Below are 243786 nucleotides of genomic sequence, written 5' to 3'. Positions count from 1 at the left end.
CCCTGTCCAGGGAATCAAAAAGGCATCGGACAGAGAGTCCGGCTCGCGACCCCTGAGCGAGCAAAACCTTGGGCATTTCCTGTTCTCTGCTGTAGCGAACAGGTCCAGACGGGGAGTACCCCACCGTTGGAAGATGAAAGCCACTATGTCCTGGTGTAAGGACCATTCGTGGCGGGGAGAAAAAGATCTGCTGAGGCGGTCCGCCTCGCTGTTTCGTACCCCCGGGAGGTGAGAGGCAGATAAATGAAACCCGTGTCTCACCGCGAAGTCCCAGAGGCGAATAGCTTCCTGGCAGAGTGCCGAGGAGCGTGCCCCTCCTTGCCTGTTCACATAGAACATGGCTGCCGTATTGTCCGTGAGGACTTGGACTACCCTGCCCCTCAGGAATTGGAGGAAGGCCTTGCAGGCCAATCGGACCGCTCTGAGCTCGCGCACATTGATGTGCAGAGCTCTCTCCTCCGGTGACCAAAGCCCCTGGGTGCCCTGGTCGTGAGAAATGTGGGCTCCCCATCCCCGATCGGATGCGTCTGTGATGAGCGTCACAGATGGGGTAAACTCTCTGAAGGGGACGCCCATCATCACTTCCCTCGGGTCCCTCCATCAATCGAGGGATGACAGCACCTGTGGGGGAACCAGGACCATTCTAGTTAGAGAATGCCTATGCGGTATATACACTGAAGCCAACCACGTCTGGAGAGGTCTAAGCCTCAATCGTGCTAGTCTTACTACATATGTAGAAGCCGCCATGTGTCCCAACAGCTGCAGGCAGTGCCTGGCTGTCGTCATGGGGGACAAGTGGAGATCAGATATAATGGCTGCCATCGCCTCAAACCTTGCTTGAGGGAGGAAGGCTCTGGCTTGTACCGCATCTAGCCTGGCTCCAATAAACTCTATACATTGCACCGGAGTGAGTGTGGACTTTTGCTCATTAATAAGCAACCCCAGTCTAGTGCACAATTCGCGTGTGAGAAGCAGACTATGTCTCACATGTGAACTCGACTTCCCCCTGATTAACCAGTCATCCAGGTAGGGGAAGATTTAAACACCTCTACGACTCAGGTGGGCCACCACCACTGCCATACATTTAGTAAAAACCCTAGGTGCTGAAGAGAGCCCAAAGGGTAGGGACCGAAACTGATAATGACGTCCCGCTACCACAAACCTCAAAAACCGCCTATGGGCCGGTAATATTGAGATGTGGAAGTATGCATCCTTCAAGTCAAGGGCGGCATACCAATCCCCTGGGTCAAGGACCGGAATAATTGTGGCGAGGGAGACCATACGAAACTTAACACGCCTAATATACTTATTTAGGCGACGTAGGTCCAGAATGGGCCTAAGGCCTCCCTTCGCCTTGGGGATTAAGAAATACTTTGAATAAAAGCCCCTGCCCTCCTCTGGCACAGGGACCTCTTCCACCGCCCCCAGCATGAGGAGAGACTCGATCTCTTGCACCAGGAGTTGGGCCGAGGCCGGATCCCCGATGGGGGACAGCCTCGGAGCAGTGTTGGGGGGGGAGGCTGTGAGCTGGAGGGTGTACCCCTTGGCAATCACCTCCAGGACCCACCGGTCCGTGGTAATGGCTTCCCACTCTATAAGAAAGGGGCGAAGCCTATCCGCAAACGGCCGGCCAAGATCCCAGAGAGAAGGAAGAGTACCACCCTCCTGCTCTGGGTCAAAAACGTTTATTAGAATTACCCCCCTTTTGCAGGCCCCTGCTGGCCCCCCGCAGAGGACCCTTGGCGGCCTCCTCTGCTGGGACCGCGGTAGCGCTCACGACCCCTCCTCTGCTGGGCGGGGGTGGTGGTTGCCTCTGGGCCTGCGGTCTGGACTGCTGTCTGGAGGCCTGGGGGGTATACAACCCAAGGGACTTCAGGGTGGCCCGAGAGTCCTTGAGTGCGTGGAGCTTGTCGTCTGTCTTCTCCGCAAACAGACCCAGGCCATTAAACGGAAAGTCCTGGATGGCCTGCTGCACCTCTTGTGTGAGGCCAGAAGCCTGAAGCCACGAACAGCGGCGCATCACGACCACCGAGGCCATTGCCCTGCTTGCGGTGTCCGCCGCGTCGCTAGCCGACTGCAGCGCAGCGGTAGCAACCGCGGCCCCCTCCTGGAGGATAGTAGAAAAGTCTGCCTCCTGGTCAGGGGGCAGCTGGGAGGCAAACCTCTGCATAGAGGCCCACAGGTTTTTGTTGTATTTCCCAAAGAGGGCCTGGTGGTTCGCTACTCTAAACTGCAGCGCCGCAGTAGAGTAGATCTTCCTCCCAAATAAATCCAGCTTACGACCCTCCTTATCCTTGGGCGTGCTACCCTGGTTCCCCTGACGGTCCCTCTGGTTGGCCGCATCGACCACCAGGGAGCTTGGTGCAGGGTGGTTGTAGAGGAACTCAAATGGTTCCTTGGGGACATAATATTTACGTTCCACCCCCTTGGACGTGGAGGGCAGAGAGGAGGGGGTCTGCCAAAGTTTCCTTGCGATCTTCATGACATTGTCATGTACTGGCAAGGTCACCTGTGAGGGTCCCACAGAGCTTGAGGGCCCAAAGAGGGGGTCCTCCTCCTCAGACATGAGCTTAAACTCCATGCCCAAGTTCTCAGCAGCCCTCTTTAAGAGGTCTTGATGAGCCCTGAAGTCAAACAGGGGCCCCCTACGGTCCCTGGCTGCCGCCTCATCAGGTGATGATGAGGAAGAGAAGGGTAGGGGCGCAGTGGAGGGTCCCTCCCCTGGGTCCGAATCCTCCGAACCCTGTTCTTGAGCCTGGGGGGCCGGGGGTACTGGGGGAGCCACCACAGATTGTAGTGACACCGAGCCCTGGGGCATAGGGGCATTCCAGGGTCCCCAATACGGCCACTGCCAAGGCCTTTGGGTCCACCCGGGGGCCTGCAGGGAAGGCTGATGCAGCCGCACCGCCTTCTTGTCGCCGGAGCCCACCGTGCGTCGCTTATGTCGCCGACGCGTGGAGCGGTCGGACGAGGACGACGTGGACCGGTGCCGACGTCTGCGGTGCCGGCGGTACGAGGAGGTCGGGGACGATGTAGCCGACCTGCCCCTGCGGCGAGAGGACTTGCGGTGCCGCTTCCCCGCCCGGGACCGAGAGCGGTGCCGATGACGGCGACGCTGAGGGGAGTTCAGCCGCCCCGATGTCGGTGCCGGCCCAATCGGTGCCGGGCCCATCGTCGGTGCCGGGCCTTTCGAGACTACCGACGGTGACCTGGAGCGGTGCCGGGATGGGCTCCGCGCCCGAGAGTGGTCCGAATTCCGGGCCCTGCTGGCACTGGAGCTGGACCCACGGCTCCGGCGACGGACTCGGGACCGCCCACGGTGCCGCGGTGCCAAGTCGCTCAACGACCTAGAGTCGGAGCTCGGAGGGGAGCCGACGCTTTCCACCCTCCGTGACCGTCTGGAAGGAGACTTGGATTGGGAACGTCTCCAACCACCGAGACCACCCAGCGCGGGTTTGCCTCGAGACGTGGGTCCCTTCTCCCTCGGCCGAGGGGGGGACGGAGGCATAGGCATGGCCATGAGGGCTCGTGCCGCAGTAAATGCCTCCGGCGTCGACGGTCCTTGCGGGTGCGCTCCCCCACCCCCCAGGAGTCGGGGGAGGCAACCCGCGCGGAGACCCCGGTGCCGGAGTAGACTCTACGGCCCGTGGCTGGGGCGTCTCCGTACTCCCGCCACCCTGCGAGGGCCGGGGGGAGATCTCCGGTGCGGCCAGGGGCCGTGCCGACTTCTTGGGCCCCTTCGAGCCCTTCTGCGGTGCCGAAAGCGGGGCCGGTGGGGGGGGGGCGCTCCGCACCGACGACACACTCGGTGCCGACGGAGACCGAGACGGCTCAGAGGCTGGACGGAGCGCCGACTCCATAAGGATTGCCTTTAGCCTCGCATCCCTCTCCTTTTGGGTGCGAGGCTTAAAGGACTTGCAGATTCTGCACTTGTCTCGACGGTGTTCTTCTCCAAGGCACCGGAGACAGCGGTCATGCGGGTCACTGATAGGAAAGGCTTTGGTGCACAAGACACAGTTCTTAAAGCCAGTGGAGCCCGGCATGACGCCCGTAGAAGGAACCCCGTCCGGGGTTCTAACTGAACGCTTAACTACAGCCTAAACTAACTCTATAACAACTATTAGAACAACAACTTTGAAAAACAGTCAAACAACTAGGGAATGAGCTACTTGCACGCAGCAAGAGGCGATAGTTCCAGCAACTGTCACAGGCGGAAAGAAGGAACTGGGGACCCGCGGAGCCAGCAGCGCCCTTTATACGGCGATATGAGCGTGGCACTCCAGGGGGCGCCTGAGCTGGCCATGCGGGGCTTGCTAGGGAAAAAAGTTCCGGGAATCTGTGCACGGGGCGCGCACACACCTATATTGGAATGCATATGAGCAATCACTCGAAGATAGAACAAAAAGATTCCAAACAATGGTACTTCTCCATTACTAGATGGAAAGGGTAGAATTAATAATAATACAGAAAAAGCAGAAGCATTCAATAAATATTTCTGTTCTGTGTTTCAGAAGAAAACAGATGAGGTAGTCATGTTATATAATAATCTTTCCATTCCACTAGTATTTCAGGAGGCTATTTAACAGCGCCCACTAAAGTTAAACACTTTTCAATCAGCAGGTCCAGATAACTTGTGTTTAATAGTTATAAAAAGGTGGGCTGAGGAGCTCGCTGTACCAGTAATGCTGATTTTCAATAAATCTTGGAACATCAGGGAAGTTGCAGAAGACTGGAAGAAACCTAATGTTGGGCCAGTATTTAAAAAGGGTAAATAGGATGACTTGGGTAATTACAGGCCTCTGAGTCTGACATCGATCCTGGGCAAGATAATGGAGCAGCGAATTGAACGATGGTAATATAATTCATGCCAATCAATAAGGGTTTATGGAAAATAAATTAATTTGATAGATTTTTTTTATGAGATTATAGGTTTGGTTGATAAAGTAATAGTGTTGATGACTTCTGTAAGGCATTTGACTTGATACTGCATGACATTTTGATTAACAAATTAGAACAATATAAAATTAACACGGCACACATTAAATCTATTAAAAGCTGGCTAATTTAAATTCATGAAGGATAGGTCCATCAATGGCTATTAGCCAAGATAGTCAATGACACAACTGCATGCTCTGGGTATCCCTAAACCTCCAACTGCCAGAAGCTGGGCCTGGAGGACAGGGGATGGATCATTTAATAATTGCCCTGTTCTGTTCATTCCCTCTGATACATCTGGCACCAGCCATTGTCAGGAGACAGGATATTGAGCTAGAGGAACACCAAGGACAGGATAGGCCCATTATTCAATGAAAGGGGAAAGACAATAACAGAAAATGTGGAAATGGCAGAAGTGCTAAAGGACTTTTTTGTTTCAAGTTTTCACCAAAAAGATTATTAGTGATCAGATGTCTAACATAGTGAACACCAATGAAAATGAGGTAGGATCTAAGACTAAAATAGGGAAAGAACAAATTAAAAATTACTTAAGACAAGTTAGATGACTTCAAGTCGCCAGATCCTGATGAAATATATCTTAGACTACTCAAGGAGCTGAGTGAAGAGATATCTGAGCCATTAGTGATTATCTTCAAAAAGTCATGGAAGATGGGCGAGATTCCAGAGGACTGGAAGAGGGCAAATACAGTGCCAATCTATAAAAAGAGGAATAAGGATAACCAGCCAGCTTAACTTTAGTACCCAGAAAGATAATGAAGCAAATAATCAACAATCAGTTTGCAAACACCTAGAAGATAATAAGGTGATAAGTAACAGTCAGCATGGATTTATCAAGAATAAATCATGTCAGACCAACGTAATAGCTTTCTCTGACAGGGTAACAAGCCTTGTGGATGGCGGGGAAGCAGTTGATATGGTATATCTTGACTTTAGTAAGGCTTTTTGTACTGCGTTGCATGAGAGTCATAAAAAAAACCTAGGGAAATATAGCCTATATGGAGCTACTGTAAGGTGGTGCATACCTGGTTGGAAAATCATTCCCAGAGAGTAGTTCTCAGTAGTTCACAGTCAAGCTGGAAGGGCATACCAAGTGGGGTCCCACAGGGATCTGTCCTGGGTCTGGTTCTGTTCAATATCTTTATCAATGATTTAGATAATGGTATAAAGAATACACTTATAAAGTTTGTGGATGATTCCAAGCTGTTAGGGGTTGCAAGTGCTTTGGACGATAGGATTAAAATTCAAAATGATCTGGACAAACTGGAGAAATGGTCTGAAGTAAAGAGGATGAAGTTCAATAAGGACAATTGCAAAGTACTCCATTTAGGAAGGGACAATCAGTTGCACACATACAAAAAGGGGCATGACTGCCTAGGAAGGAGTACTGCAGAAACAGATCTGGGGGTTATAGTGGACCACAACCTAAATAGGAATCAGCAGTGTAACACTGTTGCAAAAAAAGCAAACATCATTTTAGGATGCATTAGCAAGAATGTTGTAAGCAAGACAGAAGAAGTAATTCTTCCACTCTACTCTGTGCTGATAAGGCATCAGCTGGAGTATTCTGTCTAGTTCTGGGTACACCTTTCAGGAAAGATGCGGACAAATTGGAGAAAGTCCAGAGGAGAGCTACAAAAATGATTAAAGGACTAGAAAACATGATCTATGAGGAAAGATTGAAAAAAAATTGGGTTTGTTTAGTCTGGAGAAGAGAAGACTGAGGGGGACATGATAACTGGTTTCAGGTAATAAAAGCTTGTTACAAGGAGGAGGGTGAAAAATTGTTCTCCTTAACCTCTGTGGATAGGACAAAAAGCAATGGGCTTAAATTGCAGCAAGGGAGGTTTAGGCTGAACATTAGGAAAAACTTCCTAACTGTCAGAGTAGTTAAGCACTGGAACAAATTGTCTAGGAAAGTTGTGGAATTTCCATCATTGGAGGTTTTTAAGAACAGGTTAGAAAAATACACAGGTATGGTCTAGTTATTACTTAGACCTGCCTTGAGTGCAGGGGACTGGACTATATGACCTATTGAGGTCCCTTCCAGTCTTACAAGTCTATGCTTCTATGGATCTTGATCTGACCCAGTATAGCCATTCTTTTTTTCTTAACTGATTAGGTCTCAAAATGTAACTGGAAATTGGAGGTCATCATCATATGGGTATGTTTCTAGTGAGGTCTTGCATAAATTCTTGGCCCTATGCTGTTTAACATTTTGATTAATGACCTGGAAAAAAAACATAAAATCATCACTAATAAAGTTTGCAGATGACACAAAAATTGGGGGCGGTGGTAAATAATGAAGATGACAGGTCATAAATACAGCACAATTTTGATTGCTTGGTAAGCTAAGTGCAAGCAAACAATATGTGTTTTAATACAGCTAAATGTAAATATACACCTAGGAACAAAAAATGTAGACCCTACTTATACAATGGGAAACAGTGACTCCGAAAAAGATTTGGAAGCAATCGTGGATAATCAGCTGAACATGACCTCCTAGCATGATACCATGATCAAAGGGCTAATGCGATCCTTAGATACGTAAATGGGAATGTCGAGTAGGAATAAGGAGGTTATTTTACATCTGTATTTGTTATTAGGGCGACCGCTGCTGGAATATCGTGTCTGGTTCTTCTTGAATTGCAGACACCAGAATGTTGATAAATTGGAGGGGGTTCAAAGAATAGCCACAAGAATGATTAGAGGGTTAGAAAACCTGCCTCAGTGATATTTAGCTTAACAAAGAGAAGGGTAAGGAGTGACTTGATTACAGTCTGTAAGTACTTATATGGGGAACAAATATTTGATAATGGGCCCTTCAATCTATCAGAGAAAGGCATAACATGATCCAATGGCTGGAAGTTGAAGCTAAAGAAATTCAGAGTGAAAATAAGGCAAACATTTTTAACAGTGAGAGTAATTAAGCCTTGAAAAATTTTCCAAATGCCATGGTGGATTCTCCATTGCTGACAATTTTTAAAATCAAGATGGGATGTTTTTCTAAAAGATCTGCTGTAGGAATCATTTTGGGGAAGTTCTATGCCCTGTGTTATGCAGGAAATCACCCTTGGGGATCACAATGGTCCCTTCTGTGGAATCTGTGAATCTATTAAATGGGGCTGAGGTGTGAACTGCCTAGTATCCTATCAACTTTGTTAACTATTTTGCTGCTAATCAAAGCATGTTAGAAAGGAGAAAGAATTGTAGGAAGATCTGCACAAAACAGTCAGTATCATCTTGTTTTGGTGCCAAAAGTTGCTGGTGTTTTGGAAAATACTATCACAATCCACCCACCCCACCACCAATCCAATTGCTGGAGCTAAAAGGCCAGAGGGGTCACCAGAGTATCCCCTGTCTAGACTATGCTCCACCAGAGCAGAAGGTGCCTGGTCTGCTCTGGTATTGGGATAGGGCTAGGTGACTTCCTCCCTGACTCTAGTGGCTGCTGCTTCTGCTCCTATTGGAGGCTGCCTGAAGTATAAGGGAGCTGTTGAGTGCTTAGTACATTTGAAAATCAGGTTACGTATTGAGGAGCCTACATGTTGACTTTGAAAATCTTGGGTTAATATAAGAAACAAACACTCATGCTTCAGGACATAAGCTAACCACTAATTGCCTGGGGTGAGGAAGTTGCTTCTCCCATAGGCATATTATTGTATAATTATCCATTATGCATGATTTACACCTTTCTCTAAAGCATTTGGTACTCACCACTATTGGAGACAGGATATTGGACAGCATAGACCACTGGTTTGATCTGGTATGCCAATTCCACACACACACACACACACACACACACCACACACACACACAGTATCACAAGTTGCAGCACAACACTGGGGGGGGGGTCGAGGAGGCAGACATACTTTCTCATTTAGCATTAGGTGAACTGGTCGTTCTCTGAGGAATGTTAAATGGCCTCAATGGTGAACCCAGGAAAAGCTTGCAGGTCAGGATTATGAGGGCTAAGAAATCTCCAGGCACCTAAAGCAGATGCTTTCCCTGCTGTGTTTATTTGCATCTGAAAGGAAAAATAACATATAAAAAAGCTGTTCTACATACTTTTATCGGCTGTCCCCCATTGTATTTCATTTTCTGCCCTTGCATCTGTATGTACAGAATGTCTGGATTTTTGTGTCCTTTTCTAAGTCAGTGAGTGAAGAAGCCATGTACATTTCTTAACAGATATTTCCGATGCTGCAAAAATTACATCAGCATCTAAAACCCACTTTGAAAGGTTTCTCTCTGATGTGTATTCTTCCTGCTGAGCTGAAATTGCCATTATTCATGGTAGAAATGCACTCCTTCTGCTTTCAGAGGCCATTTCTCCTTTCTTACACTGTTTAATTTTAATGGTAGCTATCAGCTGTGGAATATTTATTGATGGGCCTGTCTGACTCTTGCCTCCTGAACTATTTTTAACAGCACTTTTCTAATTGCACCTCTTGTTGCATCAGTAAATGATTTTATATCTGCAATCCAGAGGTTTGGAGAGGACGTGCTGCAGATTTAGATCTGATGTCCAGTCCTGTTAGTGATCTATATTCTGCCATTAGGGAATAGTTTAAACAGCTCTGTATTTACATTATATTTCTGTAGCTACTTCTTAGTTTAGCTACTGACTCTGAAGCAGGTTACATGCTCTCTGCCTTGGCTAGAATGCCCGGTTTTTGGCAAGGAAAGGGTAGTAAGATGAAGTTAACGACAATCTCCAGAGTGACTGAAGTACTGTTCCATTAATCACTTCTGTGTGATCATTACCACCTTATGGATCAGTTTTACTGCCTATATTTGCTCTGCTTCCAAAAATGTAATTAATCAGCAATTCTTATTCATCGTTAAGTCACTTCTTTATTAGTGGTAGATCTAGATGTGGTGTCTTGCTGAGGCCCCAGAGTCCTTGCGTTTTGTTAGACTTAAATATTTGGCATGGGTTGGCCATGATTCTCCTCCAAAACATTCTATTCAGTCAATCACAGCCTTAGCTTTTAGCTCCTGTTCTTTTTTTCGTGCTCAATCAAATCCACCATAAATCCTGAGTATTTCTGTGCGGGCCAGACATTCACTTTTCTGACACCCAGGTTGGATTGTCAGTGTCTTGCACCAGTTCTGATTTATGCCTGTTTGGTGTAAAATGCGGTGTAAAATGCTACCAAATCAGAACTCTCAACTCACACCTGCAACAATATTTGATAACCACTTAGCATAGATATAAAATGCTAAGTCAGGGTTTCAGGCAGCAAGGAATCAGGCCTTCAAACTTAACTGAAGGGTTGAGGGATGATGAATTTTTAATAAAAGAGTTTTTCTTCCAGATGTTTATCAGCAGTTGAGTCAAATGGGTGTAAACAAAACACAAAAATAAAACGAATTTTAAATAGCATGAATTAAAATGATCCCATCTGCTAGGGTCAGTTTCTTCTCTGTAATGGTGTAAATCCCTATGCAGCCACTGAGGGGGGAATGACTTACCCGCACACACATCATAGAGCTGCTGGGACCAGCTCAGCCCCTGATGCAGGTTAGAGTGTGTCTGGGCAGCTGCAAATTACATCTGGGCTGCATCAACCCATTGAGGCCGTTGTAGCACTACATAACAGCCAGGGTGTTGGAATGCCCCATATTCTATAGCTGTCAATCATTTCTTCCTCCAGATGTCTTCTGAAGTCATTTGACTCTTTGCTTCAATCTCCTTCCTTGCTCATCTGTCCCATGTAGGTACCTCCTCCCCATCTGCTTGATATGAAGTTTTTCTATCAGAATTCCCTATTTTTACAAGATGTTTTCAAACTTCCTAACAAGGTAAAAAGGGAAAAACATTTATCTCGACTTGATCAATTTATTTAATTATAATAAAAACTACTAGGAACACGCTGAACCCTCCTCTTTCCCACACAAACCAAAAAAAAAATTGTATGTCCTTAATCTTCCTTCAGAAGCACTATTTTCATAAGGCACCACTTCTGTCTCTCCTGAGAGCACCTTGACGATTGCCACCTAGTTTGTTTTTATTTCATAGTGAATTTAGCACTGGTGAAAGGTGACAGATTGACAGCCCTTGAGTCTTCTAACAACAGAACAAGTAGAGCATGAGCAGTAGAAATGCAAATTTACATCATCCTGATCCAGAGAGACCGTCACACTCCGTGGTCTAGTCAGTCTTTCTCTCTCTGCTACAACTGCCATCAAATGTACTGTCTGTGCAGCTGGTGGGTTTATTACGTATTTAGATTTGTAAGAACAGATGCAAAAAGAACATCTCCCAATCTCCCATTTTGGTTTGTACAGCACTAAATACCCAGTGAGCAATACCTGACCCAAGACAGGCCTGCAGTATCATCCCACCCCAAGCTTCCATGTTCACAGCATATATTGTTCTACCCTCTCTGCCACCCCCTAGATAACTGCCAACATGGTGCAGCTAGGGACCCAAATACGGACTCGACAGCAGGCAACAAAGGTCATTTTCAGGGCAAAATCTACGTCAACCATAGCTAACGCTAATTCCTACACCCCCACAAAAAGCAACTCACCCTAAATTTGAACTCCTTTGTTCAAACCAGTGTTCTCAGTCTGCAGCCTAATCAGCACAGATGCAGCCCCCATGTGATATCCTCAGCACCATACAGGTAGTATATATATTGTGTGGATACAGCCCACATAGCACATAGAAAGCTGCATATTTGGCTCACAATGGTAAATAGGTTGCAACCCACTGGTTTAAAGCCTTCCTAAACCTATGAGCTTCTCATGAGCCAAGGAATCCACACACAAGATGCCTGCTTAATATACACATCCTCCCATGAAGCTATTCCCCTCTGACAGGAGAGGAATATAACGCTGTAATGCATGGGGTTCTCATCCCCTTCACATATATTTCCCGTCCCCACTCAGCTGCTCTACTGAAAGGCAAAAACCTTCCTTCCCTAATGAATCTCTCAGCCTCACCCTGGGAGCTATTGTCAGCAGTCACCATCCAGCTGTTGGGTCAACCAGGAGAGGAAGCCAGGTTCTCTTGCTCTGTCTTACTGCATGCAGTTCTCAACCTGACAGAGAGTATTTAGTCAGCCACCCTGGGGATAGATACAGGTACTCAGGTGAACCAATTGCGCACATATTTTTGTTCAGGGAAAGAGGCTGATTGTACTCCTCATAATAATTTAATAAATAATTATTATCCCTGTTGGAATGGTGGTGGTGATGGGGGAATATTTCTGCTTAGGGCCCCTAATGGGCTAGCATCGGGTCTGGTAAGTCTTAGTGGACGTGAGATAGCAGTGGTGTACCGTGGGTCTATGGCACCCAGGGGCCAATGCTTACATTTGACCCTGCTGCCCCTGTTGGTGGCAGTATCCCATGTGGGGGGGAGGGGAAGTGTTTGTGGGCCCGTTTCCCACTCCCCCTCTCCCACTGTGGGGGTGGTGGGTGCGGCTGGGAGCAAGAGTGACAGGGGCAGAATTGTAGTATTGGGCCACCTGGTGGCATGATGGACTCTGCCCCGGAGCCCTGCTGTTGGGCTGGCTGTCTGGCCCCTGCATGGCTGGGGTCCCCACGGCTCCCTGGGGTCATTGCATCTAGTGTGGGGATGGAGGGGTTGGGTGGACACCTGCTCTGCCCACAGTGGAAGCCCTCAGCTGCTGGCAGGCCTGAGCTGTGATCGTCATGGCAGCCGGGCATGTGAAGTCCAGCAGCCCCTGGCCACCTGCGACAATGGGGGCATGGTCCTCTGAGGAGGACCCGTCCCCCCCACCCATGGTCAGTCCACCACTGAGAGACAGCCTGTCTATTTCCTGCCTGAGGGGAGCGTGGGCGACGCCCCGACTGTCCACCCTGCCTGAGGGGAGAATGGGTGATGCCCCGACTCTCCGCCCCTGCCTGAGGGGAGCGTGGGCGACGCCCCGACTGTCTGCCCCTGCCTGAGGGGAGCGCGGGCGACGCCACGACTGTCTGCCCCTGCCTGAGGGGAGCGCGGGCGACGCCACAACTGTCTGCCCCTGCCTGAGGGGAGCGCGGGCGACGCCCCGACTGTCTGCCCCTTCCTGAGGGGAGCGCGGCGATGCCCCGACTGTCGGCCCTGCCTGGTCTCTTGCCTCTTTTGCCCTGAAAGTGGTTTGCCAAACTACGCTAAGGGAGAGCAACTGGTGGGGTGATCAGATGTCCCAATTTTATAGGGACAGTCCTGCTATTTAGGGCTTTGTCTTATGTAGGTGCCTATTACCCCCCAAACCCTGTCCTGATTTTTCACGCTTGCTATCTGGTCCCACTAACCATTGGTCTTAGACCTACCAAGAAGGCCCACTATGCCACAGGGATTTTTTCCACTTTGAGTAATGTCAGGCCTGCAACGACTCATCAAGGTACTTTGGTTCCTCTACATTATAGAGTCCATCAGTGTGGAATAAACTGGATTCATGAATCCAGGGAAATCCACTCGGAGGGTGTGTTACTTGTGGGAGTATGGTGTTACTGATGTACTCACTCCAGCTCTATCGTCCCCTCCTCTTTACAGGTTTCCTCTATATTTCCCCTTGCAAATAAAATGTACATTGGTTGTTGTTTCATCCATTATGCAGGTGTCAGAAGAATGTATATACAAGGTATCAGGCTAATCATAGGGGTCAGTACCAGGTTGGGCATAGTTGAAACCACACAGGGAGGTAGGGTAGGGTTCCTGACTCCCTTAAGCAGTCAGGTGGAGGCACCACCAGTTAGCAGATAAGAACTCAGGCCATTGAAATTCACTACACCCAAAGCAGAGGGACATGGGGCAAGAGCTCCTGTTGATGTTTAGCTGACCTTAGGGGTACAGTGCTCTGTGAAACCTCTTACACAGGTTTAAGGGTACCTACTGGAGGGGGAAGCTTTGTGTGAAAATTCCTTTTCTCATTTTTGTATGTAGGGATTTTTAATTTTGGTGGGTGTCCCCTTGCTCTTAGGAGATAGAAGCAGCTGATTTATCTTTAGCAAACAGCACTGTGAATTTTTATCCTTTCTGTACTGGGTCCTATTCATAGAGCCTCTGTACTAGTTTTAATCTGTTGTGGCAATTTAAGCAATGCCTATTGAATTTACTGTCCACTTCAGCTTTGGGCTGAAGTTCAGAGCGAAAAGACAGACTGGAGTGCTCAGCATGTCTGGTTAGGCTATCCCTCCCTCCCCTGACATCCGAAATGGAAGCCATTCCTATATTATAGCATTATACGAGGTAACAACTCTTGCTGGGGAAACTCCCTGTTAATAATTCCATGATAAGCAAAAGCTTCATTTAAAGGGACTGTTGTATTAAATGTGATATCACCATATTAAAAGAAAGGAAATGCTAAGTTATGGGACACAGCTTAACCAGACCGTAATACCCACACCACGTTTCAGTGACAATCTGCAGTTTCACAAGGAACTTGTGAAAATGTGGAAGCTGTCAGTGAAGTATATTCTAACCAAAATCCAGGACTGATTTTGCCATATGTGAACACAACAGGGCCCTATGACAGAATACATCCTATACTCTAGTGTGTCTTCTAAGGTATCATTAAAAACTCATCATTTGCTTGTCATTGTCCTGGTAAAATTTGTGACGACATTGTATGTGAAGTTATAAGAATCCCGTGTATAGTGTTATTAACATGTGTTCTAAATCCCACAGCCTTGCCCAAACAGAAGTTGGCAAACAGGTCTGTCCTAAACAAAGGAATATATGCTCTGCTTAATTTGCATTTAAGAAGTGAACAGAGTCATCAGGCAGGGAGGGGAAAAAAAAAGAAAGCTCAAACAGAAAAAAAATAAAAATAAAAAACAGCAGGGAACATCCTTCCACATAGATTCTGGCTCCTTGGTCTCAGCTGGAAATGTTTTTCAAGAGGGTGACCAAAACTATAAAAAGGAGGGACAAACACCCAAAGGGACCCCCCTTTTACTCCCCGTCCATATCTCTGCACCTAAAGAAACAAAGGAAGCATTCATTGGACTCTGGAGGAGTGGTCCTAACCCACAGAGTTTGGTCAGTATGACTGCTGAAAGCATGCAGTGAGAAGCTTTGCTTGAATCTGATATAGTTTATTAAGTTAGGCATTAGTAAACATTTTATCTTTATTTTTCTTGTAACCATTTCTGACTTTTATGCCTCATTACTTGTACTCAATTAAAAACCCTCTTTATAGTTAATAAACTAGTTTTAGTGTTTTATCTATTCGTGTGTTTAAACTGAAGTGTCTGAATATCTATTTGAGATAATAAACTGGCATATTATTCCCTTAAAGGAATAACAGACTTAAAAAATTTGTACTGTCTAGGAGATGGCTGGCAGTACAGGACATCATTTCTGGAGGGAAATCTGGGGGTGGTGGTGTATTGAGGTCACCTTGTAGTATAATCAAGCTGGTGAGAGCCAGAGTATAACCCACATGGGGCTGGCAGGCTGCAATTACACACAGACATTCAGGGTGTGGCTTGCATGCCAGAAAGCTGTGAGCAGCTCAGGTGGGAGCTATTTCAGCAAGGCATTGTAAGGCAGCCAAAGTTGCAGGGCAGGGGTGACACAGCCACCCACTGGTTTGGATTATACTCTTATGTCAGGCCCTGATTGTGGTTGGAGCGTGTAGGTGCTACTGTAATACAAATAAAATAATTCCCTTCCCAGAGCCAGAATCCAGGACAGGACTCCTGATCCCCTCAGCAGTACCTGTCAGAGCAGCTTGAGTGCCCTTTGTGAAGGGAAAACAAGATGGGGTCTCTGTTTTTGCTGAGAACTGATTTTAGAATTCATTGTAAAAAGCCTGAGATAAAAAATGTTCTGTTAGCAGTTATTTAATCTTAGAATGTTAAGGGTTAACAAAATAGTCAAGAGGCCTAGACGCCAGCAGGGATGGAATGCAGAGAAAGACCTTGTAATTTAGATAAGGAGAGTTGAATATACTCAGCTAGAAAAATTACTAGATAGTAGTTTTTCTTAGTATGTATGACCATGGAAACTGTGACGTGTAAAAACTTGTTTATACCACCCTATAAATACGGTCAGTTTTTTGTAAGTAGTCGTCATTCCTTATATTTGAAGGGATCACCTTCTTTACGTAAAGAATAAACTTTGACTTTGCTAAATCTGTTGTTTGGCTATTTCAGGACGATCCGCTGAGCAAGAGAACTTGTAAGTAAGGGCCCCTGAGTTTGGGTTCTTCCACACCTTTTCTGCTGTGCACCGTTGCGGAGTGGGCAAAAAAGATAGAGCTGGCCCTGAACACCCTCAGTTTCTTCTTGCTGGAAACTCTGACGCTGATGGGAAGGAGGACAGGTCACGGAGTGACATATGCAGCACATCTCAAAGAACAATAGTTACAGAACAGGTTAGTAACCATTTTTTTCCTTTGAGTGATTGCACATGTGCATTCCACTATTAGTGACTTACAAGCTATGAATTTAGGAGGTGGGATCAGAGTCTATCTGAATAAAGACTCGAGGACAACTCACCCAAATCTGGCATCGGGTTTTAGAATGTTGAGTGATGATATAATGGGATGCAGACATGTGTATCCAAGACTAAATTGTCACTCTACAAATGTCTATGATAGGCATTTGAGCCAGAAAAGCCTCAGAGGCTGCTTAGAATCTCGTTAAGTGTGCTGTAACTCTACTTGGTGGAGTAACACTAGCCAAGTCATAGCACAAGTGAATTCAGGAGGCTATCAAAGATGAAATCTTCTGAGAAGGCACTGAGAGCCCCTTTATTCTGTCCATGATTGCCACGAACATCTGTGAAGACAAGTGAAACTGCTTCTGCCTGTCGATGCAGAAAGCCAGTGTTCTTCTGACATTACAGCATGCAGCCAATTTTCATATTCATTCAAGTGAGGCTGCACAAAGAATGAAGGTAAGTAAATTGCTTGGTTGATATGGAAGTTAGACAACGCTTTTGAAACAAACTTTGGATAAGGTCATAGGTAAACCTTATCTTTAAAGAAAATTGTATACAGAGGGCTACACATTGGAGCATGTAGTTCACCAATCCTCCTAGTAGAAGTGATGGCCACCAAAAAGGCTACCTTAATTGAAAGACGCAGTAAGAAGCAGGTAGCTAAAGGCTCAAAGAGAGGGCCCCATAAGCTCTGACAGTTCCAAGTTCAAGTCCCTAGGGGAACTACATCTTGTACGGGAAGGTATAACTGTTCCAGGACATTTAAAAATCTTAGACATCTAATTAGAAAATACAGAGCGATTATCAGCCTGAGGGTGGAAAGGTGAGATAGTTCTATCAAAGTTCACACAGTATCTGGGGAAAGGGAGGATGAAGTCAATGCCTTCCCGGCCACATATCCCCATCAGTGCAGGCTGCAGGATCGCAGACGATGAGCTCTTGGAGGGGAACAAAGATGTACTTTGCACTTGGGAGACATTGTATTCAGAGACTGTTTCCCAAGACAAAGACTCAGCTCCCTCTGACCACAACTGGGCTATTCCAGGGACTGGTTCCAATAAACTGAAGACAACTGAAGCAGGGCCATCATTGCCAGCTTTCCCCTTGATGGTACCGCAGGATGAGAGCTCTGAGAAATGGGTGGCTGATGTGGCATCAGGTGCTACATCTTTGGAGGTGACAGTACCATAGGAGTAATTTCCTACACCTCTGGGGAAAAGACAAAGTCCATTGCTGCTTCAAGTGCCTCCAGCATAGTTGGTACCAGAATGGTCTCTGGTGAGTAACCGAAGAAGACAGCACCATAGAAACTGAAGGTACAGCTTCAGGTAACAGACTCAGCAGGACCCTGTTGTGGTGCCAGAGTCAACAATGCCTCCTTACCCAATGATCAAGATGAGGAGTACATAGATTTGCCATCCCTGCTTCTTGGTGGGCTTAGGAGCTGGAGATCTTCCTTTTCCAGCCTTTTCTTTAGAAGGCTTATGCTTCTTCCTTGGCACCAGAGATTGTGACCAGTGCTGAAACTCCATCAACATTGGCAGAGTGCTTCTCACTGAAGCTGAAGAGGTCTTCCTCCTCTCTGAGCAGGAAAGCTCCTATGGTGGTCTCAGAGCAGCTTCCATCAAAAGAAACTTCAGCCAGGCCTCTCGGCTTTTTTGGTCCTAGGCTTGAAGTTCTTACAAATTTGACAGTGGTCTGACATGTGAGATTCACCCACACACTTTAAACAGTTGGAGTGCAGGTCACTCAGCTTGGAACAAGAAAAATAAGGCTTGAAGCTTGGTGAGTGAGGTATTCCTCGGTACTGAAAACAGAACCCCAAGCAGGGGAACCAAACAATTTCTTTTAAACTTAATCACAAACATTAACTATGAATAATGGGTAACTATTAACAAAAAATAAGATGGGTGAGGAACTCTCTCTCATCAACAGAAGTTGGTCCAATAAAAGATATTACCTCACCCACCTTCTCTCTTTCTGATATCCTGGGACCAATATGGTTACAACACTGCCTACAAAACATAAGGTACACAGAGAACTTGCTAAAGAAAGATCAAGAGATCCAACAACTCTCAAAGGCAGTAAGAAGGAACTGAAGGGAGGTCTACCCTTTGTGGCTGCTCAGAAGGGTGGACAGTGGCAGAGAGTACCTGAGTAGTTCTGATGAGTACCACTGAGGGAAAAGTTTGACAACTATTCAGGGGGTGCATGCACATCAAGAGTCTAATGGACATGCACAATCACTCCTAAAAGCAAGCTAGGAAACAAAAGATAGGAATAAATGGTCAGTTTTCACAATGGAGAGGGGTGTACAGTGGGATCCCCTAATGGTCTGTTCAATATATTCATTAATGATCTGGAAAAGGGGGTGAACAGCAAAGTGGCAAAATTTGCACACAATATCAAATTATTCAAGATAGTTATGTCCAAAGCAAGGACTTACAGAGGGATCTCACAAAACGGGGTGATTGGATAACAAAATGGCAGATGAAATTCATTATTGATAAATTCAAAGTAATGCACCTGAGAAAAAATAATCTCAACTATACATCTAGAATGATGGGGTCTAAAATTAGCTAAATTACCACCTAAGAAAGATCTGGGCATCACCCTGGATAGTTCTCTGAAAACTTCTGCTCAGTGCGCAGCAGCAGTCAAAAAACGCTAACAGCATGTTAGAAAACATTAGCAAAGGGATAGAAAATAAACAGAAAATATCATAATGCCTCTATATAAATCCATGGTACATCCACACCTTGAATACAGTGTTTAGTTCTGGTCACCCTGTTTCAAAAAGGATATAGTGGAACTGCAACAGAGAAGGACAACAAAGACGATCAAAGTTATGGAATGGCTTCCATATGAGAAGAGACTAAAAAGATCAGGGCTGTTCAGCTCAGCAAAGAGACAACTAAGGGGGAATCATATGGAAAAAGGGAATAAAGAAGTGTTATATATCTTTTCACACAATAACAAAAACCAGGTGTCACCTGATGAAATTAACTGGCAGTAGATTGAATACAAACAAGAGGAAGTACTTTTTCACACAACACAGCTAACCTGTGGAATTTATTGCCACGGCGTGATGTGATGGCCAAACGTATAATGGGGTTCAAAAAAAAAAATTAATGGATTGGCCCCTCAATGACTATAGCCAAGATGGGCAGGAACACAACCCCATGCTTGGAATGACCCTAAACCACTGACTACTAGATACCAAGAGTGGAAGCTGGGGTGGATTGTGCCATAATTTCTGTTCTAAATCCTCTACACCTAATCAGATTGCTCAAATAACCTGAATGACAGCTTACTTAATGCAGTGTCACTAGGCCTGCTCCATTGTCACTAGTTGGGTGGGATTTATTAGGTTTTTAGATTTAATTAAAAAAACAAAACCCAGCCTTGTGTGTATTTTGCAGTATGTTCCTTGCCTGTGTCCCTATCACAGTTGTTTTTCAATCTTTTTTCATTTGAGGACCCCTAAAAAATTTCAAATGAAGGTGAAGACCCCTTTGGAAATCTTAAGACAGTTTGCAGACACCAAGGAGTCCGCAAGACCACAGGTTGAAAACCATTGCCCTATCACAAAGTATTCTTACTCTGTTTAGATGAAACCAAGAACCACTCCCCTGATCATCCATAACTGGTATCATCCAAATAGTTGCAAATGCACCTGGTAATTCCAGAAAGATGATTAGGAGATGAGCCCTTTATAAATATTGTATCTGAAAACTGATGGGCTATGGGTGAGGTCCCAGAATACTGAAGAAGGGCAACCATTGTATTTATCTTTAAAAAGGTGAACACCAAGGACCCGGGGAATTATAGACCTGTCAGCCTAACTTTGATACCTGGAAAGATACTGGAACAAATTATTAAACAATCTGTTTGTAAGAATCTGGAAGACAGTAGAGTTAGGAGAAACAGCCAGCATGCATTGTCAAATGTAATGCCAAACCAATCTAATTTCCTTCTTTGACAAGATTACTGGCCTAGTGGATGGGGGAAGCAGATGATGATATATATCTTGATTTTAGTAAGGCTTTTGACCCAGTGCCATATGACATTCTCATAAACAAACTAGGGAAGCGTGGTCTACATGAAATTACTATAAGGTGGGCACAAAACTAGTTGAAAGACCATACTCAAAGAGTAGTTGTCAATTGTTTGCTATTAAACTGGGGGGATGCATATCTAATGGAATCCCACAGGAGTCAGTCCTGGGTCTGGTACTAGTCAATATTTTCATTATGTCTTGAATAAGAAAGGAGTGGAGAGTATGCTTATAAAATTTTCAGGTGACACCAGCTTTGGAGGGCAGGATTAGAATTCAAAACGACCTTGACAAATTGTTCTGAATTCAACAAGAGGAAATTCACTAAAGTACTACACGAAGGAAAAATGAAATGCACAACTATAAAATGGGGAATAACTCACAAGGTGGCAGTACTGCTGAAAAGGATCTGGGGTTTATAGTAGATTACAAATTAAATATGAATCAACACTGCAATGCAGTCACAAAAAAGGCTAATATTCTGAGGTGTATGAACAGAAGTGTCAAATTTAAGACATGGGAGGTAATTGTCCCACTCTGCTCAGCACTTGTGAGGTCTCAACTGGGCACTGTCTGGTTCTGGGCACCACACTTTAAAAAAGATGTGGACAAACTGGAGAGTCCAGAGAATAGCAACAAAAATTATGAAAGGTTTAGGAACTAAGTGAGCTATAAAGAAATGTTAAAAAGCCTGGGCATGCATAGGGTACGCCTAACTTAAAATGCTACAGCTGCAGCGCTGCAACTGCTCCGCTATAGCGCTTCAGCGTAGACACTCACTACAGCAATGGGAGGGGTTCTCCCATTGATGCAGTTAATCCACCTCCATGAGAGGCAGTAGCTAGGTTGACGGAAGAATCAGGTTGGCACAGCTGCATCTCAGAGATGTGGAATTTTCACACCCCTGAGATGTAGTTATGCCCATGTAAGTTTTCAGTATAGACCGGCCCTTAGTCTTGAGAAAAGAAGCCTGAGGGGGGACCTGCTAACACTCTTCAAATATGTTAAGAGCTATTATAAAGAGGATGGTGATCAGTTTTTCTCTATGTCCACTGAAAATAGAACAAGAAGTAATCATCTTAATCTGCAGCAAGGGAGATCTAGGTTAAATACTAGGAAATACTTTCTCACTATAAGGCTAATTAAGCTCTGGATTTCCCCTAGGCAGCGTGGTATTTCTGTAAAGCAAATACAGCACTTTGTGTGGAACAAAGGCCAAAACTGTAACACAATGAAACTTACGGACAGCCCAATGCATTGGCTCGTCAAGAGAGGTGGGTAGGGCCTCTTGGGTCACAGAATGACCTTCCTTTGCTCAGGAGAACAGGGATTATTTTTTATTACCACCCTCCCAGACCAACTGGTGAGTACATCCCATGAAAAGTACTGCACATTTCTTCCATGCTACTTTGTTATTTCCATGTTCAGTTTTGGGTTATGCCTTCTTGTATCATTTGCATCCAACTTGACTTACTCTGCACCATGAAATTTCCTTATCCCAGCCTGTCACTTGCATCACCTTTTCAGACTGCATATTGAGCACCCTTCCTCTCTATGTCAGATCCTGAGATTGAGTTTAATGTCCTTTTTTGAATTTTTAAATATCCTTATTCTACAGGGACAAGAGCTGCTTCCACTGTGCATGGAGCAGCAGCACAACTTCCCTACTTTTATTCAAAACTTTTCTATATTCCATTAATCCCCCCATATTTAAAGAATATGATTGTAAAGTGAAGCAACCAAAGGTTAGGAAACTCAAATATTCATGGTGCCCAAAAATCCTTAGCCCTGCCCCTTTGGCGACATGCAGGAGATCGGGTTTAATTACGTACTATTTTTTCTGCAGGATTCCTTGTGTCACTTGGTGTGTCTATAAGCCAAGGTTGTGTAGCGAAAAGGGCCAGACTCAGGGGACAAAAAAGTCTCACTGTCTTCCAGAAGTTGCATGTTTATTGAATGAGGCTGCCGTTGTGGTTAAGCCACTGGAGTGGGGCTCATGAAGGTGATTTCTACTGTGACCTCAACCAGATTTTCCTGCATGGCTTTGGGCAAGTCACTTATTTTTCTGTTAAATGGAGATAATTCCTGTAGAGGGCTGAGACACACAATGCAGAGACTTTAGAAAAGCCTCTGAAGGAGGGGGGGAAAAAAGAGCCCATTCAGGGCAGGGTGTGCAAAGTGTGTGGTGCATGAAGCACAGAGTCACTGCATCAACAATATGGATAACCGCCTTCACTTTGCAACCTTTATATTCTTTTACTATAATGCTTTTTGTCTGGAATTTCTTTTTTTAAAAAGAAAAATGCCATCATATACAACTATTTGCATCAATAAAGCACCAGATACACTGTACAGTATATAAAATGAATGAGATCTGAGCCTTTACACCATTTCATACATTCATTCCATACTATGTGGAAAGGAGACTTCAGTGATATGCCTTATGGAATATGCAGTTTCATAGATTATATGCTGTATGTATTAAAACTGACATTCTTCTTAACTTGCTTTTGTACATGTATGTAATGCTAACCGACTACTGCGACATGTTCAGTGGAAATGTCCACTCAATTTACATACTCTGCTTGGACAGGGCCAATGAAATGGTGGCAGATCATGTACTTTATTCTTTAACAAAAGCAGTGCGCATGCATATTTTTAAAGACTTCTAACTTGGGTAAATCAAAACCAACATTTTACCCAGACCTGTGAAAAGCATACGTGACTACACGTATGACTACACGACTACAGCCCTGCCAGATTTCAAGTATCCATAAGCTCCAGCCAAGACCTTATAACTGTTCGGAAAAAAATTGCAAAACGTTTGATAGAAGAGAGCCATTTGTTCCCATTGTGCCAGTGTATGGGAATGGCCCAAGAGTTTTGGTTGAAACTCGCAATAAATAAAATAAATAAATAAATAAATGCACTCCTGACTGAAAGCAAACACATCAAAAATTTCAAGCAAAAAAGGGAAAATTTAGGAAATTTATCTCCTATGTGCGTTATCATGACTATAACGTATACAGATCACATCAGCTACAGTGCAGCCGCACTCCAATGGCTGTTTTCAGCTCTTTTTGTGTATTTATGCTATCTCGATTTTGGTACTACAGCTCCCATTTGATCATTAGAGTATACCGCTCTGACACTAACATTGGTGTAGTACATTTCAGGGTAGAGGAAGACAGAATTTAATCTCAGTACTAAATTAGAACTTCCTACCACTGGATGGATTGTACGCTGCAGGGCTGCATCAGGCCATACATAAGAACCTGTGGTGCAGGATCACTTGCAGCTCCCATTAAAAGAAAATTACTAGCCCTTCAGATTGCCAAGAAAACTTTTCAAAAACAAAGTGAACATGAACCAACGCAGAGCTGTCTTGAATCTGTAAACAGTTTGAAACTATCTTTGTGAGAGATGAACTGCTCTCATTCATCTTGGTGGGCGTTAACTCAATCATAACAATGACACCTTAACACCTTAACTGTTAACATTGCTAACTATTTTTCTGCTGACTTTAGCTGAAATGCAGCACATGTGCATTTATCCTTCTCCCTCAAAAGTAATGAAGCAGTTCCTGCCTGTGTCAGGGAAGAAAGTAGATACATCCCATCTTCGGAGCTAAAAGACATAACCACCTCAGTGCCAAAAGACTCAAACCGCCTCCTGTGCCTTCTCAGGTTGCAGAAGCCCTACATTTCTCTAGGCTTCTAAAATGCATTTATTTATTGCCAGTACAAAACTTGGCAGCACATTCAAATCCAGGCACTTGAAAAAACTGAAAAACATTCCAGAACTAAATTTATGCTAAACTTCATGTCAAAATAAACTTAAGGAAGCCTGTACTGATTGTCTTATTCCTTTGCATTCAAAGCTCTATGCAGTGAATAGTGTACAGCAGCTGGCAGCCTATGATTGATCTAGGGTCTGTTCCTACCTCTGCCATTGTCAATGTGGGACAGCACCTGTTCCCCCACCTGTAAAATTCACCCTTTACCTAAAGCATTCCGAAGTCTACATCTAAGAAACACTAAGAACCACATCAAATTTCTGAGTTTATTTCAAGATGCCAGAGAAATTATGTGCCACAGCATTCAGCATGGCTGCAGAGTATATGGGATCAGGAACAGTGACACTGTGCATTCTAGCCCTTTCCCCCACTCCATACTTACGGTATTATAGCAGCATTCTCTCAGTAGGGATTTCAGAACTCAGTTATGTTTCTCTGTTTCCTATCACGACTTTCTTGCACTCTTTTCCACAGCTGGAACCCAGTTGAACTGTAACATGAAAGCCGTCCCATCTCCCTCAGGTTTAGTTTATACAGCTTTAGAAATAATGCTAATGGGATATTTTAAAATAAACATTATTTATATACATGCACTAGCAGGATTTGATACAGTCAACTAAATCTTAGTGTCAGACTCAGCTGACCCTAATGGGCACTAGCCAATTGGAACCATCTTTCAATCCAAGCAGTTTAACCAGCTTTTATTAGAAACACCAGCACATTTCAAGTTTCCTCTTTTTGATCACAAATATAGTATTTTTCTCCTTTTATGTATACAGCATGAGACACAGCATCAGGGCTTTCCATCCTTTTTACAACAATTTCCTTTGGACAAGCTTTGGGTTAGTGTTCACTGACCTCACCCCAGCCCAGAATTTTGACATCTTGATTGCTGAAGACAGTTGCATGGGAAGGTGAGTCCAAAGATGGTGATGTTGGTACAACAGTTTAGATTTGCAGAAGAAGTTTAAGCAGCAACCCTCTATAGTTTAAAAAGATTAAGCAGTGCTGTGGTGCACTACTATTTTCACAGTATGGGGCAAAAAGTTCTTCCACTTCCACGAGTTAATACATTTGCTTTTTTTCTGTAAAATACTGTCCCAATAAAAAAAAATGTAATACTGGAGGAAGTGCTAACTTCATGTAAAAAGCCAAACAAGCCAGGTACTCCCACCTGGAGCAACATCAGACCCAGGGTTAGGGGTTACTCTTCTGGATTTGCTGCAAATTCCCTTTGAAGTTCACATAAACCACATGACTAAAATTTAAGGTATTGCAATCCTAGGCTAACCGTGGATTTATCTTTCACATCCTAAACCTGGAGAGTTTCCTCAGTTTTAAATTCAGAAACAAAGTAATTTATTGGGCGGTGGAGTGTGCCCATGAACATCAGGGCATGACGACAGGATATTAGAGGGAACACATACATGATTAGTTATTTTTATTCCACAGAAAACCCTCAAATCTAGACTTGGAGTTAACAGCAGAAAAATAGTGTTAAAATCAATAGGTTCATATTATGTTCATATTTTGCTATAGACTAAATAAATTAGTCTAGAATTAACTCAATACTTTCTCTCTTCCACTGGTGATCCTTCTCTAAATTCAATGCATTTTTAAAAAGCAACGGCTATCAATAATTTATTCCAGTTAACCCTTCTGGATGAATGCCTGCAAGTATTAAATGTATGGGTAACAGATTATCTTCCTCTCCCCCTCCCCAAAAAGGAAACAAATCGATAAAGGGTGTGGTAAAACAGACATGCTACCAACAGTACTCCTTGTATCGTGCCACGCCTATCAATGCCACTGGCTGCTTCTGTGTAATGAGGGAATATTCATAGCCATGTCTTACAAAGAACATGATCCAAAAAATATATATAAATAAATAAAAACCTTAAACATTCTTACATGGATTTTAAAGAACAGAATACATGTTAAAAACTTCAGTAATTTATATCAATTTTAAGCAATACTTTATATACAATGGAAAAAAGACATGCATAGTCCAAATACAATGTTGAAAACAGCATTTTCATAACAAAAAACCCCAAACACTAAGTGTTAATACCATGTACATGAATTCAAGAAGGACCACCCTTTTTGTCTGTTGCACACAGTTTATTTAACAATATGATATAAGTAAGAAATGAGGTTTTTTTTGTTTTTTACCATTCTATACAGTGATTGAATCTTCTTGGATTTTCTTATTTATAGTAATTATAGAGCTTGCATGATTTACACTAGAATTGCTTTCCTCATTTCAAGTTTCACAAAGAAGAAAGAATGAAAGAAAAGAATGCTTCTTCTCTATTGAAATCAGCACGGTCTAAGAGTGATCATCCCTATTTTTTTCATCTAAAACCAGTTTTATCAGAGAAACAAAGCAACAATTTCTACATCTGCAAGACAAGGATTTTGGCATTAGCCAATGTGTGTGTTTGTGTGCAAGAGTCAATTCCTATTTTTTCCAGGGGTAATACTTCAAATGCCTGCAGAGTTCACTATAGAAAAAAATCTTCCCGCAACATGTCAAAGTTATCGGGATACATTATAAGGTTGCATTTTTCAGGAAACAGTTTCTGAATATTATTTTTCTTCTCTTTTAAACGCAAATGTTTAAAGTCTTGAAAATACAAATAAAAATATGAATATAATGAACTTGTTTTCCCATTAAAAAAAGGTATGAGTCAACAGGAACCAAAAAAACAAAAAAAAAAAAAAAAACAACCCCGAAAAAACAAAAAACCCACAAAAAAGAGACCAGATATTTTAACCTCCTGGTTTTAACAAAAAATATATTCTTTGTATTGTTTTTTTAAACAGCAATCCATTCTTCCATGTGTAGGAAGTAGCAGTTCCCTCTAGGATTCAAAACAACCTAGACATCTGAATTTTCAGTACAAAATGTCCAAGAACATGAAAGAAAAAAAAAAAAAAAGTGATGCTCCCATAATGCTACAAACCCTCCACAAATTTTTCTAGTGTGTCTCCTGTGGTATCACCAACGAGAGACAATTCGTTAGACAACGCACTCCTGTTTGGGGTGTTTAACTGTGGAAGCATTGCACTCTGTTCTGGGTTGCCCAAGTGTCCCTGATCCATGGAGCTAGCCATAGTAACTGCAAGTCCTGGGTGGGGGGAACCAGTCTGGGGAGAGACATGATGAGGTGAAGGTTGGGGCTGTATCCTTGGTGATGGGCTGGAATGTGGTGGCTGGGATTGGGGACGGGGAGATTGAACAGGTGCTGGAGATCGCACCTGATTGCTGAGGGATGTGGCAATCTGCTGGCCGGGGAGATGAGATGCCTGTGGCTGTCCTGAGAGCATATGCTGCTGTGGGCTCATGGGGTTAGGCTGGCCTGGAGACCCTATCTGTTGTTTCATCTGTTGCTGTTGCAGAATCCTTTGCTGCAGTGCTTGCTGAATGTTAGAGGTGCCATCTGCCCCCATGCCAGGTTGGCCCATCTGATTCAGCTGGCCCATCTGAGCCATCTGTCCCATGGACCCCCCCTGTATTGATATATGCTGCTGCATCCGTTGCTGTTGCATGGCTTGTGGATAACCTCCAGGTCCTTGAGGCTGCTGAAACTGATTATGCCCTGCCATGCCAGCACCTCCTTGTTGTTGCTGCTGCTGCTGCTGTTGTTGCTGCTGCTGCTGCTGCAGCAACTGCCTCCTCAATATCTCTCTATACTGTGGATTCATACTTGCCATGCCAGGATTGTGTCCAGGGTTCATAATGTTTATCGCTTGTCCCTGGGGATTCATGCCTCCTATTCCCTGCTGTTGAGGAGGAACACTCGGTCTCTGGACTCCTGCTTGCATTGCGTTTATGGTCTGCAAGCTAGGCTGAGTGTGCATACCCGGCTGCTGCATCCCAGACTGAGGCTGAATGCCTGTTTGTGGTTGCATCCCAGGCTGATTTGCCACATATTTAGCTGTTCTTTGCTTGATAAAAGCTGCCATAAGCTGAGGGTTGGATTTGAGGATATTAAGAACTTGCTGTTGCTGTTGCGGAGAGCTAGGTGATTTCAAGGTCCGCAATAAGTCCTGAAGTGCATTCGGTGCAATGCTGCGTGGTGGCTGTTGCACACCTGGCATTCTTGGCCCAGCTACAGTTTGTTGTGGTGGCATTGGCATAACAGGTCTTGGCATTCCCGGCTGCATTGGCTGCTGCGGTGGCATTGGAGTTGATTGCCATTGTGCAGGTTGCATGTTGGACATTACTGGACCACTTACGGGGCTAGGCCGGGGTACATTCATGCCAACCTGCTGCATCTGGTTCACTGGACCCACTGCGGGGTTTACTATTCCTGGACGACCGGGAGGCAAACCATTGTTTATGGTATTGACCCTGTAGAGTTGCTGCTGCTGCTGGGCAGCTTCTCTCTCAATCTGCCGAGCTGCTTCCACAGCAGCTGGGGGAGGCTGGGCAGGCGGTGGAGGTGCTGCCACCTGGTTTGTAGGTTTTCCTGTTGGAACAGTAGTAGGGGGTTGAGTTCTTGATGCACTGGGGAAGCCAGCTGGTGACATACTTACAGGGGAGGGCTGGGGTTGAGGAGGCGGCTGTGGTGTTTGTGGCGTACTTGGCTGCTGCGTGGGAGTACCAGGCGTTGCTGAGGTAGGAGAAGGCAAACTTTGCTGAGGCACATTACGGGTGTTCATGGTAGCCATCCTTCGGCGCATTAACTGAGCTTGCTGGAGGCGGTGCTGGATCTGCTGCTGCCGGAGCTTGTGTTTAATATTGAGACAGAATGGCACAGGGCATTTATTCTCTTGGCAGTGTTTGGCATGGTAGCAGCAAAGAGCAATTAGCTGCTTGCACACAGGACAGCCACCATTGGTTTTGCGCTTGCAGCCCTTGGTGTGCTGAACAACCCGTTTCATTTTCTGGCAGGATGGCAATGAGCAGTTTGCGTTGCGACACTGACAGGCGTGGACCAGGGACTGGATGCAGCGCTGGATGCTTAGTCGACGTGATTCCTGGGGGCTCTTTGACTGTTGTTCTCCATGGCTGTTGCTCTCATCATCCAGACCCAGGCCCCATTTAACCATCTTGTGGTCATGGCTCTTAGTGTTGTAGCAGTTAATGCAAAGGTCATAGTCCTAAAAATAAAGGAAAACCCACTAAGTTCAGCAGCCTAGTACAGCATAAAGCTTTTGTTACTAAAAGGGCTAAAGAGGTTATGTCAATGTGTTCTTGATGTGAACCTAGACTTTACTTTTCTATGGTTTTTTTGAAAGGTGGTATCTGTCTTGCTTCACTCAATACCAACTAAGGCACATATTGAAAGGGCCCATCACTGTGACTGTAGGAACTGGGCCAGCTCAAGACAGGAAATACTAGGCTCACCCAATATTTAGACAACAAATCCTGCACCTTGGCAGGGGGTTAGACAAGATGATCTTTGTGGTCCCTTCTAACCCTACGATTCTATTTATGAAAGTCACTCTAGAGCAAGTAACCTCTTTAGAAGCTATTATCCCCAGCAACTAATTGCCTGGCCTGCTTCCGTCCTCTTTGGATGATATTATGAGACAGTAAGTTTCCACCCCATCAATTACAGTTGTGCCTCACTGGGATAGTACGTGACTGAGAAGAAGAATATCCCTCTAGCAGACAGAGCTGATATTAAACCCCTTAACACTGCAGGAGCTGAAATTTTTCCAATGCTAATGTATCGGTGCTGAGCAACAGGAACTCCAGAAATGGGTATTTTGATACCCAAGAGGTGCTCCTCTTGAACCTGGACTGCTTCATTTCCTTTGGGAAGAACAGTCTAACACCACAGAGCGAGAACAGAACTAAACAAAGCCAAGACAAAACAATTTTTTTTTTTTTTTTAAATCTCCGCAGATCGCAACCATCATCACCACCAGTCAGGCGGGCATGGTTGAGAACCATGGAACTCACAATACATTGCTTTAACTGTAACTTTAAAAACAAAGTAGTAATAACTATAAACCTAATCTAACTAGAAAAAGAGAAGAGAAAGCATTGCAGGGTAGAAAAACCTATAGCCAAGGGTTCTAAGATGTGCCATTGCAGCAGCTGAACAGGAACTGAGGGGGCCACGATTGTAGCACCTCATATAATCTTGAAACTGATTCTTTGGACTTCTGAGGAAGCATACACACAGCTCCCATAGACACTGTTATACCAGAGGGTTCATGAATATTCCCACAAAGGAACATAAGAATTTCCAGACAGGATCAGTCCCACGGTCCATCTAGTCCAGTATCCTGTCCACTCTCATGTCAACATAAGCTAACCTCTGGTATAAAATTGTCCACATGGGGATTAATACCTGTTTAACTAAAGCAGTAAAACTATACTGCTAAATTTCCCCAGGTAGACAAGCCCTGCACTGCTGCCAACTCTGTAGAGATAGCTACTCAAAACAAAAGCCAAAGGCCTAACCTCCTCTCCCCCGATTAATTACTAATTAGATCAGTCTCCTCAAGTCCAGCTTCAGAGCCCAGCACTAAGCCTAGCTCAAAAAGCCTGGCTCAAAGGCCTAGATCCTTTAATATTAAGTTAAACCTAGCACAAAATCAGAGTTTTAGTAAATTAAAACTACCTTAGATTCAGAAATTATTTGTTTATTTGACTGCTGTATGTTTAGCTGCTCCTACAGCAGTTACAGACTAGAAATTAATTACTACCCCAAACCAAAATTTTATCCCCAAAACAACTGTTCATACTGAGGAGCTTCAAGGTAAAGCAAAGATACTTACCTGAAAGAACTCAAACTGTGTCTACACTGCAGGTGATACAGTGGCACAACTGTAGAGCTGCAGCTATGCTGCTGTAGCATAGACACTTGCATTTAACTTGGGGGAAAAGGAGGCACAGTTGGAAGAAGAGTAGAAAGAGAAAAAAAATCTGACACACACATACCTCACAGACAGTACAATGCCACCTTGTTTCCACATGGTGCTTGCACTCATTGCACGTATAGACAAAACGGTCCTGCCCTTGAGTATGTAGTTCTACAAGCATGCACAATGTGGACCACTTGGATCGGCGTAATGAGGAGAATTCCCAGTGCTTATCTCTTGCTAAGGTAAGGAAGGCATCTCGTCCATCCATCAAATCACAGCTAAGTAATGGATCAGGGTCCACAATGGGAGGCAGGGTGTTTATTACAGGTCCAGCATGTAAGTGAATCACAAAAAAGACCTGCAAGTAAATGGGAAGAGTGACTAAGGTTATAAAAATAATTCCAAACATCTTCTAGGGAAAAAACCCTTTAAAAATGGATAAATAAAGTTTATACCGTACCACAGAGATGGTGTGATCTAATTAATTTAGTTGAGGGTAACCTACTTCAATATGTATTATAAAAGAAAAATAAAAGTCCAGCTGTAGTCACAAGCATTGTTCCTTCCTGTTTTGACTTTTAACTACTGTCAAGCCTCATTTTACAAAAACGTTATCTCCTATTCCAGCCAGATTTTTGACTGTACCTCTTTATGCTTCTCCATGGTGGCATAGAGCTTCTGGGACAGATCATTGGACACATTTGGCATGCTGGGTTTCTTTTTGTTAGCTCTACTGATGCTGCTCTTATTCTTATTGGTTTTTTTGTTGTTCTTTTTCTTGGCATTCTTGCTGTCACCCTGGCTCCCCTGCAATAAATATGTTGGAAGGATGTTAAAATTTGTAAAACTGTTTCATTTACTATTGTTTCACTCAATCTCTTTACTGTCAAGAGTTAAAATTTTGGTCCAGCACATGTAAATTAGCACACTACTGTAGGTATATCAAGTTTTCCGGGGGAAAAAGGAGGCATGAATTAAAAACCAGTCAGGCAAGGGAAGGAAAAAAAATCAATTTTCAAATAGTTTAAAGTAAAGTAGATGTGTTTGTAATTTAAATGTACATTTATATTCATTTAAGGATTTGGGATTTTATGCAGTTTTCTTTTCATTATAACTTGTGTGAAAGCTTTGCACACTTCACCTTTCACAGCTTGCCAGCAGTTCTTTACAAAACACCAATATTTTAAGAGTTTAACAAAACTGCAAGACCAAGTGGATTTCAGATTTTTTTTGGGCTCTATCACAGCTTTGTATTTCTGAAACTGTGCCCCCTGTCCCGGCTCAATGTGTAGACAGGGATGAGTGTTTTGCCGGTTTTAAAATTAAAAATACTACATACTATTTCATTCAGAAAATTGGCTATTGTGCATGTACAATTCTTTCCAAAAGAAGTTTCTTAACAAGGGCATATGCCAGGCAGCAGCAGTGACACATCAGATCATAATGACTGTGTATTAAATGATAGAGAAGCACAGGGACAATAATTTCCTTTTAAAACTTATCAATATGGATAGCTGACAAAGCTGACTGAGGGATACATTTTATTGTATGAACAGAAAAACATTTTAAAATCACCTTCTATGCCCATTTACAGGTCAGATTATGTTTAGATTTATAAGAACAGGAAAAGAAATTGCCTCTCTTCAGAACTAGATACCCTTGACAATTATTTTAAAACACAAACTTCCAATCCAAAACCTCCCAAAACGCCCTTCCCCTCAGTTGTAGTGATTTCCACAAACCAAAAGAACCCTCTTAAACTGCAAAACACCCAGGAAAGTTTTATTAAATGAAACACAATACACATACTTTGATATTCTTTGTAAGTAATTTATTCAAACAAAGGCAAAAACTATCTAAACTGAAAAGCTTGTACTTCAGTAAACATGATAATAAAGTCTCCACTCTTCTAACCAGTTAGGCTTATCTCTCTCTTGCTTCTGCTCTTAGATACCAATATTCTTTTATCAATTTATTTGGTTTTTCAGCACCTAACTCCACTGATGCGAGTCAGACAGAAGTGCAAGTCTTTTAAAAATTGACAACATTTGAATTCAAATGTCCTGTATTCCTTTATTTTCCTTCTAACATTTTAATGCAACAATGACACAGCCTCCTTTGCAAACATACTTTCAGGGCAGAAATCTGGCTCTTCATTCGTAAATGCTAGGAGAAAGGAAACTCACGATTATGTTCAATCAGCCAAGTTTCAGCCTCTTCTTCCTAGTCTAGGATCAACCTGACTTCTGTGTATGGGATCAGTCATATATGAAAATTCCATAGCTTCCTTAAGTAATTTTTTGGTTTTGTCCTTGTACTGTTCCAGCTCTTTACTGTTAATTAAACCAAGCAAGATTTCCCTCCAAGATGGTGATGGTGTTATCAGCCTGTAATCTGGCAAGGCCCTCCAAAACTTCCTGCAGTTGCTTTTGTACATTTAGTGCTTCTCTATACAGTCCCTTGTTAAGTAAAATGTTGGCATTTTTTGATCCAAGTCCTCCTCCTACTTGGTGCATCTTTTAACATTTATGGTTGTTGAGTGTAAATGCAGAAAAACAGCGCCTGATCTTCAGCAGCAGCTGCCCAGGACTGTTCAGTGCAGTTTGGAGAAGAGGAAGGGGTAAAGGTGCCTTTGCGCTCCACTAATTCTGCACCATCCAGGCACCAGGATGGTCCCTGTGGTAAATGAGAACTGCCTGAGAGCTACTCTCATTTGCGCTGGATGCCAGCTTACCAAGGGAGCATTAGGGAAGCCAGGTGATGGGTGTTGATGGGTGAAAAGAGAGAATCATAGAACTGGTCCAGGACTAAGTATTATCTAGTGCAACAGGAGCTACTCAAGAACCCCCCTAAAACAATGGGAGTGATGAATCTTCTAGTGACTATCTGAATTTAGAATCTTTGCCCCAGGGGAGCAGTGCAAAGTTTCCATGTGAATTTGAGAGAAAGAGAGCTGGGTGGCCAGAGGTGGTGGGTGGGCGTGTGCGGGGAGGGGATGGGGCAGGGGGAGAAAAGGCAAGGCTAGGGTACCTATCTATTTCAGTCAGCCACCATGATGGTTCCATCACATGCCTCAGGGTTGTGTTATGCAGGGGTGTCAAATTTTCTGGTAAATGATGGTCCATGATACAAATTTAGGACTTCATACTCTCTTCAATCCATAGCAATCACCTACTGATGTCACTGGAAGGTTTGCAGAGAGATCAAGAGGCTAATTTGGCTTGTATGCAGTAACTAAACTTTTAGGGGATTTTGTTTTGTTTTTTACTCAGAACCTTATCGTTGCATTCAGCATCACTCACTTCCCTTTAGGGGGTCACCACTATCTCTGCTCTTTGTTTCTCTTCATTCTCCAACCTCTTTCTTTTATTTCTTTCCCTCTTCCCTGTCTGTATTACCTGTATTTTTTCCTTTGTATTTCCTTCTCTGCAACAACTCCTAATTCCAATTTCCCTGTGGGCTTCATTCTCACTCTCTCTCTCAATCTATCTGCTAAAATGATCAGCACTGAAATAGTCAATTTTGACACTGAAATGTTGTCATTGGATTGCAGAGATGACACTTTAATGAGATTAATACGGCATGGGACATCCACACTTCTCAGTTATGGTTTCACGTTGCCAGCAGACTCAGGCAATCATCACTGCATTAATTATGTTCAGTTCACATTTGGAAGCTACTCTTCACAAACATGAGAGATAGAAACTTAAAGATGAGATTTTGGACAATTTGAATGTGTCATGTGAGCTACATAAACAAATCAAGAGGCCATAATTTTGACATCCTTGTTATTAGATGCAATTTCCTTCTCAGTAAAATTTGAAATAGTGACAGAAGTTTAGGATGACTGCACTCATCTTTTTCATTCTGTATGCATTTTCTGAGCCAAATGACAGTCTTTGCTGTTACACTTCTCTGCCATTCTTGGACTGGCATCTTCAGCAACTTGGATATAATATTTTGTTTTCTTTTTAGACACAGAACCACTAGCATTAAGTAGGAACACAATTCCCCCCAGTATGGATGTTTATAGCCTTTATCAGACCATTTCTCATTTTCAGTCAGCTATCTTGTATTGTAATTTTTGGTTCTTTTAGCTCTTATTTAATTTTTTTCTCTTATTCTTCACTTTCAACATCAAGTAGTGACCCTGCAAGTTCAAATCTGCATGTTCACAATCATTTATTTAAATTGTTATTTTGTGATATACTGAAAGTGATACTGTTAACATAAAAGAAGGCTGCAACTTTCTTATCAAATTCAAATCTTTGACTTTCAGTTAATATTGTCAACTGTTTTTACTGCAGATTAATCTTTGCCATTTTGAGGGAGTTAAGATGAAAAAACTAGGCCTGAAGGAAATTTAGGTTGAGAAACTGTTGGAAGACCTGATACTTAAAAAGGATTGTAACTACATTATGACGACAATGATTTTCTCGTTGCCCACTCAATCACTTGTTTCCTACTACTTCCTTCAGTGTAAATTATGTGGAGTCAGATAATCTCAGTAATCAAACATTAGTACATGAACACTAATTACCTATCTACAGTATTGAGCAGCAGCTTTCACACAGACTACATTTAAAATGAGGTGAGGAAGTTAGTCACCTTGTGTAGTAACGATGGTTCTTGGAGCCGTGTCCCCCTATGGGTGCTCCACGACCCATCCTCCTCCCCTCTACTTTGGAGTTCTTAACAAGGAGGCTTTGCGGTAGAGAAGGAACTGAGGGCGATTCGCCTGCGCAGCACTAGATAGCCTCAAGGCAGAGCATGAGGGAGAGCCCACGCACACATGGGCTGAATGGACACTGCTACCTAAAATCTCCAATCAGAGGTGCAGGGGTGCAGATATGCCAACAGTGGAGCACCCACAGGGACAATACTCAATAAAGTAACCATACAGTGAATTTAACACCAAATATGACAAAAATAAGATGAATTGGCCAGTTTTAGATTGAATTAAGTTATCAGAGATGTTTCCCACCTTCCAGGAGTTTCTATGTTCTACTAAACCAAACACCCAAAAGTTGCTGCCTCTATCTGTTCTCCTCTTTTCGGTTTCCAATGATAGTTAATTCCAGCCAGTAGTCATAGCCCTCTTTGTGAATCACCAATGACTCCACACATTCACCTTGCCCCTCCTAGGCCTTGTCTTCATTCTGAAAAAAGGTGTGTTCTTAACTCAAATGAGATAACTGGCATTAACTAATGTACATTGAAATCCTAGTGAAGACAAGGCACTGGGTAGTTTTCACATGAGATAGCATGTCAAGGTAAACCCTAGGCCTGCCGTAAACCTCAATTCAACTGGTAACTTATTTGAAAACTACATACTCTCTTGTTCTCACCAGGATTTTACTTCATTACAGCTCACGGAGGTAAGAACATAGTTTTTCTCCTAGAAGAGAAGCACCCTTAGACAATTCTATAACTTTTTACTGTTTCCTAACAGACATAACAGGTATCTTGATGTTCTCATCACTGCCTTTTCAATAACTGTTAGAACTTGCATTTACGGAATGAAATAAGAGGCTGCTGTTTCTTGTTTGAAAAATATTCAAATATATGTTATGTTCATGTAAATACTTCAGAACAACAAGTAAAAAAAAGAATTAAGAAGGAACATGATAAAATGCACTGGGCTGAATTTTTTTCTGAGGGGTTTTCTGTACAAAAATAGCAACAACCTTCACCATATTAGCTTTGAAGGAGCTGCTAGGGTCTAGTGAAAAGATACTTAAGACATAAGGGAAGATGATGCACTAATAAGGTCCATCAATTCTTGTCCTTCCCTGAAAAATCAGAGGAAATCAATCATATACATATATTGTTCTACAACACAGTCACGGTGTCTATTTCAAACCGAGGGAAAAAAACTATGCTGAAACTTTTGTTTCAACTAAAGCCTCCTGGACTTTGTGTGGCATGGAAATCTTAACTCCTAAAAGCCTGAGCTGCAACCCTAATTAAAAATGATAGTGTGAACACACTAATGCCATCAGTTTCAGATCCTCAAAGGTCAACAGAATACAGAATGTAAATGGGTAATGAAGCTCCATCCATGAATACTGGAGAGAGGAGTTTGCTTTATTTATATTCACAAGGTAATGCATAAGAAGAATGCATCTGGAATCAATGGGTAAAGTCAATGAAAAACTTGAGTAATTAGTAATACTAACATTTGAATTTCAATCCTCTATTATTGCAAATTGATACGCATAGGCTTCCTGTAGAAAGAAGAATTTAGACTTTAGATAGTGGCTTTCAAAACACAGATATTTTAAGGTGGTGTGAATTTAGGAACTCAGCAAAGGAACTGTAAAGCAAACCGAGCAGCCATTATGTAATCCAAAATAGCTCACAGACATCCCTGGATGTTAGAAACCATTTTAGTAAGAGTAGGAACGTTGACTATGACATGGATGTTTTTTCCTACCCTATTTAAAAAGGGCCATGAATTTTTAACTTTTATCTGGAAAGAAGCCAGAAAGTCAGCTAAAGGGAACCTTGGTTTAAAATTTCACTAGAAAGACAATTTTTTTCTTCCCAGTTCTAAATTTCATTATCTGTATTGGGTATGAGCTCTGGTTGAGATTAGCAACTTGGACAACCTTCTGATCTGGGGACAAATACTGTATGCAAAGGTTAACTTACCTCTGTTGTTTCACTAGCTGCTGTACTTTCCTCCTTTTTCCTTTCCTCCTCTTCCTGTTCCAGCTCCTTAATGCTCTCTTCCAGCACATTTGGCCAGAAATCACCTTCAAAGTAAGGCAGCTCCTTGGCACTTGTCAGCCTGTCCTCAGTTGCTTGTTTAAAAATGTCCTGTTAAATGTGTCACACAACGGTAATATTGAATTAAGTCCAAAAATAAGAGCCTGAAGTCAATAGCAGAACCTGAGGCACACCTGCTGCCCTCACATGGCTTAAAGCTTTTTTAGTACACAGTGACACACTTGGAAAGGAACTGGTTCTATGTGGAGCAGTTTATAGTGTATTTTAATTTCTAAAACATTGTCACAAATACAAGCAACATTGCTAGTAACTTTTTAATCGTTAGCTATGTGTACATCGGTTTATTTTTTTCAAAATAAAGTATTTGTAGGTTCAGAAAAGAACATTCTCTAGCAGCCTTCTCTTCCTCCTTTGTAACCCGCAGAGGAATACAACAGGAACCATCACTTAAAAAGAAGAACACTCTTTCTCAATGTAGAGATTTTTGAAAGAAAAAAACCTGGCTATTAGGCTAAATATTAGCCAAGTGTCCTATATCCCACACACTTTACATGGATCCTAGGAAAGAACATCTCCTCTACAAACTTTCAAGCTGCGCAGCTTTTCCAATACAAGACAAGCAATGAACGTGACAAGTGCACCAGACCCTTTCATTCACTACCCAGCTAAGTTAGCTAATGAACAGCAAACAGCATCACTTTCCTTAGCCGCACACTTCATAAGCTCAGTGAGAAAACTCCTTGCAAATGTACTGTGCATGCGCAGCCTGTGATTTTGAAGGGGATATAATTTGGTCAAACCAAAACTAATTTTTGCCACTACCCTCCAAAGCACTTTTCCTTAATGAAAGCTATTTCCATGCCAAAATTCAGCTTTCAACTCCAGGCATTTCAGGACCACTGCTGTTCAAAAAGGCCTGATTAGAAAGCAAGCAAGCAAGCAAGCAAGCAAGCAAGCAAACGCACGCACACTTTCATATATATTTTCCACACTCTATTCAAGCCTCTCTGAATTATTTTTGCTCAAATGTTCACAAAAAATTTCCCTAAAGGCAGAGACGAAGCCTGAAAAGCTGTAGCCTCAAAGGTGAACATTCCAGAAAACTGTAAGCAAGGGAAGATAATGGCTAAGAATGTAAATGTTCATAAAACATTAACCAGAATAGTCACTGCCAGTTCCCTTATATTGAAGAAGTGTAGCTTAGATACTAGAAAATGAACCCTGTAAAATCAATTCAGCAAGTAAAAGATATCCAAACCTTGTAGTCATGAATGATCCTCTCAGCAAATGCTTTGTCTAACATCTTCTTATACCATTCTTGCAGGCGTTTGGGTTTTGGTATTTTCTGATCAGGGGGGTGGCAATGGAAAATGTAGTCATCTCCTTCACTTGGGGGACAGGCCCAAATGTGACCTGTCACATACCTGCAAGTTACATGCAAAAATCAATGACATCTCAATTAACACTCATTTGGCATTTTAACTAAATTCCTTTGCCTTTCTTGTACACAAACCCAACCACATTTAGAAAGGGATACAGACTTCTTGCTTCTTTATAAAGATGTTGAGGGAGTTTTATGGCAATAATAGCTTATATCTATATAAGGGTTCATGATCTAATCATGGAACTTAGGCTTTGAATGGGCTACTTAGTGCTCATCTCTCTCTCTCTCTCTCTCTCCAGTTTAGTGGGTGGAGGGAGTGAGATGCTCCCAGTCTAAAATGTGAAAGAAAAGTTTAGGAAAAACATTTCCAGGATGGGAAAATAACCACTATACGTTCACTGGTGCAGAAATCCAAACCCTTTCTCCACTGCAGGAAAAGAGGTGCCTGTTTCATAAGACTTTTGAGAAGATGATGGAAGGAAGTAAGAAATTGTCTTAAATAAATCAAAAGTTATCCCCGTCCCAACCACCCGAAATAAGATAGAAGTCTTCTCTTTCATTAAAGTTACACAAAATAACCATGCTATTCACATGATATTGAATAACAGCATCACACAGCAAAGAATTCAGTCAACTTTTACTCACCCAAGTTTCTTCACATACTCCAGATATCCGATAAGGATTTCATGATAAACAGCTGTTCGGAGGCATCGGGGCCGGAAGAAATGAATACTATCTAAATATGATATGTACACACGCCTGTGAGGATGAGGGGGAAAACAAAAAAGAAAATTATTTGAATACAAACCACATTAGCTTTCATCTGCTGGTGTTCAGCTTTTAGAATAGACACAAACTTGGTTGCTTTGGGAAGGGACCTGGAAAATTAAAGACCAGGCCTATGTCTTCATTGACGGCGGCAAATTCGCTGCCGTTAGATCGACTTATCTGGATTGACTGAGCGGTCAATGAAGTTGATCCAGAAATCGACGTATTAAGACCACCTTCTCAAGTGGCGCAGTGAAGTGAAGATGGCGTGCAGAACAGAAGCACAAAAGTCGACGGGAGTTACCAAGTTTTTTGTGTAGTTTGTGTAACTCTGGTCGACTGCCGCCGAATCTTCAAGCCCTACAACTGATTTCAAAGAGGAGGAGCACCTTTCACTGGCCAAAGAGACGCATCAAAGTACATCATGTAAAGTTGCTGAAATAAAAGTGAAATATTGCTAGTGTTTCACCTTTTGGACAACAGGCAAAAATGTTGAGAGGCCAGGACAAATACTAGCATTTGAGACAGATTTGAGTTTTATGTATTTGCTAACATTTTGACTGTCAATCTTTTTTTGGTGTGGAAAAGTCTACAACACACAACTTTATATTAAGACTGTGTGCCACGAATATTTCAGTATTTGAAAGTATCTGTAGCTAGCTGGTATTTAAAGTATTAACAGAAATGAAAGAGTACCTGGTATTTGGAGGTGGGCAGTCAGAGCCATACTCCTGTACATGCATGCCAAAGAAGCACACATCCACTCCATCTATCTCTTCAAAAGCAAACAGAGCTTTGGTTCGGTAAGGGAAGGATTCTGACATTTCACCAGAATCCACAAACCTGCAGGAAAGAAATAAATCTATCAACAGATTCAAAGTCTATCAAAAAGGAAACAGATTTTTACAACTTAAGTATTTCTGAACAACTAAATAATGAAGTACCAGTTGTGGCACAGTATAGAGTCATATCAAACTGGCATCATGGCAATGCAAGGTCAGTATCCATAAAGCCTAGAGACAAAAGTTTTTCTGTACAATTAACTTATTGAATATGCAAACACAAAGTAAAAGAATGTCCATAGAAACTGCCAGCCTCTAAATAAATGGTACATTAGTTATAATGCATTGATGTTACTAAGTGTAATTCAGTCAACACTTTGCCATATTTGGAGTAAAACTAAAGTACTTTTATGGATAAAGTCTTTCAAAAACCATTCAATTTATCATGAAATAGCCCACTTACTATAAAAGCATTTCCAGAAGCCAAAGTATACAGAAAGACAACATAGTTAATGAAACATTACTAAAGTAGAACTTTACTAAAGTGCACTGTACTAAATTACACATCCTGCATAAAAATGGTGATTTCTGCCACCTCTTCTAGATTTAACAGTAATACAAGATCTCAGTATTGCATAATCTAAGATCGCATTTTTATAAAACATACAACAGGATATATCTATGTCATATAAATAAGCTTGATTGAGTTACCTAAGGAGGTGGTGGAATCTCCATCCTTAAAGGTTTTTAAAGCCTGGCTTCACAAAACCCTGGCTGGGATGATTTAGTTGGGGTTGATCCTGCTTTGAGCAGGGGGTTGGACTAGATGACTTCCTGAGGTCCCTTGCAACCCTAATCTTCTATGATTCTATAAGCTAAAAGCTGAACTATAACTGCCAAAATAAATGAACAAAGTACATTTTATGGTGTATTGTCTTTATTATGTTTTTGTTTGCTTGACAATTACCAACTTCAATAATTTACAAAGCATCTCTAAATCAGTGCAAATTAGCAAGGTTCTACTATATTTAAGTAAGCAAAAAAATTACACATGAAATATACCTCAAAATGCTACCATAATAAGAGAGGACTAACCTGGATTTCATTCCTGGTTTTACTTCTACTGTCTTATCTGAACTGGCTACCACTCTGACAAAGACCTCTCCAGCTTCAGGATGATTCTGTCGCCGCAAAAATTTGTTTACTCTATCTTCCAAATGATTTCCTAAACGGGTAGTTTGTAGCCCTAAAGGGGGAAAAATATTAAAGACCAAGTAAGTAGTGATAAAATGTTTGGGGAAACTGAAGCATAGTTTAGATTGAATCACAGTGTCAGAAATGTTTCTAACTCACTCCTCCCAGGACACGGCCATAGTGCTTTCAGTTTTATTATTTACTATTGCATGAGAATTTAAAGAGTTACCTTCTACAGTTAAAATAAAAAGCCACCTTCGTAGCTAAAGTTAAATTTACACAACTTTTATAGGTAGACTACCCCACAGCGGAAAAAATACTCTGTAAATGCACTAACAAAGGAGGCTCGACATGGTAATTTAATATTTGTAGGAGGTTTTATAAATACTGCAAAAGTTTCCTTGTAAGAAAAACACTCATCTGGCTGCTTGACAGAGATTACATCAGTTTATGAATCTGGCTCCTAGCCACACCTTTTCAAGCAAAGCAAGTCAACAGAAACTAAAAGCTTTCTGACTTCAATGGAGATTTCACTGTTCTTAAAGTAATCTACATAGTTATAAAAATGTACATATTGAGTTTTAATAGTTATTTGCACAGGCAAAGAAGCCTCTAAAGCTTCAAGTCCAGATACTGTATATCCTTGCACCACTAATTCAGTTTTGCCATTCACATAACATTTAAAAATATTCACTACAAATATACACTATAAGTTGACAAACATAATTTTAAATAAATTCAAAATATAAGTCTTCCAAAACTTTACTTTTAAAGAAAAAACCCTTGATTTAAATTGTGAAAATGGAAGTACCTTACGTTTTGACTTTATAGGACTTATTGCTACTGTATTTTTAATTATTTATACAATTTTGCCAAGTAGTAATTTGTATTTAATTATTCTAGCTGTACCAGCATATTTTCTCTCTACCTAAAATCAAAGCAATGGCACAATTCACTTATGCATTCTCATGGTGACCCCTTTTACCCTGCTACATTTAATGTATAGCTCTCCCCAAATGCTGCTGTTCATCAGTTATAGTGTTATATGATTTTGTCACAGAAATATGAATTTGAATAAAGTCAGTGAAAACTTGGAACAATGTCTGTAAAACCACATCTGATCAGATCTCCAGACCAAGTGGTGGTGTGACCTGGCACAGGTCTCAGTGGTACTCATGTTTGGCCTGTTCACTCTCCATCTCCATCTCCGGAGGGGTACATATGCCAGGTTGCAATGCCTGGAGCTGGGCTCAACCATGTGGGACAGGAGCCTGTGCGGTGAGTGCCGGGTGGGCTTGCTCTAGAGCTTTCTCCCCCTGCTGGGGGCATCACCGTTCAGCACCCGCAACAATGCTCATTTATGTTGATGTAGCCAAAACCATATTAACTGGTATCCTTTTCATGACTTATCTTCTTTTCCCCCTCACCTCTGCCATGAAAATTACTAAAGATTTCCATGCCAAAATTGTAACCTTAATCAGTTGCCATCTAGCCCAGAGGCTGTTGTCTCTTCTAAAGGACCATCTGGGGTGTTCATAGAGTAGTGCCGCTGAGTACCCACCCTGAAGATTACCTTAAAACCCAAGAGTTCACTGACAATTGTAAAGACACAAAAGAAGACACCGTTCCTGTCTACAGAGCTTATGCTCTAAGACTTTATTTCATATAAAAATATATGAAAATATGCAATATATATAAAAATAGGGATATAAAAATTAACCCTAAGCATAGCACTTCCTTAAGACCTCGACAGTTTAACGCCAGTGTTTAGTGGAATTCTGGGTTATGACATCAGCACAGCACACTCAGGAGTGTCACGAGGTGGGAGACTGCAAAGCTGATTTCAGAGGAACTTGAAAAGGAAAACTATACCATTTCCACTTTTAATGCTAATATGCTGAACGAAAATGTGGGGCATTCTACACATCATATTACAGTGCAGTGGGCTTTGAAATTTACACCTGAGGATTATCTTTAAAAGTGGTATTTCATTTTGGCAGTGTTTCTGTCTGAAGAACATAGAAAAAGGGTGCAACATTTCCATTAGATGAAACTAATGAGTTGCACTAGCATATTTTTAGCTAACAATTGTAATTAATTCTACTAATTATTTTGTCTTCATTTTAACATCTTTCAATTGGTAATTCTACCTAGTGATTCCCACTTCCCTTCAAAGTCATTTCATCACTCTGTGCTATTGCACAGTAAGGCATGGAAAGGAAGGAAAAGGCTAAATTAACATATGTATAGCGCAAGAGTATAATAATGTTTGCAAGAGATTACTAACATCCATGCCAACCCAAACATTGCTAAGTTCCTTTACAATGTTAACAATCCTTCATTCACCCTAAAATACAATCCTTAAGAGTCAAGCATTTTGATTATTCTAAAAGCATAATATTCTGTTAACAGGCTACTCTATTTTGGTTCTCAGCTACAGTTTATACAGTTACAATAAAAAACTATGGAAGGAGGTTGCAACTTATTTTCAAGACAATCCTTACTAAGGCTTGAAAAACATATCCAGTACTTACTAGCTTGAGAATTTGGTGTACCTAGGGGATTGAGTACTTTTGCAGAATTTAGGTAGATGGTCTTTGTTTTGCCTTTTATGTTCTCAAATCAAATAAATACTAGCCAGGATAATAAAAAGTGTGCAGCCATTGCCAAAACCACCAATTTTATGGCAATAATTGCTATGCAATGTTTGTGTACTGTATTTACACTGTCAATCGACTTGGTGTTTTAAAAAAAATAGCACTTACTATACCTTGCTTGCATTATATCTTTTTTCCTCCATAGCTTCATTCCATTTTTCTCTTTTCTTTCCTATGACAGATCATGATCTTTTTTTCCAAGATGATTTTAGTGACTACTTCCTCCTTTCTCTCTCTTCCTCCAGCCTCCTGACTCTCTTACCAACCCTACACTGTGTTCTCTACCAGTCTCCCTTGTATTTTGTCTGTCTAGGTTTTTATGTGAAAACCATCATCATAATATTAGAGTGCTTTTTATGGGTAAAAGTAACAATGATTGTTTTCTCTCCTTCCCTGCTGGCAAGAAACATGCTTGGATTGGGCTTTTCAACACGTATGTACAAAAGTGAGGGTAAGTATTGTGGAGAAGACTGGGTAAAGATTACATTTACATTCACAGATTCCAAGGCCACTAGGGACCACTCTGATCATTCTAATCTGACCTCCTGTATAACAGCCACAGAATTTCCCCACAATAATTCCTTAAGTAGATCTTTCAGAAAAACATCCAATCTTGATTTAAAAATTGTCCAGGATGGAGAATCCACTAGTACCTTTGGTAAGATGTTCCAAGGATTAATGAGTCTCTCTGTTTAAAATGCATGCCTTATTTTCAGTCTGAATTTGTCTAGCTCTGAGTACTCCTCCTTCCACTTCTTTGCCAAAAATCTCTCTTCTGATGTGGTACTTCCTATCTAATCTGTCCCATCAATTTCTCTGACAAATCTGAAATGTTCAACCCATTCTTTCTGCTGCCAGAGAGAAGTGGCGCACTCTCTCTCTGGTCTCACCCTCAACCCAGAACTTCCTGGTTGCTGTGATGATTCTTCATTCCTCTACCTTCTACTAGCCAAATAGCTTTTGTGATTTTTGTCTCCGCTATTCTGTCCTTCCCTTAAATTTTCTGGCTACTGAATGGGGAAGTGTCCATTCTTCTTTAGTCTGTTTCCAAGTCTCCCCCACTGCACAGTTCCAGATTCTCTCTCTGTTGCTAGTCATAATTCTCCCAAGTAGCTAAGTAAAACTGACCTGAGTCTTGTCAGTTTCTCAGATGCCCAAAAGATTCTGAACAGGCATAGTGAACACTGACCCACAACTACTTCAGATTTGGAGTCAATCTATACCTTCAAGTCAGTGGCACAGCTATGGACACCCGCATAGCCCCACAGTACGCCAACATTTTTATGGCTGACCTAGAACACCGCTTCCTCAAAACTTGTCCCCAAGCACCTCTCCTTTACCTACAGTACATTGATGACATTTTCATCATCTAGACCCAGGGGAAAGAGTCCTTCGAAGAATTCCACCGGAATTTCAATAATTTCCACCCCATCATCAACCTCAGCCTGGACCAGTCCACACAAGACATTCACTTCCTGGACACTACAATACAAATAAAGGCTGGTCACATTAATACCACCCTATACCGAAAATCAACTGACCGCAACACATATCTTCATGCCTCCAGCTTCTACCCTGGACACATTACACAATCCATTGTCTACAGCCAAGCCCTGAGATACAACCGGATTTGCTCCGATGCCTCAGACAGAGACAAACAGGATCTCCATAAAACATTCTTAAAACTACAATACCCACCTGGAGAGGTGAAGAAACAAATTGACAGAGCCAGACGGGTACCCAGAAGTCATCTACTACAGGACAGACTCAACAAAGAAAACAACAGAACACCACTGTCCATCACTTACAGCCCCCAGCTAACATCTCTCAAACACATCATTAAAGATCTACATCCTATCCTAGCTGATGATCCCTCACTCGCTCAAGACGTGGGAGGCAGACCTATCCTTGCTTACAGACAGCCCCCCAACCTGAAGCAAATACTCACCAGCAACCATACACCATACAACAAGAACACTAACCCAGGAACCTATCCCTGCAACAAACCCCGTTGTGAACTCTTGCCCACACATCGACTCTAGTGACACCATCACAGGTCCTAACTACATCAGCCACACCATAAGGAGCTCATTCACTTGCACATCTACTAATGTAATATATGCCATCATGTGCCAGCAATGCCCCTCTGCCATGTACATTGGCCAAACCGGACTGTCACTACACAAAAGAATAAATGGACACAAATCAGACATAAAAAATGGTAACATCCATAAACCAGTAGGAGAGCACTTCAATCTCCGAGGACACACTGTAGCTGACTTGAAAGTTGCCATACTTCTACAAAAAAACTTCAAAAACAGACTTCAGTGAGAAACTACAGAGCTGGAACTCATATGCAAACTTGACACAATCAAACTGGGTCTGAATAGGGACTTGGAATGGTTATCTCATTACAAGTAGTTCACACATTCTCACCTCCTAATCAATGGTTGTGAATAGGCCTCAATTACTATAACTGAATGGACTTTGCTAACACCTACTCTCACCATTGTTGTTTCTTACTTTTGGATGTATATATATACCTCCTATCTGATTTCTATTTCTTGCATCTGAGGAAGTGGGTTGCAGCCCACGAAAGCTTATGTCTGCAGAAATTTGTTAGTCTTTAAAATGCAACAGGACTCTCGTCCTTTTTGCTGTATACAGACTAACACGGCTGCCCCTCTGGAACTTTTCACTGACAAGATTGCCAAACAGCAGAGTGAAAACTGACCAGAGCTCAGAGCAACAACAGAGACACTGGAACCATCTCTCTATAGATTCAGGAAGACAGCACTGCAACAGTTAAATTAGATTCATATTTGGACATTTATCTTTGCAACCAGAAATGTTTGAAATTAAAGAAAAAAGAAGCTTGGATACTGTACAAGTAGATAGTAATTGCCCAAAAAAGCTTTCTATGGGTAAATGCACTTTTCAAGTCCTGATCCTTTACACTGTTTGCAAATTTTGCTGTTTAAGCCAGTGATTCTTAAATTGTGGTTTACAGAGAACTGGCTTCTCATCCTTTTTTCTGCATCTCTAGAAGGGGCTGCTACTAAAAAAATTGGGCGGGGGAAGAAGGGAAGCTGAAGCTGCTCTTAGGAACTTAAGCCACCAGTGTGCTAGGATTGCCAGCCACCTTAGGGTGCAGCACGAGAGGAAAATCAAGGGAAGGAGGAAACCATATGGCCAGACAATATTTACAAGAAGGCAGGAAAAGGAGAGAGGAACAAAACAGAGGATTTGGGGGAGATGAACTGAAGAACAAAAGGAAACTGTATAAGTTATTCCCCCCCTCCGACAAGGACAAAACAGTGATATTAAATTAAATGCAAAATACCTTCCTAATAAGAAACTGATATAGATGCCACAGGCTTGGGGTGAAAGGAGGAGTGGGGGAGTCCTCTCACCACTTCAATATGCCCCCCAAGGTGGCATGCAGGGCGTCCCAGGGAATGAAGTAGTTCCCTTCCAGCATGGTGCCCAGGAAACACACACACTTCAAAAATGTAACAAAACCCAAGGAAATTCCCATTTTATGTTAAACTGGTGGTATTGCACCAGTAACCTAAGGGTAAAAAAATATTAAAAGAATACTGTCACTAAAAAAAATGTAAAAGCTCAGGAAACTCAAAGTTATGAATAAACATAAAAGAAACCAAACATTTCCAAGAACAGAAATGCACAGGTAAGGCATTCAAACAACCTTAACTCTGAAACAATATTACCCATCTATAAAACACCAGAATACATTATTCTTAAATCTTACAATGGCGGGGGGGTTGTAGAGTCATAAAATGTCCAGAGAATAAAACTTAATAAAATCCAGAGTAGACAAAGAATACTGAAAGCCATCATTCCACATTCTTCATTATGGGTGGGTTTTTCAAAAGCACTCAGCATTGGCCTAACAGCTCCCACTAAAGTGAATGCTAAAACTCCCATTGACTTCAAGAGGATCAGATTAAGGCCATTAAAATTGTGAAAATCCCACCCTAAAATTCCATGTGCCACCAATTATAAAAATACCAGTAAAGAAGAATTATTACACCAACTTATACACATCTCCCAGGACTATCTCATGAATGTATGGCACATACATGAAAAAAGCAAAAATGAGTTTGTTGACGAAGAACAGTTACAACGTATATACAAAGTCTGTGCAAGTCTGTACAACTGCATTATCATCTTTAACATTTCTACTTCCATGGACTGCCTTTGAAAAAGATGACAAAGGGAAGATGGGAGTACAGTGAGATGTGACCACAGGATCAATACACTGGCATTTACAAACTGAAGAGATGTTCACAACCAGTCTGTGAATTTCTTAAACTTCTTTGAAAATGTTTTTGATCCAAAAATACCACTTCATACAATGTGGGGGGTATGCTTACCCTGGAAATCCTTAATTACAAAACAACAGTTTTCAAAATAATGGTCTCAAATATGAAAGGAACAAAGGAAGAAAGTTTGGAGGCTTGCATCATTACAGCAGAATAAGGTAAAGTTGTCTGCATGCCTTTCCATACTTTCCAATGTTTGGATTTGTTTAAATTAACTCTGAATTTCCTTGGTTTCCTAATATTTTCTTTGTTTTTCCACTCCAGATTATGAATGCCATATTCTGCAGTGCTGGTCTTTATCGTATATTCTGCATTTGTACTGTGCATGGAACTCCTGTTGACATCACTTGGTGTTCTGTGCAATTAATGTGTACATAATATGCAATAAAGATTAGCACAGCAGACTGAAGGACATTATGCCGTTAAGTGCCTAAAGGCTTTTGTTTTTTAATTAATGAATATTTCAACTAGAGCACAACAAAAATTTGAAACCAGAATTTATTTTAGAAAAGCTCTACACATAAAAATGTGACAGTCACATGACAACTTCTATTCAGACAGACTTTCCATGCCAAATTTTACTTTACACTAATTCAAAAGGCAGAGAGCGCTGTAAAAGGAAACAACTGATCATTTAACATTCCTAAACTGTACCTGAGATGCAGGGACCACCACAGTTTGAATCTGCACAACTTATATATTTAATTCTGGTTGATTGCAAAGCACAGAAATGTCAGACATTTACTGATAGAGGCTACATGGAAACTAGTCTAAGTTTAGTCAGTCATCTATGTGTTTAGTTTTGAGTTTCTGCTTTATTTTATAACTCAGAAATAAAAATACTATATATATTGCAAAAAAGCCCAACTGCTCAAAATCAGAAGTTCAGCGCTCACCACCATCCATTGTTAATATAACCACTTCCACTTACAGTGAATTCTGTGCTGTTCTGTGAGTTCTGCATACACTAGCCTTTGAGGAATCTCTCACCAGTGCACTACCCATGGTGCAACTCCACTGGCAGCAGTAATGATGAGAGGAGTAGTATAGAAAGGGCACAGGCACTGATGATCTAGACCTGTGAAGAGCAGGTCTGCATGACTGAGTAAAATGATGGCAGCCACTGTCACACTCGTACTCCTCATATTGCTAGCATTAGTGGAGCTGCACCAGTGGTAGGGGAGAAAGGTAGGCTCATCAGCAAGGCTAACATATACTAGGATTTGGAGTGGAAGATACTGGGGAGGGAGCACAAGCAAGATAAAGGTTGGAGAAATTACATATTGAGCGCTTTGTTTCTAATATATGAATAATAAAAAAACACACAAACTTACTCTTAGCACTGAATTTGTTCTCTTTACGTGTTCTACCAGTCTTCTTCAGACAATTGTCACAGACAAAGCTATAAAACAACAAATTTTTGCTGAATTTAGTATAAACACAGCACCAGCTAGTTTAATCCATCATTAAACATTTTTACTCTTAATACTAGTAGTCAGAAAAAATGACTTGCATCCCAAACTACTTCCACATCATTTTATGTGGACTAGGAAAAATGTAAGTACACCAAGTTCAGAAAATGTTAGATACTTTAGAGTTGGTTTACTCATTCTACCAAGTGAATAACTAACATTACACATTCATTTTGTTTTTCTTTTCATACTTACCCCGCATCATTATTCAAGTTTTATAAATAGTAAGTAATTCAGAAAGCAGAAACAATGTTTGTGGACAAGTTTCTCCATATATATATATTTTAGCTTGAATACACAAAGGAGCTACTAAAAACCAAATAAAATATTCATTTATAGGCAGTTTGCCTCTTTGTATGTAGTCCCTGAAAGATGGTTATTGTGTGTTAAATCAACAGCTGAACAGTACCTACACAGTTAAGAGCTTCATTATAATTGCAGAAAAAAGGCTAAAAACCCATCTGATGCTACTTACCCCGAAGGCCAAATAATATCATAATGTAGCACACAAATCTGATGCATCTTCCGACCACATTCTTTGCAATCAACAAAGCTTGGAAGGAAAAGAAAAAAAGCTATCTTAATTTCCTTAGAGGTAAAGAATATGAAATTACAAAAACCAGTCAATGCCTGTTAAGCAGGTTGTTTTTCAGATGGCTACTTTTCAACAATAAAACAAGATTACGTGGATGGGTGGGTATCAAATAAATATGGGAACCTTGCTACTAACTTCATTAAGCCAAATTTATGAAACCAATGAAAAATACTTCTACACCAAAATGGCACTGGATATATTCTGCAGTTATACGTAAGATCTAAATATGTGTATAATACACATAAGTTAACAAGGAACTGTTAACATTTTGTGGGCTATAAAGAGAATGAAACTGGTCCTTTGTACAAACTCTTACTTTTTAGATGCTTTCCATGGGTTCTATCTGTCACCCATTTTAAAGCAGAATTTTCTGTTGACTGCAGTAGGGAATTCTGCTTGCAAACAATTGATATTCTATGACCTTCATATATTTTAGTTTCAAATAACTGTTGAAAACACAGGTTGAGTAAGTTGCTCAACTTACTGTCATCCTAACACCTAGTTCATGCATTAATGACTGGGCCAGCACATATGCACCAGCTTGCTCCCCTCCTACCTGCAATTTGCAACCTGTCTGCAATTACAACCAATATATTATAATATAAATGAGAATTTCCTAGAGATAATATAAGTAACTTCCACAAGCAACTACTAGAAGGAAAGATCTTCCAAACTTTCCATATAAAAAGAATACCCTTTGCATTTACTGTTCCCTTCCCTCCCCTTCTTGTTTTACATGCAAATAGGATCATCTGCTTTCTTAGCTTATTCCCCAATATTATGTTTGTAATATCACAGTTGGTTTCGGTGATAATGACTATGTCATCCTAAACTAAGAAATAATAGAACTTCAGGCAGAAAATTAATAGAAGCAGATGAATTCTTTAAGCTTTTTTTTTTTCCAAAAATCCATAGGCATAACAAAAATAAAGAGAAGGAATAAGAAACAAGTATTCAAGAAAGCTGGATGAAACATTCTATAGAAATGCAAGATATTAAAGGCACATTTTTTTCTAATATGTGTTTAAAAGTTAGGCATTAGCTGCAGTTTAATGCCATATAAAGGGCTAAGAATTCTAAAAATAGATTTTGCTACCTATTTGGGTGGAGACGGGGAAGAGGATTGCTCTGTCTATATAACTTCCCATTTTGAAATGCTGGCTACAGAAGGAAGTAGTAGCTGTAATGACTATATACTGAAAGTCAAAGTCAGGTTAACTTTTTTTAATAATAAAAAAATGGCATAATACTTACGGCTCTGGGTCAAGTGTATCATTTTTCTTCTTTTCAAACTGATCTTTTGAGATTGTTCTAAAGAGAAAGTTAAAATAAAATTTTTCTATTGCCAGTGTTACATGAGATGAAGCTAAGACTTTATCATGCTTACTTGAATTGCAACAAATAACTGAAAGTGTGAAGAAGAAAGCACACACCAGGCGAATTCACATTTAGTTTAGAGAAAGCAATTCCATTCATTTTTATTTAATATACAGAAAATGTATTTTCTTACAGTTAGCGTAACTAGTTAATTATGTATTAAGCTAAAAAAGCACCATGATTACGACGTAAATACGCACAATTTAAGATATAATACATGATGCAAAAAACTAGGAAAACTTCAGTTAAGTAAAGAAGCTCTCTCCAAAAATAGCTGGTCTTGCCTGTAAGCTTTGTTGCACCTCACCTCAAGCCATGACAAGGCTGAAAATGAGCTATAGCATTCATTCATTAAATGAGTGCTTCAAGAAGGTGACAGATTAGGCTTTCCAGCAGTTTTGCCCTGTTTCACTAGTGGATACAAATGATCAGTGAAGCATTACCACTGTTTTGTCTTTATACTTGATAGTGTCCCCTGTCTCTGAAATCATTAGTACATGGGCAGCTATCAAGCACTGTGGCAAACAGAAGAGAGATGAAGAGAGAGGGAATACTGATAACGGTCTTACACTATAACAAGAGTAAGTCATCCATACCCATATAAGCCTTCTCTCCTAATAAGAAACTAGACACCTTCCCTTAGTTTACCCTAACAGCAGCAAACGGTCAATTTCAGACAACCAAATCAAGACTGAAAATTCTTGTCCATTATTTTAAATGTAGTATCAAGAAGAATCACGATTACTTACGTTTGAGGCTGTGAAGGGTCATCACCCAGGGTAACATTCTCCCCCTGGATTTCAGTGAAACATTTCTCACAGAAGTGATACCTGTCAGCAAGAAGGCCATATTTGGGTGAACTGGTCCATCATAATATACAGCCACCCAAGCAACGGAGCCATCAATCAGAGCAGGGTAGATCACCACGACGAAAGGGGGGGCGTTGTTGGTTGATTGATGGGTCAGTGTGGACAATGAAAAGGAACAGAGGGAAGGGAAGGGCAGGGTTAGAGAACAGGGAAGGGAACAAACAGCACAGACATAAGAGGTAAGATGCAAACACCAAGACAACACAGAGCAGAAAGCCAAGGCAAAGCACAGATTAGCATTCGGTCTCATTTCATACATTACAGGCCATCAGTACTAACAAATGATAGATTGTCAATCAAATTCAAAATTTTGGAATGATTTAAAAGTAGCTGCTAAGTGCTACATTTGTATATCCTTCAAATTTAAGAATTTGGATTTGATTTTCATTAGTTAGAAAAAATCTGTATAATTTCAGGCGTAAGAATTACTGAGTTTCTTTGGAAAAGAATACCCTCTCAAAAAGCCTGAAAAATATTGTCACAGACAATAACAGTAATTTTCAAAAAAGGAAGATATGCCAAAAGCATTCAGTGGTGTATTAGTAAACTGCAGAGGCAGAGAAAGTCCTGATGTTTAAAACAAATCTATAAAAATATTACAAATTCAAAACTTATTTGGTTTATAAAATTAAATGTGACCAACAGCTCAGCTAACTGTATTTTAATACAAATGAAACCAAATCCATACTCTAGACAAACATTTAACAGAAATGCACTTATGGGTCAGAGTTTCCAGCCATTTATATATAAATATAGTATGTATATATGTGAACAACATTTTATATATTGTACGTACATACAATATATTTAAATAGCGCATTAAAGATCTGCAATGAAGCTTTGCAAATTGAATGTGAAGCAGGTCACAATTGTGGGTCACTAGACCAACGGTCAGCCAATCCATGATATTCAGCAAAAACACTGCTGTGATTTAGTAAACCAAGTTGAGTAAATCAGAGGTCTACTGAAAGATACAATCTGCATTTGAAAAAAAAATCTAGTTACACAGATTTTTTTGTATCAGATGAACTGGAACCAAAGTTGTAAGAATTGTAAAAAAAATACAAAAGAAAAAAAAGCTAAATGTTTGGAAAAGGTATGAATTAAAACATTAACAAAGTTAACAAATACAGGCCATGATTGTAAAAAGTAAAATGGCCACACAGGATTATCAAAATAAAAAAAGTTGTATGAAGGTTTAAGAGTGAGAAGAAAGTATAAGCAGCTATGGCAGCACAGTAAAATGCAGTTTTAGTACTCAAACACTAGATCTATAGCTAAGAGTGATAAGCATAAAAGGCATCAGAAAAGGACTCCGAATGTCACACTGAACCAACAATTTATGGGATGAAAATAAATATGGCAGCTTGCCCCTTCATTCATACACAATCCCCTGCCCCACTGCTGTAACTCAGGTGACAGCTTTCCGATACTGTAATTTCATGGAGACAACAAAGCCATTTGCAGGCTCTTATTGAAATGTATTGAGCAGAATTTTCTTGTGACTAGCACTAACCACGATGTTTACCAGTAAGATATAAATTTTAAAGCATTTGTAAAACAACACAAATTCAAAGAAATTGAACTTAATTCCTCAGTGGAGTCCAATAACCACTGGATGCAGCTGAGGAATGGAGCTGCAAAGGAGTTATTTGAAGCTCCCTCATCTTGGAGCCAGTTCTATGCCACCCCAGCATAGTTTACTCCATCCTCGAGGCAATTAGTTTACTTCAACCAGCTAACATGGGTTCAAATGGCAAGTGCTTTGTCTTCACTATGAATACAATATGTATTAGTTAACATGAATTACTTTAACACACCTTTTTTTCTAAATGAAGGCAAGATTTTTGAGCTGCCAGAGTGGTGCAAAGTGACCAGAACAGGGCAGAAGATTTAACCTGTTACTTTTTTATTGTAGGGGATTAAGACAGACAATATACATATTATATATTAAGCATAAGAGCATTTTGTTAGTAAGTACTAATTGCATATACATTACTATTTCTAACTGAGTTTCTAAATTCTGCCAATTTCTGACACTTTGACCAGAATAAACGTATTTACAATGAATGTGTGTAAGTGAATGTACATATTAACATTTTATCAGTTAGTTACAGCAAACTCCCTTCTTTTCTTTAGAGCAGGGCTGTTCATTTTGAGAGTCAAACTGGATGCTCCTGGGCCAAACAAGTGCTGCTATAACTAGAGAAATCAATGGTCATGGTTCTATTGGATTTTTTGCATTCAAATTATTTTGGAAATTGTTAATTATGATTCACTTTTAAATTAAGTTTATAGTCTTTGAAAGCACTTATGAAACTCAGCAACGAGTAACCATGATAGACCCCCCTATACAGCGTGTTACTTAAATCAAATAGTAAAAACACTATTACAGAAATTTACATGTTTTACTGACCCAATTAGACTCTCTGGCTAGTCAATCCATTATTCATACTGTGAACATTACTAATTCAATTCTGCAAGACGCTGCGCAGTCCTGCCCCAATCTAGCAAAGCACTTATGCATAGGCATAAAGTTAAACACATGCTGCAGTGTTTTGCTGGATCAGGACCAGAGCTCACAACCTCCTGCAGAATTGAGTGCTAATACTCACAGGGATTGAGTCCCATTAAATAATCACAATGAGGGAAAAAAACCCCACTGAAATACAATGATATCTAAAGGCTCTGAAGGTCTATACAATCAGATTGCCCATATGATGCTCTATTTATAGATATATTATGATGAATATGGAACTGCATAGAAGAAATGAGACTTGCCTGTAGCTTTCAGAGTTTTCTATAAAAATTTTGCATGCATGCAATCAATATTATAAGATTAAAATCTACAGCAAGCACACAATACTGTGGTTACTACAGTCATAGAAAAACAAACAATGTGCTTCTTGTAACACCTTGAAAATGAAAAGCTTTTCAAATGCAGACTGTTTAGATAATTGTGGATCCCTTTTATTAGAGAAAGGCAACACTTTCAGTGTCTCAAATCAACGAAAGGTTCAAATATCTTTGCATACATATCTCTAATGGTTCAAAGTTCCAGTCTGAAGTTAAAGTATATATGAAGGAAAATTATCTAAGTAATTAACTGCACACTGGAATTGATGTGTACATAATAAACAGTTTCAAATCTGTACCCAAATATGAAGCATATTTTCCAGAACAATTAATATATTTCCTTTAGTTTAAAACTCAGGTCTGAACTAACTAGATGAAGATCAAATTCTCCTATTGATTTATTACTTTTGAGCCATTATTTAATTGAAATGCCTGAGTTTCACAATGCCTGAGCATTCTTGGTCAGGATTTAGTTAATCTGTGATATGATGGCTTCAAATAAACAGTTATACAATCCCAAGTAATGATGTCTACTATACATTTTGACAAACAAGGATATTTAATCTATTACTGATTTGCTGGAAAAACAATTTGTTTCATGCTAATTACCATTTGGTTAGGGGAAAAGCTATGATTTTGTTAAGGGAATTATACAAGGAAATTGTTAATGCGAATAAATACAGTACAAGCTTTCCATGACTTGGTATTACATACATTCCTGTGAAAAGATATTAACCAATCTTGGGAAGTATTTTGTTAGGAAGAGAAACTAACTGGATTATTTATCGTTCATTCAACCAGAATACAGCCCACAGGGGACTGGGATGCTGGAGATTTGGGTTCTATGCTTACTCTGTCACTGAGGGTATGTCGACACTGCAATCAGACACCTGCAGCTGGTCTGTGCTAGGCTGACTTGGGCTCAGGGGGCTCAGGTTTAGGGGCAGTTTAATTGCAGTGTAGATTTGTGGCTCGGGCTGGAGTCCAGGCTGCAGGCCCTGTGAGGAGGGAGGGTCCCAGAACTCAGGCTATGGCCTGAGCCCTGGGAGCCTGAGTCAGTCGGCATAGGCCAGCTGTGGATTTTTATTTGCAGTGTAGATGTACCCAGACCTGCTGCGTGACCCTGGACAAGTCATGCTCCCGCCTACCTTTTGTCTTTTGTGTCTGCTTAGACTGGAAGTTCTTTGGAGGAGAGACTGTCTCTCACTATGTGCCTGTTTAATTACTAGTCAAATGAGACTGCACTATACTTCTTTGTCAGCCATGAAAATCTTGACATTTAACCCAAGGAAGGCATTATATATCCCATATATCTGGAATGCTAACACCTGAATTTGCATTTAAAAGAACAATCATGGTGATAATACCTCTTGAAAAAAACAAACTATTTAAAAAGAACACTCAAATATTTGGATGTTTAATCAGAAGGAAATGTCTGATCAGTCTGTAATTCTTATCCCAAGAGCTTTTATTTAAAAATGAGTTCTCGTCTCTCTTAGCATTTGTGGGAGAAAACACTTTTTATATCTATGTGTCTCATTGGAAAACACCACCTGTTAAACTGCATGCCTTACAGTATTTTTATATGTTTTAAAAAAATTGAAATTTGAAATAAAATCAGAAGAAACAAACAAAGCCCTGGCTGGGATGATTTAGTTGGGGGTTGGTCCTGCCTTGAGCCGGTGGTAGGACGAGATGACCTGCTGAGGGCCATTCCACCCCTAATTTTCTACGATAAACCCAAATGACCTATCTAAAAGGCAATTCTTCAGATAAAGTTGTTATACATTAATGATGACTGAACAGCATAGGGTCAAGTAAGGTCCAATCTATAATCTAACAAGCTACTTCCCTGTTTTATTAAATTAAAGCATCTGTGAGCAGCTCCATCACTATCAGAAATCCATGACATCTGAACCAAAGAACTCTTTTATCCCTTATCTTTTTAAAGCGTTTCCAAAACACCTGAGGACATCATATAAATAAGTAATACATAAAACGCCCCATAAAAAGGTGCCACATTATCCACTCCACCATCAGTAAGTCACAAGTCTTACAGTGAGAAGTCAACTACATTGCAGAACCAGGTTACAACATGTAAGTGCCAGATAGTTAAATATAGTTTGGTGTTTTGACTGCATTCCAAAGTGTGCTACAGCCCTGCAGAGTACAATATAGTAGCACAATTTAGGAATAAAGATAAAACATGGTTTTGTCCCATCTAGCCTGTAAGACTGAGCAGCTTCATCTGTGTTGGACACTACAGTTTTGTAAAAGTGTCAACATAATTTTCATAATGCAGAGAATGGTCTAAATGAGAGATCAAATCTAAGTGGTGGCTGCCTATGTTTATTTCACGATTTAAGTTAGAAGGCAACCTGCTGTTCACCTCCAGGTTGGCATGGCCCAGGCCTTTGTCAAATCTCTGGCAAGAAAAAGTTTCACACTAACTTGAAAAATGTCTCCTCCCCTAGTTTTTTAGAGCCACAGCTAGTTTACATTTAGTAGCCTTTTAAAAAATGCTAAAAGCTTACTTTTCCTTCTTCTTATAATGGATGTTATTCACTACAGCACTGATGAATTAAAGTACAGTAAATTGAAGCTGAACTTAATTGCAATAGATGCATTTTCTAAGAGTGGGGGGAGATAAAAAAATCAGAAAAATGATAGAGGTGTATGTCACTTTGATGTTGAAACTAATTCCAAACATTGTTTAATAAAATAGAACACCAAGACGGTTGGAATCATATATCCTTCCTTTTATTAACCAGAAGACTATATTTTAAATAGTAACTTTATTTTTTCTTCCAGCTCATAATGGCATCCTGGGAGTTATTATGGAGGTCAAAACTTATAATGAACTTATAAAGAAAACCTTTTAAGTTACATTTGCAGAGTTACCATGAATATGCAATACAACAACCTAAATTTTGTTTAAATTACAAAGACTTCATGAAACTGAACTGAATTAAGAAGTTTCATTTTACTAACTAGTTCTCCAGGTTCTAATTTTGTGCACCAACATTTTCAAAATACCCAGACACAATTTAATTGAGAGATCCACACAGACATTTACTTTCCGATATAAACCTTTAACCTGGTATCTCTCGGACAGTGATTTGAAGATATGTCTGCTTATTTTTATTCAAAACTCTCTCAAGGCAAAAGAATGTTCTCCTAAGCTTTTTTTTTTTTTTTTTTTGGGGTTAGAAAATAGATCAAACTTTAGATTTAATGGAAAAATACATGCAACTATAGTTAAGTGGTGCAGTGTAAAGTCTAGCATATAAACAGACAAGCATATAAATACTATGTACAATAAGGTACAAGGTACAAAAACCAAAGGGTTCATCTGCAAGAGGGTTGCACACAGGACAACCAATGGGTTTATTTTCTCCTGACTTAAGAGAAAAATAAAGGAAACAAGATGCTAATTGTCATTCTGCTGAACATGTGCTAGGCTACAAAAAGACAAACTTGCTTTGTCACTCACTAGATCTCATTTCCCCAGCGAATGCAGGAGAAGTGTTTGGGACTTACCTATTCTGGTAACTGTAATAGGCAGCATCCCGGGGAATAGTACACAGTTGCTTCCCATAGCAGCACAAGGTCTGCGGAGAAAACTCATACTGTAAAACAAAGGTGAAAAAAATTTAAAATGTGATTTTACATTAAGTGACTGTGCAATGTAGTGAATGTGATATTAAAGTATATTGTAATATACTGAGATGTGTTTATTAGATTCAACTGCATGTGGATCGCTGTGAATAACGCCTCAGCTAGTATAAATCAGCTCAGCTCCCTTGATTTCAATGGAGCCACACTGGTTTACTCCAGCTCAGGATCTGACCCCGTATTTGCATAAGAAGATGCGAGAGATATAGGATTGTGTATAATAGCAAAACATTTCAACAACACTATCTTGAAAATGAGACCACCACCAGTGATAAAAATTTGGCTAGAATCCTTTAGATATTTTCCACTTCCTTAGTATGTTGACATAATAGTCAAATTTTACTAGCCATTCCAACTAGTAGTTTAATTTTATTCAAAATAAATATCTAAAAGGAATTTTTTTTGTTTTTACCTTCTCAGTCAAACTATCTAGTTTTTCTGCAATAATAAACTTGAAAACATACCTTGCGTCCACAACAGTATCCAAGTGACTGCATAACAGGGTCAATCTCTTGTTCAAAGACCTCTGCGAGTTTAGTGCAAAACTTATAGACCCTGGAAGTCTTGCGATTGTAAAGCCAGGCATTGTTGAACATTAGCCAAACGTCATCCACATACTGCCACGGCTCCTGGTACTGCCCAGTATCCAATTTGCGTTTAATAGTGGAAAGGTCCATAGGATTCTTCACAATATCGAAGTAATCCTTTAAAATACAAGAGATATCATCCATTATTTTTAAGGTGCACTGCTGGAGCCTATATTTTGAACATGTACAAAAGGATTAAATGTTTCCATGAGTATGTGCAAAATACTTTGTTATGAAGCTTAAATGGGGTTTGGGTCTTGTGCAGAATGATCCTCTACACAGAGATGAACTGAACCCATAATAGACACTGGGTAAAATTTTCAGAATTGCCCAAATGACTTAGCATCCAACGTTTCATTATAAGACAATAGGACTTGCTGCCTAAGTCACTAATTTTATCCAGATCTATAACACTTCTGTTGCTCCTTTCAAATGTCTTTACTGGAGTCTTTAAAATTGGAATCCTTAGGCCAAGTCAAAGGATGCTTTTAAGAAGTTCAAAACAGGAGATCAAGTTGAGAAAACTGCTGTGCTTGTTTTGTTTAAGTTGTTCAAACTTTTAAAAGATCTCAAAAGAACTTCTAATTTTGGGAAAGAGATTTAAAAATAAAAATATAAAAACCAAGATCTAAAGAAGTTCACTAAGCCACCAAGTTTCACTATCATAAAGGCTTAAATTACACTATGGACAAACTCACAAGTCAAGTTCTGTGATGGACACTTGACCTAGCTATATTTGAAAGTTATTCTTCTACTCTTGAACTGATGGGAATCTGCATGCACCGAAAATGAACTACAGGACCCATGGTAGCAGATGATCACATTTTTCCTGTGTTGGCCTACTGGGCAGAACTTGCTTCCCAATGAAATATCCTTATCCCTCTCCACTTAAATACCAGAACACTTTGAAGCTTCATCCCCCGCATTCAAAGGTGTTTGCTGAATGACCACTATTGGCCCTATACTTATTACCTCCTATTTCAAACATGGCCCCCTTCATTTGGTTCTGTTTGTACTTTAAGAAGTTGATCTTTTATTATACTGCATGAGTTCTTATTTTGTTGTAAGGCATTTTGCAAACTGTACAAAGTTATCTGAGGGTGCGGAGAAGGTATGTTATTAAAAATCATCATTAGCCTTGTCACAGCTGGACTACATTCCAGATAGCCATCATTTACTTAGGCTAGGTCTACACTTAAACCGCTACAGCAGCAAAACCACACTGCTTTCACACTTCATTTTAGACACTCACTAGAGCAACGAGATACTTCTTCTGTTGCTGTAGTTAATCTACTTACCCAAGAGGCAGTAAATAGGCCAAAAGAAGAATTATTCCGTCAACCTAGCATTGTCTACAACAGGGATTAGATCATCTTAACTATGTCGCCCGAGGTTCTGGATTTTTCACACTGCTGAGTGATGTAGCTGGACCAACTTAACTTTTTAATGTAGACCTGGCTTTACTCTACAGTACTGGAGGGATGCAAAATGCTTTTAAAACATGATTTTATGCTACAGTCTTATTTTGTGATTATAAACCCCCCAAAATCTTATTGTATTGTAAAATCTGAACACATTCCTAAAAATACTTTGCTATAACTTTCATTTTTCTAGATCCAAATGATGACTGAAGGTCGTCATTCTTTTAAATTAAATTAAATTAAAGGAAAGGTACTCACCCTGTGCAGAAACTACGGTTGTTCAAGATGTGTGACCCCAGGGATGCTCTGCTTCATGTGAGTATGCATCTCTTGATCAGAGATTTAGCAGCGTCTGTCTGGCCTGCTCATGCGCTCTATACAATCTTGTGCCACACACTGAGAGTACATAGGGCTGCACGGGCAAACCTCCCTCCATTCCTTCTCCATGCAAATGTTCAACAAAGAAGAGTCCGAAGCACAGGGGAAAGAGGAGGGTAGTGGAGCACCCATAAGGGGGCACTCCTCAATGAACTATAGTTACTGCACAGGGTAACTAAACTGTTCTTTGAGTATTCTCCCTATAGATACCTCTGAACAGTATTCCTACAGGGAGGAGAGATCTTAGAAATTGAGCCAAGGACTTAAGGCAGTACAGAAATACCAAGCGCCACATCAGATCTGACAGTGTGGACCAAAGCATAGCATTTAGAAAAAGGATGTACTGCAGCTCAGGTTGCAGCTCTGCATATATCTCAGATATGAATGTTCTTGAATAAAGCTGTGGAATTTGCCTGTGATCTGATAGTGTGTGCTATTACCCTTTGCTAATAACAAAGGGTAGAAATAAAAGGCCCATTTTCAGAACCGAGAGAGGTAAACAATGGTATTCCTCCAAGAAGCTGTACTGGGATCAGTATGGTTCAACATATTCATAAATGATCTGGAAAAGGGGGTAAACAGTGAGGTGGCAAAGTTTGCAGATGATACAAAATTACATAAGATAGTTAAGTGCAAAGGGATCTCACAATACTGGGTGACTGGTCATCAAAATGGCAGATGAAATTCATTGTTGATAAATGCAAAGAAATTCACATTGAAAGACATAATCCCAACTATACATACAAAATGATGGGGTGTAAATTAGCTATTACCACTCAAGACAAACATCTTGAAGTTTTTGTGGATACTTCTCTGAAAACATGTGCTCAATGTACAGTGGCTGTCAAAAAAGCTAGCAATGTTAGGAACCATTACAAAAGGGATAGATAATATGATAGAAAATATCATAATGCCACAATAGAATCCATGGTACACCCACACCTTGAATAGTTCATGCAGTTCTGTTCGACCCATCTCAAAAAAGATTGTATATCGACCAAAAAGGATCCAGGAGCAATTCATTAATGGGTCGTACTAGCTGGGCGAGTGTTGCCAAATGCAAATCGTCCAGTAGCTTGTGTTTAGAATCTTTGACCTCCCCACGAGATATCTGAAGGGTGTCAGCCATCCTCTTCACAAGGTCCTTGAATTGTTGAAAACCACTGGCCATTGGTGGTGGTGGAGACATGACTGCCCCATCTGGAGATGAGGATGAAATAGGAGTTTGCGGAGTGGCCTCCTTATCTGCCCTAGTTGCCTGTTCTTCAAATGTCTCCTTATGTTGGGGGTTTGGTAGAGGAACTATGCAACCCTAGTCCCTCGATGCAATGGAGCCGGAGGTCTGGCAAATTGCTGCTGACACACAGTCCAAGGATCCCAGTATAGCAACTGGGGGGCCTCATAACAGAGAAGGGATGGTGTCCAGGACTGATCCCACCTCCCTTGTCATGGATTAGGATCCTCATCAAAAGTATAGGTTCCTATATGGATGTGGAGTGTAACCCTGCACTGAGAGAGGAGACTGACAATGTCTCCTTCATTCTCTTCAATGTCCTCCAATGGTGGGATACCAGCAGGAAAAGGTGGAGAGTCTTGCAGTACTGAGAAACAATGTTAATCTGGAGACCGGGGTCTTGATACCAAGTTGTTCGGTACCCATAAGCAGTAGAGATTCCAGCTTGTCAAACCGATAAGTCCCTGCAATAGTGGAAATGCCTGTGGTACTAAGTGGGTCGATGCTGCACAGCAGCTGAGGTGGATGGTACTGTTGATTTGGGACATGTTGGTGCCGAGGCTGAAGGTGTCCAGCGCTCCCATTAGTCCAGTACCAAAGGTTCTGAGTGAAAAGGCGTCAAAGATAAGTCTGATGAAGACTGCTATTCTAAAGGAGTGTATGTCTTAGGCCTCACCTCCCTGTCCTTCACAGATGGTACAGGGGCCTGCTAGAGCCATGCTTCTCCAAAGTGCTCTGAAATCACCCAGCCCCGCCAGTACTGGAGGAAGAGCCTTTTGCCTCTGTAGTACCAAGCCAAGAGGTCAAGGTCTCCAACACCACAGACAGTGTACAATTGGGGCCTTCTGGGAGCTGGTTCCTTTTGGAGGGAGAACTCTTCATTGGAGCTTTCCCTGAGTCCTCCAAAGTCTTCCACTGCTTAGGGGAGACCTGGGCTGAGGTTGAAGGGGCGCTAGCTCTGTCCAGAAATAGACATATGGGGTGTGTGTGTCTCCTGACCTGACTTGGAAGCGGGTTGAGGGAAGGGAGTGCTCCATCACTAGAAGTCTCAGTTTGGTCTTTCAGTTCTTCCATGCTCTAGATTTGAAAACTAAGCAAAAGTAAAACTTTTACTAGATACGGAACTCTCCCAAGCAGCAGCTGCACCTAAAGTGGCCACTGCTGACCAGGATAGCCTTCTGGTAAGAGAAGCAGTGTTTGAAAAAGGAAGAGGAAAAAGTCAATCCTCTCATTATCATCTAACTAATTCTACACTAACGCAAGTAACACTAACTAGAAACATTCAACCGACTAAAAGAACAACTATAGAACATGGGAGCAACGCATGAGGCTGACACGCTAGAGCTCTGTCTCAGGCCAAGGCAGTAGAGAAGGAACCGAGGATGGTTCACCCATGCAGCCCTATATATATTCTCGATGAGTGGCCTGAAGTTGCATAGAGTGCATGTGCTTGCCAAACAGACACTACTAATGGGAAGTCTCTGATCAAGGGCTTGAGAGGCCCATGTGCACCTGAAGTGGAGCACCCATAAGGACAGTACCGGAAGAAAAGCAACTTGTAAATTCTGGTTCCCATGGAAATTCAGACATTCATTCTTAACTCTTAATTGGAACTCAAGGAGAGAAAACTTTAAGGGCACACAGCAGATGTTCCCATGGTCACATACAACTTAAACATGCATAAGGATATAGGCCCAATAGATTTATAAAAATAAGAATTATAAGATATCATACATGCACACATATCATGAAGGCTTTTAATGCTAACTCACTGGAATCCCTAGGAGCTGAGGATCCACAGGCTGTCTGAAAGGTAGGGACTCTGGGTCCTGCCGGTATAATGCTTCAAGGGTAGGCATGAGAGCCTGGCGCAGCTCTTCAGGTTTAAAGACTGTTTTAAAACAAAAAAACCCCAAACACTGTTAAAACCAACACAAAAGAAAGAAGTTCCCTCAGATATTAACACCGCTCTATTTTATATACTTTAAGACAGAATTTTGTCGTTATCAAATAATTTCTCATCTCTGAACAACCAGGTTCATTATTCCCAATGTGGGCTTTTCATTCTGCTGTGCAGATCAGAGGCAGAACTAGACCTGAATGATCAGGACAGTGTTTGGCTTTGCCTTACTGGAAGCCAGAAAGTGTTTTCAGAATTGTAAGATACTTATTAACTTCATGAATACAGACCAACAATCCTATCCTGTGAAAGGTATCTTTCTATAGGACATAGAGGGCAATTTGGCAATAACTGATTAATAAAACAATAACTTTAATGAGGGGAGGAATAGAGCACCTGGCTAGTCAGAGAAAAAATAACCAGTTAAGAACAATGTCATCTGTCTGTCTGTCTGTGTCTCTTATAGCCATATCTGTTACCTTTGCTCAGATTTTAACAAGGAAAAAGAAAACTGCAGGGAAGGACCAAAAATCTGCAGAAACTGAACATCCAAGTTGTATTGTCTAAAATATGGACAAATGACCTGATGTCTTGGTAAGTGGTGTCAGAATTTTCTGATCAGGATATAGGATATATAGAAACAGGACTGGTCTGACAGGCTGTAACTGACTTTGGAACCCTGATGCACAGTTTCAGCCACTCAGCAACAGAGGATTCTGATGTCTTGTTTTTCTTCTTACCAGTGAGTTGACATGACAAAAAAGTAAGCGAATTTTCTGAAAAACCTTGAGATAATTATGAAGAGCTCTTTGCACATCCAAAATATATCAGACTTATTACTTTGAGTGAACATAGCCTTGACAAAAGGGAGGAAGGACGTCCTGAGAATAGTGAAAAATGTATGTTAACCTTAGGAATGAAGAGTGGGTGTATGAAAACCACCACCTAGTTTAAAGGATGAAGACTCTTGATGAAGAGGTCCAAAAGAATTTTTTGTTAAGGCATTCAAATCCAGATGGAGTATTCAGAAGATTATTCCATATTGCCTTCTAAGGTTTATTAACTGTTTTTGCTCTCAGAAAATGCTTAAACCATGAAGAGGAAGAGATTAGTCTTGGTTGTCCACACCCAAAATACTTGATAATATCAAAGAATACTGGTACAGAATGTTGGCCTTCAGACCTAGAGGCAAGAAGAAGGTAGTCAGGGAAAGTGTGGGTCCCTTACTGAATGGGGGATGTGGAAAAAGCTGAAGTAAGTACTCAATGCTTTTTTTGCCTCAGTTTTCACAAACAGATTCAGCTCCCAGACTACTGCACTGGGCAGCACAGTATGGGGAGAGGGTGAGCAGCCCTCTGTGGTGAAAGAACAGTTTAAGGACTATTTAGAAAAGTTCATGGGGTCTGATGCAATGCATCCAAGGGTGCTGAGGGAGTTGGTTGAAACATTGGCCATTATCTTTGAAAACATGGTGATTGGGGAAGGTCCCGGACGATTGGAAAAAGGCAAACAGAGTGATCTAGACAAATTGGAGGACTGGGCCAAAAGAAATCTGATGAGGTTCAACAAGGACAAGTGCAGACTCCTGCGTTTAGCACGGAAGAATCCCATGCACTGCTACAGACTGGGGACCAACTGGCTAGGCAACTCTGCAGAAAAGAACTTGGGGGCTATAGTGGACAAGAAACTGGATACGAGTCAACAGTGTGCCCTTGTTGCCAAGAAGGCTAACGGCATATTGGGCTGCATTAGGAGTAGCAGCAGCAGCAGCAGATTGAGGGAAGTGATTATTCCCCTCTATTCGGTACTGGTGATGCCACATTTGGAGTATTGTGTCCAGTTTTGGGCCCCCCACTACAGAAAGGAGGTGGACAAATTGGAGAGAATTGAGCAGAGGGCAACAAAAATGATTAGGGGGCTGAGACACATGACTTATGAGGAGAGGCTGAGGGAACTGGGCTTATCCAGTCTGCAAAGAGAAGAGTGAGGGGGGATTTGATAGCCTTCAACCACCTGAAGGTGGGTTTTCTAAAGAAGATGGAGCTGGCTGTTCTCAGTGATGGCAGATGACAGAACTAGGAGCAATGGTCTCAAGTTGCAGCGGGGGAGATCTAGGTTGGATATTAGGAAAAAAAATTTCCCTAGGAGGGTGGTGAAGCATTGGAATGGGTTACCTAGGGAGGTGGTGGAATCTACATCCTTAGAGGTTTTTAAGGCCTGGCTTGACAAAATCCTGGCTGGGATGATTTAGTTGGGATTGGTCCTGCTTTGAGCAGGGGGTTGGACTAGATGACCTCCTGAGGTCCCTTCCAACCCTAATCTTCTATGATTCTATGACAAGGAGCTGGACATTACAGTCATTTATACTTCAAAGTGGTGTCAAACACTATCATTGTAATTTGATAGACCTTGATCCCACCTTGACACTGATGACTAAACACAATGTAGGGAAACAGAATTGGGTCCATGCTATCCTGCAGGAAATTTGAAATTTAGCCTTGTGTGCTTGGCTCTGCACCATGCACTGAATTTTCCTTATATTCTAGCATAACACTTTGTAAACTCTTTGGAACAGGGAATCATTCTTTCTGCATTTTTGTACAGTGCCTAGCATAATGTGTGAGCACTACCTGAAATCAAATTTTAAAAAATCCAAATTGGTAGATTTTTTTCCTTGAGGGTCAGAATGTGTTTATAACCACAGACTGGAGTAACTTTTCTTCATTGCTGCCTCTTAATAGCCAAGTGAATTAATGGGGCCCAGATTCTGAGTGGTAAAAGGAATCTTAAATAAATGTGTCTTTCATGGGGGAATGTGAAGAAAAGAAGCAGTGACAGAAGGGAGGATTATTGGGAGGAAAACTGCATAACATGGCCACCAAGATCATAGAGGTGCCTCAAAATAGGTGCTACTAAAAGAAAATGGGGGTATTTTTCAGTCAGATCTCATCTATTCTGAAGATCAGAGTTGCTGAAGGACAGATAGGAGCTCTTTTAGGGCTTGGGAGACTGTGTCTAGGGCAAGCATGTCTGGGAAAGAACATCATGCTTTTAGTATTTTATTTGGATGTAAAGAGATTCCTAAGTAGGTAGGAACACTTCTTAGCTGTTCAGAAGCCTCCATGGTCTCTTTTCCCACCCCATAGGATCCTCTATTGCCATTCCTGACTTGCAGAGACTCCATTCCATGGATTCAACTCTTTCCTGATCAATCAGGTGGACATAGGATGAACTTCCCCTAAGTATTAAGAACTTTTTTATTCTTGTGAAAGGATTTGTAATCCCCACCTTTTTGCTTTGTAGAGGGGAACTATTTCTTTACTGATAACTTTGACAAGAAGCTTCCAGGAAAGCTTTCCCCAAGAATATTTGGAATCTGCCACCAGATATTTAACTTGGAAATCTGTTTTTTGTTATCTCAAATAAAGATGTCATCTGCCCATTGCAAATGTCTTCAGAAGCGAAATGAGTCCAGAAAGAAGCCTTAAATAACAGCTGCTGTTGAAGGAATCTCCGAAACACTGATTTAAGTTTCCTGGATTGTTTTTGGCACTTCCTCCTGGAAATTGTCAGCCAAGGCAAAAATAATTCACGCCAAGTAGGTGGAAGCTGTAGACATTTGGGCTGCAGCCAGTACCTTGCAGTCTTCATGGAGTGCGGATTCCACTCTCCTAACCATGGTTTATCTATCATATGCAGAAATTCTCCTTCCAAAGGAATCACTATGTTCTCTTGAGAACTTTTGAGATTGCTCAGAAAGTCTTTTATATTTATTAAGAAACTCCCATGTACATTTTATGGCATTCTCCAAGAAGCAATGAAATGGGATGCAGTTTGTTTTTAGAGGAAAAGAGAAAGCATTTTCTACTAGCCAGGCAGTCTTGATGTTGTGGCTTGGCTATTTAGGAATTTGATGGTTCTGGATTATTTCATCTAATAGCTTTTAAGGCCAAAAGAGACCATTATTATAATCTAATCTGACATCCTGCATAACAGGACACAGAATTTCCCCTGCATTGAGCCCAGTAATTTATGTCTAAGCTAAAGTATATCTTCTAGAAAAATATCCAGTCTTGATAAAAGCGAGAAAGAATTTACCACATCCCTTGCTGTGTGTTAGAATATAGATATAAAAAATTGCTTTTACTTCAACTTCCAGCCCCTGGATCTTGTTATGCCTTTCCTCAAAGAATATGTAGGTAATGGAGCCTTCAAGGCTTCGGGACGAAAAAACCTCTTTAGTTTCATCTTCAGAACCCTCGGCCGCTGAAGGGTATGATAAATAAGGAGAAGAGTGCTTGTGGTCAGGGGATTTCTGTTTTTCCTCCTATGCTGGTCAGACTCCTCTAAAGGGGAGAAAATGCCTTTTATAGGGTTTTCCTTTTGAGTAAAGAAGTCCGGTTATTATGGGAAGGGTGAACTGAAGCTGGTGCTCAACCACCACATACCCCATTTTGTCTTGGTGTGTGGTGGTTGAAAGAAACATGACCTTTGCCTGTATCATCATCATCATCATCATCATGTATTATCTGTTAAGTACCAACATCAGACCGTAAATTGCTTTAGAGGGAGTCCTGGTTGAAGTCATTAAGGGGTAAACTCAGAGAAGATGACAGCAGCATCATTGAAATTACTGAAGACAATATTTTTGGTTCTCTTTTTACTTGTGACCTTTTCAGTAGAGGATCCTGTTGAGTGGGAAAAGAGACCATGGAGGCTTCTGGAACAACTGAAAAGAAGTGCTCCTTCAAGCCTACTTAAGAAGACTATACTCTTCCATATTTCTTGGTTTAATAATGTAATTCCATATAAATATAAAATGAAGGTTAAGCAAAGCAGTCAGTGAGGAACTATGCCAAAGTTGAGATTGTATGCGAAACCTTCACATTGGGTCACCGTGCATATGCATCATGGTAACATTTCCCAAACACAACATATAAACTTTTTTCCTAAAACCTTACAAAAATATTATATGTAATAACACAAATTTTATTGTCAGAATGGGCCAGAATATCTTTGACAAACAAATTCTGTAACTTCTTCTCTCTAACCAAGTATTTTAATAACTTAGTCCCAGCCAAATATTATAAAATTTATTTTAAAACAGCAGCAAAGCTTCCCTTAACTGGAAATGTAAGTGATTTATATATGCCAGCACATGTTAACTATTACTCTGTTATATTTAGTCTGTACTAAGCTGTGGCTTATTGTGTACTTTTCATTTAAAATAGCTTTCATGGACTGGTTAGGATACAGGCTGATTCACAGTACTACAAGACACCATGTATCTACAATTGTAAAAAAAATATGGCATTTCCCGATTAAATTCTGAAGCATGCAACTATAATGCTCTCTTAATGTAACTGCCTTTATGCAATTTCTATTAAAAACAAAAGAAGAAAAACAAATACATGAAAAGGAGCTTCTCTCTCCATCTCTTTGAAGCTATGCTCAGATGCCAAAAGTCTACCTTTGGTAAGAGACCAAGCATGGAAAATTTCAGCCCAAATTGTGGGACTTAAGAAAAGTTAGGATGACTGAAAACAGTGCTCATTATAAATGACTAAAAGTTATCTTGCAGGCTCTCACAAAGCCTGCATTCTAAATGAGGGCAACTTCTCTCATATCTCATTTTCAGGGAAAATGGAAAGTTACTTACCTGTAACTGGAAGTTCTTTGAGATGTGTGATCCCTGTCTGTATTGAACTGAGGGTTATACACATACACCAAGTGTCCGGAGCCGGAGATTTTGAAAGTAGTAATGCCCATTGGTTTGTGCATGTGCCCCTGCTCCGCCTCATAGTTTTGTCTGAAGCGATAAAGGGAAGCATGGACCAACCATGCCCTTGGTTCCTTCTCCACCACAATTCGAACAGATCCGCAGCAAAGGGGAAGGAAGGCAGGACTGGAATACAGATAGGTACCACACATCTTGAAGAACCTCCAGTTATAGGTAAGTAACCTCCTCTTCTTTACAAATGATAGGCCCTATTGTATTCCACTGAGGGTGATTAACAAGAAATACCTAGTCAGGAGGAGGGGGGCATGAAGAAGATAGTGGAACCGCTGATCAGAGAACAGCTGCACCAAATGAGGCATCCATGGCAGAAGCTCGTACCAAGGCGTAATGTGAAGCAAAAGTATGTGCCAAACTCCACATGCCACCCTACATATGTCCATAAACAGTGTATATTGAAGCATGGCCGTAGTTGATGTTTGTGCTCTTGTGGAGTGGGCTCATACCAAGGGGTGGAGACAGTCTCGAAAACAAAACAGCAAAGAATAATGCATCCTGAAACCCACTTAGAAATCCTATAAGTAGTGATTGTATGTCCCTTAATCCTTTCTGTTATAGTGATAACAGTCTAGGGGGCTTCCCGAATGATTTCATTCTCTGCAGATAGAAAGCCAAGGCCCTGTGGACTTCGAAGAAATGAAGGTGCCACTGCTCTGCTGAGGCATGAGGCTTCGGGAAGAAAGCAGGTAAGTGTATGGGCTGATTTAGGTGAAAGCGGCATATGACCTTTGGCAAAAACTTGGGGTGCATATGCAAGGAAACCTTGTCCTCGGGAACATGGGAAAAAGGGGGGTCAGCCATGATGGCCCACAGTTCTCCTACCCTTCTTGCAGAAGTACTAGCAACCAGGAAGGCAATCTTCATGGACATGAGATACAGGGACCATGAAGCTGAAGGTTTGAAGGGCAAATTCATTAAGGTCAAAAGGATGAGGCAGAGGTCCATTGGGAGGCGATAGGTTGAATGAATAGTTAGGTCCGAAGGAGTCCCTTCCAAAACCTGTTGGTCAATCACAGGGGGATGGAAAGCACTAATAATCACCACGAGCACATTGACAGAATTAAGAGCAAGACCTGATGCCTTCAGGTACAGAAGGCAGTCCAAAAGATGGGAAATGTCCATGTTTTCAGGGGTAAGACCCCTATTGGGCCCAGGAAGTTAAACATTTCCACTTAGCTTGATAGGAATGCCTCGTGGACTCTTTCCTGCTACTCGAAAGGCTGTTTTGTACTGCCGATGAACATTCCCCATTCTAACGAAGATGCACATCCAAAAACCAAATTCTGAGGTGAAGCGTCTGTGAATTAGGATGTCTGACCTTACCACTGTGTTGCCTGAGTAGTTCTGGGAACGTTGGCAGTGGAAACCAGGGAACATTAACATGTAGAGAAGGAGGAGAAACCAGTACTAGTAAGGCCAAAACAGGGCAAGTAGAATAATCGTGGCCCTCTCCCACCTGATTTTGTGGAGGACTAGTGGCAGTAGTGGGGAAAAAGCATAGATGGTCTGGTCCAACAACTCGATGATGAGGGCATCTCCCTGGGAATGGGCATCGAGGCCTCCACTGGAGCAGTACTGGATGCATTTGCTGTTGTCATGGGAAGCAAAGAGGTCCCTGTTTGGGATCCCCCAATGGGCAAAAGCATTACTGACTACTGTGTTGTGGAGCTCCCATTAGTGGTCGGCCATGAACTGCCTGCTCAGAATCTGCAATCACAGTCTGAGTCCTGGGAAGATAAGATGTTGACAACAGGATCTTGTGGGTGATGCACCAATCATAAATGAATCACTTCTCCACAAAGTGCTGGTGACTACATGCCCCCTTGTTTGCTGATGTATTAAACAGCTGTGGTGTTATCTAACATGATGAGCACATGACGGAATAGAATGGATGGGAGAAAAGCGTGACGCCCTCTCCACTGCTCAAAGCTCCAGAATGTTGATGTGCATCCAGGATTCTGGAGTGGTCCAAGTCCCCTGTGTTATGTATTCACCCATGTGGGAGCCCCAGCCGGCAAATGACAGGTCTGTGATGATCATCATGCTTGGAGAGGATGGGATGAAGGGTATTCCAGTGCTGACCTGACCAGGGTCCATCCACCATTGAAGGGAGGAGAGAACCTCAGAGGGGACTGTAAGGAGGAGGTCCATGTTATGGTAAATGGGAGAATAGGCTCTCTGGAGCTACAGCTGCAGAGAGCAAAAGCAAAGAGGAGCAAAAGTGTACAGGCCACCATCTGGCCAAAGAGAGAAAGGCAAGTTCTGGCCAGAACAGGAGGGCTGGTGATCACTTTGGTAATCAGCTCCTGCAGGATCTGGAACCTTTCCTCAAGTAAGTAGGCTTATGCTGAGACTGCACTGATGCACGCCCCCAATGAATTCTAGGGACTGTGGGGATCCAAAGTTGATTTTTCTACATTTATGCTCACCCCCAGGGAAGAGAGGAGTAGGAACAGCATGGAGGTTGAGCCTTCCCTTTGGATCATGCTACTAGTAGCCAGTCATCAAGATATGGGAATATAAGCACCCCTTTACACCAGAGGTGGGCTGCCACTACAGAGAAAATGGAATACCCAGGGAGCAGTGGTGAGTCCAAATGGTAGAACCCTGGTATTGGAAATGTCAAGGGCCTGCCATGAATCTCAAGAACCTTCTGTGGGTAGGATAAAGATCTATGTGAAAATAGGTATCCTGCACATCAAGAGCTGCAAACCACAGGCTTCTTTCCAGTGAAGTTACAATGGATGCTAAGGTGACCATACGAAACTTTGGCTTGCATATGAAGTGACTGAGACAATGGAGGGCTAAGATTGGTCGCTAGCCATCCTCTCTCTTGGGTACTAGAAAATCGGTGAAATCCTGAGCCCTGATAGGTCATAGGAACCTGACAAGGCATAGGAACAGTAGGATGCAAGGTGGCTGACAGCTCTCTAGGTGCACTCAGAAATATCACTTCTACCAAGACTGAGTGTTGGTGTGCTGAAGACTATGATGGCAGACCTGAAGGATGGAAACATTGAGTCTTTTGCTGCTTGTAAGGAGGTTCATAGAGATGTTTATGGAAAAACTGAAGAGTTCTGAACTGTTGTGCAGGTGGTGGGCAGCAGAACTTGTGCTTGGGCACTGGCAAGTAGATACCCAGCAATTGTAGAGTGGTTCTGGAATCTTTGAGAGAGCTGGAGGGAATCGTCAGTCTTCTGACTGGAGAGGTGAAATTCATCAAAAGGGAGGTCTCTCAATGGTATCCTGCACTTCCCTGGGGAAACCAGATGAATGCAGCCACGATTCCCTCATGACTATTCCAGTGGTCATTGTGTGTGATGAGGTGTCCACCTCATCCACCATGGACTGTAGTGCTGTCCTCACAACCACTTTGCCTTCCCTCCAAGACAGTCTGGAAACGGGCACGGTCCTGTTGGGGAAGATTGTCTGCAAAGTCCGCCAACTGGCCATAAGTAAGAAAGTCATATTTCGCTAATAGTGTCTGGTAGTTAGAAATCCGAAATTGAAGGCTAGCCAAGGAGAAGACCTTGCAGCACAAAAAGTCCAGTCGCTTACTCTCTCTATCTGCCGGGGTGGAGCATGAGTGTTGCTGGCTGGCCCACTCCATCGCTGCCTGTATCACCAGGGAATTAGGTGAGGGAGAGAAAACAGAAACTCAGACCCCTTCACTAGTACATAGTACAGGTGCACAAATGGCCGGTGTGTGCCAGATGGCTGAAGAATGGCATCACTGATTGGTAGGGACACTCAGGTTGGTACCGAGGCATGTAAAATATCAAGAAGCTGATTTTGTTTGTCCTACATTTCCTCCAGTGGAATGTGGAGAGCCTCAGCCACTCTTGTAACAGATCTGGAATTGACAGTAATCATCCAGAGGCAAGAAGGGAGCAGAATACACCGTGGCATCTGCGGACAACGAAGGGACTTGCTTTGCTTCCGGTGGTACTATAGGAAACAGGCTAAGCAGTTCATCTTCCAACACTGGTTCCAAACGCCTACTTGATGATGGTCGAAGAAGCAAAGCTCCTCTCGTGCTGAATCAGAAGGCTCTGAAGGTGGATACTGAGGCCAGGACCCCAGTATGGCCAACAAAGCAAATCCACTGGTTGCTGGGGAGGTCTCCAAGGAGCTGGGTGCCAGTGGCTCCTTTGCTGGGAAAAGGGAAGGTACTGCCACTGAGTTTGCAGAGCCTTTGGATAGTACTGGTGATATGGGAGGGCAGACTCTGCTCCATCTGAGTCCTGAAATGCCAAGAAGCTGTAGCCCAGTTCGAAGGGTGGCACCATGGGAACTGCATGAGTCAGAGGGAAGCTAGCAGGAACTTGAGCAGAAGGAGGTAAGTCCAAGGTGGGAGAACACTCTTAGGGGGTGACTGGAATGCAAACCATGGAGACCTCACCTCCTCCAAAGCAAAGAGTTCATGAAGCTCAGCCTGGTGTCAATGGCAAGTGCTGCTCCGCATTTAGAATCAGAGTTGTGGCCGGGATGGAGGACCATCTCGGAAATGAAGGTTCCCTTGATTCAGTGGTGCAGAACTGGAAGGTGTACCTTGATCAGTGGACAGAACCAGCGGATACAGCGGTCTGCTACTTCTTGGAACTAAGTTCAGTCCCTAATTCTCAGGCCATCAAGGGCTAATGACAATGTGGATGCAGCACACAGCCTCTGGAGGGAAAGGGGAGTATCCCATGATTCACCAATAATTCTTCTGGCTAAATCAAGGATAAGCACATGGCTATGGAGGGAGCTACTTCCAATTGTCTTCTGACTGCAGGATGTCACCACAACAAGAGATCTTGGAAAGCAGGGATGAAGTGAAAACAGAACCTGGAAAGAATTCACTGGATGTAGAAGATTGCTGTAAGAAAATGTTCTAAGTGAATTCAGTCCTCATGAAATAGCACTAGCCAAAGTCAGATACATTCATACAACACCTACCTATGAAATTTCCCTACAATTCACCTGAGTCCTGAACTGCAACCAGTCACCCACTATCCTGATCTTGGCCCTTCTGCACAGACACCAGCTATTGTGAAAAAGTAAGCCAAATTTTGAGGTTATCATCACTGATGATAATGCTAAGTGGAAATCAGGATGACATCAAAACCTTACTTTTCACTAGTGATCCAAGAAAAGATAAGAGTACTGCTTTTCAAGAGGAAAAAGGGTAGCACATTAACTCACTGTCTGTCCCAGCCCCCCATATATGATGTTAATGCATACGTGCAAACAGAGAAACCTCCTGGTTGGCTTAAAGATTGCTGGAGACAGAAAACCAAGTAAAATTACAGTAAGGATTCCCATTTCTATATATACATACTCTTTTTACGGGGCTGAGATGGTGATGTGGATTGTGAAGTGGTGCCATTAGTGCCGCTCTCCTCTTCCTCTTTAGGTTCCACCTTTATATCTAGTTTCTTTTCTTCTACCTCCATTGGCTCCTGTTTTGACTCTGCCACATCTATTTCTTCTTTTACTTGTGCAGATCCTTGTAAATCCTCCTCCAGCTTAAGAAAGGAAGAGACAAGATGAAACTACACCTATAATGTCTCAAACTACAAGTTCTATCAGTTTAGTGTCAGTAGCCTACTACCCAATAAAGCACCATAACATTGGTTTTCACTCTGGTGCTCGCCCTGAGTTTTCCATTAATTAACATTTTCTTTCATCAACTTAGCGCACTGATTCCAACTCATCTTATTTTAGCTCCTATATATTATTGCTCTAAATTAATTGTAAAGGAATTTCACCTACCTCAGTCTTAGGTTCCACTTGTGTTTCACAAAGCTCTGGCTCAGTTTCTTCATTTTTAACCTCTGGTTTGCTTTCTAGCATTGGTGCATCAGGTCCCAGTTGCTGGGAGTTGGTATCAGCACTAGCAACTGACCCTGGGGTGGTCACCCTGTTATCAATACTAGCTGCTGCCTGGGATAGCTGATGTAAAAAGGTACAAAATCAAAACATTGAGGAAATATATAGAAATATGAATGTGTCTTGCTAAGAGGAATTTTGTTCAAAATATACACAAAAGAATAATCTGAAATAGTGCCACCCTTGGATCTGATACTCACTAAAACCAAACTCTGGATACCAGAACACAGATCTCTGATTATACAGAGATAAAGACAGGAATGCATTTATCATCTGATGCATTAGCATCTTCTGTTGATAAAAAGCTGTATGGGTATAGTACACAATGGATTATCATACACTCTCTTTCTACCCATCTTTAAAATCTTTGTGTGAATTTAATGATCATGAAGGTGAAAGACTAATGATCCTGAGTGCAGCCAAACACAGCACAGGCAGATTATATACAAGCTTCCCACGCACAGCTGTAGAAACATTCTGTAGTATTTTTAATCCTAGTATTGGAAATCACTAACTAAAATGGCTGCTGAGAACATTTGGATGAATGTATTTTGTTTGCATATGATTAAAAATATATAAATAAATACATGTTCTAAAATTTATCTTCCACTATAAACAGAAGTTACTGTTATAATGGTATAAGGATCCTGGAATCCGTAACTCTATGGCACAGTACTATATAGGGGAAAATTCCTTATTGCATGTTTAGATTTTGGTTGCATTTGGACCAAATAAACTATCTGATACTTACTGGAGTGCCAGGAGGTTGTGCCTGCACAGATGTTGGTTGTTGCTGAGATGGTTGTGGGGTTGGCACAGACTGGGGTTGTACCGGGGTCTGAGGTTGTGGTGTAACTTGAGCCTGTGCTGCAGTTTGTCCTGTAGGGGTACTTTGTGTTTGTGTTGCATTTGGAACAGAGCCAGGTGTGGGTGTAGGAGTCTGTCCTGAAGATGAGACTGGTGTGGATGGCTGAGTAGGTGCTGCTGGCTGAGGAGGAGTCATTCCAGGTGGTGTTTGGTGTTGGATAGGTGGCTTGCCAGCTGCAGTGGATACAGGAGGTGCAGTCTGATGTAGAGGTGGCTGGGTCACTGGTGGACATGGTAATTGACCACTCTGTGGTCCTAGCATATTCATGGAGTTTGGAATAGCAGCACTGGGAACCTGCCCCTGCTAGAAAAAGACAGTTCTTAATGTATTTATGTTGCTTCAAAATTGAGTCATATTTATTTGTAAATTATAAGAGCATTAAATACCTTACAAGATTAGCAGTTTAGATCACCATAAATTTTTTCACATTTATTTATTTACAGTAACGAAGTGTTGCTATCTCAAATGCACAGATACTGACCACATCAAATCACCAATAACTTTCAATATCTTTTGCTCAAAGCTTTGCCCCCAAATCTGATTTAGTTCTGCTCCTTTTATGTTGTTCTACTGGCATAAAGGAGATGGAGCCCAGATAGTGCTCCCATAGGTAACCATTCAAGAGCTGAGTTGTGCTATGGGCTGGGTACGGGCTAGGATTCAGAGGATACCAAGTGGCTTATAGCTCCCCACAATCTATGCTGCACCCACTGAGCTACACAGCTCAGGAGGGCATATCAGTATTGTGGCCCTTGCGTTTACCATACACAATACATCTGAAAATGTAACTGTTTATACCCTAACTTGAATATTTTGGATATTCAAAAGGACTACGGATCCACATTTCAGTCCAGTAACACTACAAAATGTAAATAGTACAATATAAATGACATGGTATGTGTATATGTTTTGAGATTATATATTTTACTAAATGGCACATTGGACAAACGAGAACGGGTGGAGGAAGAATAGGGAGAGTAGACCTTGCTAATATGCATTCATCTGATTTCTATTTAAAATCTTCATACAAGTGTTTTTAAATATTTGTATAAATCTAAATAAATCAATATAAAGAAATATTAATGAATTATCTGTAGTAAAATATCCAATTGTTAAAATGCTTTTATATTGCCTTATAAAAATTATTTTTTGAGGGATACTGTTTCTCTCTCTATCATGTATTCAAGACTTTCTCCAGGAGGGTCAATGTTTTTTATTTTAAAATCCACATGCAGAATGTTCAACTACTAAACAACCAAATCACTTGAATGAATTTCTGTAGTAACCTGGAAGACAATTGGTGATAGACAACAATTTCCCATTCAGATGTAACTAGTTTAAAAAAATAATTGTAAGAGGATGGCTTTGACTACATACTTTGTTGCAGTCCATGACTTAAAATAATAGCTACTAAAGTCTGCACACAAAAAAAGTTGGAGCATATGGATTACTCAGATATAATGGGGGAAACCTTGAAAATAACAATCATGTGCCATAAATTAACTTTTCCTGTTATTCCCCCCTAAAATTCATATGATAATATGAATTACAGAATTTACACCAGGAGTTGGGTGGAATTTTTTCCTAAATTAATACACTTGAAGTTTATGTAGACGCTCATGGAAACACTTGGAATGCAGAAGAGATCCTTAAATTGCAGAAAGAAAAAGTGAATGACAGGCGGGTCTCTGAGAAGCTGGTTAAATTGGAGGAGTATAATGAACACTGGACATACAAATATAATGCAAACTGCATGAAGCAAGATTTTTGAAGAAAATTAGACTAAGATAAACCATATTTCAGAAAATGAATTCTACCTGTGAAACTCCTGCCTGGGCTGTTGACTGACCCATGCCTACGTTGTTCACATTCAGAGCCCCACTTGATGATGGGAATTGATTTTGAGGCAGGAACTGGTTTTGGGTAGGAGCCTGACCCATCATAGTACTGGAATGTGCTCCCATCATGTTTTGTGGCTGAGGCATTCGGGAAGGAGACATTGCCATCTAAATTTAAAAACAAAAATATCAGTTATTAAAAAAATAATTATGTAGCCATAAAAGGAAAACAAACTAGATGATTAGCCAAAAGGTCTGAGGAAAAAAAATAGTGACCTCATAAATCAAAGGGAGTTTTGGACACATGTATGATGTCAGCATTTGCCTCACAACGAACTACTGAATGAACTACTCAAAGTGGAAAAAATCCTGAAGTTATATTCAGAATACTAAATTCTATAATTCTGTTCTTTGGGCTAACAAAGATAAGTAATATGTCAGAACTCTTAAAATATATTTTAAATTTCCTGAAAAAATGAAATCAAGATTTTAAGTGGTACCAGGATACATTAGATGGCTACAGTTCTTGGAAGCACCAAGCTTCTTTCTCCCAGAAAACACAAGTTACTATTATACCTCTGATGTCCTCTTCCCACCCCAAGTATTCATATTTCGTATGGTAAATTTAAATATTGGAAACAAACAAACAAGTCAGTAAGAAAAAATTATGATAGCAAAGATGAAAGATACATTTCTCTAAACCATTAGCATGATATTCAAATGAACTAGCAGCCACATGACATTTCCACACCAGTCTAAACATGGCTTTTCTAAGGGATCTTTATTATAAAAATTGAGGAAATTCTTAAGTGGAATTAACCTATAATAAGAACTTGAGGAAAGCAAATACGAACCGCTGGAACAGAGCTCATGTTGTTCATTTGCACAGGATGGTTCATTGGAGAAGCTGCACGGGGTCCCATGGGTGCCTGTGGCATCTGTACATTCCCTATGGACATGGGGTTAAACTGATTCATTCCTGCAAAATGCACCCCCAAAACAGCTCATTAGGAACAAGTCACCAGCCACTTACGTGTAGTACAGTCACCAGCCTATAGTATCATAATTCAAATCAATTATGGTAAAAAAACATTGCCCACACACTGCCAGAGAGGTTTGAGGTGGGTAATTTTATGCAACTAATTACAATTCTGCCTCAAGCTGTCAGAAAAGCAATAACCATTCCTCACATTCAATATTGTTCCTTAGTGCAAAATGGTCACTAACGAAGACATGCTGGACAGGGAGAAATGTTTAGGGAAAACCAACACAAACTTGTCTTAAACAAACACTCAAGGGACAAACAAATCAAGGTGATGCTCTTTAAAGGAAAAGTAGTACTATACTCAATGCTTTTAGGAAAACGTGCGGGGGAGGGTTCCTAAGACAGGAGTGGCATAGAAAGTGTAATGCATTGTTCAGGTTTCACCCTAAGTAAGAAATTCTCAAAGTAAGCCATCTAAAGTACACACTGAAGGCAATCACACTGCCCAAGTTGGAGTATAAACCAAAATAATATTACAACCAGCAACTGCCAAAACAAACAGCTCCCCCCGCCTCCAAAAAACAACCCTAATAAATGCTGGTAACCGGCATAAAATTTATCATAGGCTTAATATTTACAGATATATATGTGCCTGTTCAAAAAACTTTTCTTTTCCTGCCCAAAATAAGTAACAAAATGCTAGATGTGTCATTAAACAGAGCACCACATCATAGCTCCAAAGGGTTGAGATACAGGTTTCAATTTACTAGATTCCATAACAGACATTAAATCATGGATTACATAAAACCTTGACTACTACTTAGGAAGATGAAATATCTAAACTTTCAGTACTTTTCAGGGAAAGCAGATGGAACAAGGTTACTGAATTCCTCTAGAACTTGTATGGGATTAACCAATTAATAATGAGAAAATTCCCAGTTAACAAGTATCTTCTGGGCTAACAGGGTTAACTGACAAAGAAGCACAGAAAATGAAAATGATTTAGCATACTTCACAATGACAGATAAAGTAAGTGAGAGTACTGCTGATTCCCTTCCTTTCTCACAAGTGCTAAGTTACTTTCTAACTCTATGCAGACATTAGCCCTGTTGAAGATAAACTATTGGACACGTCTTGTTAACTCTTGAGATACCACTGTGATAAAGCCTGGTAAAGTGTGTGAGCTGGCAGACCAGATGCCAGCTCATGCCAAGGCCCCTAGGCCTCACTGAACACTGACAAATGCATAGATGGAAACCAGTCTGGCTTACCTGTGTGTTAGAATTGTTAAAATAGATATTAGAGTTTAAGAATGTGTTTAGACTTTGTGGAATGCTTGCAGGATGCTGCATGTATTAATTCTACTGATAATAGCTGTATCGTATCCCATGTTATAAGGTAACATTTAAATTTCCTCTGTTACTATAAAAGTGTTTGCTAAGACTGTAGATTCCCCACAGTCAAGGAAGAAGCATTATCAAGTGTGAAATGCTAGTTTACCACAAGGTGTTACCTTCTCCCCAACAAAAGAAGGTCTATAGACATCAGACGAGCCACTATGGACCATACACTTTGTTGATTGCTTCCCCCACACCCATGAAGAGGGTATGTGCACAATCCCCATGTTCTATCACAGCTTGAACGCTGGGAGAAGGCAATAAAGATGCCTGTTAAGGAGAAATTGGTATCCTTATGTTGTCTGGATTCTGAGGGGCAAAGATTCCTAAACATAAGCAAGAGATCCCCAAGCTGATAGAGCGGGGTTAGCCCTAAAGGATATAATAGCTTGTTTATTATAGAAGCTTCTATTACCTTCTGAACCTAAGATTGCACCTCATTTGTGTGTATGTTTACCTGTTTTAACCTTGCAAATAACTCATTTATTTTCTTCGGGCTTGCCTGCACTCACGCTTATACCGCCAACATAATAAAACCACCTAAACAAGGGGGTGAAGTGTTCTCTACGCTTGCATTTATGCCAGCAAAACTTATGTTGCTCAGTGGAGTGTTTTTTTAGATGATTTTGAACAGCATGCATCAGGGCTGTATAATTTTGGTGGTGCTGGGCCCACATCACGTGGGAGAGAGGCAGAGGGAAGGGGTGGGACCAGAAGGGGGAGTGGCCGCCGCACGGCACTGCTTAGGACCAGGAGTGGCTCCTGGCCAGCACTGGGCTCACGTCAAGTGGGAGAGGAGTGGGTGGAAGACTTGGCACGCAACTTCCCAAAGGTTGCAGACCCCTGCCTTAGTTAATGAATCTTTTAGTTTATTTGTTACAGGACTGGTTACATGCGTCTTTGATTTGAGATCTGAGTACAACTAACCTGGGGTAAGTGACTGGTCCTTTGGGACTGAGAGTAACCTGAATATTGTGATTTTTGGTGTAAAGTGTCCATCTATCACAAAGTCAAGCTTGCCTGGATGGCAAGATAGAATGGAATGCCCAAGAAGACTGTCTGTGACTCCATTGTAAGGCTGTTACAGTGCTTTAGGAATTCACACTTGTTACTGGGTTGGCGAAATCTAATTATAGGACATACAACCAGTGTGGGGTTTTTGTCCTACTTCTTGACAGGCAGTTCTGAGGTTGGTACTCTTTGTCATGAGCCACTCCAGAGAGGGTGACAAAGTGTAATAGTGAATACTGATAATAAAATAAGCAAGGGGAATAGAGTCTCTTTCTCTCTCACACACACCCACCTTCCCCCAAAAGTTATAAACAACATGAAAGGCAAACAGAAGAAAAGCAACCTAGAAAAGCTATGTTTTAAATCAACAAAGCAATGTACTGGAGAAAAAAAATTACCTTGAGAGACCTGCATACGACTCATAGGCACATTTGGCATGGACATAGGCCCATCTGTAACAGAATCAAAAGAATGATCAAAGAAAATTTTTTTCCCTTCTTTTTAATTCAGAAATACTATAAAAGCACAACACTTCAGTCAATCTTGACACTGCACAGCAGAAATATTTAAATTCAACAAACAGAATGTAAAAACTGTCCCACTCTCTTCTTCCATCTCCCCTGACCCCACTCATCTACTCCACAAGCAAGTACTTACTGGGCGGTCTCACGGGCTGTGCCTGGCCCATGGCAGCAGCCACCTGTGGGATACCAGGTGGCTGAGTCCCTGGGGTCTGTAAGGCTGGCTGGTTACCCAAGATCCCTTGTTTATGTAAACGAGACCTCCGTTTCTCTTCTAGTTCCTTTTGTATCTTATAGATTTTCTCTGCTAATAAATGATAGTATTCATCCTATAAAGGAGAAAGATAATATTCAGTATAGATTATTACAAAAAAATACAAAAACAGAGGTAAAACTAATTCACCTGAATATTGTGTCATTTACATTTTCTTGCAGGTAAAGAGCTGCCTATCTGACCAAGAATTACATTTCTTGTCACAACTGTTATATGGAACTTGTAATTCTCAAGTGGAGAGTAACAGTGCAACTTTCAGAAAAAAAGACAAGAAGAGAAGTTTACTTTACAGACTGACTGTCCATCATGTCTGTCTTTCAAAGAATAGGACTTTGTAAATCATCATGCATAGGTCTTTATGAAAGGGACTGCTGCAGAATGCTTTCCGCTTTCTGGCAGAGAAAGCAATATGAAGATGTAATTTACTCTCCGGTGGGACTTTTTTTTAATCCTTATTTATAAGTTGGTCTTTTCATCACACACCTATCCACCAATCCAGAGTGACTACGAATAGGAGTACAGATCTGCTGAAGAAACTTCTAGAGGCAGATGTTCTAAACTGGTGGCTCAGTGTGTTATGAAAAGATCAGTTTACAAGTAAAGAATAAAAATGCTTTCTCATACACAACTGATCTGCCAATTCATAGTCACTACTGGGAAGCATTAGACAGACATGGGAAGGGAGAGAATTTAAAGAATTATTGAGAAACAGCAGCCTAGAGGATCAGATAACCAAATACTGCATCTGCTGATGAGGAAACATCCACTTTGTCAAGGGTGTCGAATGAGTCAACAAATGACCATGTTGCTACCTTGCATGTATCATTAGATGATTGTGTGTTCCTTTCAATCTATGCAGCCACCCATGTATCAATGTACATAGTGCTTATAAATCCTGGAGGAGTTTCTTGGATTTTTGTAATGCTTATGATAGGGTTTCCTACCATGAAATACCGCACTTCAGAGGCTCTATTTCCTTTTTTGCGTTTAATGTCAAGAATGATTGACTAACTGGCAGAACTTCCTGTGTTCTGTGAAAATAAACTAATGCCCTGCAGCCTTCTAGGGAACAGAGAAGAGCCTTCAGGCAAAAAAGATGGAAGTGCTCTCATGATTCAACTAGAATAGAGTTCATTTTTGCCATAAATTGCAGCATTGTTGCCCTGATTCACAGACAAGAAATCTGGTAAATTGGGAAGCAAGTTTTCTGGTTCTGACATCTGTTCCAGGACCCTGTGGAACTGAAGTTGCCAGTGCCCAAGCCGGAGCCATTTAACAGCATGTTGGTCCTGTCCTGTTGGACTTTCCAGATGGCCTTCAAAATCACTGAGAACAGAGAGAATTTACAAAAAACTTTGGACTCCACTCCAGGAGAAAAGCGTCATTCAGAGATGATGGATCCTGCCCACCCTGGAACAGAACCAGACATTTGGCATTTTCATTGATGATAAAAAAGTATCTAACTGGGGTATGCCTCATTTACACAAAAGAGAATGCAGGACTGAATCCTTCGGCGCCTATTACGGCTGCCGAGTATACATTCAGCTCAGAGTCTGCTAGGTCATTGTCTTCTCCTGGCAGACAGAGAGCTACAGGAGAATCTGATGGTAAAATGCTCCACTTCAAAATCAAGACAGCTTCTTGTCAAGACTGATGTGCCATATGTCCTCCATGCTCGTTAGTGTAATAAAGTACTGTGGCATTATTTGTCAAGACTTGGGCAGGTTTAATTAAAAAGTAAGTTTTATGGGGCATAGACCATATTTCTGCTGTATATTTTGCACATTACCTAAAATAATGGGGCTGGAGCCTCTAAGCTTCACCACAACACAATTAATAAATTAATAAAAAATAGTAATTTGGAACTGGTGAGAGGGAGAAAGACTCATAGGCCAGATGAATAATTCTTAGACTCATCTGATATGTATCATCATGCCCAGTGGCACCTATAAGCCTTAAATAGTGTTGTTAACAAGATGGACATCCCAGGTTATTCCCAAGATGTCTGAATATTACAACAGATATTGTTGGTATTCAAGCAGCAATGACTGAGACCCCACTGTTCTAGTCACATTACAGAGTAAGATCTCCCTCGCATGAAAGAGCTTGCATTCTAAATAGAGAAGACAAAAAGGGTGGGAAAAATGGATATAACACAAGCAGAGTGAACACAGTATTGGGTTGCAGATATGCAAATTAGTTTCATGACTTATTTGGTATGTTTTAAAATTTTTGCTTACACTGCTTTATTTTTGTTTTATATATGAAGGGGCATGAGGGGATTAGCTAGAAAGACAAACAAAGGGAGGGGAGGGGAAAGAGAATGGAGGGTATGTGAAGGGAGGATGAAACAAAGTGACTGAAGGAAGGAACTTGAGCAAACAGCCAGTCAGCAGAGAGAAAAGAATGTTCAGAGTCACTGTAAAAAGCATAATCTGATCACATAAATGTCAAAAAGTATGTTGAAACTGCTTCTGAACTTATGCCTACCATCTTAAAGTCTCAGGCTGGTTTTGCCCTGGTAGCTTCTCCTTCCCCAACTCCATATGGCTGAGGGAGATGTGTGGCTGTAAAGATCTAACACCCCCCCCAAAGTGGGTGAGGAGTCTTCCAGATAGTCTTGGGTACAGTGTACCAGGGAGGGGAGGGTTGCATCAATTTGCAAAGGAGTTGAGAAGGGAACTCCCTGACAAGGATATTCCTCCTTAGTTCACCACAGCAAGTCCCAAATCCTTTTGGGCTATCCATATGTCAGGAGAGGGGTGATACTTTTTTTTTTTTTTTGGCAGAGATAGTCCTGCACCGATCTCGGACAATACTGAGATACGATATCACCTAGATGCAAAAAGCCATGAGGCCCAACTGCCACAAAGAAGAATTGTATGCCTCACCAATATTCTACTCTGAGATAATACTCATGGTATGGAATTTATCCTCTGAGAAAACCTTCACTGTCAAGGAGTTTCTTGTGGGTTGAAAGTAAACCTTATAGTTTAAGAGATGTCATAAGGACTGCAGGACTTTTTGATTAGGCAAAAGCTTTTTTCATAGGTGTGCTCTGACCAGCCACACATCTAAATAAGGGTAGTCTTAGATACCTGAAGAAAACAGCCACCACTGGCAGAGATTTGTGGTTTTGGTTTTCTATAGAAATCAAAGTAGACCAAACAATACTGTAGTCAGTAGTGGTTCCCCAACCCTCCTTTCCTCTAAAACTGTAGATTCTTCCCATGAGCTGGATGGGCTGAGAAGGGGAAGTGGGCATCCTTCAAGAAGAGAACCTCAAATCAATCCTGTGGACTTAAAGGTATAATAGAGACAAATGCCAACCCATGGAACTTCAGCTTTTGGGATATTCTTCCTCAGATCCTTTATGGGAGGTAGACTCATTTTGCTCTTTTGGATATCAGACAATAAATGGTGTAGCGACCTTTTTCCCTGTATGGTGGAGGGACCAACTCTATGGTTCCCATTTGAAGTAGTAAGAAAACTGCCCCATAGAACACTTATGATAAGAGTTCCTGAAAAAGAATATGTAGCAGAGGAGATGGGAGTATAACACGAGAGGGGAATAGGATGGCATAATCTATTTTTAGGACCCATCACATTATTCTATTTGCTGTTGTCATGGAGTGGAATTGATGGTCCTCAAAAGGAGAAATGGATACATGCACAGGGAGGACTATTCGGAGTCTCTTCTAATTTTTTTTTTACTAGAACTAAATGCAGCAGATTAATTCCCCAATGAGACCTCTGATAAGAATGCCTAGACCACCACCTGAAAAAAAAGAGTGCCTTTGAGTCAATATCTGGCCCAAAGGTTGGGAAGAAATTAGTGGATTTTGGTGAAGAGACCAAGAGATCTGAGGTTTGCCTGGGAATCCTTCTTTTTCTGTCTCTATGCTAGAAGACACTAGAATTCTCAAACAGAAAGTCTTCCACTTGTGTCTGATCAGTGGCTAAAAAGAACATCATAACCCCACCATTGCACTGATCTGGCAGCAGCATCAGATGGATGTCCACAGAGTGTATTTAGACACTGTCTGCCAAAAGACTTGCATTGCATCTTGTGAATGACTGGGATGTGGGCCGCTGTGCTTAGTGATTAGAGCAAGAGTCATGTCTAGTACTTAGAGCAGGAGCCAGGAATCAGAGCCCAGGGTCACAGCTGGAGTCAGAGGCCAGGCACCAGAGCCAAGGGTCAGAAGCCTGTCAGAAGTCAGAGCAGAGTGTACTTGGAGTGTGGCAAGGCTATGAATAAGCAGGCACAAGAGCTATTGCAGCTGTAAACAAATGCTTTGAGCAGCCAGTGCTCTCCTGCTGCTGCTGGTTTTAAAAGCAGGTCTGTTGATCCCCTCATTTGGCCAACCAGATGGCTCAGGTGGGACCCAGATGCACTCAAACTGGCTGAGGGTTAAGCTAGCAGGTAATCAGGCTAGCTGCAGATCCTCTGTCCTGATGTGTCTACACTTCAGGGTGCTGATCCAAGAAGTGCATCATTTCATCCCAAACAGGGAACCGATACTTTCCCTATTACTGCCTGGAAGCTAGCAATTCTCACCTGAAGTGTGGTTGAGAAACAACAACAACGTGGGTCATGTCACAGAAGAACCAGCTGCTTAGCATCTTTCTCCTTAGGCATGGGCTTAGGGATCCCAATCTGGTAAGATCTCTCATTGATAGTTGTCATTCCTGGGGACATTTATACTGCTTTTGAAGAAGCGGCTTTCACCCTATCCCCAACATTGAAACCAGATGCTCAGTACCTCAGTTGACTGGACTTTGAGTCCCCCTACCTTTATTAGTTTGAGGCAACTATTCAGATTTTTATGGGTTCAGAGAAAGTGAGTAAGACTGAGCACCGTCCTCAATATGACTTTCTTCCAGACACCACAGATAAGTATTGATAACTGATACCACAGCATCTTACGAAGCACATGGATTGAAGCTGGTTGTCTTAGCCACTTCAGTCATGATGATTGTTGAGTCAATGCTCCCTCAGAAATACTAACAAGGCTGCAAACAGGGAAAGGGTAAGCAGCCTAATAGGGCTTTTTTCAATGTCATGGACAGAGAAAAGCCCTTTAAAAGCATTTTAAAACTGCTGATTATTTACAAATAAGAGAGGCCAAAACAAAAGGGAAAAGAAAGGACAAAGCCAGCCAGGCAACTATCAAGGATGTTGTGCTGCACATTTACACCCAATACACTTTCAAGCAATCAGAAGAAACTGAAGTGCGGTTTGGCCTACACCCAAACATTAAAGTAGGGGGAGTGATCTCAGCAGACATTGCTTGTGGAAGCTTCCAAAGTAGTGTGCTAGAGGGAGACATCCAAAGAGCAAGGATCCATTTCCACAATTCTTGAAAGAGAATACCGGTACATTTTAGCACTTCTTTAATATATAAGAAGTTCTTCGGCACTTAAGTTTATTTAGAGAGAGAGAGAGTGTTTCTCAACCTTTTTGGGATCTGGATCCATTTGTAAATGTTTATGGCCTGTTATGATCCAGTAAATAAGGGGTGGAGGCCCTGGGGCAGAGACATAACTAGACATTTTAGTGCCGGGGGTAAGCAAGCATATTTGCATCCCCTACCAGAGGTGATGCATTGGGGAGAGGGTTAGTCACACAGGGTCACATCTTCCTCCCCAGATTTTTTGGTTGTGCCCCTCCCATAACGCAGACAGGATGGGTGGCACACAGTTGAATCGGGGAGGAGGTGACATTTCCTCCCTGAGTCCTACATGGCTGGCTTGAGCCACCTTGTGTTGCCAGCCCAAGCACTCCCACAGCTTTGCGCCCTGGAGGGCTGCCCCACTCGCTCCGCCCTGGTTATGGCCCTGCTCTGGGGTTGTTGCAATCAGCTCATCCACAGCACTCACCCCACAGTGGCGGCTCCTGCAGCTCCTGTGCTGTGGGGATGGCTGGGTTTGGCTCTCTGCCCCGGGTGTTGCAACCTCCAGGGTGGCAGTGCAGCTCAGGTTTGGCCCCACCCCCCTGACTGGACCAAATCTGGGTGAGTGGAGTTGTTACCTGGCTCATGGTGTTGCAGGGCCACTCAAACAAATTTGGCCTCCCCAGACTCCTATCATCATGACGGCTGGGCCAAACCTGAGTGGCTCTGGGACCCCAGAGGTTGCAGTGCCTGGAGCAGGGAGGTGAGCTCAGCCAGTCCCATGGGACAGGAGCCGCAGGAGCTGACACACAATCTATGAAACATTCTGGCAACCTAATTTTGGGTCCCAACCCACAGGTTGAGAAGAGGAAGTTACTCACCTTGTGCAGTAATGATTGTTCTTCGAGACATGTCCCCTTACGGGTGCAGCACTATATCTGCGCCTCTATGCCTCTAATTGGAGATTTTAGGTAGCAGTGTCTGTTTGGCTCGCACATGTGATCTCCCTCCCTCATGGTCTGTCTCAAGGCTATCTAGTGCTGCACAGTCGAATCCCCCCCCCCGCCCACCAGTTCCTTCTCTACCACAGAGCCTTAGGGAAAACGCCAAAGTACAGGGGAGGAGGCCAGATTGTGGAGCATCCGTATGTACACATCTTGAAGAACCATCATTACTGCACAAGGTGAGTAACTTCCTCTTCTTCCAGTAGTGTCCCTATGGGTGCTCCACAGTCGGTGATTTCACAGCAGCATTCCCCACGGAGGGCTGAGGCTTCAGAGTGGAGACTGTTACTACAGAGAGTATTGTGGAGCTGAAGATGGCACTGAAAGCTGAATCTCCAGTGATCGTATAATGTTCTGCCAAAGTGTGGGCAGAGGCTCAAGTCGCTGTTCTGCACATTTCTAAGATAGGGAATGCGACCGAGGTAGAAATTGACCTCCTGGACTGCTTACGGATTCCGGATGGAGGCAACAGGCTGCACCCTTGAGAACAGTGATTAATGCAACCTGAGACTCATTTTGGATAGTCTTTGAGCTGATATCGTGAAGCTTTTGGATTTTTCTGTGAATGAAAAGAGGAGTTTAGGTGACTTCCTGAAGTCCTTAGTCCTGTCCAAATAGAATGCTAGTGCTCTTGTAACATCTAGCATATACAGAATCGTCTTCTTGTTGTCATGATCTGGTTTTGGGGAAAAATAGGAAGACGGATCTGTTGATTCATGTGGAAAATGGAGGCAACTTTAGGGAGAAACTTGGGATGCAACCTCAAGAGTTACTTTGTCTTTAAAAAAGACCACGTTATGGTGGGTGTGCCATTAGGATCACTATTTCTCCTATGCACCTAGCTGAGATGATGGCAATTAAAAATGCTGTCTTCATGGACAGATGTAAGAGAGAACAAGTTGCCACAGGCTCAAAGGGCATTCTAGTCAAAGCTCTGTGAACAAAGGTAAGATCCCAGGTTGGAGCTGGTGGTTTCACATATGGGAAAAGATTCCCAATGCCCTTAATCTACACATCAGCCGGTGACCAAACACTGAGTATCCATCTATCTGACGGTGGAAAGCCGTTATGGCTGCAAGATGTACCTTAAGAGAGCTGAGTGAGTTTTGACCTTTTGAGGTCAAAAATGCAGTCTAAAACAGAGGGAAGGAAGATGGGATTGGGTCTGTGTGCTTAGAATGACACCAAACTTGGAATCATTTCCATTTTTATAGATACATGTCGAGTGGTCGACTTTTGGCTGTGCAGCAACGTGTCTCTCACCTCGTCATAGTATTCTAACTTTAAATTCTAGAACCAAGAAGGAGCACAGCCTGGAGGCAGAAGATCTGCAGGTTATGGTGAAGGATCAGCCCATCACTTTGAAAGAGCAGGTGAGGAATGGACTGAAGAGAAACCAGAGGATATACTGCCATCTGTGTCAGGTAAAGGAACCAGACTTGTCTTGGCCAAGAGAGGGCAATCAGAATAACTCTCACTTTGTCTCCTCAAATTTACAACAGGACCTTGAACAGAAGAGGAAACGGGAAAGGCATACAAGAAGTCTCTGTCCCATGGGAAGATGAGGGCATCTCCCAGTGAACGTTTCCTCAGACTGGCCCTGGAGCAGCAACAAGGACATTTCTTGTTCCGGTAAGTAGTGAAAAATTCTGTAGCCATGGCTCCCCAAAGGGTGAATATGTCTTGAAGCACCTCCGAGTTCAGTTCCCATTCAGGGTCGTGAAAAAGTTCCAAAAGAGTGCTAGCTGTAATGTTCTGTATTCCTGGTAGACAGACAGCTAAGATCAGCACGTTGTGACAGATGCACCAATTCCAAAGTTTGAGTGCTTCTATGCAGAGGGAAGGAGATCTGGTGCCCCCCCCCCCGGCAATTTATATAAAACATACAGTACATATTGTCCATCATGACCTTTGTGTGGGTGTTTTTGATGAAAGGCAGGAAATGCACAGGCATTCCTGACTGCCCCTTAGCTCCAAAAGTTTGATATGGAGGTTCGCTTCTGTGGAAGACCACTTGCCATGAACCTTGAGGTCGTGTAGCTCCTCAGTCTATTAGAGAAGCATCCATCATTAGAGTCAGTGTTGGTGGTGATTGCACGAATGGAATGCTTGCTTGGACATTGCGCCAGGGCTGGTTCTATGGTCCCTTGGTGTTACAGATGATCTACTGGTGAAGTAGGTTCTCGTAAAAAGGGTCCCTAAAGAGGGATGGGGAAGGAGGGTGGGAATGGTGGAGAGACTTGAATTGAACCTTTCAAAATAATCTCCAAGACACATCTGTTGGAGGTGATCTTCTCCTAACTGTTGTGAAAGAGGACCAGGTGACTGCTGAAGGGGAATGACAGCTGTGTAGATGGCAGCTGATGTTGCAAGGTATAGTTGTTCAGGTCCTCAACCAACACATCAAAAATGCTGAGAAGAGGCGGTCTGAGAAGTCGCAGATTGGGATATTGACTGCTTCTGAACACTGGGACTTTTACACTGTGGTTCATAATAGTGCTGAGATGGTGAGGTCATGACCTATGCTGTGGCAGAGAGCTATATCTTCTCTTCTATTCCGCAGAGTAGATTCCCAGGGAGTGTAATGAGGCCCAGGAATCTTTCAAGGTGTGAAGAAAAGAGTATCTTCTCCGCAAAGAGCGTGGGCCCTTCAAATGGGAGATTTTCCACTGTCATCTGCAGCTCTTTGGGTAACCCGAAAAGGTGTAGCCAAGAAGCCTGCCTCATTACCACTGCCATGGAGACTGAGTGGGCCACTGTATCGGCTGCATCCAGTGCCATCTGTAGCACCATTCTGGCTACTAATGACCCACTCTAACAATGGCCTGAAACTATTCCTTTTGTGTCTCCGGTAAATGTTCCAAGAACACACTGAATGTCCCATAATTAATAAAATTATATTTGGCCATAGCAGCTTAGTAGTTTGTGACTCTAAACTGCAGTGTCACCAACAAATATGCCTTCCTCCCAAAGAGATCTAGTCTTTTCCAATCCTGATCATAAGAGTCTACTTAAGAGTGACATTACCTGCCTCATGCATTAACCATATGCACTACAACGGAGTTGGGTTGTGGATGTTGAAACAGGAAGTCTGCCTCTTTGGGAGGAATGTAGCATTTTTTGTCAGCTCTCTTGAAGGTTGATGCAATGGAGGATGGTGTCTACCAGATGACTGGCAGGATCTAGAATTGCCTTGTTAACTGGGAGGGTAATTCTGGAGGAGAAGGAGGTGTGCAGAATATCCATCAACTTGTGATATGAATCTACCACCTCCAGTAGGGGAATATGCAGCTCATCTGCCATTCTCTCAGTAAGTATTTGGAAGTTCTTGAAATCATCAGCTAGTGATGGGTGTGTGTGTGAGAGAGAGGGGGGGGGGGGGGAGGGTGCATTACAGCCTCGTCTGGCAAAAAATGAGAAGTTTGCTGGAGGGATAGCTTCCCCTTCTAGCCTTTCCTCCTCTTCCTCAAAAGTTTCCTCCTCCTCTGGTTCAGGGGTTCTGGACAGTGACACTGTCAGAGACTATCTGGCAGACTCTCAGAGACGCTCACAAACTGTGTAATCTGTACATTGTCCAAGGATCCCAATACGGCCATGGGAGGGAGGGGGAAGGGCATGGGTGGTGGGGGTGCCCAAGGGGACCCGTACCACAATTGTGGGTTAGCTCGATGGAATTGAGGACGATCCTTATATTCTGATGGCGGGCCATGATGAGAGGCCAGGGAAATGACATTGTCTTGGCTACTGTCAGATATGTCACTGGGTAAGGGTGGCACTGACCGGGGTATTAGTAATACACGGCCCGATACAGAGGACGATTCTAGGTGCTGGGACAAGCTCAGTACTGGGGCTGAGTAATAGGGATTGCGGTTCTTCCAACTAGCAGGTCTCTAGGGTACTGGAACTCTTGTGATGCCATCGGCTCACTCGGTACTGCAGGAATGTCTGTGGTATGTTGTTTATACTAATGGTTGAGAAGGTGCAGAGTGTTCCCTAGACAGGAGCTTTGTTGCACCTGGTACCAACAGTTTTCTTGGTGCTATTCCTTTAGAAGTGGTATGTTATCTGTCTTTGTACATAGGGGGCTGTACCGCTGCCTCAGAGCCTGAACCCTTGGCATCTCTAGGTGGTGCGGCACAGCTCATAATGGAGGTACCCTGATGCTTCTGGGTATCGTGCTTTGGAGCTGCCAGTGTCAAGGTGGCTGATCGCACTTGAGAATCTCTCTGGCTGGCCAATGACTCAGTTTGGGGGCCTGGAGCCCTTTATCTCGAGCCTTTATGGGAGGAACCTGCTGGTCTTTTCTGCAACTCTACCCCATTTGAACTTGAAGAATCTGGAGTCAGCACCGGAGTCCACTGGAGGCTGAAGTGCCTTCACCATAAGTAGGAGTTTTAACTTCAGCTCCCAGCACTTCTGAGGGATATGGGACTCTCCTAGGCACTGCACACAATGCAAGTGTCTTTCCATTACAGGAATAGACTCCTTGCAGAAAAGGCTCTTCTTGAAGCTGGGGAAGCCCTCTAGCAGTGAGAAATGCAGACGAATTTTTTTTTTTTTAAATTGAAAGAACTTAGGGTCTTCTAAACATCCCTGGGGAGAGGGCAGAAGGGGGGGAAGAGTCTCCCTAGACAGGGCAGGAAACGTAAACTAAAGTTCTTTTTCTTTACTTTTCTTTTCTTTATCCCAACAGGGTAAATAGGAAAAACACTAAATATTAAGGAAAGAAAAGAAACAAAAAATAACTACTACATAGCTAATGATGTAGAAAGTGAAGAGACAACTGCTCACTCCATTTAAGGCTAACGGTGATCAAGAAGGAACTGAGAGGGGTTCGTTCACCTGTGCAATGCTAGATAGCCTGAAGGCAGACCATGAGAGAGGGAAAGTGCTTGTGGGGGCGGAATGGACACAGCTACCTAAAATCTCCAATTAGAGGCACAGATAAAAGGGTAACAAGAAGGGTTTCTACAAGTACGTTAACAACAGTGGGCAGGGAAAGTATGGGCTCCTTACTGAATGAGGAGAAGGGGGGCAACCTAGTGACAGACAGACACGGAAAAAGCAGAAGTACTTTTTTTTTTTTCTGCCTTCACAGACAAGGTCAGCTCCCAGACTACTGCACTGGGCAGCACAGTATGGGGAGGAGGTGGGCAGCCCTCAGTGGTGAAAGAACAGGTTCAGGACTATTTAGAAAAGGTGGATATGCACAAGTCCATGGGGCCAGATGCAATGCATCCAAGGGTGCTGAGGGAGTTGGCTGATGTGACTGCAAAGGCATTGGACATTATCTTTGAAAACTCATGGCGATCAGGAAGATCCTGGACAACTGGGATAAGGCAAACATAGTGCCCTGCCCATCTTTAAAAAAGGGAAGGAGGAGGACTCGGGGAACTATTGACCAGTCAGCCTCATCTCAGTCCCCAGAAAAATCATGGAGCAGGTCTTCAGGAAACCCTTTTTAAAGCATGTGGAGAAGAGGAAGGTGATCAGGAACAGTCAGCATGGATTCACCAGGGGCAGGTCATGCCTGGCCAACCTGATTGCCTTCTACGCTGAGATGTCTGGCTCTATGGATGTGGGGAAGAGGTGGACACAATATACCTTGACTTTAGCAAAGCTATTGATTCGGTCTCCCACAATCTTCTTGCCAGCAAATTAAAGAAGTATTGGTTGGAAGAATGGACTATAAGTGGATAGAAAGCTGGCTGCATCCTTGGGCTCACTGGATTATGATCAACGGCTCAATGTCTAGTTGGCAGTTGGTATCAAGCAGAGTGCCCCAGGGGTCGGTCCCGGGGCTGGTTTTGTTCAACATATTCATTACTGATCTGGAGGATGGGGTGGATTGCACCCTCAGCAAGTTTGTGGATAACACTAAGCTGGGCAAGTAGTAGATACCCTGGAGAGTAAGGATAAGATATAGAGACACGATGGACAGTTCTGCAATGTAGTGAAATGAAAAGAAAGGTTTTCAGCAGTTTTTGTTGTACAAATCAGATTTAAAATATGAACAGTTGACTAAAGTTTGGTGAATGCCTGCAATGAGGTAACATACCCTACTGTTAGCAGATTCATACATGTCTCCTTCCACTTTCCTGGCATAAGCCACCAAGTTCTCCATGCGGCGATCCTTCAGTGCTGCTGGGTCAGGAGTGGGAAAGATGGCTTGAACACTACAAGGAAAAATATTAATTCCACCTTTTTAAACATACATTCAGAATTCTTTATAATTGTTATGTCATATACACATAAGAGAGAGAAGAGAAGGTTACTCACCCTGTGCAGTAAACAAGTTCTTCAAGATAGTTGACCTTGTGGGTACTCCACTTTAGATGACTGCATGCCCCTGTGCTTGTATCAGAGATTTGGAGTAGCAGTGCCTGGCTGGGTCGCACATGCGCTGTCCCATTCTTGTGCCACCTCAGGAGATTACATAGCACCGTGCAACCAACCCCCCCTTGGTTCCTTCTCTACTGCAGAGCATCTAGTATGAAAACTCCGAAGTAGAGAGGAGGAGGGAGGGCAGTGGAGCACTCACAGGAACAACGATCTCGAAGAATTTCACTTATTGCATTGGGTGAGAAATCTTTTCTTCCTCGAGGTGTGTCCCTCCCTGTGGGTGGCTCCACTTTAGGAGACTGTAGAGCAGTGCCCTTCAGTGGAAAGAAGGGGCCTCAGAGTTGCAGTCATGGTGGATGACAAGACTAAGTCCGAATACAGCATCTGATGTTGAATGCTGCTCTAATGCATTATGTTGTGTGAACGTATGGGCTGACGCCCAGGTTACTGGTTGGTAGATGTCCATATTAGGGAAATTGTTAAGGAAGGCTACTGAAGCAGACAGAGCTCTTGTGAAGTGTGTGTGGGACCCTGGTGGAAGCTGAAGTTGTTGTTGATTATAACCAAAATCAATGGATCCAGAGATCCATGTAGAAGACTGTTTAGGTATTGCATCTCCTTTTGAGCTTTCTGTGATGGAGAGGAGTAATTTTGTCGAGTTTCAAAAAGTCTTTGTTCTCTCCATGTAAAAGGCTAGCGCCCTTCAGACACCCAGGGCATGCAGTGCTGCTTCTCATTTATTCCCATGTGGTTTTGGGAAGAACGATGAGAGATGAATTGGCTGATTCAGGCAGAATGAAGCGACAACCTTAGGTAAAAACCTGGGATGTGGTCTTAAGGTAACTATGTTTTAAGAATATTGTGTATAGTGGATGTGCGATGAGGGCCCCTAATTCTCCCACCCATCTGGTGGACATGATGGCAACGAGAAAGGCCATCTTCACTGAAAGGTGAAGTAGTTAGCATGTCGCTAGTCATTCAGACATAGATCCGATAAGGCCCCATAAACAATAGATTAAGGTCCCAAGATGGAAGAGTTCGTATTTCAGGGTAGATGTTAAAAAGGGCCTTAAGAAAATGCTCGGTGACTGGGTGAGTGAAAAATCGGTAACTCATCCACCATATGGTGGAATGCTGTGATAGCTGCAAGATGTACTCTGATCGAGTACATGGAAAGACCTGATATATTAAGTTCCAATATACAGTCCAGTACCAGAGGTAGAGAAGAAGAGACTGCCATGATTTGTTTATTTTGGCACCATATAGTGAATCACCTCCATTTGTGTAGGTATGACCTATGACTATTTGGTCTATTGGTGTATGACTATTTAACAGAATATCCCTCAATTCCTCTGAGCAGGTCATTTTGGCTTCTCGAAGCCATGGAGTAGCCATTCCTTGAGGTGGAGTCTTATCAGATTTGGGTGATGAATCTAGCCTGCATCTTGTGAGAGGAGATGAGGTAGAAGAGAGAATGTATAGTGGGCATACAGCCATCTTTAGGAAGCAAGGAAACACATTTGCCGGAGCTATGTGGGGGCTATCAAGATGACTTCGGACCAGTCTGTTCTGATCTTGTGTAATAACCATGACAAAAGAAGGGTTGGAGGAAAGGCGTACGTCCCATTTGAGGAGAAAGGTGTTGCCCAGGAAATGGGGACCCAATCCTGCTCTAGAGCAGAAGTGTGGACATTTGGTGTTCTGTGTGGTTGTGAAGAGGTCTACAGTTGGGAACCCAGTATTATTCAGAGGTCCCGTAGGAACCCGTAGTATTCAGAGGTCCATTTCCCACTCGTCCTAGGAGAATTTTTTGCTTAGTGCACCTGTGGTGGTATTCTGGCATCCTGATAGGTAGAGATATCAATGCTGTGACTGATACACCAGGCCTAAAGTACATAGCTTCAGTGCAAAGGGAGTGTGAACATTCACACCCTCCACCCCCTGGAGGTTTATACAAAACATGCAAGCAATTTTGTCTGTGAGGGTCTTTATGGTTGTGTGTTTGATCAAAGGTAGGAAATGGGAGCACGCATTGCAAACCTCCCATAGCTCTAATAGGTTTATATGTAAGAGGGATTCTGACAGGGACCAACGGGCTTGGACAATGTGTGAGCATGCAAGTGTGCACCCCAACCTAGCAGGGAAGAGTGTGTAGTAAGCATCATCGTTGGAAGGTTCTGTACAAAGGGGGCTCCTGCACAAACATTGTTTGGTCATATCCACCACTGTAGGGAGTCTTTTACTTAGTTTGGCAACATGAGATGTTTGTTTATGCTATGTCTGTGTGGAACATAGACTATCCAAAGCCACGCTTGCAGGCATCACATGTGCAGTCTTGCATATTTGATGACTAACGTCTTTGTGGACATGTGGCTCAACAGTTGTAGGCAAATCCTGGCTGATATCTGCGGACTGTCTAATGTCATGGAGATCAGATTGAATAAAATCATGAACTGCTGTCGGGGCAGAGAGGCTGTAGGCTCTGGAGAACTGAGGTAGGCTCTGATGAACTCCAATTTCTGCTCAGGTGTTAATGTTGATTTTTGTGCATTTGTTTGTATGCCTAGGCATGTGTTCTGAGTAGCTTCTAGTGCTCCTTGTTGAGTTGATGCTTTCAGTAGACAATTGTCCAAATAGGGGAATATTATGATCCCTTGTCTGCGGAGATGAGCCACCACCATACCTGTGGCACAGTGGATAGTCTAAAGGACAGTACTTTGTACTGAAAGTGGTCTGCTCCTAGAACAAACCCGAGGAACCTCCTGTATAAGGAATGTATTGTTATATGAAAATGTGTGTCCTGGAGATCAAGGGCCAAGAACCTGTACCCTCTTTTCAGTGCTAGAATTACGGTTGCCGATGTGAAGATTCTTAAGTGTTGGATCTTCATGAATTTGTTGAGTTTTCTTAGGTCGAGAATGGGCCTCCATCCTCCAGCTTTCTGGGTTAGGAAGTAATGTGAGTAGAATCTCCCCACCCCCCAGTGCTCTGTTGGTACTGGTTTGACTGTGCCTAGGTGTATGAGGTGGTTTACCTCCTGTAACAGGAGATGTTCATGAGGGGTCCCTGAGGAGCAACAAGGAGGGAGGGAGGGTGGATAGGAGAGATGGAGGTAAATGGGATGGAACAGTCAATCTTGATGATCTCTAATACCCATCTATCTGACGTGATGATCTGCCAGGATGGATAAAATGGGGTCAGACAGTTTCCGAATGGATGGGAGGTAGCAGATGTTTCCAGCACTTGTAATTGTGGGAAACTTGGACCATTGACCAAATCCTCAAAATTGTTGTCTTGATGGAGGTTGTTGGGATACTGAAGGCTGGGGTGGGAGCTGTTGTCATCTTGAGGGTCTATCTCCATCTTTGTGGATCGTATTGCCTGTGAGATTGTGTGTAAGGCACAGACTGATATCTCTGTGGTGCATAGTACTTGCCATGTTTTTTCTTGTTCATAGGTGTGTAAATGCCCAGAGATTTCAGCATCACTCTGGACTCCTTCAAATGGAAGATCCTTGACTGTCAATTGTTGTTCTCTGGGAAAACAAGAGCGATGTAGCCAGGATGTGTATCACATGACTATGGCTGTAGCTATAGACCACGCCACAGTGTCTGTGGAATCCAGTGAAGCTTGCAATGCTATTCTAGCAAGAAGATGCCCCTCGGAGATGATGGTCTGAAATTGTTTTCTTTTTTCTTCCGGCAGGAATTCAAGACAGACTACACAAATTACTCAAAAGAGCCAGAATTTATTGGATAATAATGCCTCATAGTTGGCAATCCTGAATTGTAAGGTCGCCAAAGAATAGGCCTTATGAGCGAAGAGGTCTATTCTCTTCCAGTCCCTATCATACGGAGTGGTTCTGGAGTGGTGTTGTCTGCCCCTTTCATTCACTGCCTCCACCACCAGAGAGTTTGTTGTAGGGTGTGAGAAAAGGAATTCCATTCCCTTAAAGGACACTTAATACTTTTTGTCCGACCTTTTGCAGTGGGTGGGATTGTTCCTGGGGTCTGGCCAGATGGTTTTTGCCAGTTCCATGACTGCATCATTAATTGGTAAAGCAATTTTGTATGTATGTACAATATCTAGTAGCTTACGTTGGGATTCAGCCATTTCCTCTAGTCATATGTCCAATGAGTCTGCCACATTCTTAAAGAGCTCCTGGAATTGTTTAAAATCATCCACCGTGATGGGAGATGGGGGCATGATGGTTTTGTCCGGGGAAGAGCATGAAAAATTGGCTGCTGGCGCAGCTTCTTGGTCTGAAGCTTCATTGGACTCCTTGACCACCTCTTCTGGGGGCTCAGAGGATCCTGACTTCTCCATTCTCAGGTGTTTCAACTGCAAGTTTCTCACCTTCCTTCTCCATCACGAGGTGTTTCAACTGCAAGTCTCTCACCTTCCTTCTCCATCATGAGTGTTTCAACTGCAAGTCTCTCGCCTTCCTGGTGCGGGCTTTCAGATTATGGCAATGTGAGCACTTCTGTGGGATATGTGTCTTGCCAAGGCAGCGGAGACACAGTGAGTGGCCGTCTGAGATCGGGACAGAGAGTCTGCACATAAGGCAGCATTTAAACCCCAGAGAGCCAGGTATGCCCCTCAGAGAAGGGTTTTCTCCCACAAGGGACAACTACTCTAAAGGGTCACGAACAACTGAAACTTAGTTTCCTAATATGAGAGAATTTTATTTTTTTTAAATAAAAAGGGGAGTAAAATAAATGGGGAAGGAAAGGTACCTATAAACTAATCAACAACTAACTCTTAACTGAATAACTATGCTATTAAGACTAGGTACAAAGGCACTGCTAAGTGCTCTGACTCAAGCCAAAGGTGGTAGAGAAGGAACTGAGGGGGGATTGGTCACACGGCACTATGTAACCACCTGTGGCACTGCAAGACAGGAACAGCGCATGTGTGGCTCAACTAGGCACTGCTACTACAAATCTCCGATTACAAGCGCAGGGGCACACAATCACCTAAAGTGGAGTACCCACAGGGACATTCCTCGAAGAAGAACCATTGTCCAACCATTCCCCCACAATTATTTAAGTGAATTTAGTAATGGTGAAATGTGTTAAGATTGTCAATCCAGATGACTGAAGTCCTCTATTTACAAAATGCAGCTACAGCGAAGGCAGAGGCAATGGACATTTGCCCGCACTGTCCTCAGAACGTGCCTGAATCGGAGCTGGAGAGAATAATTAGGGTTAAAAAGGTAGCTCAGTTTCTGAGTCCAATCTGCTGAGATTGTCTGCAGCGCACCAATCAGTGCAAACTGTGAGGGTGGTTTTTATGGCATCCACATTTCCCCAACAAGAACTAAACCAAGATCACCAAATCACGTAGCCCTTCAACTATCTGATGCTGACTTTTCAGTTGCTATAATACTCCAATTACCAAATCTCTTGAGCCACTGAGTCCCAAGTTATTGTTAATCAAACTTCATTAATTAGTGATTTTTCAGTTGGTTACATCAAAATCCACCAACTGATTCATATAGGAACCACATTTCTCAACTAAGACACTTCCGTACAGTAAGTCACTAATGGAGGAATGTAAATATTTAGGAAAAAGTCTCCAGTCATACATAGTAAATACTTACAGTTTATGGACTAAGTGATTGCGTAGGTCTTGAGTGACATGTTCATGCCATGCTTTCCTCACCCCCGTACTGGAAGGAGGTGCAGCTGTTGGCATTGAACTGAGGTTTCCAACATTGCCAGAATTTGTGCCATCATTCATTAGTGGACTGAAATGGAAGATAAACAAAAGGGAATGGTATAGTGTGGCATAAAGTGTGGAACACAGCTGCAATATTTCATATCCCAAAGAGGAATTATTTTTAAAACATAATTTTCATCACTGACCGCTACAGTTACAAAAATTTTAAAATGAAACCATGAAGCCACCAAACTGCAACAGAAAAAGTAATGAAATTCATAGAATTTGAGGGCAGAAAAGGAAACTGCTACCATTCCAAAGTTTTCATTGATGCTACCTGCCATTGATTAATTAATTTAATTCTTTTAAAACTGCTTAGGTGTTGTGAGATATTGGAACAAAGATGAAAGGACAGGCAGTCTATGAGATACAGAATTGTATCTGCTAAGTATACAGAACCAGTACATAAAATACATTTCCAAGTCAAAAGTGTGAAGAAAAAGTGTGTGTGTGTGTGTGTAGGTTTGAAATGGCAATGGGGGTGGGAGAATGTGGGCGCCAAAGGGCAGTATTCATTGTTGCAATAGAAGATACAATGGTGTGATACAATCATATTACACAATGCATACTCTTTGTTTACAAATTTACACTCCATGCAATAAAATCTTTAACTTAGCAAGAATAAAAAACATGTGCATTACTTGGTTGTCCCCAGGGATGTTGGAAGAGCAGTTTCTGAGATTAGACTAGCTTGCTGGTCTGTTATCCCTCCTGCAGAAAGGTTCATCTGGTTAGCTCCTTTGGGGAAAAAATGAAACATTACTGGTACAGAAGGGTGCCAGGCACACTTCAAAGTTTTGATAACAAACATCAAACAAATGGCATTTTGATCTTGGTTAAGAAAGGAGAAATAAACACAGTTTTTGTTGTATCGAGTAAACATCTGTCCATGAACATCTAATTGCTGTGGTGTGTTTCCTTAATAAAACTACTCATTAATAGAAATTAAAATACTGTAATTTTTGGCAGACCTGTTTTCATTATAAAAACTGACAGTTAAAATTTTAAACTCATGAAATCTGAGATGAACTTACATAGTCACAAGAGAGAACATAACAAGTGTACTGACATTTTATCCATCATATAGACACAGTCTATTCAGTACTTGCTGAAGTGGAACAATCTTAAAATGAGTGATTTACATGCTTTATTAAACAAGATGAAATCCATAAGGAATTACGCCTAAATACAAACAGCACTATAAGCAACAACAAAATTTGTGGTATGTTTAACTATTAATCATACTTTTTTGAAAGCAGCTATCATTAGCTGTATCTGGCATAAAGGGAACCTCCTAATTTTTTAACAGATTGAACAAAAGTATGTTTAGAGATAAAACCTTGTGTCATTACTCAATCTAAACAAAAAAGTCGATATCCATATACAGTAGTATTTGTATGTCTAAAATGTTCTCATTTTCTGGGTTAGGCTGCAATTACATTTACTATCACATAACTCACATTTCTTTTGCTATTTTCTTCACCTACCCAATGGATTTATGGTCCTCATTTGTTGGTGAGCCTGAGGCTGTGCTGGTTGTTGGCCTTGTACCTGTGGCTGCAGCTGTGTCTGTGGCTGGTTGCCATATGGCAGTCCTAAAGCAGCATAGGCTCGTTGCATGGAGCTCGGGTCAATCGGATTAGGGTTACTTAATGAAGGAGTATTCTGTTGGCCTGTTCCAACAGAGCCAATAGAATTCTGGATTCCACCAGCAGGAGACCCTAGAAGGGCTTTAAAAAAAAAAAGGAGGGGGGGGGTGAAGATAAGAGAAAAAGTCAAAATGAGGATGATACAGAAATAGAAGGTATCTTTCATGCAAGTAAATGAAACATGCACACCATGTTATATTGTGTGTGCATATATATTTTAAATAAAGTTCCCAGTCATCCTAAGAGCCAAATTAGAGAAACACAAGCTTCAATCCTACAAGGCAAGAGAGGCTTATATTGTGAAGTACTGACTTGTTTAGGTTCAAGAAGCAACCAAACCAACTGTTCAAAGCATGTACAGTTTAAGGAGAGACAGGTAAATTTCAGGAAAAAAAGCACAGAATTCTTAAGAAAAAAAACCCAAACAAACAAACAAAACTACTGGCCCATTTCCTGGGTTAGAGCCAATGTAAGTGGTTCTCAACCTTTCCAGACTACCGTGTCAGTTAATCAGGAATCTGATTTCAGTCCGCAGGCACCGGCTGAAGTCTGAGCCCCGGCTCCCAGGGCTGAAGCATGTAATTTAGCTTTGTGAGGCACCATGCAATTGCCCTGCTTGCCACCCCCTAATGCTGGCCCTGCACTTGAGACCTCCCAAACCCATCTTATGATCCCTCTAGGGGTCAAGATTCCCATGTTGAGAAACACTGATATAGTATATAGAACAGTATAAACAAGTAATTGTCTATACGAAATTTTAGTTTCTACTGATTTCACTAGAGCTTTTTATGTAGCCTGTTGTAAAACTAGGCAAATAACTGGATGAGTTGACACAGAATCATAAAAGATTAGGGTAGGAAGGGACCTCAGGAGGTCATCTAGTCCAATCCCCAGCTCAAAGTAGGACCAACCCCAACTAAACCATCACAGCCAGAGCTTTTATTAACCTGGGCCTTAAAAACCTCCAAGCATAGAGATTCCACCACCTCCCTATATAAGCCATTCCAGTGCTTCATGACCCTCCTAGTGAAAAAGATTTTCTTAATAGCCAACCAAGGATCTCCCCCACTCCAACTTGAGACCACTGCTCCTTGTTTTGTCATCTGCCACCACTGAGAACAGCCTAGCTCCACCCTCTTTGGAACCCCCCTTCAGGTAGTTAAAGGCTGCTATCAAATTCCCCCTCACTCTTCTCTTCTGCAGACTAAATAAGCCCATTCCCTCAACCTCTCCTCATAAGTCATGGGCCCCCCCAAATCATTTGCCTTGCCCTCCGCTGGACTTTCTGCAATACGTCCACCTTCTTTCTGTAGTGCGAGGCCCAAAACTCAACAATGCTCTAGGTGTGGCCTCACCAATGCTGAATGGAGGCAAATAATCAATTCCCTCGATCTGCTGGCACTGCTCCCACTAATGCAGCCCAATATGTCATTAGCTTTTTTTTGGCAACAAGGGCACAGTTTGACTCATATTCAGCTTCCTGTCCACTGTAACCCCCAAGTTCTTTTCTGCAGAACTATTGCTCAGCCAATTAGTCCCCAGCCTGTAGCAGTGCATGGGATTCTGTTGTCCTAAGTGCATGACTCTGCACTTGTCCTTGTTGAACCTCCTCAGACTTCTTTTGGCCCAGTCATCGGCAAACATACTGAGGGTACAATCTATCCCATCATCCAGATCATTAATGAATATGTTGAACAAAACCAGTCCCTGCCTGATACCGGCTGCCAACTAGACAACAAAAGTCACTGATCACTACCTGTTGATCTAGCCAGATTTCTATCCAGCTTATAGTCTGTTCATCCAACCCATTCTTCAACTTGCTGGCAAGAATACTGTGGAAGACCATATTAAAAGCTTTGCTAAAGTCAAGGTATATCATGTCCACCGCTTTCCTCACATCCATAGCGATAGTCATCTCATCATAGAAGGCAATCAGGTTGGTCAGGCATGACTTGCCCTTGGTGAATCCAAGCTGACTATTTCTGACCACCTTCCTCTCCTCCAAGTGCTTCAAAATGGATTCCTTGAGGATCTGCTCCACGATTTTTCTGGGAACTGAGATGAGGCTGACTGGTCTGTAGTTCCCCAGATCCTCCTCCTTCCCTTTTTTAAAGATAGGCACTATATTTGCCTTTTTCTAATCGTCTGAGACCTCTCACAATCACCACGTTTTCAAAGACAATGGTCAATGGCTCTACAATCAAACCAACCAACTCCCTCAGCACCCTTGGATGCATCTCATCGCATTTGGCCCCATGGACTTGTGCATGTCCACCTTTTCTAAAGTTCTTAACCTGTTCTTTCACTACAGAGGGCTGCTCACCTTCTCCCCATACTGTGCTGCCCAGTGCATAGTCTGGGAGCTGACATTGTCTGTAAAGACAGGGGCAAAAAAAAGCATTGAGTACTTCAGGTTTTTCCACACCATCTGTCACTAAGTTGCCACCCCCTTTCACTAAGGGACCCACACTTGCCCTGACTTTCTTCTTGTTGCTAACATATCTATAGAACCATCCTTGGTACTCTTCACGTCCCTTGTTAGCTACAACTCTAATTGTGCTTTGGCCTTCCTGATTTCATCCCTGCATGCTCGAATAATAATTTTTATACCTCTCCCTAGTCATCTTGTCCAAGCTTCCACTTCTTGTAAGTTTCCTTTTTGTGTTTAAGCTCACCGAAGATTTCTCTGTTAAGCCAAGCTGGATGCCTGGCATATCTGCTATTCTTTCTGCACATTGAGATGGTTTGTTCCTGTGCTATCAATAAGGCTTCTTTAATATACAGCCACCTTTCCTGGACTCCTTTCTCCCTCATATTAGACTCCTCAGGGAGTCAAAATCTGCTTTTGTGAAGTCCAGGATCCGTATTCTGCTGCTCTCCTTTCTTCCTTTTGTCAGGATCCTGAACTTGACCATCTCATGGTCACTGCTGCCCAGGTTGCCATCCACTTCTGCTTCCCCAACCAATTCTTCCCTATTTGTGAGCAGCAGGTCAAGAGAAGCACAACCCCTCGTTGGTTCCTCCAGTACTTGCACCAGGAAGTTGTCCCCAACACACTCCAAAGACTTCCTGGATTGTTTGTGTACTGCTCTTCCTGCAGATGTCAGGGGGATTGAAGTCCCCCATGAGAACCAGGACCTGTGATCTGAAAACTTCTGTTAGTTGTCCCCCAGAAGATCTCTGCATTCCTCTATGGGTACATGACCCCGGTTGAGAACCACTGGGTATCTGACAGTGTTCTTCACTTTCCTTTCAAATGGATTCAATGGAGCCCTAGAGAAAATTAAACACCCAACAAAGGAAAACTCTAACACTGTTTTTAATAATGACCATTTTCACTGAAAAAGCAAAGCTTTCCCAAAGGGAAGAAAAGAAAAGGACTAACAGTGAAACAATGGACAACATCATTTCCAAATTGCTGCTAATGATGCTCAAGAGGAAGAGAATGGCAGTTGGGGTTATGCCCCTTTATATGCCCCGAGGCAATGGAACACTAGCATACAGGTAGCATAGGAGACGTTGTGAACTGCAATTTTCATAGTTTCGTAACTAGGCCTAATGTGGGTAGATTTGCATAGGGACAGCAGATGTCACCTCCCGGACAGCCCCTTCCCAAATTAAGTCCCTACTTCAAAGCATGGGGGCACCAGACCTGTCCAAAAGCCCTTCCCTCACCGCCTCCCTCTCTCTATCTATCTTTTTATATATATAATTTTTTTTTTAAACATGGGCACAGCAATGCATTTTCCCCATGCCTCACTCTTGGAAATCCCTGAACCATTTTATCTGAAAATTTCCAAAGAAGTTCAGACTAAGGCAGACACCTGGATATGGGTAAAGTTTTGCAAAGCATAAGCAACTGAAAACAGGGTCTTACCAGAGGAAGTGTCAGACCACTTTAATAATAAGTGGTGCTACCAACCCTCCAATAATAAAGAGTTTGTAAGATTACATTTTATAACAAGGATGTAGTTGAGAACAGATTCATACATTCCTTGTAGAAAATCCAAACACTCAGACTTCAGGAAGATAGCCACAAAAAGACATAACTCAATGTCATTCCTTTGATAAACATGTGAGACACTGAATTTTTGCCATAAAGCAGAAGGTTAAAGAAATGAAAGGGTTTACATGTGCACAAGAGTAAAGATTTTAGAAAATTTGCTACACTGGATCTTGAAGGTCTTCGCAATTGAGGGTAGAGGCTAGGTAGACACATTTGTCCCAGGAGTGAGAAAGGTTAATGAAATGGAAAAGTGTCTGGCTAGAACATATGTTACTACAGGGTATAAGAAGATTTTTGAAACTTGGGGATTGGTAAATGTGATTATTACAGGGAGAAAGCATACACCAGACCTTCCAGAATTCTGTGCTCTTTCCCCCATCTTAAAAAGATAAGTCTGAGGACCAAGATGCATTTGTATATAGTGCTTCTGCTTCAGAAAGTCCCTCTAGAACTCAAAGGGAGTTTGAAGTGTTCCAGATACAGTGAGGTGTGACTGATCCATCATGCTCCAAGATTTGGAAAGCGTTAGAAACATTGGGAAGCACAGACAACAACTCAGAGGGTGGAGCTACATAAAAGCAACACGGATGCAAAGAATTCAAAGTTTAAATTTTAAAACAGGCAATGGGACAGAGCTACATATTCTATCTAGTGCTCTCATGGATCACCAGCTGGCTCTCCTGAAAGATTATGCTGTTTGCATCACAACTTGATGAAGAAGTGAATGTTACCACTCTTTCCATTCCTTTCTTTCTCAGATTTTTCCATCATTTTCTGCCATGGACATTTTTAACAATTACTGTAGATGTTACAATCAATCACATCTAAAGGCAATCATAATTTAATTTGGGATGTTGTGAACCAGCACACCAATGTTTATTTACATTCTCATGTATCATGTTGCTAATGTACCAATTTTCAGATACTCCCCATTAATATAACTGAATTTTAATATTATGTTAAGAGGGCCTAAAGGGTGAGACAGGCATGCCTTTGTGTTCTAAATCTAAAAAATAAAATGTAAATGTTTACAGACTAAATTTTTTTTTTAGCTTAGTACAAGACAAGAGAAGGCATACATGCATTTCAGATGAAATAATTTTGCGCACATCAGTGCACTGCTAGGCAGTAAGTGCTAATGGTGAATACTGCTGAATTATGAACCAACTGAAAAGGTAGGATTTGAGATTTGCATTGCCTTCTCCCTCCAAGAAAAGATAGCATTTACCCTCCATCTTTCTGTTGCATCCAAGCCAAAACATGTCTTGCTCAGAGATATAATAACTAAGACTGCTTTTTACATAACATTTATTTTTATTCAAGTGCTTTCACTGGTTTGATAAATCACACAAGTGACAAAACAATGAACATAAGAACAATGCATAGCCAAGTCTTCTGCAGTGACTTAAATTATAAGATCACAATGATAATACCTGCATTATGACTGATAGAAAATCTGTAGTTAGCAAATGCATTGAATGGATTTCTCACAGAAACTCAACATCTGACATAGAAGCTGCTATTTTTTTAAATTAAAACTAATGTATCAATAAATGTCTCAAATATCAGTAATCACAGAAATTAATCACTAGCAATTAGCAATGCCTAAAAGAGAAAAGGTATTTTACTGACCAGGGAGAAAAAGAAAAAGCCAGCATATAAGGGCTAATTATATTTCTCAAACTCATTCATTTATATTGTTATCTATTCATAAGAATGGCCATACTGGGTCAGACCATTCGTGCATCCCACCCAGTATCCAGTCTTCCAACAGTGGCCAATACCAGGTGCTTCAGAGGGAATGAACAGAACAGGCAATTATTGAGTGATCCATCTGCTGTCATCCATTCCCAGCTTCTGGCAGTCAGTGGCTAAGGACACCCAGAGCAGTGGATTGCATCTCAGACCATCTTGGCTAACAGACATCAAAGGACCAATCCTCCATGAACTTATCTAATTCTTTTCTGAACCCTATTATAGTTTTGGCCTTTACATTGTCCCCTGGCAACGAGTTCCACGGGTTGACTGATCATTGTATGAAAAAGTACTTCCTTTTGTTTCTTTTAAACCTGCTGCCTATAAATTTCATTGGGTAACCCCTGCTTCTTGTATTGTGTGAAGGGATAAGTAATTATTATTATAATTACTTATTCACGATTTTATAGACCTCTACCATATCCCCCCTTAGTTGTCTCTTTTACAAGCTGAAATGTCCCAGTCTTTTTAAATTCTCTTCATAAGGAAGCTGTTCTATACCCCCAATCATTTTTGTTGCCCTTCTCTGTACCTTTTCCAATTCTAATATATCTTTGAGATGAGTCGACCAGAACTGCACGTAGTATTCAAGTTGTGGGTGTACCATGGATTTATATAGTGGCATTATGATATTTTCTGTCCTTGTTTAACTGCTACTGTACATTGAGCGGATGTTTTCAGGGAACTTTCTACAATGACTAAGATCTCTTTCTTGAGTGATAACATCTAATTTAGATTCCATCATTTTGTATGCAGAGTTAGGATTATGTTTTCCAATGGGGATTACTTTACATTTATTAACATTGAATTTCATCAGTCATTTTGTTGCTCAGTTCACCCAGTTATGCTTGTAACTCTTCGCAGTCTGCTTCGGACTTAACCATCTTGAGGAATTTTGTATCATCTGCAAATGTCACCTCACTGTTTACCCCTTTTCCAGATCATTTATGAACATGTTAAACGGAACTGGCTCCAGTACAGATCCCTGAGAGACACTTCTATTTACCTCTTTCCATTCTGAAAACGGACCATTTATTCCTACCCCTTTGTTCCCTGGGGTTTTTTGTTTTTGTTTTCTTATCAGTTATTGATCCATGAGAGGACCTTCCCTGTTATCCCATGACTGCTTACTTTGTTTACGAGACTTTGGTAAGGCACCTTGTGTCAAAGGCTTTCTGAAAGACCAAGTACACTATATCCATTGAATCACCCTTGTCCATAAGTCTGTTGACCCCCTCAAAAAATTGTAATAAATTGGTAAGGCATAATTTCCCTTTACAAAAGCCATGTTGACGCTTCCCAACAAATTATATTCATCTATGTGTCTGATAATTCTGTTCTTTACTATAGTTTCAACCAATTTGCCAGGTATTGAAGTTAGGCTTACCAGCATGTAATTGCCAGGACTGCCTTTGGAGCCTTTTTAAAAAATGGGTCACATTAGTTATCCTCGTTATCTGGTATAGAGGCTGATTTAAGTGATAGGTTACATACCACAGTTAGTAATTCTGCAATTTCATATTTGAATTACTTCAGAACTCGAGTGAATACCATCTGATCCTGGTGACTTATTACTGTTTAATTTATCAAAATGTTCCAAATTTGAGCAACTTGCACAGGAATTTTTTACTCTAAGCTAACCTAACCATAAGAGAATCACTCTTTTGGTTCTTCTTTCCAGTTTTAACTTCCTTTGACTTAGGTGAAGCTCTTCCACCTCTTTCTTCCATGGCTTTTTAGCTTGCCTCACTTTCCTTGCAGTCTCAGCCTATGCCAGAAAAAACGGTTACTTACCTTCCGTAACTGTTGTTCTTCAAGATGTGTTGCTCATGTCCATTCCAAACAGGTGTGCGTGCACAGCTGTAGGAAGGTTCCCCCCCAGCAGTACCCGTTGGGTTGGTGTAGGCGCCCGCTGAAGTGGTGCTTCCATGGCACTGTATATAGGGCTCACCGACCCACCGCCTCTCCAGTTACTTCTTGACGATCAACTCCGACAAGGGGGTAGGCGGGTCGGTCTTAGAATGGACATGAGCAACGCATCTTGAAGAACAAGTAACCATTTTTTCTTCTTCAAGTGCTTGCTCATGGCAATTCCAAGCAGGTGATTTCCAAGCAGACCAACGAAGGAAAGGTCAGAGCTCACGAGATTGCCGACTGGAGCACTGCTCTACCAAATGCCGCAATGTCCCTGGCATGTTGGGTAATGGTATAATGCAAAGTAAATGTGTGTGTAGACCAGGTTGCAGCCCTACATATTTCCTGTGTGGGAATGTGAGCCAGGAACGCCGCTGACGAGGCCTGAACCATCAAGGAATGTGCCATGAGGACCGGGGCTGGCACCTTGGCTAGCTCGTAACATGCCTTTATACACGAAGTAATCCAGGATGAAATCTTCAGAGGATACTGGTAGACCTTTCATCCTCTCTGCTACAGCGATGAAGAGCTGATTCCATTTATGAAAGGACTTAGTTCTCTCTATATAAAAAGCCAGCGCCCATCTGACATCCAAGGAATGGAGACTACGTTCCCTGCTGCTGGCATGCGGCTTTAGAATGAACACTGGCAAGAAAATCTACTGGCTAATGTGAAATTGAGAGACCACTTTGTGCAGGAAAGCCAGGTGTGGGCACAGCTGCACCTTGCCCTTATGAAATACTGTATACAGGGGTTCTGAGGTTAATGCCTTGAGTTCAGACACCCTCCTTGCTGAGGTGATAACAATGAGGAAGGCTACCTTCCACAACAGGTACAATAGAGAACACGAAGCTAGGGGCTCGAAAGGGGGGCCCATCAACTTACTGAGTACCAGGTTAAGGTCCCATGCTGGGATTGTACAGCGTGCTGGAGGGTAAAGTCTTACTAAGCCTTTGAGGAAACGGGACACCATAGGGTTGGCAAATATTAAATGACCCCTTTCTCCCGAATGGAAGACGGAAATAGCCACCAAATGGTCCTTCACAGATGCAACTGTCAAACATAACTGTTTTAGGTGCAGTAAGTAGTCCAGTATAAGAGGCAGTGGAGCCTGCATTGGAGGTGTGCCCTTATGTACCAACCATACCGAGAACCTCTTCCAGTTAGCCATGTACACTGCTCTGGTGGATGACTTCTTACTACCGAGGAGAATCTCCTGCATCTGCTCCGAGCACTATGCGTCCCTTGGGTTCAACCACGCAGCTTCCATGCTGTGAGATGAAGCGACTCTAGGCTGGAGGTACACAGACGACCATGGTTCTGCGTGAACAGGTCCGGAACCAGCAGCAGTGTGATTGGGGTGTCTACGGACAGCTGCAGCAGCGCTGTGTACCAGTGTTGCCTCGGCCACGCTAGGGCTATAAGAATAACTGAGGCCCCATCTCTCCTGATCTTCAGGAGGACCTTGTGGACAAGAGGAAATGGCGGGAACGCATAGAGCAGGTGGTGCATCCAAGGAAGGAGGAATGCATCTGCCATGGAACCCGGGCTGTGCCCCCGGTAGGAGCAAAACTGGTGGCACTTCCTGTTGGACTGCGTTGTGAATAGGTCCACTTGGGGAAACCCCCACTTCAGGAAAACAGTCTTCAAGTTATCCATGCGGAGAGACCACTCGCGGTTGTTAAAGGAACAGTTGAGATGGTCCACCAGCTCGTTCTGGGCACTGGGGACGTAGCACGCTTCCAAGTTTATGGAGCGGGCAATGCAAAAGACCCAGAGTTTGATGGCTTCCTGGAATAGGGGAGAGGAACATGCTCTCCCTGTCTGTTCATACAGAACATCGCTGTGTTGTTGTCTGTCAATACTGACACCGCCTTGCCTGCCAGGCCAATCTGATCGCCTGCCAGGCCAATCTGACCGCCCGTAGCTCTCTGACACTTATGTAGAGCGACAGCTGCTCTGGGGACCAAAGGCCTTGGGCCCTCTGTTCGCCAAGATATGCTCCCCACCGAGGCTGAAGCATCCATCACCAGCACCAGCGATGGTTGCGGCCTGGCAAATGGGACCCCGTGGTGGCACACATGATAGGGGTTGAGCCACCACTGAAGGGACTCTACAATCTATAGTAGGAGGGACCATTGTGTCCACATTGTTTCTGTGGGGTCAGTAAACCGATGCCAGCCACAACTGGAGAGGTCTGAGTCGCAGCCTTGTGTGCTGGACCACATATGTGCAGGAGGCCATGTGGCCTGGAAGCGTCAGGTGACTTCAAACTGTCATAGTAGGAAAGCTGCTGAAGGTCCCTTTCATGGAGTCCATAGTCTGGAAACTATGAGAGCTGTGATGTGAACTGAATCCAGGACTGCCCCTATAAATTCAATTTTTTGCGTGGGCACTAGAGTTGACTTGTTCACATTTAGCTGCAGACCAAAGTTGAGGAATATCACCCGTATTAGAGCAACGTGTGTTTCCACCTGCTCCCAGGAGCAGCCCTTGACTAGACAATCGTCCAGACATGGGTATACCTGGACACTGTCTCCCCTCAGGAATGCAGCGACCACGGCTATGTACTTGGTAAAGACTCTGGAAGCCGCCGATAGGCTGAACGGGAAGACAGCGAACTGGTAGTGGTTGTGTCCTCCTATGAACCTGAGAAACCTCCTGTGGGATATCTCCTACTGAGATATGGAAGTAAGCATCTTTTAGGTTGAGGGTGGCATACCAGTCTCATGGATCCAGAGAGGGAATGATCGACGCTAGGGAGACCATGCAGAATTTCAGCTCTCTTATGAACTTGTTGAGATTCCGCAGATCAAGAATAGTCCTGAGCCCGCCTTTCGCCTTCGGGATTAGGAAATAACTGGAGTAAAATCCCTTTTCCCTTAGCTCCTGAGGGACCTCTTCTACTGCTATAGTGCAAAGCAGTTCCTGCACCTCTCCTGTGAGAAGTTGCTCGTGAGAGGGGTCCCTGAAGAGGGACTGGGAAGGGGGGTGGTAAGGTAGGGTAGAACAAAATTGGAGGGAGTATCCCATTTCTACCATGCGCAACACCCCTCTGTCTGATGTTATTCGTGCCCAGGCATAGTAGAAATGGGATAATCTGTTGAGGAAAGGGTGGAGGCGGGAGGGGGGGCAGGATCTGGTAACTGCCCTGGAGTGTTGCCCTTGTGCACACCTTCCAAAGTTTTGTTTTGGACCTGGTGGCTGCTTCCCTGTGCTTTTGCTTTTGGGTGGCTGAAGCGTCCTGCGCCTATTACTCCTGCCCCTTCTCCTGGAGAAATCCTGCCAAGGATGCTGAGGATAAAACCTCTGCCCAGACTGGGGCTTAAAGTGCTTCCTCTGCATGGAGGGCGTAGCAGCCCCAGGGATTTCAGAGTCACCTTAGAGTCCTTGAGGTTGTGGAGCTTGGAGTCCATTTGCCCTGAAAACAGCCCCGCTCCTTCAAAGGGAAGGTCCTGGATGGTGGACTGGACCTCAGGTGGGGGGCCTGACACCTGCAGCCAGGAACTTCTTCTCATGGCCAATCCCGAAGCCATAGTCCTTGCTGTGGAGTCTGCTGCCTCTAGTGCAGCTTGTAATGATGTCCTGGCTACAGCTTTTCCCTCCTCCACCCAGGCTCCAAACTCTGTTTTGGACTTGGCCAGAAGGCGGTCTTTAAACTTCACCATCATGTCCCACAAGTTCAAGTCTGCGAGGACTGTCTGTTGGTTGGCGATTCTCAGCTGCAGGCCCCCAGTGGAGTAGACCTTCCTCCCGAACAGGTCCAGTCTCTTAAGCTCCTTTGCCTTTGGTGTCAGGCCCTACTGCCCCTGCCTTTCCTTTTCATTCACTGCAGACAAGATGAGCAAACTAGGCTGAGGGTGGGTAAAGAGGTACTCAGACCCTTTGGAAGGGGCGAAATATTTCCTCTCTATTCCTTTTGCTGTAGGCGGGATAGAGACCAGTGTCTGTCACACTGTCTTTGTCATGGACTGCACCGTTTTAATCAAAGGCAGTGCTACCCTCGAGGGGCCTTCCGAAGCCAAAATATCCACCATTGGGTCTATGGACTCATGAACCTCCTCTGCCTGCAGACCCAGGTTTTGGGTCACACTTCTCAAGAGCTCCTGGTAAGCCCTACTGTCCATGGGTAGCGCAGTGGTCGATGTCCCCGCTACCGTTTCGTCAGGGAAGGAAGACGACAAAGCCCTGGGCCCCCCCTCTACCTCAGGAATGTCCTGGCCCATTGGGACCTCCCTACAGACGTCGGGTGCCACCTCAGTACCCGGATCTACATTCTCTTCGGCACCACGTGCCGCACCAACTATCCTTGGTGGAACCGCCTTTCTGCGCCGACTGGCTTCAGTGCTGTGCAGCATGGAGCTGCATTCCAGGGTGCCAGCTGCATGGCTCTCTGAGGTGATCGAATAGGGTCCCCTGGGCTGGGACTCTCAGGCTTGGATAATATGCCCACGGGGTACAGAAGGGCCATTGCTGAGGCGCCTGCCACTGCATAGGCCAAGGTCCAGCTGGGCGTGCTTGTTCTCTACCCACCTTATAGCATCGTCCCTCCGATCTGTGTCTCTTCGAGGTACCGTAGTCTACCTTTGAGTCCGATGACCTCAACTCTGACCTCGGGGACCACGGTGTGCTGTGGTAGCTGTAGCCTTTGAGTGGTGCTGCGGTACAGGCGATCAGTGCCGAGGTGACCGGTGCCAAGGCAAGGGCGATCGGCACTGAGGTGATGGTGCCTGGTGCTGAGATGTGGCTGACAGGTGCCAAGGCAAAGGCGATCAGTATCGCAGGGAGGTTGATTGGTGCCGGTGTCGCAGAGAAGGCAATCAGTGTTGTAGGGACAATCGGTGCCGGGGCAATAGTGATCGCTGCCTAGGAGACGGTGACCAATGCCTAGGCGAAGGCGACCTGTGCAACATCATTGGTGGCTTGCCTCTAGTCGGTGCCGTGGCTAGGGGTGCCAGAGGTCTTTGATCTGTCATCTTCACTCCCGAGATGGGGGACTGCTGTGCTATCACGACAATCAGGTTCCACACCGCCTCCAATGTATCCAGTGTGTAGGGGAGGTCCAACTCTTCCACCTCGCACTCCTTCGCTGGGGAACCCACGCTCACTGGGCTCATAGGCGCTCGCTGCAGAGCCGCCGCTGATGGTCCCTGGGACCTGGCGCCAAACACGCTTGTGGGTGTGATGGGCCAGTGCCCTCGTCCATGGGCCGCACCATAGACAACCGCCCACTGTCTACCCTGTGCTTCTTATGGGGCACCAGCAAATGGGATTGGTGCTGAAGTCTTTGCCACCGCCCTCTGCACTGAGGACTTCTTTGGCTCTGGGCCTCTAACTGATGCCGGGGCACTGTGCACCGACACCGGGTCCGGGGGTTGTGGCTAAAGAGCATCCTCCATGAGGATCTGCTTTAGGTGCACACTCCTCTCCTTACGGCTCCTCAGGCGAAAACCTTTACAGATCCTGCAACTATTTGTTTGGTGCGACTCTCCCAAATACTTCAAGCAAGAGTTGTGCGGGTCACCTTTCGACATAGACTTGTGACAGGATCTGCAGGGCTTGAAGCCTTGGGCCTGAGGCATACCTCAGGGCCCCAGGTAGGGGAGTCCCAGAAACGGGGAAATCTCTTACCATTACTCAACACTTATCTATAGCTATATAACTACAACAACTGACTAACTCTAGCTTTCTAACTATTTACAGGAACCGCTAAGGACAACGGAGAAAGCTTGCAAAAACAAGACGACCAAAGCTCCAACAACCATTACGAGTGGTAAGAAGGAACTGGAGAGGCGGCAGGTCCCTATATACAGAGCCATGGAGACGTCACTCCAGGTGGCGCCTACACCGATCGAGCAGACGGGTACCACTGGGGCGAAAACCTTCCAACAACTGTGCACGCGGCATGCACACACCTACTTGGAATCAACATGAGTAAGTACTCGAAGAAGAACTAGGTAGAACTCTCCCAAAACACAATTACTCAAATTTGCAGTTCTTCTGTGTACCTCAATTATTTCCCACCACCTCCCACTGATGACTTCAGACTTTATTTTTATGTGATGTCATTTAACAGAGTCAGACTGTAACACCCACACTGTTAGATATTCTATCACAGTTCATTTTAATCCTGCCCAGCAGTCTTTTAAAACCTACCAATGCAACTTCAATAATTTCCTGCTTCAAGGACAAAAGAACACAAATGGATCAGAAGCTGAAAAATAAATATTACCTAACTGTAATATTAAGCTATTATGGTGGTGTTCACAAGCAAAACAACACAGGGAATTTCAGCCATTCTTTCCTTTTCTTTACGGTTAAATGTACAGCACAATTCAGTTTTACTTATTCTTACTACTAATCACTGAGACACATGCATCAGACTTTCCTCTCCACAAACCTGTTTCCATTTATGCAAATTTGTTTGTCCTATACTGATCAATGGCACCCGTGGCTAAGGAGCAGACTCGAAATTATTTCTGATGTTATGAAAGATGTAGGATTCTTTCCTAAGTGCCATCTGTGTGCACATAACAAATATCACAATTTATGGGAATAACAACTAGACCCAATAATAATTTGACTGATCTGCCTTAATACAAAATGATTGCTAGAAATTGCCCTGTCTTGGCAAAATGGACGTTGTGTTTCTGGGTTTGGAACTTCCCTTTTTCATGAATCAGGTATTCAAGTAATAATTTGAATACAAACGATCAAAAAGGTGATTGCCCAAATGTATTTTATAACAGAATATCATATACAGCAAGTGAATTTATCAAACCACTGTAACTCAAAGTCCTTCACAGTACTGTAGATGTGATTCAGTGTGTCGTACCCATATGTTACTCTAATGCTTGCACAGTAGCTGATAAGTAGAAATCATCACTTACGCTGCTGGTTTCTTTTGTCACTGGCATTTTTCAAAGGGAGGCACACAGGACAATCATGCCGAGTACAATTCTTCCAGTGAGAGATGATTTGTCGTGAAGATGCACAATGAGCAACTATCAAAAAAGTGAAGCAATAACATTTAGGTTTAGTCTGGTTTTAGGATTTTGAAAAACTCATTCCATTTCCGTAACACCCAATTTTCTTTCCGAAGTAGTGCTATAATCACCAAAATCCCAAATACAACTAAACAAAATGTCAGGACTTGAACAAATAATGAATACCTCTTTCTCTGGAGAGTACATTAATAAAGATGCAGTAGTGTGCTGCTCTGACATGCCAAAAACTAGTTCAGCTGCTCTGACATGTAGGAAACTAGTTCAACAACAATCTAATGGCTTCCACATGCTGAGCTAGTAGAGATCAAACATGCTGCAGACGTGACATGCTTGGTCTGTGATGGGAGAAGTGAAAATACTATTTTACTTCTGAAAGAGTAGCAGATCATTGATCTTGAAAGATTAAGTACTTTATTCTTTCTTCTAAGGACAACTGTATAATGGGGGTAACAAGTGGCAAGACTGAAGGGAAAAAAAGCAAAAAGACATAGCAGCTATTTAAAAGAAAGGAACGCTTATGCCAGAGAAAATGGTCACTATCAGCTTGCAAAAACAGTAAAGAAAAACCCATTAGAGAATAGGGAAGAACTCTTATATTGACCTTCTGACAATTTGCTCTTCTTACCTTGACAGGCTTTCCCAGCTTGACAATGTGTCATGTGATTGAGGACATTCTTCATGGTTCGACAGTGTGGGAGAGCGCAGGCTCGCACCTCTCCATTTGCTTGCTCTCGTCTCTGACATTTGTGGGCATGAAGCAGTAGAACCAGTTGTTGCTGTATCAGTTTGCGTTTCTCAGGATCTGCTGTTGGTCCAGCTGTCATTGCCTGTGCTGGTACAATTCCCACCTGCTGTACCTGGGTTTGCATCTGAGACTATGAGAAAACATTTTGTTTTCATGTGTTAAGTAAATTCCACACACACATTAATGCTGTTCTTAATTATGTGTAAGGTAAAACAGGAGACACTGTAATCTTATAAATATAGTTAACAGTAGTCTCAAAATCAATACCATTCACAAACTATTCTGGTGTAACAGGCTATAAGTACCTAAAACCAACATTCATAAATACCTAAATATATCAGTATTTAGTTCTGAGAGATGAATTTCTCTCTCTTCACTGATTATCAGGAAGTTTGGCATTCACTTCTTGGAAGGAAAACTATTTTTTTTTAAAAGGAAAGATCTCTTAGGAACTTTTTGGCCAAGATTTTAGTGAAAGGGTGCCAAAAATATGACCAATTTATTAAATGGTCATCATGATTTCAATGACAGTGCGCTCAGCACTTGGAAATTAGACAAAGTTATTTAAAAATCTAAATATAGTTTTAGGCACCCATTTTTAAGTCATAGCTTACTCCTACCTTGATAACAGATTTAGCCATCTGGAAAAGTCTGTTGTTGCTTGCTTCTTTATAGTGAAAAGTATCTCTGCCTCTACTGTTAAAATTTTGGTGCCTTCACTCCCAGCAGGGACAGCACCCTGTATCTACTCTCAAACTGACGACCTTAGTATCTAATGGCATTACACAAATACAGAAGGCCATATAACCTAGGAAAGAAAGACAGACCTGGAGATCTGCTTGCTCAAGGTTTGTGAATGCCTTGGTTCATCAGACTGTTCGTGGCATGGAAACTGTTTGGGAGGTAAGTAAGAACTTGCTGTAGTTGAGTCCAGGGTCACCACTATAAAGTCTAGGAGCTGCATGGATGACAGAATAGACTTTTCCATGTTTACCCAGACACTAAAGTAAAACCCTTTCTCTTGATATTGATGTGGCACTTCCTCTTAGCTCCTCATTCAAGGAGAAAGTTCACCTACTGAAGGTTCTCCTCATAAGATTGGTCCCTGAAGAGGGACCGTGAAAATGTTTTTGGAGAAGGTGGGTAAACAAACTTGAATGAGTAGCCAAACTGGATGGTATTTAGTACCAATATGTCCACTGTTATTGTCCTTCAATTGAGGGCAAAGTATGCTACATCGCTACCAAAGTGGATTCCAGAAACAGGTGGATATGTCCTCATAAGATTGCAACTCTCCAGCATCCCGTCAAAAGTAGCCTTTAATGGGTGGCTGTCACTGAGGTATATGGATCTGCATACCTTGGCATCTACACACTCTTATGCCTGCGTGATGGTTCATATTATCATTGGTGATAGTAAGGCTATGGAAGGGGTCTTTACTTCTACACCTCTTTACAATGCTGTTCTTTGGGGCTCATGAATGCCTGGGGAGGGGAGGGCTGTCCTGGAGTCTTTTAATGAGCACAAAGACTTATCTGTTTTCTTGTTGAAAAAACGGGTTTCATCAAAGGGCAAGTCCTCAGTGGTGTTCTGAATCTTCCTGGGGAACCCCAAAGAGTGAAGTTACGACACTTACTAAATTACTATTGTGGTACCAGCTGCATCCTCAGCTAAAATCCTATTGCACACTGCAAAGGGTCTATCTTCCTTAACAAGGGTTTGGAATTGGGCCGTGTCCCCCTGGGGGAGCTTGTCTTTGAACTCCAGGAACTTCAAGTAGTTCATAAAGTCATATTTTGCTAACAGGGCCTAGAAGTTAAGAGACTCTGAAACTGGAGGCTGGTGGATGTGAATACTTTCCTCCTCAATAGGTCCAGGCATTTCACTCCCTTGTCCATAGGGTGTTGCTGCCTGGATTTTTCTATGGATGCTTGTGCTAGTAGGGACCTGGGGGCAGGATGGGTGAACAAGAATTCTGCACCTTTTGCAGGCACAAAGTAATGTTTCTCAGCCCTTTTACGGGTAGAGGTATACGTTGCTGGTGTATGTTATATCACTCTAATGGCCTCATTCACTGGAAGAACTACCCAATTGGGTCCAGAAGACTGCAGGATATCCAAGAGCTTGTGCTGTATATCTTGAACTTCTTCTAATGGGATCTGAAGTACTACCACCACCCCCTGCAACAGTTCTTAATATTGCCTATTGTCGTCAGGTGGGAATGCTGAAGAAGGGGCAATTGACTCATCAGGCAAGGAAGATGTGGTTCACTGACTTCCTTCTCCATATACTACTGCAGAGCCAGGTGCCGTTGCCTAGGAGGAGAGAGACAATGTGACTTTCTGGTACAGTGCACAGATCCAAGCTGAGGTGCATATAGATTCCAAGGACTCCAACAGGGCTAGTACGAAGGATTGAACACTGGTTTGGTATGGGGCAAGGCATTAGATACCTGCAATCCCCTGGAGGGCAATCCTGCTTGCATAGAGGACGGGTCCAGGAAACTCTTGAAGCCCTGTCTGAACTAACCTCTCTGTGAGGTGATGATTCGTCCTGGACATCAGATTCAAGCTACAAGAACACTAGATCTGTCTTCATCAGAAGCACTCCTGGTGCTGGTGGAAGGAAGCTCTGGCAAATGGTTGGAGAAGGTGAATACATTCTTTTGCCTTCTGGGGTTAAAATGTCCCTCTGAAGTACCAAGTCCAAAAGTAGCTGAGATTGTGGGTCTGGAGATGAAAGATATCCTCTTGGGTAGCATATGTCTGAGTATGTCCTGGAGTACAAGGGCCCCAGTTATTGGTTCCACCTGACCCGGTGCTGTGATAAGACTTAGTGGTTGGCAGAGCCTATCATTTGAAAGAGAGTCAGGGTGGGTCACGACCCTCTTTCTTTTTTGGGAATTGAAAATACAGGAAGTAGAACCCCTGCCCATGGCAATGAAGTGGGACGTGCTCTATTGCCTTTTGGTGTAAAAGGGATTCCTGCCCTCTGTTGAAAAATCACATGAGAGTGGTCCCCAAAGTGGGATCGGGAAGGGAGTTTGAGAGGCAGGAAGGAGAGAAATTCTATGGAGTATCTCTGATGGATAATCTTGAGAAAGCTACTATCCATAGAAGAGTTTAGATTCTATAGCATATAGTTAAACTGCAGTTTCAAAAAGGAATTATGCAGCTGTGCAAATGGCTTCATAATTGCATTATACACAGAGTCCTGATTCTAGCAGGTAGTAACCAGCCCCCTTCTATAAACACGACACCAATATACAGATGATTTTTAAGACAATGCAAAAATTTCCCAGTGATGGGGAAACAAGTAAGCGATGAAGGAGCACTCCTCTGACAACTGGATGGGATTAAGACCTGAAAGTTTATGAGATTTATATCCTTTCCTCCCCATTTACACTACCTTTCAGACACAGCATGAAGTGAGGATTCCTTGAAATTCCTGCTAGAGAGTATCTGAAAGGCACAAGGGTGGAATCTGTGCCTCAAAATTTCTGCTAAAGAATGGCAACGTTTCTAGTATCAACCAACAGTAAGTAATTTGCATCTCATGAAGAGGCTTTGTGAGTTTCTATAGTAACCACTATCATGTTTAAGAACATAAAACATAACTGAATTTGTAGTTTCCATAGAAACTATACAAGCAGTTCGATTAAATTAGTCCTAATACATTGAGGGATATTGAAGCAAGTAGTGATATTTTAATTTTACTTTGTGAAGAAGCAGCAAGCACTGAAAATATCACATGAAACTGGCCAAGTCTGCAATTTCCAACATCCACAATTTCCAAAGTAAATTATATATTTAAAAAGGATACTAATAAAAACTATTGTCAAGGGGAATTTGCACTAACTAGAAGTAATTTGTTTTGCACAGCATAAACATGAGAGCATTCAATAGTGTGCTTTCCTTATCAGAGCCAAAATGATACCAGAGACACTATTCAATCTCTCAGCAAACAGTCTACTTTCACAATGTACATAAAACATAACTTCTGGATGTTTTAGGAATTTACACACACTTGCAGGGCTGCAGATAGAGAGTTTACTGAAAAGAGCATTTCTTACATCTATTTTGGGACTCAGTGTACAACGTTAAAGCCAAAGGGTGTAATATAACCCTTTTTGACAAACAATGATGCATACCCAAAGAATGAAGTTACTGCACAACTGGGTACACACCAACAGTCTACACTAGAAAATTTACCCATTGCTGAAAACGGGGATCGGGTGAACCAATGTGAAGTTTAAATGGCAAGTGTATACAGGATCAAATTAAGTTCAGTAACATTTCAAAAACCATGCCTGAACCTTCCAAAGCAAATATGTTGCTTCAATGTTATAAAGGCAACCAATACCACAGTGTAATTCTAAAAATCTGTGCAAAAGGGCATTTTGTTTTACTATGGCATTTTAAAACACCAATTCTCATTTAAAATACAATCCACTGATCAAAATGCACCTACTCTCAGGCATTTTGTCAAGACTGTGGATGCAGGCGGCATCTCTTACTAACACTAAGATAACAGCAAGCACAGTTAGTGTCCTATTGTGCTTAATGGTATCTAACTTTGCAGTAGTAAATATGAAAACAATTTATGAAGTTACAATGTCACACCTCAGATACTGAACCTTATTAAACACCTAAGTCTATCACCAATATAAACAAGTTTCTAGTTATCTAACTTATTTCAGAAGCAGCCTTGTGATTAACACATAGTATAAAGAACTGAACTGGTTGACTTTTCTTAGAACTTAAGCATGACTTGATTTATAAAGCTCAACAAAACTTTCAGTAATCATTTTAGGGTAACTGTTGTAACTGATGGGTTTTTCTCCCCCACTATGTTTCCCTTCACTTTTGCATTCCAAAATAATATGCTAAAAGCTCCTCCTCCTCCTTTCTAATCAGCTGTGCCTTTAGTGACACCACAATCCAATGCTGCCTCTTTAGCAGTGTTCAAACACAGCTAGAAAAATTTAGGAAGGAGCTGATTATTTTGGTACATAAACTTTTCCTTAAAGGTGATCTACAAAAAAAATGAACACTGATGTAGAGGGAAGTTGTCAAATTGAAAATCACATTTCCAGTTGAAAATTTCATAGCAATATTTTTATAAATAATCCGCAAAATTAAAGAAAAATACCCTTTTTTCAGTTTGCTTTGTGCATTTAACAGCATTTAGCAAATTCAGTTTAACAGTTTCTTTAAGTGTGAAAACCCTTCTCCAGACTCTGCAGAATCTCAGTAACAGCAGAAGTAGAGCTGAAAGTGCAACAGACTGAAGAAGCAGCAGGGTAATATGCACAAAAAGAAAAGGAAACGGAAGGTGCAGGCCTGAGCACGCTTGGTGGCATTGCTCTCAGGTCCACTTAGAGGACCCTTCCGAATATCAGCAGGGAACAAAGACCCTCTCCATTTTATTTTTAATAAATTAAAAAAATGCAGAGCATAATATTTAGGGGCACCGAAAGAAAATATTTAAAAAAAAATGCAAGTTGGTAGTGTGTCCTTTTAAGGGCAGAACTGTTTGCTAAATGCTCCTAGTAACCAATAGTGGGGGTTACTGAGCATTGAAATAAATTTGAAATAAGCTTCTAACTCCCCACCCTCTCGATAATTCCCAGTTTACTGGAGATTTGACAGAAAGCAATACTGTCTCAGAGTAACCCATGTAATTCCTTGTGTCCGTGACATAAAAGAAAGATGAATTCTGGAATATCTTCAGTGAAAAACAGGATTACTTACCAGTAACTGTTGTTCATATCCATTCCAATATAGGTGAGTGTGCGCCCTGTGCACTGGTTCCTGGAACTTTTTTCCCCTTAGCAGACCTCGTAGGGTCGGCCTAGGTGCCCCCTGGAGTACCGCGCTCATGCCGCGGTATGAGAGGCACCGCCGACCCTGCAGGCCCTCAGTCCCTTCTTTCTGCCGACTCCGACAGCGGGGACGGAGGGTGGGTGTGGAATGGATATAGCAACATATCTCGAAGAACAACAGTTACTGGTAAGTAACCGTTTTCTACTTCGAGTTACTGCTCATATCCATTCCAATATAGGTGATTAATTAGCCATACTTTGGAGGTGGGTAGGAGTCAACGGTGAGCTGCTCTCATCAGAATGGACCTGCCGAACCCCGCGTCCTCTCTCGCCTGCTGCACGATGGCATAGTGGGATGTAAAGGTGGGGACCGATGACCAGGTAGCTGCTTTGCAGATGTCCTGTAGGGGCACTCGTTCCAGGAAGGCCACTGATGAGGCCTGGGCTCTGGTTGAGTGTGCTGAAACAGCTCCTGGAAGTGGTACCTTGGTCTGCACACAGCAGCACCTGATCCAGGCAGAGATGCGCTGGGCAGAGACAGGTGAGCCTTTCATCTGCTCCGCCACTGCCACGAACAGCTGCGTCGACTTCCAGAACGGCCATGTCTGCTCAATGTAGTAGGCCAGGGCTCGTCTCACGTCCAGCGAGTGCCATCTCCGCTCCTCCTCTGACCCGTGCGGTTTTGGAAAAAACACGGGGAGGAAGATATCCTGGTTATAATGGAACTGGGAGACCACCTTAGGCAGGAAGGCTGGGTGGGGTCTCAACCACACCTTGTCTTTATAAAAGACGGTGTAGGGGGGCTCCAAGGTTAAAGCTCTTATCTTGGAGACCCTCCTAGCTGATGTAACGGCCACCAGGAAGGCTACCTTCCACGAGAGGACGAGCAGCTGGCATATGGCCATGGGCTCAAAGGGGGGTCCCGTTAGTCTGGTGAGGACCAGGTTCAAATCCCAGGGAGGCACCGGGTCACGGACCTGCGTGTACAGCCTCCCCACCCCTTTGAGGAACCTGACTGACATAGGGTGGGAAAATAATGACCTCCCTTCCATCGGCTGGTGGAAGGCAGAGATGGCCACCAGGTGCACCTTCAGGAAGGCCGGCACTAAACCCTGGAGCTTCAGGTGGAGCAGATACTCCAGGATCACCTGTACGGACGAGCAGCTCAGCGAGATGCCCCAGGACTCCGCCCAACAGGTAAACCATTTCCACTTGGCACGGTACACCACCTGAGTGGAAGGTTTTCTGCTGCCTAGCAGAATCTGCTGGACCTGCGCCGAGTAGGCTCTCTCTCCCTCCGTCAGCCACAGAGTCTCCAGGCCATCAAGTGGAGGGAATCCAGGTCCGGGTGCAGCAGGCAACCCTGGTCCTGGGAGAGCAGGTCGTATCGCCTCGGGAGCAGCACTGGCAGGGCGATGGACAGGTCCAGCAACATGCTGAACCAGTGCTGTCTCGGCCAGGCTGGGGCGATCAGTATGACATCCGCTTTGTCCCTCTTGATTTTCAATAGGACCTTGGGCAGTAGCGGAATGGGGGGAAACACATACATGAGGGTCCCCGTCCAGTCTATGAGGAACGCGTCGGAGATGGAGCCCGGCTTGCGACCCTGGAGCAAGCAGAATCTCGGGCACTTCCTGTTCCAGGACAACACGAACAGGTCCAGTTGGGGAGCACCCCACTCCGGGTGTAGTGACCAGTTGTGTCAGGGTAGAAACGACCTGCTGAGGCGGTCAGCCTCGTCGTTCCTGACCCCAGGGAGGTGAGAGGCAGATATATGGAAGTCGTGCCTCACCACAAAGTCCCAAAGTCGAATGGCCTCCTGGCAAAGGGCCAAGGAGCGCGCTCCCCCGTCTGTTCATATAGAACATGGCCGCTGTATTGTCCATGAGGACCTGCACCATTCTGCCCCTCAGGAATCTGAGGAACACTCTGCAGGCCAGCTAGACTGCCCTGAGCTCCCGGACATTGATATGGAGGCTCTTCTCCTCGTTCGACCAGAACCCCTGGGTGCTCAGGTCAGTGCTGATATGGGCCCTCCACCCCATATCTGAAGCGTCCGTAATAAGGGTGACTGATGGGGCCAGATCCCGGAATGGAACCCCTCTCAGTACTTCCCCGGGAGTCCTCCACCAGTTCAGGGAGGTCAGGACCTGTGGGGGAACCGTGACCACCCTGTTCAAGGTGTGTCTGGCTGGTGTATACACCGAGGCTAACCACACCTGGAGAGACCTGAGTTTGAGGTGAGCCAGCCTCACCACATACGTGCAGGCCACCATGTGCTCCAACAGCCGCAGGCAGTGCCTGGCTGTCGTCGTGGGGGAGCTGTGTAGTTGTTCGATTATTGCGGCCACCGCCTTGAACCAAGGCTGTTGGAGGAAGGCTCTGGCCTGGGTGGCGTCCAGGGTGGCCCCGATGAAATCTATGCGCTGCACCGGGGTGAGAGCGGACTTCTGCTCGTTTAAGAACAGCCCCAGTCTGGTGTACGTCGCACAGGTGAGGTCTAGGCTGTTCCAAACATGGGCCCTGGACCTGCCCCGGATCAGCCAGTCATCCAGATAGGGGAAGATCTGCACCCCTCTGCAGCGCAGGTGGGCGGCCACCACTGCCATGCACTTCGTAAGGACCCTGGGGGCAGACAAGAGGTCAAAGGGCAGGGCCAAGAATTGGTAATGGCAGCCAGCTACCATAAACCAGAAGAAGCGCCTGTGTCTGGGAAGGATGGAAATGTGGAAGTTCGCATCCTTTAGATTGAGGGCGGCATACCAATCTCCTGGATCCAGAGCAGGAATGACGGAGGTTAGGGAAATCATGCAAAACCTGAGACACCTGATAAACTTGTTCAGTCGTCAGAGATCTAATATGGGTCTCAGGCCCCCTTTTGCTTTGGGGATGAGGAAATATCTGGAGTAGAATCCCCTCCCTACTTCCTGTGGGGGACTGATTCCACAGCCCTGAGGAGGAGGAGGGCATTCACCTCCTGCAAAAGGAGTTGCTCATGAGAGGGGTCCCTGAAGAGGGACGGGGTGGGGGGGGGGGGGGAATCTAGGGGGAAGGCAGTAAACTGAAGGGCATATCCCCTGAGAACTATGCCAAGGACCCAGCAATATTCTGCCACTCGGCGTAGTAGGGTCTGAGCCTTTCCGCAAACAGAAGTAGTGGATCCGAGAGAAGGGTATTGGTGCCATCCTTGGGCGTACCATTAAAATTGCATCTTAGCCTTGGGCCCTTTAGAGGGTCCCTGCTGGGAGGCCGCGGATGACCCCAAGCGGTTGCGGCACCCGAAGCCCCTATTTCTATCATGGCCCCTCCGGGGCTGAGATGACCTGGGTGATGGCCTACGAGGCGGTTGGGCCTAGTGTTGGGGCTGTGGCCGAGACTGACGCCTAGAGGCCTGGGGTGTGTACAGACCCAGCAACCGGAGCGTAGCCCTGGAGTCTTTTAGGGCGTGCAGCTTCTCATCTGTTTTATCGGAGAAAAGGCCTGCCCCATCAAAGGGCAAGTCCTGGATGGATTGCTGCACCTCCTGGGACAGCCCAGACCACTGCAGCCACGAACACCGCCGCATGGCGATCGCAGAGGCCATGGCTCTGCTGGTGGTGTCCGCCACGTCGCTGGTGGTCTGCAAGGCCGCCCCTGCGACCGTGGTGCGCCCTCCTCCAGGACCGTTGCAAAGTCCACCGCCTGGTCCTGGGACAACCCCGCTGCAAACCTGCGCATTGAGTTCCAAAGGTTCAGGTTGTACCAACCTAGGAGCGCTTGGTGGTTCACGATCCGTAACTGTAGGGCCCCGGTGGAATATACCTTGCAACCAAACAGGTCGAGTTTCTTATTATCTTTGTTTTTAGGCGTGGTGCCCTGCCCACCTCGCCTATCTCGTTGGTTGGCCGCATCAACAACCAGGTTCCCAGGGGCTGGGTGAGTGTATAGGAATTCAAACCCCTCGGATGGTACATAGTATTTCTTCTCGGCACTCTTTGAGGTGGGGGCAACTGAGGCAGGGGTTTGCCAAGAGCCTTGGCCAATTCGAGGACTCTCTCGTGTACCAGCAGGGCCATTCTAGATGGTCCTGCCGACCAAGCTACCCCAAAGAGGGGGTCCTCCTTCTCGGAGAGCTCCTTCATCTCAATGTTCAGTGCTGGCCACCCTCTTAAAGAGCTCTTGATGGGCCCTGAAGTCAGGAAGGGGTGCCTTATGGTCCCTGGCAGCCGCCTCATCGGGGAAGAGGAGGATGATTGCGGAAGGGGCCCCATGGAGGGTCCTTCCTCAGGGTCTGATTCCTCCTCCGAGGAATGGCCCTTAGCCGGTTGTCTAGGCGGGGAGGGGTACCGGGTATGCTACTGAAGATGGGACAGATACAGTGCCCTGTCCCATCTGTGCCCCCCATGAACCCCAGTAAGGCCACTGCCATGGTCCTTGCGGCCAGCCCGGTGCCGGTATCGGTGCTGGCTGCAGTATGTCGGAGTGCGACTTGCGGGACCCCGAACCACTACAGCGGTGCCGACAGTGCCTGTGGCTCTTACTCATCTTCGCTGGCAACCTGCCCCATGACAACTCCGACAAGGTGGAGGAGCGTTGGTGCCGTTGCGAACGGTGCCGATGGGTAGGCATGAGCTTGACGAACTGAAGACGACCTCCGTCTCGGTGCCGAGGACCTCCGGTGCCGCTTCCCTTTCGCGGATTGGGAGCGGTGCTGCCCATGCCAACTCGGTGCCGAGCCCGACTCCAAAGATCACGAGCAGCGTCGAGTATCGGTGGTTTGCACCATCGGTGCAGGATCCTCGGCACCGGGATCCACGCCGGACTCCGCTCTGGGGATCGAGACTGGTGCCGTGGAGGCGAAGGGCTTGGTGCTGGGATGCGGGAGCTGCATGCACCACGCGAGGCAGATCTGGATCAGCGCCGCCTTGAACGCGAAGCCTCCGGTGCTGTGGACCTTCCTCAGTGCCGTGGTGAGGAGGAACTCGATGACTCACAGTTGGAGATATGAGGGAAGCCAGCATGCTCTACCCTCTCTGGCCGTCTGGGGGGAGACTTCGCCCCTGACAGGGGTCTCGACCACCCACCTGAGGCACCCAGCGCGGGTTTACCTCGGGGCACCGGTCCCTGCACCCTCGGCCAATGGGGGGATAGAGGCGTAGTCACAGCCATCAGGGCACGTGCCGCGTGGAATGCCTCCGGCATCCAAGGTCCTAGCAGGGGCGTTCCCCCACCCCCAGGAGTTGGGGGAGGGTCCCCAAGCAGAGATGCAGGCACCAGAGTGGACTCAACGGGCCATGGCTGGTGCATCTCCCGACTCGACCCTGGCCATGCAGGCGGTGCGGGGGAGTCTTCGTGCTTGGTGCCCTGGCGCTTCCTTTTCTTTGGCACCAGCGACTGGTCGACTCCGGTGCCAGTGGAGGACTCTGCACTAAGGAGATGCTCGGTGCCGCGGGGGAACGCACTGGTTCAGAGTCCAGGCAGAGTGCTGCCTCCATTAAGATAGCCTTCAGCCGGATCTCTCTCTTTCTGGGTCCACAGCTTGAAGGCCTTACATATTTTGCACTTGTCCCAACGATGCTGCTCACCCAGGCATTTAAGGCAGCGGTCATGGGGGTCACTCACAGGCAAGGGTTTGCCACAAGCAGCACAGGCTTTAAAACCTGGAGAGCCAGGCATGGTCCAACTCTAAGCCCCTAAGGGCGCTTATCTATTCTAATTTTAAACTAACTACACTTAACAACTATTAACTCTAAGTACTTAACTAATAACAACAACAGTTCAAAGGGGAATGCTGCTTGCTAAAAGGCAAGAGGCAAGACGTTCCAATAACCGTCACGGGCAGAAAGAAGGAACTGAGGGCCCGCAGGGTCAGCGGTGCCTCATCTACCGCGGCATGAGCACGGTACTCCAGGGGGCGCCTAGGCCGACCCTACGGGGTCTGCTAAGGGGAAAAAGTTCCGGGAACCAGTGCATGGTGGCGTGCACTCACGTATATTGGAATGGATATGAGCAATCACTCGAAGTAGAACCAAAAATACCAATTTCTGAGGTGAAATACTATTGGGAAGGGTGGTTGCTAGTTACATAAGAACAGCCATACCAGCTCAGATCAATGGTCCATCTAATCCAGTAGCCTGTTAATACTTATTTTGTGTCTTTTATGCTCACCACAGGCTGGACAGTGGGTGCACTTTGCACATTTGGGGCTTACCTCATTTTTGTTTTACAAATTCATCTTTAATATTTTGCTGACCAATACTATTGAGGAAGGAAACCAGACTGAGTTTTCAATAACATCATTCATTAAAATATAAACTAGTATGATGAGAACTCAGTTTTTATTAGATACAACTACATTTGGGGATTTGGAATATATTTCAAAGATGTATAATAAGGAAGGGGGAAATGATATGAGCTAAATGCAACTTACCATATTTGGCACACTGGTAACCGAAGTACTCTTGATGTCAGTAGGAAAGGGAGGCAAATTATTTGCCATGCCTGTCTTGTTTGGTAACTGAGGGTTCACTCCTGTAGCTCCCATCTGCTGCCCTCCAGCTTGACTAAACGGCTGCCCAAAGGGACTAGTGTTACTGGTCATTCCCATCTGGAATAGAAACAAATATATTACCATTAACTTTCATTTATCTACATACATTTTTAAGATGATAAAAGAAAATATAAGTATCATTATTCATAATCTTTGCTCCACATGGGTAAAAATCCCTTTCCCAGACACTGGGGGGGGTCCACTCACTCATCATTGCCTGTTAAGGTAACTTTGAAAGTAATACAATTTTGACACCTGCTATTATCCATTTACTCTTTGTGTCAACCTTATTTGTTGCAATCCAATTTATAAATGCATGACAAAACTCTGAAGAACCAGAGTTACTTCTTCCCAATAATGCATTTACAAAACAGGCCCCAAAAGCGGAAAACTTTTTTTGTGCTCTTTTGTGCAGGAGATGCAACTCTGTACACAAACTGCATATGGCAAAATAAGGAATATCTAGTAATTTTTTGTTTTTAACTATTTGTTTAATCATTTTGAAATTTTACATCAGATATTAACCCAACAAGAAATTCTGGGTATAAGTTTACATAGGCAATCTATTAATTTATGAGATATATATATGAAAATCTCTAAAAAATGTTTATGACTAAACGTTTGTCTTCCAAACAAGGATAAAATGGGGATGGAGGATGGGAGGGGCTTGATTATGAAGTGTGAAGACTGCTTTTTTTCTGTTTCATTGTTATAATTCTTGTTATACTCCGCTTGGATGAACCCAACAATTCCTCTCCTATACTATAGTAGAAATCCTCCCAAGTCTTTATACATTTTTGCCAATGTTATATAAATGAATAGTCATATTAAAATTGGCTGCTATAAACATGACACAAGAAGAGAAAAAGCACAGTAGAATTTGTTTATTTAGATTAATATAAAAATTAAAAAGGGACACCTGTCTAAGCCTCTTGGCACCCTGGCCATAAATTACAAAAACAGCCAGCAGAACACAAAACTCCCCTTGAATAAGTAACAAATGTCATCTATCCATAAGATTTATTTACCTGTGGAAGAGTCTCCCAAGAGAAATGATGGAAGCCCTATCACTTGAGTCATTCAAAACTACACTGGACAAAACCACTTGACAATATACTGTAGGGAATTTATTCCTTTGGCAGGGGAAGAGCAAGATAATTTAACATTTCTTTTTTGTTACTAGTTTTATATAACCCATGACAGCAAATCAGTGAGACAAGTCAATAAAATAACTCTCTTGTTATTAGGGGGAGGAATTATATACACATCCCCACCATCACCCTTCAGAAGTCTCACAAATGTGTAAATTCAAACATGTGAAGAGTCCATATTTTAAATATTTAACCACCTCCAGTTTCCGTTTCCACTGTTCTCACTTGCCATCTCCCCTCCCCCTCCATACACTAGTGTTCCCATGCCCTGGTTCTCTACCTTCCTACAGAGTCCCCTCTGGTAACAGGAGAAAAAAGCGAGGGAAAGCTTTACAGGGAGAAAGTTATCCCCCTTCAGAATCAGGTCAGCTTTCTTCCTTCCCCAGTGGATGCTATTGAGGACTTTTTTCTTTTCCCTCTCTCTAGCTATTACTGAATATGGTTAACACAGAGACGGGCAGCAATGCTAGGTGTTCTGTGCTTAGTCAGTAGATGACAAATTAAGCAATTCACTGACTCAGCTTTGCAGTTCTCCGCGTACTCAACCTCCTTACAGTCGATGGGAGAAGAGAATAAGACAGTCACCTGGCTAGCCAATTCTGAAGTGCTCAGCATGGACACAGCGCTTGGGCAGGAAGGATCACAAGCCCTTTCTACCTCTGAGTTGCATTAGTACAGTTGACTGGATGGGGGACTGGGCCAAAGTAGAGCAAGAGACTTCTGTTTATCATGCTGCCAAGCACCATTAAAAAAGGCATCGTCTACCAGCCTGGGAAGAACTGCGTTTGAGCTTACAAGTGTAAGAGCCCCATGACTGAACTCAGCACAAGTGAGGAGGGGATGTCGGAGCTGGTTATGGCTCCCTGATTCTGTGGGGTGGTCAACACTGGCCCTTGCCCCAGTGAGGTTTAGAGTTGCTGAGGGGCTACTCTAAGTACACAACAAAGGATCCATTAAGCATCTCTCAGTTCTGCAATACTACTACCTCCCTTGATGTATATTTCCTACACATGGAATGGAGGTGGCTAGCATAGGCGTATTCATACAGCAGCTTTACGCCAGCACAAGGCTCCTCTACACTGAATTCCCTGTTGGTCATTTGCAACCAGATTCCAGCCCTTTTGCATTGCAGACTGGTCAGATCTCATTTGAAAGGAGTCTCACGCTGCAGCCATCTCCTTCCTTCTCTTATCTGGAGAAAAGTAAAGGGAAACTAGTTTACTAGGCCAAGAGAATTCCTTGAAAAAAGACCTTTCATGGAACAGGGGAAAAAAGCATCAGCTCTCCTCCTCTGAGACAAAAAAGTGTGTGGAGGATGTGGTTAGTTCAGAGAACAATCCAGATGGAGAAGTAATTACAGTGTAAAATAAATAAAAAGGAGGAATGCAGCCTCCAATTCAACTTTACAGGACAAAAACATATGTATTTTTATCCAGAGCAATGAATCCAGCATGGACTTTCCTAGCAGGCCATACAGTCACCAAAGTGTTGCTTCAGGAACATTAACTCAGCCATATTCTACACAGAAAGTTACTTCCAGAAAAAGCCACTCCAGAAGAATGTTAAGGATGCAAAATCAAGCACTCAAATTAGGAAATACCATATTTAAGGCAGTCTGTTCAGCCTTAATTTGAGCCCCTTTTGCATATGCATTATGATACAGTCTTTAATTACGTGATTACACACTACTGTTTTCTGCAGGAAAAAATTAGCGCTAGCAGAGGAAGCATTGGCCTCTGTTCTGGTGCCCAGTGCCACAGCAGCCTGAAAGAGTAATTGCAGGGAAAGTCCTATTCAGCCCCTGCAGCCTCACAATGGAGTATGCTCAGGTCACACTGGAGAAGAGGTACATGCACAGTCCAACAGCCATATAGGAGCTGTAAAGGGACAGAGACAATCTTCAGATAAATTAGGTGGCAAACTCTAACGACTTTACTGAGCATGTGCACACTGATATTTTTCAAGCTTATAACCTGCCCAACCTTGGGTGAATTTTCAGAGGGATGGCAAAAGGCACATCCCTGACACTAAACCAATCCTCCTCCTACCAAATTTCAAGTTGCTGCTCCAAAACATGAAGATGTTAAGAGTTTCTCAAATCTAACTACTGTAAGATTTTTAAATTTTTTTTAATATACATAGGCAAAACAATGCATTTTTTTCCCCAAATCTCTCTCTCAGAAATGACACTCTGTTTTACCTGACAACTTAAAAACAAAAAACAAAAAAACCAGTCTCAGGCAGAAATCCAGCATAGAAAATGTCAGCCCAAGTGGTTTAAGTTTGGCAATTTATAAGCAACTGAAAAGAAGAGTTTTATAATGGGAAGCGATAGGAAACTTACCTATAGATCAGGGGTCGGCAACACAAGGCACACGTGATCATTTTGAGTGGCACGCCACGTTGCTCCCCTCTTCCGGCCCTGCCCCTCTCCACTGTGGAAGGTGGGGGCCGGAAGGACGGGAGGCTGAGGGGCTGGGTCCGCGTGCCACTGGCCTGGCCAGGAGCCACACAGCTACTGCTCCCCACCACCCTTGCCTCCGGGCCAGGGCATCACTGGACCCATGTGGGAGAGAGGCGGCTGCCAGGGATGTCAGCGGGGGTTGGCTCCTCAGAGGAGGGCTTGGCCAGTGCCCTCCCCAGGTATGCCACTGTCGCAGCGGAGGGGGCAAGAGAGCAGGAAACTGGCCCCTAGCGCCCTTGCTCTTGACACCACCTAACACCCGGGCTAGGGCACTGGGCCAATGGCACGTAGGAGAGGGGCGGGAGGAAGAGTTGACACCCACCTTCCAAAAGGTTGCCAACCCCTGCTATAGATAGTGCCATCTACACCACCTATAAATATGCAATTCTTCTGTCCTTTAAAATGTGAATCTTTTCATGTCATGTTACAGATAGAAAAGTGACAAATCCAACATTGCTGGAGCAAGCTTAACTTCTGAAACTTTTTTACCTGAGTATCTGGGATCATAACTTTGATATCACAGTTACTCTCACACTTTGACTTTAATCATCATTGCTTCAAAATTAAAACAAATGTTTTACTGCCATGCAGAACACCTTTTAAACTACCTGGAAGGAGACAATTTAGTCACCACATGACAAATTTTCAAATCCCTTACCACCTGCGTTTCAGCTAAACACAAAGTCAAATTGTGCATTAATGGATATGTATTAATGTATCTTAGAACAAAAAAAATTACTAATCAAGTCCTGGACTAGTAAAAAGGGCACAAAATTCTCTAACATTGAAAGCTAATGTTATGAGAATTGGTTTAAAATGTTTATTCATTTTTGTAAAGTACTGCTACTAAAACTTAAAGACTATCCTAAGATTTCATTTTTATGGTGGAAGTTCTTTAAAGGTAATATAAAAATACAAAAAAAAAAAAAAATCTCAGAAGAGGTGAAAATTCCTTTTCCTCACTTACGTTTCAGTCTAAAAGTCACATTTCTCCTACAAAAATAAAAGAGTAGGAAACAAAACCAAAGTTAGGAAAGGGACCTTTTTGCAAGAGTACTTTGTTAGGAATATCTAATTGTATCTTATTGTGTATAGTCTTAGCAGCATCATTGTATCATTACTTTTTTTTTTTTTTTTTTTTTAGTAAAAGCCTCACAAAGAGTACACATTAGCTACTATATTATGATTTTCAGAGACAAAGGAACACACAATATAATTCTATGTTTTTTCTTGAATTTTACCCTTCATGTTTAAAATTAATTTCAATCAACAACAAAAAGCCAAAACCAGCATGGTGTTTCAATGGCAGAGCAACCTGAAGCCAAACAGCAAGTCAAAATCAGAGTTAACTTCCAGAGTCAGCAATGCTACAGAGGCAGTAACTCAGCCCAAAAAGAAGTGCAGCTCATATAATTCTTACAGCAACACCTCTGGCAACTACAGAATGACAGTAACTGCTTTGGAGAGAACCAGTTTCAATTTTTCTTGGCCAGGCGGGTAACATCAATATGAATGGGAAAGATGAAAAAAGCAACAAAGGCAGGAACCTAGTGGACCAGCCTAAACCCAAACACTTTCGCACTACCAAAAATATCCATAGTCATGTGGTAATTCTGTGCTTCCTAGTTTAGTATCTGAAGACTTTAAGTAGTTAACCATTTCAAAAAGTGTGTCAATTAATTCTGGCTTGTTAAATCTCAAAACAGTTTGCAAATTTATTCAGAATCTAAAATGCAAAATCTCTTTAGTATTTATGCTTATTACTCAGACTGAGAAACAAAACCAACAGCTTTAAAGTGAATGAAAGCCAGATTGTTCAAATTCAACACTACACTTCTTCAACCCACATACCTGTGAGCAACAAAAAATAACCACCATTTTCAACAGTTCAGTTTTCTCTTATTTCTCAATAAAATTCTGGAGAGTTAGTGAGTGGTTCAGAAGAATTATACTTTCTAATTACAGATCACCAAAAACAAGACAAAAAGTTAATAAGGTAGCAACATAGTTTTTCACTAGGTATGGCAATGGTATATACATTGCAATGTGAACCTCTTGGCCCAGTCATGAAGAACTGAGTTTTTCCAAGGTGTTTGGCAAGTTTGCTTCTCAAACGGCAGCACTAAATTTCCACTACTAACAGAAAGATCTTCACTGGCTTACACCACTTGGGGGCACAGATTTCCTTATAGGTTATGGCTCCTCTTGAGCTTCAATCACATCAGTGTTAAAGTTGGTTCATTTCCAGTAAAACATGGGAGGATAACTCTAGTTTCTCTAATGCCTCTTGCTCTTTTCACCCAATCTTCCACCCCACTTATTTCCCTTATCCCTCAACTTTATCGGTCTTTCCAGCTAATATTCCAACTTACTCCTATTCAATTCTAGGCTCACAGATGACGCTGCCTTCTCATTGCCTTGACTTCCTCTCTACCCAATCTTTTCTTGACCCACTTCAATCTGGCTTCCTCTCACCCCTCTCTACTAGAAACTGCCAGCACTAAGATCACCAACTCCCACAAACCAGATTTTCTCTTTACTCAGTGCCGCAGATCATCCCCGTTTTCCTGAGAAACAACTTTTCTTGCACTTTTGCAACTTTATTATGTCTTTGTACCGTAATCCTTTTTCAGTCTTCTTTCATGGCTCTATGTCTCCTTTCTGGCACCATCAGTCTCTTGGAGTTCCGTCCTAAATCACTCCATTCTTTGTGTGGTCAGTTTCATCCACCCCACCTTTGTTAAAACAAATTATTTCTTATTTCCTGATCTTCTTTCCCCTATCTAATGCTGCATTTTGCTTTCATAATGGTTGTCCTATTGCTCTGTTAAACTCAGTGGGCCACATTCATGGCTGGTGTAAACTACACTAATGTAAAAGTTACAAAGACTAGGGATGTAGGTGCCTGGAGGGAGTACTGTGCATGCTGCTGCAACTTATTGGTAGGTTAGTGTGCATCTCAAAGTACAGTTTACTGTGAAAAGAATCTGTGGTAAAAATGTCACCATCTCACTCAACAGATTTGTTCCTTATTTTTGTATTCAGGGTCAGAGCTCCTGAATTACTGACAAAAACAAGTTTTACTAATCTCTAATTCTGCAGTGCTAGCCAGATTCCATTCCTTGAGTATCCATGGAAGTGTTCACTAAATTTTACTGCCAGTTACATCTTTGAAAACCCAATGAAGATGCACAGGTATCACTGCAGGCAAAATCTGGCTACCAGAATCTACTATCGGTTATGGTGGTGAGTGGGAAGTAGAGAACTCAGCTTGACTCTCTGATTCTCGGGAATGTGTGGGCTCACAATTAAAACATCTCTTTACATTCACATTTATTTTGTGCTAGGTCATTATGGCATCAATACATTAAGGCTCATTCTGTGGAGACCAGTGGGGAATTGGCATGGTATGAAAATTATGACCAATGCAGAGCCTATTTTATGTCCCACAGCACTAACAGAAACCCCTTATATAAGTAGATTTTAGGCACAAGTTAGATGCTAGGAGCTGAATATGGTTCAATGTGTCAAAATACTTCTTGAGCCACTATGGGAAGGGGGAGGAAGTGGGCTTGAGGAAAAAAGATAACTAGACTACGCTTGCTCTCAGCAAGACTTGTAATCTGTGTAATTTTTGCCTCCTCTTTCACTGGTCTGACATATCCAAACTCTCATCAAGTCCAGTTTCTCCATTCTCTCTTATCTGACTAAAATCAAAATACCTCTCAACCACTAAAACTCTATTTCACGTTTCAGCTTTCAGCTCACTTCTACTACTAGAATCACCTCCACTCTGGCCATTCTACCTCTTTCTGATCCCCTTTTCCTTCTATCCAAAACACTGCAGCAACCAGAAACTATTTCCTCTTGCTTCATTACATCCATGAAACTCTTCTCCTTCAGTCCATTCTCTGACTTCCTCCTTGTCTCCCAGAGCTGTCAAGCTCTTTACATCAGCTTTTAGGTGCTCAACAGCATTATGCTGTAGTCTATCGCAGACCACTTCCTGCTACACCGAAAGACAATTTGGTTAAAATGAGTTGTTTTAAAATTCCATGGCCATGTTTTTCCAGTTAAGTTATATCTGATTATTTTATAGATAAAAGCAGAATGATATCTGACAGAAAGATACAGGACAAACACATAGGAGGCACTTCTAGACACCCACCACAGTAGCATTTAACTTTAGAAAGGGGAAGTACACAAAAATGAAGGAGCTAACTAAATGGAAATTAAAAGGTACAGTCTCAAAAGTGAAATGCCTACAAGCTGCATGGAAACTTTCTAAAAACACTATAATAGAGGCTCAAATTAAATGTATCCCCCCCACTCTCAAAAAAACATAGTAGGAGGATCAAAAGAGGTACCCCTTGGCTATATTAAAGAAGCAGTTAGAGGCAAAAAGGCATCCTTTAAAAATTGGAAGTTAAATCCTACTGAAAAAAACAAAGCACCATAATCTCCGGCAAGTCAAATGTAAAAGTATAAATCAGCAGGTCAAAAAAAGATTTTGAAGAGCAACTAGCCAAAGACTCAAAAACTAACAGCAAAAATTGTTTTAAGTACAGCAGAAGCAGGAAGCCTGCTAAACAATCAATGTGGCAACTGGACAATTGAGGTGCAAATGGAGCACTCAAGGAAGATAAGGACATTGAAGAGAAACTAAATGAATTATCTGCATCAGTCTTCAATGAAAAGGATGTGAGGGAGAGTCCCACACCTGAGCCATTCTTCTTAGGTGACAAATCTGAGCAGTAGTCCCAGAATGTTAGAGAAGGTTTTGGAACAAATAGATAAATTTAACAGCAATAAGTCATCAAGACCAGATGGCATTCCCCCAAGAGTTCTGAGGGAACTCATATGAAATTTAAAAAGTATTAACTGTGGTATGTAACCTATCACTTAAATCATCTTCTGTACCAGATAACTGGAGAATAGCTAAGGTGACACCAAGTTTTTTAAAAGGCTCCAAAGATGTTCTTGGCAATTACAGGTGGGTAAACTTAACTTATAGTACAAGGCAAACTGGTTGAAACTATAGCAAAGAACAGAATTACCAGACATATAGATGGACATGATTTGTTGGGGAATAGTCAACATGGCTTCTGTCAAGGGAAATTATGCCTCACCAATCTATTAGACTGTTTTGAGGGAGTCAACAAACATGTGGACAAGAGTGATCCAGTGGATATAGTGTACATAGACTTTCAGAAAGCCTTTGACACAAGGTCCCTTACCAAAGTAAGCAGTCATGGAACAACAGGGAGATCCTCTCACGGATCAGTAACTGGTTAAAAGATAAGGAACAAAGGGAAGGAATAAGTGGTCAGTTTTCAGAATGGAGGGAGGTAAATAGTGACAATCTGAAAACATCTGAACAATGTGAAGCAGGAGTAAAAAAGTTAACCAGAATGTCAGGAATCATTGGGAAAGGGATAGATAAGAAGACAGAAAAAACTAATGCCTCTATATAAATCCATGGTATGGCAATAGCTTGAATACTACCTGCAGATCTGGTTGCCCAATCTTAAAAAAAATATTAGAATTGGAAAACATACAGAGAAGAGGAACAAAAATGATTAGGGGTATAGAACAGCTTCCATATCAGAAGAGATTTAAAAAACTGGGACTCAGCTTGGAAAAGAGACAAATAAGAGGGGATATGATAGAGGTGTATAAAATCTTGACTAATGTGGACAAAGTGAATATGGAAATGTTATTTACTCCTTCACATAACACAAAAACTAGGGGTCACCCAATGAAATTAATAGGCAAGCAAGTTTAAAACAAACAAAGGAAGTACTTTTTCACAAAACACACAGTCAATCTGTGGAACTCATTTGCCAGGGGATAATGTAAAGGCCAAAACTATAACAGGGTTCCAAAAACAACTAGGTAAGTTTATGGAGGACAGGTCCATCAATAGCTAGTAGCCTGGATGGTCAGGGATGAATACCATGCTCTAAGTCTCTCTAGCTTATGTTTCCCAGAATCTGGGAGTGGAAGACAAGGAGATGGATCGCTCGATAATTGCCTGTTCTGTTCATTCCCTCTGAAGCACCCAGGATTGGCCAGTGTCAGAAATCAGGATATTTGGCTAGATGAAAAGCAATCAGAGCCACATTTGAAAGTAGAGTTAAACTCCGATGTGGACAAACTAATGCAAAGGACATATCCTATGCTGAACAGTCTCCATTCCTCTACAAATTGGTAGTACAAAGGAATGGACGCCATGAAGCTTTCAAAACATCACACTGTTAACAGTTAAAGTTACTTTAATTCCAGAAAACATATTCCAAGTCTCAGTGACTACTGTAACTTAACACCATTCTTTTTTAGGGACAGACATTCAGTAAAAGGTAGGGAAAAATGTTCGCAATACTAGTCAAGAAACCAGTTGCAAAAGGCAAAGCTTGAGCATTTCGAGACAAATCCATCTTACACAGGAAGATGAACTTGATTACATTATCTCCATTTCAGAGTTGGCAGGAATTACACAAAGACAAAGAACAGAAAAATTCTGATGAACCTGATTAGTTAGAAATCCACACTTTGCTAGGAAGTTTACACGCTCAGATTGCTACATGCATAAAGAACAAACTTGTTAGCTAATCTTTAATAATTTTTTCATAAGACTACTGAACTCAAAATTTGCAGTTTATATTTTAGTTAATAATTACATCTCATTCATGGAAATTGAATACTAAATATAGTATATGCAAGATTAAAATACTTACGTGCCACACAACATGGGTTGTGGGTCTGATCAAAAGTCTTAAAAACAGGGTTAGGGTGCTTAATTTATGAAAAATACTACCTCTGAAAATATAAAGTTTACAGCAGTTTTAAGTATTTAGCTAAGACTGATTAAGGTGTTCTAAACAGCCACAAAGTTTTTTTTTTATGATTACTAGGTCAAAACAGAAAATGAGTTCTTGTTCATCTGAACATAACCATTGTTGCAGTACATACATACAGAATGAAATACAGAGTGAATTTTTTTTTAATTAGCATCAGTTAGTGTGTCAAGAATCAACTCAGATCAATTATATTAAGAAATTATACCAATTTCAAACTGAAAGCTTCAACATAAAATTTTTATAAAGTTTTAGTCTGAAGAAAACCCAATTATTTTTTCAAGAATTTTTGGATAAATTTAAGTTCTGGTCATAATGCGGTTAAACAGATCTTCTCAAGGTATTAGTACAATTTATTTTGACAATAAGATTAGGTCAATGATAGAAATAAAAACATTCAAGCTTCAAAGTAGATTTCTTCTTCTCCCAATCATTTTCTAGAACCTGTACTAAAATCAGTTCAGTGGCATATGTCCAAATTGACGTTAAATCATAGGATATATGAATAGTGAGGACAGTTGTGCTACAGAATCTACAGTAGAACCTCAGAGTTACGAACACCTCAGGAATGAAGGTCGATCGAAACTCTGAAATATTCATAATTCTGAACAAAACGTTTACAGCTGAACATTGACTTAATACAGCTGTGAAACTTTACTATGCAGAAGAAAAATGCTGCTTTTAACCATCTTAATTTAAATGAAACAAGCACAGGAAACAAGCACAGAAATGGTTTCCTTACCTTGTCAAATTTTTTTTTGAAACTTTCACTTCATTTTGTAGTAGTTTATGTTTAACGCATTACTGTACTGTACAGTATTTGCTTTTTTTTGGTCTTTGCTCCTGTGTGATTGCATATTTCCGGTTCAAATGATGTGACCGGTTAGTTCGTAACTCTGGTGTTTGTAACTTTGAAGTTCTATTGTAAGAGTAATGGGCTCCTTTCACCAGACTGTGAAAGAAATAATGTCATGAGCAAGTCTCTTTCAGGCTCTTCTCTCAGGGCAGTTTATATTATTTGAACATAAAACAAAGCTACTCCCCCGAGCAAAGCAGTTTACAGGGTGTACCAGAGGCTTTTCTTCTTGCATCTTTTCTCCCTGGAAAAAGGGCCAGATCGGATTTTTTTTTTTTTTAAATCACTTTTATTTTTATTTTTTAAATTGTTTTTATTTAAATAAAAGTTTTTAAAAAAACTATTTAAAATTAAGCATGAATTTTTGGCAACCTATGTTAAGGCCTAAATTTACTATAATTTATTAAAACAATTTAAATTAAAAATACTATTAAGCAGTACATTTGCTGTCCAAGTTTCAAAGAAAGTCAAACCACTGAACTAGCAAGTCACTTGCTAAAGTTTGCTGAAGTGCTAAAATAGATATTGATAGCAGTAGTCTCTTCTGCAGAGAAAATATTATTTTATTCAACTAATTCAGTTTAATGACTAGTCAATTCAAAGTTAAGAAACCCATTTGGAAGTTGAAAAAGCAGGAAAAACTTGTTGTCTTCTAATTATGAATAAAAACTAGGTGTAAGGATGAGCTCTACTAGTTCTAAAGACCTGAACAGGATGACCAGAAACAGTCAGTTCAATTAGCTAGTTACAGAGAATACTTCCTTTGCTTAATACATCAGTTCGTTTTAAATGCAAAACATGTTTTGATAAAAACTTATGTATCCAGTACATTCAAGGTAGTTTTATTTAACTAAAGAACTATTTCAAAATGCAGTTTTTGAGCATTTTTATTTGATTTTTCCATTTTCATCCAAGTAGAACTTGATACAAATTCTAAGTAAAAAAAGAAAAATTCTCATAAGAATCATTAACCATCTTTTAACAATAAAAAAGTAAAAATCAAGAATCTGAATAAGTGTACATTAAGCTATATATGCTTAAATAAATGTGTATACATATAGTGTAGCCTCCTGATTAGCAAAAAGCAGTACCAAATTTAGTGTAAAGGCTATGCAGAGTTACAAATCACCACATGTTAATGTCTAAAAGGTGAGAGTCAACCCTTTTCTTTTCTTTTTTTTTTTTTAAACTTGATGATTTAATGAATTCACCCTGAAAAGGGCATGCACCTTTCTTTAAAAATGCCTGCTAGATTATATGGCAGGGAGGCAAACCTCAACCCTTCCCTGGCTGCTTCACTCAGTATCACACACTCCCACCTCTGTCCAAGGTTGGGATCCAGAACACACACACTGTCCAAGAAACTTCACCCTTCCTGGGAGAAGAAATCCATATTTACATGGATTGCACCAGACCTATGGTGTACTGTGAAAATATAGGACTGCAGAGCCAGACACCAGTATATCAGCCTTCTCAAACTGCAACCATTTCAGAGGTGTGTAGCTGGTTATCAGAGAAAAGATGCCCCCAAAAGGTAATACCTCAAGGCCTTTGTTGCCCATTTTACCACTAAACACTCTCAATTACCGAACAACTGTCCTCTCCAGGAACGCGTTTTCTACTGAGATAATACCAGATGTTTCTGCCTTCATCTAGGACCTGTCACAAAACGGCCTCAAGTCTCTGCTCAGAGGCATCCGTCTGTAGGATAAAATCAGATTCTGCGTTTAAGGCCAGACGGGACCATTAGATCATGTAGTCTGCCCTCTGTATATCACAAGCTCTAAAATTTTACCGAGTTACCCCTGCATTCAGCTCATTAACTTGTATTTGACTAAAGTACATCTTCCAGGAAAGTATCCTGTCCTGATCTGCAGAAATCCAGAGCCGGAGAATCGGTTCACTGCAGAGGATTCTTCTGATCTCCCCAAAAGGACGTGCACAAACTGGAGACCAATGTACCTTGCAGGGTGCCTTCTTGTGCAGGAAGTCCATTAAGCGAGCAGTGACTGTGGAAAACTGGGTGACAAAGTGGAAATAACACCCTCCTAACCAGAGGAAAGATCTCACCGGTTTCATGGTGGGGACTGGAGATTCCAGCAGGGCCTTCCCCTTATTGCCACAAGTGATCCCCAAATGCTTAGTCTCTGCAAAACCAATCTGACAGTTGGCTAGGGTGGCTGTTAATCCTGATGCCTTAAGGGTCTGTAATACAATCATAACTCTCTCTCGAGACCATCTGACCAAGTGGTCAAGTAGATCGCCACATTGAGACAGGCCGTGGCATAGGCCTCAGTGAGGTACAAATACTTATAGACTCTAAGGTCAGAAGGGACGAATATGATCATCTAGTCTGACCTCCTGCACAATGCAAGCCACAGAACCTCACCTACCCACTCCTGTAATAAACCTCTAACCTGTGACATGGTTTAAAGACTTTAGGGTACATCAGCTGCTAAAATGTATCCAGGGCCTCATGGAACCCACACAATATTTGAAATTGGTATAATACATGATGGAGCAAAGACTTATCTTCCTGGACTTTGGGGCCAAGGCTATCTGCGAATACCCCAAGGTGAAGTCTGTGATGGTTACATATGTGGCCTTGTCTAATCACGTCAACACCTTGTTCACCCAGGACACAGGATAGGCATTGAACGTCTCACCACATTCACTTTCCTAAAGTCACTGCAGAATCTGATACTTTTATCTAGCTTTGGGACCAGCACAATCATGCTGTACCATTTATTCTGAGACTCCTTTATTCCCCTAACTCGTGATACTCTTGGTTCCCGCTTTGCAATATTCCTCATCCAATCAGGGATTCAGAAACAGCCCTTTTGAACAAGGCTCCCAGACAAAGCTGATACAGCGTTCCAGAAAATGCCCTCCTCTAGTGGTAGTGAAGATCAGCTCTTGGTCTTGCTCTTTTTGTGCACTCAAGAGGCTCTCTCCCAGAGGCATCCCCAGGTCAAGACCTAGGTCTAATATCTGTGGCCTTAAATCCAGCCTTGTGTCACTAGATGGACATACAGTGCCTCCCTTCTATTTCCACAGTTATAGTAGATTTACATTATATATCTGTGACCTGTGTCACTTCCCTACTAAGGGGACTTTATAATCCACTTTTCTTACATGATATAAGACTTCAAAGCAACCCGCCATTTCACCAACAGTTTGCTCTCAGCGAAGGGAAGCAGCAGCAGGATCCTTTCCCCAGGCTAACTCGCTAACTCTCACATTGTTGTAGGAATAGTTGTGCAGCCCATAAATTCTCGCTAGCAGAGGTCCATACCAAGCCTGACCAGTACCCCATGGGATTCTCAATACACCCCCACTTTGAGCTCAAGGGGACCTCCTGATAAGAGTGGTCTAGGATACTCAGATCCAGCAACATGACAAACTCATTCTTGTCCCCAAACCATACCAGAGAATGGTATTCTACCTAGCACATGATAGCAGGTCTGAAAACATAGAACAATAATGTCAATGACTGTTTCTGTACCTTCTATATCAAATGTCTTCCTGACAGCCCTTTCCACGTATGTCCACAGGCCCTAAAACGAGACAATCTAAGAATGTGAAGACACTGCCAAATCCACTTTAGAATTAGTGGTCCTCGAAATTCAGATCAAACCTAAAGCTCTTAAGGATGTTTTGAAGATGGGTAGAGAAGAATCTGAGGGTTGCATATGAAGCCTCAACCATCCTAATGATAGAGGAAGCAGACAGGTAATACTTCTGGATCAATTATGAGGGAAAATAGGCAACTTTCAACCTTCACAATTTTCCCACTGTCCATTCTGGACTCTTTGAGCCATATAACATATGAAATGTTAATCAGAGGAAATGCTTCTGAATTTAAGTGTCTGAAGAGAAGAGATAATGGAGAAGTTAAAAATGCCTTTGATGCAGGGTCGCGGGCCGGGGGGGGGGAATCCATTTCCTTGGGCAAGGGAATCTTGAAGCAGAAGAGGAAGCATATATTCTCCTTAGCAGAGGTAAACACTTTACAAAAGTCATGGATAGGGTCAGCAACTATGCCATAATGGGGAGATTACATTTCCAAATATAAACAAACAAACAGCCTCTATTCAGCTGGATGGGACAGAAATGCTCCCCAGAAGTTTTTCAATCCAGAGCAGATCAAATGCAAGAGAAATAATGGAGAAGTCCACACAAAGGATTACATCAGACATCACACAAAACTAGTACCCTTGCTGTCATTATAGCTGCACCTAATGAGAGAGACCAAGAAATACTACATTAAACATATAATTTTATAAGTTTATTAATGTGAAGACTTTTTAAAATGATCTTGTAACAAAGAAATGTGTATCTTTTAAAGAAATTGAAACTAAAGAGACTCAGTGTATAGGTTTTTTGTTTTCTTAGTCATTCTACACAAATATATGAGAAGCAATAATGAGTATATAACAATCCATATGGAGTTGACAAAAGACCCACCGTGTGGCTTTTCAAAAGCTGCTACATTGATGGTCTTGCTTAAAATGAACATTGAAAATGCAATGAACTGTAGGACCAAACTAGTTATGTGTGCTGAGGATTGCTCATAACAGCCTACTCAGTTACATTATGGCATCATGCACAAATTTTAACCTAGAATCCAGAGGATCATGGTAAGGAAGCTGTCGTGACCTATTGTCTCATGCAGGAAGATGCACTACATATAAATAACCTTAGGGTTTTATACTGCTATCCATCACCATAATATCTAATCAAATCAATAGCAATAGTGAAATCCCTAGTCTCTGGCTCCTCTCTCTTTTTAGAGCATAAAAACTTGTGGTAGATCTTATGACTTTGTCTGGTTGATTTGTTTGACGGTTGATAGAGCAATGGGCAAGTGGAAAGGGAATTAGTATTGCATGTATCATTCTTCTTATATTAGAAATACTTTGTCCAAGAAGAAGGATTTGCAGCTTTTCCAAAAGAAAACCAGACTCCAGATTCACTCTTGGATCTCCTCTGGAAGATTGTTCATAGCTGGGATCTTCTTGACCAAGAATGCTTTGTCCTCAACTCATTTGCTTCATCCTCAGTATTGTGATTTGCGCTATCCAAGGGGAGTTACTGAAGTCATTTTACAGTAAAGTATGTGGTTCTTACTTAATAGCAACTTCAAACATCTAAATAAATGCTCCAAAATAGAAAAATCACAGTGATGACTACTGAGCATCTACTTTACCTAAACTTGACTTTGTGACTTTAATATATATAGAATGCACATTCAAAAAGTGGCATATATAACTCTTTGGATGTACTGCTATGTAGATGACTTTGCCTTCGAGGCAAACCTATAAATACAGATAGTGCAAAGTGTGATGCTGGCTGTGTTAGGGAGATCATTTATGATACTATTTAACATCAATATTTCAAAATGAAAATAATTCATGTCAGGTACCGTTAGAAAGGTTATAGTTTGCTAACAATATTGTTTGTGTGTATGTGTCATATTTGCATTGAAAGTTATGAATATGTTTGATGTATCTGTATTGCAACTTGTGCTGTGTTTTTGGGTGACTCCCCAGACAGGATGGCAGCAGCAATAAGTTGCTTAATGGCCCATTAAGGAAACTCACAGGTATAATGGACCCAGGGAGAGAAGCTGGGGCTACACCTGATGAGTCACCAAGACTTACTCATGTGACCCTCGACTCCATCTTATTTCTGTACATTTCCACAAGCAGCATGACAAAGGGACATAAAAGGCAGCTGCAACATATCCATTTTGTCTTCAGTTGTTAGTCTTCAGCCTTCACCTACCACTGGATCAACTCATCTACAACTAAACCTGTGAAACAAAGGACTGAGACCCATCCAGGTATTGGATGTACACCATAGGGACAATACAAGCCTGCAAACTCCACAATTCTACTGGAAACCTAATATATATGGACTTTCAAATCATTTGTATGTGGTTGCTCTGACCAATTTAATCTCTCTCTTATTTGTTTCTTTCCTTTTATAATAAACCTTTAGTTTTAGTTACTAAAGGATTGGCTGGCAGTATGGTATTTTGGGTAAGATCCAAAATTATATTGTCTGGTAATGTGGCTGACCCTTTGGGGTCAGGAGAACCTTTTTGTTAAAGAGCATAAAGTTTTAAATAACGTTTCTCTTTACTGGACCTAGTGCCTGATTGGGAGCCACAGACTGAAATACAGTAAAGGGAGCTGTGTATATTTTTCTTTTAGCTTCTTGAGAACCAGTGTGGGGAATCAGCAGCACTATTTGTGGCTGGTTGGGAAGTTTGACTTCAGTGTCATCCACCAGTGCTGGGAGAATCTGCTCTCCGTTTGCAGCCTGCCCTGAGCTCTGCATTTTCAGGTGGCTACCCTAGGCACGGACAGGTCACACAAAGAATAATAAATTGCTATTTGTCCAACCATTACAATTCTACAAAGTATTTCAGATCTTCGTGCTCTTCACAAAGGAAGGTTACTTTCTGTAACTGAGATGTGTGGTCGCTATCTGGATTCCAGAGGCCATGTGCCAGAGACAAAACTGTTTTTAGTAATCTCTGTTGACCCGTGCGCCATGCACGTTTGTGTCCGAGGTCTTATGAAGCTGTGCGGGTTGATGCCCCCTCAGTTCCTTCATACCAGCAGGCATCAAGCCCATAGCAGAGGTGATGGAGTGGGCCTGGAATCCAGATAGGGACCACACCTCTCAAAGAACCATCAATTACAGTAAGTAACCTCCTCTTCTTCTTCGCGTGCTGGTCCGTATGTGGATTCCAGATGTGGGTAGTGTAGTGAGTAGTATTCAGTTTGAAGGCAGGAGCGAGGGCTCAGTGGAAGTCAGAGTTCATAGTACTGCTCAGGCAACTGCCACGTCTGCCACCGCTGTGTGGGAGAGAGTGTAATGACCGGTGAATGTGTGGATGGAAGACCACCTTGCTGCTTTACAAAAATGTCCTATCATGGGATGTCTGCGAATAGAACTGGTATGGTCGCTTCTGCCAGTGTAGAGTGAGCAGTGATGCCCGGTGGTGAAGACACCCGTGAGAGGGAGCAGCACTAAGTGATGCAGTGTGAGATCCATTTAGAGAAGCTCTGTGAATACAGGGCGTAGCCCTTGCGGTGTCCTACAATAGTGAAAGTCTGGGCAAGGGTCGGAAAGCATGGGTGCATTGGAGATAAAAGGCTAATGCTTTGCGGATGTCGAGTGAGTGTAGGGCACGTGCCTTGTAGGAAGCGAGTGGTTTGGGGTAGAAGACTGGGAGATGATGAATAACTTGACTGAGGTGGAAAGGCGAAGCTACCCTGGAGAGGAACTTGGAGTGGAGTTCGAGGGAGACTTTATGGCTATGGAACATTGTGAATGGCGGGTCTGCCATCTTGGCTCCTAGTTCACTGACTCAGCTGGCGGATATGGTGATTTCCTTGTAGCCATCTTTATGGAGAGATGGGAGAGGAAACGTAGTTAGAGGTTCAAAGGGTGGTTTGGTGAGTGTGGAGAGGACTATATTATGGTCTCGGTAGGGTTAGGTTTCCTAACTGAGGGAAAAGTTTTTAGGAGGCCTTGGAAGAAGCGAGCTGTGGTTGGATGGGCGAAGACCGAGACACTGTCCACTGGTGGAAGGAAAGTGCTAACTGCTGCCAGATGTACTTGCACTCAGGAGTGGGTGAGGCCTGATCAGCGAAGGGTAAATATGTATTCGAGGATCATTGGGATAGATAGTGTGTTCAGGGAGTGGTGGTTGCGTGTTGCCCACTCCATGAAATGGCACCACTTCATCTGGTAACAAGCACTGGTGGGGAGGGAACGGGGGGCAGCAACTATGGGTAAGCACATTCCATACTGCTGTGGAGCACTGTTGGTCTACGGTCAAGTCCCATCCAAATACCAAGCCATGAGATGAAGAGGGTTCAGGCTGGGGTGGCGGATCTGGTCTCCTTGCTGGGTGAGGAGGAAGGCATAGCTGAAAGGTGAAGAAGCTCTATGAACCAGTATTGTCAGGGCCAAAAGGGGGCTATGAGTATGAAGGTTGCCCAGGTCTGTCTCACCTTGCGGAAGAAGCAGGATGGGAGGGAAAGCATAACGTAGATCTAGCATCCAACTGCACCCCTGGAGCAAAAGAGGGGAAAGTTTGTGGTTGGCGGTCGTCACAAAGATCTCATTGCGATGTGCCTCAAAGATATGTTGGTGAGTGTGGTCATGCAGTTCCCACTCGTGGTTGTGGTGAAAGGAGCGGCTGAGAGTGTCTGCAAGGTCATCTGCCACTGGCAAGTGTGTGGCGTGAAGCACGATATGGTGTTGTAAGCACCAATTCCGCAGGCACCGAGCTTTGTGACAGAGTGTGGATGACCTGATGCTTCCCTGTTTGTTGATATAAATGAGCACTATCATATTGTCTGAGAGAAGTTGTATCTGTCTGGATTTTACAAAGGGTTGGAGCACCTGGCAGGTGTGTCTGACTGCTTGAAGTTCCAAGATGTTGATGTGCATTGGTACCTTCCTGGGTGACCAAAGACCCTGTGCCATGAGGCCTTATCTGTGGGTGCCCCAGCCTACAAGGAATGTGTCCATGGTCAGAGCATAGAGTGGGGTCGGTGGGTTGAAGGGGGTGCACACCATGACCTTGGATAGGTCATACCACCAGGTCAGGGATGCTAAAACCATGTGCAGAAGGGGGACTTGCTTGTTGAGGTGATCCCTTTGCAGGTCATATATCGAGTGAAGCCATAACTGTAGGCATTTCATGTGAAGACGGGCATAAGGCGTGACTGTCCTGCATGCCGCCATATGTCCCAGAAGTGAAAGGCAATGCCAGAAGTGCGTATGTGGGTGTCTGCAGAGTCTCCTGATGAGGGCTGGAAGCATGGTGAATCGATCTTCTGGAAGGAATACCCTAGCTGCACGGGAGTCTAGGCAAGCACCAATAAAGGTAATGGTTTGCATTGGAACTAGTGTGGACTTTGCTTTGTTTATGCATATATCCAGGTTGGAAAGGAGTTCTTGCAGCATGTGGATAGTGATAAGGAGGCAGTCGTGAGTCGCTGCCACTAGGAGCCAGTGGTCTAGGTATGGAAAAAGCGAGTTGCCCCAGTGTCTCTTCTGTGCTGTTACTATGGCAAACACCTTTGTGAAAACGTGAGGGGCCGTGGCAATTTCGAATAGAAGTACTCAGAATTGGTAATCGGTATGTCCCACTGTAAAAACGGAGAAATTTGCAGTGGGTGGGATGGATGTCCACATGGAAGTATGCGACCTTCATCTCGAGAGCCATGAACCAGGCTCCGTGGAGGAGGGAGGAAATGACTGGGAAAGGGTAACCACATGGAATCAGAATTTCCGTATATATCAGTTCAATGCCCGCAGATATAGAATGAGGCGAAGATCTCCTTCCTCTTTCGGTATGAGGAAATATGGGGAATAGAAGTCATGGTCCTGACAGTGTTGTGGGACCCGTTCTATTGTCCCTTTTTCCAGGAGCATGCAGATCTCCTGTTGTAGGAGGTCTGATCATGAGAGTTGTGTTCGTTGGCCAAGTGGAGGGAAGGTTTGGAATTCTATAAGATTACCACTTACCAATGTGTACTACATGTGTTACACAGAGGTGATCTTGCTCCAGTTGTTGGCAAAGGGAGCAAGACGGCCCCTGAAAACGATCAGGGAACCAGGTGGAGGGTTGGGGGTGGGTTCGCAATTCTCTGTATAGGAGTCAAAAGGGATATCTGGAGGGGTGCTGCTGGGACGTAGATGCCATACAGGTCGAGGCAGCAGAGAATTTGGGGTGCTGAGACCTCTGCCGGCATTGTGACTGGTCTTGCTGGCATAGTGGATAAGGTTGGTACAGTTGCTAGTTAGGTCTTTGCGAGGAGGGGGAAATGTAACAGGACTTGAAGGGTGCCTGTTTTGGTAGCGACTTGGGGCCGGACCCTGGGATTGCAGGGTTGCCTGTGAGAGTCCTTGAGGGAATGGAGGCTCTCGCCAGTTTTATCACTGAAGAGATTTTGGTTGTTGAATGGGAGATCTTCTAGGGTGGTTTGCACCTCTGTGGAGAATCCCAAAGTTTGGAGCCATTTGTCTCTCTTGAGTACTATCCCTGATGCTAGGACCCATGCCGCTGTATAAGACAGTTACTTACCTTGTAACTGTTGTTCTTCGAGATGTGTTGCTTGTGCCCATTCCATTGTAGGTGTGCACGCGCCTCCGTGCACAGTTACTGGAACATTTTCCCTTTAGCAATACCTGTAGGGCCGATTTTGGTGCCCCTTGGAATCCCGCACACATGCCACAATATATGAGGCACTGCCAGCCCTATGTCCCCTCAGTTCCTTCTTGCCGCCAACTCTGGCAGCAGGGACAGGGGGTGGGTCATGGAATGGACATGAGCAACAAATCTCGAAGAACAACAGTTACAAGGTAAGTCAGGCAGAGGTGCAGATGAGCAATGATGGCGGACATCACCTCGAAGCATAGCTGGGGAAGGAAAGCTCTGGCTTGGAAAGCATCCAGGACCGCCCCGATGAACTCTATCCGCTGCACTGGAGTTAATGTGGACTTCTGCTCATTTATTAGCAGACCCAGCTGGCAGCAGGCAGTGCATGTCAGATTTACACTGTTCTGGACCTGGGCCCAGGACCTGACCGATTAGCCAATCGTCCAGGTAGGGGAAAATTTGGAACCCCTTGCGCCTCAGATGCACCGCCACTACTGCCATACATTTTGTAAACACCCTTGGGGCTGAGGAAAGGCCAAAGGGCAACGCTGCAAACTGGTAGTGGGAACCAGCCATCATGAAGTGGAGGAAACATCTGTGGCTGGGGAAAATAGAAATGTGGAAGTATGCATCCTTTAGGTTGAGGGCGGCATACCAGTCTCCCAGATCCAGGGAGGGAATGATGGAGGCAAGATTTCAGTCTCTTGAGATATTTGTCGAGACGACGCAGGTCTAGTATAGGCCTTAGATCCCCCTTTCGCTTTGGAAATGAGGAAATACCTCAAGTAAAACCCTTTTCCCCTCATGTCCAGTGGAACCCCTTCTACAGCCCCCAGGCTGAGAAGGGTCTCTACCTCTTGCATGAGGAGTTGCTCATGTGAGGGGTCCCTGAAGAGGGATGGGGAGGCAGGGTTGTTGGGAGAGATAGAAACAAACTGGAGGGCATAGCCCGCCGAAACTATGCCAAGGACCCAGCGGTCCAAAGTGACCTGGGCCCATTTGGAAAGGAAGGGAGCTAGGCAGTTTAAGAGAGGACAGGGGGATCCAAGGAACAGGCTGGAATGCCTTCCTCGAGTGCATCTTCAAAATGACCGCCTTTGATTACTGGATCGCCTAGACAACCCTATTTCTGTCCCTTTGTCTGTATGGCGTGAACTGCTGCAGCTCGTATCTCTGCTGTTGCTGGCCCTGAGGACGGGACTGGCACCTAGAGGCCTGGGGCGTATAAAGCCCCAAGGAGTGGAGCATGGCCATCGAGTCTTTCAGACCATGCAACTTCACATCTGTCTGGTCTGAAAACAAGGCTGACCTGTCGAAGGGGAGGTCTTGGATGGACCGTTGGACCTCCTGGGACAGACCCAAGGATTGCAGCCACGAGTACCTGCGCATGCAGATGGCAGAGGCTATGGTTCTGCCTGCCGAGTCTGCTGCATCCAAAGACACCTGAAGTGCTGCTCTGACACCTGCAGGATGGTGCTAAAGTCCGGCACCTAGTCCTGGGGCAAAGCGTCCGCAAAGCGCTTTAGAAAGTCTCAGAGATTGAAACTGTACCTGCCCAGGAGAGCCTGCTGATTGGCAATTCAAAACTGCAGGCTTGCCATCAAATAAACCACTCTCTTGAACAGGTCCAATTTCTTGTCGTCTTTATTTTTGGGCGTAGAACCAGGCTGTCCCTACTTATCTTGCTGGTTGGCAGCATCTACCCCCAGGGGTACTGGGAGAGGGGTGGGTGAAAAGGTACTCAAATCCTTTGGCCGGGACATAATATTTCTTCTTGGCCCCCTTAGAGGTTGGGGCCACTGATGAAGGGGTCTGCCACAGGGCCTTCAGTATCTTTAATACCCCCTCATGCATGGCGAGGGCAACCCAGGATAGAGCAGCCGCTGCCAGAACATTAAAGAGACTGTGACACCTCCTTCAGCTCCTCCACCTCCAACCCCAGGTTGGAAGCCACCCCCTTGAGAAGCTCTTGATGCTCCCTGAAATCATCCAGGGGCGCCGATGGTCTCTGGGTGACCACCTCATCTGGGGAAGAGGAGGAGGACTGGAGGGATGCAGTGGGTGGTGGCATCCCTTCCCGCTGATGAGGGGCCCCAACAGAGGTCCCTTCCTGGGGGGTCCAAATCGTCGTCGGAGGCCAAATGATGGCCCTTCTCTGGTGCCGGTGGTGCGGACTTCACCCCAGTTGACCTGAACGACTGTGAACCTGGCCCCACCGGAAACCCCCAAGGTCCCCAATACGGCCATTGGGGTAGCAACTGCCCCTGATGCCATCCCAGAACTGCCTGAGCAGAGGGGCGCGCCGGCATCTTTTGCTAGTGGCAACGACTCTCCTAGTGGCTATCCCTTCGAGAGGATGCCGACTCACTGTCAGATGGCCATGGTGGGGCTGCATCGGAGGCTCCCGCTGTATGGTGCCGAGTGGCAGGTGAGAGATGACCTGATCTGTGGGTGCTCCGGGGCTCTGAAGAACGACCTCTAGGCACCGTCAATCGTGATGACGATGAGCCCCCATGCCAGTACCGCGACTGGTGCCGATGCAGGGAATCATGCTCCAACTGCAAACTGGAATGCCCAGAGCAGTGCCTGGGCATCGATGACTTACAGCGCCACTTCCCCCTCAGTGCTGAGTCTGCCTGTGGCGACTGGGTTTTACGCCATGCCTGTGCGGGCAAACTCCTTGGTGCCAGGGAGCGGCCTCTTGCAGGTGATCCAGACAGGCGCCACCTCCTGGAACGAGCTTCGCCTGGTGCCAAGAGGGAGACCTCGCTCTGTGCCCCGCCGATGCAGGGTGCTCTGATCACCGTGACTCGGAGTGACTTCTCAGGGAGCAGCGCCTTGTCCATCCTTCTGCTCGGGATGATAGGCTGCTGGAGATCATCCCCCAGGCTCTGGGGATCACCTAAGCCAACCAGCGGATCCAAACGCAGGCTTCCCCTGTGACACCAACACCTTCTCTCTGGGCGGAGGCTGGGGTGGGGGTGGCGTGGGCAAGGCCAACAAGGTCCGTGCTGCATGAAACACCTCCGGTGTCGACAGCGCCGGCAGGTGCAGAGATGCCCTCCCACTCCCTGGAGTCGGGGGTGGCTCTCTGGTTGGAGACAAACTCCAGCGGTGGCAAACTACTGTCTGACCTCAGTGCGGCCCCGTGCTCGACCCAGCTTTCTTGGACGGTGCAGGGCAGGGGAGCGGCCTCATTCTGTGCGCTGCTTTGCTGCATCTTCCTCGATGGAGAGGAAGAAATCTGGTGCCAAGGCAGAGCCGGTGCCGACGGCATACTCTGCAACAATGCCACACTCGGTACCGAGGTAGAACAGGTTGGTTCGAAGGCCGGTCTGAGTGCTGCCTCCATTAGTAAGGCTTTCAAGCGGATTTCTCTGTCTTTTTGGGTTTGAGACCTGAAAGCCTTACAAATCTTGCATTTGTCCTTAAGATGAGCTTCTCCCAGGCACTTTAGGTAACTATCATGGGGGTCGCTCAGTGGAAAGGCCTTCCCACAGGAAGCACAAGGTTTGAAGACCAGTGATGGGGGCATGCTCCGCTCCCAGCAAAGTCCCAGCCAGGACTATCCTAAGTGACTAACTACCACTATTAACAACACTTAAGGACTAATCTATCTAACTAAGAAACAACAAATGATTAAGGAGAACAGAAGGGATTGAGAACACTTGCGATGCAAGTCGTAGCAGTTCCAGCAACCGTCAAAGGTAGAAAGAAGGAACTGAGGGGGCGTAGAGCCGGCAGCGCCTCATATACCACGGGATGTGCGTGCGGTTTCAGGGGGCACTGGAGCTGGCCCTATGGGTACTGCTAAAGGGAAAAAAGTTCCAGTAACTGTGCACGGAGGCGTGCACACACCTACAATGGAATGGACATGAGCAAGTACTCAAAGAAGAACAGCTGCATCCACTGCTGCCTGAAGCGAGACCTTAGCTACCAACTTTCCTTGGTCAATAAGGGTTTGGAATTGTCCTGGTTTGTCTTCTGGTAAGGAGGTCTTGAACTCTGCCAGCTGTGCGTACAAGTGAAAGTCGTATTTTGCTAGAATGGCCGAATAGCTAGCTATCCAGAATTGCAGGCCCGCAGAAGAATATACTTTCCATCCGATGAGGACTATTTTTTTTTGCCGCTTGATCCAGGGTTGTGGACCAGAAGTGCTGCTGCCTGGCTTTATTCATAGCCACCTGCACTACAAGAGAGTGAGGTTGTGGATGAGTAAACAGAAATTCTGTGTCTTTAGCAGGGACGAAGTAGCATCTCTCCACACGCTTTGGTGTTAGAGTGAATGATGCTGGTGCATTCCAGATTGACTGAACTGCCGGATTGCCTTGTGAATTGGAAGCGCGATCCAAGATGGTACCATAGACTGCAGGATGTCCAGGAACTTGTCCTGGGGGTCATTTACAGCCTCCGCAGGGAGTTTAAGGCTGTTACCATGCACTAGAGCAGTCCTGGTATTTGTCCTGATCATCTGGTGGCGAGATAGATAAGCGCATCATCCAGAGATTATGATGCTCTGGTCAGTACCGGTGGGGTCGTTGCTTCCATCAGTTCCACTGGTGCCAAGGACGTAACAGCTCTCTGTGGATCTTCATACACCGATGGAATGAAGTCTGATAGAGGCCCATATGATGCTACCCTGCCGTGGTATGTGGCCCAGTGGTGTTAATAGGGCCAGACATGGTGGCCCTGTTGTGGTGGTCTCCCTGGGTAACAGGGCTAGGGCTCAGCTGGGGTCTATATGGCTGTGGGTACGTTTGAGGGTGGTACCGTGGGCAGTGTGCCGGTGAGAAAGACAGCCCAGGATATGAGGACCACTCTGAGTCAGAGTGTTGCTTCAGGAAAGATGGAGCCATCAGTACTGTCAGAGCCAGTGGTGCTGGAAACACCCGCAGTTGGTCCCTTGGTCTTGGTTGAGGCGGTGCCTGCAAGAGTAGTGGCTCATCTGCCGGGGAGGGCGGCTGTCCAATATTGAGTTCTCCTAACTGTGTTGGGATATCCAGCAGTCTGATCAATTCTGCTGTAGATGTTAGTTGTGACAGTCTATCCGGTGTATGAGACACAGGGGTGTGCTCGGCTCCAGCATAGTGGGTGGGGCCGGAGGTGCACTGATTGAGGCCATAAGTAGCTGTAGCCTGTCTAAGTATTTAGTTTTGTGTTGTGCCGTGGCCTTCTTTGGAGCAGGTGCCTCAGGGTTGGCACATGACTTTTCACCTAGCCCCTCTCAGTCCAGGAAAGGAATGCTCTGCTTAGAAGCCCTTCTGCTCGGCAAGCCACTTTTATGACAATGACCATACTTATGGGTCTTATGGAATTTCCCTGAGGTCATCAGTACCACCGGTGCCATATTGGGGGAGGAAGGGCACCCTGTCAGCATGTCCGGGCATTCTGGTGGGTCTGTCCATGGCACTGTGGAGTGTTCACATGGACGCACTGCCTCTTCCATGAGATGTTTGCACAGTCTTAATTCCCTCGAGTCACGAGTGTGTGTTGAGAAGCATCAGCAGACTGAACACCTCGCAACAACGTGAGACTCACCCAAAGGGTAGAGGCAGTATTGATGGTCGTTGCTGACCGAGAAGGAGCATGAGCAAGAGATGCCATTCTTGAACCCAACTTGTCAGGGGCGTAGTCCCTATGAATGGGTAGGACTTCCATCTGAAGTGCAACGGCGGCAACTATCCTAAAACTTTTCTAACTAACAACCCTAACGAACTATGTACAATAGAAACTAAATAACTAACTATTCAGTCTACGCAGACTTCAAAGCGAGACGAGAAGTATGTTCTGACTCTGGCCATGCAGTAGTAAGAGGGAACTGAGGGGACATCTACCCACGCTGCCTCATAAGGACTCGGATGCAACCATATGCACCACGGCACGGGTCGACAGAGACTACTACAAACAGATCCGACACCAGCGCATGGCACACATGCACACCCCATATCTGGAATCCACATAGGGACCATCACTCGAAGAAGAACATAGCACACCCACAGTAATGAAAATGATTTTTGTAAGCTAGATTGTAGCATGTGTGTTATTTTCTTCATGTCCACAATTTTTAAACGAGCAATTTGTTTTGGCTGAAAGGAGAAGGGAAGAAAATTCATCCAACATTATTCATGACAACACATGGTACTCACTATAGTCAAAGCGGTCTGTCAACACCAACCAGACAAGGAACTGAGATTTGCTAACCAAGTCAACAACAGATAAGGATGATTATTTCCTCAGAACAGTGACTTCTTTAAAGGGAGGGGAAAGAAGATCCATGACAGTTTTAGCATTTAATCTCTACTTCATAATGTTTCACAGTAAAAATCCAATGATTATGTTATTGTAGACTATTTACTACTGGTCAGAATTTTATTTTAATGTATTTTTACCTATTTAAAAAAAATAAAATATCTGACAATCTTTAAAATGAAAATTTAGCCTGCTGGTTGTTCTGAAAAGTATTTCTTCTGTTTTCATTTTGCCAGTATGTAACCTCTGACTAGTCATCTTAGATACAATTCTTTAAATAAAAATCTTAGATACAATCCTTTAAATAAAAATTCAAATTAAATTCTCAAAAATAGTCCCACCAAAAATTCAGAAGACAGAAATAAGACTGTTAAATTGCATATGGGACAGACAGCGCTTTTGAATTTCTTAACATTTCTGTTGAATCTACTCCTCCCTGCACCCCACACACAGTCCCATTTTTAGTCAGCTCTGCTGTAGCACACTACACACAGTGGTTTTGAAACTTTGTTCTATTGTCAAATATTTTTGCTTTCCAAGGAACTGAGTCACTAGCATTCAACCTATAGACCATAATGTTGGCTGCCTTGACATCTCTTCAAACCTGTTTTTAAATACAGCATTCTGTACAGGTTCACACTTTGTCGCCAGCTACCAGAAACAAAACAATCTGAGCAAGCAGAAATCTTTCAAGATACAAAAAAGGCTTGGCAGCACAAGTGCTACTGTGTAACAGAATTTATAAGCGATTATATTTTATTAGAAAACTTACTATGACAAAGCTACTTGTTTCTGACATTCAGCTACCCAGGCACTTCCTAATTTCTACTCATGAACATTTAAATTGGTATATGTTCCTCCTCCTCAGCATCTAATTCATACCACTTAAAAAAATGTAAAAAAATGAGAAGCAGAACAGCACCAAAAAGGTATCCAGGAATACTGACTCTCTAGCCTGAAAATCAAAACTACACTTCTGCCACATGTACTAACTATTTAGGATTACAGAACTTCAAAAGATTTATATTAAAAGGTCAAAAAAGTAATAAAAAGGCTACTTACCATATTAATATAAACATTTGAAATAGTAATATACACAAGTTTAAACTTCTAAATATCCTCTTCCATAATTACAAATATACTAGATGGAGCCACATTTATATTCATATTTATAATAACGATGTAAAAATATTACAAGTACACAAAAACAATCCAAACTGATTAGCAATTAGTGACAAAGTTCTCACTTGTGAATGATTCACATTAAACTACTGCAGTTTCCAATAGACTACCATTTAAAGTGTAGTCCCACTCAAAGTGAGACTCTAAAAAGGTCATTTTTTGGTTTACTATCTGACTTCCAGATTAAGTATGCTCAGTTTACAAGTAACAAGATAAGTTTGCGAACTGCCAGCCCTGCAAAATCAATCTAGGCTTAGTCAACAGGGTTTATTTATTCTCTCTCATGCATCACTTATAATAAATATTATTCAAGCCAAACTGTACTTGAAACACACCTGTGCAAACTATTACATTCAGATTATGTCCTCAATTGCCACCACTACTGTATTCAGTGGGTATGCACCAACCTAACTGGAATTTAGTAAACAATTCTGTTGCACAAGAAATAGGATCCAGCTCACTGTCTCTCAGCTATGTTCACTCCCAAAAGAGTAACAGACAAAAAGTAGTAGTAAAATCTCATTTGTCACTACAAGTCACTAAATCTTATTGGTAACTACAGGAAACAGATTTGTGGAGTAAGAACTGATCATTCTTACATGACTTTTCAGAGTAGAAGTGCACTTTAAAATGTTTTAGCTCAATTACAAAATAACCCAATGAATTCTGATGTCTTATGTGTTTCTGTATGTTTAAATTCTGCATGCAAGTACACAAAAATACTTCTCTATTACAGTAAAATCTTAATGAGGATGCTCCAATTTGATTTTCACCCCAATGAGTAGGAGTTAAAGATTAATTGAGGACAGGACATTTTCAGTAGAGAGCTACAGAGTTTTGGCAGGCCTATAAAGTTATTAGACTTTCCTATAGAGTTGAGAAGAGGTATTATTTGCACAGGGATAGGAATTGGGCCTGCTCCTTATTACTGAGAGAAGCAGGGTCAGCTCAGACACCCAGTTTGGCAGTCCAGTATATACAGGACTTGTCGTCACTGGAAGTTTAACTCAGGCTCAACCATGGGTTTTGCCCTTAACATGCTCCTTGTTTGCACACACCTCTATCAGCACCATATGGCATGGAAGCTACCACTCTCTGAGCTATAGGGCAGACCCTGAAGTAGCTGTTGGTACATATTGCTACCCTGAGGTAATTGCAATGAAGATGTACAACCATGGGCAATCACAACAGAGATCTGACAGTCCTCCAATCCCTTCTCATAAGCCCCTTAACTGGAAGTTAACTATCAACCTGCCTCTGCTCAGTTTCCTGCTTGCAATCGGCAGTTTCTCCAGCTTCACGCACAGCTCAGTGTGGAGAAAGTGAGACACTTAAGGAGTACTGTATAATACGCAATTCCTACCAGAGGGTGGGAAAAAACCAAGACACATGTACAGCATCAATGAAGCCACTGCCTATAAAAGAGGACCCTTTTCAGGGGCGGGGAAGATACCTTAGTCAAGGGACCATAGCGCTCAGCCCATGTAGCGAAAAGACAGAGAAGACTGTCCCTGGAGAAGAAACTTAGGGTTATCCCAAAGAGGGGAGATGGTTTCCGCATATATACACAGACCAAGGATAGAGGAGACTCTTGGAGAGAACATACCAGGAAATTAATTTTACTGGTATAGGCCATTTCCTCCCACAATCTTCACAGTGGGCAAACAAGCTGTTCCACAACACACTGCGACTATAAGCACAGACTGGTGCAGTGAGCTATGGCATTACAAAGCTTAGGATACGTGCCCAAATAACTGTATTTGTCATGGATAGATACAGGTTAGTAATGTGGTTGAGCTATTGCAAGTTAGGCTACCACAGGTTAACCTGCCTCATGACTGCTTACCTCTTAACATACAGTGAAGATATAGCCATAACTGGAGTGGCAGAAGCAAATTAGCAGGAAGTTAGTGATAAAAAGATTCAGAGAGACATTTATGTAAATATCACAGATATACATGGATTGAAAGTTATTGGAGGATCAAACAATATCAGCAGATGACTGGAACCTATAAAAGAACTAGGAAACAAAATCACCTTAAGTTATTTCCAGAAAGCAGCAATCAGCAAGTGCCACTAGGTTTAAATCTATCACCTGGCAAGACACCATTTAATTGGGAAAGCTGTTTAGCCAGGGAGCATACTATATTTCTGCATCTGTTCTGTACAGTACAACCCTTAAGACACATGCCATAACTACTTTTTCAAACAGAATGTTTTCTTCTTACATGGGTATCAGAGGCTTCTTGATCCTCAAAAATTTTTTTTCTTAACCATATTTCTCCAGTTTGCCTAAGATTAGCATATGAAATCAAATCACCACCAGTAGCTAAAAATACATATTTTCTTATAAAAATATTGATAAGGTGTATTATTGTCTATGCTGTACTGATCAAAAAGGGTAAATAGGAAGTAACTGAATTCTATTTCTGCCTCTCAATACACCAATTTAAAAAGGGTAGATTGGTTATTCCTCCTTAGTAGACGCTGATTAACCACATGATTTGGTGCATTCTAAGGTGCATGCTCAGAGCTCCCCTTTCTTTCAGTCCACACTCTTAGAAACTCTTTCCCTACCACACTATGCACTTAAAAGTAACAATTTTAAAATCCAACAAATCTGAACACATGAACTACAGGGTGAACTGATTTACATCAAAGTGATCACCAACATAATCATGATTTAAGTCAGCAAACAGGAAACCATTAATTAAATAACTGGTTTTAATCTCATTTAGCATATGTACTTCAGTTATTTTCCTAAAGAAAGGTTCACTCTAATTAGCTGCTATAAACCAATGAAACATGTTGACCTGCAACCTTTTCACTACATTTGGTACTTTTTGCTAACCGGGAGGCTGTAATATATCTATACACATTCATTTAAGCAAATTTTCTAACTCAACACACCCATTTATTCAGATTCTTAATTTAAAAAAAAAAAAATTATGTTAGAAAATGGTGGGTGATGCATTTAAGAATGCAAGATGATTTTTTAAAAACTCTGACATGGGATCAAGCTCATTTAGACAGAAATTTGGAATCAGTTAAAGATGTACAAACCCAACATTTAAAATAAAACTACCTTAAAAATGTTGGATTCACAAGCTATTTTCTATTCAGAACATGTTTTACATTTAAAACTGACTTATTAAAAAAGCAAGCACTAACTACAGATAGTAGCGAAATGAAGGACTGGTTTGATCATCATGGGCCAGATTTTCACAAGTATTTTGGTGCCTAAATACCTATGAAAATCTGGCCAGATGTCCTTTGTGTTTTCAGAATTAGTAGATCTCATCCCATCTCACCTAATTTTTAATCATAGATTTGAAGAAGAAACACGCTTTCCTGATATTTCAACTATTAATCATTTTCATAGAATCAGAAGATTAGGGTTGGAAGGGACTTCAGGAGGTCATCTAGTCCAAACCCCCTGACTCAAAGCAGGACCAACCCCATCTAAATCATCCCAGACAGGGCTTTGTCAAGCCGCATCTTGAAAACCTCCAAGGATGGAGATTCCACTTTCTCAACTTTGAATGAAACTAGTTCAAATGAAGAAAATATTGTCTGTACCTGTTAGCTAAACTGAAACAAAAATTAAAGCAAAAGATTTTTTTTGTGCACAACAGAAACTGAAAGTATTTACATTTGGAAAAATGTAAATAACTATCATTTGGCGCCACTGTAAAAACTGAATATCGTAGATATTTAACACAGTACATGACTTTGTGGCATTTATAAAGTCTGAGTTGACCTCAGATGTTAAAGATATTTTCCCCCATTGTTCTCTATATAGTACAAAAAAAGCAACATCCTTTAACTCCTTAAAATTTGAAGAGGGTTCATTGATGCAGCAACATTTATATACATTATTTTAATAAACTATACTAAATTTAGGCCTTAACATAGACTGTCGATTTCAAATTTAATTTTCAACAGGTTTATTTAAAAAGTGTATTTAATGAAAATTAATTTTAAAAATATTTTAAATGTGTAATTGATTTTTAACCATCTTGATACACCATGACTTAAAACTGAATTTGTTTATCATGAGTCTCACAAATAAATAAGGGGTAGGATTATTTTGAATTGGTACAGAGAAAACAAAAATCCAATCATGTTACATTTCTCTTTTTGCACCTTTAGACCAATTTTGATCTCAGATTGACCAATGCTCCAGAGTCCAGTGTTTCTTAACCTGGGGTTTTAGAGGGGTCACAAGTGCAGAGCTGGTATTGGGGGTGGCAAGAAAGGCAATTGCCTGGAGCCACAGGGGCGCCATGAAACTAAGTTACATGCCTCAGCCCCGTGGGGGTGGGACTCAGGCTTCAGGGGTACAGTAGTTTGGAAAGGTTAAGAACCACTGCTCCAGACAAAAAAAAAAAAAAAAAAAAAAAAGCATACAAAGAAGGAAAGGGGAAAAACCCATAGAACTTTTCTTGTGCTGCAACTCACAGAATGCTTCATCCAAACATCTTGTCTGTTGAAGCAATGTGTATCTAGAGCTGGCATGTTACATTGGAAAACTCAATTGTCAACCACATGAGCTTTTCTAGTGATTGGCAAGGCCAAATCAAGGTTAATTTGAAGTGAACTGGGCAATATTTCTTTAGAGTTTTTAGGATACTGATCCAGTGGGATGTTTACATTTTTAGGATTGTAATAGGGTATATAGTTTTTAAAAAGGCATTTTAAAAAAAGATTTTTGCTGTAATCTTTGTCAGTTTCCTCAGGTAGCAACTGAGGACAAAAATACGTTTCAAAATATGAATATTTCAGAAGGGAGACAGTGCTGGTTTACAGATTCACAGATTTTAATGCCAGGCCATAGAATTTTATCCAGGTACTCCTTGTATTGAGCCCAAACACTCACGTTTGACTAAAACATACCTTCGAGAAAGGCTCCAGTCTTACTGGGAAAAGCATCTTAAAAAAATGACAGAAGCTACAACTTCACCTCACTTAAAGAACAGAGTATTGCATATGCCTTCAATCTTACGGACCTCTGGAAAACTCCAAAGGAATAGTGCCCCCCCCCCACAGTTGTCCATCATCAGAATGTGTCCCTATTTGAATAATACACCTCTCTAAAGGAGGTGGAGAAAATGTGGTTCCCTTTATAGAATTCCAAGTCATCAGTTTATGGCACTGGGCACCTTAGAAAGGCACGTAATAGTAATGCTGTGAATGATCCTCTTTATTCAGAAGGCTGTTACTGCAGAGTGTCTGCATTCCACCAAGTAACCCTTACAATCAATTTAGCCAGGCTGATCAACCTGGACTTAAGACACCCAATGTCCTGATGGATACCTTTGCAAAGAACAAACATGTATTTTGATTCTCTGAACATCCTCATTATTTTGAGGTAGTAATTTTATTTACCTCTTATTGTTCAGAAATGGTCCTTCTCACTGGCCTGATGTTTATAGAAACTTTGCAAAGAAGCATTCCGGTATACATGGAAGAGACACTACCTTGGGGCTCAAACTCAGTACCATTTTTGAGGAAAACTTAAGTCTCCCAGTAAAACTTTCAGAAAAAAGCTCCTAGCCCACTACTTGAGAGTTTAAAAAATGGCCATGATGATGAGAAATTGAGGGAAGGCGATGAAAGCCACTCAAAAGGATTTGCATAGGATTTTAAGTATTTTGTTGAAATCCTCAGGAGAACAGTGTTTCTAAATCAGAATTAGTTTAAAGAAGCTACTCTAAGAAACATAAATAGAGGTTCAGAACCTACCTGACAGTCAAACTTTTCCCAAATAAGATCCATGTCTCCATCCAGAATACTAAAAGTACTGGGGTCCAACCCCATGTCTACAGTCCCCTGCAGAAATTCTGAAATAGAATCCACAGAAATTAAGGATTCCATTCTGAAATTTAAGTTAAGCGTCTCTAACATCCTATAAAAAGCGGTAAAAAATAATGCCTATTTGCTGCAATCTGTATGGAGTTCTTATAGCCCAATGAATGAATGTCCAGTGTCCTCTTTTAGTAATCAATCCTTGACAGAGTTTGTAAGCATGGGTGAGAAGAACAACTTAGGGAAAAGTCCTGATCCCACCGGAAGCCTATCAAAGGCAAACCTTATGCTTTAAAAAAATTACATTATGTTCCTACAAATTTCCCTTCCATCACTGAAATTTATAATCCACTTATAGTGGATTTTTTTCCTCCCTGAAAAGGAAGAGTCCCCGTCTTCAATGGAACCAGGATTTGTTTTTAACATAAAAGAACTAGAATTCCAATGAGGTGAATCAGTGGCTCATGAGATGCACAAAGGTTGCAAACAAAGCTCTGAGAATGATAGGGAAAGAATGGGATCCTCTATGCTATTTCTTCTGACTTTGCATAGAACTTTGTCAAGATAGATGATAGGAATGGAGGGAATATAGCTCAGGAATTTGTCCTATGGAATGGTTAACACATGCAAAGCCTGTAACAGACTCTTGCTACCATCTGTAACAGATTACACTAGATCACTTTTTTTTCTTCCCCACAGAGATCTGTGGCTTAATATCCCCACTTTTCTGTCACCCTATAGAACATGCCTGAGATGGAATGCCCATTTCTATAGAAGCAGTATACTGCCTGCTTAGTCTAGCTGCCAGATGTAAATTATCATCATATGATAATCTTTCAAGAACCACAGAATTTTTTTTAAAAAGTGTACAGAATAGGACAACTTCTCCAGATAGTCTTGATAGTACAAAAAGGCAAAGGACTGGGAATTCTGCTGGAAATTACAACTGTGACAATAGGACATGAAGCTGACCTTTGATTCCCTGGGGATGATCTTGTTCAAGTATGAGAAACCCTTAAATGTCTTTTCAATAGATTCCCTAAAAATTTTCACCCAGTTAAAGGGAATCTGAATAGGCTGTGCCTCAAAGTGGTATCAGCGTCTGTAGCTCTGATCCTCACATTGCAGCAGGTTAGGGCGTTGCGGGTGTTTGGAGAAAAATCAAGCAGAAAAGTCAGTGGGTCACTTGCTGCAACATATGAAAGATGCCGCCAACCTGAGATACCCCACTTCACAGAATCCCTCTCTAGACTACCAACCAATCTCAAGCTAGGGATGAACTATGGGGAAGGCAATTTAAAGGACTCTGCAAGTGGAAACTATACAGGTTAGGGAGGGACAATTCCCCCCTTTAGTGAGCTCTCTTCTAGTCCACAAAGTATTTTGAAGGCATTGCTCCATCCACTATGACTAAGATTTCTCGGAAATGCAGAAAAGAATCTTGATGGAATAAAGGAGAACCTGACTGACTTTCCTAACCAGAGCTGGTATAGCGTGGCCTTGCCGATACATTACTTCTTTCTAGAAAGGCCCATTTGAAGTCTATCATTTTCTCCAGATACTAGAAAGACTTTTTCATCCTTGTTTTCTTTGCTTCATCTTAAGACAGCCTTAAAACTGTGAGGACGGGTTTTATTTTTAAAGAGAATTGAAAAATCGAACAGCTCAGTGTTTGTCCTGTAGGAGACAAGATAGTGAGCTGGCTACCATTCTTTTTTAGGCATTTCCCTTCTTGGGACAAGGTCTGAGTAGACAAGGAAGGGTTCTGGGACAGCAAGCTATTTGAAAAAATTCAAAGATACTAGGATGAGTGAAGGCTGAGTCTGCTGAAAATCCTATTGGGAGACAGGGAGATCAGTGTCCAAGTCTTCTATGAGGGCTCAGAATCCTACGCCGTTTCCCTGGGCCAGCTTGAGAGGCAGCTCCTCATCTAAGACCAAAAGGCTGTTTAAATGAAAAACAACCACAGGCTTTACAGCTGTTGAAACCCAGCACTGTGTGCCCCAGGAGAGAACCCCAGGTTGACCCCTCAGAAGAAGCAATATTGGACTGAAAAAGATAAGGCACCAGAGCTTGTACCCTGCACAGTTAACATGTGGCAAAAGGAACAAGCCACAAAAACGGGCAGGGAACAAGAGAATGGGTCTCAGACCTTGGGCATTTCCTTCATTTTTGATTGATCAATCTGTTCCTTGAGTTTTGAAGACATTCAACTACCATATCATAAAACCAGCAGGAGAAATTGGCTGAGTAAAGCCATGGCCTGCTCCAAAAAACGGGCCCCAAAACTATGTAGGGGCAGGAAAGGGTAGGCATATCCAACAGCTGCAAATACAGTTTAGCAGCAGAAGCCTCAAATTCAAGTGAAAATTCAAGCATTGAGCCCTGTTTTAAGCCACCAGTAGAACTGGATTAAGTGCTGAGAAGGTGCAAAGAGCATCTGTGAAACATGAGGATTGCTTGTTGCTAGGTATTATAAGATAAGGATCCTTTCTTGATTAATGCAATTTACTAACTAACATAACCAAGTCTGCCTTTATTTCTCCAACTCATTTTAGTGGAATCCATTGGACATCTGAACAGACTGACTATCCCACCAATTTTCTTATCTGTGGAACATTTAGGTGTAAAATTGCCCACGACATAAAAGGAAGACTTGCTAGTATCTGATGTGACTGTTGGGTTTCCTTTGGCAAGGAAAGACATACTGCCAGCTGCGCCTGGTACAGGTACCAAACCTCTCTCGGACAGAAGGGGATGATCAGTATAACTTTCGCCTTTTCTCTCCATATCTTTAAACAGGACCTTGGACATCAGAGGAAATGGGGGAAATGTGTACAGTAGATCCCTGTACCATGGAAAGACGAGGGCGTCCCCCCTGGAGTAGTAGCAGAGACATTTCCTGTTCCAGTAAATAGCAAGAAGTCTATTGTCAGGGTCCCCATAGGTTGAATATGTCATGAAGCACTGCAGGGTTAATTTCCCATTTGTGATGGTGGGAGAAGTTCCGACTGAGACTGCTGACTGTCACATTCTGTATCCTAGCAGGTAAGCAGCTGAAATCAGCACGTTGTGGTAGATGCACCAATTCCAAAGTTTTATTGCTTCCACATAAAGAGGATGATCTGGTACCCTCTTGGCAATTTATGTAAAACATGCAGGTTATATTGTCCATCATGACTTTTGTGTGAATATCCCTAATGAATGGGAGAACATGTGTGCAGGCATTTCTGACGGTTCTTAGTTCCAAGACATTGATATGGAGGACCACTTCCAAAGGAAACTACTTGCCCTGGATTTTGTGGTCATTTAGATGGGCTCGCCAGCCTACCAGGGAGGTGTCTGTTGTTAGGGTCAGTGTTAGGGGGGGTTGTACAAACGGAACACCTGCATGATTGTTGGAAGCCTGCTTCCACCAATCCAAGGAGTGTTTGACCCTGCAGGGCATCGACAGTGGCTTGTTTAGCACATCTCTGTTGGGGAGTAGACAGATCTGAGCCACATCTGCAAGCATCTCATGAACAACTAAGAGTATGAAGTCATGAAAGTGCATGCTGCCATGTGTCCAAGAAGTTGCATGTGATTCCTGGCTGATGTTTGTGGGCTCTTTTGTACATCAATGCAAGGGAAACGGGTGTCTGCCAGATGACCTTGGCAGGATCCAGGAGGGAGAGAGGCCAATTCTGGAAGAAGAAGAGGAAGTGTGTAGAGTATCCACCAGCAAATGTCCACACTGCTGCCTTGCAAATGTCCACATCAGTATGTTACTCAAGAAGGCTGATGTAGTGGAATGAGCTCTCATAGAATGGACTGTTATTCTAGGAGGAAGAATCACCTTTGCTAGATTATAATAGAGCTTGATAAAGTCAGAAATGCAGCAATATACACCCTGGGCTGTAAATGGTTCCCCTTTGCTCCTTTCAACAAAGGCTACACAAGAGTCTAGGCGATAACCTAAAAGACTTTTGTGGTCCAAATGGATAGAACCCTCCAATGTCCAAAGTATGGAGTGTCTCTATGACTTTAGTAAAGCGAAATTTCGGAACACATACTAGAAGATGAATGGTCTGATTGAGGTGGAACGTAGATATAACCTTAGGACAGACCCCACCTTTATGCCTAAGATAAACCTTGTCTTTGTGAAATGTTGTGCAAGGTGGGGGGCGGGGAGGAGAAGGAGAGAGCTAATAGTGCCAGGAGCTGCAACATCCATCTCATGGATGCAATTGCTACTAGAAATATTATCATTGATAGTAATGATAAAGAAGTTGTTGCTAAAGACTAAGGGAGAACCCACTGAATAGGACAAAATTAAATTCAAGTCCCGTAAGGGTACTGGATCAGAGACAAGAGGATAAGTATGAATGAGTCCTTTTAAAAACCTAGATACAAAGGGATGCAAAAAAGACAGAAAACCCATCTACTGACAGATATATTGCAGAGATGGAAACTAAATGTACACTCAGCAAACTGATTGTGAGACCAGTCTAATATATGTCTAATTTCCACGTTGCTTGGTGACAACTGGTATGACTCAGTTGGCTGAAAAAAAGTTTTCATTTTGCTGCATAAGTGGCTCTGGTAAAATAGCTTGGACATCCACAGAGCGATGTCCTTCCTCATTACTGCACCCCAATCTAGAGTCACTTCATCTCACAGCGTGGATGATCTCTGATTGAGTAAAGTCACCTTGGTTCCGAGATGGACAGTCCTCGCCCAGAGATACAGCAATGGCAGGTCAAACCAAAAGTTGACATAGGTCAGTGTATCAGTACTGTCTTGGCCAGGCCAGTGCTCGGAAGATTAAAGTTCCTTTGTCTCTTTTTAGTGTCCTGATCACCCTAAAAAAATCAGACACACAAAAGGAAACATACATCAAAAAATCTGCCCGCGAGAAGGAAGGTATCTGTCAAAGAACGTGGATTGCAACCTGCTCTGGAGTAGAACTTGCTGCATTTGTTGTTCAAGTTGGTTACAAAGAGGTCTATTATGCATAACCCCATTGATGGGCAATCTGATTCAGAATGTCCTCGTGTATTGGCCACTTGTGATTGTCTACAAAGCTCCTGCTCAGGATATACACAATAGTATTCCCAGGAGATGAAATGCCTTTAGCAAAACATTGTTCTGTGTGCAAAAGTACCACAGGTGGATCACTTCTTGGCATAAATTAATTCAATCTCACTCCTCCCTGGTTGTTCAGATAAAGATTCCTGGTAGAGAAAATTAATGTAGTGCAGACTCTCCAAATGGCTCAAAGCACCAATATATGTATATGGAGCTATCTTCCTGGGGCTTCCAGAGTTCCTGAGCCTGAAGCTGACCCACGTGGGCTCTCGAACCTTGGTAGAGGCATCTGTTACTAGGGTCACAACTGATTCTGATGGCAGGAAAGGAATATCCCTGCATATATTTTAAGGGTCCATCTCTCAATTTAGAGACTGAAGCACTAAGCTGGTATGCAAATTAGCATATCCAGAGAACACCTGTTTGGACAATATACTATGTGGAGCCAAGCATGAAGATACCTGATGTGAAGGCTGGCATGCTGAGTCACATACACACACTAGGCCATGTGCCCCAACAGCTGCAGATACAAGCGCACTGTTGTCCTTGGACCGGAGTGAAAGTTTTTGTACAGAGACTATGGACTGGAAACTGCACATCGAAAGATAAAACATGGCTATTGCAGACTCCAGACCCACTCCTAAGAAATTTATTCTGTGTGTTGGTTATAATTTAATGTTTGATCATTTCACTTGATTTGTCTCTATAATTTAGACTAAGACAAGAGATGAAATGCCTGGTTAACAAGATATTGTTTTGGACATTAGACCTTGAACTTCCCTGAACTAGCCAGTTCCCGGAATTAGCCAGGTTAGAAGATATATGAATCTCTGAACAGCGCAGATGAGCTGATTATTGCCACGTATTTGCCTCCACGCCCTGGAGGCAGAGGACAGACCAAAGAGCAGTACCATGTACTGGTACTGCACATTCCCTAACACGATGTGATTTCAGAACCATTGGCTATTATCTCTGAAAGCTCGTGGCAACTGGGGGAGGTCCCTGATGACTGGAAAAAAGCAAATATAGTGCCCATCTTCAAGAAAAGGAGGAAAGAGGATCCAGGGAACTACAAACCGGTCAGCCTCACCTAAATCCCTGGAAAAATCATGGAGCAGGTCCTCAAGGAATCCATTTTAAGGCACTTGGAAGAGAGGAAGGTGATCAGGAACAGTCAACACGGATTCACCGAGGGAAAGTCATGCCTGACCAACCTGACTGCTTTCTACGAAGAGATGACTGGCTCTGTGGATGTGGGGAAAGTGGTGGACGTGATATACCTTGACTTTAGCAAAGCTTTTGATACGGTCTCTCACAGTATTCTTATCAGCAAGTTAAGGAAGTATGAGTTGGATGAATGGACTATAAAATGGATACAGAACTGGCTAGAGCACAGGGCTCAACGAGTAGTGATCAATGGCTCCATGTCTAGCTGGCAGCCGGTCACAAGCGGAGTGCCCCAGGGGTCGGTCCTGGGGCCAGTTTTATTCAACATCTTCATCAATGATCTGGAGGATGGGGTAGATTGCACCCTCAGCAAGTTTGCGGATGACACTAAGCTAAGGGGAGTGGTAGATACCCTGGAAGACAGGGATAGGATACAGAAGGACCTAAACACACTGGAGGATTGGGCCAAAAGAAATCTGATGAGGTTCAACAAAGACAAGTGCAGAGTCCTGCACTTAGGACAGAAGAATCCCACGCACAGCTACAGACTGGGGACCGACGAGCTAGGCAGCAGTTCTGTAGAAAAGGACCTGGGGGTAACAGTGGATAAGAAGCTGGGTATGAGTCAACAGTGTGCCCTGGTTGCCAAGAAGGCTAATAGCATATTGAGCTGCATTAGTAGGAGCATTGCCAGCAGATCACGGGAAGTGATCATTTCCCTCTATTCGGCATTGGTGAGGCCGCATTTAGAGTATTGTGTCCAGTTTTGGGGCCCCCCACTACAACAAGGATGTGGAGAAGTTAGAGAGAGTCCAGCGGAGGATAACAAAAATTATTAGGGGGCTGGAGCACAAGACTTATGAGGAGAGGCTGAAGGAACTAGGCTTGTTTAGTCTACAGAAGAGAAGAATAAGGGGGGATTTGATAGCAGCCTTTAACTACCTGAAAGGGGGCTCCAGGGAGGATGGAGCTAGGCTGTTCTCAGTGGTAGCAGATGACAGAACAAGGAGCAATGGTCTCAAGTTGCAGGGGGGAGGTCTAGGTTGGACATTAGGAAAAAGTTTTTCACTAGGAGGGTGGTGAAGCACTGGAATGGGTTACCTAGGGAGGTGGTGGAATCTCCATCTTTAGAGGTTTTTAAGCTGCGGCTTAACAAAACCCTCGCTGGGATTATTTAGCTGAGGTTAGTCCTGCTCTGAGCAGGGGGTTGGTCTAGATGACCTCCTGAGGTCCCTTCCAACTCTATGATTCTATTCTATGATTCTATGAATCAAAGATACTTTCTGTGTCCAGGATGGATTGATACATGAAAATGTATGTCCTGAATATTGAAAGCAGCATACCAATCCCTAATCACTAAGGAAGGGATAACAGATGCAAGGGTAACCATTATGAACTTAATTTTCTTGATGAATATGTTCAACTTTCTTGCATCTAGGAGTGACCAAAGAAAGCCTCCCTTTTGGGGAATCAGGAAGTAGTGAGAATAAAATCCTTTTCCTCTGTGTTGGTAAGTAACTTCCACTATTTTCTCTCTGATCCAAAAGAGACTGTATGTCTTACATTAATACAACCTTGTGAAATGGGTCCCTGAAAAGGGATGGGAAATGGGGTGGGGGAGCGAAGAGAATTGAGAAGAGAACATGTCCCTCCTGCACAGTGCTAAAATCCCAACTGTCAAAAGGGATTTCCATCCTTGCACTGTAAAAGAAAGAAGAGTGGTTTCCAAAGTGGGGGAGAAGAAGGGATGTGAAAAATGTTTGGATGATTTATGGTCTGTATGCTGTCCACAACTGAGACGACACCATGACCGTTCTGAAGCTGAGATCTAGTAAGAAGGGCCTGCTGTGGACAAAGATGATAGGTGATGTCTAGGAGATTTATCTCTCCGTCTAGAGACATCAAGAAGTCTCAAGTGGTAGCAAGGTCTATGTTGTGCTTGTTGTCTGAACTATTTTGTTTTTGTCACTAGGGTATAAACAACCAGAGCACGAAAAGTTATACGGGAATCTTAACAGTCACATGGCATCACTGGTCTTCTGAGAAAACAACTTAGTGCCCTTAAACAGCACGTCCATAGTCCCTTTGGGATGCTGGAGGCATGCAACGAAGAAGAATGCCTTTTTGAGATGGCTGTCACCACTGAACATAAAGCCTCGTTAGATGTGTTAATAGTCTTGGGGAGATGACCAGGCAGTGAGGTGACCTTCAGAGAATGATCAAGAACTGCTCTTTATATACCCCTGGCAACTTGTCTGTGAATACTGAAACTGCTGATCAATTAATAAAGGAATACTTGGCCAATAAAGCCTGATAGTAGGACACCCTCATTTGAAAGGCTCACAGTATTATAGGCTTTTCCACTATATAAATCCAATCTCCTTAAATTCCTTGGGAACAATTGTCTTGATTGTTTATTTGCTACTGCAACAACTAAAGAACCTGGAATAGAGTGAATGAATAAAAGAACCATATTCTTGCTGGGTAATCTGAGATCATCTATCTGCTCATTTGGCAGCTGCCAAAGGATCTCAGCAAGATCCAGCAGGACTTTGTTAATAGGAAGGCCAACCTTTCCTGGAGCAGGAGTCTACAGGACATTATCTTGCACAAGTTACACCTGAATTCCTAGAGAAGCAGCCACCCTCCTCATGAGGTTTTAAGACTTTAAAATCCTCAAGAGGAGGAGAAGTCAACTCCAATATGATGGCCTCATCTAGAGAGGACAAAAAAAATGTGAAAATATCTAGAAGTACGTCTGCTGAGACCCCTTGGTCTGTGGACTGCAAAAACGGGAACTTCGTGGTTCCACAGAAGCTTCCTTAATAGCTACAGGAACTGGAAAAGGTGATTTGCTCATGGAATGTGCACCTGACAGAGATCTAGAGGGCCTCTGAGCAGTCCAACAGGCTTATATGGCCAAGGGCACTGACATGATAGGTTTTGCAATGCCCATAGTGGAGGGTACAATAACGGGGCATCTCTATAAGACTAGTCTTGCTCCATGGGTTGCACAAACCTAAAGAGATATCTATATGGAAAGCTGAAAGGCCTCGGTGATAAAAGGTCTATCATGATCTGTCTGACAAGGAGGAAATACGACTCTCCTCAGTGAGCAGAGAAGCAAGTCCAGTGGATGTTGGTGGAGGCCTGAACACAGAAAATACCCGGTGTTGCCCCAAAGTTACCAACATATATGAAGTATCTGACAGCAGCAGTGGAAACGGAAGAGGCGGATGGAATGCTGAAGGGTGAGTCAATAGTGCTGACACGGACTGCATTGAAGATGCAGGTGCTTAAGAACCAAGGCAGCTGCAATCGGAGTGGGACAACGTAGCAGAGGTGAGTCTGACACAGGGAGCTACAACACTTGCCATGTGAAAGGCTTGTGATATCAAAAGTGGGAGGCAAGTTTGCAGCCACTGTTGCTGGAACTGTTGGTGCCAGAGTCAAAGATGTCTCCTGTAAAAGAGAAGGTACCAATCCTGACAGCCCCACTGGAGACATAATTGACAGTGCCACCTCAGACTGTGCTGGTGAGTGTGATGCTTACAATCAGACTGCAGCTCTACACCAAAGGACTACTTTTGTGCTTTTTTGTGAAATGAGAAGCATGGCCCATCAGCCTCTGAAGGTTTAGAATTCTTTGAGAAAGCTGCAGGAGGGGAAGATGATCTACATTCTTCACTTGAAAGAGGCTTCAAAGCAGAGGCAGCCAGAAGGGCACTCCTCATAGAGGAACTCTTTGCTTTCTCATGGTCAGGGTCAGGCCCTAAAAAGGAACATTGCTTTTTCAAGAAGATGAACCTTAAGGCAGAAAGCCCTCTGTTTTTTCATTCTCATGGGGAACAGGTACGGATAGGGCATCTGTCTCTCACAGATCCCTCGCCAAAACAAACTAGGTAACAACTGTGCCTATCACTCAGAGATAACAGCCCTGCACGTGGCACATGGTTTAAATCCAGGAAATTACCACATAGCAAAAAATCCCCAAATAACTATCAACTAACTAAAACTGTAACTACATTAATTGAACTATAACTATATACAAAATGAGAATCTCTCTTTCTAAATTGGCTAACCAAGGCTCAAAAGTGACGGGGAGCTCCAACTCCCACCAGAGGTGGTGAGAAGGAATTGCGAGGGAGGTGGCGGTCACGTTCCTTTCATGCCCCCTGCTCTATGCCTGAGGGCAAGGGCATTGTGCAACCTAGTGGTACTGTTGGCAAAAGTCTCCAACTCAATTGCACTGGGCGCACATAATGCCTACAATGGAATGTATAGATTCATAATCACTTGAAGATCTGTTCTGAATTAGCATGCTCAAGATGCACAGTTTAGTACGTTTTATTGTCTTAATAAATGAGCAAATGAGACTAAAATGGGGATAATAAAGAGAAAGGTTAATTAAAATATAATTGTCACACGTCAAGTGGCAAATAAATTCCACAGGTTAGTTGTGCAATGCATGAAATTTTTTTTTTTTTTTTTTTTTTTCCCCCCCCAATTTTATATTTTGCTGTAGTTCTCCTAGTTTTTTTCTTTGAAGGGTGAATAGTAGTGCCTGATCTATCTTAACTGTAATATTGTTTTATTCACCTTTATCATATCCTCTATGGCTAACAGACCCAATCTTTTCACTCTCTACGTGGAAATCTTTCTGTGCCTCTAACTGTTCTTGCCATGCATTTCTGAATTCATTCTCTGCTGTAACCTATTTGAGACAGAGTGATCAGAACAGAACACAGTATTCTAGGTGAGGGCATACCACTAATTTATATAATACAGAATATAAATACTTTTTCAGTATTTTCCATTTCCTTATGCAACCTAACATTTGCTTTGCTTTTCTAATAACTAAAGCACAATTAGGTCTAGGTCTTTTTCACAGAGCCACAGAGTTTAAGGCCAGAAGGGACCACAGTATCATCTAATCTGACCTACCACACAACACAGGACACTAATACCACCCAGCACCCCACACACTAAACCCAACAACCAAAATCAGACCGAAGTCTTATAGCCCATGGGAGGCTACACTATTATGCACCACAGGAGGGACCAATGCCTCCCCCGCCACAATGGCAGTGAAATGATTGAGATATACCCAGATAACCCTGGCAAGTGACCCGAAACTACACTCTGAAGAGGAAAGCAACCCTCTACCCAAGACTACTGCTAATCTGTCCTGGGGAAAATTGCTTCCTGCCCCCACATACTGCAATCAGTCAGACTCTGAGCACATAGGAATCAGCCAGGGAAGCATCAGAGAGAGAAGGCTCAGTGCCATCTAAGAGCCATCTCAAGTCCCTTCCAGACGTAGCCTTCCCTGATGCTTCAGAGGAAGGGATTAAAAAACCCAAAACAATACTTGTTTTTTTTTTTTTTTTAATTAAATCGGGCGGTGATCTCTTCCTGGCCCCTGCAGGTGTCTGGATGAAACCCTGACACATGAGCTTTTGGGAACATAAGACATAAACCAGAAGTGAGCCTGGGGCTGTTGAGCCCTGCCCCCTACCATCACAAGCAATCCTGTCATACAACTGCATTCAATTTGTCCAGCTCTTCTTAAAACTAAGTTGTTTGCCCCCACAATTCCTATTGGCAGGCTATTCCAGAACCTCACCCCTCTGATGGACTCATTTTAATTTCCAGTCTGAATTTGTTCATGGCCAATTTATAGCCATTTGTTCTTGTACCAACATTGTCCTTTAGCTTAAACAGCTCTTCACCCTCCCTAGTATTTACCCCCAAAGTATTTATCCAGAACAGTCAGATCCCCTTTCAGCCTTCTTTTTGTTTCACTAAACAAGCCACGCTCTTCCATGTACTCAGTTCAGAACTCAACACATTGCCTGATCAAGACCACAGATTGAAAGGTCTCTGCAACAGAGAACGTATCTTCCTTACTGTATGAAATGTCTGTCACTGATACATTTTTTTTTTAAATTAAAATAAAATGGCATCACAGAATAAAAAAGTAGAAGTCACATGATCTCCATTCAGCTTGATAAGTGATCCATAGTCAAAACAGGTAAAATTCACCCCAGGACAGAGGACCCAAATAAGGATCTCTGCCCCAGGGTCCATTTCACCCTAAATGCATTAAAATGAGTTATAGCCTACTTAACACAGCTGTGTAGACGCTAAGGAAACCTGCTCCAATGAGTTATTTTTTAAAAAACGGAAATAAGCCAAATTAGATATTTTCATTCTATTCCCACGTTTCAGAGAAAAAAAATCTAAGACAAGATAATCATCACCTACCCCTTTCTCTAGTTACCTCCCAATAACCACTCTTTTCCTGAGACTGTAGCAGTCACTCTCTCCACAAAGCATATCTAAAAGTTTAGAGCTTGAATCTGATAAGTATGCTCAGTTTTACATAATGCTGCCAGTCTGTTTAGACTGCCAAGCTTCCCTTCCTTAAAAATCAAGGAAACCCTTTTTCAACATTCTTAGAGAATTACTTCTATTGTCTTCTCAAAAACTAAACAAAAACATGCTACATGGAAACTTCGCAATGATGAAGTATGAGACAATTTTAAAATTAAGTGGCATACCTCCTTTTTCATTCTTTTTCGATGGGTAAGGCAAAACCCTTTCCCCAATCATTCCTGACACTTTAAATAATTGACTTTTTGGAGGAAGTGCTTCTTGACTGACAAGAAGTTCCACACACAGTGGATTAAATTCTCATACCTGATTGTCCTTCCTAGCCATTGAGCTCCACCTTCCTGCTCTGTGTATGCACAGGACAGAATTAGCAAATATAGGAGATGAACAAATCCCCAATTGGGAAGGGAAAAATTTGTGCCCCAACTTCCGTCAGCAACCAACCAACAAATCAGACAACAGTAGCCAACAGTGATACTAAAATAGTCTCCAACCCTCACACAGGGTCCAGGGAATTCCTTAGTGGAAAACTCTGCACTCTTAAGCTGTTATGGGAGTGAAGTGGCTAGTAGACTAGACTTCACAAAGACACTCTGCTCTTCCCTTCTCATCTTGGGGGTTTAGCCTAATGGCCTATTCTTTGTGGTAGTTTCAGCAAAAGTGTAAAGAATTGAATGGGAAACTGAATGGATGTCTTTTTCAGCGTTCAATGATTAATCAGGATTTAAGTCTCCAATACTAGAACAACTTTTACACTTTCCCAATATTTCCAAGTTGTAACTGCAGCAATCAAATACATAACTGGGTTCCTGAGATTCCAACACGAAAGGAGAGTCTCACAATGGCAGTTTTCCTTAAATTGTGAATCATCATCCCCCCCCCTTCCCCCCACCCACCCACCCAACAGCAGCTTTATTTGTGATAGACCAGATCAATAAGTGTAATAAACTCTTGACTCTGCTCTTCAGCTGTACGGGGAGAGAGAAAAGAGGAAGCAAAAGATGGGTGACATGCCACTCACTCACACACTTGTACTGTCTCTGATGTCTTATAGCCCTCTGATAGACAGGTGTTCACATCACAAAAACCATCATTGTAATTCTGTTAATTGGTAATTGTCTTTAAGCAAAGATGACAAAGACTTCAATCAGGTCACACTGGCATGGCAGTGTGGAGAAGCTTGTATTGCCTCTGCTGATTCTGTAATTTTTCTGTAAACAGACACATATCTTCAAGCCTGTCAGTCCAGCACCTTTTCGCAGTAGTAAATGTGCATAGCTTTATAATATACACTTTTTCTGTTTGTACAGAAATGGTCTGCAAACCACCTTTTTTCTTTTTGGGACCACTAAATTATTCTCTTCCAATAACCTACTAGTAAGATTTTGTCCTAGTTTCAGCCTTCCTCAATGAGATTCTAACAGATATTTATGATGATATAATGAGAAGCACTGCTTTTATTGTCTCATTTTTAGGATAGCCTAATGCCTGAAACTGATAAGTGCAGAGTTCACAAAGCATATTTTTCCTTTTATTTATTATATCCAATGGAATGCAATAAGCTATAAGTGAATCAGAATTTTTTTTAAACACAATCATCATCACTATAAAAAGTCTAGTATCTTAGTTTTCCATGAACTAAGGATATCTAATTTACATCTAATAAAACTGAAAAAACTAATACTTTCAAGGCACTTGAATTTCTGTTAGTTACTAAAATCAGTTTTTCAGACAGCTGAAAAAATATGCATTTAGACAGACAGAATTTATAAAGTTATAGGTACATACTTTTGTCATTGCTCCTGACTGTGCTGCGTTCAGGCCTGTGTGACCAGCCATCTGTGGTGATACTTGGGTTAAAGTCTCTGCCAGCACACTGCCTGCATTCCCTTGCATGGCAGGGGCAGAATACTGCATTCCTGCTCCCCTTCCTCTTCCAGCTGCCCCAAGAGATCCATTCATGACCTGCCCTTGTCCTTGCTGAGGCTGATTCATTAAACTGTGGCCAGAGTTACTGTTGAGAAGGCCCTGGTGTGTCTGACTGAAATTAGCATTCATACATATCCCAGGTCCAGTCTGTGATGTTGCAGGGCTGCTTGTCACCATCCCCACTTGTTTTTGTGCTTGAGAGTTCAGTGCTTGTGATGCAGGTGTGGTAGGTCCAGAGGTGCTGGCTGCCTGCTTTGCCAGGCCTGAAGCAGAAGAGTCTCCCTGGTTTAAAGGGCTCTTACCCATAGCACCCAAATTACTAATGTTACCACTGTTCGGCTGCCCTTGGACTTGGCTACTAACTCCTTGCTGGACAGGGCTATTTGAGTTCACATTTCCAATTCCAGGATTTAGAGTAGAGCCACTGCCGCCCCTCAGAAGCTCAGAAAGTTGTTTGTGTTTGGAAGCTGCATCTGAAACAAGGTTCCCACTGCTGTTTAAAAGGCTTAACTCTCCATTGGGGATCAGTTCATCAGGAAGATCATTTTCCAAGTCAAACAGAGATCCAAAATCTACAAATTAAACAGAAATGTATATAAGACACCAAATACATAAAACAGTCAAAGTTACTGTAGTCTATTTCTCTATATAGCTGTACTTTAACCGTAACAAGAGACACTGATGTGTAACACACATCCAAGACTGTATGCCTTATTTTACTACATTATTATACATTAATATCCACTGATATTGCCACAGGAAAAGAGGGACTGCAACTGCACAAGGAATTATAGGTTGTTTTATACAGGAAGTGCATTGCACTGAAATGTATGCAAAGTGACAAACTCTGTAAGGCAGATTAAGTGAGAAGTACTCTCCAGTAACTATACACATTTATCCTAAGTTTCTGGGTTGTTTTTTTTTTTTTTTCTCTTAAAAAAAAAAAAAAAAAGCCAGTTTGACTTCACTAAAGCATCAAGCAAAAGAAAAGTGAGTAAACCAACACGGTTAATTCTAACACATGCAAATTCAGCAGGGAACAGCTGTAACTGGCAAACTAAATTGCTCTTCATATCAATCTTCCCTTTATTCACGTCTCCCTGGTAAGGAAGTCACTTCTTAATACACCTGACTAAAAAAACCCCAAACCAATATATAGCAGCACTTCTACAGTTAGGCCAATGAAGTACATAGTACAATATAAATGTCGTTCCATCTCAAGGATTCTGAACACAGTGCTGTCCTACAATAGGGCTCTCAGATTAAGAACTCCAATTCATAAAGATTACGTCCTAATTTAACATTAAATTATGGCCTTTTTTAAAATGCACACACCAATGTTTTTCACTATCAAGTAACTATGGTATGTGACGGATGAATCATGCCAAAAATGTTATATAGAAGAATTATATCTTTTCCGAATAACAGTATTTTCCAATGTTAACGTGGTAAGAACACCTTCAAAAATGCCCACTACTTTAGGTTTTTATTTAAATGGTCAAAAGAACTTTCCTGCTGACAGTGACCATATTATATACAAGTCATGACAAACAGGGATGACTCACTAAATGTCAAACTGTAAAACAATTTCCATCTTGCTTTAAGAGTAATTTCACAATCAGAAAGGGCTTTCATTATTCAGACATTTCACATTAATATTAAACCATAGTTATTTTTAAATTACTAAACTCACATGGTCATGTACTAATTTGGGCATTTTGAATAAGTGAACAGTTGGCTTTGTATCTGTCCCATATTACTAAGAGCTAAAAGATACACCTTTGTCACTTGAAAGGGAATTTCCCCATAATTTTATGTATCTTGATTTATTATTTAAGGGCCTATACACAGTTTTAGATGCTTATAAGTTTTAAAATAAATCACTTTGATGTCTACATACATTATAATACTAGATGTATTAAAAATAGGCCTATAACAAAAGCCTATTTATACACAAAAGAATTCATTATGCAATAATTAAGGTTGCTACACAACTGACATAACCCCGAAAGGAAATGAAAAAAGGACATCAAAGAGTAACAGTACACACCCTCTAATTCCTCCACCCACTTTACCACTACCACACACTACAGTCTTAACCTTAACTCAGATCCTCTTCCCCAGATTACCACCCTCCCTTCTGCACACATCCCTTTACCAAAATGCCCCCCTCCCAACACTATTAGTTGTGAATGTTAACAGACAGGTTCTAATTAAATGAAACATATTAGCAATGTCATATGTATCCATTATATTAGTAGTTTGTCTTTGAGGGAGAGGCACATAATTCATATTCTAGAACAGTGGTTTTCAAGCCATAGTCCGCAGACAAGATTTCCAAAGGGGTCCACTCTTTCATTTGAAAATTTTTAGGGGTCAGCAAATCAAAAAAGGTTGGAAAAAACCCACTGTTCTAGAACAAACCGTGTACTGTATAACTTATTTGGGTTACAAAAAAAAATATGAGGCACTTATTTTCACAGATCATAGAGTTTAGGACCAGAATGGACCATTAGATCATTTAGTCAAACCTTCTGTACATCACAGACCATTAGTACATTGGATAACTTGTGAAATCTGAGCCCAATAACTTGGGTTTGTTTGGCTAATACATATCTTCCAGAAAGGTATCCAGTCTTGGTTTGAAGAGATCAAGAGATGGAGACTCCATCACTTTCCTTAGTAATTTGTTCCAATGGTTAATCCCACTCATCGTTAAAAACGTGTGCCTTACTTCTAATTTAAATCTGCCTGCCTTCTGCTTCTACCCATTACTCTGTTAAGGATCAAGAACCCATTAGTACCTGGTATTTCCTCCCTGCTATGGACTTACATACTATGATTAAGTCACCTCCCAATCTTTTTGATACACTAAACAGACTGAGTTCTTTATGTCTCTTGCTGCAAGGCATTTTCAAAAGCCCTCATATCATTTTGGTGGCTCTCTTTGGTACCCTCTCCAATTTTTCAACATCCTTTTAAAAGTGTGGACACCAGAACTATATTCATATTTCAGTATTTGTCTCACCAGTGCTATATATAGAAGTAAAAATCATCTCCCTACTCCTCTCTACTCCAATGTTTACACATCCAGGGATCACATTAGTCCTTTTTGCCACAACATTGCACTGGGAGCGCATGTTCAGTTGCTTGCCCACTAAGACCCCAAAATCCTATTCAGAGTCACTGTTTTCCAAGATACATTCCCCCATTCAGAAGGGATAGCCCCCACTGTGTTAAAACATTTTGTTTGAATGGGTCCAGCTTGACAAACAATCTCGATCACTTTGAATGACTGCCAGGTCCTCATTATTTACCACTCTGACAATCTTTGCGTCATCCGCATATTTTTCTGATGGACAACCAAATTTGAGATCCTCATGCAAGTCCTTAGAAGAGAGTTCTTAGCCTAACATAAGGGTCCAAGTAGCCATCTGATTACAAGACAGATTCCCTTATGGTTTTCTAACTCTGGGTTCAGGGCAGCTTTGAATTCATTAAAATGTTCTGTTGCATATTGTAATAGATGGGTACATAATACAGAATGCTATTTTTAGTATGTAACTGATTCAATATAAAATTAAATTAGTTAACAAGCTTTATTTTCTAGTGAAATATACACTAATTTTACATCTGTAATTATAAGGGTCCAGCATTTCAATTTGAGCCTCAAATATAAAGTACAGATGCTTAGATGCATATCAACATCATTCAGCTGAACGTGGCGCACTGTTTAACTACTCTGGCAAAAAAAAAAAGTGTCAATACTAATCTCTTACACTGTTATCTTGAAGACAATCAAATTCTCAGGAACATTTTCCAGCCCAACCAGGAGATGGAGAAAGATCACTGCGGCTTTTGATATCACAAGCCTATTTCTAGGGATCTAACTGTCCCAGACTTCAACTGAACACTTTGAAAGCTGTGATAAGGAAATAAGTATGTAGAACTCCTGAATGCTTTTGTATACTCTAACTGTAATACTGTCAACTTGCTATTTAGCAGATTTTTTGTTCAAGCCTAACTTACTACATTGAATTTGTTAACTTCTTTTACAAGCTTAAGCAATTTTTCATATAGATCATTGTATATCTTAAACTGTTTTCCTCAGTTCCCATTTCATCTTTTCCTTCTCTCCCATACGTGACCTCTTTATATTTCTCTTCTACACCGTTCTGTCTCTTTACTTTGTTTCTTCTCCCCCCCAACCCAGATTTCTCTTTACATTTCTTTTCTACCCCCAATCTGATTTCTATTCCTTACATCTGATGAAGTGGGTTACAACCCACGAAAGCTTATGCTTGCAGAAATTAAATTTGTTAGTCTTTAAAGTGCTACAGAACTCTCATTTTTTCTAACTTATTCCATCATCACTCCTTCTAACCCATCTCCATTCCCTACCTGCCACAGTGAACAACTGTAACACTTACCTTCATTTCTTTCCCAAGCAGCAAGGCTAAATTGCCCATGGTCAGTTTTCACTACTGCTATTCAGAATCTTATTCACAATAGCAAAACTGACAAGGCTCTAGTCAATTTTGATTCTGCTGAACCTTAGTCAAGCTCTGAATAATGAACATAAGAATGGCCATACTGGGTCAGACCAATGGTCCATCTACCCCAGCGTCCTGTCCTCCAACAGATGCCAAGGCCAGAAGAAGGAATGAACAGAACAGGGTATGATCGAGCGATCCATCCTGTCATCCAGTCCCAGTTTCTGGCAGTCAGAGGTTTAGGGACACCCAGAGAATGAGGCTGAATTCCTGACCATCTTGGCTAACTGCCACTGACGGACCTATCCTCCATGAACTTATCTAATTGTTTTGAATGCCACTGTACTTTTGGCCTTCATAAAATCCACTGAAAATGAGTTCCACAGGTTGACCATGCATTGTGTGAAGGAGTACTTGTTTATTTTTTTTTAAGTCTGCTGACTGTTAATTTCATTGAGTGACCCCGGGTTTGTGTGTTATATGACAGGGTAAATAATACTTCCTTATTAATTTTCTCCACACCATTAATAATTTTGTAGACTTCTATCATATCCCCCCCTAGTCTTTTTTCTAAGGTGAACAGTCACAGTCTTTTTAATCTCTCCTCATATAGAAGCTGTTCCATACCCATAATCATTTTTGTGGCCCTTCTCTGTACTTTTTCCAATTCTAATGAAGCCATCTGTCTGCAGACATAGGAAGACAATAACGCATCAGTTTACACCTGGCCATGTTTGAAGCTTACCATCACAACCATAAAGACTACAAGCTTTCCCCCACCCCCCTTTTCTTTTTTTAAATGAAAATTTAGATGGTGAAGAGGATAATGACACTTGCCCAGGCAAGCTTTCCAAATACCACAGAAACATAATTTTTTTTAAAGCCCTGCTCATAAACTTGTTAATGCTACACACTTGAAGAATAAAAAAAGAGAAATAAAAGGGAGAGGAAAAACAGAAGGAGAATGGGGAAAGACAAAATAAAATGCTGTTTTGGCTTTTACTTCCACTTTGATTTGAAAAACAATGGGGCAGGAAAAAAAGGGAACAGTCAATTCCACCGACCATGGCCTTTCACAAGTCACTAGGGACAAAATTTCCAAACTTAGCTGCCAAAAAACTAGACACCCAAATCTATATTTAGGCAACTAAATAAATGACCTAGTTTTCAACAGTGCTGTGTATCTGCAATTCCCACTTATTTAGGTGCCTACATATGGACTTAAATGTATCTGTAGGCCCCCAAATTTGGAAGCTTTAACTAGTAACTTCTCTGTAACTCAGGCCTTCTCTACATTGAAAAATTACAAGGCATAGTTATGTCCATCAAGGGAGTGAAAAAAACCGTATCACTGACCAACATAACTATGTCAACATATCCACCAGTGTAGATACCAGGATACTGACAGAAGATGGCTTCCATCAACACAGCTAATTTCATTTGAGGTGGCGGTGTTTCTACACCGGACAGAAGAAAAACCTTTTTTCAGGGTAGGCTGCATTTACACTTCAGGGCAACGATGACATAACTATGCCAGTACAGTCTCTGTAGTGCAGACATATCCACAGTTTCTCCATTCACAAAATGGGGATAATGATGTCTTGCAAAGCTCTGAGACCAACAGATAGAAAGCACAATGTAAGTACCCTAAGCTTCATCTTCCTTGACCACTGGGCATGCTCTTGGGAGATCTGAGAGCCAAGTATTCACACACCATAAGGACTAGAAAAATTTTTGTAAACATAATACAAAAGATATGAAGAAAATGCAACAAAAGACATCCTCTGAACACCTAAAAAATATTATCCATTCCTTGATGCCCTGCAAATGAGACAAATCTATTCTAAACAGTGGAATGTCAGTGCCTTTGTGACAATCAAAATCAAGAACATAAGGAAAAAAAACCAAGCATAACATTTAACACAGTGGATCTGTAAACATTCAGTGAGTATTCAACTTCCATTAAAATAATGATTCTGTTTCCTGTTTTTATATTTCAATCAGTGTTGTGTACACTAAAAAAAACCATCAACATACAAGATCCATTTTACAACAGTTATAATAAAATGCAAAGAACATGAGTGTGCATATGCACTTTTGCTACAAACCCATAAAGACAAATGATTCTCTCAGCAGCTATAAAAAATATACTCCTTGCCATAATGACTGAATAAGTGACCCAATTCTCATGTTAGAAGCCCACACACACAAAAAATCTAATCTCAAACGTAATTGCTTACATTCAAACTCTTCCATTAGTTTCTATGATGTCTGTCATTTTCAAAACAAATAAGTGTCAGCATTTATCAGTCTGAAGTAAAACTTGCTGGTTCTGAATCCAAGAAGGGAATGTCTTCACATCAGTCAGTCTGAGCAATCAGCATCCAAGTCTGAACACACCCGTTAGCCTTACCTGGGTGTGAACAGCCACCCTGCAAAACCCTACCCAAGGTATTATGTCCTCACTGGCGCTACACTCTCCCTTGAGTACTGCTAGGACTTCTGGGAGGCAGAAAGCCTACATTTAGAGCACATAAACACAAAGACATACCAGTGATTGCTATCAACACTTAACATTTTCCATAGTGGCCTACAATGAACCTAATATTTGGGTTAAATTACTTACTATCAGTTTTTCTTTGCAACCTGAGCCCTTGTATAAAGTAAGTCTTTCTAGACTAAGGGACAGTCTACTTACTGGGAACTTACGTCAGCATAGCTACATCTCTTAGGGATGTGAAAAATCCACACCCCCAAGAAATGCAGCTATACCGACCTAACCCCCAATGAAGACAGTGCTAGGGTCGCCAGAAGAATTCTACCACCTCTTGGGGAGGCGGATTACCTATGCCAATAGGATAACACCTCCCATTGGCATAGGTAGAGTCTAAACTGATGTGCTACAGCAGTGCAGCTGTGTCATACTCAGTGACCATACCCTAAGGTACAAAGAAATTATACAAACACTTTCTAAAGCAAATTATTTAGTCTTAAAGACTTGGTATTTTTTTTAATTTAGCTTCCTGAAAGTTAAGTGCACAACAGCTTTTACATTTTAGAAAAAGTAATTAACTGGTTGAAACAGAACTTTTTAAATTCAAATTATAATCTAGTCAGAAAATGCAGCAAAGTGATAAATCAATATCCAGACAGAATACAATGGCCACATCTCTGTCACTGCATGTTAATGTTTAGTTAATTATTTCTTTGGGCCTGTTTTATGAGGAAGTGAATATAAAATTAATATTCTTTTCATTTGTGTAACCAAACTGAGGTACTGATATGTCAGATTACATATTAGATTGAAAAGAATCCAACTACCAAAAGTCCAGGAAGACTTAAACAGTGTTTGCAGAACAGCTTATTTCCCTCCACCCCAAATAATCAGTAAGGTTTGCTTTTTCTTTTTACAAAGACACCAGTTTCATTTTTCAAGTTTATTCTCTTCTGTACGTACTGAAAACAAAGTGTTCCTTCCTTGTTACAGAGAGACGCTGCTGATTCTTCAGAAATAGTCCCCCCCTTCTCCACCACCCCACCCGACATCCTTCAGTTCAGTAACTCAGAAGCATCAGAACTGCTATGAAGGTGGCACAGGCTGGCTCCTGTCTCATCGACTCCTGTCGCAAATACAGTACTCTCAAAGCTAAGCCATACTAAAATTATGGTAAATGCAAGCAGTCTCTCTTAAGAGCAACAACCCAAGAAAGGTAAATTTAAACAAAGTACAGATAAGATCCTTGGCTCCAGGGAAGATTGGAGGAGCACACACGTTCCTCAAGTTTGAGGAAACTGAGGTAAGGAAAATCTCTCAGGTTAGTGTCTCCTATCTAAACAGATGAGGAAATAGTGAGGCAATGGAAAGACAGTCTTTGAGAAATGCTGACCTAGACGTATGAAGCGTCTTAATCTCTATCAAACTGGGATTGTGACCCCAGCGGGCAACAGGCAATGCTAAATTTCTCAAAGACCCAGCAGTTACTAGGTTCTAGGAGATAGTGGGATTTGGGGCAGCATGAGGGATCAGAGCTATTTCCCTCTCATTTCACTAACTGTCCCCTGGCCTTTTTTTTTTTAAACCACCAACCACACTCTGCTCCAGGAAAGTGTGCTTACAAGTGGAAAGGATTGAACCCCTTTGAACCACCTGCCCCCAGCAAATCGTTCAAATGGCTTCACATCATTTTAAAATTATGCTTCCTTGAAGAAGAGCTGTGCAGTGCAGGAAGGAAGGGACAAGAAGCTGAAGCACTCCAACAGCCTTCATCAAGAGCACCTCAACCCTAATCCTACAAAGAATTCTGGGATTGGGGTTTAAGCAATAAAACTGCAGCTGGTTTTAGAGTGGAGAAAGTCCAGAGAACTCGATCGATTTCATGCCTGAGGGAAGTGACTAATCTTGGACCTGATGACAGTTACAAAGACAAAGCTTCCACACCGTACTTTAAGTGTTAAGCATTGTGAAGAAAGCAGTAAATAGTGTGTGGAACACTCATGCATCAGATGTTTAAGATGGCTGCACCTGAGAAGTTCTCTAATCTATTTCCATTTTTTGTTCGTATCCTTTCTGAGAAAAAAAAAGGAAAAGATCTATTCATCATACTTTTTTCTCCATTCTTGGATGGCAACTTCAGCAGCTTGGATACTTACTCTGCCATTTTCTTCTCAGAGACAGAATCAATAGCATTTAGAAGGAACCCATTTTCCCTTATATGAATACTTACAACTATTATCAGGTCATTTCTTGTGCTCAATCAACCATCACTGTTTACTCTTTAGCTCTGTTTAATTTGTTCCTATTTTTCCACATACAGTATTTAGTGGATACTTAGATCTGCCTGGAAGATTATATTCTGAGAAAAAAATACTTCAGTTTTTTTTCAATTGCTCATTTTGTCCTAAATATAGTTAGCATAAAAGGGGATTGAAACTATCAAATTCAGGTGCTGGCATTTCAGTTTTTATGGCATAATCTTCAACTGATCTGTGTCAATGTTGGGTTTGCAAGATGAACAGAGATTGCTCATGAAAGAAGCTGAGGCTGAAGTGCCACTAACCATGCTGCTGTCTCCAGTCTCTTCCATTCCCCTCCCTCTAAGCTCCCAGATAATTTAATAAAACTGTCTTATTGCTTCCTAACAGGCAGAAGCACACACAGGTCCTCAACACTTAACCTTTTAGAACAGTTAAAATTTCATTCACAAAAAATTAGAGCCTATTTCTAGAATCAAAATTATATAACAGGCATATATGTTATATTCATTTAAATGAATGAGTGCAACAGATGTTCACAGAAAAGGAATAAACTTTAAAAAAACCCTGATTTGATTTTTTCCTGAAAAACACCTGGCTTTTCTACAGTAGAATATGCAGCTTTTCCAACTGTTGGAATATACTTGGTTGGTGGATTTTTTTCTTGAAAAAAATAGGGTAGAAATGACTGCATCCAAAGTACCATTGTCTTGAAAATGAAGTCTTGTAAGCCACAGCCTGCGTAACAGAGGTGGCAACTGGATAACTATGGAAACTCCTTTGCACTGGAACTTCTGAATACCTTTCCTGAACAGGGGAATAAGTGAAAAGATAGAATCTGGTTTGTCCATTCCTGAACCAGTGATCAGTTACCAATGTTCTCTTCTATGGTTACTCTAAAGAAATAAAACTGGCACTGTGAAATAGTCCAATGAGACCAATAGGTCCATCTTTAGAGATTCAGCTTATGGATCCAGCTTATTAGGGAGCCCATTAAGGAGAGGGCCACAGACAGCACAAGACCATGAGCACAGAATGGTTTTCCCCTCGATATAATAGAGAGGGTGACTTTGAACTTTGGGGAGAGATGGTCTCCCCCTTTTATTCTGCCATTTTCTCTTCTAGCAGCCAGTGGTTCCCCAAACAAGAGGAATTGCCCTCAAAGCTTTGGGTGAAACTGGGGATGTGTGGTGAAAATGGTCAGAGATAAAAAGGACACTGCCAACTCAAAATGTAGTCAACCTCAAAATGTGAGTTAAAAGTAGTTCAGAGCCCCAAATCCTCCTGCAGGTCTGGTTTTATGACCACATTTTCCTATTTTTAAAAATGTTTTGCCCTGTCCCTCTCTGCTGTGTGCAAAACCCAAACAAAGGAGGAACTGACTGATTTCTCAAATATTGAAACTGATTGTACAAAGTAAAATAATTGAAAGATTTGGATTAAAAATGTTTTTTCCTCTAATCTTTCAGTTACAATACCAGGAGGTCACACATACTACTTCAGAAATGTACCTGACACACACTAGCCTGAGGTTTAAGAATACCAATCCGGGTTAAATAACTCCAGAGGCTACACCCCAACCAATACAATTGGTGTGTAAACTCTCTAACAAGGCAGTCAACTTTCTATGTAATCATTTTTTAAATGCAACTTTCTACACGTTTCTTTTTTCCAGTGTATCTTCTCCTTAATGGTCTTCAGGGTATTTCCTCTTTTCCTTCTCTCCCTATATGTTCTGTATCTCACACTGTCTCATCTCCCCTAAATGTCTGTCTACTATATTTTTCTAACTTATCTCATGTCTCCTCCCAGGCTTCCCTTAATACACTCATAGTTAACAGCCAGAAGCAAAAATGAAATACAGGGCTAACACCCGGGTGAGAAACCAACTGCGCTAACTCGAGCTGCTGGAAAGAAGATGGCAGCGGAATTCCTATCAGGGCTCTCACAATGGACTCATCTTTGGAGTAGGAGTTGAGTCTCAATTGGATTCTCCACAAAACCTTTATCTAACAGCTGAAAGGTAAAAGCAGCACACTTGCTATGCTGTCCTCTGATATCAAAGAGCATCCTGCTGCTGAGTGGTATGCATTCTCCACAGCTCCATCCCTTCTTTTCTTTGGCTGCTGCCAAAGAGCGTGTCTTCACTACTCAGATCCTCTCGGTTCCTCTGCTATTGCCCATATTTCAAAAGCAGCAGCAAAACTGAGGTGATTTTTGTCATGTCCCAGCTGCCCACTGGATTCTAAATAGCTACAACCAAAAAACATGTCAGATTTTTTATTTGCTGCAGCTTGGAAAAGCTCTGAACAGCAGCAACTAGGCACTGAAGCCATCCATCTACAGACCAGGAAGACAACACCGTATTAGTTACATTAAGTTCATGTTTGGAAGATTATCTTCACAACCATAAAGACTAGAAGTTTCAGTGTTTTTAAATTAAATCTTAAAATTTGGCACCTACTTAGGAAAGCTTCCTGCCTCACCAAAAGTGAGACAGTTAATGCATTTTTTCAGCCCTGCTTGGAACAGTAGGTAAAACATTTTCACACTCACAATTTAAATTGATTCTGTTCCTCTAAAAAGGTGGAATTATGAGAAAGGAATTCTTAAAATTAAAAGCTGGCTCTTATTGAAAGGAGCATGGAAGGCACAACCTGTATGTAGATAGAAAGTCAACACGTGAGTCCCTTTAGTTTAGCCTCCACGGAGTGCAGTAAAGGAGACACAACCCATCTCTGAAAAATGAGCAGATACTAACTCAAGGGGAGGAAATTCTCTTTCCAGGAAAATATTTAACAGTAGTGCTGCCTAACTGTAAAATTACTGTCAAACATCAGACATATAGCATAATGGTTAATATTTATTTTGTTTTTCAATTAGCTTCAAATTATTTTTTCAGAAATTTGCAGTAGTAATGGGGTGAAAAGTCTACCCGCTCATCTCTCCTTTTGAATCACAAAAGCTCCTAAAGCATTTCTTTCAGCTGAAGGAAATGTGGGATTTACATTCCTTCATCTAAAAGGGTACATCAATTTAATGCAACTATACCCTCATTACATATATTCTGAAAGTCTCTCCCACAAAGTGTCTTTTTTGATATAAATATACAACATAAATATTTAGGTGTAATTTAATCAGTTACCTTAATCTACTATAAAGGATAATTTGAAGCAACATTATACATTAGCAAAACTACGACACATTGTTAATTTTTACAAAGAAACAAAACTTGTATTCTTTACAGCTGCTTTATACTACATAAAGGTGGCCTCAAATATTGTATTTTTATTTAAATTCTAAATCACTGAAGGGCACATTTTCATTCCTGTGACAGTTTAGCTTTGAGAGCCTGTGCAAAAGTGTACAGCACTTAAGTATATTTCAAATATACATAAGGAAGAGAACACAAGACCACAGTAGACTTGGAAATAGTCATTTTATACACTTTACTGTAAGAAATGCTCATCTTTCAGTATGCTGCATAACATCATATCATAATGACGATAGCCAACACCTGGAAAGCACTATGGTCCTGATCCTGCAGGAAGCCAAGTACCCTCAATTCTCATTGACTTCAATTAGCTGAGGTTGGTCAACACCATCCAAATGATTAGCCCCTCACTGGCTCTCATCTTGTATTACCATACACAGAATCTTTGTATCTTTGAACTGAATCTCTGAAATTTAGGGGGGAAAAGACTTTGTTGCTACTACAAAATAGATTCAAATTCAGTATTTACAAAATCCACGTTTTGTATTAACTTACCATGTGGTTTAGGTTTTCGTGTACGAACTTATTTTTCTCTTTTGTGGCAAAGGAAAAGGTAAAAAAAACAAGATGAAGTGGAGTAGTGACAGACTGCATTAATCACATCTGGTTCAAAATTTAATATTTAGTAATATGCAGTGATAATCAAGATGACAGTTCTCTTTTGGTTGCCACACTGTTTTAGCACAGTCTATGATGCTGGTAATGTGTGTGAATTAACAGAAGTTTTTCAAATGAAAAACATGACGTAATGCACATTAAACAGAAGATTTAGAGAACAATAATTCTGAAAGTGTAAACCAGATAAAGAAGAATATGTCAACTTCCTAAGCTGTCCCTCAGTTACTTCACTGAATAAAGAGCCATAATCTGATTTTCTGAAGTCCCATTTTTAAAGAGCTGCTGCTAATGTTTCATAAAAGCAAAATTCTATTTATGTAGCAACTTTTTTATACGTGTCTTTCTCCACATTTTATTATTAGAGACATTTGCATGGAAACAAAATAATTGTTCAATAGTTCATCTATTCTCACTGCTTATTCCTCAACTGAAGTCATAACATTCTTTGTGATACATCACATTGGTTTCTGTAAAAATAATTGATGTCATGGACACACAGTTATGACCAAGTGAGGAAACTACAGTAGGAATAGAAACTGAATCACCTTTACAAAGAAAACTCCAAGAATTATCCTACCAGATATCAGGAGGTCACAAAGGTGCAGTGAAGTGTGCCCTCTCCATGCACCCCCATTTAGATTTTCGATCTATGTTCTGCAGAGGATTACACATTGGCAATGTCTCTGCTCCACATCCCAGCACAAGACAGTATTCATCCTGACATTTATAAAGCCAAAAAAATGTACCCATTGATAACCTTTTGAACACATGTACAATTAAAATTCAAAATATAATTCCAAAATGAATTCAAAACCAACAAATTAACATTGCAAAGCACAAAACTCCCATATCATTTTACATGCAAGATCAGACCTGTAAGTAATTTGGTATCTTACCTCTGACACAGGTCATCATCACATGATTTAGAGGACAGTGCAAGAAACCCCATAATGGATAATTTTTTAATAAGATGCTACAGGGAATTTGTCTTCTGAATGTCATGCTGTTAGTTTGTTTTTCTTATATCCCAACACTTAAGTTCTCTCTCATTTATATATTTTTATCCTATCTAATGCAACTCTGTGTGCTCTAATCCAAATACACAATCCATCTTTGAATCCTACTAAGTTCTTGGTCTGAATTACATTTTATGGCACTGAGTTCTATAGGTCCATGAGAAAATATTTTTTACATGATAAAATCATTAAGTCAGCTCAACCCATTTAAACATGTCTCCTTTCTTTCATGATTCCCTCCCCCATACCCCACCACCACACATACACCTGGCCAGCCTTAAGAACAATATATCTGCAAGAAATTGAGCTGTATGTTTCCCACCATAACCACATTTTATGCTTTAAGTGCCACAGCAAAAGTTCTCAGGATAATGGAATGCAATGTCCTGCAAATAAATGCAATACATTCCACAGAACAATTTAAAGACACAATATAAAGCATTTGTTCTTAATCTGTACCTTTTTTCTAGGATGCATTTCTTTAATCATTTTTTCCTCAGGAGAATTCAAATTTGCTAACTACTGCTGGGATTGTTTATGAATGTAAATCCAAGAAAAAAGACTTATGCACAAGTGACCTTTTGTGTTTATTATGCACTTGAGCATATAGGCAGTAAGTATCATGGAAGCAATTTTTATTAACTGTGCGTAACAGTTAATGCTTTTGAAGTATATATACACAAGTGTTCACATGACACACAAAAGGAGACCGGGTTTAAACCACTTTGCAAAGTCATATGAATTCACAGTTAGGTACATGTATATTTACTCACATAGTCTGGCTCAATTTAAAGAGAAGGTATTATGTTAGAGGTTTCAGGGCCTTTGCTGGATGATTTTTATTAAACTAATTTTTTTTAAATGAAAGAAATGCTATCTAAAATTCATATCCTTATTTCTTGTGTACACTGCAGCAAACTAGATCAAAGTAAAATGGGTATATATGTATAGTTTCACTGCTTGATTCATAACAAGGTCAATTTTTTCTATTTTAAATAATTAAAAATATTCTGAAACATTTATGTTTAAAACATATACACTAGACAGCCAGTCACAAGACTTCATCAATTGTCACAACTACTTGCACTGATGTTTAAGAAACGGACATGCTAATTAATCAATCAGTACATAATTTGAAGCTGTAAAAAAACACCAAGCAATTCAATGCTGAAACTGCAGCGTATTAACTTACTTGATCTGAGGGTCATCCAAACTTCCCTAAATCATGTAAGTGAATAAGGTTATGAACATATAAAAACATAAAGAGTATAAAATAAAACAATTTGAATTAGATTAATTTTTAGTTCTTGAAAATATATATTTCTGCAGCACCAAGTTTTGCCAGGTATTTAACAAACAGATGCAGTCCCTTGTCTGCAGCATAGTATACTGTAGTAAAACTATCACAGTAGCCACATTATATTGGCTCCTTTAGACGTCTTAAGAAAGGCCCAATTTGCTACATCTTTATATAAAATGCTGCTAATTAATATATCACTGCCTACACAGCATGCATTGGCTCCAGAGATGTTAATTTAAAAATCTGGATGGTTTACTGTGGATCATGCCAAAATGTGAATACTGACAACATACTAAACGATTATGGCACACAAAGATTAAAATTAACACATTGCAATAATCAAGTTACCATAAACCTATTTTTTACATTAAATATTTTTATAAAGACTTTGCAACTTAGGTGTTATGAAATAAATACGAGATGAAACAACAGTTAAATGCTTAAAGTTGTGCAACAAGAAAATATTTGAGTATTTAATAAAGAAATAATTATACAGAAACAAAACACATTGATCCTTCCCCCTGGTTAGGTAGATAAATGAAAACCTTTCCCATGGATATTTTATTCATTAGCTTAGTTATATGGATGAAATTTGTCAACTAGTGAAACAGCTAGCTACATTCTTAGTAACTAGCTTTGATTAGTGTACTATATGGCTGGTGTAAGAAGAACAGTAATCCAACTAATATATTGATTTATGATATATACATTGTATTACTTCTATCAATATACCTTGATTTTCTACTGTTAATAAAATGCTAAGTCAATGTGTAATTTTTAAATGTACAGAACTGTCACAACAACAAAGAAGTTCACAAGACTAACTTCAATCACACAAACATTAGCACAATATACTAAGGAAGATTTGCCTCAAACAATTCTTACATCAACCTAGAATAAATGAAGGGAACTAAAATTCTACTTCTTCTAATCTCAACTAAAACTGTTCCTACAAGAAAGACTGAGTAAGTAATATTTAGACAGAAAATGGGCTGCTTAAATCTACTAACTACTACAGAAAGCAGCATGTGAAAAGGAAACAAGGAAGAACTTAGCTATAAATAATGGTATTTTCATTAAACCTTTAGTCCAATCCTTCAATGGGACTACTCACAAAAGTAAAATTAAGCACATCTGTAAACGTTTGCAGGACTGAGGTCTTAATCATCATTCAATAGCAGAATATACAACCTGCTGCTTTTGAGGGCACACCGTTAAAACCTACCAACCTGTGCAACTGGTCAAGGGCAACTTTCATGATTGCAACACAACTTTGTTATTAAACTAACAGGCAAGGAGATCCCATTTTAGGTTCAGAGTTTTGAGTAATATTTTCCATTAAAATCCTAACAATTAGTATTGCCTGCTATCTCACACAGAAATACCTTCACCGATCTTTCAACTAAAAGAAGCATCAGTGGCAACAAATATAAAAACATTCATTTGGAAAAAGCACTTTCAACATACTTTAGAACATCAATAAACAAACACTATCAAACTTTTTTAACCTTAATTTTTATCTTTAAAAGATATCTTAGACATTGTGCCCACTGAGATATTCCTATTTGTCCGACGTATTAGTTGTTCTGACAATGTCATTTTTCTATTGACCAAGGTCCTAACTCAGCACACACTTTTGCACATCCTTAACTTTATGAACCAGAGTTATTCCATTGAGTTCACCGAGACTACCCACATGCTGTTAAGTATTTGCAAAATTGGGACATGTTTTAATTTTAAGGAGAAACTATCCATAATTATCACCTTCAAAAGTCACAGTTTCAAATCTTTTACCTACAACTGTTACAACCTAAAGTGACTATTTGAAAGATTAGAAAAAGTTACTTCAATTTTTTGAGTTTACATGGTGCATTTCATAGCAATAGGCGTACTGTCATTCACTGTCAACTCGTCAGTTCCAAAAAAGGAGTTAAAATGGCTGAGTGCTACACCTGACCTAGAGTTCTCGTGCCAATTTCTGTACAATCATATTCTTTTTCAAATATTCCTTTCCTCCCCACCAGTTATATGAAAAATTCAAAGAAATAGCAAAGGGGCTATAGACACACTGCTGTCAAGTTTACACTACATTCATGTATGAATATTACAAGACTAGTGTAGCTGTTTTCATATATACAAGATATGCACATTTTTTAGGAAAATTGCTCAGAGCAGACTGAGTCAATCATTTATTAAACACAATTTTTTGGTTCAGAATATTCAAGCATGAAACTGGGCGCACACTGAAAAGTGCATAAAAGAAGTAAGTTTGCCCTGCACATATGAATTATATTTTAAGTGAAGAAATTTGACGGTCCATAAAATACTCTGACCCAATGTGTTTAAAAAAAAGACACTATAAGCTCTGAATAAACTGCTATTATCCAAAGCCAAAACTTTTGAAAGTAGTTATTGTGAATGAAAAACACCTACCTCTCTCAAGCACTTCACACTGATTAACACATATTTACACCGAATTTATGAATGGGCAGGAGCTATTCCAGCATACTGGATAACTAAGCAGTCTTGACCAAGTTATACGTGCACAGAGGACACAAGAATAAATCTGTCTAAACACACGTTTATATGAGAAACCAAAAAGCCTTTGAAGATGTTGCCCCAGTCCAAGAAAAATACAGAAATTCTAAAGTTCAGGTTGGATCCCCCGTCTACTTACACCTGTTTCTAAAACACAAACAAGCGCCAGGTGAGGATGGAATAATCCCTCTCGCTTCAGTCAGCTCTTACTACACCCTAGAGCCCTTCACTGTCTATAGCTCTGTGGTTACGGGCTGAAGTTACACACAGTCAGTCGGGGTCCGATCCAGCGGCCACGGAGCTCAGCTGGAAGAGGCTGGGGGCCCCGCAGTCAGCCGCAGGCTGTGGTTCTCCGGCAGCAGGGCTCTCTCCGCGCACAGAGAGGGGAGGGGAAAGGGAGACAGGGACCCCTCCGCCCCCAAGTGCGACTCTCCCGGGGAAAACAAGGGGCTGCCGGCCGCTGCCGGGGGGAGGCTCGTTTCTCCCGGTCTCCGCTGGCGAGGCGAGGCTAGCAAGGTCCGCACCTGGCGAATGCTGCGCGCATCCCGAGCGCCGAGGGGAGACGGCGCGACCCTGCCCGAAGAACCGGCGGCCCCGGTGTATAAGCGACCGACAACCCTCCCCACCCCCCCCCACACATACACGAGATCGCCCCCTGCACTCACCGCCGGCGGCCGGACCCGCAGGGCTGGTTCCGAGGCAGGGGAGCTGCGAGCTCCGGCGCTGGGCTCCCCACTCTCCCCCAGCCCCGCTCTGCCCCCCCCCGGCGCCCTCACCTGTGCTGTCGCTGGCGGAGAAGCCCGGCGAGTTGAGCTTGGCTCGCTTGGGGTTGGGCGGCCCGTCCAGTAAGTTCTCCGCCATGGTAGCCGGCTCGGCGGTCACAGTCCCAGCCCCGCGCCGCCCGCCGGGGCCGCCCGGATCCTGCGCTCCCGGCCTCGAGCAGCCGCCAGCAGAGAGTCCGCGCGGAGCGACCGGGCAAACTCGGCCGAGCAACAGCGCCGCTCAGCGCTCGGCCGGCGGCGGCCCCCGCTGCCCCATGCCCGGGCCGGGCCGCCGCCGCAGCAGGCCGCAGGGAGGAGGGCTCGGGGCCGGGCGGGGTGGGGAGAGAGCCCAGCGCCCCCACCCTGCCTGGCGCGCTCCTCCCGGCCGCGCCCCCCCCCCTCCCCGCCGAGCGAGGAGGTGCCCGGATGGCGGCTCGCTCAGTCAGTCAGTCAGGGAGCATAGCGCCCCCCCACCCCGCTCCTCCTCTCCTCGCCCCGTCCCGTCCCCTCCCCTCCGAGCGGGGCACTCGCCCCGGCCCCGCGCCGGGCCCCTGACTCGGCCTCGCGACCCCCGCCCGCCCAGGAGCAGCCGCCACCACCGGCAGGAAAAACAATGAGCGCAGCGCGGCAGCCGCGGCGGCTACTGCTCCCGGTCCCGGCGGCGGCGCCCGGCTCACCCCCCCCCCGGCTGGCGCTGCCTCGCTGGCCGAGCCCCTCTGCCCCTCCGCGGCGCTCCGTGCGGCTGCCCGTGCCCCGGCGGGCGGCCCCGCTGCCCTGGCCCGGCCCGGCCCGGCCCCGCTCCCGCCCGCGCCGCGCTCCGGCTCCGCGACAAGATGGCGGCTGTTGATTCCTCAATTAAAAAAAAAAAGTTTTTTTTTCTCTTCTCTTTTCCAGGGACCATGGGGGCGGGGCCTGCGTTCTACGTCACCGCGCACGGGCACGCCCCTCCCTCTCCGCTCGCGGAAAGACACGGGCGCTGCCGGAAAGAGCCGAACTGAACCTGGGCTGCCCATGGGCTCCTGGCTGTAGAAGTAAAGGATGCAAAAGTATGTAAATGAACGTGCAAATTAATCCCTCCCCTTTTGCGCCTACTAAATTACCCGGGAGGGGGAGGGGGGCTATCCCCTGGAGCCATGAAGGCTGGGCACTGCTGCTGTCCCTATACCTATCACACGTTGCCTCCACTCTGTGCCTATACACCTCTCAGACCCTAGCACCCTGTCACCTGTGCAGGGTGCCCACTCCCAGGGACCCAGAGCACTGGGACAATGGTTGCAGCACCCACCCCATTTTACAAAAAACTATGTCACACACCAGGTTGGACTTCTGTTGCCTTGGACAAGCTGGAGTAAACGCCTCTGTACCATGCTGCTCACCTCTAATACTGGTGCAGCAGGGCACAACACTCACGCCATTGCCTCCTCATTGCCCTATCTGCACATACCCTTCACGTGATGCCTCTTTGCAGAGCCAACTCTCTTGGCCCCAGGCTGCCTCCCCGTAGCACTCACTGGTGCGACACCAGGCACCACCCACTTTGCTGCCTACCCATGGCACCCAAACCTCTTAGCAGCATTCACCCAAACCCCCTCTCACTCGATAATGCTCACCAATGTTCCCCATGCTGTCTTCTCCATAATTCCCATCCCATGCAGCCTCACTGTGGTGTCCATATGTTCCCACAGCACCAGCCTGTACCTCCCCTTCCATTACTTCCCCATGCTGCCTCCCTGTGGTGCCTAAATATCCATGTGATGCTCTCCATCCACCCTGCCTGATGACACATACCCAATCCCTGCAGCACCCCGACCTCCACACACTTGTCAACACATCTGTCATGCTGCTTCGCTGCAGTTCTTGCACATCAACCTTCTCAACCCCACACTGCCATCCCACAGCATGTGCACATCCCAGACAGCGTCCCCACAACATCAACCTACCTGTACACGCCGTTGGTGCCTCCCTGCAATGAATGTATGCACACCCATCACATCGTCTCTGCATATTGGCACAAATACACATGAAGACACAGTCCCTGCCCCAAACAACTTGCAATCTAATTTTAAGACAAGAAATAAATGGAAGGAAGGAAGGATTCAGCAGCTAGAAGAAAAATCAGGGCATATTGTTCGTGAGAACTGAAGGACTGTCCCTTAAGTCCCCCATGACTTTTGCTATTTTTCAAAATGCCCAATCAGTGAATTTTGAACCATGGCTTAGGTCAATCCTTACCTACAGTTCTCCCATTTCCACCATCTGTAGTTAATGGTCTTGAAAACAAAGGATTTGCCAGAATCGATTACAGCAGTTCACAGCATCCTGCTTCCAATACTAACCTAATGTATTCTGGTTCAGATGATGATGATAAAACTTGTGTGTACATAGCATATGGATTTGCAGTGGTGCTGGAATAACACATTGGCGTATGTGTGTTACAGGTCCTGCTCTGTGCCAATCTGCAGAGGATATGAGTTGTTATAGCCCATCGCTATAAAGCTTTGGCTCTTCAGCTCAAGCTGTAGCAGCTCAAGCTTTTAGCTTTAAGGGACCGTTGTTCAATCCCTGGTGCGTGTCGGCAAAGATGGTGCCTATCACAGTGTCATAGTAGCTCAGGAGCCGTTCTGATATAGCTCCATGAAAATGTTTCTCCAAAGTACAGAAGCAGTTAGAAAATCAATGGGATGTTTGGATACATTGTGAGAAGGATAGAAAACTGTGTGGAACATATAATTCTTGAAATAAGTGCTATACAAACAGAACAAAAAGCTGGCTCCTTATCCAGACAGTTTACATTACAATCAAAGTAACCTGCATGGATCCCTATTGATTTTACCCACAATGATCATGGCCTTAGATTTTAAACTCTTAAATGAACTGCTTTTAATTATGTATTCGTACAGCACCTAGCACAATGAGGACCTCACCCCACCACATCCTGACTGGAGCCTGTAGTTTACTACTACTAATAGTAATAATAATTATTACTACTTCATTTTATGAAAGATATAGATGAAATTGAAAGGATCCAGAGAAGGGCAAGAAAGATGATTATAGTTATGGAAATATACAATATTGGAAAAACTCGGATTATTTCAACTGGAAAAGAAAAATTGAAGAGATTTAACTGAGGTACTCCACTTATAATGTTGAAGGTTATAGAAAAAAATTATCAATTCCTCTTTTTATGATGTCTCATAATATGACATTAATGGCAGGAAAATTTAAAATCAAATTTAAAAAAACCCCATCTTTTTGCACAGCGTGTAATTTGCCTGTGAAAATTGCTTCCAGGGGGGATCAGAAAGCTAGATACTGTAGCTGGATTTAAAAAGAAGCTGGATAATTTTAAGGCCAAAAATAATATTTTTTGTATGATAAATTATGTAGAAGACAGGAGTAATAAGGTCTCATGCTTTGGGGTGTAAAATCATCACCACAATGGTCAGGAAGCATTTTTGCTGTAAATGTACACTATTGTACATTTGGCCAGATGCATCATAATTTGTTTACATATTTTTCTCTTTCTCTGAGCTATCAAGTATCAGCCATATCTGGGAAGCACCAATATGGACTTGATATATCAATGGTCTGTATTAGTATTGCAAATCTTAAATTCCTAACATTTAGCATAATGCAACTAGCCAAGTTTGCATGAATTGGGGAAGAAATCCTAATTGATTATCTCAAATTATCAATGTATTCTCTGAAGCATGATATTGGACTACCTTTATTTAGGCCCCAATCTTGCAAGAATTTATATACCAAAAGTCTTGTAGCATTAGTGCCCTAGTTTGCAGAGCTACAGATGTTTTTGTTAATCATAAAATTATTAGGCTTTTATAAAAAAGACCATCCACATTATGCACATTGACTACTTTCTACAAGACTGAATTCCACTGGGTGTCTAACTGATGTTAGAAAAAATAGCATTTTATGTGTTCTACACTTATATTTTAATTATATTCTACATTATTTTGGATATTTGATATTTATGTTTTCTTAAACCAGCTGGAGGTAAAGTAGTTAGTGAGGACAGAGCCCTCATTTCTCACTCAGCTTGCCTGCCACCACACAAGTCAACCATTAAAATCTTCCTACTGCCCCATCCCTCATGTCCCAGAGCTGTCTGAGGAATGGCCAGAGTTAGCGTCTCTGTTGTTCATGAAGTTCAGCTCACTCACTCATTTGGTTTGGAGGAAGAGTGAGGGGTAGGCCTTGACAAATACTCGCACTGCCCCACCTTCCCTCAAACCCATGTATATTTAATTTCCATAAATATGTCTAATAAATCAGTTCTCGTGATGGGTTCTACAGGCCCCACACTGATCCAGGGCTGGGAGTAGAGCATTACTGAGCTAGGAAGGCCCCGCCCCTCAATTGATGCACGGCCTGTTCCCAGTGGAAGAACAGTTAAAAGGACACGAGTAGCCCAGGGGAAGGGGAGGAATGAGCTGGTTGTGGCACCAGGAAACCAGGCTGATGTTGAGAATTGTATCAGGAGTGGCAACAGTTTTGCGACGGCTGCTGTAACAGTAGGGACTTTGATTTCTGCTGACCCCCTTTGGGAGCTGAAAGCCCTAAAAGAGATTGACTGATTGAATAGGACACTTAGAGACTGAGGAGAGCCTGCTAAGCCAGTCACCATGCCCCAAACTAAGACGCTCAGACTGGTAGGAAGTGACACCAGGGAAAACATAATTTGGGTAACTCAGTAACTCTGCTGGATGCTTTGATAAACCCCTAGGGCCCTGGATTGGGACCTGGTGGAGTGGGTGGGCCTAGATCCCCCTACTTTGCCCCTCACCCGCACTCCTCAGCAGTGACAAAACCTCTGGGAGAGCAATCAGAGCACTAGGGTGATTGAGGCTGCAGTCAGGCCCCTTCTGGGCAACGAGGCCAGCAGAAACCATAAGGCTACAGCCTGATTACTAGGCCAACTGGTCATTACATCTTCTCACTACACAGCTGGGACAAAATGCAGGCATTGTAGGCTCTTGAGCCTGAAAGAGACTTTTAAAAATAACTTGTAGAGGTGGAGTTGGACAAGTTACTGAAATGGGTTCTCGAGAATCAACAGAAACACAGACCCATTGCTGCAGCAGCTAGTGACACAACAAGAGGCTCGGCAACAGCAGCAGCAGCAACAACAACTTATTTGGGAGTTGGCTACACAACATAGGGAGCTGCAACAACAGCTTGTGCAGCAGATGGTGACACTGCTGCAACCCCAGACTGCCATATTAGCTGCCAAGGGGAATGGCTAACCCAGCTCCCAGCCTTCCCCTGAAGCTGACAAAAATGGGACCGAATGACAAACCTGAAGTGTTCCTGGTGACATGCAAGAGAGTCGCTATGGCGGCTTGTTGACCAACGGAGAGCTGGGCATTCCTCATTGCACTATACCTAACAGAGATAATGCAGGCCACATAGTGAAGCCTAGATGTGGCAGCAGCACAGGATTATTCTCCACTCAAGGCAGCCATCTTGGATGTTTTTGGCATCTCCAGTGAGACTCACCGACAGAGATTTCAATGAGAGACATGTGTTCCTGGTGCTGAGCCTAGGGCATTGGCACAGACCCTAAAGGACACTTCTGGCAGTGGCTCCAGCCCAAGGAAAAGATAGGAATTCAGGTGGCGGAGAAGATCATGTTAGAGCAATTCTTCCAGATCCTCCCATCTGGAGTACGGAAGTGAGTAATATGACATCCACTAGAGACCCAGTTGGAAACAGTGATGTTGACTGAGAACTATTTGGGGATCGCCAGGTCTGCCTATGGAACACCAGGAGGGGACCCCACTCAACACTGGCCAACCCAGGAGACTGGGGGAAGAGCAAGAAGGGAAAGTACAAGAGGAACCTGGCTACCCACTCCAAAGGAGATGGGACCAATTGAGCAGAGACTGACCACAGGGGTTTACCTCTGGAGAGATGGGACAGGAGGGCAGTTCCAGCATGGCCTGAAGCCCCTCCCATAGGAACACCATTGAAGGTGGGAGCCCAAACAGTTGAAGCACCTCCCCAAGTCAGGCAACTGCTTTGCATGCGGTCAACCGGACCACTTCCAACGAGATTGTCTATATATGGACTGCAGCTACAGACAGGACTGGGCAGTGGAATCCAGAACCCACAAGAAGGGTTTGGAGAAACTGGTGGTTCCAGTACCGGCTAATGGGATTAGTGTCCATGGCTTAATAGACTTGGGCTATAGTTATCCAATGGTCAGAGGACACCTGGCCAAGGATGAGGGAGAACCTCTGGGCACTATATTCCATCAGTGCATCCATGGGGATGTACAGCTATACCCATGAGGCAAGTTCAGTTATTGATGCAGAGCTGCTCGGATACCACTCACATAGGAGTGGGGCAAACTTAGTTTACTCCATGGTAATTGGTGAGACTGGAAGTTCTTCTGAGAACTGCTAAGATTAGGACATCAAGCCAGTAAAGATCATAAAAATACAGACTTCTTTTTACGTGACTCGAGGGGGGCATACTATTGACACAAGCAGACACGGAGCCTCCAAAACTGAGGGGGAAGGTGTGTGATGGGGTCCACAAACACCACATTGAAGCAGGGCTGGGAGTAGGGCAGTACTTGGCTAGGGAGGCCCCACCCCTCAACAGGTGCACAGTCTGTTCCTAATGGAAGAACAGTTCAAGAGGACACTGGTAGCCCAGGGGAAGGGGAGGAATGTGTCACCAGGAAGCAAGGCTGATGCTGAGAGCTGTGTCAGGAGTGGCAGCCGCTTATCAAAGACTGCTCTAGCAGCAGGATGTGGCTTTCTCCCCCTCCCCTCTTTGGGAGCTGAAAGCCCTAAAAGAGAGTGATTGATTGAACAGGACACTTAGAGACGAAGGAGAGCCTGATAAAGCAGCAGCCATGCCCCAAATTGAGAAGAGCTAGACTGATAGGATGTGACCCACGGAAAAACATAATTTGGATAACTCAATAAGTGGGCTGGATGCTTTGATAGATCCCTAGGTCAGGACCTGGTGGAGTGAGTGGGCCTGGATCCCCCTGCCTTGCTTCCCCCCAGATCTTATGTAGTGACAATCTCTGGGGAATAATCAGTGCATGTGGGGTGATGGAGGATGCAGCCAGGAGGTCCTCTGGGATGACTAGACTGGCAGAAACCATAAAGCTATGACCTGATCAATATTCTAGCTGGTTGTGCGACTTCCTGCTACAGTTCTGCATATGATCAACTTAGTCCATACATGCAAGCTATTCTGCTCCCCACTGCCCAAATCCAATCAGTCAGTTCTGACCCCCCTTTTTTCAGGGTTTCTCTACGGCTTTCCAACTTTGCTCTTGGTAGGAAAGCACTTATTGCTCATTAAGGCCAATTTATCTGGCCAGTTTGAGGTTCCAGTTATCCCTTGAGGAACTTTACATGTTCAGGCTACTACAAAATTATGAAAGGGATTTTGCTTACAATCTGCTTTTAAATCACCTTCCAGCAGAAAGCAAGCATGGAAAATTTCAGCTAAAAAGAGGGAAATTTTCAGAAAGTTATTCAACGTGGTTAGAACAAATGACAGACTGTTATTTAATACTGATATTACAATAGTACACAGAAGCCCTGGTCAGGGTGTCTGTACAAATGTGTTTGAGGATACAAGCTCTGCCATAAGAGTTTACAATCTAAGATATCATATTCTGTAGCTTTCATGAGAGCAGTCACTATTACAATCTTAATACTGTGACACAAATCCATAAAAAGAAGAAATGGATAGTTCAGACCAGAGGCAGAGATGGGAAGGCATGTAGAGGCATTGCCCCCACCCCCCCAAAACAGTATACTTAAATTTTCCAGTAATTTACAATTCAGATTTAAAAAAAAAATTTAAAAAAAACATTTTCTACACACCCGCGATTCCAGACCTATCTAAAACCAAGAAAAGCTAAAATGGACATTTGGAATTTTTTTGTGAAAGTAACTCTGAAACAGGCTATGTGGACAATTCATTTATCAAAAAGGTGTGCGGGATTGGAAGAAAATCTCTGAAAAACTGTCTTAACTATGCTGTTTCTCAAGTTCATGTGAAAGGTATGGAAATGTGGCAATGCTTCAAACATAGTGAAGAAACTAGATCAGTAGCAGTGAAGCTTTCGGCAAGTCATAAAAGTACCGTTGAGAGAATCCGGGATTACTTTACTAAGGTTTGTGATATTGTCAAATTACTTTTGAAACTTGGTTTACTGTTTTGAGGGCATGATGAGGGAATGGAATCTGAATTGAAAAGGAATTTCCATGAATTTTGTGATTTCTTTTCAAAGTATGATGAAACTTGCAAGAAAATGCAGGCAAGTTATTTAATTACAGTTCCAGAGGGGTAGCTGTGTTAGTCTGTATACAGCAAAAACAACAAGAGTTCTGTGGCAATTTAAAGACTAACAAATTTAATTTTTGTAGGCATAAGCTTTCAGTCTCACGAAAGCTTATGCCTACAAAAATTAAATTTGTTAGTCTTTAAAGTGCCACAGAACTCTCGTTGTTTTTATTTAATTACAGAAGCCCTGAATTTCAAAATTAAGTGCTGCAGGCTTTGGTTGCAAAGAAATTGTAGAGGCAGTGAATAAGCCTTTGTGTGTGTGTGTGTGTGCTGTAATTGTAGATGAGACCAGGTTATTTAAGACAAAACAGCTTTCAGTTTGTTTCAGATACACAGAAAACCTAGAGATTAAAGAACGGTTCCTGTGCTTCATCAATTGCTCATCTTCCCGAAATGCAAATGGCATTTATACTGCAGCGAATAAAAGAAAACCATCTATTTGCAATGTATGTACATTGCCTGGCACACAAACTCAACCTCGTCCTCGTGGAGTGCTGGAAAATAAGTGGTAGTGCTGTAGGCTCTCTCAATGTACTTGAGAAGTTGTATTCCATCTTTGCAAAGCCAACCAATCATCAGATGTTTCTCTGCATGCCACAGCTTTGGGCCTTGCGCATCAAGAGATTGTGCAGCCCAGAGATATGTGTTGGGCATGTAAGTGGAGAAGTGTGTTTGCAGTGAAAATGCAATACACTGCCATCATGCAGTGTCGATAAGATCTGGGTGAACAAGGTGAAAAGTGGTCTGTGGAAGCAAATAGCCTTTATCATCCCATGACTGGAGTTTCATTCATTGCATGATCTTTCAACAGATTACGATAGTTGTTCATGTCACACACATAGAATTTCATGGCATTGATATTGTGCTTGCAAAAGCTTCCTCTATCATAGAGAAAATGGTGTACTTTGAGAAACTCAGAAGTGAAGAAGGCTGGAATGAAATGTGAAAAGAAATTACAGAATTCTTCCACAACCACAGCATTGCAGTGAAGACATACTTCACTCACCACAAAGAAAAATAGTAAAAACCTTGGCAACTCTTAGGGATTTCATTGTCTCAATAACTTTGGGTCAAAGAGAGAGTGTAGAAGAGCCAACAAATGCACATGAAACACTCGAGACTGTAGCTTCACCTGAAAAAAAACAGATGGCATCAGTAGTTTTACCTTCCTGTTTTGAATGCCATAATTGCAGAATTAGAGAGATGATTCTCAAAAGCAACTATGGAAATTGCTGAAACCTCTTATTAAGTGTTAAGAGGTTACAAAAATGGCACTCATCTACCCTTATAGAAATATGCAGACCCACTCAACATAAATCCTCACCTTGCAGCTGGAGAAATGGACATTTTTACCAATATGGAATCTCTTGCTAACTTTTCAAAGACTTCAAGAAGAAATGTCTTAGATTATGTACCCAAACTATCACAAACTCATTCAGTTTCACTCTCACATTGCCAGTCGGGATGGCCACATCAGAATGAAGATTTTTTACAATGAGACTGATTAGAAACTGGGTGCGTTCAACCATGGGAGAAGAAAGATTTTCTTCACAGGTTCATCTTCACATAGAAGCCATTTTAACTGCAAAGCTGATTCCAGAGAACATTGTGGATGTTTACACTAACCGAAGGGAAAGATGATGGCATCTACATTAAGGTAAATACAATATTTCTATATTAAGACAATGTTTATGTATCTCTAAAACCAGGGAGACATGATTCATAGTTACATGAAAGTGCTCGGTTCTGTTTATTCAAGAACTTGTTTTTATGCTAATGTAGATTTTTAAGTGGTAGTTGGTAAACATGTCAAATAATTAAGTTAAAATAAAAAATTACGGGTGATTAAATTATTAACAAACTATATTTGTGATTTCAAGTACATTGTAATTAAAGTACCACTAACAATCAGTAAATCTGGAAATTAGATCTATACTTTTATTAATAGTATTAAGCTCCCGCCCTTCCAAATATAGAAGTCAAACTGTGCCTATGGTTCAGACACAAATATGTCATGTATCTTCTAATAACAAGGCATCGAGGTATATAATAAGTAAGCCATTAGGGTGGTCTACTAGGAAAGAGTATTCTATGTGTGCAATAAATGTCTTGTATGAAAAAATCTTGACCCTGTTCATAATTTAATTCTACAATGGAAAGAGCATCAAAGATAAATCATTTCATCCTCCCATGTCCTCTCTGCTCCCCAGCTTGTACCTTCTCTTCTTGTTACTATCAACAAGGGCCATCTCTTCAGATATGACAAATCAACACAATATGATATAGACTAGCCAACAGCTACAACCAGGAGTGAATTTTCTCTCAAGGGATGCTTTGACAGACTGGGAATGATGTAAATCTAGTAGGAGTAACTATAGTGAGAATTTGGATTCCATCCATTTTTGACAGGGTTTGACCAAACAGGATAGACCTGTGGGAAGGATTCAAAGTATTTTGTTGCTCTCAGGGCCTTCATGTGGAAGATGAGTGATAGCTTGTAAACCAGGCCTGCGTATAAGCTGTTTCTAGTTTTTAAGATATATTTTCTTTGAAATGCTTTTGTTCTGAATAAATAGTACTTTGCCTTATGAGAGCTGGCTAGTCACTGGGTTAACTGTGCCATTGCCTCTTAGATAACAGGATGGCACAAGCTGAACTAAACTCAGACTTGCTAAATGAATGTGCAGGAGGAATTACAGCCCCCGTCTAGAGGGAGAGAGTTACAGAACTCTGCCCTGAGAGCAGTGACAGCTAGAGGCCTGAGACCTAAGTGAGATGGCCTCACTTGGTATGTCTACACTGCACTGTAAACCTGGGTTCAGATGCAGGTTTGAGCCCAAGCCCCTCTTCCATCCACATATAAATCTGTCTGAATCAGGCCAGGACCCCTTCTGGACTCAGGCCCGCAGATCCTGCAAGGGGAGTGCGTCACAGCCCGAGTCCTGCTGAGAGTCAGTCCAAACCCTGTCATTTTTGCAGTCTGGACACAGGTCAAGCCAAGACCTAAGTCAGAAGGTCTGTGTAGTGCAGTATAGATGTGTTAGCACAATTATGAGATCTAGGTCCAGCAATTGTACATCCGGGTTTACAATGTCATGTAGACACTCAGGCACAGACTTAGAAACGCAGAGGCCACAAGCGTGGGTCCACAGACCTGGGTTTACAATGAATTGTAGAACTACCCACTGAGCCACGGAGAGGTCAGAGGTGCAGATACTTCAGGCACTGTGACATACGGCACTTCCATTTACTTTCTTGTGGCTTATGGCATTGTGTGATGAGGTTAACCCATCCCATGAAGATTAACTGTCTTCTCAGTATTGTCCTGATACATTGGTTATAGATGTGTCTGGACAGAGCTTAGTACAATGGGGACCTGGTCCATGACTAGGGCTCCTAGGTGCTGTAGTAATGTATATAAATAATAATCATAATGGCCTTTATATATAGCTTTGGCAGTGGTAGACAAAAGATAGGAATTTGCAAGGCTCTCTCGGTATGTCGGCACCGATGGCAGCAAAGTCGCCGCCGTCAGATCGACCTTTCTGGATCAATTGAGCGGTCAGTGTAGACTTGCTCAATCGATCCAGAAGTCGACGCTGTAAAAGCACCTCCTTAAGTGGTGTAGCGCTGCATTGATGGGAACACGGTTCCCGTTGGCGCAGTGCAGTGAAGATGCCGCGCAGAAGGGAAGCACAGCAGATGACGGGAGTTACACAAGCTACTCTGCATAGCTTATGTAACTCCCGTCGACTGCCGCCGAATCGCCAGGTAAGTGTAGACCAGGCCTCAGTTTTGTGTATTTCCAGTTATATTTCATTAAATTGTTTTGATGATAAATGCAAGTGCCCTATGCGGTATATCTACACTGCAATAAAAGACCCACAGCATGGCCAGGGCTCACCTGGGTCAACAGGCTGCTGGGTTAAAAATTGTAGTGTAGATGTTTAGGCTCAGGTTTGAGCCTGGACTTCAAAATACCACGAGGGGAGAGGGTCTCAGAGCTCAGGCACCAGCCCAAGCCTGAACGTCTACATTGCCCGAGCCCCGCAAGCCTGAGTCAATTGACTTGGGCTCTAAGACATAGTGCCGTGGGTTTTTTTATTGCAGTGTAGACGTATCCAAAGGCAGCAGGAGAGAACGTTTTGCAGAAAGGGCTCTTGAGAATTTATTCAGTAGGCAGGGCTAGCCTGGAATCCACTATTGCTGTGCTTGTAGCTGTAACCCTGATTTCCTGCAGCCAGTTATATAAACAACTCTTTCTCTCACACTCAGCGCCCATTGACCCCTCACCAGAACCAAATATTACTGCCTTAGGGCTCAGTCTTAATACCTGCCGAGCACCCTCAACTCCCATTCAATGCACTTCACAGGATTGGGCCCTTCGAGGAAATAAGGGGGAAAATAATAAACTAAAAAGGGAACCTAAGAAATTGTTTTTTCCTTATATTTAAATTGAGGTTGGATCAGGCAGCAGCTAAAACCCTTTCCCCCAGCTCCTGAGGCAGGTACTCACTCACTTTCCAGGAAGGTTCCTCATATAGCATCTTGAATAAGCAGGCAGTGACCACATGGGAAACTATTACTTGAACATTGTAATTATTATTTAGCCCATTTTATCTGCTTGCACTTTCTACCTAGTCCCATTGGTTTAACCTCTTGCTCTTTGTCTGTCACCTCCCTGACTCCTCTCACCACCGTTACTCTGCTCCCTACTAATCATTCTTCATGGACTGCTCACATCTTCCTCTCTCGCTCCAACAGGATGCTGGCTGTTGTCACTGCTGTTCTGCCATCTCCTCCTCCAGCGTTCTGTTCTGCTTCTACCATACCATCTATTATCTCTGTCCCATCACCACTGGCACAGCTGCTGCTCTGAGATTTTCATTCCATTCTTTTTCATGGTGGTTCCCAGCTCTTTCCCTCTCTTCTGCAACTTGCTGAAGTTTCCATTTTTGCTCCTCTTCTGTCATTGCCTTTCTGCATCCTCCATCTTTGGGTGGGTGGGGTTGCTGTTCTGGAACCGACCTGTTGTACCTTCTCACAAGTCTCATTCAGCTCTTGCTCAGCCAGTTGATTGGCTCTGTGTGCACAAACAATCCTGAGAAACCTCAGTCAGCTGGAAACAGGTTATTCTGTCCATCAGGGTTGTCCATCAGGTCTTTGTTGGCCTAGACGCCATATAACTGAACTTGGACATCCTGGATCTTATTAATATCATTTTTAGAATTTGTACAGAGCTCAGATACCACAGTGATGAGCCTGGTATATTACCATTTCTATTGCAGTAGTACTTAAAGACAGCAACTAAGGCCAGGGCCCATTGAGCGAGCTACTATACATACACACCACACTGTGCTGTGTATCCCTCTCTGTGGGCCTGCTGTAGCTGCCAGATTGAGAGCTTGGCTCTTTAGCTCAACTTCGCTTCTGAAGGTCACTGGTTCAATCTCTGGCATCAGTCACAAAGGAAGCTGTCATATATATACACCAAGTAAGAGACAGTCTTTGCCTGGAAGACTTACAGTCTAAATAAACAAACCACAGACAAACAATGGAAGAAAAAAACGTATTATCACCATTTTACAGATTGGGAATTGAGACACAGACAGACAAAGTGACTTGCCCAAAGTCACACAGAGAGCTTATAGCAAACCCAGAGGCTAAACCAATAACTCCTGAGACCCAATCCAACACCTTGACCACCAAACTATCCTTCCTCTCAATTAGCTTCCAAATGGATACAGAGATTATGCAGATACAATTGGATCCTCCTTGCAAGGCTTCATGTGCAGTTGAACCTCAGCTGTCATCCTGTTATCATAACTGAGCTGAACCTTCTTTTCAGCGAGATTCCTCTCCATCTTGTCAGACTCAGGACTTCCTCCCAGCTTCTGAATTTTGTCTCCAGCAAGACTTGCAAAGAATCCACAATACACTGGTGGTTCCTCTTGCCTAGTCCATTGTCCTCTGGACAGCTGCTTTTTTTATTGGTTCCTGCACTGCTGGGCAATATACCATGGCCCTCCTTAACCATGACAGATAATGGGTCCCTCTCACATTCAAACAGCAGCTGTCCTCACTTTTAGGTGAGGTGAGTCTCCCCGCCTAGTGGCCACCCCACCTAGTGGTTATGAGTTAGGGCAGGGATTCCCAAACTTCTTTCCCTGAGGCCCCCCTATGTAGCTATAATAGGCACTGCGGCCCACTGTCAACATTTCTTGAGGAAACTAATTAATTTTAATTATTACATACATGTAAACTATAACACTGTAAATAAACAACATACATTTCCTTTTCATTTTAATGTAAACAATTGTAATGATAGAAATCCATGGCAACGTGCACTCAAAGAAATGCTTCAAGATCACCGAAACCCAACAGTTTTAGTAAAACTATGCTTTAAAAAAACATTGAGAGCAAAATTTGGTGTTCAAACAGGAAAAACATAATTTGGTTTAAAACTGAAAAATAAGCAACACAACAATGTTAACAAAATGTTAACACTGTTGGTTTATTATTTGATTTTAAAACAAAATGTCCTATTTTGACATGTCCAACTTTGAACACTACCTTGTGTTTTCAAATTTTTTTTTTTAAGTGTAAAATCTGAATTTCTGTGCTGTGTAAGTAAAAGCCCAGCCTCATTCTCTACCAATTATAAAAGAATCAAATATTGTAAATAAAAATATATAACAACTTACAGACTAGGAGAGTCTTCTTAATGGGATGAATGTGCCTGCTTCTCCTTGCACAGTTTTTCTAGCTGGAAATACGTTAGTGTGGCTCAACCTGATCTCATCTTCAATTTCCAGGCTTGCTCGGCAGTTTCTTTTGATTGTGCCAGTGCTGACAATCCAGCTTCACAAAGATATGTTGTTGCAAAAGGAAGGAGGACTTTTAGGGCTTCATCAGAAAGTGCTGGGCATTATGGAGCTGAAACAGAGCTGCAGGGACTTGTCACAGGAAAGGTCAGCCAGTTAACCCTGTTGATGCACATTTAGGTGGCTTTGTGTATCTACTGGCACAGCAAAAGGATTCCAAATCCAGTCATATTCAGAACTGGGCTGTGTCTGGAGGCTTGGGAAGTAGTGAATGAGCTTTTCCTATAGTTTCTTGAGATGCTGGACAATAGTTTGGTTTACTGATGATGAACAACATGTGAATCTGCAACACATCAGTGACAAGAGGAAACATCTCAATAGCACTAGTTTGTATTCTATTTTCCCAAATGCTGATTTTTCTTTTGAAAACTCTGGTTTTGTCTTCTTGTACAAGTAAGTGTCCACCATGTCCCTGAAAAGCTGAATTTAGTTTGTTGATTTAATTAAAAATGTCAGTCAGATAAGCCAGGTGGGAAAGGAAGAGTGAGTCCATTAAATGTTCCACCAGTGGGAGCCACGGTGCTACAAAAATTCTTTAAGTTCATCTCGGAGTTTGGACATGCGTTTTAGCACTTTTACTTTGGACAGCCGTCTTACTTCAGAATGAAGCAAAATGTGCTCCTGACTAGCCCCCATTTCAGCACACAGAAAGCACTGAACAGATGAGTGGAGAGAGGATTTACCTTCGTAAAATTAACCTTAACAACAGAATTCAGAACATCATGTGTTTTAGGTTATATCATACCTGTGATAGCAGTCACTCCATTGGTACAGATCCCAACACATTTGCTCCAGGGAGTTGGAGGTAATGAAATCATTCAATAACTGAAAGATCTCAGCACCAGTTGTTCTGGTTGGTAACTCTTTGCAGAATAAAAGTTCTTCTGTCAGTTTGTTTTTGAGCATAAACCACATGTAAATCATGAGCTGTGCCAAATTTGGTACATCAGTGGTTTCATCAAGCTGCAATGCAAAAGAACTGGCATCACGAATCATTTCAGTGAGCTGATCTTTCATGCTAATGCTCATTTCATTGATGTACCAGCAGACGGTATTATTAGAGGGAGGTATGCTTCCTATTTTCCTTGCAGCTTCTTCACCTACGACCTCTCGACACATATCTTGTGCAAAAGGCAAAATCAAATCCTCTCAGATAGTGTGAGTGAGGTTTTTTGCTCTTCGAAATTCTCAGTGCAACTAAATAGGATGCTTTTAAGCCCTTTTCTATTTGCGTTGTGATTTTCTCCAGTATTGATCTCTGTTTACTCAGTTCATTTTTTTCAGTCACAAAAACTCTAGTAGTTTATTCTGCAGAGTACTGTGTTTTTGCTTCTTGTGACGCTCAAGTTTTGAAGGCTTCAGACACTCATTTGCTAATGTTTCGCAGCATATGCCACACTGAGGCAACAGGTACTCAGCCAATTTGGTAAAGGAGAATCCAAACTTCAAGTATGTTTCATCAAATTTTCTTACCAATTCCTTCATTGTTTTGGCTGGCTCATTTCATGTAGTTGTAGATGGTCCGGGACTTTCATTATCTTCTCCACCAGTGCGCCCTTCTCATTTTTGAAAAATAAATCCATCCATGTCTGATTGAAATGGTGGACGTTGTGTACGTTGCTAGGTTACCTTGCAGTGAAATGCACCATTGTACTCCAAAGAATTAAACTTGAGATACTGCAGCTTGATTATTAAAAAAAAAATAGAAAAAAAAATTATGTATTTATTTATACTGTCCAACATACACAGCTCAAAACATTACGTTTATATAGCTTTTACTTAGATTACACAAGTCACATGGAGTTAAAGATTTACTAATAGGCTGGAGAATGTAATTGTACCAGCAGACTACATAGGCACAGTTTGACTTCTGTTTTTGCAGGGGTATTTCCAGCCAGGCCAACAGGGTCACAGGTGGGGGGGGCAAATTCCACACTTACCCCAGGCTTGCAGGGCTGGGCATGGGGTTATCGCCAGGCACCTGCAACAGTGTTTGTTTGGGTCTCTCACAGGGACCCCGGGGGGGGGGGAGGGGGCGGCGGCGGTGATGGAATTTTCACCAGCTGGGGGGAGGGCCTTGGGAGCCACAGCTGCAAACCACCCAGCCTCCAGGGGCTCGGGGTGGGGCCAGGGCTGCCCCACTCCCACACATAGGTTTCCTGTTGACTCAGAGCCTGCCCCACACTCAGTCACATGGTGCCACCAGGCCCCCTCCTTGCGTGGCAGCAGGCCGGAGCCAAGCCAAGTGACCTCGGAGGCTAGGCCAGCTGCAAGCTGCTCTGCAAGCTGCATCCCATGGGGAGAAGCAGGAGCAACAGCTGGGCGCTGCAGGGCGGGGCCGGTGCTTTCCTGGAGGGCAGATGAGGGTAAGGGGGGGGTTGCCCAGGGGCGACCAAACCTTTAAATGTCCCCCCACCATTGTCCCCTCCCACCTTGCCTGCCAGGCAGGCGAGCCAGCATCCCCTCAGGCTGATGAAATTGGAAATCAGGCAAGGGGCTGCCGAGCACACAGCATGGCCTCCCTAGGCCGCCATGCATCCATCAGGGAGAGGGGCACCGTGGGGCAGGCGTGGCCCCTCGCCTCAGGAGGGCCAGGCCAATGAGAGGATGAAGGGGCCAAGCAGGTGCCACAGCCAGCCCCCACTGACAGCCTCCGCCTCAGCAGCCTGCTGAAACCTTGAGCTGGTCACCTGTCAGTCCCACACCTGTCACCCACCCAGACCCTGGCGCACCTCACAGGCACCCAGTGCCAGCCTTAGGGAAAAAGGTGCCCTGGGTGAATTTGTATTTTTGTGCCTCTGCTGCCTCCCCTCGCCCCCCACACATCTCCTCATCTCCCATCCCCACTGCCTCCCCCTCCATTGCCCCAAGCTCCCTTCTATGGCCTCACACCCAGGCCCGCCCCGCTCACCTCTGGACCACAGCAGTCAGACAGCGGCATGGAGCCACCCTTGCTTCTGCGCTGTTGCTGGCAGCGGTGCTGCTTTCAGAGCTGGGCACCTGGCCAGCAGCTGCCGCTCTCTGGCCACCCAGGCCAGGCTGCATCGGGAGGAGTTTCTGAGTCCAAGGGCTCTCCTGGCCATAAACCCCCTGACCACTGTGTCCATGGGAAATGGGGAACTAGGGGCTGGCCCGCTTGTTCTGCAGGGGCAAGCCTTGCTGCCTGAGCCTCCCTGCCCGACGGGCAGTTCTGCCTGGCATTACCTGGCTGGCCAAGGGCTCACCCACACTCACGCCTCCTCCAACAGCCACAGATTGCAGGGTGCAGTGGCTAAACCCTCCAGCTGTCCTGGGAGCCACCGCCTATCAGGTCCAGCCCCTTCTCCTTGCCCTCTGACCACTGCCCAATGGCTCTGCTGCACCCTTTCCTTGGGGTGCTATGCTCCTCCAGCCCAGGGTGAGGGCCAAGGCCAGCTGCCAATGTATAGTTTGGGGGGGAGGGGGGGGGAGTTCAATGTCCCTCCAAACTCCACCCATGGTGGCCCACCCAGGACTGGGTCATGGTGCCCCTTCGGGTCGCAGCCCACAGTTTGGGAACCCCTGGTTTAGGGGAACCTGGACCCGCCCACTCCACCAGGTTCCAGCCCAGGGGCCCTCTTGAGCACCATAACACTGTGATTCAGCTAAGACTCTCCCCTGGGCCTCTTCCTACCATTCTGCTCTTCCCCATGGGGCACATCATGACTGTTGGTTGTCCCTGGTGACCTGACCCATGGGTCTCAGCAGGACAGGGAGTGTCAGTTTCATACAGCAGACCTCCCTCTGGGAATGCCATCCCGGCCTACTCCCCCTGCAGCAGTGAGTGCCGATCTGCCTCTCTCTGCCCACCACCCTGCTGGGCTAAGGAGTCACCCTTTCAAGTCCCACTTCCAACTAGAGCATACCCAGCAGGCCTGTCAGGGCAGAACTTCACAGGACCAGAGCAGTGCCTGTGGTTTATCTACCGCATCACATCATCTCAAATTGCCTAGTATATTACAGTCCCCTGCCTATGGATGAATGCTCATTCGTCTGTGATAACCTCAGAAAGCTCTCTTGTTTCCTAAGAGATTTCACTTATTTGCTACATGGGATAATTACTCACCTGTAATTTTGCTTCAAACTCGAGCACAAGTGTAACGCACTTGGCCACTCAGCAAGAGGACAAGATTATTGCCAAAGTGTAGCAGAATGATTTTTCATCTACTAGTGAAGACTCCAGGGCATACTGACAACAGTCACCAACTAGTGGGTGAATATGCAGAGAAAACCACAGTGACTTTCTACATTTTATCAAGCTCGCACCCTTCGAGGGAAAAGCAGTGTCTGTTTAGAGCTGGCCAGTAGAATCACAGATGGAAACACTGACCCCCTTTGCAGTCATTTTATTGAGGCATCAGTGTTGTAAAACATATGATTGGCCTTCACATGAAAATACATAGGAAAGTCTAGACTGTGTTAACAATGATGATCTTGCACCTGATTTTAAAGACAGATTGAGTGACACAATATACACAACACCAGCAAGTCAGCCAGACACAATCAGGTCCGAGGACCAAAGGCCTCACCAACTCCATGCCTCATTTCTGGTTCTAAAGACCGTGATGTGTTCAAGCACTGCCAGTGCAAAGGATTGGGCTATATGAAGGGGGTCTCACACGTCATAGTTTCTGTCGGCCAAGCTCATTGCACACACCAGGGGCTCCTTGCCTCCCCACACAAGTGTCCCCCCCCACTTCCTCCTTTGACACATACCAGGGCTCTGTGTATTCCCCTATCCCTTGGTTTCACATTCTCTTCGCCAGGCCAGAGGGCTCTGTGTGAACCCCATTTTGTCCTTTCTTCCAGTATCATGTCTCTTCTTTCTGTCTGGGAAATGAGTCATTCCTGGTGTCAACATGTTAAACTCTATGAGGGGGATGGACAGAGTTGAGGTGCAGGGTGTTGCTATGATGGAAGTCATTAGTGGCTGCCATCCAGTGGTTCTTTGAGCTATAGACAATTACAGAGGTATTTGAAGCAGTGGCTCTGCTAAACAAACACCAGGGGCTGCATTTGTGCCCTATTTCCCCCAGAATCAACAGGGTTCTGCCCATTGATGCTGAGAACATTCACTGAATTTCTGGAATTGATTGGATGTGGCATTCAGAAGTTATTGCATTACATCCAAACAAACACACAGACAGAGAAATATAATCAAGCTGAGTGTAGCAGCTCAGAAACAAAAAACTGCAAAAAACCTGCTATGGATTCAAAAACATTTGTTTCAAATTAAATATTAATGTTTCAAACATTAAAAAATCATGAATTAGGCCCCTAAAAATCATGATTGGCTTAAAAATTGTCAGATTAAAAAATCCCCAAAACTTCAGAGGCGGGGGGGGGGGGGGGGGGTGTTCTGTTTTTTTAACCTATAGCATGAACAGAGCTCATGTTTTCAAACTTTTTGCAACCCCAAGAGCTAGATATTTACCGGGGCTTTAAAAAATACAGCCAAATATTGTGAGAGTTGGCATCACTGCAATCCATGAACAATAATATTGTTCATATCAGAATTTCTAGAAGCAAATGTTTTCTTAAAAATTGACTAAAATAAAACAAGTAAAAAGTGACACCCACCCCCAAATAATCATAGAGATCCCATTTAAGAAGATGGACAAAATCTCTGCTTAAAACTAGACATTAACAAACACACTATATTGCAGCAAGGACTCTTCCTGGACTAGAAACCATTTTACATGTTTGCAACAGAGAAAGAGAACATCTCAGAAACTGGCGAAGAAGTGAATACATTACTGTGACTGAAAGCACCCCTATGTTCACACCCTCCACACTATTGTAATAATCTTTGTACAAAGTGTGCCTACTGAGGTATCATTTGAAAACTAATAACTCGCTGGTCAATAATATCACGGAGAAATGGATGTAGTAACATTATATGTAAAGTTATGAAATCCTCCTGTATGATGTTCTTAGCACATGTTCAAAACCACACAGCCCTGCCCAGGCAGAAGTATCTTGAATGAAGAAATGTGTGTTTACCTTGATTTACATATAAGGAGTAACCAAGGTCCATGAGACAGCAAGGAGAAGAGATGGCAGGAGAAAGCAAATTTGCATTTCAGCAAACATGGGTGAGAAGAAAGAACATGGAGCCTTCTTTACTGTTTGAATAAATTTTGCTTTGCTGGGTAACCCTCAGAAGAACCCACTTCAAAGGGTGACTGGACTGTAAAAGAAAGGGGCAGAAAACCCCAAGCTGTGTCTCTCACCTCAGACAAAGGAACTAGTCTTTTGACTTTGGGAGGGATCTTGACATGAAACTTGGTCAGCAATGTTGCTGGGAACTTGTGGTAAGGATTTTACCTTGAACCAAGTCTGGTTTAAGTTTTAGGTGCTAGAGAGCATTTTATCTTTGTTTCTTTTGTAAGCATTTCTGACTTCAATACCGATTGTTGAATTCATTTAAAATCTCTCTCTTTGTAGTTAAATAAACTTGCTTTATTTTTACTCTGAACCAATCCAGTGTTGTATTTAAATCGAACTGTTTGTTGACGCCAGTTAAAGTAGCAAACTGTTTAATATTAACCCTTTACAGGAACAATGGGCCTTTAATTTCTGAACTGTCCAGGACAGGGCTGAACAGGGCAGAACACACATTTTGGGGAAAATCTGAGACTGGGAGTGTGTTGTGGTCACCCTGCAAGCAGTCACCAAGGCTGGTGGAAGCCAGAGTGTGACCGGAGCTTTGCTGGGGTCAGAGCTGCTGGATCAGAGCTGCTGGATCAGGGCTACAGCTATACACAGACACTCAGGGTGTGACCTGCATGCAGTTTGGCTGTTTGTGAGTGGCCCAGGTTGGGAGCTACAACAGCAAAGCATTGTGAGGCACACAGGTTTCAGGGCAGGTGATGACACAACCCATCACTGGTCTGGATTGCACCCTGGAACGTGACAGTTACCAAAGTCAACAAATCACATAGGTCACATAGATGATGACTATTGAAACCCAACAGAGAACTCATGACTCCTAAAGTAACTAACATTGCCCAGTGTTATCTTTTGAAAAATATTCCCTACAACTCCATTCAGAATGAAATCTTTTGGCAATAACAACAAACAGAAATGACAGATGGTGACAAAATCTGGTAAACACACACTATGAGGAAAAACTTCTCAGAATACAACACGTTCCCTCACTTATACTAATAGCCGCCTGTAAGCAACCTGCATCATTATGCCAGACAAAAGTGGAAATGAAGCATGTCACATTACATCTGTAAGGGGTCATGGTAAAAAACTCAGTGGTGCTACACACAGTGCTCATTACACAACGCTCATGGCCACCACCTCTAAAATCCCTTCATTTCCTAAAAACACCAAAGCCTATCTAAAGACACTCCCACATTGGCGTATGCATCTACCCTTTCTCTTTCAGCATACTAGTCTAAAAAAACACTACGTCCCACAATATAGATAATCCAACTTTCTCACTAGCCCAAAAAATGGTATATCAAGAAAATATTTAATATATCTCAAATATTATCTCATCCACTGACAAAAACAATGACCCTCAAACTTCAGCATTAGTGTGATTGCAGTAAACACAAAGCACACTATCAAACGGCACTTTTATGCAGAATCTTTAATACCAATGCACCTTTTATGCAGACAAATTTATTCTTTTAAAAATTGCTTCTTCTCATACAAGTCTTTAATGGAAATGCAGTCCAGACACAAACCTGTTTGCTATTTCATTTAAATGCTGACATTCTCATCTGATGCCAACATTCTCAGTGTGAAGGAATCTCCGCCTTTTATTTCCTATGAAAATGTAAATCAATTTTATTTCAACAATTCCGTGACATGAACAATATCTTGCTCAATTATTTCTAATCAATGTCTTATCCACAAAGCCCACAAAGAAGTGCTGCATTGTGCAGAAATCTTTGAGAGTTTCACTGTTTCTCTTTATTCTCTATAAACATTCAAAGGGATAACATCTTGATCTTATACACTGAAGTCAATGGAAAAGCTCTCACTGATTTCACTGGGGCAGGATCAAGACTTAAGGAAGCACATTGTGATCAGCTCCAAGGTCAATAACAATACAATTTACTGCCCTTTGGGGGATAAAACAATAGTGTCCTCTTTTATACAATTTGTCTATGGCTTCAGGAAACATACATAATCTCAGTGACTATTTTTTCCTCTTTAAACAATACTGCCTTCAGACCCAGCCAATGTAGGACCATAGGACTGGAAAGGACCTCCTGAGTCATCAAGTCCTCTCCCTGCTATCGTAGGCAACCCTGTCATATAATCCCATTCATAAATTTATCAAGCTCCATTGTAAGACTAGCTAGGTTGTTTGTCCCTGCCGCTCCTATTGTGAGGCTGTTTCAGAACTTTCCTTCTCTGATGGTTAGAAACCTTCTAATTTCTAGAGTAAATTTATTCAAGGCCAGTTTATGTCCATTTGTGCTTTTGCCAACATTGTGCTTTAATTTAAAGAGCTCTTCACTCTCCCTGGTGTGTACTCTCCAATGTATTTATAGAGAGTAATTATGTTCCTCCTCAGCTTTCATTTTGCTAGGCAAAACAAGTCAAGGTCTTTTAGACTCCTCTTCATAAGATATGAATTCAAACTAGAGAATCTCTTTCTTGAACATGGGTGACCAGAGTTGTACACAATACTTCAGATGAGGTTGACATGTCTATTAAAAAATACCTCACCTCATACATCCTAGGATTGCATTTGCTTTTTTTTATGGCTGCATTACATCGGCAGTTCATAGTCATTCTGCAATTGATTCATAAACCCAATTTTTCTCCTCTTCTGTCTTTTCCAACTGATGAGCCCCCAGTTTATAGCAGAAATCCTAAATGCATGACCTTAAGTGCATGACCTTGCATTTTGTACTATTCAATTTCATCCCATTTCTATTACTCCAGTCCGCTGGGTCATCCAATTCTTCCTGTATAATATTCCGATCCTCTTCTGTATTGACAATGCCTCCTGCCTTTGCATCGTCAGCAAATTTCATTAGAGCATGCCTACTTTTTGTGCCAAGATCATTAATGAAAACATTAAATAAGATCAGTCCTAACACCCACTAGTAAACCCTCCACCAGCCCCACAGTCCTCCTTTCAGCTCAACCCATTGTCATCTCCCCATTAGCCAATTCCTTACACATCTTACAATTTCTGTACTAATCCATACTTTCTCCATTTTAACTAATAATTTTTCATGTGGCACTGTGTCAAATCCTTTACAGAAATCCAGATTGATTAGATTTGCTGTATTTCCCTTGTCTAAAAAATCAGTTATTTTATCAAAGAAAGATCAGGTTAGTCTGGCACCATCTACTTTTGATAAGCCATGTTGCGTTTTTTCTCTTTTTCCATATACCTCCATGCCTTTAATTATTCTTTCCTTCAAAATTCATTCTAAAGTCTTGGATACTATTGAGGCCAGACTAACCAGTCTGTAGTTGCTCAGATCCTTTTTTCTTCCTTTCTTAAATATAGATGCTTCATTTACTATTCTCTAGTTATCCTGTTCCACCCGATTTGATAGATCTATTAAATATACTTGCTAACGGATTTGGAATTCCATGTGCCAGTTCTTTCAATATTCTGGGATGGAGATTATCCAGTTCCCCCGACACAAGCACATTAAGTTCCTTGAACTTTGTTTCCACCTTGGATGTGGTACTTTCCATTTCTATACATGTATTCCCATTAGCCATCCTGCCTTTGCTCCCATATTCTCTGTCATCATTGAAGATTGATACAAAGTATTAATTTAGTTTAGGGGCCGTACTAAATTATCCTTAATCTCTACCCCATTGTTGCTGCATAGCAGTCCCATTTCCTCTCTTCTTTTTCTCCTTTCATTTATATGGTGAAAAAACCTTCTACTATTTGTTTTGATGTCCTTTGCAACATCAAACTCAACTTGACTTTGGTAATTCATGCTTTTCTCCCTACACTTTTTTGATCACCGAGACGTACCTTTATTTGCTGATCAATCCCTTCTTCCATCCTTTGTGGACTCTCTGCTTATTCCTGTTGTCCTTCCTGAGGTGGTTATTCATCCAGTTAGATTTAGAGCCTTTCGCTGCAGGCTTTTTTCTCTTGCTTGGGATGCAAATTCCAAATAGTTTTTGCACCTTTGACTTAAAAAATTCCAAGTCTCTTCCATATTTAAATTCCTTAGTTCTTTAGGCATGTTGTATATACTAACTAGTTCCCTTGGTTTCTCAAGTCTGCCCCTTTTAAAATTGAAAACCTTAGTATAATTGGCTGTCTGGACCCTTTAAGGGAAGTTAGGGCCCAATTTACCTGTGAGAGGCTTCTTTAAGGAGAACGAACCCCGCTCAGCACACCTGTAGTAAGTAACTGCCTGGTGACTGGTTGGCAGCTAATTGACTAACTTCTGGGACCTGATAAAAGGCTACCAGAGCACAGAGAGAGAGTGCTTCTAGAGAGAGGAGGCTCCTAAGGAGAGGAGCTCCCAGGGAATGGAGCAGGAGAACTCAGAGGGAAAGGAATTTAGGGAGGGACCTTCCAGATAGCTGCAGGAGGGCCAGGGAGAAGATCTGCAGGTGGCAGGAAGGCCCTGCAGAGGCCCTGGCTCCCAGGAAGGAATCAGGATCGAGAGTGCCTTGCAGGAAAAGGACCTGACAGGGGCCTGACAGACCCAGGTGGGATGGATGAACTCAGATAGAGTCCGCTTGGGTGAAGTTTTCCTTGTGTTTCTGTTGAACTTTCTGTTCATAAATCAGACTCGCAGAAGGTGGGCCCTGGTAGAATCATAAAAGCCTTGGTGAACTTACTGTTGACCCAACTGGGGAAATGAAGGCAGGGCACATCCAAAGCACTGCAGCTGGTTGTACAGGGCATGTGTGGGATGGCATGAGCCTTTTACACCTACTTACCGATTTCTATAGTTCCATTTGATTTGAACTGAATCAGCTCGTGATGACTCGATCCAAGATTGTTTCCTATGATCAGCTCTTCCCATGAGATCCTCACTACTTACTAAAACGAAGTCTAAAACAGCATCACCTATAGCTGATTCAGAGACTATTTGATGAAGAAATCTCTCAGCTATCACATCCAAGAATAACTGGGCCCTACCATTATTATTAGCATTTGTTCTCCAGCGTTTATCTGAAGAGGTCCAGAGGGATAGCCGTTTTAGTCTGTATACAGCAAAAAAGTGGGTTGCAGCCCATGAAAGCTTGTGCCTGCAGAAATTTGTTAGTCTTCAAGGTGCTACAGGACTGTCATTGTTTTATCTGGAGAGTTAAAGTCTTCCAAAATGAGATAATTCCTCGTCGTATTTATCTCTCTAATAATAAAGAGATCTCCCCTTCCATATCCAAATCCAACCCTGGGGTCTACAGCAAGCCCCTAACATTACCCCAACAGAACACCTTTTACAATCCTTCTCCAGAGTGATTTTTAACTCAAACCGATTCTGCTTTATCTTTGCTATCACTTCTTATTTCTTTACAGTCTACCACATTACTGATGTACAATGTTACCATACCTCCTTTACCTTTACTTCTGTCTCTCCTGACCAGAAAACACCCTTCAATATCTGTATTCCAGTCATGAATGCTATTCCATCATGTGTCTGTAATCCCTCTAATATCAGGTTTCACATCCGGCAGCTGTAGCTCTAAGTTCTTCCATTTTGTTGCTCAGGTCCTTGTATTAATGTACAAAGATCTCAGCTGTTTCTCTCTGACTTCACCTAGTTTCCTAGCTGGATTAGGTATAGCCCTTTTGCTGTCCATACTCCTGCCTTCCAGTTTCCTTTATTCCTTACTATAGCCTTGTTTACCTAATTTTCCTCTTCCTGAGTATTAAAATCAAGCGTGGAGATTACATGAGTCTCTCCCAACCTTTTCCCTACACTTCATAGTTTAAAGCTTTCCTTACCAGTCATGTCAGCCTTGATCCCATACAATAAGTACCCCAGGAATTCTTTTTCAGATTATTGGCTCATGAAAACTTTTGAGGTTTCAACCTTTCATCCCGATTTGGGATGGGGAAAAAATCTTGGAAATCTCAGACTCTCATTGGCTGGGAAAATAGTTTCCTGCCACCTCTAACTGAAAATCTTCATCAACAGCCAGCTCAAGACTGGCCTGAAGGTCTTTGCCTGTGAGAAAGAGCAAGGGTTCAGCTTGCAAATGGTCAGATGGAACTCTTCCAACACCCCCCAGAACTTGGTCAATGAAACGGAGTGGAATTTGGCGAGAGAAAGTGACGTTTCTTTCTTGTTTTGTTCTTGGACAGCTGCTGTATTTAAAGTGTGCACAAAAAAACATACACACACTCCTCCAGAGGAGGCTCTCTTGCTTTGTATAGGACAACTTTTAGACAATTCAGTAAGGAAATAATATTCTTGAGGACCCCAAATCTAGGAAGTCTCAGAGAAGCTCCCAAGGACAGCCTTAGGGCTCCTGAATTAAGTGGCCACGTGGTGCACAGACCTGGAAAGGTGCCAGCATGCTATGGGCTTGAATGTATCAACTAAAAGGCAGTGATAACTTTTATCCCCTTCACACTTAAGACAGACACTGCCACTGGAGAGGTTTTTAATCACACAGGGACAACATTCATTGTGATAGGGAATCTCTCTATTCCCTCTCTCCCTCTCCATAGAAGAAATGCGACTACATCCTGAATGACACCTGAATACCCACGCTCCAGTCTGTTCTGCCCGGACATTAAAAAATCCCACTGCCTTTTTTGTAAGAGCAAGTGTTTGGCCAAAATGTCTGGGACCAGGCTGACAACGGAGAACCCAGAGTATCCCTACAGGATGTAATGTATTAGAAAACCTAGCACATTTACTGTATATCATGGCCAGTTCCCTTCATCCTGTCCCTGGCTCTCACTCTCTATGGCACCAGACAACTCTTAGGGGCCCAATCCCACTTCAGTGAAAGTCAATAGCAAAAGTTCCATTGATTTCAATGGGAGTGGAGTTGGGACCTGTATCTATCTGTGCCTCTGGTTACCCATCAGGTAAAACTGAGAGAAACGATAATGACTTGCTAACAGAAAACAATTATACCAGGTATAGGTCTGTGATAGATACAAACACGTGGGTCCATGCTCCAAGCTTGTGACTCCATGGGAATTCTGAAAGCTATCTAAGTCTGAGGGATATAAGGGGGTACATGTTTCCCCTGCTGCCAGGACAGAGCAGTGCCTTTACTGAGTTGTAAGGCAGTCAGCGTGAATGAATGCCAACATGTGAATGCAGCTCTGCAGGGAAGGATGGATCACAGCTGATACCTTTCACGGAAGAAGTTATAGGTTAGGTGGCTTCTTTTTTGCAGAGGTTGCAGTTGTAAAAGATAACTCGAGGCAATTAACACACTCAGGCGAATATGTTTTAGCTGGAGCCAGAAGATGAGGAGGCCTAAAGCAGTTTTCAAATGACAGATTGGTAAAACTGGTGTTCTGATTCTTTGCATCTCACAGCAATCTGAAGAAAAGCTAAACTTATAGCCATCTTGCTGCTCTCCGGTAGGGCTATCTGAGAGCGAGGCATCCCTCATCAGGACACATGCTGAACCTACACAACAGGCATCTTGAGTGCAGGCAAATGCTCAACCAACGTATAAAGGTGAAACTGTAGGTGACCTCACCCTGGATATTACCACAAATTTGTAGTGAAGACATCAACAAATATACAGGTCAGGCAGATGCAACCACCTGATTGTAATAAGAAAGCCTAATTAGTGAATCAGCCATGCTAGAAAGGAAAGTGTCGGGGATGTTCCAATAAGTGCGTTTGTTCTGACCTGTGCTAAAAGGCCATGTCTTTCTGAAACTGTTAGTTCTATGGAAATGTAGGTTTCAAAGTAGGTGTCCGGCTGCATCTAGTGTCTGAGCCTGGAGAGGAAAGCTGAACTCTTCCTCTGCAGCTCCTGAGGACAGGCATGAGGATTAGCAAAGCGTCTTCTATTAACAAGATGCCAGACAGGCATATTGAGATGTCTTCCTTCAATGAATGGGCTCTTTCCCCCTTAGAGAAGGAGAGAAGCTTAATTCATCACTGAAGGAGTACTTGAATTTTGAGATAACATGGCTCCTGAGCTTGACCACAGTATGCTCTCAGAGCCATGGCGTAGGAAATGCATCTCTCTGCTGATCAGAGATACCATAATACCCTGGGGCAAAGCCATCCCATCCCATCCCATCCTCCCACCGTTCAGGGCCAGTACTGTCACGTGCTCAACCTGGAACTTGCCCTGGGGGTGCCTCCTAAGCAGAGTCCTAGAGCCAATTCCTATTTATTCCACTTCCAAGCTCTCTAGTTGCCTCATGAATTCCACCCACTGCAGTTTCTGAACACCAGCAACCATATCTCTCTCCCACACCATCCAGTCTTTTACTGAACTCTCTGTCTGTACAAAGAGCCTGCACTGCTGCCCCACTGTATGGGTCATACTGGCAGCAGCAGCAACACTGACTGGACATGGGGAATTCTAGGACATTCACACAACTTCCAGAATGCTTCAGTAGGTGGGTTAATGTCTGATAAAACCATGCGAGATTTGGTTTTCCTTGCGTAGGTACACAGAAGATTCCACTCTAGCTCGGACAACGAACACACTTTGCTTGCCTGCTAAAGTTTCCAAAGAGAACTTCACCACCGCTAGCAACACAGCATTTCTTCCCAGATCTAACTGCCTATAAAGCTAGTTAAATAGGGCTTGTAAGACTATCTGCAATAGAGCTGTCTAGTGACTCCCAATAGCTTTACATATATGTTGGGTACTCAGGAGTCCTAGAATACACTAGTACAACAATTGTAAAGTGTACTGTGGGGTTGTGCCAAAATAATCCTGTCTGAAACAGTGTTGATGTGCTGAGTTGCTTCAAAGACAAGTGAGAACCATTGCATATTTAAAGAATTGCCAGACTGAGTGGCCCATTCAGCCCACTGTCCCATCTTTGCCAGTGGGTAGCACCAGATGCTTCAGAGAAAAATACAAGAAACTCCAAAGTGGGTAATTATTGACTAATCTGCCCATAGGACAAGTTTTGTTCTGTTTAGGGAACAGACAAGTTCCCTAAACCCTCAGTAATCGCTGGCTTATACCCTGAAGCATCAAGATTTATATCCCTCCAAGATTTTTTAAATAAAAACTAATAAAAAAATTTACAGGGACACTTCATGTTCATTATCCATGCAACTATTCAATCCTTTCATGAATCCTCTTCAGCATTTGGCCTCAATGATATTTTGTAGCAATGAGTTCAATAGGCTAATGATGGGTTCTCTAAAGTATTTCCTTTAATCCCTGTGAGGGGGTGGCCCACACACCGCTAGGCATTGTGGTGCCTTCTCTTGGTCATTCTGGGGATTAGCTTGCAAGGTCCGGGAGTTACTTCAAATGCATCAGCAGCAGCAACAATAACTCTGGCAGTCCCAGCTTTGAGCTTGGCAGCAAGCCCGACAGCAATGATAGCACCCGAAGATCTGAGTCACAAAGAATGCCTATACTCAGACGTCAGAGGCTCCAGTGGTAGTGATAAGAACGTAGAAAACGCAGCTGGAGATCAAGAAGAGTGATGCCCCAGGGTAAGGGGTTTTAACTGTGAGAAACTGGGGCATGTAAGGAGACATTGCTGGGCTTTGAAGTACAAGGTGAAGGGCAGGTTTCAGGAGCTAAAAAAGTCCCATTTAGAAGGAGAGCTTAACCCTCGGGAGGAAGGAAAACAAAGATGCCAGGATGAGAAAGCTCAGAGTCCCCAGGCTCCTAGGCTCCCAGGGAAAATAAGTGGGGCCACAATATCACAGAAATTGTGAAGTAGGTGTAGCTGTACCTGTTCTGGATCCTGCAGGAGAGAGGCAGGATAAGTTATATGTACCAGGGAAACCAGAGGGCTCCTAAGAGGTGTTATCAATGTTGACAGGTGGGACATTTAAGGAGTGCTTGCCCTTGGGTGAACCAGGGGGAATGGACAGGGTGCTGAGGCACATGGACAGGAGAGCCACAGAAACCCTGTCATGGGCTGAGAGATTAGCAATGCTCAGTGGCTTTTATTGTGGAGGGATCAGCCACATAAGGTTTTGCCTCTTGAAGAGGTGGGCTTGGGTGTTAGGGCACAGAGATGTGTCCCAAAGGAGCCAGGAGTTAAAAGTGCAAAGCTCTCCAAACAAAGGTCTGGGAGACAGAACCCTGACTAACAGGGTCAAGGAGTGCTTTAAGAGAGGTCTGAGAGGGGAGAAGACTGACCAATACAGGGCAGAAACGAGGATAGCTGTCTGGGCAGAGGGCTGGGAGGGAAGACCCTCCCATGGGAGAGAGACAATGACTGGATAAGAAGGGACATTACCTGCAATAGAACTACCCCAAGCCTGTCTGAATGGGGAGGTGTATGAGGGGTGTACTAGGCTTAGAGGCCCCCTGCTGGAGGCCTTGTGGTCCTACCACACCCCGCACCAGGAAAAGAACAGTAGAGGTGAGTCCACCAAGCTGCCTAGAGTGGCTTTGGGAAAGCAGCCAATCAGAAAAGATGTTGCCGGGAGCAGCCAAGCGGAGTCCAACCGGCTCATATAAAAGAGAGTTGCTGGACAGAGTAGATTTAATTGCTAGCTGGACCCAGAGGAGCAAGACTGATGCTCCTGGCTGGCTGCTGGGACTCAAGCAAGACTTCAGATGGAGGTAAAGGTGAAGCTGAATATGCTGGGCCTGCGGGGAAGGAGCCCAGGGAACAGTACCAGTAGCAAGTTAGTTAAAGGGACGCAGCACGTGGCTGCTATTTGCAGGATCCCTGAGTTGGGACCTGATGTAGTGGGTGGGCTCAAGTCCCCCACCAACCATAGATGAAGAGGCTGAGTGCCCTGAGAAGGGAGTTTACATAGCCAAGAGAACCGGCTGAAGAACACAGAGGGGGCAGTATGTACTGAACTTTAATATCCTGGAAGGGGGATGAACTGAAGTGAAAAAGCAACTCAGCTGGAGATCTGGGGTCAGTTGAGGTTCACAAGAGTGAAGAGTCTCCAGGGAGGAAATCCTGGGGGCACTGCTCCATTCTGGAGCAGGAATTATTTGAGAATTAGCCCAGGGAGGGCTGCAGAAGACCAACACGGGTACTGGGAAAGGCCCTGTTGGACTGATTACCCAGAAGGGGTCTATTTTATTTCAGACATGGCTTGTGTGTGACTCGGCTGGAGGACTGACTCACTGAAAACCCACCTGAAAAAGAGAGAGTGCCAGCAAAGAGCACTGCAAAAGTAGAGAAAGCAGGCCCATGCATACCCAATGGGGGTGCTCACGTGAGGTGAGTGGCCCCCACCACAGTGCCCCTTGCTCCCACAACTATAACATCTTTGGGGTTGGGCCTCCAGCCTCCTAGCTCTGGAGTAACTTTCTCATTCCTGCCCTTGTGCTTTCACCTACTTCCCACCTGTAGGATCCTGTTCAAACACTGCTACCCTCACCAAATAGTCTTGTGGGTATACCTGTACTTTCCACCGTCTCTGCTGGTTTTTGAGAATCTGTCCCCATGTGCCATGCCCTGCCCCTGTTGCTTCCTGGCTCTCCCCTGTGGGAGAAGCAACTACGGCATCCACCCTGGTAGAGGATAACTTCCCTCAGCTACAAAAGCCTCTACTGCTGGCATTTCCATCTTCACTCCCCTCTTGGGTCTTGGTCCTACATAGTCTATCTCTGCCCTTTGTATCAGGGATGACCGTCATACACAGTCTCTTTCATAGTCCCCTCATACATTCCTTCACTTGGCATACAGTCCTCTGCACAATCCTCTTCCCTCAGGGGTGACCAAATGCCTGCATTCTCCACCAAGTGTAATGAGGTAGTCCACTCACTGCTACGTATGGCATCTCTTCCTTGTTGTTCTGGAGATTAGCTTGCAAGGTCAACAACCCTTCCCACAGTTGCATGCCAAGACTCTGTCTCTCCTCTCTGGTCTGCAGCCCCACTCTTGCTCCAGGAACTGCAACATACTCTTCGTGATGAGGCTCTTTGGCCATGTCCCTCATCGTTCCCCTACTTCCAAGTATCAAAGTCTTTCTTCACCAGCAGTTCAGGCAGTCTTCCCATTAACTGCCCTTCTAGTCTATACCACGCCTTTGGTGGCTGGTAGGGGAATCCAGGCCTGCCCTGTGCCCTTTACTTGGGGTTCTAGTCCAGAGACCCTTAACCCAGCAGTTCTAGGATTTCCATTCACTGCTCCTTCCCTGGACTGCTTCCTACCACTCCTGGTTCCCCTCATTGCTCTGGGTGTACCAAATCCAAATCCAAATCCAAACCCTCCTCCCTCTTCCCAGGGAGTGACTGCTCTTTCCCAGCAGCAGCCCCTCTCTGTTGCTAGCTTCCTGGCTTTATAGGATTGCCTGTTCCTGCCCAGCTGAACCTGGTTGCAATCAATTCCCTGCTCCCTGGCTCTCCCTCCAGGTGCAGTCTGTGGAGTTAATAGGCCTACCTGGCAATCTTAACCCTTTCCAATACTGTGTGGGGTGGACACCCTATCAACAATCTTTTAATTTGGTCTCTTTTCAATTTCATTGGAGGTCCTCTTATTTTTGTGCTATGAGGAGGTAAATAGAAGTACCTGATCTATGTTCTCTAAAACCCATTAATTTGCATACCTTATTTTTCTCCTCTGAAGGTGAACAGTCAGTCTTTTCCATCTCTTTTATGTGAGTTTTTTCAAGTCTCAGTCTAAGGGTTCTTGTCAGCTCTCTCCCAACCGTCCTCATTTCTGCTATATCCTTTTTGAGCTGAGATAACTAGAACTGACTAAAATGAAGCTATGAAAGAACTTCATCTCTCCACCCATGACAACACAGCATGTCTACATGGCCCTGCTGGTCAGAGTAAGGTGGTGTGAATATCAGTGTGCATCCAAGTGCTGTGCTGTAACTCCCCTGCAGACGCTGTGGGCGTGAACTAAAAGGCCCCGAGTTTGCACTAATGTAGGGGTTTTTTAAGTTCACACCTGCAATGTCCACATGGGGGAATTACAGAGTAGCACTTTGGTGCACACTGCTATTTCACACCGTAGGACAGTGTAGACATGCCCTCAATTTCCTTAATAGTCTCAGGGTACATTGTCAAAGGCTTTTTGAAAACCTAACTTAATTATGTCAACTGTTTCTTCATGCACTATTTTGTTAGCATACTCAGAGGAGTGTAATAGATTGGCGAGGCATGCTTTTTTCCTTTTTACAAATCATTTTAATTAGCCCCTTTTTGCTGATTATCTAGATTGTTTACAATTTAGTTTTTAATTATTGTTTCACCATTATTGAAGTAAGACTTAATGGTCTATAATTCCCACCTAGTGTCTTCTTTAAACGATAGTTACAACAGTTGTAATTCTCTGGTATGAAAGCTGAATTAAATGAGCTGTTGCACAGTAGTGTTAGTAGCTCAACCACTTCATTCTTAAGTACCTTCATAATTCTGGTATGAATACCACACAGTCCTTGTGCCCTGTTGCTATTTTCCAGCACCTGCTCTTTCATTACCTCAGCCTCAAAGGCTATGTATACACTGATGGTGGCATTTAGAATACAGGCACTACATACGTAGCTACATGACACAGCGAAAGGCTCCGGCAGCGGGAAACTACACTGCACTGCCAAAAATAACTGTACACTGAAGACATGCAAGGCACTGGCTGTGCATGTAGAGAGCCATGCAGGGTATATACATCCTCGGGGTTCAGGAATGTAGGGCATTCTACTCTACTCACCTAAACAATGCCTCACTGTGTAAACAAGTATTTATAGCCATGCTAACTGGGCGTGCAGTCTCTGTACTCTATACACTACTGTAAGTGTAAACATACCTTAAGAGCACCTCATCTTCATTACCTGCCATGAGTAGGTCCACGGTAGGTATTTCCCAAACATCCTCTGTGGTTAAGACTAATGGGAAAAAAATTATCTTAATGAAATACTCTTTCTGGAAGGTTGCAACATGACACGACTGATGTTTAACCCTCTGAACTTTCATTTTACATATTTCCTGCCATCGTTTTTGGTCCAGTCTACTGGCTTCACTAGGGCTGGCTTTTGGTTTTCTGAAGGATATTTTGTTTGGCTCAAATAACCACTTGAACCTTTCCATTTAGCCATGCCAGTTTAGTTCTTGCCTTCTGGATTCCTGTTTTGTTCTGAGATATGCCCAATATCTGACACTCAGTAATGGCATGGTTTGTTTCAGTTGTCTCCATGCCAAGTCTAAAGGTGTTCATTTCCTCATTTTTGACTTTAGGGCATTTTTGACTAGCGCTTTTTATTTTTTAAATCTCCATTTGACAATTTAGTGTCCACGTACCTGATGATCCCTCTCAAGGATGCTGAACTTCAGTATACTGGGGTCACTGTTATGTCATGCTCAACAGCTCCAGTTACTATTTGAACCAACTTCTGTGAGTTACATGGGATTAAGTCCAGAATAGCTTGTCATCTTGTGTGCTTTGGATCTAGCTGTTCCAAAAAACCAATTGTTTAAAGTGCTGAGAAATTGCCTGTCTAAACCTTGCCCTGTTCTAATATTTATCCAGGATATATTCAGATTGTCAAAGTCATCCATTATTAACTGATTACTAGACTTAGTTGTTTCTTTGACCTCTCTCAATACTGGACAATCCGTATCTTTTCCCTGATCAGCAGGCATGCAGCATAACCCTACCACAACATTTGAATTCTTTATATGAACCTGCCACTTTCTCTTACAAAAGCTTAGTCATTCAAATGTTAATGCTAATTTTTTATGAATAAACTCAGCTGTGTTACCTTAGCCTCACCTATTTGATGCACAGAATAACTGTACTGCATGAGGCCAACACCAGATGGAGATAGAGGCCTGAACATTCTCTGTGCTTCTGGTTTGCAGCATAAGCTGGAATGCTGCTTCTTAGCCAGGAGTATTAAGAGTAGGTCACATAGATCAGTTACTCTCTCACACCCATCCCTGCTTTACTTTGGTTGGTATTTGTGATTCTCTGTGGACCCAAATCTATTTTTCTGTCCCACTGCCTATGTAGTATTTCTCATCAGAGGTGTCTGGAGGAGAGACTCAAGCAAAGGCACAGTTGGTTAAATATGCTCCAAAGGGACAAAGCTTTTGCTTAACAATTTTAAATACTTACTTTTGCTTTTCAGGTTTTTCCTGACACCCTCCAAACTGTATTCAGCAGACGACTTATTCTTTCAATTCAGATCTCCCGCTCTCACCACCTCTATTGTAATTATCAGAAGCAAACTCTGAACAGGCTGAAACAAATGTTCTGAGGGCACAACAACCTGCATCCGATTAAAAGAAACACCTGGTCACAGGGTGTATCAATCCCACATGGGATGGGTGAGGGTGAATAAGCTGCACTGGAACAGGAAGCCATGCCCCTCGCCCCTGCTGGGCCATGCAGGGAGTATTCAAAAGGGAGCAGTTCAGGTCAGTCTGGGGCTGGGCTGACTGGGGAGGAGAGCAGTTGGGTGCAGAGGCCTCCTACATAGAAGCTGCCGGAACTCCAAGCAGCTGGGACCAGGCCTCAAAGCCATGCCACTGTAGGCCTTTTCACCGTGGGAACCGAGGGTGGTGACTCACTGCACCCAGGGGAAGGTACTCCAGAGATGGACCTGACAGGACACCAAGAAGCATCCTAAGACACACCCATGGCACTGATGGAGGGACAGAAACAAGGGTAGGAAGTGACTCAGTAAGGTGGCGTAAGGGTACAAGATCCTAGGCCATGTATATGGACTATTGTTCTGAAGGGCCTGAGTTGGAACCCGCTGGAGCAGGGTGGGCCCAGTTCCCCTCCCCTCCCTTCTGTGCTTTGTGTCTGCAGCTGATAGCTGCAAAGTGGCCCTGGACTTTCACTGTTGGGCAACATAGCCCAGAGTATCACCACTAGGCAATACTGCTGGCCTTGGGCATATGAACACTCTCCCCCACACTCCTGCACTGGAAATCTCACTAGTACCTTTCCAAACAAACCACTTCAAACAGAGGGAAACCATATGTCCCATTCACTAAATGGGGTCCTATGCCATATAATGCAGCTATGCCCAAGAACCAGAACTGGACAATGCCTACAACTCTGAATGAAATATCAGCACACTGCATGAGTGATACCTCAGCAGAAAAGCACTTCTCTCAGCTAGTGCAGTCTCTTGGAGGCCACTCTATACTGCCCCTAACAGGAACACCTGTAGCAAACATGTGGAAGTAATGCGAGAACTTACATTCATAGGCTTGGACATCTAAAACAATAGACTGATAGACTTTGATACCCCATTAAGAAACTACTGTACTTGCCCTTAGGGTGGTGTCACATGTTTTTGCTATGTATAATATCTTTCAGGTAAATAAATGCCCCAATGAAGGAGGTATAAATTATCTTCTTTTTACAGATGAGGAAACCAAGGCAAAAAAACAGGGTTACTTACCAGTAACTGTTGTTCGAGGTGTGTTGCTCATATCCATTCCAATATAGGTGAGTGTGCGCCCCGTGCACTGGTTCCTGGAACTTTTTTCCCCTTAGCAAGCCCTGTGGGGCCAGCTTAGGTGCCCCCTGGAGTGCTGCACTCATGCCACGGTATATGAGGCGCCGCCAGCCCTACGGGCCCTCTGTCCCTTCTTTCTGCCGACTCCGACAGTGGGGACAGAGGGTGGGTGTGGAATGGATATGAGCAACATATCTTGAAGAACAACAGCTACTGGTAAGTAACCTTGTTTTCTACTTCGAGTGATTGCTCATATCCATTCCAATATAGGTGATTAAATAGCCATACCTTGGAGGTGGGTAGGAGTCATCTGCTAGCTGCTCTCATCAATACGGCCCTGCTGAATCCTGCATCCTCCCTCGCCTGCTGCACGATGGCGTAGTGGTATGTGAAGGTGTGGACTGACGACCAGGTCGCTGCCCTGCAGATGTCCTTCAGGGGCACTCTTTCCAGGAAGGCCACCGATGAGGTCTGGGCTCTGGTTGAGTGCGCTGAAACAGCTCCTGGAAGTGGCACCTTCACCTGCTCGTAGCAGGTCCTGATACAAGCGGTGATCCAGGCGGAGATGCGTTGGGTGGAGACAGGTGAGCCCCTTATCCAGTCCGCCACGGCCACGAACAGCTGTGTCGACTTCCGGAACGTCCACGTCCACACGATGTAGTAGGCCAGGGCTTGTCTCACGTCTAGCGAATGCCATTTCCGCTCCTCCCCCGAACCGTGCTGTTTAGGAAAGAACACAAGGAGGAAGATATTCTGATTATAGTGAAACTGGGACACCACCTTAGGCAGGAAGGCCGGGTGGGGTCTCAGCCGCATCTCGTCTTTATAAAAGATGGTGTAGGGGGGGTCCAAGGTCAAAGCTCTTAGCTCGGAGATCCTCCTAGCTGATGTGATGGCTACCTTCCACGAGAGGACGAGCAGCGGGCATGTAGCCATGGGCTCAAAGGGAGTGTCCCGTCAGAGTGGCGAGGACCAGGTTCAGGTCCCAGGGAGGCACCGGGTCACGGACCTGCGGGTATAGCCTCTTTAAGGAACCTGACTGACATGGGGTGTGAGAATAATGACGTCAAGGGTGGAAAGAAGGAACTGAGGGTCCGCAGGGCCGGCGGTGCCTCATATACTGCTGCATGAGCGCGGCACTCTGGGGGGCGCCTAAGTCAGCCTACGGGGCTTGCTCAGGGGAAAAAAGTTCCGGGAACCAGTGCACGGGGCGTGCACTCACCTATATTGGAATGGATATGAGCAATCACTCAAAGTAGAAGGTTAAGTGACTGGACAAATGCCAGAGAGGGGAATTGTACAGAGCTGGGGTGCAGGAGCTCCTGCTCACAGTCCTATGTCTAGCCCACTAGACAAGGTTGCTGCTTACGCTATTGAGCTCCCCCACTTGTGGCAGAGACCCCGTCGGCTGCTCAACAGAGAAGCCAATAAAGTGGCAGCTAGACAGGCAGCACTGACCACCACCAGGGCACTAGCCTCAATATGCATCCTATCACATCTTCCAGCATACAAATTCTAACCCAGGCAGATTCACCTTTCTGATAGCCATGAAGCTTGGGCTCTAACAGATCATCAGGAGAGGAGTTGTTCCAAAGGTGAGAGCCATTTACAGAGAACACCCTGAAACCAGTCCCGGGGCATTCAAGCCAAGACTAGCACAGGCATGTAGGGCTGTCTTAACTGACACGAGCAGGCCCAAGTTAAGACGAGACATGCCTGAACAAGTATTTGCTGAACAAGCCCGAACAAGTAAACTGCTGAAACAACTAACTATTGTGAATATATTTATAGTAAATAAGGCAAGCAGAAACTAACTATTGTGGATATGTTTATAGTTGACACAAGAGACAGAAACACCCTGAATGGATAAGCTTGCCTTATGCAATCTGCAAAGCGATGGGTCTTTACATGCAAGAAGTCAGATGTTAGTGGCTAGAAAAGATGTATATGAATTGTGTGGTGTGTGACATGATTTGAAATTTGGTATCACCCTGTACTCACCCCCCTGCTGCTGGGCTTGGCCAGAGTGGGTAAAGGGCTGTTACATACCTAATAAAGTAATCCACGTGATGAGCTGGAGTCTTCTGGAGCCCAGAAAACTGGATGAAATGTTCTCCCAGAACCGGACAGGGTGCTCTGGATAAGCCAAGTGGAAAGGTCTTGGAGGGAATCCCAACAAAGCATACATGCTGACCTCAACCGCTGGAAGGGAGGGAGGGGGTTATCAGGTGAGATTTAATCTTTCAAGTAGTAGAGATCCAATAGGGAGAGAAAGCAGAGGTATGGGCTCATGATGACCTACGGTGAGGTAAGCAGCTGAAGCTCTTAGGTGGTGCTGAATGGTATTCCTAAATACAGAGAAAAACATACACTAGTCTGGAGGTCACAGAGATGTGGATGAACCTTGGAACATCTGCATTAGAGAGGAGCAGGCATAACTGCTTGGATATCAGCAGACGGAGAAAGGCCCAATGAGCTACTTCCCCTTCCTGAGTGATAATGGAGCCAATTGGACCCTGGGGCTGTGAAGACAGGCAAATCTGCGAGAGATGGTGCAGACATCACCTCTGCTCATCGCTCCAAATGCTTTCTGCTCTCAACATAGTATCCATCTGACTGGAGTTGCGCTGTAGCCAGCTCACTTTTCTACTGAATCCCAGATGCTGAGGGTGCAAGCAGACTGCAGAGTCTGGGTTAATGGGGAGGAGATGCAGAACTAAGTGCCACTGGTGTACGGGTGATGTAGCAGCCCATAACCCAAGCCCTGTGTCCTGCGCTGTATAGTGATTGCAGCTTCTGTGGCAACCTCATTTAAATTTTAAAGAGGAATTTTTACTGAAGTAACTATGGAAGGGAATAATCTAGGCAGCACAGCAATCCCGTGTTAAATTATTTTGATACTAAATTCTATTTATTTTATGCTGTCTCCACAATTTCATTTTTCAATAGACCAAAGCATTGTGTGTTGCCAAAGTATGACTACTTGAAGAAGCTGTCAGAGGGGGAACTGGAGGGGTTGACAGGTGCTAGGGGGCTGTGATGTAATAAACTGCCAGTCTTCCAAAAGTCTTTTCAGGTACCCAGATTGTCTCTAGGGATCTCCGCTTTGCATCTGGTACACTTCCCTGAGATGACACAGGAGAAAGAAACAGCCCAGAGATGAAGGATCTTCCCTTGAATCCATATGTACAACTGTGTCTCTACCCACATGGGCTTTTCCTTTGAGGACAAGTGAGTGAGACATGCACTTTGAATCGCTGACCTCCAGTCATCACACACAATAGCCATTTGCGTTGAAATTAGCCCTTTTTCTGATAAAGTCCTTCATTAGTATTCCACCAGGCTTCTTTGACATCTGATGAGTTATTTCGTTGCAGGGTATTTCCCATGTCAATGTTTGCTATTACATCATGACAGGACACAGATCAGTACAAACAATGCAAGTAACCTCTCATTCATTTTCATGAAGTTTAAACACCAACTCTATCTTTAACAGTTACGTTGATCAATACTAATACACAAGTAAATTGACCTGAATACACTAGCATCACCTGGTCTGCCAATGTCACAATGATTAGCAGTGGAAAAAATAACAATGTTAGAATTTGAATTACCATTAGACATTGGCCTTAAAAAGAAGATGTATGTGATGGGGGAAAAAGTTTCTTTGATTTATTATTTTTTTTTGATGGATAAAGAAAACTAAACTTTTCCTTCCCCCTTTGTTTTTCAGATAAGAAATTCAGCTCCTGGATCACTCTCTGATGACTAGGGCAATAGCGACGTCGTAAGAGCCAAGAAAATAAAAGCTGAACAACTGAGAAAGGAAGGGAATTTTAGCCAGACTGTATAAAACTCTGTTCTGTTAATTCCTATTAATTACAAATGATTAAAGACTGTTTTGGGCAAAGGAAGGTGTAACAGATGTGATACTTTGGAAACAGAATAGTCAAAGACTATGATATTGAGATAGGACAGATGCTAAGGACACATGGACTATGTGTCAACTATTGTATCAACTTTATAAATGTTCTGTGTAACTTCATGGGCTGATGAGTGATTATATTCTTGGCTCAGTGGATGAGCTAAGCAATACTTCTTGCAGGCTAACATCACTGGAGGGTAATTAATGCAAATTCCTAATGCAGGTAACAAGTCCGTAGAAGTTTCACCCCCCTGGGAAACAGCGTAGACTGGTTTGACCTAGATCAAAAGGGCTGGCAGACAAATTTGAAACTGTATAAAGTGATGGCCCTGCCATAGGGAGAGAGGTCACTCACAGTTGATCCAAGAACTGACAAAAGGTGGTGACCAGAGACAGGCCCTGTGAAAGGACCTGAAGGATTTTAAACTTGCCAAGGTCTCCGTATGAAAGACGGGTGACCACCTGGTAAGCTAGGCCTACGTACAAGTTTTTTTTTTTTTAAAGATAGGGTTTCTCTTAGATGATGTTGTTCTAAATAAATAGTACTTTGCTTTCTGAGCTGGGCACTGGATGACCCTGCACCTGTCCCTGAAAGAACAGGCTGGTGGGTACTGAACTGAACTCAGACCTGGTGAGGAGATCACACTGAATTCCAGGAGTCTGCAGCCTTGGGGCCTGCTCTGGAGGGAGTGGATTGTTTCTATAAACATTTCACTACTGACCTAAAGAGAAAACATTTCCCATCAATTTTTAACTTTACTGTGCTAATCACAATGCTTTCCAGAGGCAGGGGTGGAGGTAGGGTCAATTTCCTTTTCTCTTAAATTCAACCTTCCCCATTTCTGAATGGTGTAGTCCTCCCTCAAGAAACTGAAACAAGGAGACTTTCATAGATTTCAAGGCCAGAAGGGACAATTGTGCTCATCTAGTCTGACCTCCTATAACACAGACCATGGGACTTCCCCAAAATAATTCCTAGAAATCTTTTAGAAAAGTGTCCAAGCTTGATTTAAAAATTGCCAGTGATGGAGAATCCACCAGGACACTTCATAAGATGTTCCAATGGTTCATTATCCTCACTGCTAAAAATAATGCCTTATTTCCAGTCTGAATGTGTCTAGCTTCAATTTCCAGCCCTTGGATCTTCTTACACCTTTCCCTGTTAGACTGAAGATCCCATTATTAAATATTTGTTCCCCACGTAGATACTTACAGACTATAATCAAGTTACCCCTTAACCTTCTCTTTGTTAAGCTACACAGATTGAACTCCTAGAGTTTATTGCCATAAGACAGGATTTCTAATCCGCTAATCATTCTTGTGGTTTTTTTTGAATTGTGGACACCAGAACTGGACGGAATATTTCAACAGGGGTCACACAAGTGCCAAATACAGAGGAAAAAGAACCTCTCTACTCCTACTCGTGATTCCTCTTTATACATCCAAGGATCGTATTAGATCTTTTGGCTAGCTTAGGCAGTTCCCTGCCTAGCAGACTGGCATTTGTGGATTCCATTCTCAGGCACCTATCTCTCCACATGAATTGTACAGGGAGTCTAGGCACCTAACGAAGGGTTTGTGGATTCCATCAGATTTCTAGATACTTAACAATTAGCCTTAGTTTACACTACACAATTACTTCGGTATAACTATGTCACTCAGGGGTCTGAATAAATTCTCATTCCTTGAGTGACATCATTATATCAACCTAAGTGCTGGTGCAGACAGTGCTTTGCCAGCAGGAGAAGTTCTGCTGATATAGCTACCGCCTCTTGTGGAGATGGAGTTATTAAGCCAATGGGAGAGCTCTCTCCAGTCGTCTTAGAGCGTCTTCACCAAAAGCACTACAGCAACACCGCTGTATTTGTGCAGCAGCGCTGTTGTAAATTTGTATTGTAGACCTGCCCTTAGATTTGCAATGCCCAAGTACCATTGCGGATCTGGATCTAAGCAGATTGCCCCAAATCACATAGAAAGACTGGAGTGACGCAAGGAATTGAACTCAGATCTCCCAAGGCCTCAGCTACTAACTTAGTCACTGGATAGTTCGTCTCCCACTGGGCCACAGTCAACAAGGATATTTTTCTTCATTTCAGGTCCCTCCAAAATAAGATTTTTCCAGTTAACTTCTCAGCAATTAACTGGATTTAACAGAGTAAAAAATATTTTAAAAAAAATTATTTACAAACCAACATACATTCTCCTTGAGATTTTTCCAATTTTAACATACAATACAGTTTGGGCCTTGACTACTTGAAACTTTAAAGATAAGTGTGAAAGGGCTCGCTCAGCAGCCTGGGCTCTATACTGCCAGATGGGAGGGGAACTTTC

At 42.8% G+C, this 243786-nt stretch overlaps 1 protein-coding gene and 2 long non-coding RNA genes across 7 annotated transcripts; 2 read left to right on the top strand and 1 right to left on the bottom strand.

Moving 5' to 3' along the window:
- Positions 1-24901: 24901 nt before the first annotated feature.
- Positions 24902-199913, bottom strand: CREBBP (CREB binding protein). 5 transcript variants are annotated; one of them, XM_067551124.1, is made up of 31 exons: positions 199814-199913; positions 180906-181618; positions 131609-131785; positions 119256-119505; positions 118514-118627; positions 103787-104029; positions 102941-103037; positions 102181-102327; positions 96295-96412; positions 83699-83891; positions 83440-83493; positions 80503-80627; positions 79628-79816; positions 77694-78113; positions 76826-77005; positions 76392-76578; positions 65144-65262; positions 60216-60455; positions 59617-59705; positions 53101-53181; positions 52229-52285; positions 50855-50932; positions 50242-50309; positions 41806-41956; positions 40625-40771; positions 39806-39919; positions 39035-39200; positions 37699-37866; positions 31690-31851; positions 31121-31402; positions 24902-29325 (listed from the first exon to the last, which is right to left on the bottom strand). In XM_067551124.1, the coding sequence occupies exons 1-31, from the start codon at positions 199896-199898 to the stop codon at positions 27175-27177; spliced, it is 7365 nt and encodes a 2454-aa protein (XP_067407225.1). In that variant the 5' UTR covers positions 199899-199913; the 3' UTR covers positions 24902-27174. The 5 variants fall into 5 exon arrangements, with proteins under 5 accessions (XP_067407225.1, XP_067407226.1, XP_067407227.1 ...); XM_067551125.1 differs by having other exon boundaries at positions 77694-78110; XM_067551126.1 differs by having other exon boundaries at positions 80503-80597.
- LOC137155116 (uncharacterized) lies at positions 199299-202303 on the top strand. The gene is made up of 3 exons (XR_010920356.1): positions 199299-199882; positions 200693-200844; positions 202237-202303. It is a non-coding gene; the product is annotated as an uncharacterized lncRNA (long non-coding RNA).
- Positions 202304-202704: 401 nt separating this feature from the next.
- On the top strand, positions 202705-221424 carry LOC137155117 (uncharacterized). The gene is made up of 3 exons (XR_010920357.1): positions 202705-202927; positions 208467-209795; positions 220707-221424. It is a non-coding gene; the product is annotated as an uncharacterized lncRNA (long non-coding RNA).
- Positions 221425-243786: the final 22362 nt, after the last annotated feature.

This window comes from Emydura macquarii, unplaced genomic scaffold, assembly GCF_026122565.2.
Source record: "Emydura macquarii macquarii isolate MOO-44397 ecotype Brisbane River unplaced genomic scaffold, CSIRO-AGI_Emac_v2 contig_1348, whole genome shotgun sequence".
NCBI lineage: Eukaryota > Metazoa > Chordata > Testudines > Chelidae > Emydura > Emydura macquarii.
The sequence above is the reverse complement of the archived record's forward strand: the minus strand, read 5'-3'. Positions and strand labels throughout refer to the sequence as shown.

Bases quoted from the DNA above. Each gene is read 5' to 3' on its own strand.
- CREBBP (XM_067551124.1), bottom strand. From the start codon at position 199,898: ATGGCGGAGAACTTACTGGACGGGCCGCCCAACCCCAAGCGAGCCAAG. The intron at 83,494-83,698 runs GTAAGTACTTGC...ATTCTGTTACAG, and splicing joins ACAGCCCGTGAGACCGCCCA to ATGGGCCTATGTCCATGCCA. The intron at 29,326-31,120 runs GTATGTGTGTGT...CTTTATTTTTAG, and splicing joins GGCATTGTACTGTCTGTGAG to GACTATGACCTTTGCATTAA.